We start from the raw sequence: 256535 nt of genomic DNA on the forward strand, positions 1-256535 counted from the left end.
AGCCTTGGCTGCCTCATCTGTAAAATGGACATAATAGTGATACTTATACCCTCATGAGACTATTGTGAGGATTAAATCAGGTATGGTGTAAAGTGTTTAATATTGCCCCTGGCTCATAACAAATACTCTAAAAATGTGAACGATGATGATGATTGATGATGATGATGATGATGATGATGAATGGCAGTCATACTCTTCAATTCCGAAGAATCTGGATAAAAAATGGGCCCACTGGGGCACCTGGGTGGCTCAGTCAGTTAAGTGTCCAACTCTTAATTTCAGCTCAGGTCATGATCTCAGGGTTGTGAGATGGAGCCCCACATCGGGTTCCGTGCTCAGCACAGAGTCTGCTTGAGATTCTCTCACTCCCTCTCCACTTACCTCTCCCCTCACTTGGCTGCACACTCTCACTTTCACTCTCAAAATAAATAAATGAAATATTTAAAAAATAAAAGGGGAGACCCAGCTTCTCAGCCCCCTTCTGGTCTCTAATGACCCTAGACTTAGGCACCAAACAAGTGAACAGGTAATTCACTCTGGGCCCAAGGAGAAGAGGCCCCTAAAGACAAAAGGGAATGGATCCTGGGCGGTTGCTGGAGACGAGAGTCTGAAGGAAAAACGCAGCAGCAGAATGAGGGTTCTCTCCTTATGGTGAGTGAGGGGAGCCATGGGGTCCCCGGAGTTGGAATGGATTGAAGGATGAGCCAGATGCTTTCCATTACATCTCTCACTGAACCATCTCAAAATACAGCCAGTGGTCCCTTGCTTTCTCTCTGACTAGACTATCTCCCCTATCATCCTGGGAAGCTCCTGGTATCCTTTAAGGTCCATTTCCATGTCCCCTCCTCCAAGAAGCCCTCCCTGATGCTACTCCCCTCCCCCATGCAGTATAGCTCTTGCTCTCCTCTCTTCACAACTTCTTACTACAGGATTATGGGACCATCAATTTGAGAGGTAGAGTTTCCAGGCAATTATGAGCAACTTGAGGTCAGGAAGTTCACCATGAACTCTGACTTCACTTGTCCACTCAACACATATTCAGGGTCCCTCTGGCCAGACCATGGGCTCTGGATAAGAGAATGACTCAGTGTGTCCTTGCAGGGGGTCTGACCTGAGGAAGAGACAAATCATTCACTGATATATTAAAACAACAATTGGGGATTCCTGGATGACTCAGGGGTTTAGTGCCTGCCTTTGGCCCAGGGCACAGCCCTGGAGTCTCGGGATTGAGTCCCGCTCCCTGTGTGGAGCCTGCTTCTCCCTCCGCCTGTGTCTCTGCCTCTCTGTGTGTCTCTCATGAATAAACAAAATCTTAAAAAAAAATAAAAAAAGAAAACAACAATCAAAAAACAAATTATTTTGTTAATCCCCAACTGGGTCCAGGCCCTCAGGTCAAGGTTAAGGATACAGAAAAGTGCAAAACCTGTGCCTGCCCTTAAGGAGCTCCCCGTCTGACCTATAGCCATTGGAAGCAACGTGTTAAGTGCAGGGTGTGTCTCCATGGCTGTGGAACACCGGTACAGGTGTGAGGTGTGGGATCCTTTTGCTTTTTTTTTTTTTTTCCTATGATACTGAATGAATGAATTTTTTCTGTGGGCTCTCTTTTCCGTTTTATGGAACTTGTAGTGTTCTAATCACGAATGAACTCTGTAAATCAAATACCCAATAAATAACTGGTCGAGTAATTGACTGAAATGTCACACCAGAAATTGCTGTGGCAATAGTGCTAGATTCTGGGTCTCTACCACACCTGGACTTTCTCAGTGGGAGCAAATCTGCTCTGACCATGGCTGGATCAGGCTGCAAAACCTCCTGCAAACTCACACTAAAATGCAGCAGTTCTCGGCCTACCTCCCAAGGGGGTCGTAAGCATTAATTAGTTACCATTGGTAAAGTGCTCTGAAGGTGTGGGGGTGTATAAACACTGCAAGTCATTAGGCCTCTCCACGCCACTATGCTCTACAGCCTGGGAACTGCTAATTGAGAAATAATTAACACCTCAGGGTGCAGAGGACGGATGCCTGGCGTTTCCAGGATTGGAAGGGATGTAATAACATGCATGGAAGCAGGAAGAAATATAAGGTTACAGGGGATCCTGCTACTGAAGATTATTCACCTCCTGCCTCCAGAGAGGAGACATGGGGTGCATTGCCTCAGTAAAACCTTTAGGACTGCACTCCTTGGGGAAAGCCTGGACTGCTGAGCTGCAGACGCCCAGTGACATTCTTAGACCAAAGGAGTTCAGGTCCAGCCCAGCTCTGCCTGGCCTCCTCGCTGGAGGGCAGATACCAGTCTTGGGGTTCACCCAAAGCTGTATTTTCTCCCACTGTAGGACCAAGGTGATGACAGGCATAGACACCGCCCCCTGCAATCCAATGCCCCAAACCAGGGTGTCCAATTCCTTTCCTCTAGAGCAGCAGGGCTAGCCCTGACTGCACATTAGGATCATCTGGGGAACTAGTGATGCTCAGGCCCACCCCAGATTGATACCCAGCATCTTGGGCCTGGGGGATTGGGACACAGGGTGAGTCCAGTACAGTTAAGGTTGAGAAAAACTGCTTTGGCCTGTGTGTCAAGCGCTGTTGGTAGCAGTGGGAAATAAAGATGTAAACGCTATGACACCCCCATGGCTCCCTCATACCAACTCATCATTTCCTGATTCCCTGCCCAAGTATCCTGGTCCCTCAGCCTGGCCATTCCACTCCACTCCCACCACCATTCTTGTCCTGGTAAACCCGACTCATTCTTCAGGCTCAGCTCATAGATCGCCTCCTCAGTGAAGTCCTCCTTCCCTACATTCCCACAGGGCTTTCAATGGCCCCCACTACACCACTGATCATACAATGTTGTTCCTGGCAGATTTTGGGGTCTGAGAGCTTCCTGGGGTCAGTGTCTTGCATTGGGTTTGGTACCTTTTAGGCACTGGATAGACTAGCTCCCTCCTCAGGACATATGTACTTGGTTCTCTGTGTCTAGAACATTCTTCCCCTATATATCTGCAAGGCTGTGTCACCTTGAGGTCTTTGCCAAAATGTCACATTCTAGATGAAGCTTTCCCTGATCATCCTATTTTAAAGTGCAACCACTCTGGCAGCCCCTGTGGCGTAGCGGTTTAGCGCCGCCTGCAGCCCAGGGTGTGATCCTGGAGACCTGGGATCGAGTACCACGTCGGGCTCCCTGCATGGAGCCTACTCCTCCCTCTGCCTGTGTCTCTGCCTCTCTCTCTAGCTGTGTCTCTATGAATAAATAAACTTTTTAAAAAATTGCAACCACTCTACGTCCAGTCCATTCCCTTTTCATAGTTAATTTTTTTTCTATGCATGGATACTGATGGATTCTGTCTTTATTTAAAACTTTTGTATTTTGTTCACCACGGATTTTTACATTAATTTTGGGTTTTTTTTAGATTAACTGCATAAAAATACTACTTTGGTTACTGAGTTCCTGGTCCCCTCCTAAATTTCACTGTATTAATTATATGGACTCTTTTCACTAGAATGTAAGAAAGCAGGGAACTTTGTTCTATTCCCAGTTTCTCCAAGTGGTTGGTATGTGGTAGCTAATCAAAAAAGTATTTTGAGGGATCCCTGGGTGGCTCAGCGGTTAAGCCACTACCTTTGGCTCAGGGCCTGATCCTGGAGTCCCGGGATTGAGTCTGATGTCGGGCTCCCCTGCATGGAGCCTGCTTCTCCTTCCTCTTCCTGTCTCTGCCTCTCTCTGTGTCTCCTATGAATAAATAAAATCTTTAAAAATTAAAAAAATATATATATTTTGGGAATGAACATTTGATTTAGTGTCTTAAAAACTGTCTTGGGCTTTGTAATGAAGGTATTTTTTTTTTCTACTTAAAAATTTTAAATGGGGGGGGGGTTTCCTGGGTGGCTCAGTGGTTGAGCGTCTGCCTTTGGCTCAGGTCATGCTCCCGGAGGCCCAGGATCAAGTCCCACGTCAGGCTCCCTGCAGGAAGCCTGCTTCTCCCTCTGCCTGTGTCCCTGCCTCTCTCATGAATAATTACATAAAATCTTTTAAAAAACATTTTTTTTTCTAATGGGGGTGCCCAATGGCTCAGTCGGTCAAGCGTCTGCCTTCAGCTCTGGTCACGACCGCAGAGTCCTGGGATGGAGCCCAGAATTGCATGGGGCTCCTCGCTGAGCAGGGAGTCAGCTTCTCCCTCTTGCTCTGTCGCTCCCGATTTGCGCTTTCTCTTGCTCACACAGTCTCAAATAAATAAATAAAATCCTTAACAATTTTAAATGCATTTAAGTGGAAAGCCTGGGGCAGCCCCGGTGGCGCAGCGGTTTGGCGCCGCCTGCAGCCCGGGGCGTGATCCTGGAGTCCCGGGATCGAGTCCCACGTCGGGCTCCCTGCATGGAGCCTGCTCCTCCCTCTGCCTGTGTCTCTGCCTCTCCCTCTCTCTATGTGTGTCTATGAATAAATGAATAAAATCTTAAAAAAAAAGTGGAAAGCCTGTGAAGTCCCAGGGTAGATTCCGACCGGAAAGGCTCACTGCCGGCGGCCGTCCCACTCCAAGAGCGGGGCGCCACGCCACGCCACCCACGCCGCGCCAGGCTCTTACCATAGAGTTACACCTCCCCAAGTCCTAGAGGGGACTTCCGGAACGGTAATTTACTCCTCGCTGTCCCGGTCTATCTATGGTCGTGGAGGAGAGCGGGGCTCTAGCTCCCTCGCTCAACTTCCGGAAGGCCTGACCCGCGCGCCTGGCTCCCCGTGGGAGCGGCTCTCTGATTGGCACGGCGGCCAGGAGGCGGGGCTTGGCACCCCGCTGGCGCAGGCGCGTTGGGCCGGCGCGGCGGGCGCGCGGGCGGGCGGCGTTGACTGCGGCTCGGGCTGGTGAGCTTGGGTGGCCGCGAGGATCGGGCGGGCCCGGTGGGGCCGGCGGGGTGGAGAGCGCGCTCGGGCTCGGGCTCGGCTGTGAGCGCGGAGACCGAGGACCGCGGGGGCGGCGCGTCCACGTGCATCCCGTCGCGGCTGTGCGGCGCGGTCGCAGTCGCCTGAACTCTCGGATGACAGCGCTTCCTGCGTGGAGGACCTCGGGCCTTGGGGGCCACGGCGTTCCTGGGAGCGCCAGCCCTGCAGGGACCCGCTGGGAGCGCGTGGGGGCCCGGCCGACGCCCCCTCCCCCCATCTTACGTGTGGGGAGACCGAGACCCCGAGACCGAAGTTGGTTGAGCAGGGCCAGCCGGCCAGTGAAGGCCGGGCCGCGTCGGGAGAACGAGGTCTGGGGCTCCTTTGCTGTCCCAGACGGACACCGTGGAAACCGGGAGGCGGGGAGCTCCTTCCCGTGCTCCTCTGCTCCTCTGCAGTGACCTGGCCTCCCCGAGCTTGCCTCTTGGGTGAGCTGCGCAGGAGGGCAATAGCTAGCACGGTGGCGCTCGCTCTGTACCAGGAGCCTCACGTACAGCTTTGCTGGTTGGATTGCAGGCCCGCGTCAAGTTCACCCTGCAAGAGGCCTGTGCCTCGAGCACCCGAGCAGCTGCTCCGTGAAAGTTTGTTGAATGAATGACTGAGTGACTCAGAGGCTCTTTGCCAGAGTCTGAGGTGCAGGACACATTAATTCCTTTTTTTTTTACTGGGGGCACCTGGGTGGTTCAGTGGTTGAGCATCTGCCTTCGGCTCAGATGGTCATCCCCGGGTCCTGGGATCGAGTCCCACATCGGGCTCCCTACGAGGAGCCTGCTTCTTCCTTTGCCTATGTCTCTGCCTGTGTGTCTCTTATGAATAAATAAATAAAACGTTTTTTTAAAAAAAGATTTTATCTCCTACAAGAGAATGCACATAAGCAGAGGGAGCAGGAGAGGGAGAAGCAGGCTCCCCACTGAGCAGGGAGCTGGGTGATGCGGGACTCCATCCTACGACCCTGGGATCATGACCTGAGCCAAAAGCAAATGCTTAACGGATTGAGCCACCCAGATTGCCAGGTCCCCTGACACATTCATTCCTATACTGCTTTCAAGGTACTGTCTGTAGATAACCTTGAACATTTGAGACGAGTAATTTATTCCCCCATCTTTGTAAGCTGAGGGGTCTGAGGACAGGGACACATTGGGGGTGAGGACAGAAGGCTTAAGGCTTTTATTTAAACTACCTGGATAATTGCCGCATTGCACTCCTTCACTTTGCTTTTCATTCACTTTTGATCAGCAAGCGTTATTAGTAGTAGCCCAAATATTAGGCGTTGTGCTAGACCCTGAAATCTGACAATATAGAAAATATCATGAACTCCTCATTTGATGGAGGAATAGGACGGGAAGCATTGCTCACTCCCAGTGCCTGGGAACAGCAGTTTCTCAGAAAAGTTTTTGAAAATTATTCCGGTGCAGTAGACTATGAAGAGGTGGGGGCACAGAGAAGGAAGTGATCATCTCTGTTTGGAGGGGTTGGAGAAGCTTCTTGCAAAAAGGAGCCTTGAATGATGCAGCTGACTGGGGTGAAGCTGGCCTCTTCGGGAATGATGAGCAGTTTGGAGCATGTTAGGAGAGTGGTAGGATAAGAAGCTGGAAGCTGGAAGAAGCTGGAAGTGTGTTAGAATCAAAATATGAAGAGGCTTCCTCTGGAAGTACCATTTCAAAAAAATTATGATGGGGAGCCATTAATGGGTTATAAGCAAGGGAGTGATTGGATTAACTGTCTTTTTAGCTGTAATATGGAGACAGGACAGACGGGTTCAAGAGTCATTCAGTTCAGTCATTGATGGGCATGTATTGAGGATCAACTATGTGCAGGCATCATGTGGGATGTTACTTGGAATAAGACAGATATGGTTACTGCCCACGTGGAGTTTATAGTGCTTTTCCCAGAGTGGTCCCTGGACCAACAGTAGCAGCATCACCTGGAAACGTGTTGGAATTACAGTTTCTCTGCCCACACCCCAGGCCCACTGAATCAGAAACTCTGGGGCTGAGGCCCCACAATCAATGTTTTAACAAGTCATCCAGGTGATTCTGTTGCTCACTTAAGTTTCACAACCACTAGGCTACTGTAATGGACCAAGCAGTTGTGAGGAGCTAACCCAGGGTAGAGGCAGTAAGAGCCAGAAAAGAGGGGGGTGGACTTGAGAGGAAGATCAAAGATGGGCTCGTCTGCTTTAGGAGGAGTCAATGGTGAAGGAGTTTTTGGTGTGGGCCCCTGGCCTGAGGTGGGACCTGAAATGAGGAAGCCGGATGTGAACCATGTGTTCTTAACCTTCGGGACCTGCACTTTTCCACTCAGGCACATTAGAGCTCTGTGGTAGTGCCTCCCAACCTGCCTCCGGCCACAGGCCACGTAGATGATAATATTTGTACCGTGCATGGGGGAAATGGGTGAGGCTGCCCGAGGTGGCAGGGGACCAGCCGGAGGCCTTGAAGCCACTGGGAAGCTATGGGGGGCCGCCCAGGGGTTCCCCAGAGCTGAGAGGAGTCAGCAACCCATTGCCAGCATACTGCAGGGCAGCCCTACTTCATGGGAGATGCTAAAAGGTAGCGGCGCTCGCTGAACTTGGCAATATAAATCAAGAACCTTAAAAGAGTTCATATGTGTTGACTCAGTGATTCCATTCCTGAGAATCTCTGCCAGATGTACAACAAACAAACAAAAGCCTTCTGTTCATTGTAGATTATATATAACAGAGAAAATGACAACTCTCTGTAGTAGGAGAATCATGTCTGATATGCTCAGTAGAATGTTGTACTGTCATCAAGAATGTGAGCATTTTGTAGAATCATAGAGAAACACATATGCTCGTTCAGAAGACAGTGTCTAGGAAAGCCCTGCCCCATGCTGAGTGGCAAGCAAGTTAGATGTGGTCCTTGGCCGCAGAGCTGAGTGTCCGGGGGCAGCAACCCGAGCGGTCACTCTGAAAGTGATCAGCTCTGAGAGTATGGGTTGCTGTGGGAGAAGCTGGCCTTCTGGGCATGGGAGTGGGACCAGGAAGGCATCCTGGAGGACAGGATGGTGATCCCAAGACTGGGGGGATAAGTCGATGTTGGTATGCAAGGGGCACATGTGTTAAAGAGTGAGCATGGTACAGCTGGAGCGTAGAAAGGGCTATTGATGAGGCCAAGCCTCAGGGGGCCATCAGCCAGCTCGTGTGTGGAGAGGTTCAGAAGCTTAGACCGGATTCTAAGGGCCGCAGGAAGTCCCTCGTGGCTGCAGCATGGAGAATGGATTGGAGGAAGGCAGCGATGGAAGCTGGGGCCCAGGGTGGAGGCTGCTACAGTAGCCCAGGGGAGGGATGGTGGTGTGGAGGTGGGGAGGAGGGACAGACTGAACAGCAAGTGAAGGGGCAGGATGGCAGGGCTGAGAGGGTTGGTGCGTGTGGGCCATGAGGGGGCAGAGTGGATGAATCCAGGTTTCTGGTTTGGGCTTTTGGTGCCATTGAGAGTGATAGGCTGCACGGAGGGGACGGGGGTGGGGAAAGGAAGGAAGGTGCTAAGTGCCTTCCGGGTGCATCGTGTTCTCCAGGAGACAGTCGGATAGGTAGGTCTGGAGCTGGAGTGCAGATGTTGACTCAGGGTCGTGAGCGTGAGGCCTGACAAGGAGCGCTCTGAGGAGGAAAGAGGCATAGACACTTAAGGCAGGAGCGGGGTGGAAACATGGGCAAAGGACAGAGCTTGCAAAAGAGACAAGGGATCGTCAGCAGCAGTTGTGTCCAGGCTGAGGGATTCGAGTTGGTTTCCTTTTCTTTTTTACTTGTTTCTGTTTTTTTCCCAGTTTTCTGTAGTAACCATAGCAAACATTGATGGCACTCATAGAATGTGCCAGATACTATTCTAATAACTTTTTATAACTCTTCTAAATCCCCACAACGAGCCTACAAGATAAGTCCTGTTGAATTACCATTTTGCAGATGAAGAAACTGAGCACAGAGGGGTTAAGTCACACATCCTGGGCACAAGGGTGTAGAGTCGGCAAGAAGCCCACCTGGAGTCAAGGCTGCCTGACACCAGAGCCAGGGCCATCCCCAAGCTGTGGTGTCTCTCCCCAGTATGCTGTTATATTTTTATAAATGGGAAAGTACTGATTTTCTTTTAAACAAAGGTAGTACTTGAATCTGCTAGAAAATTAGAAATGAAAGGGTTCACATCTGCAAAATTGATGGCTGGCTTAGAAGTTTGTTGGGGTCCCGACTGAGCTGGCTCTGTGTCGGTGTCAGAACACAGTTAACGCGGATCTCTGCTCGGCTCATTTCTCTCCAGGCGCAACTGCCACTCTGTGCTAGATGTCATGGAAGGGCTGCTGTCAAGATGCAGAGCACTGCCCACCCTGGCCACCTGCAGCCACCAGCTCTCTGGGTATGTTCCTCACAGGTGTTACCACTGTGACCCCGAGAGAGGGAAGCGCTTGGTGTTATCCCGCATGTTCCAGCCCCAGAACCTTCGGGAAGACCAGGTGCTCTCTCTCGAGGGCAGATCTGACGACCTGACCTGTAAGAGCCAGCGGCTGATGCAGCAGGTAGGCCTCATCTACCCGGCAAGCCCCGGCTGTTATCACCTCCTGCCTTACACCGTGCGTGCCATGGAGAAGCTCCAGCGGGTGATAGACCAGGAGATGCAGGCCATCGGGGGGCAGAAGGTCAACATGCCCAGCCTCAGCCCAGCGGAGCTCTGGCGAGCCACCAACCGGTGGGACTTGATGGGCAAGGAGCTGCTAAGACTTAGAGACCGACATGGCAAGGAATACTGCTTAGGACCCACTCACGAGGAAGCTGTCACAGCCCTGGTCGCCTCCCAGAAGACACTGTCTTACAGGCAGCTCCCATTCCTGCTGTACCAGGTGACGAGGAAGTTTCGGGATGAGCCCCGGCCCCGCTTCGGTCTTCTTCGTGGCCGGGAGTTCTACATGAAGGACATGTACACCTTCGACTCCTCCCCAGAGGCTGCCCGGCAGACCTACGGCCTGGTGTGTGGGGCCTACAGTAGCCTGTTCCGCAGGCTGGGGCTGCGGTGCATCAGGGTCCAGGCGGACGTGGGCAGCATTGGGGGCACTGCGTCCCATGAGTTCCAGCTGCCGGCCGACATCGGGGAGGACCGATTTGCAGTCTGTCCCAGCTGCGGCTTCTCGGCCAACATGGAGACACTGCGCTTGTCGCAGACCGACTGCCCGGCCTGCCAGAGCCCACTGACCGAAGCCAGAGGCATTGAGGTGGGGCACACCTTTTACCTGGGCACCAAGTACTCCTCCATTTTCAATGCTCAGTTCACTGACGCCCAAGGAAGACCGTGCCCGGCTGAGATGGGCTGCTATGGCCTGGGCGTGACTCGGATACTGGCTGCCGCCATTGAAGTGCTGTCCACGGAGGACTGCATTCGCTGGCCCGGCCTCCTGGCACCTTACCAGGTGTGCCTCATCCCCCCAAAGAAGGGCAGTAAGGAGGAGGTGGCCACTGAGCTCACAGGACACCTGTACGACCTTATTACAGAGGCAGTGCCGCAGCTCCGTGGGGAGGTGCTGCTCGACGACAGGACCCATCGAACCATTGGAAACAGACTGAAAGATGCCAACAAGTTTGGGTACCCCTTTGTGATCATTGCCGGCAAGAGGGCCCTGGAGGACCCTGCACATTTTGAAGTTTGGAGCCAGAACACAGGGGAGGTAGTCTTCCTCACCAGAGAAGGAGTCACGGAATTTCTGAGCCAAGTGCAGGTGGTCTGAAAGCCCCCGAGCCAGCCCCCCCCCATTCTGCAGCCTTGGCGTTCATATTAGTGCTGCCTTTTCCTGCACTCCCTTCCAGGGCCAGTCTCTCCAGAAACAAAGCAGCTCGCCGAAGATGGGAGCGTGTTAGGGAAACCGACTTTTATCCAGTCCTTTGTTCACATTATTTATATGTGAAGTCGGTGGTTCCATTCTCTGGACCGGCCATACTGCCACATACCATTCCTCTAGTCCATTGTGAGGCTTCTGTTAGGAGGCAGAGGGGCAAGAAAGAGCTGCTCATCCTGGCCCTCAAGTGAGTCACTTCCCTTCTCTCTGCCGAGGTTCCCACTGGGGGATGGCAGTGGCCAGTGGCCAAGACCCTTCCAGATCCAGCAGTCTGACCCCTGGCCTCTTGCTGCATATGGTGTGGACAGTAGGCGCACCATCCCTCCTCCCCCTGGACACGTCCCTTCCCCTGCTGGGGCCTTGGACTCCCCATCTGTGGCATGAGAAGGTGGAACTAGATCCATAAGGTCCTTACAGCTATCACTGGCAGGTTCCACAAGAGGTTCAGGACAGGCAGATCTGGTTCCTCTCCTCCTCCAGAGTCTAAGCTACACGAAAGTTGATAGAATTAGCTAATGGCTCCAAAACCACCTCCAGAGAGCTGGCTCTATCGGGGCGGCTTAGCGCAGAGATGGTGTTATATTGATTGAATAAAGTCAGACTCCTGGGATGAGCCTTGCATGCTAAGGTGGAACGGTGGTAATGCCTGCCATTTTAGCCGGCAGCGGCTTCCTACCTGAGACTCTGCTTGCCTTTCTTTCTCTGTTATTTCTGCAGTCCACTCAAAAAAAAATACACCCCACCTATGCGGTGCTCCTGGACCTCTGCCTGCCCCTGCACTCTCCCGTTCCACTTTGATAGCATTGATTCTTGTCTGGCGCACACACAGCTCCTTGTTCAGTAGGCTCACCTCTTGTGGTTGACGGTCAGTTCCCTGAGGCCACCGTCCTAGGCCGATACCCAGCATACCGCACTTCTGGTCGCTGCCAGTTGTCCCACCTGCCGAACAGCTTCCTAGCGGCGTGTTATTGCTACGGCTGTTACTGCCCGAGTAGTGCATGCCTGAGCACACAGCAGCAGGTGTCCTGGTTAACAGGACGGGCCTCAGGCCTACCATTGGCTCTCTGGGCCCAGCATTCAGGCCAGGACATGTGCATTCTAAGAGCAAGCCTAGAGAGGTAGGATTGTAAGTCAGGGGACCTTCCCCTCAGCTACACATTGGTCCCACACAGTTCTGCTTAGGGCCTGGAGTGTGGCCTGCGCATCGTGCAGTTTAAAGCTCCGTAGATTATTCTAACGCGCACAGTCGACTCATGGTTCCCAGCATACTTCTGGGCGGCAGCTGACCCTGAGCTGCTTTGTAGCCGGGCGTTTCTTTGAGTAATGCCCTCTGTACATCATCAGACTGATGGGATCTTTCTGCTTTTCATGGTCTGCTCATTCATTTGTTGAGGGCCTGCTGCACACCACTGTGCTGTGAGGCATGTTCGTGTATCATGTTCAGACCTAATGCTCTGCAAGGTGGGTGCTCTTCTCCTTTTACAGATGAGGAACCTGAAGGTCCATTCAACAACTTCCTCGAGGATGCAGAGCTACTGAGCATCAGAGCTAGAATCCGAGTATTGACCAGCACAGCACCATGCCATTCCTGTTAGGACTGCATGGCCTCTGCTCAGACAAAAGTGATTCCAGTAAATAAAACTGAATTATTTATATCTTATCTAGTCACGTCAGTCTCAGATAGATGAGAAATTAGAATTTGTGCGGATTGGTGCTTTAATATTTTTAAAAATTTAATTCTTATTGACGTATAGTTGGCACATAGGGTGACATCAGTCTCAGGTATACACTGTAGTGACTCAAAAACTGTTATGCTGTGCTCACCACAAGGGTGGCTCCTATCTGTCACCACATGCTGTCACCGTACCATTGACTAAATTCCCTGTGCTGTGCGTGTTATCCCGGTGTCCTCTTCGTTCCATTAACTGGAAGACTGTACCTCCCACTCCCCCTTTTTTTAATGTTAAATTTGTGCTCCATAAGCTGATTTACGAAAGCTGGAAGGCTAGCCAAATGTAAGCACTTTTTAAAACCAGATTCCAGGAATAGAGAACCGATTAACTTTAAACTGTTCGTGAGTGTCCGAGGTACAAGATGATTTGAGGATGATACAGAATCCTGGAAGTTTAGGACAGGAGGACTCCGAGCCCGCCTGTCCACCCCTCATCTCACAGATGGGAAGCAGGCCTGGAGTGGGAATTAACCTGCCACATGGCATCTGGCTGGCGGAACACCGGATCGCAGGCCAAGCGCTGCATCCCCTACATCAGGCTACCTCCCGTCAGTCTTGTTGCATCAAGAGAGGACTGGCTGGATCAGCCTCTAAACTACAAAAGCCTTGTTGGTACTGTCCTTTATTTTCCAAGGGAGACAAATACAGGGAGTATAGCGATTGCCCAGCGGCATGCTGAGTTGAAACCCAAGTGTCCTGATTCCTAAGCCAGCATGTCTTCTAAGAAGCCAGGGGCAGAAGGATACGGTGGAAAGATCAGAGTCTGGAAGAAACATAATCCTAGACCCACCATTTACCAGGGATAGGATCTTACACAAATTCCTTGGCCTTTACGGGTCTCAGCTTCTTCATCTGTAAGACATGCTCATGGCAGGGCATCTCCCAGGGTAGTCTGGGGTTGCCTGAGCTTGCTTACATTAAGTAATTAACCCTGTGCTCCCAGGAAACACCTTCATGCCAGCCGAGGTAGGCAATGGCACCACGGGGAGCTCAGGTTCCGCTAGTAACATATTAAGATATGATGCTTTACAACCTTCCTGGGGAGTGCCTGGGGCCATAAGTGACGCCCGTGGAATGGCTCCATCTCCTTAGAGGAAAGACAGATATTCAAACTGTGTACCTTACTCTCTCCTGTCCGAATTTGCCGTTACCTCTTGCCATAAGTAGATGAAATGGGGACGCTGGCAAAATCACAGGTACAAGATGTATTATCATTTCTCATTCCTTGGGGAGATCTAGAAGCAACTGGCTGGGAAATATTTAACAGAATTAATACTTGGGGACAAAAGCTGTGCATATCAAAAACCATTGTATAAATCAAGCTTAGAATGTAAATCAAGGGCGCCCTTAATATTCTGTGTTTTAATGGAAGGAACACCTGCTGGGCTATCAATAAAGGCATTTTGCAGAAATCCATTGAAATTGTCATTTGCTTAACTCCTTGAGTACCAGGGAGCTTTACAGAGTTCCCAGCATCCATTTCTATGCCAAGATGCCAGAATGCTTTTTGGAATGGATGGCTATGCATCCAAGGGCATGTAAGGTTTTGTTCTAGAGTTAGGAAAAGTTTTATAATGTGGAAAATGGGAAACTTTTTATGATGTTATTGCACACTTAGGATATGCTTAAAAAAAATCAAGATGCTGCACTTAATTGAAAACAAGGACCTAGGGGGGCAGCCCTGGTGGCGCAGCGGTTTAGCGCCGCCTGCAACCTGGGGTGTGATCCTGGAGACCCGGGATCGAGTCCCACATTGGGCTTCCTGCATGGAGCCTGCTTCTCCCTCTGCCTGTGTCTCTGCCTATCTCTCGCTCTCTCTGACTGAATAAATAAATCTTATTAAAAAAAAAAAAACAAGGACTTAGGGATCCCTGGGTGGCGCAGCAGTTTGGCGCCTGCCTTTGGCCCAGGGCGCGATCCTGGAGACCCGGGATCGAATCCCACATCGGGCTCCCGGTGCATGGAGCCTGCTTCTCCCTCTGCCTGTGTCTCTGCCTCTCTCTCTCTCTCTCTCTCATAAATCAATAAATTAAAAAAAAAAAATGAAAACAATGACTTCATAGTGATCCACGTGAGACATTGGAGTCCCACTGCCTAGGCCGCTTGATAGCTGTGCAACCTGGTGCGAGATGCTTCCTTGTGCTTTCTCTGCTTCCTCAGTAAGAGACAACAGTGCCTGGCTCATAGCAGGGCAAGTGGCAGCTGCCCTCATACTAGGCCAGGTAGCCCTTCGCATGTAAGGGGGTGGGTAGAGGAGGGTGCGTGTGGGCCAGCAGAATTTAGTGCAGTGTTTCTCAAACAGGGGCCCCTGTTCAGATACCACTGTGGTACAGGGATGCTGTCCACTGCTACTAAGCCAGCTGCTCCGAAGGCTGCTAATGAGCTTCCATAGTTAAAGCCTAATTGCCCCTGGCTAAATAAAACTGTAGGGCTAGAAGAGCGAGGAGGAAGCACCTGCTGGTTAATGGTAACTGAAGTCCGGCCATTTGCAAGGGAAGAACTTGTTACCCAGGCTTACCCAGAAAGCTCGTGGGCTGACGGGGTGTCAAGTGCTATGGGGAGTCCGCTGCGGGCAGTCTGGCTCCACAGACTAGACTCTTCTAGCCAGGCAGTTTGCGGATGTTGCACGACACTGAATGCCAAGACTACCACAACATTGCCGTGAACAGGCAAGGGCCGCCAGGTCTCATGCCAGCTCCTCCAAGGTAGAGGCCCAGTCTTGCTACAGATAACTCCTGAAGGGCTTAGGGGAGTCGTGGATTCAAATTCTAGCTCTGCCTTTCACTAGCTAGCTAACTGGGTAAGTTACTTACCCTCTCTGTGCCACTTTCCTCCAGTAAAATGGTATGTAAACTACTTGCCTGCTGCCAGTGTCAGGCAGGGTAAGGACTTAGCCAGTCCACATAAAGCACCCTGGAACAGTCTAGCATATCCTGTGTTCATTGGATGGCAGCTGTTATTGCAGCCAGGCCATTTATGCGTTCCCTGGAATATGCCTTGCCTTTGTGTGCAAGGGGGGCGGGGGGCGGAAGGGAGGGGTCCTTCCAAAACCCACTCGCCACCCCTCCCGTCCCTCTCCAACTTCATGGCCCATATCCATCAAGTGTGAGGTCTTCCACCCTTAATCTGCTTAGAATTCATCACCCCTTCCTCTGTGCCATCAGTCAGTAATTAGTTGTACACCTGCTATGTGCTGAGCAGGTGCTTTGCTAGGTGCTAGCAGTACAAAAGTACACAGCTCAGGGACCTGACTCAGTTTGCAAAGTGGGAGGAATATCCAGTAAGCAGACAACTAAAATGCAGTGTGGCAGGTGTACAGGTGCGGGTGCCTCAGGATGTTTGAGTAGGGGGCCAGGAGGACTTCCTGGAGGAGGCAGCCAGGCCTGATTAAAGACTAGAGAGATGTTAAACAGGAGAGGGAGAAATAGTTGGGGGTAGAGGCAAGGGTGCACGTGAGAGTAAGAATGCTCCAGGCAGAGGGAGCAGAATGTGCAAAGGTCTGAAGCTAAGGGCATGGCATGATTGGAGAATGCAAAGTGGTGTAGATTGAGCACTTAGTTTGAGGCAAGCTGTTTGTGGGTATCATATAGATTAATTCATACAATACAGCACCTGCATGAGGTAGGTGCTATCATGCTGTTTGTGTTATACATGAGGAAACTGAGGCACAGTGCCTGAGTGCCTGGGGCCATCCGTTAGTGAGTTGCAGGGATGGAACTGAAGGCAAGGCAGCCTAGCTCCAGAGGTGAAACTCAAGGCACTGCACCTTCCTGCTCATAGCAGAACTGTGTCCAAGATGGCTGGGCTAAGGAGGTTGGAGAGAGGAAGCCACAGGGGTGGTTAGGGACCTGGAGGGACTTGAGTGCCATACCAGCAGTGCTGATGAGGGAAGGGGGAGCAGTTTCCAGTCCAGGTGAGATTTATGACATCTACTCAATAGTGTGACCTTGAGGGCAGAGGCTACCTGATGCACTTGGGCGGGTGCCAATTAGGTTAAATGTGTATAAAGCAAATGCAATAAAAGGAACACAGAAAAGGAGGGAGGTGGGTTCTGGAGTGAGCTGCGTGGGTTTAAATCCTGGCTCTGACATTCACTAGTGTTAAGACCTCGTGTCCCCATCTCCTATATAAAATTGGGCTCATAGGCCTGAGCACATGGCTGTCGTGATGAAGGGAAAGAATCCCGGTATGTGGTTTGCACAGCGCCAGAACTCCATGTTTCTCATCTGTAAAATGAGGCGGCAGATGGCTGAGTCTTTGAGGGAGCTCTGACTTGGTTCTGCTGGTGTCCCAAGTAGGGACAGGTCGCATGCCTCATGGGACCCACCTGCCTGCAGGGGAGAGCTGGGGTTTACACCCAGGCCAGTGGGACCCCTGCTCCTAACACCAGCTAAGCTCTAGCCCTGGCCTCCATGGCCAGCTCCTAAGTTTGCGCTCCACCCACTCCCCTGGAGGGAGACCACAGAGGATAACAGAGGTCAGAGGAGGCAGGGCCCATGGGCCAGGGAGGCCCGAAGCCTTCTTGGAGAAGGTGCAAGACAGGCAGCTGGGCTTGAGCCTGAAACGCCAATGCTAATGCTTATGTGTGTACAGTGAGTCCTCCAAACAGAACTGGTTTTTTTCATTAGTTCTTTCCTTCATTTGTCTATCCATTCATTAGCACACACACACTGAGCTCCCTGTGTGTCACACTCATTGTGTGTCAGGCCCGGGCACTAAGATAAATCTCCATCTGGCCTCTGCCCTTTGGAAGTTTTAGTGCAGTGTTTCTCAAACTAAGTATTATCGACACTTTGCCAGATAATTCTTTGTTGTGGGGGGCTGTCCTGTGCCCTCTAGGATATTTAGCAGAATCCCTGGCCTCTACCCACTAGATACCAGGAGATCCCACCAAGTTGTAAGAACCCAAAGTCTGTAGACATTAACAGGTGTCCCTTGAGGTGCAAGTCTTCCCTGTTGAGAATCACTGGTCTGATGTTACCATCCAGAAGTGCGATGGATAAGCCTGTGGTGTGTGGACTCAGTTTACAAATGGAGGCTCCACACACTCCTTCCTCACAGGCACAGCAAGTCAGCAGCTGCCAGGGTCCCAGCTGTGGTCTACGGACTGCCATGCTAAGTCACTCTCCTCCCTTTTCTGCTTCTGCCCACCCTAGCTGGACAGAGGGGCAGGGCCTGAAGCTGGCTGATAACCGGGTTTGCCAGAAACCCAAAGGAAGGACTGGGGGTAGGGATGAAGGTCCCAGAACTTGGTTTCTCAGGGGTGTCCAGGCAAGAGCGGGGTAAGCAGTCTGTTTCACAGATAAGTCAGGTGGCAAACTGGGACCTGCCCTGCCCCAGGACAGGGAGACTGCTGCCACACGGAGCCCTGCACTGCCTGCTAGAGTTGCTGCTGTTGGGCCTCTCACACAGAGTGCTGAGTCAGCAGCTGGGGAGAGAATGGCCTCAGTGTGGCCTAAGCCAGGGCAAGGGTGGAAGCTGGACTTCAGCTTCCCGGCCACATGCCACATGCAGGGACGCTGCATGGTTCTTTGTAAATATTCCACAGCAAATTGCCTTTCAAAGGCCGTTGATCTTAAGGATAGCAGCTGGTTTCAGTTTAATGATGTATTAGTTAGCATTGCTATAGTAACAACCCCCAAATCTCAGTATTTATGACTACAACAAACATTTATTTCTCATTCATGTTACAATCAATGGCTGCAGGCCAGCTCCCTCAGCCCTGCCCCAAGTGTCTTACCATTCTGGCACCCAGGCTGATGAAACAGCCACCAGCTGGGAAATATGTTCTCATGGCAGAAGGAAAAGAACATGAACTTACCACCCAATGCCCTCCAAACCTCTGTCTGGACATGTCCACCCACATCCCTCTGCCTGCCCTGGGGAATGGAGTGGGTGCTGCAAACAGTCCTGTGGCTACAGATAAGGATGTATACTAGCCTCTAGGAGCTGCAGCTGCAGACAAATATATAACCTAAGACAACTCAACTGCCAGATTTTTAAAAGGCACAAAAATCCTAAAATGTGAAAACTGGAGAGGAACTCAAGAGTCCACCATCCAAGTCTGTCAGTATACCCTACTGCACAGATCAAGAAAACTGGTAAACTTTTTAGGGGTTCTGCAGGAACCTGGTTTGTAGATCTTCATGGATGCAGAATGCAGGAGTCAGATTTCTTGACCTCTTCTCACTCCAAGGGTCTACAAGCTCCCCATAAAGTAAGCCTCTCTGCTTGTGAGATACCTGGAGGCTGGAGTCCCTCAGCCTGAATGTCTTAAAATTACATGTGTGGTTTGAGGGGTAGCTTTCCTGAGGCCTCTACCGCCACAAAGGTCCAGAACCAGGGCATTTGTCAGCATCCATAGGCCAGTACACTTCCTCAGGTCAGCTGCTGTGTACTCTAACATGGTCCCTTCAGGGATGGAGGCTGGTGGTAACACAGCTCACAGTGAGTCCAAGGATGTCATGACCAAGGTGCAGAGTTTTTTTTATCAACAAAGGAGAGTGAAGACCGGCTGGAGCACTGGCAACAATGACCAGAGAGACTGTAATGTAGTTCAGGGAAGTCAGCAGCTCTGACCCCCACCACGATGCATAGAAGGACTGTCCCCAGGGTGGGAGAAATAAAGTGTAAGTCTCAGCTGACTCAAGTACGCTGGATTCCAGGCAGAATAGAGTGAGGGAAGGAGCCAGGAGGCCTGGCTCCCATAGCCTGGCTTGGTCACTTTACCTGGTGCACCTTTCTCCCTTGGAGATAATTCCTACAAAAAGTAGAGGATCCTACACAGACCAAAAATGCTGGTGTCAGGGCTTTTACCAAGTACCTGTAGTGAAGACAACAGAAAAGAGTGGGTTAATTGAATTGCAGTCTTAATCATCCATGTACCTTCGCAACAACATTCAAGGTCCAGGTGAACCTCTGGACGCGAGTCAACATTAAAATGCAAGGTTAGCACATTTATTTGTTTATTTACATATCTGGGAAATTAGCATGACCCTCTCCCTCTTACGACCTAGCCAGAACATTTGGGCCAGTCCTCTAGCATCATGTATGCCTGTGGCTAAACACAGAATCAAACTATAAGAACACGTTTGCTTGCTTGCTTGCTTGCTTGCTTGCATTCATTCATTCATTCAACAGTGCATGCCCAGGGTAACTTGGGACCTGTGCTGAAAACAAAAACCATCATCCCTACTTTCAAGTCCTGAGGGGAAGGGGATAAATAACGACAGCAAAACAATCGCAGAAGCATTAGTGAGGTACAGCATTAGCCCAAAGGGCATGCTTCCCTCTATGGGAAAGGGGAATCAGGAAAAGCTTCCTGGAAAATGTCATGTCCATCTTGACTTTATTTAGAATACAGGTAGTGATGGGGCACGGGAGAACTAAAGTGAACTAAAGTGAGGAGGGGCAGATTGCATTTGCTGTTGTTGGGGCATAGAGCAAGCAGAGTAGGGTCTGGTGGGGAGTGGGGCAAGGCCTTGGCCTCCCAGATTGAGGGTTAGCATTACCCAATGTGTTTGGATCTGGAGACAGAGGGGCCTACATCTTTGCTCTACCCAGTTCAAGGTCTGAAGTTGCCAGAAACCTGTCCTGGGTAGCCTCTTGCCTATGCCAGTCATTTAAAACGTAAACATTTGGTTCCGTAGCTCAGGGGTTAGAGCACTGGTCTTGTAAAAAGTAAACATTTCCAACAGCATTTACATTTTCTGAGAAGCATGAAATTGGTTTTCCTTCACAGATCTGCTTTCTGTTTAGATTTCTCCCCCATTTTTTGGAGATGCAGAGAGTGGACCTTAGGTCTTTAAAGAACTGGTAATAATTTGCTAGTGGAAAAAATGAGTAGCTAAAAATGTGCCTATAAACTAGAAGGGAGTTTAGTGCCAGAAAATACTAAGAGAAGTCATCAATCATATCTGAAGAAATCTTCACCTCCTGCCTACCAAGCCAAAGCAGAAGCATCAAGACCAGCTGGACCCCCTACCAAATCAGTCACCACATCACCAATTCCCATCTGCAATCTTTCACCATCAACTAGTATATTTAAGACCTGTATACTACTCTAAATTTTACCTACACATCCTCTGTGGCTCTATATACCACTATCAGGATAAAGTATGCTCCTGAGCAGAGCATTCAAGGCCTTCATGCCAGCTCTCCAGCCTCTTTCCTACCCTGCCCAACCACCCTACGCCCAACACATCGGGCTCCTTTAGCCTAAATGGAAGAACATTTGCTTTGCTCAAAGCTTACGGAAAGATAGTCCAGGAGTCAACTTACAAATCTACCGAGGGTATTCCCTTACAGCCCAGGACTACCTCAAAGCTGAACAAAGAGACAAAAGCCAAATCCAACTGACTGCCATGGCTATTAGCAAAGATGCACTCTTACAACAAGACTGCCCTTTACAGTTAACAAAAGTATTTTGACTCTCTTGCTGGCTCTCAAATACCTGAGAAAAACGTAGGCAAGAATTAGTATTCCCATCCTCAAGATGAGGATACCTCCCCGGGGGTGGGGGGCAGTATGTGCTTATAGTCACACAGCCAGTAAATGATGGCATCTGACTTCACAAACCAGTATTCTTTCCATAAAATAGTTTCAGGGGACCCAGGCACAATGAGGAAGAGGAGTACCAACCCTGCTGTTCTCAGGTATAAAAGCCAGGCAGGGATCCCTGGGTGGCGCAGCGGTTTAGCGCCTGCCTTTGGCCCAGGGCGCGATCCTGGAGACCCGGGATCAAATCCCACATCGGGCTCCTGGTGCATGGAGCCTGCTTCTCCCTCTGCCTATGTCTCTGCCTCTCTCTCTCTGTATGACTGTCATAAGTAAATAAAAAATTAAAAAAAAAAAAGAAAAAAATTAAAAGCCAGGCAGCTTGTCCCTGCTCAGACCAGCTCCATTCACTTCTCCCAGTCTGAGGGTACGCTGGCTACAGTGCACTGATCTCAGTCATACTGCAGTCTGTGTGGCCAATGACCTGGGCCAGGCCCCATGGTTGCCATCTCACAGTTGTGTGTCCAGGGCAGAAGGGAGAGGAGTATAAGGCCATCCATCAGCAGTGGGGTGAGAAGCTGGCTATTTCCCAGGGATGGTGCCTGAGCAGCTTCCCTGGTCTACTCAGCCTCATGAAAGTGGCTCACCTGGGGTGCTGGAGCACCTGTAGCAGGGTGCTCTTGGGAGGTACCCGGTAGAGTTCTGTCCCGTCTTCATCCTCAAAATAGACCTGCAAGAGTAATACAGGAGTGGGAATGAGACACAAATACAGGGCCCCAGAGCAATAGGCATGGTGAGGCCAAGTCTAGGGAAAAGCTAAAGAGATGGCAACTATTATTAGCTGAGTGACTCCTTTATAGAGTTGGGGGCTATAAAGCACTCAGTCCTCGCTCATAACAGTAAGAAAGGCATTATCAGCTCCATTTTCCAAAGATAGAACCAAAGCTCAGAGAAGGGAAATAACTCACCAGTGACACCCAGGTAGCAAACAGAGGAGCTAAAATTCAAGGCCTGTGAGCCTTTCCCTAGCAATTCAGACCCCTAGATGTAGGAAAGAAAACCATGGTGGCCATGGTGGCCCAAAGGAGAGGAAGAGGCCGAGGAGGATGAGAAGGATGTCCACAGAGGATGGCCCTACATGGGTGTCAAAGCCCCTGCAGTGTAAGGAAGATGTCTGTACAGGAGGGCTGGCAGGGAGTGTGGGGTGTCAGAACCCAACCAGTGGAGAGCAGCCTTGCTGGGAGCCCGACAGCCTAAGCCAAGTGATAAGGGCTACCTTGTAGGATAGATGAGGTGTCAGAGCCCATGTGGTAAGAAGGGTGTCCTTGTGTGGGGACAGTTGATACAGGGGCGTCTGAGAATTAGATGGTACTAGTGTATCAAAGCTAATTTCCTAATTTTGATAGCTGGTTGCGATTATAAAGGAAAATATCCTTGTTTGTAGGAAACCGACACTGTAGTTAGTATTCAGGGGCAATGGGACATCAATTGGACTCTTACTCTCAAATGGAAATTAGAAGACAAAGTCTTTGTTCTATGAGCTGTGATTTAGAAAAGGAAAACAAAGATCCTAACAATGGAATATTAGCCTTAAAAAGGAAAGAAATTTCTGACACAAGTTACAATATGGATGAACATCAGGCTCAATGAAATAAGCCAGACACAAAAGGACAAATGGTATGCAGCTCCACTTATAGAAGATTCCTAGAGTAGTCACATTCATAGAAGAGGTAGAATGGTGGTTGCCAAGGCCTGGAGGGAGAGGAGGATACAGGGTTACTGTTTCAGGGGTGTAGAGTTTCAGTCTGGGATGATGAAGTGGAGATAGATTGTGCAACCATCCCCACCACCATGTGGATGTACTTAATGCTAGGGAAGCAGGCACTTAAAAATGATTCAAACAGTAAATTTTATGTTCTATACAGTTTGACACAATTTTTTTTTAAAGGCAATAAAAACTTACCCCCCAACCAACTTCCCAGCAGAAAATAATAATAATGAAATTTTAAAAAAATTTTTTAATTTAAAAAAATTTTTTAAATCCCAACTAGGAACAAGGTAAAACATCTCTTACCTCTAAATTGTCAGGGCAGTATTTTCGTTCTAAGTCCCAAGAGGGCGTTTCACCAAACATCACCATTAGATGATCAATAAACCTAAGGACATAACATGTACTTTCTGGGTATCAATAACTCAAGATCTATTTTCCTACATCACAGTACCTGGACACCCATCCAGAAAGAGATTAAAAAAAATGTATAAAACATGAAATGTAGGCCTAAGCCATTGTGAGCCAAAACCCTCTGGCTTAAGCCAAAATGTGTATGTGTATTACTTGTCCTGTTATGACACAGTAATTTTCTTTAAACTGACTCAGACTCAACATTCCTTACATTCAGTCACATTTAAAGCATTAGCCCTATGAGATCACAAATTAAAATTGCTAGTTAGGGCAGCCCCGGTGGCTTAGCGGTTTAGTGCCGCCTACAGCTCAGGGCGTGATCCTGGAGACCCTGGATCAAGTCCCACGTCAGGCTCCCTGCATGGAGCCTGCTTCTCCCTCTGCCTCTCTTTCTCTCCTCTCTGTGTATTCTCATGAATAAATAAATAAAATCTTAAAAAAAATCATGGAAAAAAAATAAAATTGCTAGTTATATCTTTTCTAATAAATACACAATTACTCTGCATATACTACCTAGAATGACTTCATATCTTACCACAGACAAGTATCAGTGCACAAACAATATTGTGGTGCTCTACTTACTAACCTAGTCAGGATGATGATGGGACTTGTATCTGTCACTGCAAAGCTAGTTATATAGTTAGTGAAGGGAGAAATCAGCTCCAGGATAGAGATTATGCCAAACCAGACCATTAACCCTCTATTTCCCTCCCTCCTCAATTAAACATCCACTTGTTCCTCCTGCCAAGATAGCAAGGAAAGAGCATGCCAGCAAGAACAGGGGGCTCTTGGGCAAATAAGTACCTGGAGTCCTCGTGAAAAGCAGAGATGAAATCCGATTGGGCATGTTCCGGGTATAGAAAGAGCACGGGCCAGCTTAACCTGCCCTGCTCATCTACATTCAGCCTGGCTCCATAGGGGTTGTCTGAGCTGAGCCCATCCAGGAAAATCTCACCTAGACCTTCTGAGTCTGAATCTTCATCCTGACCGACAGCTTCAGAGACTAGCCTGATGTTCCTAGCCTGGATTAAAAACAGAAATACACACACACAAACCTTCAACAGCAAGGAAACCACCAACCTGTGAGTCCCCCAAGGGCCAGCTCTATACAATTCCTCTTCATTACCCCTGAGGCCTAGCACAGCAGGGATAACTCATCTTCAGCAGGCATCTATCACATGCTGGACCCTGTGTCAACAGAGACAAGCTAGACATGGTTCCTGCCCTCAAGACTTGGCTCATGGTCTAGTGGGCAAAGAGCTATGGGGATAAGTACAACACGAGGTAAGAAGTGGAGCTACAGAAGTACAAACCACTGATAATTAATTCAATTAATTGGGGGCTGAAGATGACTTCAGAATGCTGGGCCCTAAGCAATGATTATGAAAGGCAGAGAAGTTGGCGGGGGCGGTGGAAGGGCAGTCCATCCCCAAGGAACAATATATGCAAAGGCACAGAAAAGAATATATATTTTGTGTGCTGGTTTAGCTAGGTCATGGAATACTAAAAATAATGCACATTGACCTATCTTGACTATCTCATGGAAATAAAGATAAATCAAAGGTCTGAATAGAAGAGCTGCCCCTTTATATATGTGTGTGAAGGCTAGCAATCAAAATTATCGCAAAATAGATTTTGCAATCAAAAGTACTTTTTTTTTTTTTTAAGACTTTATTTGAGAGAGATCACAAGCAGGAGAGAAGGGCAGAGGGAGAAACAGACGTCATGCTGAGCAGAAAGCCTGATCCGAGACTCGATCCCCAGGACCCTGAGATCATGATCTGAGCCGGAAGGCAGACTGAGCCACCCAGGCACCCCAAAATTACTTTTGATATCCCCTAAATAGGGTTGGCAAACTTTTCCTTAAAGGGTCATACAGAAATATTTTAGGCTTTGTGAGCCAAATGGTCTCTGTTGAAATTAACTACTCAACTGCCACTACAGCGTGAAAATAACCACAAGTAACACATAAACAAAGAGGCAGGGCTGTAATCCACTGGTTGCAGTCTCCTGACCCCTGCTTTAAACTGTTGGTAAAATACAGTTCTGTGTATACGACTGTTGGAGTAATTTGTACATTCACTGAAGCCTGAGATGCAGGGTCAGACTAAAGAGGGAGCCAAAATCAAGTCTGTATGTAAATGTCTGGGCATTCCAATATTCTACATTTTAGAAAATGACCAAATCCCTCACTGTGAATGAGGATTAGCTAGAGAATCTGGAGTATTCCAACCTGTTTAATCTGTTAACAGGTGTTAACAGATTGCTTGCTATGGGAGGAACTAGTGGAATGCATGTTAGTAAAGTTCTCAAAGTCAACAAGTAATTTAAATGGTGTATAATTTAACTCAACAAAGAATGACACCTAGAGCCTAGTCCACAATCTCAAGGCAAGTGTCCTCTCCTATGTGAAGACCAAGCAAGCCAAAGCTCCACAGATGACTTGCTGGGTATCCAGGTAAAAACAAGATTTGGGTCAGAATACATCCATTTAAAATGCACAGAAGAAAGGACAGGGTTGAATTTGTTGTTAGGGTTAAAGAAGCAACATCCTAAAATTCAGACTTTCTCAGGATACAGTGGCTAACAGCAAGGACCTGGCTCTGATACACATTAGCTGTGTGAGGTTTCTTCACCTCCCCAAGACCATTATCACCATCTAGTAAATCAGGACACTAGAAGATCTACCTCAGAAGGCCACTGCAAATATTAAATAATGCTTAACCCACAGCAGCTGTTCAGTGTAGCTTACCTGAGATCAACATATGTACACAAGCAGGAAAATGGACTGAACCCAGGGGCTCTGACTCCAGAGCCCCTTCAGCATACTGCTTCACCGAAGCAGAGAGAAAATGAACAAATTCATTCAGGTAAAGGATCCCAACAAGCTTGAGGATTAGTGGATTTAACAAGACCATATGGGCCTGAGGTTTGAGAACTCACCTTGATGGCCTGGAGTAGAGCCTCGTTCTCATTCTGCTCCTTCTTTTCTTTCAGCTTTGCTTTCCTGATATCCCTCTGCTCAGTTCTCTAAAAATTAAATCCAGATCCATCAGCTCTAGGGAGCTTGCTTCCTCTTCTGTCACTCCAGCCTGCATCTTACTATCTCCAGTATCTGTCTAACCCAGTCTCCTGTGTCAAGCAGTATCAGTGGCCTGATTCAATTCAATTAATATTTTAAAAGCACATGTCTGGTGCCAGGACAGGTGGCAGCAGAAATTTTAAAATCTACAGTTCCCATACCCACGGAGCTCACAGTCTACTGAGGGGGGACAACAAGTGAAATGTCGGTTCGGCATTACCCAGGCAATGTGAGTCCAGTGCTGTGAAACACAGAGTGATGTCTTCTTTCCCACCAAGGAGGTTTAGAAGGACACAAAACATCCTCCCAGATGATGGAGAAAGAGCATTCTCGGTAGAGGGACTGACATCAGGGTCTATGGGGTATTTCAACTTATCTGGGATGGCTGGAATATAGGAAGCATTGGAAAAACCCAGGACAAGAACTCATCAGAGGCTTTGCCCTTTGCCTGATTATAATCCATGAGAGAAAATCATGAGTCTACTTAATCTGACAGAAGTATAATTTAGATTTCCTTTCCTGCAAATCTGCCCCAAACCAGCTGATTCTGCTTTTTTCCTCAGGATCGTAGATTAACAGAAGTCAGCAAATTTTTCTGTAAAGGGCCAGATATTAGTATTTTAGGCTTTGCAGACCACGTATGCTCTCTGTCACATATTATCTACTTTTGTTAGTTGTTTGTAACTCTTCAAAAATGTGAAAAACATCTCTAGTTCACAGAATGCAGAAAAACAGGCCACAGGTTGGATTCTGCCTGGGGTCAGTTTGCTGACCTGATCTAAAATAGAGTACCAACCATCCCTCATCCTCTCCACAAAAGCCCCACAACAAGTTAACACAGATCTTTTTTTTTTTTCTTGTGAACATAGTCTACCCTTTCAGGGAGAAAAGGGCTGATAACTCTTGTCCATTCCTTCTCCAATATAGTCTGCCAACAGAGCTGCAAAGCTCCTTTCTACTGTTAGGAAGTCTGAGTGCACCATCCAGAGTCCTCCACCCCACAGATACCACTAAAAACTATGTCCAATTCTGCTTTCACAGTTGAGCTACCTCCAACCACTGTCTGGTCCATATTAGAGAATGATCAAGGATGATGCAGACTCTGTCCCATGTTTTTACTCTGATTTACAGGATACATGTGAGTGATGTGGCTTATGAAGTCTCGTATGGAGTCTTGCCAGCTACATAAAGTAAAATGACCACCAGGTCAGAGGAGCCCTGAACTGTGGAGTTTGCTGCACTTTAATTAAAAAAAAAAAAAAAAAAGTCAACTTTGTTGAGGTAATAATTTACTATTTTAAGTGTATAGTTCAATGAGTTTAGACAAAGATATACCTTGAGTACCCAACACCTCAATAAGACAGACATTTCTATCCCCTAGAAAGTTTCCTCATGCCCCTTTGCTGTCAGTCTTCCTCCCATCCCATTACCAAGTAATATTCCATTGTATGAGTATCACATTTTGCTTCTCTCCTTCCTGTTGCTGGACACAAGAGTGGTTTCTGGATTACTATGAATGAAACAGGCTGTGACCATTCTTAGACAAGTCTTTTTATGAGCGTGTTTTCATTTCTCTTAGGTAAACACCTCAGAGTGCAACTGCTGGGTCACAGGATAGGTGTATGAAACTGCAAAACTGATTTCCAAAGTAGTTGTACCATTTTATATCCCACTGGCAGTGGATCAGAGCTTCAGGTGCTCCACCTCTTCACCAACACTTGGTATTGTCTGTCTCGTGAACTGGAATCCCACTGAGGTTTAATTTGCTTTTCCCCAATAACTGATACTGTGCATATTTTCACATGCTTATCGTAAATCTTCTTTTCAGAAGTGCCTGTCATTTTTAACATTTATTTCTTTCAGAGAGAGAGAGAGAGAGAGTAAACAAGCAGGGGGAAGAGAAGAGGGAGTGAGAGAATCCTCCAGCAGACTCCATCCACACTGAGCACAGAGCCCATTGCAGGCCTCGATCCCGGACACTGATATCATGACCTGAGCCAGAAACAAGAGTCGGATTTTTTTTTTTTTTTTTAAGATTTTATTTATTCATTCATGAGAGACACAGAGAGAGAGAGGCTGAGACACAGGCAGAGGGAAAAGCAGGCCCCATGCAGGAAGCCCGACGCGGGACTTGATCCTGGGACTCCAGGACCACGCCCTGGGCTGAAGGCAGGCACTAAACCGCTGAGCCATCCAGGGATCCCCAACAAGAGTCAGATGTTTAAACTGACTGAGCCACGAGCCACTCAGGCACCCTGCCTGTTTGTTTCTTTTGCCATATTTAACATTTTTTCAGAGTGAATACATTTCTTTATGTATTCTGGATATAGATGCATTACAAATATTTTCTCCAATTCCATGGCTTGCCTTTTACTTCTAACAAGTTTTTTAGTTTTGACTAAGTCCTATAACAATAGTTATGAAACAAAATTTATCTTTACCAATAATCCTGTTTTTTATGGCTTATACATATTTTTAATTTTTTGAGGTAAAATTCACATGACATATTAACCATTTTAAAATACACAATTCATTGGCATTTCATATATTCACTGTACTGTGCCTCTATCTAAAAAAAAAAAAAAAATCACCTGTCTAAAACCATCACCTCCTCCATTTAGGTCTGTGATTCATTTTGTATATAGTATGAGGTTGGGGTCCATATTCATGCTTGTCATGTGGATATGCAAAACACTATTCCTTCCCCCCATGAATGGTCTGGGCACCCTTGTTGGGAATCAATTGTCTATAGATGTGAGGATTTATTTTCTAGCTCTCAATTCTATTACACTGATCTATAAATCTATCCCGTTCTGCCAGTACCATAATGTCTTGATTACTATAGCTCTGTAGTAAGATTTGAAATTAGGAAGTAAAAAAAAAAAAAAAAAAAAAAATATTAGGAAGTATAAGTCCTCTAACTTTAAATTTTTTTTAAGGGACCCTTGGGTAGCTCAGCGGTTGAGATCTATCTGCCTTCAGCCCAAGGCATGATCCCAGACCTGGGATCGAGTCTCAAGCCTGCTTCTCCCTCTGCCTATCTCTGTATCTCTCATGAATGAATAAAACCTTAAAAAAATTTTTTTCTTATGGTTTTGGCTATTCTGGGTCCCTTGAATTTACATATGAATATTAGAATCAGTTGGTCAATATTTTGCAAAGCAGCCAATTGGAAATTTGCTGCAGGCGGAGTGGAATCTGTACACCAATTTGGGGAGCACTGTCACCTTTACAATATTAACATCTGATCAGTGGATGTCTTCCCATTTTTTTTTTTTAGATTGAATCTCTTTAAACAATGTATTTTCAAATAAGATTTCTGCTACTTCTGTTAAATTTATGTCTAAGTATTTTATTCTTTTTAATGCTATTGTAAATAGAATTGTTTTCATATTTGGAACATTCTCCAAGTCTATAGAATTGGGTTTTGTATATTACTGTATCCTACCAGCTTACTGATCTGTATTAGTTCTAATAGCTTTTTTAGTGGATTCCTTAGGATTTTCTATATACAAGATCATATGATTTGCAACTAAAGAGTTGTACTTTTCCTCTACAATTTTTTTTAAAGATTTTATTTATTTATTCATGATAGTCACACACAGAGAGGGGAGAGAGAGAGAGAGAGAGAGAGAGAGAGGCAGAGACATAGGCAGAGGGAGAAGCAGGCTCCATGCAGGGAGCCCGATGTGGGATTCGATCCCGGGTCTCCAGGATCGCGCCCTGGGCCAAAGGCAGGCGCTAAACCGCTGCGCCACCCAGGGATCCCTTCCTCTACAATTCTGAAGGATAGGTTTGCCGGGTATAGAATTCTTAGTTGATAGTCTTTCTTTCAGCACTCTGAATGTCAACCCATGGCCCTTTGGCTTCTATGGCTTCTGATGAAAAATCAGCTGTTACCTTTTTGTGTGTGTGGGGGGGGGGGAGGGGTAGGGCAGAGGGAGAGGGCAAGAGAATTTCTTAAGCAGGCTCCACACCCAGCACGGAACCTTTGACAAGGGGCTCAATCTCACAACCCTGAGATCATGAGCTGAGCCAAAATCAAAGGTTGGATGCTCAACCAATTGACCCACCTACGCACCCTCTCAGGAGTCACTTTTATTGAGGATCTCATATGTGAAAGGTCTCTTCTCTCTTGATGCTTTTAATATTTTCATGTTGACTTTAACAGTTTGTTTATGATGTGTCTGGGTGTAGATTTCTTCAAGTATATCCTACTTGGAGTTTGTTAAACTTCGTGGAAGAGTAAATTACTTTTTTTTTTTAAATCAAATCTGGGAAGTTTTCAGTTATTATCTCTTATATTCTTTTGTCTCTTTTTCCTTCTCTTCTCCTGGGGACTCCCATGTCTATGACAATATATTGATGGCACTCTATAGGTCCCTCAGTCTATCTTTATGGTTTTTTTTTAAAGACTTATTTATTTAACTTTAAAGGGGGTGATGGGCAGAGAGAGGGACAGGAAGAGAATCTCAAGCAGAATCTCCAATGAGTATAGACAGGGCTCAATCCCACAATCCTGAGATCATTACCTGAGCTGAAATCAAGAGACACCGAACTGAACTGAGCCACCCAGACACCCCTCTCTTAATGTTTATTCTTCTTTCTGGTCCTCACACTGGGTAATCACATTTGACCTATCTTCACAGTTCTACTCTTGGGCCCATATGTGAACTTTTCACTTCAATTATTATACTTTTCAACTACAGAATTTCTATTTGATTCTTTTTCATAATTTATTGATAGTCTCTATTTGGTAAGACATTTTGTTCATATATATATATATATATATATATATACATATAAATTTTTTTCCTTTTTTTTTTTTTTACTTCTTCAGACATTGCTTTCTTTCTTCCTAGAACATATTTCAAAGTCTGGTTTAAAGACTTTGTCTTGTAAATCTCACATTTGGGCTTCTTCGGGGACATTTTCTATTCATTTTTTTCCTGCCTATGGGCGGCCATACTTTCTTATTTCTTTGCACGTCTTGTAATTTTGTATTGAAAACCCGACATTTAAAATAATACTATGTGGCAACTCTGGAAACTGGATTCTCTCTCTCTTTCCTCTGCAGTATTTGATATTGCTGTCATTGTTTACTTTTCTGAACTAATTCTGTAAAGCCTGTATTTGAGGGACACCTGGGTGGCTCAGTAGTTGAGCATCTGCCTTTGACTCAGTTATCCTGGGGTCCTGGGATTGAGTTCCGCGTCAGGCTCCCCATGTGGAGCCTGCTTCTCCCTCTGCCTATGTCTCTGCCTCTCTCTCATGAATAAATAAATAAAATCTAAAAAAAAAAAAGCCTGTATTTGGTTTTACGTGACCACTAAAGTCCTTAGTTACTTAGTTTAGTGATCAGCTAATGATTGGACAGATTTCCCTTAATGCCTAAAGCCAAAAAGTCTCCCACTCTTTTGCTGAAGGGCACATGCAGATTGTGGCACACTTTCAACACTCACCCACAATTTACAGTTCAGCCTCAGCCTTAACTTACTGCTTTCACAGAACCTCCAAGTCAGACAGAGGTAAGAGCTTAGGGCCTTCTTTGATCCTTCCTAAGCACATGCATAGCTCTGGACACACATGTGACATTGTAGATCTCCAGGAGTATGTTGGAGCTTTTTAAAGCCCCTGCAGAATCTCAATCCCCAGCTTTTCCTTTTAAATATTCTGGTAAACTGGGTGGCTCAGCGGTTGAGTGTCTGCCTTTGGCTCAGGGAGTGATCCTGAGGTCCAGGGATCAAGTCCCACATCGGGCTCCCTGTAAGGAGCCTGCTTCTCCCTCTGCCTACATCTCTGCCTCTCTCTGTGTCTCTCATGAATAAACAAAATCTTTTTAAAAATAAATAAATAAATATTCTGGTAAGCCTACTATTTATCCTAGTATCCACTATCTTAGGCAGCTACAATCTTAAATAATTGCTTCTAATTGTTTTTTGACACATCCCTCCTTCCCAGCACCCCTAAAAAGCTCTCCATACTGGGATAGCTCCAAGATTCATCTGCTTCCAAACAAAATCTGCTTCATGGGATCCCTGGGTGGCGCAGCGGTTTGGCGCCTGCCTTTGGCCCAGGGCGCAATCCTGGAGACCCAGGATCGAATCCCACATCGGGCTCCCGGTGCATGGAGCCTGCTTCTCCCTCTGCCTGTGTCTCTGCGCCCCTCTCTCTCTCTGTGTGTGACTATCATAAATAAATAAAAATTAAAAAAAAAAAATCTGCTTCATGAGTATGGTCTTCAAGATCACTAAGACGGTCAAATAATGACAGTTCTCTGGGAATGGGGCTTTGAGCAAGCTCTGACCCTATCTGCTTCTTCTGGTGGCTGCTGGGCTGCTCATTTTAACCATGAGTCTTTCAAGGCTACTGTGGAACCAGGGAGGGAGGAGATGGGAATAGGGAAGTTAAAATGTCATGAAGTTCGCTGTACTTAAGAGGTTCAGCAATTTTTCTTGAATAAACACTCCCCAGATTGCTACAAGCCTTTGTTTTTTAAAGATTTTTATTTACTCATTCATTCATTCATTCGAGACACAGAGAGAGAGGCAGAGACACCAGCAGAAGGAGTAGCAGGCTCCATACAAGGAGCCTGACACAGGACTTGATCCCAGGACTCCAGGATCACACCCTGGGCCGAAGGCACGTGCTAAACTGCTGAGCCACCCAGGGACCCCACCCTGCTACAAGCCTTTGGCTCATTTCAGAGCTCTAAAAAAAAAAGTTGACTCTGATCATTTTCACCAGTTTTCCATAGACTTTCTATAGAAGCAAAGAATTTTAGCAGATCTTTATTTGGCTATTTTTGCTGATGCCACTTCTCTTTGTTGATTTATCTACTTGTTCTATCAATTACTGAGAGAGGGAGGTTGACATCTATCCCTATTTGTAGATTTGTCTCCCTCCATTTTTTTGCTTCTTACATTTGGAGTTCTGTTATTGGATACATGCATATTTATAATTACTAAATCTTCTCGATAAGCTGACCCTTTTATCATTTAACAAAACCATGATTTATTTCTGGTAATATTCATTGCCTTGATGGCTGTTTTGAGATCCATCACTTACAAAAGCCAAGCATGTAGGAATCCAGAGTCAACTTATACACAGATATAGAATAATCCCAATGCTCAGCAAGCAATGTCACCCACACCCAATGTCAGGCTTTTGGGCCCTGAAATCTCCCTTTAACTGTGCTTTGCCACAGGACCTGCAAGCTTTCATTTAGGTCCACTAAGGGTTTTTCTGAGGATTAGCTTGGCTATGTCCTTCCACAGTAGCACTCTACACATTCTCTCTTATGCACATCCTGTTTAGAAATTCTGGCCCAAACCCCGTTACCTAGCCTCAGAATTCTGTTACTGAGCCATGTCAGCCAACAGATACCTTTTCTTTTCTTTTTTTTTTTTTTTTAACCACTTGATATGACCAGAATGACTTCTGACTAAAACCTACCCCTTTGCAGGGAGAGCTGAAGGCTCTCTTGGCACTGAAAATTTCCCCTTCCATAGTATAAGCAATGAAGACAGAACTAGATGAAGAATCAGGAGACCTGAAGTCTCGAAGTCTAGTTCTAGACATGTGAGGCGGTACTGCATAGGGACTAAGCGTATAGATTCTAGAGCCAGACTGCTTGATTACTGATGCCCAGCTTCATCACAGCTGTGTGACTCAGGCAGCTTCCTGATCTCTCTGTGCTTTAGCTACCTCACTACTGAATGGTGAATTAGAACAGTTCCTACCTTATAGGGCTGTTGTACGGTTTAAATGAATTCATGTAAGTAAAAAACTTTAAATAGCACCTGGAAGATATACACAGTAAGTGCTATCTAAATACCGGACATTATTTTTTGGTAATGATGGTATATTATCATCATTGTCACTATTGTGTACATTTCATCATCAAGTTACAGGCGTCTTGAAGCTGGGAGTTACACAATACTATAAAGAAGCTTAAGAGTTTAAATGTTTTTTTTCTTTTCAAAGATTATTTAAGAGAGAGAGAGCATGCACACAAGTAGGGGGAAGGGCAGGGGTTGAGGGAGAGAAGCAGACTCCCTGCTGAGCAGGGAGCCTGACACGGGACTAGACCCCAGAACTCTGAGATCATGACCGGAGCCGAAATCAAGAGTCAGATGCTTGACTGAGCCACCAAGGCACACCTGTTTAAATGTTTAACTGTTCATTGCCCTCCTCTTTTTCAAGAGCTTTACATAGTGTACAAACTATATTATGGCAGTTTTATGCCATTTCTTATTCAAATCCTAACAGCCACAAATTAACTCCTTATAAGTCAAGAAATGTGCTAACAATACACACCAGACATTCTCATTTAATCCTCATAAAAACCTGAGTTTTTATAACATAACATATATTATGTTAACTATTTTATATTTATTTTATGCTATTTAATAGTAATATAACAACTTATATGATAACTATTTTCAAAGAGGGGACTGAGTTTCAGAATTATCAAGAACTTGCCCATGGTTATGCTTTCTCCTATCTGGAATGTTCTCCACTCCCCACCCCCAACCCTCCAGTCAAGTAAACTCTTGCTCAGTCTTCAAGAGATTATACCAAGCATCACCACTTTCAGCAAACCTTATCTACTATTCCCAATCGCTGCCCTTCCCTTATCCAGGCCCAAGTTAGATACTACTACTTATATATACTATATATTCCTGCTTGCCTCTGTCACATTATAATACTTATTTACTTCTTTGTGTCCTCCAGAGTTCCAAAAGTAGGGAATAGTTTTGGGTTTTGTTTTTAAAGAAGAAAAAGTTTACAATGACCCAAAAGACACAATCTTAGAAATATTAACTAATGCTAAGTAGGGACACCTGGGTGGCTCAGTAGTTGGGCAGCTGCCTTTGGCTCAGGTCGTGATCCTGGGATCGACTCCCTAGTTGGGCTCCCCGCTCAACAGGGAGTCTGCTTCTCTCCCTTTCCCCCTGCCCTTCCCCCTACTTATGTGCATGCTTTGTCTATGTCTCTCCCTCTCTCTCTCTTTCTGTCTCTCATGAATAAATAAATAAATCTTTAAAAAAATAATAATAATTAATGCTAAGTAACAAATACCAACTGGCTACTGATTCTGCAACCAACCTTCAACTTGTCTGCTTTAGCCCTCATTTCCAGCAGCTTCTTCTCTCTGGCATCTATCTGTAGCCCTTCATCACACCAGTTCACAGCCTCAGCAAAGTTTTTCAGTTCCAGATGGCATAAGGCACCTGTAAAACCCAGAACCCTTAGAAAAGGTGGACAATATGCATGGAAAGAGCTGTCCTTGAACAGCAACCAACACCCCACGCACCCAACCACCACCACCACCAAACTCCACCAGCTACCTACCAGCCAGCATTCTGAAGGGAAAATAGTTGATTAAAGCCCTTTGTACTGCATTCCCCAGACAAGGAATATTGTTTTTATCTTCGATCAGAAAGATCTCTAGGGCCCATTCAACATAAAACTCCTGTTAAGTCTCCCTGGTATTAAGGGCTTTTAAAGTAGGGAAGGGTGCAATGTAATGGCAAAGAGCACAGTCTCTGGAATCAGACAGATCTGGGCTGGAAATCTGGCTCTGTTGTTTAGCAACTAGACATTAGACAAAATACTGAGCATCTCTAAGCTTCAGGTTCCTCATCTGCAAATCAGAATAAAGTCCATCTCAGATGGTATTTTAAATAGAGATAGAGAGCAGAATTGACCTTAGCCATTCATCAAAAGTGTCAAGACCAAAGACATTAGGTCTCTTCTAAAATTGTTCTTTTTTTTTTTTTATAAATTGTTCCTAATAGCTTCTAGGTTAAGCCACCTCTCCTCTCACGTTTGTTCTTCTCCAGTTGGCCTCTTTAGACTTTCCACAGAATTTCCAAATATCAGAACTGTAAAGGCTTAGATGTCAACAGAATCCAACTTCATCTTCCAGAGATGAGCAAACTGACACTCACAGTGGGTGTCTTGCCAAGGTCACATGCTGAGGTATAACTGACAATTCAAGATTTACAGGGATCCCTGGGTGGCGCAGCGGTTTGGCGCCCGCCTTTGGCCCAGGGCGCGATCCTGGAGACCTGGGATCGAATCCCACATCGGGCTCCCGGTGCATGGAGCCTGCGTCTCTGCCTCTCTCTCTCTCTCTGTGACTATCATAAATAAATAAAAAATAAAAAATAAATTAAAAAAAAAAGATTTATAGACTCCTGGGATCCCTGGGTGGCGCAGCGGTTTGGCGCCTGCCTTTGGCCCAGGGCGCGATCCTGGAGACCCGGGATCGAATCCTGCATCGGGCTCCCGGTGCATGGAGCCTGCTTCTCCCTCTGCCTGTGTCTCTGTCTCTCTCTCTCTCTCTCTGTGACTATCATAAAAAAAAAAAAAAAAGATTTACAGACTCCAGTTTTTGCCAATTTCACAGGACTACACTAAATTTACTTGCCAATATTTGAATAGTACCTTCTTTCCCTACAGCTGAGGGAGATGGATCTATGTATACCAACCGCTAACTATGCATATCTAAAGATGCATAACTTTGATAAAGCATTTGGCTTATGATAAAGCAGTCAATCCATGGGAATATAAGGAAGATTAATATGTGATGAATAAATTAAAGTTTACAAAGCACCTCTGAGCTTCTCAAAGAAACGGTAAAATATAAAAGTAATACAAGCAGTATTATTACATAGAAAGGTCAGACCACAAAAGAAAATATAATCTGGGAACATCTCAGCATCAGAGTTATCAGCAAAGGTCCCATAACTTATCTCTTAATTAACATGACATTTGAAGATCTCGCCTTTCAAACAGCTAATTTGAAAAAAAAATTAGAATATGGCTTTGGAACTGCTTTATTTTAATTAATTTTATTACTCATTTAAAATGAGGAGTTTCAATTTCTCTACAAATTCTTTTCTTCTTTTTTTTTCTCTACAAATTCTTAAACCATAAAGGATATTATTCTCTGGAAAATTCTTTTGAAAATGGCATGTTGCTATTGGTAAGGACTGGGAACTTAATATTAAGATTGCAAAAATAAGGTGACTTCATTAGTATCTTAGCACCTTAATATCAAAGCTTAAAATGCGTCAACTTTTGGTGCAGTGAGTGCCAACTTTTCCATAAGGACAATCCTACTGTAGTTCTACAATACTTACCTCTTACTATTGCTTTGAGGTGGCAGGGTTTTAGCTTTCTGGCAGCTTTCACATCATTGAGAGCAGAACGAAAATTGCCTAATAGGCACCATATAGAAGAGAAAACAAAATTGAGATCAGAATATTTGCAAAATTTCATGTGTAAAAATATAGACATTCTTGTACAGTGAGTCATAGAATATCTATAACACTGGAAACCCACAGAACAACTATAAATGGGTAGTAGCAAGCTCATGAAAAGATGCTTAACATCACTAGTGACCGAAGAGATTAAAATTAACATGGAGGGCAGCCCCTGTGGTGCAGCGGTTTGCATGGAGCCTACTTCTCCCTCTGCCTGTGTCTCTGCCTCTCTCTCTCTGTGTCTCTATGAACAAATAAATAAGATATTAAAGAAAAGAAAGTTCTTTCTTAAAAAAAAAAATTAACATGGAACTGGTAAAAATTAAAAACAGGTAATATCCACCTGGGTGAAAACAGGGAAAAAGGGCACTCCTAAGGGTAAATTAGAGAGCAAATTAGCATGCACTTGTGTGTATACTGACCCAACAATATTCTTCTAAGAACTTATCCTTAAAAAAAACTGGACAGGGATGCCTGGGTGGCTCAGCGGTTGAGCATCTAACTTTGGCTCAGGGCGTGATCCTGGAGTCCCGCAATCGAATCCCACATTGGGCTCCCTGCATGGAGCCTGCTTCTCCCTCTGCCTATGTCTCTGCCTCTCTCTGTGTCTCTCATGAATAAATAAATAAAATCTTAAAAATATACTTAGACAACTGTGCAAGGATAAATGTAAGAGTATGTTAACTGCAGCATTAAATTGTGAATTGTGAAACACTTGATGATACCCTAAATATCCCCAATGTAGTAATGATTAAATAAACTACGTAAATCCACATTACTAAATATTATGCAGCCATTAAAAAGAATAAGATAGATCTGCACATAAAAGGCACGATAGGGTGCTTGTGCTACATTGTTTTAACTGGTTGTTCTGTATTTATAATGTCAGTGTGTAAAATACCAATATATTTGTATAAAACAAACCAATCTAAATATACAGACATATGTACACACACATATGTAAGTGCACTTTTAAAAAAGTATGCAATCATACACACTGTTATCCAAACTGAGAGGGTATGTGGTAGAACTTCCCTATCTAGTTTATACTATAAATATTACTTAACAGTTTAGTATTTACCTATTATTTTCACTTCTAAAAATCTAGCACAAGGGTCAGCAAAACTTTTCTGTAAAAGGCCACACAGTAAATATTTTAGGCTTTACAGTCCACATATGGTCTGTTATACATTCTTGTTTTATAATCCTTTAAAAATATAAAAAACATTTTTAGCTCACAGGAGGCCAGGGATCCAGATGTGGCCTGTGAGCCATAGTTTGCCAAATCTGGCTTCAACCTTAACAATAATCAGAATTAGTGGGGAAACTTTATCACTAACTGTGTTCATTACTGCATTATTTTTAAAAACCTAAAAGCAGCTGTATACTCAATAATAGCAAAACAGTAAAGCCAACTGTGTAAACACTGGTTATGTCCAAATGATGCAACTTTATGTAGCTATTAAAATAGTACTCAAATATTTTTAATGACAGGTGAAATTGACTACATTATAAAATTAAGTGAAAAGAACTGAATACAAAATTGGAAAAACAGAATGATGGTAATGATGGGAAAAAAATGTATATAAAAGAGATCTAAAGACTTCTGGTTAAGGGTGCTAGACTGAACATAGGATTTAACTCAACCTCCACTACTCTCCCCCTTCCTCCCAAAAATGTTATAAACCCAGAGAGAAGAAAAGTAAGAACACAGAGCACATTTTAAAGCTAGAAAACAAAGGAACAATGGCTAAATGACTTAACAGCCCTAAGAAAACGGAATTCTAACCCAGCAGAGGGAAAGCCCCAATGCTGCCAAGTTGTACTGCAGAACCTAAAGTACCCAGGACTAAGGAACTGACAGTACCAGGGGACTGTGGGTAAAGGTGTCTTCCATTCAGTGCACTTTGAATCAACCTGATTCTGCATACTAATCCTAGTACTGTGTACCCTTACAGAGTTCAGTTTACTTAATTTACTATACTTTACTATGGTATCTTACTCTGCTGACTAGGAATAAAGCTGTTAACCTTGCCTACCTTACATAGCTGCTATGAGGTCAAGAGGGATAATAAATGTGAAAGTGCTCTGAAAACTATACCAGTGAGATCTCATTTAAGGAATGGCTGTGATTTTTTTTTTAAGATTTTATTTATTTATTCATGAGAGAGGGAAAGAGAGGCAGAGATACAGGCAGAGGGAGAAGAAGAGGGAACCCGATGTGGGACTCGATCCCAGACCCCCAGGGATCACGCCCTGGGCTGAAGGCAGGGGCTAAACTACTGAGCCACCCAAGGATCCCCATGAATGCCTGTGATTATTATGCCCCTGCTCCTCTAGCATCACACACAGTTTTCTTCTTACAAGGTACTTCTTTTGGTCTTATTAGCCCTGCACATAACAATCTTTAAGTTCCCCCAAAGAAAGGAACTATGTAGCTATTGTTCACAGTGCAAGGCCTAGCACACAGTAGACGCTTTATATATATTTACTGATTGAATGAGGAAATGAATCCAACTCCTTCAGGGAAAGGCCAGATCTTACTCATCTCTGCCATGCCAGGGCCTAACACAGAACAAGAACTCAAAGTTTGTCTGCTGAATGAAAAAATGTATTCCTCTAGAAGTCAGAAAAATGGGTTTCTCGTCCAGCTTCTTGCACTAATCAGAGGATCCTTCTCTGGGCCTAAGCAAAATGAGGGGGTTGACCACTCTTACTATTTAGAATATTATAATGGAACATGCTAAAGGAGACAACAGTTGGGGCAAACTACAGTAACAGAGAGACTCTGCTTAAATGTTGATGAATCCCAGCAAAGCTTATTCTCTACCAGCCCCTCAGAGGCCCCAGGTCTCTTTAAACTCTGTGATAATAAACATGGGTCTAACATGACCAAGACTGGTCATGAGCAATAATGCCTCCCAGTAATCAGTGTTTCCCAAAGTCACATCTGCAGAATAGTCCTACATGTTAATAAGTGTTACTTAAAAAGGGAGCTTACAAAACTTAAGAATCATAGGGTAAGGTTCTTTGCTGTAGGTCATCTCAACATCTTTAACATACTAATGTGCACTGATTGCCAACAAAGCAGCAGCACTTTCCAATTTTACTTGTCCAAAGAATATCTTTCACTTCAAGGGTTCTACAGAGTACTCTTTGAAAAAAATTCTCCCTTTAAGATAGTTACTCCTACATAAATATATCTATTGCTTAAATCCTTCTAGCAACCTGAAGAAGAGGATAAAAGGCCAGAAACAAAAACACATTGAGAGAGAAACATTTAGGCTAAAACAAAAAAGTCCCAGATCATACCAACTCACATATTAAGGTATGTCACTCATTTGGTTCAGATAAGAAGAATTATACAATATATCTGCTTTCCCTTTTCACCAAGTCTACCTGCAAGATCAGAGTTCAATTAGAGTAATTGGAGAACTAACTTTCTGGTTAAGTTAGGCTCTTCATCTGACACTCAAACTCTGCACTAGCCATTATAATGGCTTTTACCATACATTAGTTCTTTAGAAAGCACTAAATAATGGAATAAATTACCTAGATAGTACTGTGCTGCTGCCCGGTTGGTATAAAGGACAGCATTCATATCAGGGTCTGAGCATTTCTTCTTTAATCCTTCGGTGTATGAAATCACTGCCTTTTTATACTCTTTTTCTTTAAAGTAGTCATTGCCCTCATCCTTATAGGTTTTGGCCTGTTCTGCAAAGAAAAGAATAAATAATCACTGTTTCCTATTTCTGTAAAGGCAAAAATTAAAAATAAAATTAAAATATTAAAAATATTAATATTAAAAATATTCTAAATCACATATTAGATATGATAAACCAAATAGAAGAAACCAGTAAAGCAAGCTCAAAAATAAATCCTATAAAACTGGGTATCAACATGAAGAAACAAAGTCATGTGTAGTTAATGCTACAATCCATCCCAAGTATCTTACAGGGTAGATAATTAGATGCTTGCCCAAAAAAAAAAAAAAAAAAAAAAAAAAGAATAAAGGAAAAGCGTGTACTTATCCTACCTCTGGAAGAACTTTTTTTTTTTATTTACTGAAGAAATGGGGGGAAGTTATCTTCTGTTTTTGCTTTATGTTTTATCCCTGGAATACCGATTCCCCTATCCTCACCCTATTGGAGTCTATAAAATTGTTAAGAATCAGGGATCCCTGGGTGGCGCAGCGGTTTGGCGCCTGCCTTTGGCCCAGGGCGCGATCCTGGAGACCCGGGATCGAATCCCACGTCGGGCTCCCGGTGCATGGAGCCTGCTTCTCCCTCTGCCTGTGTCTCTGCCTCTGTCTCTCTCTGTGACTATCATAAATAAATTAAAAAAAAAAAATTGTTAAGAATCAGTCCAAGATTCCAATCCACTGTGAGCCCACTCCCTATGTCCCCCTCCTCAGTGCTCCCACAGCACCTAGTACACGGCTATGCGTTGGCACTTCTCACACACACAGGACAATCTGGCTATCCACTGGAGCGTGAGACCTTTGAGGACAATCTTATTCATCTCCTTACCCCCAAAGCCTAGCATCTAGTAGGTATTGGGGGGAGAAGGTACATGTGGAATAGTGACAAGCTAGCCCAGGGTAACTGTTTCTTGTTATCAGAAACTTTCCGACTCACTCTTTCCCTCAATTCAATGGAGACACAAAGCAAATACTAGACTCATGTAAGATACCTTCTGGAGACCGCTCTTCGTCGAAAATCATTGACTGGAGGCAAGCCAAGTCAGGGTTCGCACTGGGATCAATTTCAGATGGCGCTTTCTTCATAAACAGGGGGACCTTTTCAAATTCCTGGAGGTGAAGAATGAACTTTAAGAATACGATTTTCCACAGAGACCCACTTCCCCATGTCTGTATCAAAATGCTCTTACTCATCAGGATTTGCGGACCATGATTATCTACCTCGCTTCCCCACCCAGGCCTCAGTTTCCCCAGTGTAAGATGGGAGCGCAGGGTAAGGATCGCTAACGAAATCCTTTCGGTTCTCACATTCTTACAAGGGCGGTGGGGACCACCATTAATTAGGCGCTCCCGTGTTCCCGGCACCTTACACCCACCCCCACCCCTGATCCCTTCATCTTCGCCGCAATCCTCCAAGGCTGTAGCTATAGTTACAGGGAAATCGTACACATGAGGGGACCGGCTCAGAAAAGTTAAGTAACTACGTGGAGGAGTCCCTCGTCTGCCTGACTAAAACCCGGACCCCCAGATGTACTGGCTGCTGAAGACCGCCCTCCAGACCCCGAGGCAGATTTTCTAAGGCTCCCACCCAGTGGAGACCACCCAACCGCTGGCGGGGCCGGAGGGGCGGGAGGGGAGGGGGCGAGGGTGCGGGGGGCCTGGGGTGCGGGGGGCCGGACGGTCCAGGAGGCCTAGGGGTGCGGGGGGGTCCGTGGTGCAGGGGCTCGGGGGTACGGGGGGCCCTAGGGGTGCAGGGGCTCGGGGGTGCGGGGGACCTGGGGTGCAGGGGCTCGGGGATGTGGGGTCCTGGGGTGCGCAGAGCCGGAGGTGCGGGGGGCCTGGGCTGCAGGGGCTCGGGGGTGCGCGGAGCCGGGGGTGCGGGGGTTCGGGGGTGCGGGTGGCCGGCGGTCCGGGAGGCGCCTGCTCGCCAGCCCCGGGGTCCGGACGACGCCCCGACACTCGCGTGCGTCCCCGGGCCGCCCACCTCCTCCCACTGGTCCTCGTGGAAGCCGCCACGGTACGGCTGGCTCTGGAACTTTTCCAGGAACGAGTCCATGGCATCTTCGCCGGCGGCGCCCGGCTCCGGCCGCTCCATGGCGGCCGCTCGGCGCTCCCGCCGCGTTCCGGGCCACTTCCGGCGGGCAGCGCGGGCGCCCTTCCGTCAGTCCTCCGGGCCGCGCCAGCCCGCGCGCCTCGGGTTCCGCCCCTCCCCTGCGCCGGCCGCAGCCCCGCCCCCGAGTGCGTTGGGGCGGGTGGAGGAGGAGCTCAGCGCCCCCGCGGCGTTCCCGTCTGACGGCGCTCCCTCGTGTGCTCACTCAGCGCGTTTCCTAAGCTCCTGGTGCGTTCACTGTGGTGGTCGCTGGGTAGACTGCTCTGGGCCAAGCAGATCAAACCCCTGCTCCCCGGGAGCTGCTGAGACACTGGGGAGACGCAGGAAACAAGATGTCAGAGGTTGGCAGGTGCTAGCAGGAGCTATCGGGGAAAAGTTATTTTTTTAAAGACTTTAAGAGAGAGAGAGCCGGTATGCAGGGGGAGTGGCAAAGGCAGAGGGAGAGACAGACTCCACCCTAAGCAGGGAGCCAGATGGGGCTCATCTCAGGACCCTGAGGTCATGACCTGAACTGAAATCTAGGGTTGGAGGCCCAGGGCAGCCCCGGTGGCTCAGCGGTTGAGCGTCTGCCTTGAGCCCTGAGTGTGATCCTGGGGTCCTGGGATCGAGTCCCACGTTGGGCTCCTTGCATGGACCCTGCTTCTCTCTCTGCCTCTCTGTATCTCTCATGAATAAAATCATTTTAAAATATTTTTAAAAAGCAGCTGGAGGCCCAACTAACTGAGCCACCCAGGTGTCTCTATGGGTGTGGGGTGTTAAGCTGGGTGTACATGCATTCAAACAGAGGAGGGGTCCCACGGTGGCCAGAGCCTGTCTGGGAAGAGTATTCTCTATGGAGGGGGCTGGCAGTGCTCAGCCCCAGGGAGGGGATCTGGGGATGGTGGGGGTGCTGGAGCAGAATGAGAAAGAAGGTGATGAGTAGGTGAGGTGGGAGGGATGATGGGTAGTGATTCTGAGGACTTGGGTCTTCCTCAGGGTGCAGTGGTACCTTCTAAAGAATTTCAAGGAAAGGGGCTATCTGATCAGACATGCCTATTTCTGAGGTTAACCACTCCCTACCGGCCCCAGCTGAGATGGAAACAAGATCTCCAGGCCAGGTGCACCTTCCTGCAGCCATAGGTTCCCCAGGAGATGGCTGCTGAGGCCCTGCGATGAGTGCTATAGCCTCAGGGAGCCACCGCCTGTTTTAGAAGGAAAGGTGGACAGGCAGCAGACCAATCTAAACCATCTTTCACGAGTCTGCACAGTAAAGGTACAGAAGGGGCTCAGCTGAGACTTCACAGACCCATGTTCTCTGCAGCAATGAGGAAGGTCTCCCCAGATGGGTGGGGACGGGAGGGGAGTTGAGCGTTTTAGGCAGTGGGAATCTCCGTGCAGAGGGGCATGGAGGTGTGCAAGAGCCTGGCATGCTGGGTACCACAAGAGTCAACAGGAAAGACCAGCAAGATGAATGGGGGCCAGAGGGCAGTCAGGCCTTTATCTTGTAGCCCTTTATCTAGCAGAGGATAGTGATCAGGTGATAGACCTAAGGGCAAATTTGTCTTAGGAAGGCCTGGGTTGCCAAGTGAAGGATTGATGGGGGCAGGCTGGATTGAGAGATTGACAAGGCTGCAGAGAAGAGATGGCAGGCCCAGCAGGGGAGAAGGCAGGCTTGGTCATTATCTGATCCCAGGGCGAGAGGGACAGCAGGGCTAAGGATGATGTACGTGAGCCTTCCAGGGCCATGCCTGTGTCTTTCCCCTTGGGGTCATTGCCAGTTACTGAGACTGTCAGCCTCTATTGTGCTTTGAAGCCACCTAGACCCAGAATGGGGTAGCTGTCCTTTGTCAAGGCCAGCCCAGACCTGGGTTCTGGCCAATGAAAGCAGCAGTGTCTTTGGTTAGAAAGTGCTCAGATGTGGGAGTTGGGAGAGCTTTGGAACCCACACTTCTACTAATTCTCTCATGTGACCTTGGACAAGGCCCACTCACCTTCGAGCCCTGTCTTCATCTGTAGAATGTGGGCAGTGAAGCCGGCCTGCCTTCTCCATAACTCCACGTGGCTATTGTGAGACTCCAAGGAGGCCCATGTTTGTGAACCTTCTTGGCAATGGAAAAGGTTATGTGCCAAGACCACCCCCTTTCCTGCTGTTAGGCCCAGAATCCAGCTCCAAGATGTGTGCTCAGATCACGGCATACATAAACCTAGTATGACTGAATAGTGACAGATTTGTGTCCAGAAGGGCTGCACCCAACCGCCCTCCCACCAGCTGTGCCTCTAGGGTTTCTGTATCATCTAGAGGAAGGAGCTTTCTAAAGCCAATGTTTCCCCACATCTCTCCCCTGCTTAACACCACAGTATGCCTTCACGCTGCTCCCTGAAGCCTCCCTCCTTCACACAGCCTCCAAGGCCGCAGTGACTGGCCCTGGCCCTGATACTCCCAACACACACACTCTAAGATCCCCTGAACCTACATATCAGCAGCTGGTCCTCAGTCCCATGTGCCCTGCTGTCCTGTGTACAAGGCCACCATGTGATCATCTTTCGAACCCCTCTAGTCAGGGGGTCTTGTCTCTGGCAATCCTTCCCTGACACCCCAACTCCCAGCTGGCTTATGTACATCCTTTGGACTTCACAGCTCCCGTGAGTCCCTTCATCAGAGCACTGGGCTGTTGGTGTCTTTACATGTCTCTGACACTTCTATCAGACCAAAGCATCTCAACCTCAGCACTTTTGACCATTTGGGATGGATAATTCTTCTCTGCAGGGCTGTCTGTGCACTGTAGGATGTTTGCAGCATCTCTGGGCTCTACCCAACAACCACAAATGTCTCCAGATACTGCCAAGTGTTCCCTGCAGATCAAAATCACCCCTTTTGAAAACCACTCCATCAGACTACGAATTACTAGGGCCTGGGACTGGTCCTGTTCTCCTGCACCCAGAGCAGGCCTGGCCCAAGTTAGGTGCTCATTGAATGTTACCTGAATAAGAGACAGACAATATCTGAGCAGAGACCCAAGAGGTCAGGGTTCCGGGATATGTGTATGTCATGGGGCCAGAGAGTCTCCTTTTCCTTCCCCTACACCCCAATCGTCATCCCCTCTTGTTCTTCTGCCCTCCCTGTGGGGGAGGGGACACTGAGGCATGCAGGAGACTTGCTCTGTGGCCTTAAGGAAGCCACTTCATGTCTCCGAGCCTTGGCTTTCCAACCTATAAAATGTGGATGAAGCAGCCTGTGTGAGACTGTAACCATTGGCCGAGTCCACAGTGAAGGTCATGCTCATCTCAGATGTGTGTGACACAGAGCAGTGGCGCCTCCCAGGAGGAAACACTCAGGGGGAGAGGTAAGCCACGTGGCATTTATAGGGGGCATGGCTGTGGCCGTGGCCGCCCCTGAGGAGGGCTGGGGGCTCAGGGACATCACTGCTTCAAGGACATCTTCCAGGAACCCAGCAGCTGCATGATCCAGGAGCGCCGCTGGTGGGAAGTGGGCAGGTTCTCACAGCTAGGGCTCCAGCGGTGCGTGGGGACCGGGTCACACACCCACGAGTCCCCGTGCGGCAGCGGCCAGGAGTTCCGCCAGCAGCTGGCCAGGATGTGGTCCTGGGCCTGGGCTGCATAGATGCACACCAATGCTTCTGGGTCGTGTCTCAGGTCTTCCAGAGCTGGGTCATGGGGAGGGGAAAGGCCACTTTTTAAGACCAGGCCCCCACATGAATCTCACAGCTCATCCCTCCTTCTCATTTCCGTGCCTTGGCTTAGGCACTCTGCTTAGTATCCCCTCATCTCACCTTCCTTCCTCCCAGCTCTTCAAACTGTGCCTGCCTTTTGAAGCCTGAATCAAAACCTGCCTCCTCCAGGAAGCCTTCTTGGACTGCCCCAGCCTCATGCTCCCATTAGTTTTCCCAGTTACAAAATTAATCTGCCTCTAGTAAGAGTCTGAACTGGCCCTGCACTAAATGGTTTGGGGCTTGTTTTCTAGCCTGGTTCCCTAGACTGTAACCTCCCCTGGGCTGGGGCGGTGTATGCTGTCTTGGTGACCCCTTAACCCTACTCGCTGTGGATAAAGACTAGCGCAGCTGGACTGAGCTGAAGCCACTTGCCTTCTGTCCCCTGTCACCCGCTCTGAGCCCACTCATCCTCTCACTGGCCCCTGAGATCTCAAAGATGTAGGATATGACTTACCTGCTTTCACTTCGTTCAGACGGTCTTCTGTCATTATGCTCTCCATGCAAGGGACCAGGGACCCTTGAGAGTAATCCAAGAGGTGAGTGCCTCCACCTCCTGACCCCGACCCCCGCCCACAGACCAGACCTCCTAAGAGAAGCTCTCCCATCCAACTTGAGTCTCAAGAATGAGAACATTGAAGGAGAACTTCCTTTTGACCCTGGGACAGGTTCCCCAAGAGGGGTCCCAGGAGACATTGGCAGGCCCAGAGGGCAGGGATGGTGCCAGGACAGGGACAGAATCTCGGCTACAGCTGACTGTGACAGTGTGGCCATTGGTGGTCCGAGGCTGGCCCTTAATGTCCTCATCTGAGACTTGGGGAGGTGTTGCCCTAACTGCCCCCTCCTCCAGAAAGTTGGAGCAGCATTAATATGAAGGACATGGAGTGCTTCATGTACCTTTCAGGCAGGTGGTTGATGGGCCCCTGGAGGGCCTGATACTCTGCTCCTCGACCACACTCAGCCCTCCCCTGCTCCACGCCTGCATGCCTGGCTCCCAAAGCACCTGCAGGTCCTTGAACCCACCAGGCCAGACATCTCTCCTATTGTGAGGCCCTTCCCACATTTCTCTCCCTCACTCATTCTATTTATCCTTGACTATTCAGCTTAACATATTACTTCTCCAGGAAATCCTTCCTGACCCTACGCCCACACTAGGTTAGGTGCCTCTCTGGGTTCCCAGAGTGTCTGAGTTTCTCCTTCTGTATATACTGTGATGTACTTTGTGACTTATGAATATCTCCCAGACCCAGGGTCTCAAGCTTAGCTCCACTTGGGGTGGGAAAGTGGGGAGGGCAGTCTCTGAGGATCTTAAATCACAAGCACAATTGTCTGCATGGATGCATTTTTCTAGGGAAAGTGTTCATAACTTTCTTCAGGATTTCATAAACCCACAAGAGTTTAGAAGTCACTGCACCAGGCCTGGGGTTGTGCTGGGGGTGGATGTGTCCTCTCCTCTGCCTGGTTTCCCCAGCACAGGCCCCTGGCACAGAGAACAGACTCAAGTGTTAAACACGAACACTTTTAGATATGATTAATTTGGAGCAAGATTTATAAATGTCCACATCTAGGAGATAATGTCACTCTGTGTGAGAAGCTACCTCTGAGCAGGCCCCCTGCCCCCCACAGTCTGAGGGATGCCCCCAGCCCTGGGCATTGCTTCTCTGTCCCTGCCTGGAGCATGTTAACAGCACATACACCCCCACCCCAGCCCTACGCCAGATATCCACATCACCTCCAGAAGACTTCTCTGTTTCTCTACACTAGACATGGTACCTGACACAGAGTGGAGCATCAAGCAGCATTTGCTAACTGAACCAGTGAATGGGTGTGTGGGTGACTGGACTGATGCAAACCACAAATGAATCGGGGAAAGGAACTAAAAGAAGCATCACTTTTCAAAGTGGGGGATGGAGGGATCCCTGGGTGGCTCAGCGGTTTAACGCCTGCCTTTGACACAGGGCATGGTCCTGGGGTCCTGCAATTGAGTCCCACATCGGGCTCCCAGCATGGAGCCTGCTTCTCTCCTTGCCTGTGTCTCTGCCTCTGTGTGTGTGTGTGTGTGTGTGTGTCTTTCATGAATAAATGGATAAAATCTTAAAAAAAAAAAAAAAGTAGGGGATGGGAATGTCATCCTCTCCAAGCTTCTTTTCAGTGGGGTCTCCTAGTCCTGGTTAAGAGTGTGTGGTTGTTAGGGGAGGAGAGGGGAGTAGCCGAGAGGAGACATTCCCACATGCCATCAGAAGGGTCTGGGATGGAGTAAGGGATTCTGACTGACTGAGGATTCTAGTTGTTTTTCCCCCAGAAAGGCAGAGGTTGAAATTACGGGAAATATGGAGTGAGCACCATGAGCACCTTGAGGGAGCACCTCGACTGGCCAGGCTTCGCATTTTTAAAAAATATTCTCCTCTGACCTGTGAAACAGGAGCTAATCCCCATTTTACAGGAGTAAATAACTCCGTGGAGCTGAGATTCTACTTCACTCTACTGCACAGCTTGGCCCCTCCTCGCACAGTCAATGGTAGGCTCCCACTGGGCCTGGACCCATGCTGCACTGGGGCTTGGGGGCGGGAAGCAGCGATTCCGCTGTGTACAGTTGCCAAGGCTGTGACCTGCACAAGGACTTCAGGCTGGATCCACCTTGGGGCCCACTTCCCAAGCAGGTTTCTTAAAGGAGGGAAGACCTTTCCAATTTGAACTGCTACTATCTGCTGGCCAAACCTCATACCCAAGGGGAGGTGTTTCCCAGGCGCCCGAAGGACTGGCAGCTTCCTTCCAAGGGGAGGAAGCAAAATGGACAGGAGGCAGAGTCCCAGCAGCAAAACTAGTTTTGATAGGTTACCTATGAACATGACTGAGTACTTCCGGAGGGAGGCCCGGGAATTCTTGGCATACTCCAGGCTCTGGCTGAGGAATGTGAAGGCGCTGTCCTGGTGGGTAGTCACCTGAGACAAAGAGAAAGCCCAAGAGTGCTGGGCCCTCCTCAGAGGTACTAACTGCCCATCCACCCTTCCCAGAACTAGGAACAGTGACCCCGTAAGGCAGCCAAGCCCTGGCCCCTTGCCTCCTAAACTTCTCTGCCACCCATCCTGGCCTCTCTGCCTGAGGCCCCCAGAGCCCTGGCTTCTTCTTCTCTTTGCAGATTGTAACAATCCTTTCCATGGTCTTCCTGCCTTGGGTGCATCCCCTGCCAGGCCACCCCCTGCTGCTGCTCAAAGGAAAGTTCTAAAATAAAAAGTCTGGCCAAGTCAGAATGGACATGGTATGCAAGGGACATGATAGATAAGGAGTCAGCTCTGATCAGGGTGAAGAATTCAAGTTACAGAGCAGTGAAGAATAAACTGGAGAGTTAGAGAGGTCTTAAAATTCCTTAAGAGCCAGACAGGAATAAGGCTTACTTATGCATTGGAAAATAGGAAGCCAGGAGTCTTTCTTGATAGAGCAATGACAAAGCAATGTTTGGGGCAACATAGTCTGACAGTGGTGTTCAGGATGGGTTTGATCAAGGAAAAACTAGGACACAGGCATTGTTGAGGCAAATAAAGAAGAATCTGATATGATTACTCTCCAGTTGACAATCTGCACGTCAGTGAGTAAACTCTAGTCCTGGCATCAAAGCCCTCATGATCATGCTCCTCAGCCTCAGTTTCTACCAATGGCTCTACCTCTATGCACACTGAGCTCCAGTGCCAGGATGTGGCCTGGCTCTCTCCAGATCTGTGCCTGGTACAAGCAATTGCTCCTGATGGGCCTGCCCATCCCTCTCTTCTTCATCTGATGCATCTCTCATCCCTTGAGGCTCAGCTCACCACCTCCTCTCTGAAGCCTTTCTCAACTCTTGGATAGAGCTGCTCTCACCATGCTGCATGTTCCTACAGCTCTTGTCATGTCACCTATGACATTGCACTCTGATTATTTATACCTATCTCCCCCACAGGATCCAGAGCTCCCCCAAGAGAAGGGGCCAGCTCACTCAGCTCAGAGTCCTCAGTATCCTGGACAAAGCTTGGTGTGGCAGAGATGCCCAGAAAGCATTGGATGGATGGATGGATGGATGGATGGATGGATGGATGGATGGATGGATGGGTTACCGCCCCCTCCTTAAAGCTAAAGCTAGAAGTTGACCTTCACATGAGCAAACCTGTTGATGCTGGAAAGAGCAGAAACAGAATCTAGAGGGGTCTAACGCAGACATCACAAGCCAGCAGCCCACAAACCACAAGTCATTGGCGGAGCAATGACCAGCACAGTGTTTTCAACAAGCTAAATTGATTGCTAATTAATGTCTTATGAAAATCTGGGTTTGTGGCTTTTCTTGTGAAAGCAGAGGACCCTCTCATGCTTTTAACAGGGCCTGGGCCCTTTTAGGTTGACACAGGTCCCACCACTTCCACATCACCCGTGATTATCCTCCGCCCAGTCCCTGGTCACTGTAGGTATTTCAATTAGTGCCCTGGCCAAATGCCTCCTCTGGGCCTCTTCTACTGTCTGTGAAATGATGGTAATAATACTAGACCCCGGAGTGCAGAGGTCTTAAGTATTACTGATAAATGGTAGTGGCCAGCCCCTCTTCTGAATTGTAGGAACAATTTGTTACCTTGCATATTTTCATGAGATTGGTGTTGTGAGTGCTGGCATGCCCCACCCAGATCTCCCTCCAGTGGGAAGGATTAGTCCTCTAACGCTGGGGACTGCCTCCGAGGAACAGAACTGCTGGCCCAAAGTCAAGTCCCTTCCCAGGGTGGCTGGCATCCAATAACAAGTGGACATGGGGTTGTCGACCCCAATGCTGCACCCTAATAAACCCCCTACATGCTAATCCCTGTCTTTGGGTTTGCATCCTGAGGAGGCTGTGACAGCAGGGGAGGTAAAGGGGACTAGGTGGCAAACCTTCTAGCATGCGTGCCATGGCATGTTGGTGGCCTGCTCCTACCCCAGGATGCCCTCAGGTGTTACCTGGAAAGAGGAGTTTGGTGGTTAAATAAGTTTGGGAAACCATGGATTCAACAGCCACGGAACATCTCAGCATAGAACATTTCAGAGCCTTTAATGAGCTGGTGGCCTTGAAAATCCCCAGGAGGAAGATGGTGAGGCAGTGTTTCCCAAACTTATTCATCTTAGAACCCCTTTTCTCCTCTGTGGGGCATTTCCTGTGCGATGGGTGTCTCAGAGAACTCAGCCTGGGAATTGCTAATGCAGAAAAGGGAACTAATAAAGCTCTTAAAGCAGGGCTGTGACACAGACAGACTCATGTTTGTGGCTCTGGTGGCCCAAGTGGGGATGGGATGGGATGGGGAGAGATGAAATTCAAGGCAGAGAGAGCCAGGGAGTGGATGGATCCACGGCCCGCCTGGGAGACATTAGTGCCCTAAACTAAGGGCAGGGACATTGAGGACAGGGGGGGAAACAAGCAGACGCAGAAATGGTTAGGATATTTAAGATTGATTGAACGTGGAAGGTGAGGGAGATAGAGACTCAGATAATTCTAGGTTTCTGCTTTGGGCATCTAGAGGGACAGAGCAGAATTGAAATGGGAAGGCCATAAGCTGAAGTGCGTGTGGTTCAGCAGGAAGGTGTCCAGTAAGCCACTGGAGAGGGACACTAGAAGTGAGAAGCTAGAAATGCAGATGAACGTTCAGGACCCATCAATGTGTTGGTAGCAGTGGAATTGCCAGTCAGGATGCTTGTGCAAGAAGGAAGAGAAAGGGGGAAAGCATCGCCCACCTCCAACACACTCCCGGGAACCACTGCAGTTTCAAAAGCACTCACAAGGTACTTGCATATCTTGGCCACCGTCTGCTGCTGGTTGTCCCAGGACTTCCGGCTATAAGCTCTTTTCGGCAATTCCCATGCCATGAAGCAAGAACAGTGGAACAGGGTCTTCATACATTTCTGGAGGCCAACAGGAAGAGAGTACAAGAGCTGGGGAATTCCAGGACAGCCGGAACATATTCCAGGGGAGAAAAAGTTCCATGAAACTGAATTTGGGAAAAATCAGTTCCTATTTGAAATGCACAAGTGACGTTGTTCCCTCTGAGCAGGGATTCGGACACGACTGCCTTTGGCAAACAGGCTTGTCCATAACAGATTGCCAGTGACGCTGGCTTGGTTTCCATAAAGTGAGGCTCAGCCACAGGGCCCGGCGCCTGCACACACTCACCTGGCTCACCTTGGCGTTGCCCTCTTGCATGGTCAGCAGCAAGGGCACCAAGGTGCTGATCAGCTGCTCCTCCATGGCTGGGGTGCGGGGCGACCGCAGCTTCTGGACCACCTTGCCGTACAGGTTGATGCAGGAGGAGCGCACGTCCTCTCGTGACTGGGGCAGATCCAGAGGCTGAGGCATGCTCTCTCCTCCAGGAGGCTGCCTCTGGGCCCCCCATGGAGGCACACAGCCTTCCTTCCACTCACTGGGGGGGTGGGGGGCCTCCAGGCACAAGAGGCACAGAGATGGAGCAGAGAAGAGGCCACGTGGTGGGGTGACCTCGGGCCAGTGTCCCCCCTCACTGGAGCCTAGGTCCAGAGCTCTGCCCATTTTTCCCAGCCAGGTAAACCCTGCTCACCTAAAAGGTGCCTTAATGCCAAGTGGAAAAATGCCCCCCCCCGCCCCCCGCCGGACCCAGCTAAAAATGTGTGCCCCCTCTAGGTGGTCGGTTGCAATGAGGTAAGTGTCCGGGGAACCTTGAATACAAAAGGATCCTTCTCTGTGCAAACCACTTACAAAAAGACACACGCCAGTTGGAACAAAGCGTCCTTTCCCCTGGGCTGACTGAGCTCAGCCCTGCCTCGGTGGGCCACGGGAGCTATGACAGCCCCCAGAGTAGTGAAGAGCCACCCTCCATAGGCTGCCCCCCACCCCCACTCCCACCCCCATGAGATCCCTTACATCGCTGAAGTGTGGCAGCAGGATCTGCAGCATCTCCACATAGACCGAGCTGTCCGTCAGCTTCCGGTCCTGCCCCTTCAAGATGGTCTTGAGGTTGTGGGCGGCCTCCACCACCAGCAGCCCATCCATGCTCTTCAGCCCCTTCACCATGGAGGGCAGGAGGGCCTGCACCTTGGCAGTCTATTGGGCAGGACCATTTGGGATGTGGGCTTCTACCTGATGGCAGGGCCCGACAGGTGGGAGCCCCAGCTTCTGATTCACTGAGATGAACTTGGGGCAGGTACCACCTCCAGGCCCTTGGTTATGCCGTCCCACCTGCCTGGAATGTCTTCACTCAAGCTCTTGCTGTCCCCAAAGTCCTCTTTGGCCTCACTAACACCTTCCTGGTCTGGATACCTGAGAACCTGAGGCCCTTGGCTGCCACCCCCCTGTTGGCACCAGGTAGATGACCTGCATTGTTAGTTAGCTTTCTGAGTCTACATCCTGCCCTTGTCCCTCTATGCCAGGAGCTGCAACGGTGTCTGGTAGGGGAACACAAAGCACTTTTAAAATGTTAATATGGGGATGGCTGGGTGGCTCAGCAGTTGAGCATCTGCCTTTGGCTCAGGGTGTGATTCTGGGGTTCTGGGCTTGAGTCCCGCATCAGGTTTCCTGCATGGAGCCTGCTTTTCCCTCTGCCTATGTCTCTGCCTCTCTCTCTGTCTCTCATGAATAAATAAATAAAATCTTTAAAAAACTGTTAAGATGCACCAACAATCTGGGCCTCAGTTTCCTAATCTGTAAAATAGGAATAATTACTGCCATCCCCAACCCCTCGTATACATACTGCCTTCTGGGTTATTGTGCAAAAATTGGATTAGAAACTATTTCAAAAAGAATAAAGTCTGGGGCACCTAAATGGCTCAGTCGGTTAAGTGTCTGCCTTCTGCTCGGGTCTTTTTTTTTTATATTTTATTTATTTATTCATGAGACACACACAGAGAGGCAGAGACACAGGCAGAGGGAGAAGCAGGCTCCCTACGGGGAGCCTGATGCAGGACTCAATCCCACGACCCAGGGATCACGACCTGAGCAAAAGGCAGACACTTAACCACTGAGTCACCCAAGTGCCCCATTCTGCTTGGGTCTTGATCACAGGGTCCTGGAATTGAGCCCTTTGTCGGCCTCCAACACTCAGTGGGGAGCCTGCTTCTCCTTTTCCTTCTCTCTCTGCACCTCCCCCTGCTTGTGCTCTCTCTCTCTCTCTCTCTCTTTCTCTGAAATAAATAAAATCTTGAAAAAAAAAAAAAAGAAGAAAGTATATAGGGATTTATAAAAGGCTATCCTCTTTGCAGATGGGGCAGCCGAGGCAGAGACAGAAACGGATTCCAACATCCTAGAGTCTGTGATGGCCAAGCTCCCTCCTTCCTCCAGCTCCAGGCCTGGCTGGGCCAGGCTCTCCTCTGCCCTCTGCTCACCTTCTCAGTCCTGCGGGCCAAGATGACCAGGCCTCGGATGCACAGCACCTTCATGATGGGTTCCTGGTGGTTCAGGCCTTCTGCCATCCGCCCCAGAGAGTACTCCTCTGGGATCCGCCGCACCTGCTCCATCTGAAGGAGCTGAGGGAATAGCGGTAATTACTCCCTGAGCCGAGGGACAGGGCAACCCCCCACACACACACCCCCTCCCCAGTCTCCCCAGGCACTAGGAGTACGTGCTGGATGGCCAGGGGCTGAGTGTGGGACCTGAATGATGGCTATCTGGTTAGTGCCGTCCAAGGCAAGCCACAGGCCTAAGTTTAAGTTTCCTAGGAGCCACATTAAAAAAGAAAAAAAAAAAAAAGGTGAAATTAATGTCAGTAATTGTCAGTAATGCATCTTATTCGACCCCATATATCCAAAGTATTATCATTTTGCTATGTAATCAAATTAAAAATTATTGATATATTTTATTTACACTCTATAAAAATTTTTTTTGAACCAAGTCTGAAACGTGGTGTGAATTTTAAACTTACAACACATTTCAGTTCAGACAGACACATCTCAGAGGCTGAATAGGCCCCACGTGGCTAGTGGCTCTCATGTCCCATGGCACTGCTCTAGTTGGTGACAGCCCCTGGCTCCTGCCTCCCCAGCCATCAGCGTGGGTGGTGCTGAAGGCTGTCCTCTCCACCTGGCTTCCCTCTGCCCACTGTTCTCGATGAGCTCTGCCCAGGACTTTAACTGCTGTCCCCAGGCATGTGACACCCAAGTCACCATCTCTCGTCTGTGCCGCTGTCCAGAGCTTCTCAATCAGAAAACCAACAGTGGGCCAGACATGTCCACCTGATGTCCGTCAGCACCTCACAGCAAGGCTGAATGTGTCACTGTCCAGCTCAGAGCCTCCATGCCACCCTCACCCCACTTTTCACCATTGGGCCCTGCTTGCCTCTGGGGCCTCATTCACTCCATGCCCACCCTACACCCCAGCCAGCTTCTCCCCAAGTGGCCCATTGTTTGTGGAATGCCCCAGGCTGTTTTGTCCTTTCTGTGCTGGCAGGGTTCTCACCTCCACTCCAGCCCCTACTCACTGCCTGGCTCCCTCTAAAACTCGGCCCCCCTTGAAGCCGTGTTTGACAACGCCCCTAGGCCTCACCCAGGTGGACTGCCCCCTTCTCTGGGCCCCTGGGAGCCCTGACCACGAAAACCTGAGTGCCCCTATCTGCTCATGTGTCTGCCTCCTCCATCCCACTGGGGCTTCCTTGAAGACACACGCTGAGCATTTCTCCCAGGGCCCCTGTGACCCGACACAAGCTCTGGGGTAGAGATATGCTTATGGAACACTTTTGGTGCATGAGTTCAGGCCCAATGTGAAATTTGGTTCCTTTCCTCCTTAGACTTGCCCTTCGTCCTATGCTCCCATGGCTGGGTTTAGCACCACCAGCTCCCCCCACACCCCATTGTCCTAGCCAAACCAGGCATCACCCCATCCCCTTCCCCTTCCCACCACCTTCCACCCACGACAACCAACTGGTTTTTAGTTCTTGCCTGGTCATCCTCATAAACACTTCTCCTATCTGTGTGGTCTTACCTCTAGTGTGACTGTTGAGACCCCGTGTGGGTATGATGAGGAGAAAGAGCTGGGGAGAAGGGCAGGGGGTGGCCCAGAGGGGGAGGAGGCAGTAGAGGAGGGGCTCCACCCTCGGCCCATCCTCCACCCATCATACAACTGATACTCGGGCCTGCTCTGCACCAGGCTACACACTAGAGATGCAGAAAAGAGTACTGATGATAAATAATAATAGTGGGATCCCTGGGTGGCTCAGTGGTTTAGAGCCTGCGTTTGGCCCAGGGTGTGATCCTGGGGTCCCGGGATTGAGTCCTGTGTCGGGCTCCCTGCCTGGAGCCTGTTTCTCCCTCTGCCTGTGTCTCTGCCTCTCTCTCTCTCTCTCTCTCTCTCTGTGTGTGTGTGTGTGTGTCTCATGAATAAATAAATAAAACCTTTTAAAAAAGAAAAAAAGAAATAATAATAGCAACATAGCTGACTCACAGACAGTATTTCCTAGGTGCAGACACTATCCTAAGAGCTTTACATGAACTCATTTAATCCTCATCAAAACCCTAGGGGAGCCTGGATGGCTCAGTCAGCTAAGTGTCTGACTTCTGATTTCAGCTCAGATCATGATCTCAGGATCGTGGGATTGAGCCCTGTGTCAGGCTCCATATTTAGCAGGAAGTCTCCTGGAGATTCTCTCTCTCCCTCTCCCTCTGCCCCCCGCGCCCCACACATACACACAGGCACTCTCTCTCTCTCACTCTCTCTTTAAAATAAATAAATCTTTAAGAAAATCCTATGAGGTGGGCAATTCATTATCCCCACATTACAAGTGAGGAAACTGAGACACGGCGGGTTCCGGGACTTGCCAAGATCACACAGCTCCCTTGAGTTCACCTGGCTTTGGGAGAAGCAGCACACACATAGACAATCACAGCACAGGCAGCTGGGGAAGCCTGGGTGGGCAGGATATGCGAGCTATGTCAACGTACCACAGTGAATGTTGGGGAGTGGCTCTGGCCAAGAGTAGTCCCCCTCTTCTGAGGAGTGGGAGAGGGACTGAAGCTGGCTGAGGACACTGCTGCAGGGAGGAGGGCCACTGCTCAGAGTTCCAGGGGAACGTTGAGCAGTGGCCCTAAGGTTAAGCCTAGCGCCCCTGACCTTGTAGTGGACATGGGAACCTCCTCTGGGGTCTGCAAGGTGCAACCTCCACTGTCTCCCCCAAGAACCACTTAGAGAGAAGTGGGCGAGCAGAAATGAGGATCCAGGGACACTTGGGTGGCTCAGTCGGTTAAGCGTCTGTCTTTGGCTCAGCTCATGATTCCAGGGTCCTGGGATCGAGCTCTGCATCGAGCTCCCTGCTCAGCGAGAGTCTGCTTCTCTCTCTGCCTCTGCCCCCTGCCCCTGCTTGTGCTCTCTCTCTCTCTCACTCTCTCAAATAAATAAATAAAATCTTAAAAAAAGGAGAGAAAAGAAAAGAAGATCCAGTCAAGCACACCTAGCCAGAGTCTCTCTGGATCCCTTGAGCTGTGTGGTGGGATCTTGAAGCAGCCTTGTTTTCAGCACCACTGTGCAAATCCAGGGGTGACATGTGAAAGAGGTCAGCACAGTGTTTGGGATATCTCAGGTCCTCTAGAAACTGAACATTACCTTTCCCTCACCAGGTCCATCAAGGAAATTAGAACCTGGCAGAGCTGGGGCCAGAACCTAGGACGCCTGACCCCAAGACCCAAGCTTGTCCTCCTGGAGGTGACACCTTCTACTGGTCCTAGCAGGGCCGGGCCAAGTGTTCCTCTGGGCAACTCACTCATCCATCCAATCCTTACTTCTTAGGGAGCTTTCAGGGCTGGGGATGTAATGCAAACACGACTGTGAGTCCCTCACAGTCCCTCCTCTGCAGACTCACAGTCCATCTAGCGAGGCAGGAGAGACGCAGGAAATGCCCAGAGGGCCTTGCTGCCTCCTGTCCATCTCCCGGACTTTACTCACCTGTCAAGGCCTAGCTCAGATGGCACCTCCTCCAGGAAGCCTTCCTTAACCTTCCACTTTCTGAGCAGAAAGTGAGCCTCCTACCTCTGAACCCCACACTGCAGCCCCTGATGATAGCGCAGACCCGGGCATGACAACCAGCAGGTCAGGAGAGACGGGAAGGGTGGTTGTTGGGAGAGTGGGTTTTACAAGCATCCAGCGACAGATGAATGGATAAACCAAGTGTGGTGTTTACATACAAGGGAATATTATTCAGCCTTAAAAAAAACATGTAATTCTGAGCCCTGTTAACTTCACGCATGAGCCTCGAAGACATAATGTTGAGAGAAATAAGCCAGACACAAAAGGACAAATATTGTATGATTCCACTTAAGTGGATTCCACTTACGTGAAGCCTACAATGGCCAAGTTCATAGCGACAGAGTAAAAAGTTGGTTGCCAGGGGCTGGGGAGGCAGAACAGGAGGTTGTGTTTATTTTTATTTTATTTTATTTTTTTGGGAGGTTGTGTTTAATGAATACAGTTTCAGTTTGAGACAGAAGCTGCACTCGGGAAGGAAGATGAGCAGTTCTGTGGATGGTGCTGCTGGCTGCACGTAGTGTGCGGGTACGTCATACCCCTGGGATGTCCACGTAAACATGGCGAAAAGGGTAACTTATTTTTAATGATTTTATTTATTTGAGAGACAGAGAGAGAGAGAGAGAGAGAGAGAGAGGGAGAGAGAGAAGGGAGGAGGGAGGAGGACAAGCAGACTGCACACTAGGCGCAGAGCCTGACACGGGGCTCAACCCCAGGACCCCGAGATCATGACCTGAGCCAAAACCAAGAGCTGGACATTCAACTGACTGAGCCCCCCAGGTGCCCCTAAAATGGTTAACTTTTATGTTATATATATTTTACCAGATTTTTTTCTAAACTAAAGAGAGGGAGGGAGGGAGGGAGAAATTGGGTTTGAGAACCCAGGAGTCTGGGTTTGTATTCTGAGTCTGCCCCTTACAAGTTGCATGGTGTTGGAAAATTGACTCAAATCTGTGCCTCAGTTTCCTCCTCTAAAATGGGGGATGAAATAGCATCTGCATCATGGGATTTTTATGAGGATTCAATGAATCAAAATGTGTAAAACTCTAAGAATTTGCCTGGAAGATGGTAAGTGCTCAGTAAATGTTAGCTATTATCGCTGGTGGGTCTCCTCTTCTGGCTCTGACCCTAACCAACCTCCTGAGTCATTCTTCCCAGCACCTTGCCTAGTACTCTCCATGCACTCAACTCAGCTTACATGTCGCTTCCTCCAGGAAGCCCTCCATGATGCTACCACCACCACCACCACCACCACCACCACCACCTCAAGTTTCCTGTTCTACCGCAGCCTAGACTGCTCCCATCAGAACACAGGTCACTCCCTGGCACCCCATGTTATAACTAGGGTGTCCTCTGGCTTCCCTGACACACTGAGAATTCCCTGAGGACTGGGCATAGTCGATTTCATATTTGTATCACCAACCTTACATCTCTAATCTGGTGCTCGGCACAAGGCAGTGCCCAGCCAAGGCTGGGGGTTGCCCGGGCATGGAGGGGAGTCTGGAAGGAGTGGAGACAGGAGGAGCAAAGGGAGACCCTATGAGGTCTGTATGTTCTAGAGCACCCAGGCCCATGAAACTCTCCATTCTTAAGTACTGTTTGCACAGGAGAAATGACCAGGAATATAAACTGAGGCCCATGCTCCAGGGCCTGGGGAGGAGGAGCCTCACCCCGTGCCTGCTGCCCCTCGGTACCTCCACAAAGAAGGCGGTGGCAGTGATCTTGTGCTTTTCGTCGCCTCTCTCCAGGAGTGGGATGAGCAGGTACAGGATGCGGCATAGCTCCTGGCAGGAGTAGTGCACCATGGCCCTGGGAGTGAGGAAGGGTGAGCAGTCCCCTCAGGCTCTCCTGCCCCAGGGGACCTGCTGGGGAAGGGGGGGTCTGATCTGACACTCTAACCTCTGAGCAAGGCAGGGGCACCTGGGGTCCTGGGTTCCCAGGATTTCCCACCTGGAGAGGATCTCAGAGGCCATCTAGTTTAACTGCTTTATTTTACAGACGGGGAACCTGAGGCTCAGAGTGGGAAAGCTTGCCCAGGAGCACAGAGCGTATAGCTCTTTGTATGGTGCCTAGAGCATAGTAGGTGCTCAGTAAATACAATTGTATCCTGAGATCCCTGCAGGAGCCACATTGTCGAAATCGAGGTCCCCCTTCCCGACCCTACAGGAGGCTGTGTATAGTGGCAAAGGGAAGAGCCCCGGTCTGGGTCAGCAGGTCATCTCCCAGCACTGCCTCTTCCTGGCTGTGTGACCTTTCGTACATAGCTGTCCCTCTCTGGACCTTGGTTGGCATCCTGCTGTGCTGGTAACCCTTGCTCCACCAGTCAGCAAAATGCAGTGGAAGCTAACCTGTGCTGAGCCCTTCCCATATACCAGGAGCTGTTCAAAGTATTTCAACCCTTATCCTAAACCCTGGAGATGGCTCCTATTATTATTTCCACATGAGCAGGACAGGGCGGAGGGTGGGGGGAAACTGAGACCCAGAGAGGGACAGGAACTGGCCCTGAGTCACACAGCTGAGAGGTGGTGAGCTGGGATTCAGACCCAGGCAGCCCAGCTCCAGGGCCACACTGTAAACTACTCACTACACCACCACGTCCGTATTAGTATAGGAACTAAGTCCTAATGCAGCGAGAAAAGGTGCTTCATATGTAAGCTGAGTGCTCTGCGGTTGCCAGGCACTGTTATGGCCTGTGAGCGTCCACAGAGCGTGTCCACCCACCGAGCTGAACGCTACCCCCCCCCCCCACTTAGAGGAGGTGATGGGCCGAGGCAAAGGTCTTGCCCAGAGACAGGTGCAAACCCGAGTCTCTCCCTTGCTGACGACTCTCCCTCCCCCTACCTCTGCCCCCGCAGCCCCAGCCTCACCTTGCCAGCAGGGACACTCCTCGGTGGTGGTTCTCCGCCTGCCCCATGAGCTCCCAGCCGCCCTGGTCCTCCAGAAAGGTGGCCTCATACGAACAGCCCATCCTCAGCAGCAGGGTTTTCACCACTTTGACCACCCAGCTGCCAAGACAAGGGGGCTGAGACCTCATGGCCCTGGCTTCCGTGGGCCGGGCCTCCCTCCAGCCGGCCTCTCCCATCATCAGCTCCAATCTGGCCACACAAGTTTCTCTGGGCCTTGCTGATCATTAGGTAGTAGTCACCAGTGTACCCCCAAAAAGCGGCTTTTTAATAAGTTTTTAAAACTTATTAGCTTTGAGAGAGTAAACAGAAGCAAAATTCCCCCAAATGGTGCTTTACCCTCCCTTTTCTTCTGAGCCTCTTTCCTGGAGGGAGGGGTCAGAGCCAGGTGTCCCCAGCAGCCCCCCAGCCCCTGGGCTTGCCTCTCTCTCCCCTCCTCTTCCCTTCATACTCCTGACAGGGCAGCTCCCTGCAGGGCAGCCCCCCCACCCCCACTCACTTGTACAAAATCTCCTGTTGGCCTGAGTCCTTTACCCTCTCAGGGCACTTAAGGAGGGATCCCCCAACCTGGATACACAACAGCAACCCCGGGGGGCAGTGCGGGTGGGAGGTAGGGGGAGCTTTCACAACCCATGGATTCATGAGGCTGGGAACCAGGAGCTTCGGGTCAGCTTGAGCAGCCTTGCTGTGAAGGAGCAAAAAGGGGGGACAGCTACCAGCTGATGCCCTGCTGTGTCCTCGGCACAGTGCCGGGTGTCCACAGGTGTGTGTGTGTGTGTGTGTGTGTGTGTGTGTCTTTCATGAATAAATAAATAAAAATATTTTTAAAAATAAAATAAAATGAAATGAAAATGGACAGAGGTGCCTGGGTGGCTCAGTGGTTGAGCGGCTGCCTTTGGCTCAGGTCATGATCCCGGGGTCCTGGGATCAAGTTCCGCATCAGGCTGCCTGCAGGAAGCCTGCTTCTCCTTCTGCCTATGTCTCTGCCTCTCTGTGTTTTTCATGAATAAATAAATAAAATATTTTAAAAACTGGGCAATGTGTGAAATGAAGCTTACATTTAAACAAAGTTTTCTAGAAATGTAAGCCCTCGTTTAAAGAGTTTATAACGTATGGACGTGCCTCAGGAGATACTGAGAGTTGGTGGTTCTCGTGATTCAAGACAAAGCATCAAAGCATTTTAGAGATCAGGTGATGTTCAGGAATTTGCTTTTAATTTTCATGTCTTGGGTTTTGTAATGACTACTGATTCAGTGTGAAAATTCAAGTTTCTACTGAGGCCAGGGCTTTCAGAACCATGCAAGCTTTGCGCTGATTCTTTGAGACGTGTGCTGTCAGTTACAGTCCTGAACCAGCAAAGTCACACACACACACACACACACACACACACACACACACACACACAAACACAGGAAGGGAGAGAGGGAGGCAGGCTCCAGGTGTTACCCAACCTAAGAGCCTGGGGCTCGCCCTCCCCAGCCGTCCCTTCCCCCACCTTCTTCCCTCACCCCCAAAACTCCAAGCACTGGCTGAACAGCAAAGCAGAGATTTATGCATTTTCATTTGGAGGAGGAAGATTCGACCTTCCAGTCAAACACCAGCACCTTTAACCAAGACCAAATGAGCCTCCTACATATGTTCTCCTCCGTGACTTGACCACCCTCCCCTCCGAGTGTGTCCCCATCTCTAGGAGCAGCTGGTCACCTGCTCTCTGCCTGCCATGGGGACAGCTCTGAGCTCAGGAATTCCACAGGGAAGGAAGTGACTTCAGGGTTTCAGACAGTCGCAGCTTTTACCCAGACCCCGGTTTGTACCAGGCGGGGAACTCAGAATCAGGCCAACGCTTTTGGACACAGCACCACATCATAGTTACATCACTGCTCTCTTCCCCCGTTTCCTTGATCAGGCTCCAAATTTTTACAAAAATGACTCTACCCATCTTCCTTCCTCCCCACCCACTCCCAAAGACCCCAAATGAGGTCTGTGCTGCTTTGTAAGAAGGCAGAGGTGACACTGCCGGTAAGAAGGCTGTGGGTGGTGGTGCAGGTCTTTTGGGTCCCTCAAACACCCACTCTGCGAGCTCCACCTTTCTAGAAGTTCCCCAGCTTTTCCCAGCAAAGTGGAGCAAGTGTTGCCAGTCCTCCTCTCGCGGGATGGGGGGCCAATGACCCAACACAGAGCTGCACCAAAGCCCAAGGCTGCCGCAGAGCACAGAAGCTGCACTGCACAGGTGGACACTGGGCTCTCTCCAGCTCCCTCACCCAGGCCTAACTCAGGGGGTCTTGGGAGCGGAAAGATCACGCCCTTTATCCCTCAACCGTTGAGGACTTTGCCACCTCGTGTTCCTCTTGCTCCTCCTCTAGCACCTTCTCTGCTCTCCCCGAACCCACCAGCTCTCTGAGCCAAGGGTGCCACCCTCCTGAGTGCCAGGTGCTCAGACTCTTGGCACGTGGTGTCCCGCTGTGATGTGGGGTCCTATTCGGTCCTTACAACACACCTGTGTGGGGGACGCCTGGGTGGCTCAGTGGTTGAGCATCTGCCTTAGGCTCAAGGCATGATCCTGGTGTCCTGGGATCGAGTCCCACAGGGAGCCTGCATCTCACTTGGCCTGTGTCTCTGCCTCTCTCTGTCTCTAATGAATAAACAAATAAAATCTTAAAAAACAAAACAAAAAAGAACCCTGGGGCAGGAATCACTTGCCCCATTTCATGGGCAAGAACACCAAGCTGCCAAGAGGTTAAAGTGGTTTAGCCAACATACAAAGCCTAAATAAATGATGGGACCAGCACTCAAACCCAAGATGTTCTGACCTTAAGCCCAGCTATGCAACTGCTTGCCCTCAGTGCCTCAAAGTGTACCCCTCTGAGCACACAACAGAAGCCAAAGAAGGGAGCAGCCCAGGTGGCTCAGCGGTTTAGCGCCGCCTTCAGCCCAGGGCATGATCCTGGAGACCCGGGATCAAGTCCCACATTGGGCTCCCTGCTTGGAGCCTGCTTCTCCCTCTGCCTGTGTCTCTGACTCTCTGTGTGTGTCTCTCATGAACAAATAAATAAAATCTCTGAAAAAAAAAAAAAGCCAAAGAAGGAAAGACTGCTAAACTCAACTACACGCAAATTTAAACCTTCTGAACAGCCAAAGATCAGAAAATAGTTACCAGTTAAGTGACAAACTGGAATACAAGTAACAAAGAGTTAATGTCCTTAATATATAAAATGCTCTTACTAATTAACAAGAAGGGACGCCTAAGTGGCTCAGTGGTTGAGTACCTGCCTTTGGCTTAGGATGTGATCCCAGGGTCCTGGGATCGAGCCCTGCATTGAGTTCCATGCAGGGAGCCTGCTTCTCCCTCTGCCTCGCTCTCTGTGTCTCTCGTGAATAAGTAAATAAAATCTTAAAAATTAACAAGAAAAATTCCCAATAGTCCTATATAAAATTGGGCAAACAATGCTCATAGAAAAGGAAACACAGTGGCACTGGGTGGCTCAGCTGGTTAAGGGACCAACTCTTGGTTTGGCTCAGGTCATGATCTCAGGGCCCTGAGGTGGAGCCCCGCACTGGGCTCTGTGCTCAGTGGGGAGTCTGCTTGGGATTCTCTCCATCTCCCTCTGCCCCTCCTTGCTACCACTCATGTGCATGCATGCTCTCTCTCTCTCTCCCTCTCTCTCAAATAAATAAAATCTTAAAAAAAAAAAAAGGAAACACAAATGACATTTCAACCTCAACTTCACTCATAATAAAAGAAATACAAACTAAAATGACAGCATTTCTTTTTTCAACTTTCAGATCAGCAAAGATATAAACACCTTCTGTTCCATCATGCTGGCAAAGGTGTAGGAGACAGCCATTCTCACATCTTACTGGACGCAGTGACCTCTGGGGGGCAGAGGGGCGTGTGGCAAACTGGGTGCTTTAGGGGGTACTCCATTTTCCCCTTCATCACTCACTGGTCAAGAGCACTTTCTGCCACATATCCCTGTCTCCCCTTGAGATTGAAATGCAGAAACTCATCGATGTGCCCATTCTACATTCAGGAACTTGTCCTACATGTACAAGCATGTGTGTGCGTAAAGACATATCAATTAACTCATTGCAGTATTGTCCATAATGGCAAAGGGGGCTGCAAAGTACCTAAACCAAGAGGATCCTGGTTAAAAATGATGGTATATTGGAATATCATGTGGATGTTAAAAATAACGAGGCAGCTCTATGTGTATGTTCTCCTATGATATAGTTAGTATAAGCTGAAAGCAAGAGTGCATAACTGCAAATTACACTACTATTGGTGTAAAAATAAAAATATAAATGTGTGCTTATCTCTACATAAACCACTTGTAGAAGGGTATGAAAGAACCTGGCTCTTCTGGAGGAGGCTCAGTGGGTAAGGAGAGGAAAGGAGACTCACTTTTAATGTCTTTTGAGATTTTTACCCATGTACATCTATTACCTGTACTGGTTAATAATTAAAAATAAAATGGCAAGGGGTGCCTGGGTGGCTCAGTCACTTAAGTGTCCAACTCTTAATCTCAGCTCAGGTCATGATCTCAGGGTTGTGAGTTCAAGCCCTGTGTGGAGTCCACTTAAAAAATAAAATAAAATAAAAATAATAAAATAAAATGATGGGCCTTGGATACAAAGCTAATACAAATAATATCTCTAGGGAGGGAGGAGGAAATATGAAATTGTGAGCTCCTTGGGGGAAGGCTGACTCTTTGCTCCCATCCAGCACCAGGCAGGTCTGACACACGCAACACTGCAGGTGCTCCCCAACAGCTGTTGAGCAAATTATCAGCTCTCTTGAAAGTGTGCTTCTGTTTCCTCTTTTAGTCCCAAAGCTAATTTCTACCGATGGATTGCCCAAAAGACTTTAGGAAGGGCCTTGCTAGGTGGCCCTTCCCCAGCCAGGGACAACAGGACATACCGCACGGGGACGAAGACAGAAGGCTGAGTGTCCTTCTTGGTATCCTTGCGGAAAGCCATGCGGCCTGGCAGGTTGAGGCCGATGTGATAATGGACCTGAATGAGCAGGGCCAGGAGAAGCTGGGGGTAGATGCGCCTCACGCGGCCCACGCAGCTGTTGACCGACAGGAGCTCACACAGGCCGCTGGCTGCCTGGGGACAGAGGGGAGGCTGGCAGGAGGCTCCTGGGGGGGCCTGGACTGCTTCTCTAGCAGGTCGGACCTAGGTCTTTGCTCTTCTCTGGCTCAAATTAGTAGAGCCCAGATCTCTACACCCCCCACCACACCCCAACTCCTGGCTTTCTGGGTGAGCCCCACACCAAAACAACAGCCTGTCTCTTGGGTGTTGACAGAGCCCTGAAAGAATGGGGTGGAGGGCTCCTCTCATATCTCATGAGGTAGACTCTTGATCCCATTGTGCAGCTGAGGGGACATGCTCAGAGGGGTGAAGGCACTTACTCATGGTCACCTAGCCCTTGGGAGTAGAGCTAGGACTGGAACCCAGGCTTTCAGACACCAACTGCCTCATATCCTGCCTCTTCCTCATTCATAACACAGGCTCAGAGACCATGGTGGGGCACCAGCTAGCTGTCCCTTCACTTTGGGCCATTAAACCAGGCCTCCCTCACTCCCTCCCCCTGTGCCCAGCAACTGAGAAACAAATGCCAGCCTTGAGTGGGAGCCAGGGAGGCCCAGTCCTGGACTCTGTCACTCCATACCTACTGATCACACCCTACCCTTTCTATCCATGATTCCCCACACCAGACCTCCAAAATCCTGGGAACCTGGCTTTGTTGGCATTTGACCCATGACGCTCCCTGGGACCCGACTGGCACTCACAGTAGAACTGCTCCACCTGCCATCCAGCTCTGGTGCTGGCCTGGGCCTGCCTCTCGCTCAGCCCACCAAGGCCTCCCTAACTGGCAGGAGGACAATGCTGGGGCGGGAGTGGGGGAGGTGACGGGTGGGGGTCACAAAATCAAAGGGCTCATTCTGGCCCCACTACTCTCTGGCCCTCTTTGGCCTCAGATTCTTTCATCCTCTGTCAGGCGGGGTCAGTGGTCTTCTTCCCACCAGCCTCACAGGTGTGGTGGAGAGTGAATGAGGGGAGAGATGAGAAGTGACCAAGATCGGTGCCCCCCACTGCTGGCGTAAAGGAAAGGTATTTGATTGTGAAGTGACAAGAGCATGTGGCATGTTCCCAGGGAGATAAGTGACAATGCCGTCTGGATGCGAGCAATGAATGGTAGCTATTTGTACTTTACAGCTTAGGAAGCCCTTTCACACACACTATTTCACTCTACTGAAAAGGGAAAATAAACAAGGCAGGACTTATTACCACCCATTTTGCAGATCAAAATTCGAAGGCTAGAGAAGAAGTGATTGACCAAGGTGATATAGTGAGGCAGGGGCAGAGCTAAGATAAACCTCTTGGACTCAAAGCCTTCACAACAGATCAAAGATAATGACTGGGATCCCTGGGTGGCGCAGCGGTTTAGCGCCTGCCTTTGGCCCAGGGCGCGATCCTGGAGATCCGGGATCGAATCCCACGTCGGGCTCCCGGTGCATGGAGCCTGCTTCTCCCTCTGCCTGTGTCTCTGCCTCTCTCTCTCTCTCTGTGTGACTATCATAAATTAAAAAAAAAAAAAACAAAGATAATGACTGTATCCAGAGAACGCGGTTTGTGCGATAGTCTCTAGTGGTGGGCCATAGGGCTCCGCTCTTGGCTCAGTCTTGCTCAAGTGGTTTATCAACACCATGAGATAAAAATTAGTCTGGGCTCTATCCATGCTCAAACTATGCTTGAACAAAAAAAGCACAAATGAGTGACCCAAGAATACACAAACACATACTGATTGAGAGGAGAGGATGAATGACCAAATCAGGGAAGGAATGGATGCTCATGCTTTATTTATAGAACTTGGCACTAGGAGAGAGAGGCAGAGAGACCCAGTGGCGAAGCACAGGATTCAGAGGTAGGTGATCTGGGCTTGAGCCATGGTGCCACCATTCACTAGCTCTGTGACCTTGGCTAAGACCTACGATGTGACTAAGCAACAGTGTCCCCCTCTGTAAAGGGGAAATACCACCCATACCTCCTTCGCTTTCCTCCCCCCAAATGTCTTACTTTTTGCTAATCTCCAGAATTCATGAGTGTGCCTGGTACATAGTCAGTGCTCAACTAATGTTGTTGAATAAATAAATCAGTCCAACAACAACAAAAAATTGAGCATCTCTATCTGCCAGGTACACATTAGGTATAGGGGATAGCATGGTGAGTAAAACAGGTCCAGGCACTGAATTCATGGATCTCACAGATTACTCAAAAAACCCCACACATTACTGTCAAATCAAATCACAACTGGGGCCAACTCCTCCAAGATAATGTATGTGAAGCAAAGTGTAATATGCACAGATATGATCATGTCAGGGAGATAAGGGAGGGCTTTCTTGAGGAGGTGATGCTTCAGTTGAGAGCTAAGGCATGACTAGAAGTTAGGTTAGCGGAGAGCTGTTCAGGAGAGGGAACAGCATGCGCAAAGGCCCTGTAACAGAAATAGCATACTATGTATGAATTTCTGACAAAGAACAAGGCTGGAGGGACGCCTGGGTGGCTCAGTGGTTGAGCGTCTGCCTTTGGCTTAGGTTGTGATCCTGGGGTCCTGGGATTGAGTCCTGCATCAGGCTCCCTGCAGGGAGACTGTTTCTCCCTCTGCCTGTGTCTCTGCCTCTCTCTGCCTCTCATGAATGAATGAATGAATGAATGAATAAATAAATAAATATTTTTTTGAAAAATAGAACAAGGCTGGAGCCATGCACGTAAGAGGGACCATGGAGTGTGGTTAAGGCCGGAGAGGGGCACAAGGCCTTGCAACACAAGTAGGAATACTGTGTTATTTTCAAGGGCAATGGGAAGCCATTGAGGGGATTGAGAAGAGCAGATGCGCATTTTCAAAGACTTTTTGGCTGCAGTACAGATTGAAGGGCCTGGAGTGGAAGCAGGGAGACGAGCAGGGGTATTATCCAGCTGGCTAGAACCAGAGCGACAATGACAGAGGCAGAAAGAAATCTGTCCCTCCACCCAGCTACCTTCCTGCAGTCAGAGACCCCTTTCCCTCTGTGTTCCCAGGACTGAGCTTGGAGCCTGGTGATGAGCATGTAAAAATTTTAGGTCACTAAATGAATGAATGAGTTACCTCATTTTATCTTCACAACCAGCACATGAGGCAAATTTCCTCATTATCATTTCCATTTACTGATGCAGGGATTGAGCTTCAGCGAGGCGAAGTGACTTGCTCAGGTCCCCAACTAGTAACATAGCCATGCCAGTTCTCAGACCCAGGTCTGGGAGCCCACCTCCCAGGCCACTGCCATCCCCGTAGGCAGCAGCACGGTGCCGTCCAGGGGGTCACGAACAGAGCCTGAACACAGAGGTGCCCAAGCTACACAACTAGCTCCTGGCAGAGCCGGGGACCAGAAGCTGGGTGCACTGAGCTGGCAGGAGGGGAGGAGCGGGGAGCACAGGGTAGGCCAGGCAGGTCCTCACCGCTAGGGGCACGATGGAGGCCCGGCCCTTCTTGGTGAAGGGTTTCTCCTTCAGACTGGTGAGGAGTAGGTCCAGGAGATCTCGGACATCACAGCTGGGCTTGCGCAGTATCAGCTGCCTCCACATCTCTGCACCATTGCTGGGAGGTCAGGGGTGGAGATGGTGATTGGGGACCAGGGCGCTGGGCCCACCCTGCCTCCCAGTGGTTTGGGGAAGGAGAAGGGAAGATGCCATCAATATGGCATCCATGGGTGTGACAGTGAGGAATGGCCCAGAAAACACACTCTTTAAGAGGCAGGGGGCAAGCAATGATTGAAAACCCTGTTTCCCAGGTATCAGGCCAGGTGCTTTATACACAATCTATTCAATAAATATGGAGCATCTGCTGTACACCAGCCACTAGACAAGGCTCTAGGCATATAGATACGAACAAGACAGGCAAGATACTCCAGTTCACCGGATTCTCAAAAGACCCTCAAGGTGGGTTGTCATTCCAATTTTACAGATGCAGAGTTGAGGCTCAGAGAGGTGAGATCATTAGTCTATGACATCGCAGCTAATGAGCTACAGAGTCAGGAAGTGACCGGGTCTGGTGCCTTCAGAGCCTGAGGTCGTTCCTTTGTGCCAGGAGGTCCCTTGGGGCCTGGACCTTCCGTTTGTCGCATAGTATCAAGGAGTCCCTGCTCCAGTCCCCTCACAAGGCAGGGGAAAGCCTCCGGGCCAGCCGGCACCAGCCTGTGGGCGCTCCTATCTATTGTGGAGAGCTGAAAGCACTGACAGGCCTGGGGTGCACTAAAGGGTTAACAGAGCCCTGTTCCCCTCTGCATGAGCATTTGAACCTCCCATTAACTTCCTAGCTCTGTTCCCCTGGAAACCCGATAAAGATAGTATGTCAACTATGTTGCTAGGCAACATTGCTTATGGTAAAAATGACCCAAGTAGTAAATTGCATCTGGGCTGGGAGGAACTATAAATTAACTATGAGAACCCATGAGGACGCTGTAGCATTGAGCTTCCCAGGGTGCACTGACTCTTGGGACTCCTCTCATCCCCGTGGAGACCCCAGAGGCAAAGTCTGGAGATCTTTTGTAAGAGGTAGCAGTTCTTATGAACCATTTCAGCCAGGGCAGCCCCTACCTTTTTACTGGGGAGGCCCAAGAGTCCAGTTTATAAGCCCAGAGGAAAGACTAGGGTGAGGCATGTGAGGCATCCAGGGTACAAGATGGAAGGAGCCAGTCTCTCTGGGGCTCATGCAAGCACCGGCAAGGCACCTGAGCACCAGGCGTCCTTACATTCTGTCCCGGCTCTGTCTGGCCTGCTGCACAGGCTGCTGCGAGGACTCCTGGGAGGAGGAGCCCCTGAGTGTCCTATATCTGTCCTATATCCTGAGTGTCAGGTGTGGTCCTGCCAGTCTTGTGAGTCTGAAGGATTGCTGATCCCCAGAAGAAACCCTTGGGGAGGTGTGGGTAGGGGGGCGGGTAGTGTGGCCAGAAGAGGTGAAAATCTTCCAGGTGGGAGGTCGGGGACATGTCACCCAGGCCCTCACTTTCCCACCCGATCTCCCTGGCCTCTAGGAATGACACCAATCATCCCTACTAGAAGCACACCTCACCCCACAGATCGGCACAATTCTGCGTGAACTATCATACAACGATCTTAAAGTGTGGGTCACAGGCTTCCTGCCTCGTTCTGTTCATTCAAAGGTGTGCGAGTGTTTTCTGGACTGGGAGGTTGGAGCAGTCAGTCTGATCTCTCTGGTCCAGTCCCCTCTGCCCATCAGACCATGAGCTCCCTGAAGGCAGAGAGAGGGAGCATCCTACTGGACAGTCCAGGCTGGGCAGGCACCCGGCTCAGCTGGTGACCTTACCTGTCACAACCAGCCATCAGGGGTGGGAGTCATGCAGGGAGCATGTCCCGCTTTTGCCTATGGGGGAACACTGAAGCCCAGGGAGAGCAAGTAAACTACCCAAGACCACACAGCAGCTAGAGGCAGAGTCAGCACCAACACTCAGGCCTCCTTTCTATGGCATCCTTAGAGCGCTGGGCTTGGAGTTGGTCAAATCTCAGTTTGGGTCCTCATCCTGTTGCTTGCTCACTGGGGCCTGAGGACAAGGAACTGCCCCTCAGTTTCCCCATCTGTAAAGTGGGATCATTGTACTAAGAAGAGATGTTACTGCTCTCCACAGTGCCTCAAAAGTGCTCCACAATTGTCATAAGCACCACAGACCACATAGAAAAGGGTTCAGCTGGGAAGGCAAGGCCTTCCCTGAATGGAAGGACAGGTACCCAGCCCAGGATGGGGGTTGCTCCAACCCTCTAAGATGTGGTGGCAGGAGCCCCCCAGTTGGTACCTGTCCAGCGGTAGAGGGCATGTGAGCAGGGCCACAACCACCTCGGTCATGAAGGAGCTGGCCAGGAGGGAGACGGGCAGCAGGGCCACCTCACGGGCCCGTGGCTCCTGGATGTGGCTCAGCTGCACATAGATGCCCTGCATGATTTCTGGGATCTGGGGCAGAGCCAGAGCAGTCGTGAGCAGCAGGCAGATGTCCGGTTGGAAGGTCAAGGCAGGCATGGGGAGAGTAGGGAGACAGGAGGAGAAAGGGGGTGGGGGTGACAGGATAGAGAGGCCAGGGAGGGGAGAGAAAAAAAGAGAAAGAGAGAGAGGAGGGCACCAGGAGAGAGAAGGGGAGGGGGGGAGCAGCGCACCTGCTCCTTCCCTGGGAGAGCCAGTTGTCCTCACTGCCCTCCCCACCCCCACCAGATCAGTAAGTGAGTTCTTTCTCACCCGCAAGGGGGGCACCTAGAACTCACACACCACCCCTGCCTTGCCCCCCGTGCCTAGGGGTTCCAGTTCCCCCCACCCTGCCACTGCCAGGCGGCAGGTCCCAAGGGATGAGCAGGCCCCATGAGGTCTCCGGCTCAGACCCTGCCCCCAGGGAGCCTTACCACCTCCAGCACCCTGTGGCGGTACCATTCCAGCACGGAGCTGAGCGTGACCTCCGAGGCCAGCTGCATCATCTCCCCAGAGTCCTTCCCCCGGGTCTCTGAGCTGCCTTTCAAGCCTTCCAGGGCTGCGAGCAACAGGTCCTTTACCTGCTGGGGTCCCAGGAAGTCTCCGAATTCCTGAAACAAAAGCACAGAGATACTGACACCTGGACGGACCCTAAGGGAGCCACACACACACACACACACACACACACACACACACAGCCACCACCAGATCCACACAGAAGTCGGCAGGGCCAGGCATGTGTACTCTGTGGGTGTCCAACACGGTGGGGAGGAGCTACAGAAGAAGGGGAGACATGCATCCTGCCCCCAGAGTGGGATAATGTGCTTCTGGGCACAGAGCAGAGGAGGAAGGGGCACTCGGGGTGGGCCCATGTGGTTGGGGAAAGCTTCCTTAAAGGGGACATGAGCCTGGAAAGATGGAAGTGGGGAGAAGAGATTGGGGTGGGCCCTCCCCATTCCCAGGAAGGCCCAGAGCTGGTGGGCAGCCGGCAGTCACCGCGATCACACGCAGAATGTTCTGGCATGGGCTGACAGGGTTGTAGGGCCCCAGGAATCGCTTGTTGCTCTCATACAGCTCCTCCTTATTGGTCTCTTCCTTATCTCTGGTTCCTGCAAGAAAGAAGCCTCAGTGAGGCCCAACCACTCTATTTTTTTTTTTTTTTTTTTACTTTTTGTTAAACATGGAGGTAGGACACAAATCCTAGAAAACCAGCTTGACAAATTTTTACATAGAGAACACATCCAGGTAGCCAGGACCCAGGTCAGGAAGCAGAACATAATGGGTACCCTAGAAGCTCCTCTTGGTTCTCTTTAGTCCCCTGCCCCCTCCCTCACCTGGGGCAACTACCGTTCTGACCCCTAAACCCATAGGTTAGATTTCTTGCTATTGGACTTAACGTAGTATGTTCTCCTGTGTGCCTGCCTCTCCCTCAACATCCTGCGGGTAAGATTTATCCATGCTGTCGCAAGTCACGTTAGCTCATTGGTACGTGGTGCTGCGTCATTTTCTGTGGTGTGAATACACTACCATTTATTTCTCTCTTATTTCTTTTCTTTTTTTTTTAAGACTTTATTGATTTACTCATGAGAGACACAGAGAGAGAGAGAGGCAGAGACACAGGCAGAGGGAGAAGCAGGCTCCACGCAGGGAGCCCCATGTGGGACTCGATCCCGGGTCTCCAGGATCACGCCCTGGGCTGAAGGCAGCACTAAACCGCTGACCCACCCGGGCTGCCCTCTCTATTTCTGATGGACATTTGGGTCATTTTTAAAAAGCTATCGGTGCTGCTAAGAACATTCTGGTATGTCTTGCCAATGCCTTTCAGGAAATGTATGCACACATTTGTTAGGTACACGGTCAGGAGTGTACTTGCAGGGTCCTAAGGTAGGCATAGGTCCGGCCTCAGGAGATGCTGCCAAACGGTTTTGCAGGCTGCAGGTGGGCCCAATGATATGCCCACCAGCAATGCAGGAGAGTTCCAGAGGCTTCACGTCCCATCAGTGAGCTGTCAGTTTGATTCTCACTGTTCTGGTGGGTGTGTGGTGATACCTCTTTTAAACTGCAATGTCCCTACCCTGGTAGTCCCAAGCCTCTTTTTCTGATTTGTGTTCTTTAGTGCTCATCATTATCTGACTTCACTATATGTATTGCTTGTTTATTTTGTTCACTGTCTCTTGACAACAAGAAGGTAAACCCAACAGGGAGGGTTATTTAACTTCATTGCAGTGTTTTCAGTAATTAGCATAGATCTGGAACATGGTGGCTTCATATTTTCTGTTGAAGGAAACCTATTTCAGGCTCATTTCCTAAGGCCTTACTGCAGCCTGGCCTGGGTCCTCCCTGGATTCCCCCCAGAGTACGCAGGGCATCTACACAAGGAAGGGCTGTCGAAGCAGAGGGACCATATGGACCAAGTGTGTGGATCATTTGTAAAGGAAAGAAGCTTGAGACCTGGAATCAGATAGACCCAAGTTCAAAGCCTAGCTTTGCTGCTCCCTATACTCAGGGGACCCCCACAAACCACCTCATCCTTGAGAATTTAACAGTGTGGGGCTGGGGTCACCAGATAAAATATAGGATACCCAGTTAAATGTGATTTCAGATTGCCAGGTCACTCTGCCCCCAGAGCCAGGGAAGCTTAAACAACATGCCAAAGGCCCGTGGGCAGGGTTGGGACCATGGGGAAAGGAAGGAGGCAGGAAGCTGCTGAGACTGCACACCTCTAGGTACGATGCCAGTGCCTGGGTCAGCCCATTTCATACCACCAGCTCCCTAAAGCAGGATCTGAGGTGCTTCTCCCACCTACAGGCTGTAGCCACTCCAGATTCTAACATGGGACCTGTCCTTTGTTCATTCATTGAATAAATATTCACCCACCATGTGCCCAGCCCAGGGCTAGCCCTTGGGAATGCATGGTGACTATGACATGGACTTGCCCTGCTCTCAGCACACTGGGCCATCACGCCTAGGTGTGCATGGTGCCGTCATAGGAATGTGACACTTAGAGTCAGATAACACTTGGAAGGAAGAAGAGGGGATCAGATACAAGGACTGCTTAAATCAAAATAGGGCTGTTTGTAGCCTCCCTCTGGTCCTGTGGGGACTGAGGCTTCACACCGGCTTCCGCAGACCCCATCAGACCCTGTGCTGGTCTCCATCTACCTGTGCCTTGCTGCCAAGGTTCTGGTCAATTCCCAGGCTGAGCACCTGCTCGGAAGCCCTGCCTGAGAGGCACCCCAAAGGGCTTACGTTTTTGGAGCTCCAGGATGGTGTAGAGGATGATGATGCCGTCCAGAGCCTCCCGGCCAATCTCCTCATCAGGATCCCCGATGCGAAGGATGAGCCTCCCCAGCAGAAGCCCCAGCGCCGGGAACCCCGAGGACATCTGTTTGTGTCATAACTTCAGGGACTGGGTCTTAGAAATTCAATAATCTTATACAGCAATTAGTGAACAGAGCTGGATGGTCGGGCCCTGAGAGCAGAGCCCTCTGAGGATGACAAGGGCCACCTGGGAATCTCTGGGCAGATGCACCAGCTCCCTTACAGCCAACAAGACTCTCCCTCCTCAGAGTGTCCTCCCCTCCCAGGGACCACTCACAAAGAAAGGCAGGGTCAGAAGTGTGTGATTCAACACAGAGACATTGCTGTTCACGGCCCGTGCTCGCTCATGGGCCTTCCCGGAGTTCATCCAGGGCCCCAGGGGCTGCAAGGACAAGGGGGAGACTCAGAGCTCCAGGCTGGAGGCCACCCTCTGCCGCCTGAGTGGGCCGGTCAGCCTTTACCGGTCAGCAGGAAGCTGCCAGGGCACAAAGGCAACCGTCCACAGCCCTCTCCTCCTTCTCCTCCGCCTCCTCCTCCTCCTGGGGCAGAGGGAGCCCTGGGGTCCAGGAGCTGAGGCTAAGACCAGAAGACCAGAGGGAGAACGAAGGTCAGCGAGGAGAGAGATGATAGATGGCGAGTCACGAGGATAGAGGAGAGAGAGAGACAGGGATGAGAACGGAGAAGGCAAAGCTATGGGGACAGCTAGAGCCAGAACACCGCAGGGGGCGGGGGGGCGGACAGGGAGAGAGCCAAGGGGCAGGAGTTTGGAACAGGACCTGTAGTAGGGACCCTGGGGGGGGGGGGGAGCACTGGCCCAAGATGACATCCTGAAGTCAAACTGCTCCTTCTGGACCCAGCCCCCCACTGCTCCTCTTTTCCCCTCTGTCCCTTTGCTCCTCCCACCCCCACACCTCCAAGATGCTCTTCAGCCCAGCAGGAGTGGGGTCCTCAACAAAGAGGGCGTTGAGCAGGGTCTGCAGGGCATCCAGGGTCTGCTGGTAAAGCTTCTGTGGGCAGGAGGAGGACCAGCTGCTAGGGGGCTGCTGGAGCGGACCTGGCCCCAGCAACCCCGTACCCGCACCCTGCTCTGGGTCAGGGGAGGAGGGACACTCAGACTGCTTTCTGGCCCCACCTGAGAGACTAACTTAAGGTATGATATTGGACACTTTGCTCTCTCACCATGGGTTATAGTTTCCTTATCAACAAATTGGTGGGGGCACCTGGGTGTGCAGTCGGTTAAGCATCGGACTCTGGTTTCGGCTCAGGTCGTGATCCCAGGGTCCTGGGATCGAGCCCTGCATGGGGCTCCACGCTTAGCATAGTCTGCTTGAGGATTCTCTCTCCCTCTGACCCTCACTTCTCTCTCCAATGAGAAAAACATTTTTCCAAAGTCACACAACGTGTTGAGGAACAAATGAGAGGATGGGTGGGAAATGCGGCTAGAACTGTAGGAGCCAGGTAAACGGGAGGGCCAGCCTCACTTTTATTATTGTCTCTGGGAAGTTCTGTGATGGCTACTCCTAGACCCAAATAGATTTTCCAGTGGCCCCTCCAGGGAGCCACGTCTCCCCCGCCTGGGTTCCCTTTCTCTTGGCCACACCATAGTCCCAGAATTGTCTTAGGAAGCTGTAGGCTGAAGAGGGGGTTTGAGCCCCTCTGTCCCCTGCCTCAATTCCATCTGCCAGCTCCTCACGTCTGTCTGTCCCCCAGGTTGTCTTTGTCCGGGCTTCCTGGTCTGTGCACACCCAGGTTACACCACCACTACTAAGCCACCCACCTGCCAACTACCTCCCTCCTCCTTCTGGCCCATCGCTGTGCAGCACTGCCCTCTGCTGTCCGGGCCTGGAACTGCAGGAGGGCTGCCTGCACTTCCCATGACCAGAGTGTCGTCCTCGTCGTCGTCCCCCCCCCCCCCCCCCACACACACACCCGGGCCGCCTTTGGGTCTTGTCCCTCAGGACACAGAGCCCTCAAGCTGCCCTCAAGGGTGGCCTGGTCACCACTGCATTCTAGCTTTGCTTCCCAGCACTCTTGCCTCCGGCCATGCTGCCCCCTTGTCATCCTTGGAGTCACCATGTTCTCCCCGTCCTCAGGCCACTGTACAGGTGGTTCCCTTGCCGGGCATGCCCTTCCTTCTGCTACTCCCCCTCCGAGCTAACTAGCTCTTCTTTAACCTGTCAGCTACAGCCCCATGACCCCTGACCCCCACCTAGGCCAGGACATCCATTCTAGGCTCTTAGTAGCACCAAGTACTCCTTGCTTGCAACCCTTACCATTGCTGCAATTTTGCATTTATTCGTATGATTCTTTGACAATGTCTAGCTCCCCGCTGCCTTCCCTCTACTGTATCCCCCACCCCCTGGTACTTCTGGAGTGGGCATTGTGTTTGCTGAATGAAAGGATGAAGGAATGCACCTCCCTCTTGGCTGAAACTCCTCTCCTTGAGTCTCCCTCACTGACCCAACTTCCTACACTAAGGTCACCTCTACCCACTTCTCCTGGGACAGCCCTGCACAGGTTGGAAGATGCTTACATGAGCCCCTTGAGGTTCTACGCTCACCCCAGCTCACGTGGTCTTCAGCCCTCCTCCTCCCAATCCCGGCCACCTCCGAGGGCCAGGCCAACACATGCTCACATCCCTCGCTCAGGGCAGGACCCAGGAGTGGACAGAGCACCCCAAATGAGCAATCCCTTATTCCAAAGATTCACTCATTCACCAAATATTTATCAAGTGCCTGCTCAGGCCAGGAGCTTGCATAGGAGGGTGAAGATTCGCATCCAACTCCTAGAAGGCTCTTTCTCTCCCCTCTGAGAGCTCAGAAATGCACCCTAGTCTAAGGATGTGGGGAGCCCCAAGGACTCACCTGTATGGCCTCAGCCTTGGCCTCGTCCTTCTCCTGCATGGCCTGCACCGATGGAAGGGAGAACACGCTCTTCACACACGTGTCCACCAGCTCTGACCGTTCTTGCCATCCCAGGATGGGCTGGGTGTGACTGGCAGAGAGAGAAAGACAGGCCAGCGGTGAGGGAGGGGGGTAGGGAGGGGCTCTATGGCCCCGGAGGAGGGAAGTGGGTGTGGAGCACAGGGCCTGGGGAAAGGCAAAGGCACAGGAGAGGGTTGGGTACAGAGGCCAGGCCCCAGGAGAGACAGGTGGAGCCCAGGGAAGGGGGCAAGGGGCAGGGGGTTGGGGAAGGGCTGTGGACACCTCAGCTGGGTCAGGGTCTCCATGGCCTGCCAGCGGACGGTGCTCGAGAGGGAATCCAGTGGCTCTTCCTGGATCTGCCTCTGGATGGGGGGACCACGGGGGGCTGATGAGGGGGGTGAGGCCATGCAAACCCCCAGGATGGGGGCCACTGTTCAGCATAGGGAACAAGCTGTGACAGCCCCCATCCTGGACAGAACCGTGCAGGGCCTCTGTGGGGAGAGTCAGCTCTCTGCTCAATTCCCATCCTGAGCCCAGTTCAAGGCCACCACAAACATCCCGCACCCCAACCAGCTGCACCCTACACACAAGGCCCAGCAAGAACTGCTTTGGCAGCCTCGTGGTCAGGAGGCACACTTAAGCCAGATACTGGCCTGAAGCAGAAAACACCATGAATGGCTCTTGAAGGGGGTCCACTTGAATTCCTTTAAAAACATCCAAGGAGCAGCTGGCTGGCTCAGTCAGTTAAGTGTCTGACTGGCTCAGGTCATGATCTCAGGGTCCTGGGATGGAGCCCCACATGGGGCTCCATGCTCAGTAGGGAGTCTGCTTGTCTCTCTCCCTCTCCCTTCCCCCAGCTTGTGCACTAGCTGGTTTTTTCTCTCTCTCTCTTTCTCTCTGTCTTTCCCTCAAATAGATAAATAAAATCTTTAAAAAATAAAATAAAAATGACCTAATTACTTCTCACTTTTGATCTAGCCTCTACATACAATAGGTGCTCAATTAATGTCAATGAAATGAAGTTATCCAAGGCAAGGCTTTTATCTTTAAGGGACCCAAAGCTAAATATAATTTTGAGGATTTCAGTGGTGCAAACCATTCCAGTGGATGACTGAGAAGTGAAGTCATTGCAAAACAATGAGGGAAACTCTTGAATGTTTCCCACCAGGAGGAATTTCTGGGAAAAGAATGTATTAAATAATAATGACTGCTCCCAGGGGCCTAGGGCCCTACAGCAGTCTAACCACTGGGTGGTGTCCTCCCAACAAGCCAGCTGGTGCACAGGCATTACCTCAGGTGCTGATGAGATGACAAGAGCCAGGCTCAGAGAAGGAAAGTAGCTTGCTGAGCTCCCTCAGGGAGGTGGAGGGCAGTCAGAGGTGGGCTGAGCCTCAAATCCAAGCATCCTGCCTTCTCCTCAGTCCTCCACCTCAAGCCTTGTCTCACCAGTTTGTGGACTGGGACTCCCACCTCCACCCACCCAACGCCACAGACCCGTGCGGGGTTCCCACACCATCATCTTTTTCATCATGGTCTTCTTCTCTCCTTCTGCTTCTAGCACATCCTGGCACTTCTGGAGGGTGATGACATTCTCCACCTTGGAGACAGCAGGGTGAGAACCACACTGACCGCCACCCTCAGGGGCTGCCCGCACACCCCCACCAGCTACCGTGCACCTGTCCCCGGCTGCCAGCCCCCGGCACTGGTTCCAGAGAAATGCGAACCCACGGGGACCCTTGGGGTGGGGTGCAGATTTGGGAAGGCTGTGGATAATCCCCGAAGGGCAGCATTTGGGGGAGGACTAGATTTCAGGCTCTGCAAAGTACTCTCCCTCTCTTGGGGGAGAAGGGGTAGGAGCTGATGGGATGGAAGAGGTGCTGAGGCCTCCAGTTGGAATTGCACCATTATAATACCCCTTAAAGGTTTCTAGTACCTACTCTCTTTTTATAAGATTTTATTTATTGGGCAGCCCGGGTGGCTCAGTGGTTTAGCACAGCTTTCAGCCCAGGGCAAGATCCTGGAGACCCAGGATCGAGTCCCACATCAGGCTCCCTGCATGGAGCCTGCTTCTCCCTCTGCCTGTGTCTCTGCCTCTCTCTCTCTCTCTCTCTCTCTCTCATGAATAAATAAATAAAATCTTTATAAAAAAAGATTTTATTTATTTATTTGAGGGAGAGACAGAGAGAGAGAGAGTAGGGGGAGGGGCAAAGGGAGGAGGACAAGCAGGCTCCCCTCTGAGCAGGGAGCCCAATGTGGGGACTCGATCCCAGGACCCTGAGACCATAACCTGAGCCAAAGGCAAACGTGTAATCAGCTGCGCCACGCAGGTGCCACTCTCATATCCACTCTTAAGGGCACATCCTAGTCAGAGCAAGGCATTCCGCCACCTGAGAGAGGAAATACCTTTACCAATGTCCAATTAATCTATGAGTTCTCATTATCTCAAGGTAAAAGAAGAAAAAATGATGAAATAGATGAACTAATTCCATATAGTGAAAAAAACAAAACAAGTGAACCTGACGGGCAGTGTGGTGGGTGAGACATGCCACATGTTCTTGGCCACTGCCACCAAGAGGACAGAGAGCCCTTGAACCAGGGCTCACCTTCCCAGTTGCTTGGACCAATAGAATCCCATGAAGTGATGACGTGCCAATTCCTGGCCTAGCCCTTAAGGCAACTGGCAGCCTTTTCCTTCTGGAACCCAGACACCACACTACAAGGAAACCCAGCTAGACATGGAATGATGGCACCATGTGGAAGATGAGGGTCATCTTCGATGTTCCAGCCCCTGCTCCTGTCTACAGCAAGAGACCACAAGAGCCACCTTGCTGAGCCCAGACAATTTCAGAGTTCTCATACAATCCAGTAATTCCACTTCTGGGTATTTAGCTGGAGAAAAGAAAAACACTCACTCTAAAAGATGTGTGCACCAGTACGTTGATTGCGCGTTATTTACAATAGCCAAGATATGGAAGCAATCTGAGTGTCTATCAATAGATGAATGGATAAAGAAGGTATGTGAGATTTTATATACAGACACACACAGTGGAATGTTAGCCATAAAAAAGAATGAGATCTGGCCCTTTTGCACCAACATGGATACACCTAGAGGCTATAGTGCTCAGTGAAATAAGTCAGACAAAGACAAATACCATATGATTTCACTTATATGTGAAATCTAAAAAACAAAACAAAACACAAACAGATTCATAGATACAGAAAACATTCTGGTGGTTGCCAGAGGGGAGGGGGCTGGGAGCTGGGTGAAATAGAAGAAGGGGGTTAAAAGGTACAAACTTCCCATTATAAGATAATTAGGACACAAGGATGCAACGTACAGCATAGGTGCATAGTGACAGATGGTAGCTAGACAGATGGTAGCTACATTTATCCTGATGATCACTTGGTAATAATGTACCTAAATGTTGAACTGCTACATTGTACACCTGAAACTAATATAATACTTATTCACTTATAACATGGTATAAATTAAATTAAACAGAAATTAAAATTTCAAAAATTAAACAAAAATTAAATTTTCAAAAATTTCAGTATCATGAGAAATTGGGCCCCTTGGTCCTTATTTCCCCATCAGAGTGAGCTTTTAGACCACTAAGTTTTGGGGTGGTTTGCTACGTAACAACTGGTATCTTAAACTGCCAAAGTGATGATAGAGGGTAGCTAGTAGACTGAATGGTCATGGAAGACCTCTCAGAAGAGTCGATATTTGGGCTGAGTCTTCAATGACAAGAAAGAGGTAACCATAAAAAATAAAAATAAAAAAAAAAAACCTATTCTTTCTGCCCACAGGTCTTGTCCCTATGCTATTAAAAAAACAAAAAACAAAAAAACATGTTTTTGCACTGAAGAAAAAGTAAAAGAGGTAACCATGTGAAGAACTAGGGGAAGGTCCGCCTATCTCTCCAAACTAGAATGCTACTTCATTGTTGTATTTCTACTGCCTGAAATGATCCCTTGCATGTAGTAGGGACTCAACAAAATTTGTTGAATGACTGCAGTAATAAACCCTATTTGTTGTAGGCACCTTGCTCAGTGCTGTGCATACGTTAACACAGACCTTTTTCAAACTTTATTATGCCCATTTTGTAGCTAAGAAGAAATTTCCTGGCAGAAAAGACAAGTGCAAAGGCCCTGGGGCAGGAAGGAGCATGGCACGTGTAAGAAGCAGAGAAAGGCCACTTGGCAAGAGCAAGGTGGACAGCCAGAGGGATGTCATGGGCTGGTATGCTCCCAAAATGCAAGACCTCTTATTAGTCCTGTCACTCTCTCCCCATGCCCCACCCTGGGACACCCCAGGGACTGGAGCAGCCTGAGAGCAGGACCTCCCTCCTGCATGGCCTGGCTTGGGTGAATCCCACCTCCAGGCTCTGTCCACCAGCCAGTCTCCCCCACAGCAAGTGTATTCGCACTCATGTCCACTAGCCTGTCCAGTAGGCCCCTACTGGCCCTCACCAAGTCCTACAGGTGCCAGCTTTCTCTGGTCTCCCAAGGCAACACCTGGTTTGGGACTATGTCCTGAAAAGGGCCATTTACTGCCTTTCTTCATCTTTAAGAGATCCTCTCACAATTGATTCAGTTACTTAAAAATCTTTATTGAGCACCTATGATGTACTTCAGTCTAGATGCTGGGAACAGAGCTGTGAATAAAACAGACTAAAATCCCTGATTTAGGGGCATCTGGGTGGCTCAGTCAGTTAAGCATCTGCCTTTGGTTCAGGTCATGATCTCAGGTCAGCATCCTGGGATCAAGCCCCGTCTGGCTCCCTGCTCAGAAGAGAGTCTGCTTCTCCCTCTCCCTCTGTCCCTCCCCCCACTGGTATGCTCTCTCTCTCCCTCTAATAAATCTTAAAAAAAAAAAAAATCCCTGGTTTATGGAGGATGCATTCCAGTGTGAGAGGCTAACAACAACAACAAAAAAAAACAAGATGAACTAGTAAAGTATAGTGTACACCAGCTGGTGATGAGTCCCAAGGAGAAGAGAAGAGCTGGGCAGAGATACAGGGAGCAATGGGACTGGAGGGGGGGGGGGGCATCCCAGGAAAGTCAGCTGGGGGTGGGGCAGGAAGCATACCAGAGCCATCTTGCTGTCTTTGTCTCTCTTCCCTGGCACCTTCACCAAACAGGAGGCCACTTCATCGAAGGCTCCTGAATGTCATAGTTTCAAGGAGGAAACAAGAAGGAAGGTAAAGATGTGGGTATAGAGCTGGTGCCTCAGTCCTGTTTCCCCTCCCCCACAGGGCCCCTCCAGTCCTTATTCCCCTAGCAGCCACACTGAGCTCTCTTCCCTGAAAACCTTCAGTGGCGCCCTATCCACTGAGCATAAAGCCACCATTCTCATCAATGCCCTTAAGTCCCTACCGGATCAGTGTCCCCTGGCCCTCTCCCCCGGGGGCTACCTCCTGCTACACTCCTCTCACCATGCTCTGGCCACATTGTCTGCCTTTGACGCAGGGCAACCTGCCCCCTCATCAGGGCCTTTGCACAGGTGATCTCCTCCACCTGGGCCACTCTGCTACCACACCCCACTGCCCAGCTAGGGCTCCCCTTCTTCATATCTTCACTTGCCTGCCACTCCTCAGAAAGGCCTCCTAGATCTTCAGGGTAAAGGAGGCTTTCAGTACAACCCTCTTGAGCATCATCCTACTCTTTTCTTTCAGCTGTTATCACAATGTGTAATTAAACTCTGATTTGTTATAGTAGATACCTGTTTTGTCAGCCCTAGATTTCCTCATCGTTCTTCTAAAGAAAGAGGCCCTTCTCCCCTGTGGGCTACCCTTTCCACGTAGCTAGGTGAAGCCCATCCATCACCCCTTCTTCAGATAGGGGTGGGCCTGGAACCCAAGCATGGCCAATAAAAGCATCCCATGCCTCCAGCCCCGGTGATTGGCCCAGAGATGGGCACTTGGCTGAACAGGACCAACAGAACTCTTTATTCAAGAGCACTGAGGGGAACCCAAAAGAGAATGGGTCTCTCTCCTTCTGAAGGCCTGTGAGTGCCCGGAACTTGGTTCAGGGCCACCTCAGCCACCAGAGGCTTCTGGAGGATGGAGCCAATAGATAGAAGCAGAGACACCAATAGTAGTTAACATGGCTTGCTCCAGTTATCTTGTCTTCTGGGTGGGTACCATTTTCCACTAGAAGGAACAAATCTCCTTGGAGAAGTGGCTGAGTCTGGGATTTGGGCAGAAAAGTATAGAATAAGCCTGAGATATCTTGTACTGGAAAGCTAGGAAGAGAGCTCAAAGAATGATGGGGACATGTCAAAGGAACACAAAGCTTACTTGAAGGGATCCCACTGGGGATGATTTGAGTATCACAATAAATAACGGTAGCAACAGATTATAATTCATTGAATAACCTAAGAAATCATGAGTCTATACTAACATAAACAAGTACATGAATAAATTGAAAGTTTGATGAGGAATGAAATATTTACATAGTTTTGAAGTACCTCTCCACAAAACATTTTTTTTTTTAAGATTTTATTTCTTTATTCATGAGAGACACACAGAGAGAGGCAGAGACATAGGCAGAGGGAGAAAGAGGTTCCCTGTGGGGAACCTGACACAGGACTCAATCCCAGGACCCCAGGATCACGCCCCGAGCCAAAGGCAGCCACTCAACCACTGAGGCACCCAGGTGACCCTCCACATAACATTTATTACAAATGGCGGTGGTGCTACTGGGATCTACTGGGTTGAGTCCAGGGATACATCTTACAATGCTAGCAGCTGGCTCCCCTGTCCAAACCCACATCCACACAACAAAGAGTTATCTAACACAAAATGTCAGTACTGCCAAGGTTGGGAGATCTTGCCTCAGGAGAAGAGTATTGAATGGAAAAGGTCACAAGGGAGGGTTCTCGGCTGCTGGCAAAGATCTGTGTCTTGATCTGTGTGGTAGTTACCAGCATGTATACATATGTAAATACTAATCAAGCTGTACTTGAGATTAGTTGTACACTTTACATATTTCATTGATACGTGTTATGTATCTTGACAAAGTTTTTAAGAGGCTAATACAATTTGAAAACATGTTGTCTTTAAAAATGCAAATGGACAAGGCCCGCCTGGGTGGCTCAGTTGGTTGGCCGTTGACTCTTCAGTAGTAATCCTAGGATCCTGGGATGCCCCACCTCAGCCTCCATGCTCTGGGGCAGTCTGCTTGTACTGCTTCCTCTGCTCCTCCCTCAGCCTGCACCCACGTGTGCATGCTCTCTCTGTCTCAAATAAGTGAATAAATAAATATCTTTAAAAATGGAAATAGACAAAATGTTCCTTTTAAAAAGTAAAGATTGGGGGCACCTGGCTGACTTGGAGGAACATGCAATTCTTGATCTCAGGATCATGAATTCAAGCCCCACATGGAGTATAGAGATTACTTAAATAAAGAAAACGTTAAAAAATAATAATAAAAAGCAAAGATTGACATTAAATAGCCAAAATAATCTTGAAAAAAAAAAAGTTAGTGGACTCACACTTCCGGATTTCAAAACTTACTGCAAAGCTATAATAATCAAGACAGTGTGGTTTTAGCATAAGGACAGACATATAGACCAATGGAATAAAATAGAAAGCACAGAAATAAACCCTTATATATGTGGTCAGTTGATTTTTGACAAGGGTGCCAAGACCATTCAATGGGGAAAAAGAATGCAAAAGAATGAAGTTGGGCCCCTACCTAACACTATATATGAAAATGACTCGAAGACTAAGCTTAAAAGCTAAAACTATAAAACTCTTCAAAGAAAGTATAGGAGGAAACCTTCATGAGATTGGATATGGCAATAATTTCATGAATATGACACCAAAAGAGGGCAGCCCGGGTGGCTCAGTGGTTTAGCGCCGCCTTCAGCCCAGGGCCTGATCCTGGAGACCCCGGATCAAGTCCCACATGGAGCCTGCTTCTCTCTCTGCCTGTCTCTGCCTCTCTCTCTCTCTCTCTCTCTCTCTGTGTCTTTCATGAATAAATAAAATCTTTAAAAAAAAAAAGATCTTCTATAAAAAAATGACACTAAAGAAAAGACAATAAAAGAAAAAATAAAATCGGACTTTATCAAAATTTAAAATTTGGGGGTACCCTTGAGTGGCTCAGTGGTTGAGCATCTGCCTTTGGCTCAGGGTATGATCCCAGGGTCCCGGGATTGAGTCCCTCATCGGGCTCCCTGCATAGAGCCAGCTTCTCCCTCTGCCTATGTCTCTGCCTCTCTCTCTGTGTCTCTCATTAATAAATAAAATATTTTTTACAATTTAAAATTTTTGTGCATCAAAAACAGTATTGGAGAGCCTAAGTGGCTCAGTTAAGTGTCGGACTCTTGATTTCTGCTTGAGTCATGATTGCAGAGTCGTGGGTGGCTCAGAGCTCAGCTGAGTCTGCTTTTCCCTCTCCCTCCTCTTCCCCCTCTCATACTCATGCAAGCATGCACTTGCTCTCTCTTAAATAAATAAATCTTAAAAAAAAAAAAACACTATCAAGAGAACGAAAAGACAGCTCACAGAATAGGAAAGAATATTTGCAAATCATATATCTGATAAGGAATTAGTAGCCAGAATATATAAAGAACTTCTAAAACTCAACAACAACAAAAAACAAACCACCAAATTTGAAAATGGGCAAAGGACTTGATTATACATCACATCTCTCCAAAGAAGATTTTTGTGCCCAAGATTGCGAATCCGAGAAACCACCAAGGAGCCAACACCGATGCAAGTGCACGAGGGTTTATTAGCAAGCTCGAGCTTGGGTCCAAGTATACCCAACACGGCGGAGCAGGGACTTGGACCTCAAAGTGGGTTACAGCTGGGTTTTTTATAGGCTGGTCTAGGGGATTTTCAGAAGGGGTGGAAGAATTTCTCCAAGTTCTGTTTACATTTTGATGTGGGGCTTTCAAGGGCATTGAGCTCTGTTCTCATTCTAATATGAGACTTTCTACCATGGGCGTGGGCTCTGTTGTCTTTCTGAAATGGGATTACCTGCCGAGGACGTTGAGGACATTCTGCAGTTTTTCCCATAAAGTTCAGCTCTTATTCACAGGGGCCTAAGATGGCTGTACTTGTCCTAATGCTAAACTTTAGGTGGGATAGCCTTAATTTTTCTCGGCCTCCACAAAGATACAACAGCCAATAAGCACATGAAGGGATGTTCAATATCGGTCATCATTAGGGAAATGTAAATCAAAGCTATGAAGAGATACCACTTTATAGCCTTTAGGATGTCTATTGTAAAAACATTTTCAGGACACCTGGGTGGCTCAGCAGTTAAGCATCTGCCTTTGGCTCAGGGCGTGATCCTGGAGTCCCGGGATCCAGTCCCATATCGGGCTCCCTGCATGGAGCCTGCTTCTCCCTCTGCCTATGTCTCTGCCTCTATCTCTCTGTGTCTCTCATGCATAAATAAATAAAATCTTAAAATATATGTGTATATATATTCAAAAAGAGAAAAATAACAAGTGTTGGCAAGGAGAGATTAATAGTGCAGAAATTAGAACTCTTGTATATTGGTAGTAGAAATGCAAAATAGTACAGCTGCTCTGGGAAATCGTTTAGCAGTTCCTCCAAAAGCTAAATATAGAAATACTAGATGATCCAGCAATTCCACTCCTAGGTATATATCTAAAGGAATTGAAAATAAGAATTCAAACGGGCACTTGCAATTTATAATAGCAGCATCATTCACAATAGCCAAAAAGTGGAAACAACCCAAGTGTCCATCCATGGGTAGATGGGCAAATAAAATGTGGTACACATACTGGAATTTTATTCAACCATAAAAAGAAATGAAGTACTGATACATGCAACAGCAGAAATGAACATTATGGTAAACAAAATGAACCAGACACAAAAGATCAAATATAACATAATTCCACTTCCGTGCTATATCTAGAGTAGGTAAATTCAAGGAGAAAAAAAGGCAGATTAGAATTTAGCAGAGCCTGGAGAGAGAGGGGTTAGGGGGGCTATTGCTTTATGGTATGAGCTTCTATTTGGAGTGATGAAAAAGTCTGGGAACTAAATAGTGGTGATGGTTGTACAATACTGTGAGTGTGACTATGCCATTGAATCACACACTTAAACACAGAGTTGCCATATGACCTAGCAATCCTACTCCTAGGTATGTACCAAAGAGATATGAAGACATATCCATATAAAAATTTATACATGGATGTTCATAGTAGTAGTATTCAAAATAGCCAGAAGGTAGAAACAACCCAAATATCTATCAACTGTTGAATAGATAAACAAAATGCGGAATGTTATTCAGTCATAAAAAGAAAAGAAGTCCTGATCCGCAATACAACATAAACTTCGAGAACCTTATGCTAAGTAGAAGCAACCAGTCACAAAGGACCACATATAAAAAAAAAACAAAAGACCACATATTGTATGATTCCATTTATATGAAATGTCCAAAGTAGAAAAATCTATAGACACAGAAAGTAGATTAGTGATTGACTGGGGTAGGGGGTCATGGGTTGAGGAAGATATCTAAGGGGTATAGGGCTTCTTTTTGGGGTGATGAAAATGTTCTAAAATAGACTGTAGTGATGGCTGCATAACACTGTGTATATTTTTAAAGCATTAAATTTTATACTTTAAGTGGATAAATTTTATGGTTCTGTACATTTCAATACAGCTGCTTAAAGAAAAAACCAACTTGCATAAAATTCTTCTATATCATCAGCATCACCAGCACAAAATTAGAATTGTATTAGAAGATAAGATATGCTTCGTGATGGTAATAAAAACTACAAGGTATCTAGGAATTAACCTACCAAAAAAAAAGCACTGGACCTTTATGGAGAATTTTTTAAATTCTAGCAAAGAATATATCCTATAAAAGGAAAACTTGAATAGATGGATAAATTAAGAATATTCCAATAAAGTCTTTTTTTAAGATTTTATTTATTTATTCATGAGAGAGAGAGAGAGAGAGAGGCAGAGACACAGGCAGAGGGAGAAGCAGGCTTCATGCAGGGAGCCCGACGTGGGACTCGATCCCGGGTTGACAGGATCACGCCCCGGGCCAAAGGCAGGCGCTAAACTTCTGAGCCACCCAGGAATCCCCCAATAAAGACTTTTTGAGGACTTAAGACAAATATGTTCTAAAATGCATATTTGGAAAAAATAAAATAAAATAAAATGCACATGGAAGGGGCTCCTGGCTGGCTCAGTGGATGGAGCATGTGACTCTTAGTTTCAGGGTTGTAAGTTTGAGCTCCACATTGGGTGTAGAGATTACCTAAAAATAAAATCTTTTGGGATCCCTGGGTGGCTCAGCGGTTTAGTGCCTGCCTTTGGCCCAGGACGCGATCCTGGAGTCCCAGGATCGAGTCCCACGTCCGGCTCCCGGCATGGAGCCTGCTTCTCCCTCCTCCTGTGTTCTCTGCCTCTCTCTCTCTCTCTCTCTCATAAATAAATAAATAAATAAATAAATAAATAAATAAATAAATAAATAAATAAATAAATCTTAAAAATAAATAAAATAAAATCTTTAAAAGTTTTTTTTTCTTTTGAAATAAAATGTATATGGAAGAAAGAGGGTCTACTAATACACTTCAGGACACAGTGTGGATGCTATTGTCCTCAGAATAATTCTAAAAACATCAAAGAGGAATTCTCACCCTACCAGATACATACTGCACCTCTGAAAACACAGGTTTACAAAGCCATGGTCTATTTTTAAAAATCACAATATGGAATTGGTGTATGAACAAACAAAAAATATCTGGAGATATAAATGACTGGAAAAAGATGTTTACAACATCAAAAATTGATAAGGGATTAATTCACAGAACTCCTGCATATCCCAGGTAAGTGAGGAGCAGGCTCCAGACAGGACTTCAAGGCTTCACCCAAGTGAGGATGTCAAACACTCAACAGAGGCTGGCTGAGCCTAGAACCTGCCTGCTCCACTGGTCAGATTTGAACCTGAGAAGCCAGGCCTGAAATCTAACTGGAGAGAAAGAGACGTACATTTTGAAAGAAATGTATAGTTATGTGACTCATAATTTAGACATAATAAAATCGTTATGATATGGAGATATTTCAGTTAGGGAAATTGAAGCTCAGAGAGATTAGGTAGATTGTCCCAAGTCACAGAGCAAGCAGAGGCTGAGCACTAGATTGCTTGTGTATACTAATATTTTGCATCCTGTCCATTGTATGCTGTTCCTTCCTCTCCCCTCTTCCTTTCTCTAGCCTCCCTGTCCTACGAGTCTGAATACAAAATTCTTCCAGGGTAGCGCCCTCTCTAGGGTTGTCACCCTTGCTGTACTCACCCTCTGGGATGCTTTGGAAGGCTGTGGTGTCCTTGTCTGTGATGTTACAGGTGGGGAACCCCAGCGGAAACTGGCCCATCTCAGGGCTGACCATCTCGCCCCAACTCTCCAGATTCTCATCCAAGGGTATGGCATGGATGCTGTTGTCCTCAGAATAATCCTGCTGGCTGCTCAATGTCAGGGTGGAGGTGTCACTGAAGATAAGGCTGGAGCCAAGACTGAGAGTCTCATTGGAGGCCAAGATCAGGGTCATGCATGAGGGTGGAGAAAGGGTGGAATTGGGTCCATGGGTACTAGAGTGCAGGCTGATACCGTCACTGGAGCCAGGAATTAGGGTCAAGCATGAGGCCTGAGTGATGGTCATGTTCAAGTCAGACCTGGGATTACAATTTGAAGCCACATTGATGGTTCCCTTGGAACTCGTGTTCCAGGCTGCACCAAAGGCTCCTTTTGAGACAGACCTGGAGATCTTATGTGAAACCACAGTGATGGTCTCATTGGTATCTGGGATCAGGGTCCCAACAGAACCTGAAGCTGCATGTAGGTCCAGCTTGGAGGTGTTTCTTGAGCCCACACCAAGTATTTGGCTGGAATCCCGGTCCAGAGAGGAGTTTGAGGCAGGAATAAGGAGTGCTTTCGAGCCTGGCCTGGAGACACACTGGCCCACAACCAGGGCTTCTCTTGAATAGGGCCTTATAAATGGATTTGCCTCAGACCTGGAAGGGTTGGAGTTACTCTGACCCAAATCAGCAATCTTGCCTGAGAGTGAGTTGAAAGCCTCCTCAGCATCAGGCCCAGAATGACTCCCTGAACCCAGAGCATGGGCCTCAGTAGCGCTGGGGCTCAGAACGAGGTTTGAGGCTGGACCTAGGGCCCTCTGCAAGTTAGGCTTCAAGATGTGATTTGAACTCAGGCCCAAGGCTTCACCAGAGTGAGGAGTGATGATCTGGAGGGAGGCAGGGCCCACAGTCTGGCTGTCATCAGGGCTGGGGGTGTTACCAGATGCCAGGCCAGGGGCCTCCTCTGGGACAGGACTCAGAGTTGGATTGAGGTCTGGAACAAGAACTGAGCCAGGATTCAGGGCTGGGTTTATAAGGGGAACAAAGTTCATGTCCAGGTGGGGCCCAGAGATGGTGCTGGAGCTGAAATCTGGGGCCTCGGTGAAGCTGAGATCAGGTGTCGTCTTTGAGCTTTCACAGAGGACCAGACTAGCCTCTGGGCTCAGGGCCATGCCTGGCCTGGTGGTCTCTCAGTGCCACAGCTCCCTTCTCTCCAATAGCCAACTGTTGAGCTCCCCACAAGGCTCCTGAGCGGGAAAAAGGCAAACTCAGTCATGCTTCACCTTTTAAGTCATGCTTAAAACTTTTCCATGGTTCCCCACTATCCCCGGGATGAAAGCCCTTGCATGACTTCCAGGTCTTTCGTGACTGCGCCCAGCTCACCTGTCCAGCCCCATCTACACAGCTGTTCCCTCGAGCTCTCGGGCCAGCCATATCCCCTGGGTTTCTCTGACCACGCCATGCTTCCTCTCAACTCTTCAACAATGCGATTCCCTTGGCTTGGAACCTCCTCCCACTGTCCTTTGCCAAGCCCACTCCTCCCAGCAAAATATTCATCCTACTTTACTCCCCATTTAATGGTCTAGCCGCTGGGAGAGGTGGCAAGAACTATGCGTAGCTTAGTCCCTGGGACATCCCCAACCTCCAGCACCCAGTGGGAAGCCTGTAAATACTAGACAAAGGTAGAAAAGGGGAAGGAGGACGCTCCTTAGGGGTTGCCCTACTTCCAGTCTAAATTTCTAGAACTACCCACTGCCCTGGACAGTTTGCCTCTTCTGGATGAGGAGGCTACATAAAGGAGACCCTGGAGCAGTACTCAAAACCAGAGCCTGCCTCACCACAGCAATCTGATTGCAGAGTGAGCCCCCCAGCCGCCCCCCCACCACAACCCTACCCATCTTTCACACTTGGGCTCCTCTCCCTGTGGGAATCACTGGGACGGCTTACCTGCATTCATGGTGTTCTTAAGCAGGAGTGGGCCTCTGGAGGAGACACAGAAGACCAAGTCAGGTAACATGTGTTTTTGTAATGCTTCCTGAGCAAAGTCCACAGACCAGACACGCACATCTGCTAACCATATTGCCTCACACACACACACACACACACAGAGTCCTGAAGTTAGATATTATTGCTGCATTATATACTTAAGGAATTGAAGGTCAAAGAAAGGAATGTCATCCACCCTACTGACCCTCAGGGAAGCCAAGACCATCTCTTTATGCTACTCATCCACCTGAACTCCTCCTCCAAGGCTTTCCACTGTCTTCAGGACAGTATCCCCAATCCTTAGCAACCTAAGAGGACTTTCTGTGTCTGGACTTAACACTCCTCTCACCTGTCTAGCCTGTCCAAACTCCCTTCCCCACTCCATTCCACCACCTCTCAACTCTTTAGTGTTTCTCCAAAGAACCAGGCTCTGGGTTAAGTCTGGGTCTTCCAGAAGTTGGGCATACCCTTCTCCAGATTCCTTCCCTGCTAGTTATTTCTTCTTCACTCACTCATTTATTTCATTTCATCACTTATTTATTATTCATTAATACACTAACTCATTCACTAAATCATTTACCCATTCCACAAACTTTGCTGTACATCTTTATAGCTCAGCTTTGGAAAGACCATAGATTTGGAGTCATATGGTTCTGGATTCCATCCCAGTTCAACTTCTTACTAGTCTGAGTGAGCTTGGGCAAGAGACCTTTTCCCCTCTGGCCCTCCTCCAGCTCATCTCTAACATGGGAAGCATAAAACCTGCCACCCACAGTGGTTGTGGCTTCAGTGCCTAGCACTAAAAATATGGCCTACTGAAGGCCCTCTCTAAATGATAGCCACTCTTCTGTTACTCCTTGCCAGGCGCTGCAGGCAGAAAGGAATAAGGTGCTCAGAGCCCAGTGGGAGCTGCCCTCATTCCAAGCAAACAGATCATGTACAGCTTTGCATCCTGCCTCAGAAGCAGGGAATGTCCACTTACCATCAGCACCAGAGGTGACTTGACCTGGAAGCTAATGAAATTTAAAACTCCGGGACTCCTTGCCTACACAATCCCTTTCTAAGGATACCATAATTTTGTATTCATAATTCTGTCTTCTTTTATTTAAAGAAGAGCCTAAAAAAGTCTTCAGACTCGAAAAAACCCCTAGATCTTTCCTTCATGACCCTCCCACTTGTGTGTGTGTGTGTGTGTGTGTGCGCGCGCGCGTGCAGGCATATACACACACCCCATAGTTATCAAAGAGAGGCATTTTCAACCTGGAAAAATATGCCTTGGATGCAGCCTCTGAGGCTTCATGTAGGATTTTGGAAGGTCTACGTGGTTCGGGCTGTGGAAGAGAACAATCTCTACCCCTCTGACATAGCAGATGCACAATATCAGGTCACTGGGCAGAAAGCTACAGGTCTCAACCCTGGCTGACCCTCCCTCTTCCCTGAGAAAAAACAGATTTCTCCCACTTTTCTCCTGTTCCCTCATGCTCTTCTTTCATCCTGCAACAGACAGGCAAGGCTTCCGAGCTGCCTGCCAGTGACTGGGACAGCCCATATCTTATCCTCCACCAAAGGGACATTCTGCATTGGGAAGAGTGGTGGTTGTCGAGGGGCTTGGATGGGACACAGGGGAGCCAACAGGGCTCATTACTGACTCAATAGTTACCAGCTACCTATTGGCCTTTGCTTCCCAGGCCCTGGAGTCCCAAAGAGGGAGGGCGAAGAACAGCCATAAAACAGCAAGTTAATCCTAAGACTGAGAGAACCACTGACTGATTTCCATCTCCTCTCCTCAGTGAGCCCTTCCAGGCCTTGAGCAGGGGTTGTGGGAGCTCTTGGGAGGTGTAATTATCATTGGATCTTCCAGTGCCTCGTTGACAACACATTTATTGGCCCAGAATATGTTAAGTACTTGTAAGCATGTGATCACACTACCCTGACAAACACACATCCGACATTGGAACACTTTATACCTAGAGAATCCAAAACAGAACTTGCTATCTTTCCCCTAAGTCAGACCTTCCTATTCTCTTCCATTTCTACTAACTGGCACTACTATGTAAGCTAGAAATGATATCATCCTCTACTCTCTTTCCTACTTGCTCCATCCAATTTGGGCTGAGTTTTGCCACCGATGGCTCCAGAAAAGCTCCCAAATATCTCCCCATATCTCAATCATCACTGCCAGACCCTAGCACAGATCTCATTGCCTAAGACACCTGTGTTTAGGGACTGCTCCCAACAAACCAATTTCCAAATTGAGCTGCAAATATCCTCCTTTAAAATTGCATTCAACAGTGTGGCACTGACATAAGGATAGACATACAGGCAAATAGAATAGAACTGCGAGTCCAGAAATAAACCTATGTGTACCCATGGTCAATTAATTTCTTACCAGGATGCCAATTCCATTCAATGGAGGTAAAATAGTCTCTTCAACAAATGGTTTCAACATGCAAAAAAAATGACATTGGATTCCATACCTCACACTATATACAAAAATTAACTCAAAAAAGATTAAAGACCTAAATCTAAAAGCCGAAATTATAAAATTCTTACACAAAAACAGGGGTGAATTTTCACAACCTTAGATTTGACCACGGTTTCTTAGATATGACATCAAAAGCACAAGCAACAAAAAGAAAAAATAAGTTAGGCATCATCAAAATTTAAAACTTGTGTACCAAAAGACACTGTCAAGAGGTGAAAAGAGGGATGCCTGGGTGGCTCAGTGGTTGAGCATCTGCCTTCAGCTCAGGGCGTGATCCTGGAGTCCCAGGATCAAGTCCCACATTGGGCTCCCTGCATGGAGCTTGCTTCTCCCTCTGCCTGTGTCTCTGCCTCTCTCTCTCTCTCTCTCTCTCTCTCTCTCTCTCTCTCTCTCTCTCTCTCTCTTTGTGTGTGTGTGTGTCTGTCTCTAATGAATAAATAAATAAAATCTTAAAAAAAAAAAAAGAGGTGAAAAGACAGCCTACAGAATGGGAGAAAATATTCGTAAGTCATATATCTGATAAGTCCCATACCCAGAACATATATATAAAGAACTTTTGGGGACACCTGGGTGGTTCAGTGGTTGAGCATCTGCCTTTGGCTCAGGTGGTGATCCCAGAGTCCAGGGATCGAGTCCCGCACTAGGCTCCTCAACGGGAGCCTGCTTCTCCCTCTGCCTATGTCTCTGCCTCTCTCTGTGTGTGTCTCTCATGAATAAATAAATAAAATCTTAAAAAAAAAAAGTAGACCGGGATCCCTGGGTGGCGCAGTGGTTTGGCGCCTGCCTTTGGCCCAGGGCATGATCCTGGAGACCCGGGATCGAATCCCACATCGGGCTCCCGGTGCATGGAGCCTGCTTCTCCCTCTGCCTGTGTCTCTGCCTCTCTCTCTCTCTGTGACTATCATAAATAAATAAAAATTAAAAAAAAAAATAAAATAAAATAAAGTAGAAAGGAAAGAAAGAAAGAAAGAAAGAAAGAAGAAAGAGAGAAGAAAGAAAGAAAGAAAGAAAGAAAGAAAGAAAGAAAGAAAGAAAGAAAGAAAGAGTTGACAGGGAGATCTTTTTTTTAAAGATTTTATTTTAGGGAAGCCCTGGTGGCTCAGCAGTTTAGCGCAGCCTACAGCCCAGGGTGTGATCCTGGAGACCCAGGATCGAGTCCCATGTCGGGCTCCCTGCATGGAGCCTGCTTCTCTCTCTGCCTCTCTCTCTCTCTCTCTCTCTGTGTATCTCTCATGAATAAATAAATAAAATCTTTAAAAAAATAAAGATTTTATTTTAAAGATTTTATATATTATATTATATTATATTATATTATATTATATTATATATATATATATATATTTTTTTTTTTAAGTAAGCTCCATGCCCAGTGTGGAGCCCAATGTCAAGTTTGAACCCACAACCTAAGATCGAGATCTAAACTGAGATTAACAGTTGGTTGCTAACTGAGCCACCCAGACGCCCTTAAAAAACTCTCAAAACTCTACAACAAAAAGGAAGAAATCAAATTTTAAAATGGGCAAACAAGACTTGAATACGATATTTTTCCAAAGAAGATACACAAAAATTTAACAAGCACACAAAAATATGCTCAACATCATTAACCCTTAGGAAGATACAAATCAAATCCACAATGAGACATTATTTTATACTCATTATTATTTTTTAAATGGAAAATAACAAGGAGCACCTGCTGGCTCAGTCGGCAGAGCATGTGACTCTTGATCTCAGGGTCATGAGTTTGAGGCCCACATTGGGCATAGAGATCACTTTTAAAACAAAAAGTTGAAAAGTTTTTCAAAAAAAGAAAAGAACAAGTGTTGGCAAAGAAAGATATAGAAAATTGACACCCTCAAACAGTGTTAATAAGGATATAAAATGGTGTAGTGTCTGTAAAAACAACGTGGTAGTATAAGAAGTCAAACAGAATCACCAAATGATCCAGCAATTCCACTCCTAGCTACATACTCAAAAGAGTTGAAAATGGATGTTCCAATAAAAACTTGCAAAAAAAAAAAAAAAAAGGTTTACAGTAGCACATTCACAAAAGTCAAAGGTGAAAACAACTTAAATGTTCGTGAACTGGTGGATGGATATCCATGAAATGAAATGTTATTCAGCCACAAAAAAGAATCACTTGCTGATATTTGTTAAGGACAAACTGAAAATATCATGCAAAGTGAAAGAAGTTGGACACAAAGGCCACATATTGGATGATTCCATTTATATGAAATATCTAAAATAATCAAATCTCAAGAGACTCAAAGCAGATTAAGGCAGATAGAGGTTGCCAGGGACCGGGGAAAGAAGAGAATGGGAAGTGACTGCTTGCTGCGTACAGGCTTACTTTTGGGAGTGACAAAAATGGGAACAAGATAATGACTGTGATTACGCAACACTGTGAAGGTACTATTTGCCACTAACAGTGAGTTTTATGCTATGATTATTGTGCCACAATTTTTTAATGCATGTACCAGGCAAGAAGGTGTAGACTCACTTTTCCCTGATCTTTCCTTCCAGGGACAACTAAATATCCTGGAAATGATTCAACTGACAGCCATAAAAGGACTCTGAAAGCTAGGAAGAAGGCAGTGGATTAGCTAGGAACGTCAGGACTTGAGGGATCACACTGAGTGCGTTCCCCAGCGTTTTCTTTTTATCTTCCATATATCCCAGACTGGGCACCAGATAGGCCTGCCACACATCTGTCAAGAGCATGTGTGTAAATACACACATACAAAGGGAAAAAAGCCTGCTCCCTCTGGCTAAAGGACCAGAAAAAGGGAAGCCCAATGAGGTGGACCCCCAATGGGGAGCTCTAATCCTCTTTCCGTAACAGAGGGACCAGCAGGCCAATCCACCTGCAGGCACAGTGCCAGCAGAGCCCTGCATCTCTGGGCTCTCCATCCAGTGGCAGAGAATTTACCAGGTCCCACAGCTCCTGGCCTCTCAGTGACAATAGGTGGCCAAGGGAAGCACTGTCTTGCCCTTGCAGGCAGTACCACCAAGAATGAACAAAAGCTCCAGCAGTGCCAGAAGAGCCAAGCCATCCCAAGGCTCTGACTCCCAAGGCTCCGCTATCATTGGAAATACAGTCCATAAAATAGTCCAGAACCTACACTGTACATCTTGACAGGCTGATTGCCAGCTAAAATAGATTTAAGTAGGATCAAAAGTCTCTTAACGTAATGTCCAAGATGTCAAGGATATATCAAAAAATTATCCATCATACCAAAAGCTAGGAAAATCTCATTTGGGAAAAGATAACTAATGCCAATACTGAGTGAATCAGAGATCAGAGTTTGCAATAACGATTTTAAAGCAGTCGTTGTGAAAATGCTTCAACAGGCAATTACTGACCTTCCTGAAACAAATGAAAAACTAGAAAATCTCAGCAAAGGAATAGAAGTTATAAAAAATTTAATTATTGAAATCAAAATAGAAATTATTTAAAGACACAACTGAAAAAAATTTTAAGTTGCTAGACCAGCCCAATAATAGAGTGGAGGTGACAGAGAACAGAATCAGTCAGCTAGGGACGCCTAGGTGGCTCAGCAGTTGAGCGCCTGCCTTCAGCCCAGGACATGATCTTGAAATTCCGAGATCGAGTCCCACATCGGGCTTCCTGCCTGGAGCCTGCTTCTCTCTCTGCCTATGTCTCTGCCTCTCTCTCTCTCTCTCTCTCTGTCTCTCATGAATAAATAAATAAAATCTTTAAAAAAATCAGTGAGCTAAGGACAGATCAATAAAATTTACTTAATTTGAACAGAGAGAATGGACTAAAAAAAAGTGAACAGAGCCTCAGGGGCTGTGATACAATATAAAATATCTAACACCCTTAGAGTTCCAGAGGAAGAGAGAGTACTGAAAACATTCAAAGAAGTAATAGCTGGAAACGACCCAAATTTAGTGAAAGACATAAAGATGTCAACTGTGTCTAAATCTGGCAACACTATGCCTAAAGAATGAAGGGGAAATAAAGATATTCTCAGACAAAGAAAAAATGCATACCGATCCAACTATTCCATTCCCCTGTAGCACCCCTCTGTGACTCCTCATGGGTTTTCAAATGATGGGGTGTAGCTAAAGTTTTTTTTTTTCTTATTTTTTTTTATAAGACAGATTTCTGGGCTTCCACTGTGCACCTCTGAGGGGGCTGAGAAATTAGACATTTATCAAGTTCTCCCCCTTTCACTCCACCCCAAAGTAATTATCACATAACTGATGGGTAGGCCACTGGTCTACAGGCATCCTGGTCTACAGCATGGTGGCTGTGTTGCTTTTACTAAGAGCCTCAGGCCACAGCGGGCCTTGATCTCTCTAGCACCAACCATTCCCTTCCCCACTCCCACACGTGAACCACTCTCAACTTCTCAGATGTGTTGGCCTCCTTTTTGACTTGGGGCCTTTGTAAATATTCCTTCCTCTTCCTGTAAACTTCTCCATTTAAATCTCCATCACTTTCCCTGGCTATCATGTAACATTTTAGATGCCAGTTCAGGTGTCCCTTCCTCCAGGAAGTCTTCCTGGGACCCTCAAATGTGGGTGGAAGTGCTCTCTGCACGTGCTAACTCTGTCCTAGAGGATCACTCTGTTCATTTTATGTCTTCTCTCTAAGAAATGGGCTTAGTCAGTCTCTGCCTATCTTGTTACCCCTGTTTTCCTAGCACATGGCACAGGGCCTAGCACACAGGGGAGGTTCAGAAACATTCATGGAGTGGGGGATGGACGGATCGATGACAACTCTTCAAGATAGGTATCATTATCCTCACTTACTGGCATGTTAATTCAGACTATTTGGGAATCCAAAATAATGTTTGTAAAGCCCCAGGAAACGGTAGTCAGAATCCATACCAGATCCTCTCAATTTTGCTTTTCCTGCAATTTGATATTTCTGAGCCATGAATCACTCAATGAAGCCGTATCTTCCTGTTTCTCATTCCCTAATCCCATTTCCACTTAGGCCCCTACCCTAGGAGTTGGTAAAGTCCAACGAAAACAACCTAAATGTCCTGATGCCCAGTTATAATGCACAAATCCAGGACTTTGTGGGCAGCTAGACCCGAATTTGGAACCACTCGGTCTCTCAACAGTGGTGTGAACATGGGCAGTAACCTCGCCATGCTGAGCGTCAGTCTTCATATTCAATCCATAAGATTAGTGTAGGAGAAAAAATGGATAATGCACATAGGATCATAACACCTGAGCCCCAGTAGTCCCCCAGTAAATGCTCGTCCTCATCACCCCTTTCTCCCTCTGGGTGAGGGTAGGGTAGGGGGACTTGAAATAAAGACCCAGCCTGGCTTCCAGTTTCTCTGCCTTCTTCCGTCCCATGCCCACCAGTCTATGGCATTCTCTCCTGGGTCTTCTCACCTCCCCCAGCTCCCACCCACGGTGTTCTCAGATCAAGCCTAAACTCTTTCTCCATGAGCCAAGTTCAATGTGTTACCTCCACCTGGGGCATCCACGTGGTAACAGAAAATTCAGCCTTAAGTCAAAAGTATGAAGTCCTAACTGTGGAATTACAGCCAGAGGGGGGAAGACTTCTCCCCAGTGGGGGCTGGAGTCAAGGTGGTAACTGCCTTGTAGAGGCTGGGGAGGCTGCCCCCACCCCTGGGACTTTCCCAGAGCCACCCCTCAGCTTACCTAGTCTCCCCCCAGCCCAGGCTGGTGTTGCGGTCTTTGTGAGGTCACCGTGACTTAGGAGTCCCCGGCCAATGAGGCCCCACCTCTTGCCGACAGGGTAGCTAGAGGCAGGGAGGTAATCCTTTCAAGGAAGGACCCTCCACCACAGCCGAGAAATGACCTTACTCAGTTGAAGTCCAAGTTCCTTGCCCAGCTTTCAAGCCTCCCCATCAAAGCCCCTCACCGTACAACCTAAGTTCTTGTTTATCTCGGGGTAACAGCCTGGTTCTGAAGAAAGTTACAGGCAGGGGGTGCAGCGACAGAGCGGGCCCTGCGGGTCGCGGGCTGTGTATGGAAGGCCTTGGCAGCAGGCAGCCCGTGTGGAGGAAACGGAGAGCCACGGAGGGAAGAGCCTGGCCCAAGGTCATGGGTGTCCCTTATCTTTTCCCTGCTCCACCCTCTGCCTCCTCACCCGGGGCGCAGATAAAGTGCAGAGCAGGGCAGGAATGAGGAGGGCCCGGCCGCCCGGAATCCAGACCCTGAAACCTAGATTCCCAGATAAGGAATTGAAGACTCTACTATCTACTCAGAAGACACTCGTAACAAGTGAGAAGTAAACCGATTAAGATTACCAGTGACTCCACTGAAAAACCCGCTGGGCATGGTTTACAGGGCTGTAGCGAACCTCTCCACTAAGCTGTGTTCTGGGTTACCCCGCTCATTAAATCCCACCTGGATGAGCAGCCCGGGTGGCTCAGTGGTTTAGTGCTGCCTTCAGCCCAGGGCAGGATCCTGGAGACCTGGGATCGAGTCCCACGTTGGGCTCCCTGCATGGAGCCTGCTTCTCCCTCTGCCTGTGTCTTTGCCTCTCTCTTTCCCTGTGTCTCTCATGAATAAATAAATAAATTATTTTTTAAAAAAATTAAAAAAAAATAAATCCCACTTGGAAATCTGCCTCAGACCCCAAGGTCCCCACCCCAGGCGCCTCCGGGCACTCAACAGTGAAATCTCTCCTGTCCAGTCCACCTCAGTCCCCCTTCTCTGCCCCCACCCCTCTGCCTCCCGCTTTGCCAGCTCCAGGCTCTGTACCGCACCCCCACCCCTCCGCACCCTCACCTGGGGCAGGGGGAGGAGGCCATCTAGAGCTCCGTCCCACTTGCCTCTTCCACCAACCAAGCAACATGGCCAAGTTTTCTTTCTCAACAAAATCCTCCTTGGGCAGGAGCTCCTGTCTTGTCCCAGTAGCCCCTCACTCGCTCTCCAGCTGCCGTGACAAGCCTCTCCCAAGAACCCACTCTTGAGTTAGGGACACATGGGGCTCGGCGGGGCTAGGTAGGGGGCCGTGGAAGAAGGCCCACAAAACTCCCAAAGATGCCGAGGGTAAAGAAACCAGAGATATGGAAACAAACCAGACCACCCTGCCCTAGGTGTGGGCGGGAAGCGGGTCTTTTTTAACAACAGTCATCTGTCACCAACAGAGCATAACTAGTCCTTATTCAATGGTGATATCAATAGATAGGGTTAAAAGGGTTTAGGTTCCCTGGTTGGCTTTCAAAAACAGACCGACCCTACAAGCCCCCGAGGGCAACCCTGTCGGGACCCCTCTCACTTCCCAGAACTTTCTCTGTATCTTTGCTTAATAAACTTCTGTGGCTTCACTCATGCTCCTGCGTCCTCGGAGATTCCTTCTTCGACTCCGTGAGACAAGACCCAAGCTCTTCCGCATCACCCTGACGCCCCTAGCCTCATGCCCCCCCAATTAACCAAACGTCCTTCCAATGTTGTCCCCAAATCTGTCCCGTCCCTCCAACCCCACACCCTCCACTCTGGCTGGGGTCCTTATCACCAGGAGCCCAGAGGGAGCCCAGATTTGGGCCAATCATTGAAATACTGGCCCGCAGGGAAGCGCCCCCTCCTGCGCTAGCCACCACTGTGTGGCTGCAAGGGAGCCCCCCTGACCTCATTCCCACGCCTTCAGCGTCTCCCTCTGCCCACAGGTCACGTCCAGGCCATCTGGCGCCGAGGCCCCTCCACAGCCTGCTCCTGCCTCTGCCTGTTTCTGCTGCCTTTTGATTTTGTTCATTCCTACTGGAACCCCATACGCACACGGGCAACCGCACGGATCTGCCAATTCTGATGAATTCTCTTCAAGTGAGTGCAGCATGCAGCCAGCGCCCAGACCTAGAAATAGACATTGCCAGGACCCCAGAGACCTTTCAGTCACCATCCCCCATCAAGGACAACCACTAACCCCACTTCTAGCACCATCGTTTAGATTTGCCTGTTACTGGACTTCGTTAAGTGGAATTATACAGCGCACACTCTTGTTTCCAGCTTTCTTGGTTGAGCATGGTTTGTGAGACGTCACAGATTTTTGCATGTGGTAGCTTCTCCTTCCAAATACTGGCTCCCTTCTGGTCTCTTCCTGCTTTTTATCTCTTTCCAGAATGTTCAGGTAGTTGTTTTTGGTTTTTCTTTTTAAGTTTTTTTCTATTTTTTTTTTTTTAATTAAGTAAGCTGTATGGCCAACGTGGAATTTGAACTCACACTCTGAAATCAAGAGTCTCATGCTCCACTGAGTGAGCCAGCCGGGTTCCCCCAGGAAATTGTTTTTCTATTTTGTCCAGAGAAGGATTCCTGGGAGGCCCAGGGGTTGACAGGCTGCCTTTAGCTCAGGGCGTGATCCTGGAGTCCTGGGTTCGAGTACCACATTGGGCTTCCTGCGTGGAGCCTGCTTCCCCCTCTGCCTGTGTCTCTGCCTTTCTCTCTCTCTCTCTCTCTCTCTCTCTCCCTCTCTCTCTCTTTCTCTGTGTGTGTCTCTCATGAATAAATAAATAAAATATTTTTTAAAAATCAAAATATATATACTTTGTCCAGAGTTTGCAGCTGTTATCTCTAGGAGGGTTGATCTGAAGGAGCCACATTGCCATTACTAGAACTGGAATCTCTCCTTTTAAATTTTTTTCTTATTTTTCTTTTTTTTCTTACTTGCTTTAGGATTTCTGAATTGCTTGCCTTCTCTTACTCTGCTGTTCTCTTCTACTTGCATGGAAGTTACATAGTCCATGTCTTAAGGTCTTTAGGGTTACACTGGCCATTTTTTTAAGATTTTATTTATTTATTCACGACAGACATAGAGAGAGAGAGAGAGAGGCAGAGATACAGGCAGAGGGAGAAGCAGGCTCCATGCCAGGAGCCTGAGGTGGGACTCGATCCCCGGACTCGATCCCGGGACTCCAGGATCGCGCCCTGGGCCAAAGGCAGGTACCAAACCGCTGAGCCACCCAGGGATCCCCTGGCCATTTGAACATGCATATTTGCTGGCAAAGTCTAAAATTAAGTAATAGTGTTATCTGCCTTTGGAAAACCAACAAATGAAAACCGAAAGGACCTTATAAGAGTTTCAGTTCAGTCAGCCACCTGCCAACTTCTACACTATTGTTATTCTTTATTTTAGCTTGTTTTTGTTTTTTACACCCTACCAATTAGACATTATCGTTTTATGTGATCCATGTTTGTTTAGGTTTGACCAATATCTTGGATGACTATTTTTGAAGTTGAATCTCAGACCCATTATCTGGGATCAATTTCCTTCTGCTTGAAGAATAGTCTTTCTCAGGGAGTCTGAGTGGCTCAGTTACTTAAGTGTCTGATTAGCCTTTATCTTTCCTTAGTAAGAGTTTGTCAGTGATGAGCTCTTCTAGTTTTTGCTTGGAAAAAAAAAAAAAAGAACACTTCATTTTATCCTTTCTTGAAACTCTTTTCACCGGATGTAGAATTCTAGGGTATCTGTTATTTTATTTGAGCACAGCAATGGTAATATTAATATTTCACTGCTTCCTGGCTCTCATTGATGCTTTGAGAAGTCAGTTTGCCAGCTTTTTGGGGCTGATCAACCTATTATTTCTGGCAGCTTCTGAGATCTTTGACCTTGATGTTCTGCCAATTTTTCTATGACATATGTAGTTATGGGTTGCTTTTTATTTTATTTTTTCCAAGTTGAGATTCCTTGTGATTCGTAAATCTGGAGGTTGTTGGTCAATCACTTAGAAGTGTTTCCACAAATATAAGAAAATAACTGCCTTTCTCTCATTCTTTCTCGGTTCTTCTACAAGTCTGATTACACGTATGCTTGCCCTTCTCTCTGTCTTAACGTTTCAAACTTCCCCATCTCTGATTTTTGGATAGATCTTGTCTCATTCTCAAATCAGCTGTGTCTAAACTATGTTAAGTCTTCCCATTAAATTTTTTATTTTAATTGTATTTTTCATTTCTGGAAGTTCTGTTTTGCTCCCTCTCAAATCTACTTGGTCATTCTGTATAGTCTACTGTTGTTTGTTTATATTTTCAAGCTAGCTTTTATTTCTTTAAACATATCATTTTATTCTCTTTGTGGTGGTTTTGACTTCTAAAGACTTCATTGGTCTGATTCTGCTATTTGCCTTTCTGTCAGTTTTCACTCATGGGACCTTGTTTTCTTAAGTGTTTTGGGGTCGTGGACTATGAGCTGTTCATTTTCCTTGACTCTTTGCCTGGGAATTCCTAAAGTCCTGCTTGAAGCCATGTTCCTCTTGAAAAGACTTGTTTTTGCTTCTGCTAGTCACCTTGGGGCACCTCTGGCTAACTTAAACTAAATTATACCATTTAGAAATTTTGGACCACTTAGGCAGTATGAATTTGGACCAAGGACCAGTATGAGGGATAGCCTGTGTTTAATAATTTTCAGAGGAATTTTTTAAGTAGGATCCATGCCCAACATGGGACTTGAACGCATGATCCCAAGATCAAGAGTTGCCTGCTCTACCTACTGAGCCAGCCAGGTGCCCCCACAGAAATTTTTTTAACCCACAAGTACCAATATCAAAGCTGGCAAGTGGGTTTATTTCTCTGTAACCCTCACTAAGGGTGCAGCATTTAGATTCCATTTTCATGAAGGTGTATCTAGAATCCCCACTTTGGAGGGGGCCCTGGGCTTTATGCCTTGTCACCTCAATCTGTACAGCCACCAGAATGGAGGCTCAGCGTCACCAGAGTTTGGCAAAATTCCTCAGGACAGAAGTCAGCCTGACAGTCACTTATCCCTCAGAGCTCCTGCTTGCATGTTATTTTTCAGTCTTTTCTTACATTAGCTGAGAGATGCACTTTAAGAGATTATTATATTTTATTCAGCATTTAAATTGTTTTCCCTGGGGGTTTGTCCAGTGTGTCTAGTCCATTGTACCACTGGAAATATTCCCCAGTATCCTCTCCTCCCATTTCTTCCTGCACAATTGCTGCTGTAGCAACACAGTGGTTTCTCCAAACTTGCAGTAATGATTCTTGCCTCTGTGCCTTTTCTCATGGTGTTCCCTCCATCTAGAATCTTCTTTCCATCCCACTCTGTTGCTCAGAACTGGGTTTGCCTCTTGGTGTTGAGCCAAAAGACACAGCCAAGCCCAAGAATAGGAAAAGGAAGGGTTTTACCTACAAGAAAAGGAACATCCTGGGGGTCTTCCCCAAAGCAGTGTCCTCTCAAGTAACAAAATTGGGGGAGTTTTAAGCTAAGATGCACAGTATTCATGAAGGGACTTGTGTAATGGGGAGTACAGCATGGAACTGGGGCAAAAGTTACGTGATGGTGACTAAGCCCGGGTCAAATCTCGAGGCCTTCCTTGCAAGGGTCAACATTATTGATTCTCTGGCTCCAATGTGGGTCTGGTGTCTCAGGGTTCAGAGGGGCTGAGATCCTGCAGAGATAACTCAGAATGTGTAGCAAGTCAATCTTCACTTCTGAATATGATAGGGCAATGTTCTGGGCTGTTTTTTCTTACATTCTTTCACAAGATGGCTGAGGGCCTAAGATGACTTTTCTTATGTCAGGAAAGCTATGCTTATCTTTCTTTTTCTGGGAACTCCTACCTCTTTCTGCTTTCAATTCCTCCTCACTTCACCTGTAAACTCCTACCCATCTGTCAAAACCCTATAGGTATCATCTTCAGGAGGTCCTCCACGATGCCCTCCCCATAGCAGGGTTAGGATTTTCTCCTTTGCTCTTGCAGCATAGCTCAGAACAGTTATGACAGCATGCTGTTAATTTTCCTGCTCACTTCCTTATTTCCTTCATTATACTGAGAATGTTTTAAGGACAGAGATGATGTGTTTTCATCTTTGCTTGCCTGGTACCCAAAGCCTGACCCAGAGCTGGTACCCAGCATCTTCAATACTTATTTGCCGAAGAAATGAGTCTTCTAATCTAATTCTTGCTCTAATCCACCCCACCCCCACCCCCGTGCCTCCCTCCCCAAGCCATGCTGTTACAGCAGCAATAGAAAACTAGCACATCCATTAAAAAGGCAAAACAAAGCAAAAATACTAATAATAAATGTACACTGAAATGACTGGAAAGACTTTCTATAAAATGAAAAGCAAATTATAATAGGTTAGTGGATCTCATTGTTCATTTTAAGATAATAACTTCCTTTTTCCATGTTTTTGAATTTCCAATACCTTTCTTTTTTTTTTTAAGATTTTATTTATTTATTCATGAGAGACACACACAGAGAGGCAGAGACACAGGCAGAGAGAGAAGCAGGTTCCATGCAAGGAGCCCAATGTGGGACTCGATCCTGGGTCTCCAGGATCAGGCCCTGGGCCAAAGACTGGCTCTAAACCGTTGAGCCACTCAGGAGTCCCTCCAATACCTTTCTTATACCACTTTTATAAGGGGAAAAATAATAAGCTTTTATTTTCTCCCTAAGAGATATACCCCACCCTTCAAGATCCAGATCACACACTGCCTCCCCCAGGAAGCTTCCCAGATAGCTTTGATTTGGCCGGAGGGCCTTCTCTCTGCTCCCATGGCCTTAACGCTGCAACTGGATTCGAAATGTCTGAGGAGCAGGGTCCATGTTAGATTCTCCCCTAGACTCAGCAGGCCCCAGCTAGTGCGAGTTGAATGTTCATGAGCCGGATTTTTCCTAGGTCGGGTATCTCAAGGCTGCATTTCCCCACACTCTGATGAACTTCTCTGGGGGGTTGTGGGGGATGCAGCCTCACAGAAGCTGGGGGGAGCCTCTCAGGGCCCAGTGGGCAGAGCCTCCTGCGGTACCAGCTCTAAAGATAGCTGCTCCTCATCTGAAATGCCCGTGCTTTCTAACACCCTCTCATTTCTTCTCTATATCAAAGTGACCCAGGTAACAAAACCTGGGGTTCACACTTTGGCAAGCCTTTCTGAGTGGTGTGGTGGGGGAAGTCATGTGGCTGGGGGGTTGAAGGGATGGTGGTGAAACAGATGGCCCAGGTGCCAGGGAGAGTCGGAGCGTCTCCAGCCATTTCTCAATCAATACCAGCTTCCAGGATCACCTTCCAAAATGCAAAGCTAAGCAAGTCTTTCTCCTGCTTGTCCCATAGGTGAAGGTTTCCCATCCCATCCAGGTTGGGGCCAAGCTCTTTATCAAGGTGACCCAGGCCTCTCGCCTCCCTAGACCCATCTCTCCAAGCACCCCTACTCCCACCTGGTGATCCAGTCACACTGCACTGCCCACGTCCCCAAGCAAGCCTTCTCCTACATGCCTTTGCTCCCTCTCACGCACATCGCTTGCTTTATCTGGAACATCCTTCCCTACTCCCCTTCCCCATGGTTCTCCAAGTCAACTCAAGCCATGCCTCTTCTGAAGGCCACCTGGCCCCGTAGAAGGTTGGGGCTCCCCCTCTGTGCTCTTAATCCCCTAGTGTCTCCCTGATCCATCATGCTCCCCCTGAGGGCCCTGCCATTGGCACTTGCCAGGTCTGACATCCTTATGGGCTTGAACTCCCCTCCTTGAGCACCAGCACTAGAATGGCTACTCTATATCTGAGATGCTGAAGCCTCCTGGCATCCCTCAGCTTCTTGTCTCCTACAATATGTCATGGGTGGTGGCTCCCTAGAGCCTGGCATAGTGCTACATGCAAAAGGGAGCTCAGCAACAGTTGGTTATCCATCTCATGAGAAGCGTCACAGGCAGTGGAGTCTTGGCAGTCTAGTGCCCATTTCAGAGCTGTTCCACTTGCCAAAAGCCAGAGCTGGATAAGGTCCTTCCTCCAAGATGTAGCCTGCAGAAGCCACAGAGCCAAGAGAGGCAGGCAAGCTCAGAGCTCACTGGCATCTTTCCCAAGGATAGTGAGCAGCACACAGTGTGCTGCTTGGAACAACCCTTCTCTCTTTGCCTTTGGGCAGGAAATGATGCTCTCACCCTCATTTTAGTCCCAAGCCCCAGACTTCTATATCCAGTGTCCTCCTAGCTCTTCAGGGATGACCCACAAGCCCCATGACTCCACAAGGCCTGAACCTTACTCCCTCCTGACCTGCTCCCCAGCCCCTAGCTTCCTTCCATCTGCTGATCTAGGCATCATTCATCATTCTAGATATTCTTACATATGTGCACACATACATACGTCCACATATACATACACACGCACGCACACTCTTGAATCAGTCACCCGTAACCCTGATAGACATCTCTGAGAACCTCTATAAACCAAAGTCCTGTGTATATTACAGGTGATTCTTGGACTCATTTAAACTCCAGGGTCCCTGAAATAGGGATAGTTTCTAACTTACTTCCCACACCGGAGCCCCCAGGACACTCTCAGCATGAGGTGGTGACTCTGCCCTTTTGTTGTGGACTCTCTGCCCCAGGAGTGGCTTCTGCGTGATCGGGGCTGGTACACCAAGCCTGTTAGCTTCAAACTCAGGTAGATAATCTATCAACCACAAGCTGGGATGGAAGGAAAATTCATAGGCCTCTGGCAGATATAATCTGTCCTTGTCATCAACATTTGCCTGACCTTGGTGACTTCCTGGGGCAAGGCAAAACAAGGAAAAGATCAATCCAGCCTCCACCTTTTGCACAGGGGAAGAACAGGGCCCGCGAGGGGAAGACCCCTGCTCCAGGTCTCAGGAAAGCAAGGGCCAGCTGGGTCTAGATCTCCGGTCTCCCAACTCCCAGGCAGGAGCAGGCAAGCAGGGGATAGGGGCTTGGCCCAACATTCTCTGGCCTCTTAATGTGCTCAAAGTTCATTTGGGAGGTGGTAGGCCTTTCTGCTTGATTTGTTAAGATCCTGGGAGGGTGTGGATAGAAGAGGAGGGTGGGGAAGGGGGAGGAGCCTCAGAAGCTATCTCTGCTGTTGACGCTCCTAGCCTGCAGGAGCCAGAGTGCCTTGGTGGAGAACTGGATGCTACCAGGGGCTCCTGAATTCCAGCCGATCCCAGCAACAGAGAGCCTTGGGGGACTCTGAGCCGTGGGGACTTGGAAGGCATTCTCCAGAGAAGATCGTCATGGGCTGCAATAAGGGGTGCTCGATGAGTGGGACCAAATGGGCCCTTGTGGGCAGTGTCAGTGTGGTTCTGGTGATTGCCCTCGGATTGGTCCTGAGCTTCACGCTGCAGCAGCAGCAGCACAACCAGCCAGGTAGGGGCCTTCCCGTCATGCCGTCTGGTTGGCTTCCCATCCACTGCTCTGATGGCCTCCTCTCCCACCCCGCATCCCCACTAAGACCCTAGCCCCAGCAGAAGGCCCCATCAACCTTCCCCTCCTCTGCCACGGGGCTTGTTGCCTTCAGCCCAGGCCTCACTCCTGTACCCCTGAGCAGACCTTCCTTTCTGGGGGTCACGTGGCTCTCAGACTCAGCAGACGGAGCTCAATCCATCTTCCCCCCCACATCTGCTCCTCCCTGTGTCCATTTGGGTAAAGGGCCCCTCCTTTCCCACAGAAACCTGGGGGTGGCCTCCACCCCCCCCCTTCTGCCTCATGTCTGTACCCTCAGGCCTGGCGTCTTGAGGCCTCTGTCTTCCCCACCTCCTGACCTCCCTGCCCACCGAGCTCTCAGGCCTCCAGTGTCCTTGATCCCTGCTGGGGCTTCCCTGCATACAGCCTCTGGGTACGACCTACGGCCTACTCTCCCAGCCAGCCCTCGCTCTGCAGCCCCTGAGAGGGGCTCAACACAAGCTGCCTTGGCTGCCCTCAGCACATGGCCAACCCCTTGCTGGCGTTCACAGTCATTGACAGCCTGATCACAGCACCCCCTTCCAGCCCTGCCCTCTCCGTGTCTCCACTGCTATCTGTACCAGGCCAGTGGCATTCCTCTAGGTGACCACACTCTTTCCATCAGCCCAGGCTCTGCTTATGCTGTCTTCTCTGTCAGGAATAACCCAGACCTCCTTTTCTGTCACATTTACACCCATCCTCAAGCCCCCTTAAATGTTCCCTCCTCTGTGACCTTCCTGACTCCCCCAGCTGGTTGGGCATCAGGAGCCCACACATTTCTCTCACAATGCTGATGACTCTGGGGTCCCTGTCTCTCTGCTAGACATGCCCTGGGAGCCCGGGGATGATCAGTGGGATGAAACGGGCAGGAGTCTCAGGCAGAGGTGAGAATTGAGGTGAACAGCCCCCTTGGCTTTCATTCCAGGCTGTGAGCAGGATGCGGTCTGCCGCCCCGACGCAGACATGCTAGACTACCTTCAGAGCCTGGGCCAGATCAGCCGACAGGATGGTCTACTGGTCAGCTGGTACCACGCGGCCAACAGCCGGGAGCAGATGGAAGCTGCCCTACGCAGTAAGTCTGGCTGCCAGGACTGGGACAGGCCAGGGAGGGGATGGTGGAGATGACAGGAGAGCAGAGGTGGGCTGAGACAGCATTACCTATGTGGTGGCATGATGGTTTGAACCAGATGTCTGATTCTAAAGTCATCAAGTCCTGCCCTCTGCCCCAACCACCTGCCAGCTGCCAGATGTCCCGGCTAGGAGATCCTTGCCCTCAAAACCTATGGAAGCCAGAAGATGTGAATTTGAGGCTCAGTGCTATCAAAACTGAGCTGTGAAAAGCTGAGCAAATTGTGTAATGCCTCGGAGCCTCCAATTCAGAGTGATTATGGCGGCTCTAGGGTAGCAGACACAAGTCGCATCCTGGCCCCACTACATCAGGACCTTGGCCAAAGAGAAGGCCAGCGGCCCCAACCAGGCAGTGCCCACCAGCAGGGAGCATGGAAAGGTACCCCTTAGCCTAGCTCAGGGATCCAGAGGCCCAGTTTCCTCCTGAGGGTTCTGCTACATCACTGGAGTAGGCCCCTGGGAAGAAGGGTGGTGCACAGCTGGGGTGAGGACCCTGAGTGAGACCCAGGGGCAGGGTTAGGCTGGTGAAATCAGAACTGGGTTCAAATCTGACCTTGGCTCTTTACTGCCAAGTGATTTGGGACAGGTGACTTCATCTGCCCACAGTTCAGTTTTTCCCTCTGCAAAACGTGGATAGGTAGACTTTCTGTACCATTTATCATCCAAACCAAATTATGCTGAGCCCACAGAAATATACCAGACTAACCTAGGCAAAGAGGGGGATATGGCCATGTAAATAATGATTAACACTTAGTGAATGCCTAACCAGGGATATCCTATTACTTAATTTTTGTGAGTGAGAAAAAGGTACAGAGAAGACCTGCCAGAGTAGTATAGATTGCTACCTGTGTGTCCCAGCGCTCACGCCTGCAGTCTGGGTTCAGGTCTGTCCTGACATGTGGGGGTGAGGTGAGGGGACAGCTCCATAACTTCCTGTCCACTCCCTGGGGAGCCAGCCCTCCTTCCCTCCTGGGGCCACAGGAAATGGGTCCTTCCCTCTTCGCTTGTTCCTTCCTCATACCCCTCCCAAACACCAGATTCAGCATCTAAAGGCAAGTAACAACTTTTCATGACGAGACGATTTTGCCAGGAAGAAGTTGTTGGGGGTAGGTGGCAATCACAAGGAGGCATGTTAGGTCCAAAATGTACTTTCCACTGGTCTTCAGTCCAATTCACTGAGCATTCACTGAATCCCTGGGTCAATACCAGGAGGAAGGCTCAGAAATGAGTGAGATGTGACCTAGTCACATCTGGCCCCCTTGCCGAGGGGCTCCCAGTGTCTCCAAGGAAGGCAGTTAGTGCAAGTCAAGCCAAGCAGCAGCATCAGAGGGTCACAATGACTCAGATGGCTCTCAATGCACCCCTGCGTCCCTGAGACTGGAATGCTCCCCCACCATTGGATGGGGAAGGAGACCCCAATGCATCCATTCTCATTGAGCTCTTACCTGCAGCCCAACCCAGTTCCAGCCTGATTTATCCAGGCCTCACTGGGGCCCCAAGCCTTTCAGACCCCTCTCTCTGCATTCCCAATGAACCATGAGATAAGATAAAAGAATTTTGAAAAAAAAAAAAGAATTGTGTGCTCAAGTCAGAAAATGAAGGCAGCCTTCATAAAGCCCTTCATGGTTTAACAATGTGTTTTTATGTTCACATCCTGTTTCCATGGCCTGGGGAGGTCATCCCCATCTCGCCAATGAGGAAACCAGGGAGTCCCGCACTCTAGAAGCAGGGTCCATAATTTTGGGATGAAATGGGATGATGTGAAATGCCTGGCTCACTGCCAGGGACATCCCAGCACTCACCTTCCTTCCCCTCCTGGAAATCTAGGCACCCAGGTTTTAGAGAAATCTGCAAAAATTATCTGCAGCTTTGGCCAAGCTTATCTTTCTGGACCTGGGCTTACTGATCCTTTTTTTTTTTTTTTTAAGGTTTTATTTATTAGAAACAGAGAGAGAGAGGCAGAGACACAGGCAGAGGGAGAAGCAGGTTCCATGCAGGGAGCCCGATGTGGGACTCAATCCCAGGTCTCCAGGATCATGCCCTGGGCTGAAGGCGGTGCTAAACCGCTAAGCCATCGGGACGCCCTGGGCTGAAGGCGGCGCTAAACCGCTAAGCCATCGGGGCCGCCCTGGGCTTACTGATCTTGACTTTTCTATCATTAATCCATTCAGTTGTTCATCATTCAACAACCATTTTTTTAGGCCTGATACCATCTAGGGACCCAAAATTCAAGTGATGGTCAGTTCAGACCCAAACCCTGCACCTTTGGTGACCACACTCAGGAAGGCTGAGGTTAATTAAGTGAGCAACTAACTACACAGGGCCAAGCACTCAGAAGAGTAGCACAGAGGCAGATGACTAAGGCAGACTGGGCATAGGGTTCCGGCATGGCCTCCCCAAGGAAGTGATATTTTAAGCCAACGCTAGCAGATGAGCAGAAGGTAGCCTAGTAAAGCTGCAGAGGGAAGAGTGTTGCCAAGGCAACAGCCAGGAGGAAGAGCCCAGAGATGGGAGGACAAAACAAATTCAAGCCTCACTACTCAAAGTGTGGTCCCTGGCCAGCTCTCCCTAGAAGCTTTAGATATGCAGTCTCAGCCCCGCCCCTGACCCGCTGATCAGAGCTTGGATTTTAACAGTTCTTGGGTGACATGAATAGAATACTCACTCTCAGTTGCTGTGTAGAGCAAGTCTAGAGGTGAGAAGTCAGGAGGTTGTGAGTGTAAACCAGGAGAAAAGGCCTCTTGTGAGGCTGTAGAGCTGAACTCGACCCCCGTCCCCCGCCCCTCCACTACACACCCCAAACGCCCAGTGACTCTGGCAGGGACTTCTGGGTCCACTTCCATTGGGAAGGCCTTAGCTCCCTCCTAGACCGACTTCTGGAGGACAGGATTTTAAAAATTGAAATTTAAAAATCAAAATAACAATGCTCTGTGCTTTTAGGGCACAGGGAGATAGGCAAGCTCTTGTACTTCAGGCGGGAACATGAATCAGAACAATTTTTCTGGACAGTAATTTGATAATATGGGTTTTAAAAATGGCCCTGCATGACCCTGCCTCAAATTCCACAAGTAGGGATTAGAAATAATTTAAAAAACCGGGATGAAATATGCATCATTATTAGCAAAGAATTGGAAACTACCAAAATGTCTCAGGAAGAAGAGGTGGCTACCGAAATCATGGTGAGCACCCTCAAACAGAGCATTTGTAGCCTTTAAAAAAGAAATGATTGTGAAAATGTCATAATATTGAAAAAGATTAAAATTCTAAATGCAGCATGGTCTCGATGTAAAAAACATACATAGACAAAGATGGAAGAAAATACATCAAAATGTGAACTATGATGGAAATGTGGATGAGTATTGTTCTTCCTGCTTTTCTGTATTTTCCAAATGTTCTTTGATAAATGTGTCACACTTTGATGATGGGGAAAAAAAATTGCGAACTGACTGAGTTCTGCGTCTCTCCCAGGCAACGCTATGGTCCTGGAGGCAGACGTCAACATAGAAGGACTCAACACAGCCAACGAGACAGGGGTCCCCATCATGGCGCACCCGCCAGCCATCTACAGCGACAACACCCTGCAGCAGTGGCTGGAGGCTGTGCTGGCCTCTTCCCAGAAGGGTAAGGACTCTCTCAGCCCCTCCCTGGCCCTGTGGTCCCCTTCCCCCCGCCCCCCAAGCCAGGACAGTCCCAGTCTCCCTGCTCATTGCCTGGACTTTCCCACCCAGGCATTCCAGACGCCCAGGCCCAGGGCATTCTAAGTGAGGTGGGGGTTGGGAAAGGGCAAGGTACACCATAAAGCACCTGACGTGCTCAGATTGCTCCCTCTGAATCCTCCAAAACTGGGTACAACCTATTCAAAGCCCAGGTCTGCCCTTCCATCCCAGGTCCTCCTGCCAATTTTGGTCAGAATCCGGGTATCAGCCTCCCGCTTCTCCCCGGCTCTGCCATCCACCCACATTCTGCCCCAAACCCAGGCCCTCTCATCTTCCCTCCATCACTATGGGCACATCTGAGTGAGCTTTCCAAAAAGCCAACTTTGTCAGTCCCCCTCTTCAGCCCTGCATGGCTCCCCATTGTCCTTGGACAGTGTCGTCTCCTTGACCTGGCTTTCAACCACCCTCTCCAGCTTCCCAGCCTCATCTCCTGTGGTTCCCCTCATCGGCAGTCTTCTCCAACCCCTCGCTGCCAGAATAGCACAGGCCTTTGTTCACGGGTGGGGGGGCTCCTTCCACCTCCACGGCCCCCCTCTATTCAAACGCCACCCCTTCCTGCAGGCTACGTGACCTCCACACAGGCTAAGTTGGCTTAGGACCCTCTAAGCCTGACCTGTCCAAGAACCACAGTCTTTTTTTATCCTGCGCTTGCCGGCCCCTGCACCAGCCTAAGTCTAGACCCTTAGGTGGCCTCTGACTTGTCCCCGCCAGGGGCAGGGGCAGCTCCTTCCCCTGGGGGTCAGCTAGGCCTGCTGGAAAGCCCTCTTCACACCCAGCCGGAATCTGCTCCCTGCTTTCCCACCTCCTCCCCCACCCTATCCCACCCCAAACCTGCTCTCTCTGCTCCAGGAAGTCGTGTCTGCTGGCTCCTTCTGCCCTGAGCATGAGGGGCCATTTCCCCAAGCCCTCGGCCCTCTCCCCACAGGCATTAAACTGGACTTCAAGAGCATCAAGGCTGTGGGCCCCTCGCTGGCCCTCCTGCGGCGGCTGACAGAGGACGGGAAAGTCCGGAGGCCTGTGTGGATCAATGCCGACATCCTGAGGGGCCCCAATGTGCCCATCTCAATTGAGGTCAATGCCACGCAGTGAGTATTCACTTCTCTGCCCCAGCTGTGTCCAGCCACACCATAGAATCTGACCTTAGCCTTTGTACATGCTGTTCCCTCTGCCCCAAATGCCTTTCCCCATTCCCTGTGAACCTTTGCCCAGTCGTTGCCTCCTCCAAAAATTACCCCGACGTCCCAGGCTGCGGAGAGCCTTCATTCACACTTCCTCCTAACACAGCCCTGATTTCACTGGGCTGTCTCAGCCAGATGGCAGGTTTGTAGTCCCTACTCCATGGTGGACTCTGGGAGGGGAGACAGGGCCCAGCCCTTTCTGTATCCTCAGTGACCACGGCAGGGCTGGCCTGCCAGAGAAAAGTCTAATAGTGCTAACTCCTTCCCCAGCCTCTGTGCAGTCCCAGCACTGCCACCAACAGTCCTCACATATTCCAGCTGCCTGGCGCTCTATAGTTTATAATGAAAGGCCACATAAAAGGAGAAAGTGTGTCAAATTTGACCCCTACTTAGCAACACTAGGTTAAGAGAATCTCCCCCATTTTGCAGAAGAGAAAGCTGACAGCAGGGATCCCTGGGTGGCTCAGAGGTTTAGCACCTGCCTTTGGCCCAGGGCGTGGTCCTGGAGACCCAGGATCAAGTCCCACGTCGGGCTCCCTGCATGGAGCCTGCTTCTCCCTCTGCCTCTCTCTCTCTCTCTGTGTGTGTGTGTGTGCGCGCGCGTCTCTCATAAATAAATAAAATCTTTAAAAAAAAAAAAAAAAAGAAAGCTGACAGTAATCGAGACTCAATTTGTTGAATATTTATTATGTGCCCAGACACTGTTTCTAAAAGTACTTTCATTATCAAGAAAATGAGGTAGGTACTATTATTTTCACTTCATTAGTATAGGAACTAACTCATCGTAGTTGTATGACTGGCCTAAATCTAAATATTGCAGAACAAAGATTCAAAGCCAGGTGTCTTCCTGATTCTAATCATCCATCTCTCCATCTGTCCAGCCAGCCAGCCAACAATCCACCCATCCAATATTTATTGTGATTCTCAAACTGAGGTGCCTTTGGAAAGCAGCAGTTGGAAAAATGTAGTCAGCGGCCCAAGATAAATATGGCTCATCTTCTTGGAGCATTGATTTTACTCAATAGTTTGGGGAGAAGGAAAGGGCAAGAATAAAATTGAAATCAGGGCAAAATTTAAACGGAATTTAAAAATAATATCTGAAGTTTTACTCATGACTAAAGAGTCTAGATCCCCACATCTGGGGCCCTGGCTTGTCTCTCCTGTCCCAATGGGGATGCTGAAGAGGCCCTGCCCTACCAGAAGGGATGCCATCTTTGAGAATCAACGAGGTTGAATGAGCTGCCCAAGGTTAGAGGTAGGACCTCAACCCAGAACCCCCTGGTTCCAAAGTCCATGCCTCATTTGTAGGACCTCAGTAAGTCACTTTTTCTTTTTAGGACTCTGCTTCTGTCTTCATAGTCTACATTCCATAGGACTAGCCACTTCCTAGCACAGTGGGAACCCGGGAGGTGAGGAAGGGGCCAGCAAGGTTCACAAAGGCCAGTATCTCTGTTCCTTGGCAGGTTTCTGGCCTTGGTCCAGGAGAAGTATCCTGAAGCCACCCTGTCTCCGGGCTGGACCACCCTCTATGTGCCCCTGTTCCCAAATTCAACATACACCCGAGCCATGGTGGAGAAGATGCAGGGGCTGCTGGGAGCACTGCCACAGAAGGTCACCTTCCCCGTGCGCGCTGTCATGGTACGGGCTGCCTGGCCCCACTTCAGCTGGCTTCTGGGCCAGTCGAAGAGGTGAGAATTCCCATGCCCCTGCCACAGCCCCTGAGCCACCAAACCCACCCCCAGGCACCAATGCCCCCAGTGGAGATTCCAGATGCTTAAACATATCTGTCCAATATCGACTGGTGGTCCCATCCTCTACAATATCCCTGCTCTCTGCTCCTATACCTCTGGTGATGGGCTGACTACCCCCGGAGGCAGCCAGTCCATTGGTGGATAACTCCACCTAGTGGCAAGTCTTCCTCCCGTGGGAGCCAGCTGTGCTCAGGATTGTCTGTCCTGTAGGGACTGGAGGACTCCCATCTGCACTCCTACAGTCTGCTTCCAGCTGCCCAGTCCCACCATTCTCAGCCACTTCCCACAGGAGCTCCAAGGGCTGTCTCGTTCTCCCTCCACACCTAACTTCTTCCCCACTGCCCTGTACCCATCCCTTTCTGTCCCTGTCCCTTTCCTAAGACAGGAGCAGAAATAGACACTCCCAGTGAGGATGTAGGGCAGGCTGGTCCCTCCTGCTCAGCGTCTCACTCATTCTCCCTTCTGAAGCTCCTGTGGCTTCTCCTGCTCCTGGGAAGGGGGTAGTTCTCAGGGGAGAAGGGGCTGGTGGGAAGCTGAAGGCCAGATGCCCTATCCCTGCCCAGTAAGGCTCCAGTTCTGAGCACAGGAGTGGGGCCGTGGACCTTGCTGGGTCCAGGCAGGCGCTGAGCTGGCTCTCTGGGCCGCAGGTACAGCCTGACGCTGTGGCAGGGTGTCATGGACCCCGTGTCAGTGGACGATCTCCTCTATATCCGAGACAACAGCGCTCCCCACCAAGTCTACTATGACCTCTTCGAGCCTGTCCTGTCGAAGTTCAAGCAGCTGGCCGGTACGGAGGGGTGTGCGGTGGACAGGGAGGGTGGTGGGCCTGGATTCTGCACAGGGCACCATTTGGTAGACAGTGGAGCAGAGCTGGAGGGGTGATGTAGCATCATCAGAAGGGAAAATTCAGAGTGGAATCAGGTCAAAGGATCCTTTTAAGCACCTATGGTGTGCCAGACCTCGGTATGGTAGGCCAGAAGCAAGGATTCCATTTTATAGTTGGGGAAACAAGTAACCTACACAAAGTCATTCGCTTGTACATAGCACAGCTCAGATGCAAAGCCATGTTTGGTTCCCTTACAGTATAGTTCCTCAGAGACCACCCCCCCCTCCAGTGCACCTACTAATTAGTGGCCCAAATGTTACCCATTCGCTTGTCCCAACCTCTCATCCCCTTGACCCTGGACCTAGGAGACCCTGCAGTTAAGTCATCTCAGAGGAAACCCATTGACTCAAACCCAATAGTAGACTCAACATTAGTACCATGGAAGTCACACAGGTGAGGGGAGGTGGAATTCTGGTTTGGGGCCAGGCCAACTCGGCTCCATCAGGTTCCAACCCCAGTAACTCTGCTTGTTGGCTGTGGGACCTTGGGCAAGTCCCGTCTTGTCATCCCCAAGGGGAGAACCTCTGCCTCAAGGCTGAGAAGAGTGTGTGTGGGCACAGGGCGCAGAGAAGGTGCTCGGTGAATGGTGGTCACTTCATCTTGACAATTTGGGGCCCACAGCAAATGCCACGCGGAAGCGAATTTACTACACGGGAGGCAGCCTGATACCTCTTCTCCAGGCCCCTGAGGGGGATGGTCTGAGCGTGGAGTGGCTGGTTCCTGACATCCAGGGCAACGGGAGAACCGCCACAGTTAGCCTACCAGGTAAGATGGGCCTTCAGCCCCTGCGCTCCTAGCCCACCCGCGGGCCCTTCCTTTGCTCGGGGCAGGAAGCTAGGGCCTCGGTTACCATGGTAATGTGCTGGATGCCGGTGGCGCCTGCAGAGTACGGTGGCATCAAGAGAACAGGACTCCTAAGGCTCATATCCCTGAGGGAGAGGCAGGCACAGGCCCCAGGGCTGGGCCAGCAGCTCATCACGTCATTCCCATGACCCCCGGGAACCTTTGTAAAGCACCCTTTCTACCTGGAGCCCAGACCATCCACACAGATCTTGGCAGACGGGGCACCAGCTTCTCCTTGGCTGCCTCCATCACCACCCCTTTAATAAGGGCGTCTGACACCTCACTGTGACCTGAACTCCTGACTCTATTCTCCACTTCCTCTTTCAGACGGAGAAGGCATGATCCTGCTGAATGTTGGCCTCCAGAGGCCTGCAGCCAAGCACCCCGTGCCCATCATACATGTCCCAGGAGGTCCCACCATGACGCTGGAGGCCTGCCTGCTGCGGCTCGCTGGGCGGCCCGGACGCTGGGGTGTCCATCTGCACATAGCAGAGCCCACGGCCCTCCGGCCATCCCTGACCACACTGGCCCACCTCTCCACCCTCGGCCACCTGACCCGGCCTGTGTGGATCGGGGCCACCATCTCCCACGGCAGTTTCACAGTCCCCGGCCACGTGACTGGCAGGGAGTTGCTTGCAGCCGTGGCTGATGTCTTCCCCCATGTGACAGTGGCACCAGCCTGGCCTGAGGAGGCACTGGGCAGTGGCTACAGGGAACAGCTGCTCACGGATATGCTGGAACTATGCCAGGGTCTCTGGCAACCTGTGTCCTTCCAGCTGCGGGCTGGGCCGCTGGGCCAGAACATGGTCGGAGTTGTGGCCAGGCTGCTGGCGGCCTCCCCCCGGGCCACCGTCACAGTGGAACACGGCCCAGAGGGGGGCGACTATGCATCCGTGCAGGCAGTGCTGCTGGCAGCCAGGGCTGTTGACAGGACCCGGGTCTACTACAGGCTGCCCCGGAGTTACCGCGAAGACTTGCTGGCGGATGTTGGCAGGAACTGAGCGCCCACTGGAGCTGGGCAGGCGGAGCCCTGGGTCAAGGCTTCCCACAGGGGTAGGCAGGAAGCAATAAATGCCTCTGCCTTCCTCAATGCACTGCATGGTGTGTCCCTGGGGGCAGGACAGCAGGAGTGGGCACGCGGAGGCTACTGTGGGCATCTAGAGGGTCTGGAGGCTGGGGGCCAGATCGCTTCGATTGTCCAAGAGGAACTGCTCACAAGCCTTGAAGGTGGTGTAGAACTCCGAGGAGAGGCCAGCCACGTTGGTGGTCACGTAGTTGAGAAAGCCTGGGGTAGCCTGGTTGTAGTAGGACACCTGTGGGACAGGACACCATGTTCAGGGAGGCTGGGCAGGGGAAGGGGGCACGAAGCCCATGGGAAAGGCAGCAAACACGAGCCAGCACCCTGGGGGTGGTGTGACCCCCCTTCTGGGGGCTGAGAATCCTGCTTTCCTCAGTCATGGGCCTCCCTTGTCAGATGGGGAAGGTTCTGGAAGACGGGCTGGGCCTTCAGACCCCACCACAAATAAATGGTGGTGCTCTAGGGTCATAACAGCAAGTGAACACCAGCCTAATTCCTGCCTGGGTGAGTCTTGGGGTCCTAAAGTGGCCGGGCTCCGAGGAGGGGGGAGCTGCTTGTAGTACCCCACCCTCGCTTGCCCTCAGCCTCCTCCCCCACATTTTCAATTAGCACTGACTGCCCTGCTGAGCTTTATGGGCCCTGAGAGCCACATAAAGCATTTCCAGACAAGAGAGGTATATAAATAAATAAATAATGAGATGAATTTTAGATCAGAACCCAGGCCTCTGCCCTCAGCATCCAGAGCTTTTTCTAAGACCCTGCAGTCTTACCTCTGCACAGATTGGTTTTTAATGAAGGCTTGTTTCTAGCCCCAGACACTCGTCGGCTCCCCCAAGCTAGCAGAGAGAGCCCGCTGGCAGGCAGCAGGTGGGGCCCAGGTATGGCATCTACTGAGCCCACGGCACCAAGCTCTTGACATGCATGTGTGGCTTTGGGGGGGGTCTGGGGAGGGAGGAGGAAGGGAACAGTAGGCCTCACCTTGGTCAGCTGGTCCCCCTCTCGCCAGAAGCAGAAACCCGAGCAGAGGGTCTCCCCGCGCCTGTATGCTGGCGTCTCAGGGTGGGTGGGCAGTGTAACTGACCTCATCGCAATGACATAGGGGTCCCTGGAGCAAGAGAAAGGGCAGAGAAGGTCCCAAAAGGAGTCTGTGAGGGTCTGCTCTGCCCAGCTCAGGCTCCGGAGCCCCCTCAACACAGACACCCTCATCGGAGTCTAAGGCACATAAACTCTGACAAGCCCCAACACTGCAGACGCCCAGAGACACCTATTTTGGAATCTCATGCTTCACTTTTCTGTACCCGCTTGTCTCTAGAAGTGATGCCGTGGCCCAGCTGGCAGCCTTGCCATTCTTGGATCAACATGGGGCCTTCAGAGGGCAGAGGCTGAGGTGGTGGCCACACGAGCAAGGGTCTGCCCATGCCTGGGGTGAGGAAGCCTCGCCACCCCAGGGACAGAGACCACCCTGCCTTAGAGCACAAGTGACCAGAGGGGAGATCTATCCCCGTCTTCTCCATTTTAGCCACAGCAAGGCTACAGCAGCCCAGAAAAGCCAAGTGGTGTCAAGTGGAGTCCCAGAGCAAACAAAGAGCTGAGTCTAAGCAGATGTCCCCTCCTAAGGAGGAAGATGATCCCTGCCCACCCACCACCCACCCCCCAATCAGGCAGGCACCCACCCGTTGTCACAAGGCTTCCGCCGAGAGGCCAGGATCACAAAGTCCTGGGGCTTGGCATCACCGCCGAGGACAGGGCTGATGACGTGATAGATGGCATCATCCTCATCCACCTGCTGCACCAGCGCCACGCTCCTATAGGGAGGCCCAGAGGTCAGGACTCAAGGGAGTCACACCGGCTCCTGGGACAGCCTGTCTTGCCCAGGCCCTCCCATGTTTCAGCCTTCTCGAGCGGATGTCTGGGGGACACCTTACCCCCTGCTCAGCAGGGCCATAGGAGGGCAGGAAGGCCAGGCCAAGGCATGCATGAACACACAGGAACATGCACAGACATGTATACAGGCAAATGCATGCAGACACAGGAACAGGCAGGCACAGAAAAACACACCTGTGGGCTGCATGTACACACACAGATATGCACCCACAGGTGGCTACGTATGTCTGCAGGGCTACATGCTCCCCATGGATGTGCAAGGGTTTACCGGTTATGAGCACCTGCTGTGAGCGAGGCGCTGTTCTCAGGGCTTTCCACATACTATTTCATTTAATCCCACAGCAGCCAATGCCATAGATGCACCCAGCATCCCCATTTTATAGGGAGAAGGGAGCCTGCTTCTCCCTTTACTGCTCCCCCTTCTTGTTCTAACTGACAAAATCTTTTTTAAAAAAAGCCTTCCTACTATAGGCCCAGTGCCCCCAACATACACTGCCAATTACCTCCCAGCTTTGTAGAATGTCACTGCCAATAGGCTTGGGGTCACCTAGACTAAGGCTTTTTAATTTTTTAAAAGATTTTACTCATTTGAGAGCACAGCAAGGGGGGGCTGCAGAGGGAGAGGGAAGAAGCAGACTCCCCGCTGAGCAGGGAGCCCACTGAGCCATTGTGAGCAGGGAGCCCGACAACAGGATCATGACCTGAGCCAGAGGCAGACACTAGTTTCCCCAGGCGCCCCAACCAAGACTTTTCAAAGCAACAGCCTTTGTGCACCAAACCCTTAAACGGAAAGCTGTGTAGAAAGAGCCACAAGTAGGTCCACTCTGGTAAGATAGGTGGGGGTAGGAAGGGGAAGGCAATTTGCCAAAAATCAACTCCTGCAGACCCGCATGCATGGATATCCTTCAAGAATATCGGCTCCTCGTGAGCAGCCATGGGAGAAATAACCAAAGAACCCCCCAAACTAGGATGTTGGCACAACAGAAAATGACTTTAAAGGGATTTGAAAAAAATATCAGTTTCAACTTTAACATTCTCATATTACATACTGAAATTTTGGCTATTTTCCTAAGAACAGATTTATCTTCCTTGGCTAAACTCGGGACGAAAATATTCCCATGAAGACTCAGTAAATTCAGGGAACAAATGTATTCATAGGAATAACATTTATATTCAGTATCTCACTACATTCAAAAATAACATCTGCATGCACATATCCATAAGAAGAGCTGGCAAACGGGGTGAATTCGTCAAGCCGGCCTTTCCCTCCATTACCCTGAAGCTGGGAGGGACCCACCCGCCTGCTCAGCATTCTAGCCTCCACAAGGGGTCCCTGAGCCTCCTGTGGGGACACAGAACTCCACAGAACACGGTTTTGAAAATCACTGATCTATGCCTGAGTGCAAATGCATGACCTACACCTCAAGTGCCCATTTTAAGAGGAGAAAAACAGGCCTAGAAAGGAAGTGACCCGTTCAGTTCTCTTCCCTGACAGCTTAGAATGCCCTTGATTCTGACACCCACCTGACTCATAACTACAATCCCCCCGACACCCCACCCCCACCCCCGTGCTTGGCTAAAGGCCAGCAGGTGCTGAGCATAACGGGGGATGGCTCAGCCAGGGACACCCGGGGACCCAGCTTCCCCACCAGGCACCCCGCCCCCCAGTACCTCAGCCCTCACCGGTAGTGCTTGTCCCACTCGGGCCTCCGAAGCAGGTCTGAGAGCAGCAGGAAGGCCTGGTTTGTGTCCACATGAACCAACATCTCCATGTGGAAGGAGAGGAACTTGTCTTCCTCCAGAGTGTATAGGCGGACCTGTGTGGGACACAGGACAGCCTGGTTCTCATGTCCCCTCCCTGGGCCATGCTGGGCAGTGGGGTGGGCTGACTCCAATGCCAGAGGCCATTGCTACCAACTCAGGGCTGCCACTGACTTGCTGTGTGACTGTGACAAAGCCACTCAATGTCTCTGAGCCTTGGTCCCAACCCTGTGAAAATGGGCTGTTGAGAGAAGTCAGGAGAGTGGACAGGAGGGTACGTTAGGAAGCAGGGACTAAGGCCACAGTGGAATGGGTCCTCCAAGCCCCAGATGTCACCGGTGGGGAAGTGACTGTCCCCAGGGCATGGGCAGGGCTCATGTCTTACCTCAGCCCAAGCTTGTGCATTGGCCCCATCCCAACAGGGAGGAAGCAGCAGAGAGAGGGAAGAAGCAGCAGGGCAGAGAACAACAGAGACAAGAGGTTGAGGGCAAAATGGTGGGTGGGCAGGAGAGAAAGATTTGGGGGTTCACTCCAGGGCCTGTGGGAGCAGTTGTATTTTTGTAACTGCACTGGTTTCATGGTCTCATCCAACTCCTTTTAAGAAATCCCTGGGGCACCTTGGTGGCTCAGTGATTGAGTGTCTGCCTTTGGCTCAGGTCATGATCCCGGGGTCCTGGGATCGAGTTGAGTCCCCCATCGTGCTTCCCATGTGAGCCTGCTTCTCCCTCTGCCTATGTCTCTGCCTTTCTCTGTGCCTCTCATGAATAAATAAATAAGAACATCTTTTAAAAAAAGAAAGAAAGAAAGAAATCCCCTTTCGACACAAGCAGTTTGAGAGAACTGTTGCTTGCCATCGGCCACCTCTACTGGGGTAGGGTCAGCTACCTGGTTGATTTCCGAAGACAGCACCCAGTTGTCCTTGGCCACGAGCATCTTTAGGGAGGAGACATTGTTGTAGCTCAGGTACACCTGGACAGAGCACACAGAGAAGCCTCACCTTCTCCTCTTCCTTGGGGGCTCTGGGCCACAGCCACACAGGACTGGGGCTAAGGACATTGGACCCTGAAGGGGGTGGGGTGGGGAGTGGGCACTGGGCTTCAGGACAAACTCACTGTGTCACCCTCTTCTCAGGGCCTCAGCCCCCCTCCTACCAAACAGGGACAGAGGAAAGCCCTCTGCTGACTGTGCCAACCCTGAGGCATGACATAGTACCCGGTCCCCTTCAGGCCTACTTCCAAACCCACTATGACAAGAAGGGAGAATCAGGGTCCTACTCCCCGCTGCCCCCAGCGTGGGCCTGTGGACTGTCCACTCAGAGCAGAGGCCTTACCTGGTTGCTGGGATCCCAGGGGACAGAGAGGGGCATTTCTGCCTGTTTACAGGACACGATGTACTTCCTGGAAGAGAGAAGGCGACAACCATGGTCCCTGGGGAGCCCATGTCTTTCAGAAGACTTCTCTCCCTGTGCTCAGCCCAGCAGGGACGAGGGACTCCTGTCTGGCCAGGGAGGCAGGCTGGGCACACAGAAAACAGGAGCTGAGAGCCTACAACCTCGTTCAGAAGCAGAGCAAGGCCAGGAGCAGGGTGCCGGGGGGAGGCTTGGGCCCTGCACCCTCGCTGAACAGTTGACTCTCTGGCTAAGCAGCTTCGCCTCCATGCTCAGCAGCCTCCTCCAAACAGTGGGATCGGGAGGGGTCGTCATGAAGACGAGGGTTGGCCTATGGTAAGTGCCCGGTAGAGGCACACTTTTCCTATTAGCACAAACTCCAGAGTATTTCCAGCACTTTAGGGGCCGTCATGTGCTTCGAAGCCATGGTGCACACCTGGCTATGCGTCTTGAGCAGCTGCATCTCCTCTCAGGACCTTTCTTCATCTGCCCAACATGCATCAGAGTCAATGGAAGGAACCCAGGATTTAGAAATGGCTGGACCTGGCCAGGTTCAAATTCTCACTCTGCCCATCATTCCTATCTGTGTGCCTGTGGCCACATAACCCCTCGTCCTCAGTGTCCTCCCCTGGACGATGGGCCAGGAAGACCTCCGGCTAGTGAGGCTGTGTGGATGTAAAAGGCCCGGCCAGTGCCCACCACAAGGGCAGCACTGAAGAAATGCCAGGCCCTGGGGCCTGGGAAACAGGCAGACAGCCCAGAACCTGTGACCCCTCCCGCCACCCAGCCCACACTTGCCTGTCCAGTCGGATCTTCTTCCTGGCACTAGCCTCTCGGTAGCGCCGCTCACCATCCTGGGGAGGGACACAGGGACAAGATGTGATGCAGGTCCACCTGTGCCCTCCTCCCCATTCCTGTGTTATTGTCTGCTCCAGAAGGGCCCAAGGAGGCCCTGCAGCCCTAATGTGGAGTTCAGGTTCATCGGGGCAGAGAGTCCAAGCAAACTGGACAGGAAAGTGCCGAGTCTCTGAGCTCCAGCCTCAGCTTCCCCTAGACTCTCTGAGTGACTTTGGGAACAACTCCAGCCCTCACTGGACTCCGCTATCCTCCTCTGCACAGGGGCATCGCAAAGGGTACTTGCAGCGCCAGTAAGAACCCACATTTCCTGGGCACTTGCTGTTACCGGCAGTCCTCTCAAGCATGTCCGTGCAAAATGTCAAATAAGCCTCACAACAACCCTCTAGAGTCAGTACTCATTGTATCCCCATTTTACAGAGGAGGAAACTGAGGCACAGAGGTTAGTGGCTTACCCAAGCTCTCAGGGGTAAGGAGTGGGGCCAGGAACAGAACCCTGATGGCCTGACCCGGAGCCCACCCTCTTCACCACCGCTTCTAGTGTCCCCCCACTCATGAGCATTCACTTGCACAGGCCTGAGAGGCATTCATCAACTGTATGCTGCACCTCTCCTGCCGGGCTCCCCTGCTCCCGTTGCCCCACCCCTGCCCCCACTGTCAACGTCCAGCTGTGGATGGGGGGTTTTCACAGCCAATTCTCAGCCCTGTGAGGCAGGCAGGCAGGGCAGGCCTCCCCAGGCAGAGGGAGTGCCTCTCCATGGTCATCCTTTGGCCTCCCCAGAAGGAAGCCCAGAATTGGCCCACAGGAGGCACAAGATTGCATTTTTTAAGAGACAGGCTTTGAACTCCAGCGCCTGACTCCTGCTCATATGCTTCTAACTCTCCCGTCACCTCCCCCTCATAATGGTCACCATTTACTGAGTGTCTACAGGGCTTAGACAGGCACAGGGCCAGGGTCCCGCAGACACCCCCCAACACCCTTGTGAGGCAGGAATGCAGATACAGCCACTTTAAGGGGGAGACTAGAAACTTGCAGAGGGCGCCCACTACAATGTGCCAGAGTGGAGTTCCAACCCACATCTGACCCAAAAGCCAGTGCTCTTCCAACTCTGCAGGTGCATGAATGCCTATTAACACCTGAGGGGCACCTGGGTGGCTCAGTAGTTGAGCGTCAGCCTTTGACTCAGGTCATGATCCCGGGGTCCTAGGATCGAGTCCCACATTGGGCTCCCCGTGGGGAGCCTGTTTCTCCCTCTGCCTATGTCTCTGCCTCTCTCTGTGTGTCTCTCATGAATGAATGAATAAAATATTTAAAAAACAAAAAAACCACCTGACCAAGGTCCATACACAAGATCCTAGTTCTTTCAGGCAGACCAAGGTGCTTGCCTTGCACAAAGGGCATCTCTGGGGGGATCACAGGGCAGCCAGAGCTGGCCATGCTCTTGCAGAGGGGCAGAGTTGAGCCCATCACCCCCCAGATGTGTCAGGGGCTAGCAGACCCCACCACCCCCCTGGGCAGAGAGGGTGGGGAGCTGGTGGGGACACAGGGTGCCACTCACCCCAGGCTGGGGCCGAATCCAGGGCAGTGTCCGAGGCTGGTCATCCGCGTCCAGGACCACGAAGGTCATGAAGGCACTGTTGATGTGACGCCGATGGGTCTCAGCCTCCTGGCGATAAGCCTCCACGCACACACCCACCTCCATGCTGAAGGAGAAGGACGGCTGCTTCCATGCTGGACAGACCTTGCTGAACCCATGCCCCTACCCAACATGCACACACACGCACGCACGCACGCACACATGTGTACACACGCACACTCCTGCAGCTCTCCCAGCAGCTCAGATCAAGATCCCTCTGCTAGGAAACCCAGGTGGTCCCTTTCATCCATGTTTATGGGCAGCTCCTACATGCCTGGCCCTATGCTAGTCACTGGGGACACGGAAATGAATAAACTGATTAGGTCTATGCCCTCATGGGCTAACAGCTGGGAGATGGGACAATAAATAAATACATATATACACATATACATGCATATGTACATATAAGGTGTAATGTAATATTTATGCACATGTGCATATACATATATATGTAGACACACACATATATAATACGTCGTGTGAACTGCAAAGGATTATGGCAGGATGTGAGCAAGAAGGTGGGGATGCAGAGCCTAATTGGGAAAAAATGTCCATCACGCACATCCTCACAAGGGCTCTAACAGCCATGCTCCTGATAAAGCTCAATTGCTGCCGTTTCTGCATATCCATCTTCATTAATCATAAAAACACAGTCCCCTAGTTTAGGAAGCTCTAAGCATGTGGACGGGATGCAGAGGAGGAACCAAGACCCAGAATGGGACAGTGACTGGGCCAAGGTCAGGAAGGGAAGCTGGACTGAAAGGTGGGCCTTGCAGTCCTTAGTTCAGGGTTCTCTGCAGCCCCACCCTCCACATAGCAGCAGAATATGTGAGGGACATACTGAGTAATGACAAGCACAGTAATAATCATCTTTACTGAATGTTTTCTCTGGCATTCTGCGCAAGACAACTGTGATGTAGTAGCAAGGGCAAAAGAACCGAAGCTCAGTGGGGGCCACCTGGTGGCTCAGTCGGTTAGGTGTCTGACTCTTGATTTCAGCTCAGGTCATGATCTCAGGGTCGTGAGACAGAGCCCCGCGTGGGGCTGCATGCTCGAGCACAGAGCCTGCTTTTGATTCTTTCTCCCTCTCTGCCTCTGGTCTCTCCCCCAACCCCACCCCAGTCCCCTCTCCCCACCCCCAGACTCTCTCTCTCCCTAAAATAAATAGATAATAGATAGATGATAGATAGATAGATAGATAGATAGATAGATAGATAGATAGATAGATAGTACACTTATTTTTAAAAAGAACTGAAGTTCAGAGATGTTGAGTAACTTGCCTCAAGCCACATGGCCAGTAAAGGAGAGCGGATCTCGAACACAGGGAGCCAGGCTCCCTCATTTTTAACAACTACATTATGATTTTTGAAATCCCCAACAAAGATACATATTTAAAGTAAGCTTCCTCGGATGTATCAGGATTCATTCCAAATTAAGGCCTCTGGGAACAAATGGTTATTTTAGGGAAAAGGTGGGAAAGGATTTGATAAATGACAGAACACTGGCAAGAGGTGGCCCCATGATCTGAGCATGTGTAGTGTGGCGGGCTCAGAGGCAGGAGCCAGGAAGAGAGGCAGACACACTGAGCATGGGGCTGATCTGAGGCTGCAGGGGCCGTGGGACAGGGGAACCCAGAGGAGGGAACAGCAGAGCTGCACCTTGGTCACAGTGAAGAGGCCGGGCAGCTGGGCAGGGTTTAGACCTCACAGGGCTCATCTGCAGGGGAAAGGGTCAGGAAAAGCTCTCAACTCCAGGGGGCCCTGGTCCCGCCCCTTACCTATGCTTGAAGGCGTTGTTGACGATGGCCTTGAGCACCAGGCGGTCCCCCACCTGCGAAGGGCCCCGGAAGTGGAACATCTCAATGGCCTTCAGCGTAGGGTGGGCACGGCACAGCCGGCTGGAGGAAGCCGGGGTTGGGGAGACAGGGCAAATGCCCCAGTGCTTCAGTCACAGGCTTGGGCCAGCTTCTGCCCCTACTTCATCCACAGACCCATCCCAGAACCACATGCACTGCCCTCTGGCCCACCCCCTCCCACCCGACCCAGCCCACTTCTGCCCAGAGGAACAGAACAGCAGTCCCATTTCACATCTTAGAACACTCAGGTCTATGCATGGCTAGCAGGCAGCTGAGCTTGAGGCCACAGATTTACCCCAGGGCTTGAGGTAAATCCCTTCCCTATTTTCCCTCAACCTTGACACCCCAGTATCTGCTGCTTCTACTACCTAGAAGCCCTCTACTCACTCAAAGCTACTTGTCATTCAAGGCTCAGCTAAAGACCTCTTCTCCAGGAAGCCTTCCCTGACTATCTGGGCTGTGATCCCCCTCTGAGATCTTATGGCACACAGAGACTGAGCTGCCCGAAATGTCATTGCTTATGCACTGTGTCCCCCAGGGTGAACTCAGGGGAGGGGCCACTTGAGCCAGGCTCTTTAGAGCTGAGGACTAATAGAAAGACGTGGGTTAAGGAAGGCACTCCTGGCAGAGGGAACAGCAAACACAAAGTCATGGAGGTATTAGGGTCAGTCAGTGAACATCTGTTAACATAGCTATGAAAAAAAAAACACCCTAATATTTAGAGAAAAACAATCTACAGACAAGTGCCACAATTACAGGAGAGGGTAGGAATTATTTTCACCTCTAGGGAGAAGGGAAGTTAGAGAGGCTTCATAGACTTTAGCAGACCAAAAAGAGAAGTGGCACAGTGAGAGGTTAGAGCAGGAGAAAAGGCAGGGGTTGGGAATGGGGAAGAGCAAATGGCTTGACTCGCTGGGAGCATAAGATACAGGAAGACAGCGGGCAGGGTGAGGTCAAGGGGAGGCCCTAGCACAGGGCCAGGGGCTTGGCATTTCCCATGCAGGTGATGAAGACTGTGGAGGCTTTCTAAGTCAAGGAAGGAATGGCCAGCTTACAGAAAAATTACTCCTCTCTGGCTCTCTGGGTCTGAAAGCTCCAGGTTACCCTAACAGAACAGCCAAACTCCTGAAGCCTTGAATGCCAACACCAAGCTGGGGTTTCTCCCCTAGAGGGAGCCAGCCAAAGGAAGGAGGGAAAGAAAGGTGGGGAGCAGAGGCAGCGCACTCTCCCCTCACCTGGCTGCAATGGTGGCCACGTTCTCCATCCAGGCCATGATCTGGCCCCCAAAGGTATTGCCTTGGTGATTGGCATGGGGGGGCAGGACCAGCTCCACACTCTCCACGCGGGTCTTCTCAGCTGGCACCAAGCAGCAGCAGTCTCTGTTCTCCAGATCTGACCCGGCAAGGGCAGAGGGAGGAAAATGGGATGCGGAGAAGCTCCCAAAGACAGATCCTCCCAAGGGGCAAACCCAGGGGCCCCCACCACTAGCATGATCAGTCACCCGGATGCTTGTATAGACTCAGCACCGAGAGTGCCTTCCCTGGATGAGGAGCAGGACTCGGGAGGATGGAGGTGAGGTTGTCGCAGGGCGGTGGGTGGGACACTTTCTTGTGGTGGGTCTGAACGCAGGTTGATCGACTCGGGACAGTCAGGGACCTCTCTGACCCTCTGTTTCCTCATTGGTATAGGGTGGACGTCAGACCCAACCCAGGAGGATGGTGAAGATGAAGTGTGATCATGATTCTAGAGCACTTGGCACCAAACTCAGGAGACAGAGACTCTCAGGATAGTTCTCCCCTCTCTCTGACGAGACGGGCCCTGTCACACAGGGGAAATCAGAGCCCTCAGTAGGAGAGGCCCAAGAATGGGCAGGGTTTTAGGGGTCAGAGGAACAACTGCTGACCCTGACCCAAGGAGGTGCCATGCATCTCCCCTCCACCAGCGACAGAGACCTCGTCAGGGAGGATCCATCAAAAAGGTGGCCTCCCACTGGCTTGCAGGCTGCTCAGAGGTGCCACAGACAGCTGGAGGTGGGGGGCGCTGAGCTAAGATCTGGAGACAGGCAGGTAGGACTGTCACAGGTAGCAATCAGGCCTTGGCTTAGTTGGAGCTGAGGGCAAGTCAAAGGACAGCACTGGGTGAAGCTAAGTGAGCAGCCAGGGGCCCAGATGCCACACTAAGGCATTTGGACTTGGGTAGGAGGGCTATATATAAGGACAAGAGGGATTCAGGAGGGCCGCAGTGGACGGATGGCTCCAGGGCATCTCAAGGACAGTAGGAAGAGCCAGGTGTCCCCAGCCACACCCCCAGAGCCCGCATACATAAGGCACACGGACCTGGGAGACCCTCTCACTGCTTTACTGGGGCCAGCGGCTTCTGCTCACTCTTTCCCACTCTGGGCAGCTGAAGCACATTTGAATTGTCCTATAATTGCCTCCTCTGGGGCTCAAGGAAGACACATCTTACTGCTCTGGAGATTGGCGAGTGAATCCAAGGTTACCCCTTTGGGCCTTTGCCCAGCCTGTGTTCTCTGTCAGGAAAGCCTTTCCTTATCTCTGCATCTCTCAAAATCCTGCCAGTGCACAAGAGATCTTTGTGTGCTGCTATAGAACAATCTCCAAGATGAACAACCTCCCTTCTTTAAGGGGAAAGAAGATACAGAGCAGTATATGTTGCTCTTGGGTAAAAAGAGAGAGCTAAATAATACACAGTATGCTTAAATATGCAAGGAATCTTCTGGAAAGGTACCCCAAAATGAGTAACTGGAGGGGGCCCGGATTCTGGATAGGAGAGTCTTGCTTTTATTCTATATGTATATCTACATCTATATTATTTATGTGTGTGTGTATCTATGTGTGTGTGTATATATATATATATACATATATGTGCTTATCTATGTATGTGCCTTTTAAAAAATCCTACAGTCCTCAGGACACCTGGGTGGGTTGAGCCTTTACCTTCGACTCAGGCCTGATACCAGAGTTCCAGGATGGAGTCACACATTGGGCTCCCCATAAGGAGCCTGCTTCTCCCTCTGTCTATGTCTCTGCCTCTGTCTGTGTGTCTCTCATGAGTAAACAAATAACCTTTAAAAAAAAAAGTCCTCAAAGCCATGCTCAATAGTACCTTCCCAAATACCCTGAATCCTAGAGACCCAGGTAGGTTTTGTGGACAACAAAGGGCTTTCCTCATGTCCTAATTCCATTTTCACAGCTCCTGGGAGCTGAGCAAGGGGCCCAACATGCCTTTCCCCAAAAGAGACCTTGAGGCAAGAGGGCCATCAGGTCAGTAAGTACATGTACCAAGGAGACTCGCTTCCTCCCTCTGCCCAGTGGGGCCTAGGACAAAGGGGGGCATGCAGGGTGCCAGCTGCCCTCCCCACTCATGGCCACTCACCACCCTGAATGGCACAGTTGGCCAGGAGGTCCTTGATGGTGTCCGCATAGACCAGCCGCATACGCCGGCGCTCAGCCGCCACGCTATGCTCGGTCTTCTCCTCCTCCGTCCGTGGTGTGATCTGCTTCAGCTTCACCTGTGGGCAGGGGGGTGGGGATGCTGAGGACGGGTCTCCTGAAAGCAGGAAGGCCTGTGCCCCCAGCCTCATGGCATACCTGGGGCTGCTGCTGGATGGTTACAAGTCTCGTCCCCATCTTCCCATCTCCATGTAGACTGATATATAACCCTCCAAATGTCCCCAGGCCCCTTTCTTGGGCAAAGGCACAAGGTTAGGGAGGGGGTGGTCTACGGGACATGTAAGGGAATGATGAGACCTGAAGACTCCTCATGTGAGATGCACAGGGAGAGGTGGGAGAGAAACAGAGGGAGGGTGCCTAGGGTCTGACCACAGTTGAGGGGAGCTTCTTTGAGGGCTGTAAACTCCCTGAACCCCATTTCACCCCTCCACCAACCCCCAGCTCACCGCCCTGGTCCCAGCCTGCCATGACAGGCACCCGGGTGGCCCAGCAACAGGGAGCAGCCAGGTGTCACTCCTACCTTGGAGAGCTCCCGGTGGGCCACAAAGGTGGCCAAGGCCTTGCAGACATTCCACTGCTTCTCAGAGCACAGGTCTTCAGAGGTCACCTGGATGCCCACCTAGAGAGGAAGAAAAGGTGGGAGGAGTGAGGAGGAAAATGGACCTCCAGCCTATGAGACAGGAAGGCCCACCCCAGGCCAGGCCTTGTATTTCTGTATCACCCAGAGTCTCGGAGGCCAGAAACCTGGGATAGATCCCTGGACAGCCTTGGGCAAGTCACTTCCCTTCTCTGGTTCTTGGCTTCCTCATCTATAAAATGGGAGTGAGCACAGGTGTCTGGCTATTTCAGTTGGTAGAGCATGCAACTCTTAATCTCGGGGTCGTGAGTTCAAACCCCATGCTAAATGAATGAATGAATGAATGAATGAATGAATGAATGAATGAAGAGTGAGCATACCTACCATCAGAGTTACAGAGGGAATGAAAATGAGACTGTGTCTAGGAAACGACTTAAAGAAAGTAAAATGTTAGCTAGATTGAAAAGACAGGCACCTGAGGGGTGGCCTGAGGGTCCCCAGAGGCAGTCAGGATTCTGCCTTCCCAGCCTCAGTGGCCCGGCTAGGGGAAGCTGCCTGGGCCTGGTGTCCACAGGTGGGAAACAGTCCCTCCACCCACCCACCCCCAGAGCTCACAGAGCTCACCTAAGAACCCTGCAGCAGAGGAATCATGCTCCCATTTCACAGATGGAGAGACAGAGGCTGTGGGAGGTGAGCTAATAATGGGCTGAAGTCCAGGGGTCTCCCTGCGCCAGCCCTGCTGCCGCCAGGGTCAGGCCCGGCGGCTGTCTTCCCCACTTTCCGCCACCGCCTGGCTGCCAAAGAGGGTCTGAGGTTAGGTGTGAAGACCCAGGAGGCTGAAAGTCAAATCTCAGGTTGGAATCTATGTGACCTGGCCACCTGAGGCAAGTCTCTTCCCATCCCTGGCCATGAGTGTTCCCTTCTATGTTATGGGGTATTGAACAGGAACATCCTGAGGATCCTCTCAGCCCTGCCAGCCGTTCCAGAATTCTGCTGCCTCCCGGGGCCCTGAGAGTGTGAGTGTGCCCAGGCTGGGGGCTGAGAAGGGAAGGGAGGGGAGGAAAACCCAGCCACCCACCTACCCACCCCAGGCAGCAACCACCCCACACACCTCCATGCTGGAGTTGAAGGCCCGGTTCACCTTGGCCTTGATATTCACCACCTGTCCGATGCTGGGGAGAGAAAAGCAGGAAGTGGGCCTTCCAGGGGGAAAGGAAGAGGGGCCCCAGATACTTGCAGGGCCTCTGCTGAGGGTATCTGGCAGGGCAATGTCATGGCTTGCAGACCTTATTCACGTTGGCAATGTCACTGAGTCCCCAAAGCAAGCTGGCAAGACAGCCTTAGCACCCCCTTTTACGGGGGGGAAGTGGAGACTGAGAGAAGAGGCATAATTTCATTCATCTCCCCCTGTCTGGTGAGTGCTCAAGCTTCTGTTTGTGGCTCATGGTCCCCTCTCCTTGGGGAACCTTCCCTGCCCCTCTGTCCCTCAATAAGATTCACCCTCCCAACAGACGGGCCTAGGGCCTCTGTCTCCCCCACAATTCCTAAGCTCCACTGGGGTCAGCATCACATCTGTTTTGCTCTCCATTGACCCTACAAGGCCTAGCACCCGGCATGGGGTAGGTCCTCCATAAATAGTGGCCTACTGAATTAATGCATCCCACATCTGCTGAAGGCCTACTAAGTGCAAGGGACTATACACAGAGGGTGGGAAGGAGAACAGACACATTTAAAGAATGCCTACTCTGTGCCTAGCACCATGCATTACCTCATTGGAGCCTCCTATAAGCTTGACAGGTAGGTTTAGGGGGATTGAACATCAGAAAGGGTGAGCCATTTGCCCAAGGTCACCCAGCTAAAAAATAATAGAGCCAGGGTTCTAGATTGTTCTGTTGACTACACTGGCCCCACTCTGTCCAGCTGCAGCCTGTCCCTCTGGAATAATTCCTGTGTCCACGTAAACAATCAGAGTCCCTAGAGGAGCCACCTCACCTGCTCTGCATGTAACTGGAAGCAGCAGAGGGCGACCAGATGATAGACTATGAAGAGGCCCCAGACAGGGGCTGCGGCGACCCTGAGCAAGTCCTTTCATCTCTCTGTGCCTTGGATCACAAACCTAGAAAGCACAGTGCTCATTTCTTCTTCCCCAGAGCTAGGAGGGTCCCTTCCAAGGGCCCTGCCTGCCTGTCAAAGGGTGACAGCAGACATGGTGAGAAGAGCCACATAGGCCTGGGTTCCAATCATGCTCTAGCATGACTGTCACACTACTGAGTTGCGGGACATTGGACAAGTCACTTTGCCTCTCTGAGCCTATTTCCTTGTCTGTCAGGTACAGAGAAGCACAACTACTGAGTGTCAAGCGAGAGGAGATGTGCCAGAGTCAGTGCCAGGCCCGGCCCCACTGCAGGAGCTCCATAAACAACAGGAGCTCACGTTTGCCAAGGACCTGTCCGCTTCTGTTTATTCTGTTCACAGTCCTAATAGGCACGGCCGGGACTGCCACTTCTAGGAGATGCATGCTGACATGTGGAGGGATGAAGTACCATGGTGCCTGCAACTTACTTTCAAATGGTTGAGAAAAGAGAGAGAGAGAGAGAAGTATGTGTATTTATTTATCCATATATAGATAAAGCATATTTAGCAAGAAACATTAACTCTTGAATCTCACTGATAGTGACCATTGCACTATTCAATGTCTCCATAATTCTGAAAGTTTTCATGATAAGAAATTAGGAGAGTATTTCCATGATCCCTAAAATAAAAATAACAAACTATTTTCTTTTTTTTTTAAGATTTTTTTTATTTATTTACTCATTGAGACAGACAGAGAGAGGCAGAGACACAGGCAGAGGGAGAAGCAGGCTCCATGCAGGGAGCCCGACGTGGGACTCCATCCAGGGTCTCCAGGATCACGCCCTGGGCTGCAGGCGGCGCTAAACCGCTGCGCCACGGGGGCTACCCCAACAAACTATTTTCTATGGTACTAAAAAAAAAGAGATTTGTGTCTCTTCTTCCTCCCCTCTTCCTCTTCCTCTTCTCCCTCTTCCTCCTCCTGCTCTCCCACCTTCCTCCTGCTCCCCATCTCCTCCTCATTGGCTTCCCCCAAAGTCAAGCAGACACTCATTTGGACTCCTGAGCTTCTCCCCTCCTCCTGATTCTCTTCCATCCACTCACCTCAGGCCAAAACCAACTCCTTCCCCAGAGTCATGGCCCAGCCTCCTCAGTGGCCCCCTCAAACCTCTGGCTCCCCTACACCCCCTCCAGGTCTTCCTCGCATCAAAGAGAGGCAGCTCCCACAAACAAACCCTTCCCCACAACCAGTTTACTGTCAGGGGACAGAAGAGCATGTTAAATGGCACCACAGTGATACTAACAGAAAAACCCAGATGATGGAGAACTCAATAAGGCAAATGACCAGGTTTCCTCCACAAATAAATTTTGAGGAAGAAAGGGAGAGAGATGGTGAGGAAACAGGGTGCTGGGGGGAGGTGTAGCACCCATATATAAAAAAGACTTAAGAGACATAGCAACCAACTGCAACCTTATTTGCCTCTTGAACAACAAAAATAACTGTAAAGCAAAACAAAATAAAAACAAAATCAGGAGACAGAGTGAGCCCCTGAAAGCAGACTGGATATTTGATGTTAGTGAGAAATTATTGTTAATTTTGTGTAGGTGTAGTAATGATGTTGAGGTTATGTTTAAAGGGAGTTTTGTGGGATGCCTGGGTGGCTCAGTGATTGAGTGTCTGCCTTCAGCTCAGGGCGTGATCCTGGAGTTCCGGGATCGAGTGCCACATCAGCTCCCTGCATGGAGCCTGCTTCTCTCTCTGCCTATGTCTCTGCCTCTCTCTCTCTCTCTTTCTCTGTATATCTCTCATGAATAAAAAAATAAAAATCTTTACAAAAAAAAATAATAAAAAGGAGTTTTGCTGGGGCACCTGCAGTGGTTGAGCATCTGTCCAGGACTCCAGGCAGCTCACGGGCCCACCAGGTGGGGAGATGGGGGAGGGGCCCTGGTTTTGTGGTGGGCAGCTCAGGGGGACCAAGACACAGGAGGAGCCACTTACCTAATGGTGTGCTCAAAATAGATGTCATCCATGGAGGCAGTGACGCAGGGGCAGCCAGCGTGCCTCTCAGCTGGTGTCGGAAGAAAGCCGTGTGTTAGCAGCGTCCCCATGTCACCAGACCTCTGAGCCAACATCAGGGGGCCTGAGCTAAGGCCACTGCTCCTGGCCAACACCCCTACCCTCCCTTATCTTCCTCGATGACTACCCCCGACCCCGTTTCTTTATGAGTTTTGTCTGTGGCGTCTCTCCTTCCTGGGGGACTGCAAGTCACTTGAGGGTGAAGGGTTTGCCTGTCGGACGGCAGTGTTGCCATCCGGGGAATGGTGCCTGGTGCACAGTACACCCCCAATGAGCGGCTGTTAGATGACTAAATGATCACATGGGCTAGTGTACTTCCCAGCTCTCCCAGGCGTCATGCCTCTGCTGTCGGCTTCCCCCACCTCTGTTTCCTTGCCTGAGTCACTCTGACCCTTGGGGCTATGCTCCCCGCCTTCGTCCTTCTGGAATCCCTCCCCACCCAGGGCTGGGTCAGAGCCCCTGCTCTGTTCTCCCACAGACCTGACTGATTCTGCCTCTGGCCCAGCCCCCGTTGAGCCGTGCTGGGCAGCAGCAGGGAACAGACGGGTCACCTCACTGGACTGTGAGGTCCCTGTGGGTCGGGGAATACCCAGGCTCCCCAAGGATGGAAAGGAGCTCCATTCAGCTCCACTCAATAAGATCATAAGATCGGCAGGCAGCCCCGGCCCCGGCTCACGCTCACGGCACTCCCAGGCCAGCCTGGAGCCGCCGCACCCGAGGTGGCAGGGTGTTGGTGCAGGGGCTGAAGGGTGCAGGCCACCCCCCGAGCTGTGGAGTGCAGGGGAGAGAGGGTGGCCCGAGCTGAGTGGGAAGACGTGGGAAGGGACATTTCAGGCCAGTGGAACAGCATGAGTGGAGAGCGGGATGAGTGCGGTGCTGGGGGCCGTGGGGGAACCACGGTGGCCACCTCTGATAACCAAGGCCTCTCCTCCGAGCGGTGGGCCTCCGCGGCAGGACTGCTGTGCCAGGCGTGGGCTCACCGGACAGGCAGGCCGTGGTGTCGATCCACTTGAGCAGCTGCCCGACGCTCAGCTCGCCACGCTGGTTGGTGTGGCAGGGCAGCACCAGCTGGCTCATCTGCACCTCCGTGGGGTTCCGGTAGCCCTCGCCGTCTGCCATGGCACCGCTGTCTTTCTCTGCACGGGAGGCTGACTTCCGGGACGTGCGGCTTGAGAACACAGAGGCGATGCCCTGGCGAAAGGTGGGGACAGACCTGAGTGCCTCAGGGAGAGCAGAGAGCACCCCAGGGCCACCTCCCACCAGACCCCAACTCCAAGAGTGGCCGTCACCTCCAGCCTGGGCTCTCAGACCCCAGGGGGGCTCCCCGGATGCCACTTCCACCCAGTTTCCTTTTGGCCACCGACTCCACGTTAGCAGAACCGTGGACCTGAGGGAGGGGGAGGGAAATTCAGCCCTCCCTCCAGCTCGTGGGCCAGCTCGTTACAGTTTTGCCTCAGACTGACCTTCATTCTGGAAAGATTCCCCTTCTCTATGCAGGGAGGCCTGGTGACCCCTCTAGCAGTCAAGTCTGGGGATTTGTTCCCAATAAAGTGTTCCAAGAAGCAGCTCCTATTTCTGCTGCCCCCCCCAACCCCCCGCCACGGGCCTTTGCTCGGGCTCCATCATTCTTCAGATGACCTCGGAGGCAGCACCTCCGTTGGGTGTTCATCTGTCCTTAGCACTTGGCTTTACTGACTGGAAGGGCTCTGGGCCTTGACGGACCAGCTGTCTGATCCAGGCCAGGCCCACAGCAGCTGCCAGCTGGAGGAGCAGCAGAGAAAATCCTCAAGCTTATGAATCAGAGGTGGAGTTTCTGCTCAGGGCCTAGCTTGTCTGTCCCCAGGCAGAGGGGTGGGGAGAACCTGGCAGTACCTTGGACAGGTTGGGATGGGGAAGGGGGCCTCCTGCCTCTCTAGCCCGCTCTCCCTAACAGGCTGTGAATGAGAGCTGAGTACACTTGCCTGTGTGAGAAAAATGACACGAGTTCCAATTCTAGTGGCCGGTGCACTTGCAGTGATAACAGTCACTGCCGACATTTATATAACGCTTATTAAGCATCAAACAGTCTTCTAAGAACTTTGCACACATGAATTCCACGAACCCCTGGGATGGGTTCCTTGTTACCCTCCCTCTACAGGTGAGGCTCCAGGAAGTGGCAAAACACAGCTGTGACCCAAGGTCTGGCTACAAAGTCTGAGGTCCTACCCACCACACTACACTGTCTACACCCGGGGCTGGGCCTGGACTCAGCAGCAAGGAACCAGTGCCACAACCCAACACCGACCCTGCTACAGTTGCAGACAGGGACAAGGATGGCTCTGGTGCTGGGATCTGTACTCCTTGGATCATTTCCCCCATGAGGCTCCCATAGTGTGAGCTACAGAGCTCGGCATCAAGGAGAGAAAGGAGGGCAGCCCCGGGAGTGCTCAGCCTGGGAGAAGGCCACAGGGTGCCAGGTTTGCAGGCTCCTGCAGGTATCTGGCAGGCCGCTGTGGTCCAAGCAGCAGGACACGTCACCATGGTAACCACTGCCAAGGCATTTCTGGCCTGTTGTGCATTGGGGGCCTGTGTAGATGTGGAAGTGGAGCTGCCTTTCTGGGTGTGGGAGATGGTAGGGGGAGGAGGCAGGCAGACTTCAGTCACCCATACCCTTCCCAAACCCGTCCCACAGCCTGAGGTCCTGGGCAGAACATTCCAGAAGGCCGTAGAGCAAGCTAGGGAAATGGAGGAGGCCAGATGCAAAGGGTAAGTGGTCAAAAGAAAGACAGCAGACCATATGGGATTTCCAGGCAGTTCCAGGCATGTACACAGGGAAGCCCTACACACAACATCCCTGCTTTACAAACCGATTTCCACATCTACCTCTTCACAAGGAAGGCAGAGGGTGAGGACTGTCAACCCCATTTCACAGATGAGAAAAGTGAGGATGGAAAAAGCCGTAGACCAGGAGCTGGGACATCTGAGTCTCAGTGCTCCCTCTGCTTCTGACCTGTCAGTTCCACTCTCACCAGCCTCCTATTTTCTGTTCTATGAAAAGGAGTCCCTACCGTCCCATTGGACTCTGTAGGCCTAGAAAAGACAAGATCTTTGCCTTGTTCATTCATTCATGCATGCATTCATTCATTCGTTCGTTCACTGAGCACTTCCTCTGTGCCCTGGACCAAATATTGAAAGAAGAAAGATAAATTGGTTCATTCCTTCTAAGAAGCTCCTACTCTAGTACTCTTACTTAGAAGGGCCTGGCACACAGTAGCACCACATCAAAGGTTTGTGGAGGGACAAACAGAGACAGACCTGAGTTCAAATCCTAGCCTTGTCCCTCTGGTGCTATGCGATTCTGAGCAAATCCCCGCCCCTCCTGAAGCTCAGGTGTCACTCACTGGGCAAGCAGGTGCAGAGGGAGATTGCAGATCACTAAGGCACCCCTGGTCCTGGTTTCAGGATTCTGGACTCTGCCCCTGCAGGGTGCTTGCATGCCTAGCTGACATGTCTGCTGAGAAAGCTGAGGAGTCCTGTCACCTTGTCAGACAGGAAATATTGTGCTTCTCTGAGCAGGGCTGAGCACCCAGGAGAACTGAGGAATGAGACCCCCTGTGGCCATCCCCCACTCTCATCAAAGAGAGGGGCACAGAACCCCTGGGCTAGAGCACAAGCACAGGGGACAGGGCAGCACCAGGAGCCCCAGGCACAGCCTCTCAGACTCCAACTCTTTCCTTGGCTCCATGGCAATCTGCTCACGTCATGGAAGGCCAGGCTGGCCCTCCTCCCATCCCAAGGTGGGCAGGCAGCCAGCCTGGGAGACAGGGGCGTGAGCAGCCCAGACAAAGTTTGGCCAATGGGGCCCCAGAGCCAGACCACTCCTCCCAGGGCCAGTCACGGGGAGAGCAGAGGCCCTGGATGAAGTCAGGGCCTAGAGCGGCTGGGCCAGGCTGAGCCAAGACAGCTGACAGGGAGGGCAGAGCCTACTATGAAGCTAGGGAGGGCATCTGGGGGTCAGAGACGTGTCGTCTCAGATGGTAGATGTGCCTGCACTGGCCCCAGACCACAGCAGACCTGGCCAGATTTGGTCATCCAGACTAGGACTCAGCTGGCTATTCCACGGGCTCTGTGTCCCTCCTCCTGGGCCACGGCCATGTCACAGACCTGCCGGGTCACAGGAGAGGCCACTTCATCCAATCCTTCATAGTTAGGGAGGTTGACGCACAGTCCTGGGTCATAGCTGAGGTGCCAGGATGAACTGTCCTGAGCCAGGGCTCCTTCTACATGATGTGACAACAGCCCCACATGAACAGACTTAACCTCGGATTTCCTCTCGTCCTAGTGACCCACCCTCCCTAAAAAGTTGTCCCTTTTACCCTGACAACTCAGCACCCCCTTAGGCACTGCTAGCTCACTAAACTGTTTCCACAGCCTGTCCACAGGCCCCCAGTCTCTCCACCTTCTTCTAGCCTCCACAATTTCCAGAGGCATATTTCCCAAGAGCAAAACCACCAACACAACAACCATCACTTTCAGTAGCCTGTCTTGCAGGGACACGAGGTCTAGTCTTTATAACTCCCCCCACTGTGGGGCTTCATTCTGACCTGATGACCACATAGACCTTTCTGAAGAGCAAGCTTGACCAGACACCTCCCCTGCTCAAGACTCCTCAATGGCTCCCTACTGTCAGGATTGATCGAGTCCCCACTCTATGGCTCCCACAGCTGCTCTCCCAAGCTCTAGACCATATGCCATTCCTCAGAGCACTACTCTCAACCAGCTCCATCCCCTGCAATGTGGGTGCTGCTTCTGCCTAAGATTCCTTTATCTGCCCCATGTGCCAGGTGAGCCCTTCCTCTTCCTTCTTCCCCAGAGAGAGTTAGGGCCTCCCTGGCCCCACAGCCTCATCTGTCTCTATCACAGCCCTGACCATGCTATGTGGTCACTGTTTTGTGAGCCACCTCCCCCATCACATAGCCATTCTCATGGGACAGGGACAGACTCAGGGCTGCCACAGAGCAGGTGCCAAATAAACACCTATGAAAGAAGAAAAGGAAGGAAAGCATGAGAGATGGGGTGGCCCTAGAGCTTAGGCTTGATGACAAGGATGGTTTAAGGGACAGGAAGGACATGAAGAACAGGAGGAAAGGCTAGGGAATGACAATGTCTTGGGTGATGCGACCCTCGGGGCCAAAGGAAGCAGGTGGGAAAGTACTAGGTGGAGTCAGAGGGAGAGGACCCAGAAGTCTCCAGGAACCATATAAGCCTGTGGCCTATAGTGAGGAGCCAGGAAACTGAGACCAGCCAGCAAAGAGACCTCAGTGCCTTCAGGAACCATCTGGAACAATGGGCCTGGAACAGAGGAGACCCACCTGTCCTGGAAGAGAGGAGCAGGCTTGCGGTGACCTCTCAACTGACCCATCATGACATGACTGAAGCTGTCTCTACACAGGCCTTAGGGCTTGGCCTGGCCTGGGTTCAAGTCCGGTTTTACAACTAATTTGTGTGACCTTGGGCAAGCGGCTCAAACTCTGGGGGCCTGTTTCCTCATCTGTAAGAATGGGATTATAAAACCTACCTCTAAGTATCATCATAGGATGAAATTAAACGAGATTGAGTATTTGAGGCTCCTAGTACACATCCACCATATGGCCAACATTCGTGGAGCACTTACTGTTAGCATTATAAAGCTGAGTTTGGTCTTTCTACAGAAAAATAGCCAGGAGAGACTCAGACATCGTTCACACTGAGCTTCTGAGTAGTACTTTCTCAACTGAGTTCACCAGAACCTCACAGCAACCCTGTGAGATGGCGTGTTAGCCCCTCCGAGAGCTGCTGTGAGAATTCAAGAAGCCAGTGAGAGTGGGACAGAAATTCCAGCCTGGGTAGGAGACTGCAAAGCCCACATTCCTCATTCCCCACTTCCTGAGGGGTGGGGACCAGAAGGCAGGTCCTAAGGGGGCAGGGAGAAGCAGCTCTGGCCTACCCTAAGTGCCACTGGCCAGGCCCCATGAGAGGCCTGATTGTCTGAGCCAGGTCACTCTAAGCAGTGAAAGAAGCTATCCAAACGAGACAGCTTGTCCTCACAAAGGGAGATCCAGCCTCTCAGAGAAACCAGGGTGTCCTCCTGGCAGTTTCCCCAGCAGCAAAGCAGGAGCATTTGTCAACATCCTAAATTCCCCTTCAGGCCTATTCCCTACCTCCCTCCCAAAAAAGGCTCTGCAGCAGCCTGCACAGGCACAGCACACAGACCCCACATGCACCCAGAGCCAAAATGCAAACAAAGCTAAGGAACTGAATAAGGGAAGGGAGGATTATGTTAGGAATCTAGTTGCACAAAAATGCTGCCACAGAGACTCGCATTTTGCCTTGGGGTTCCCAGCAGACAAAAAGAGGCGAAAGGGGGTAGCAGTGGGTCCCAAATGCATAGATAAAAAGAGAGAGCTCTCATCCATGAAGCTAGCCTAAGGGCTGGGAGAAGGACACCAATGGGCTGTTCCATAAGTTTGTTTATTTTTTAATTTTTAAAAAGATTTCATTTATTTCTTTATTTGACAGAAAGAGAGCAAGCACAAGATAGGGGGGAGAGGCAGAACAAGAAGCAGAAGGAGAAGCAGGCTCCCCACTGAGTGGGGCTCCATCCCAGGACCCTGAGTTCATGTCCCGAGCCAAAGGCAGACATTAACCAACTGAGCCACCCAGGTGCCCTGTTCCATAGGTTTCTGATCATCATATAACATCAGATCATATTTTCATTCTATAGGATAAATAATGGTCCCCAATGACCTCTACAAACATCTTCATTTTACTTCTGGCTACAGGCTGTGATGGCACTTGACATTTTTCAAGATTATGGGGTGGGACAGGTAGAAAATTAAACCAGTGTTTTGTAGTAAGCACTTTTTATATGCCATTCACTTGGTTAACATTTATTGAACACCTGCTACGTATCAAGTTCTACGCTAGGAAATTTCATATGTATCATCTCGTAATTTTTACATCTACCCTGTGAGGCATTGTTATTCTACCCATTTTACTGATGAGCAAACTCAGATACTTTGCTTGTGAGCAGCAAGGTAGACTTTAAGACAATCCCAGACCCACCAGCCAAAGTGCACATGTACATCTCTACAGTACTTTCCTGGGCCTTGGTGATGGGGAAAATGGAAGGAATTCTTCCAGTCTAAGACTCAGAGAGAGAAAGTAAATGACTTCCAAATTGCACAGCCCATCAGTGACCAAGGAGAACAGAGGCCACAACCCTGAATCTCAGTTCAGAGGTCCAGAGCCCACAGTCTGGGGTGGGCTGATCACGCACTGGGCTTCCTCCTTCTTCTAACAGCCAGCTCTGATGCTTTCTCAGTATGGAAGAGGGGGATGGAAGGGCCTTCAGCCTTCTAATTCTGCCCTTTGCCCCCAATCTTATGAGGCAGGGAGGAGGGGTATGAGCATAATGGAAACCCTGAGGTAAGGACAAGCTTTCCTTAGAGTAGCCCCATCCCTCCTTTGGACGAACATGAGCCATTTTCAGTGTGGTGTCTTCCTGTAAAACTGAAGATAAATGGAACTTTAATCAGCTCATCCTCCCCAGAATACTTTGGTCAAGTTATTTTACCTCTCCATGACTCAGTTTCCTCATCTGTCTAATGGAGATAATAAAAGAACCTGAGCTTACAGTGAGGATTATAAAAGACTGTGAACCCACTAGAATGGCTACAAGCAAAATCACACACGATAACAATTGTTGTTATCATGCTGGGGGGAAGAGAAAATGTTGGAGCCACAATAGAAAACAGCTTGGCAGTCCTCAAAAAGCCGAGCATAGAAACACCATATGACTTTGCAACTCCATTCCTAGGTATAGACCCAAAGGAACTGAAAACAAGGACTCAAACAAATGTACACACACCCACGTTCATAGCCACACTATTCACAATAGCCAGAAGGTGGAAACAGTCCACGTCCAATGATGAATAAACGGATAGACAAACTGTGGTATATACATATACAATGGAACGTTAATCAGACATAAGAAATGAAGCCGCCATACGTAAAACACGGAGGCATTTCAAAAACATCATGCTGAGGGAAATAAACCAGACACAAAAGGTCACATATTGTGGTTCCATTTATGTAAGATCTCCAGTGCAGATAAACCTGTAGAGACAGAAAGCCAACTGGTGGTTGCCAGGGGCTGGGAAGGGGAGGAAAGGAGAGGACCTTTGTAATGGGTTAAGGGGCTTTACTTTAAAGTGATGAAAATAGGGATCCCTGGGTGGCACAGTGGTTTGGCACCTGCCTTTGGCCCAGGGCACGATCCTGGAGACCCGGGATCGAATCCCACATCGGGCTCCCGGTGCATGGAGCCTGCTTCTCCCTCTGCCTATGTCTCTGCCTCTCTCTCTTTCTCTCTCTGTGACTATCATAAATAAATAAAAATTTAAAAATAAAATAAATAAATAAATAAATAAATAAATAAATAAATAAATAAATAAAGTGATGAAAATGTTTCAGAGCCAAACAGAGATGGTGGTTGCCTAACGTGAACATAGTTCAGAAGTTCCATTATACTATACACTTGAAAATGGTGACTTAGGGGCACCTGGGTAGCTCAGTCAGTTAAGCGTCTGTATTCGGCTCGGGTCATGATCCTGGGGTCCTGGGATCGGGCCCCCCATCAGGCTCAATGCTCATGGAGAGTTTGCTTCTCCCTCTCCTTCCTGCTCATGCTCTCTCTCTCTCAAATAAATAAAATCGAAAGAAAGAAAGAAAGAAAAAAAGAAAGAAAATCGTGAATTATATATTTCACCTTAATTGTTTTTAATTCCTTTTTAAAATATTTTATTTATTTATTCATGAGAGACACAAGAGGCAGAGACACAGGCAGAGGGAGAAGCGGGCTCCTATAGGGAGTCTGATGCCACTGAGCCACCCAGGTGCTCCATATTTTTTTTAATTCTTAAGAGAAACCATTTTAAACAAATATCAGGTAAGTCTGCTAATTTAATGTAAATAAAATATAAAATACCAAATACCAATTTTTAATTTTTTTAATAAAAAAAAAACATACTGGAAGCAAGCCTGTTTGGCTTGGTAAAAAAAATGATAGGTTTCATTATTAGCTGTCTAGGCCTCAGTTTTCTCATCTCTCAAGTGGGACATTTAGTCTCTAAGACTCTTTCCAACTATGAAGGGTTTGGCTCACAGAAAGAAGTCCTTACCAAGGCCCATAAGGCCCCACAGACTGCCCTGCCACACCTCCTGCTGCAGGGCCTTTGCACATGCCCCTGTGCCTGGAGCACTCTTTGCCTCTGCAAAGTCTACTCACCCCTCAGATCCATTACCTATCCTGCACTCTCATGCTCCTGGCGCCATATACCTCCCCTCTCTAATGCTGTCCACTCCAACAACGTTCACTGAATTGTGGGAGTAGTTGGGTAGCTTGGACCAGAAGACCCACCAGGCAGGAGCCCTGTCTCTCTACTCCTGGTGTCCACATGCCTGGCTCACTGTGGACCAAATGAATGGATTTGTTCAGTGGTCCCTGATCTCCACTAGTGTCACCCCATGTAAGCCAGGGAGACTGCCAGCCATCAGGTCAGGTGAGTTTCCCCACTAGAGGCCCCACTCCCACCCCTGCCCCCTCACCCCATTATAGAAAAGAGCCTAAACATCACCTGCCTCCCTCCACCCCAAGGGTAAAAATAACTTTGCCTGAAATCTGACACCTACCCTCAGCTAGGTCATCTGGAAAACTCCCCCTGTCACACTGAGAAGCCTGCAGGGACCCAGCCAGGGCAAGGAGGGCATTTTCTGAATACTTTCCCATTTGTACCTCCTCTGTCCCCTGGACAAATATTTGAGGCGTTGTCCCTGGCAAGGTACACAACAGACCCAAGCCCAGAGTACTCCCAAGTCCTGTCCAAGGTCCCCCAGCTCTGAACCACAGAGCACTGGCCTCCTGCCTCCATCTACACTACAGGTCCTTCTTCTACCACAGGAGTGAGAAGGGCTTGGGAGGTGGATTACAACTGCTTGTTTGGTTAGGGAAACTGAGGCATGGGTGGATCTCTGTCCAAAGGTCTTGAGACCTCGAGTAAGTCACTGAGTTGTTTCTTCTTCTTTTTTTTTTTTTAAGATTTTTATTTATTTATTTATGATAGAGAGAGAGAGAGGCAGAGACACAGGCAGAGGGAGAAGCAGGCTCCATACCAGGAGCCCAACACGGGACTGGATCCCAGGACTCCAGGATCACGCCCTGGGCCGAAGGCAAGGCACTAAACCACTGAGCCACCCAGGGATTTTGAAGTTGTTTCTTCTTTGGGGGAAAAAAAAAAAAAGACAAAAACCCCCACCCCACCGCCATCCAAGAGCAGTGTGAGGTTTAAGGGAGGTCCCAAAACCAAAAGCACCCAGCTAACTGTGAAGTGCTGTGCATTTAAGACGGGGCAGTTGGCTGGACGGGCACCTGTCTTTCCTAAAATACCACAGACAACAGCAGCCTTTGTTTCTCTCTTTGGGGAAACGGAAATGTGGGGAGCAGAGGTGGTATGGGACAGTGGGTTCTGGAGGTGGGGGGCACTGCAGATGAATCCCAGACCTGCCCTCAGAAGCATGGAGGCCACAGGCCCCTTCCTTCCTCTCCACCCAGTTACTCACATGTCCACCAACAAGCACCCCCACGCACCCCCAGACTCATCCATACCATGAGATTAATGAGTACTTCACAGAGCTGTCCTGAGGTGCAAAGGAGGCAGCAAATGGCAAGTGCTTTGTAAATTGGAGAGGGGGGGTGTTTCTGCCTTTTTATTCCAGCATTTCTTGCAAGGCTGAGTAGGGCCTGCAGGGGGGGAGGGGACAAACCTGAGTGGGTCCCCCCATCCCCGAGCCAAGGGCTAGATGGGGTGCCCTAGGAGAGGTGGCAGGGGCCTGCGGGAGCCTGCGTGGAAGCTGTGGGACCAGGGGCTGGCTGTGTGTCACCCCTCAGCCTGCACCCTTGTTCCCGCCTCCCCGCACTGACTGGGCGCCTTCCGTGCGGCGTGCCCCAGACTAAGGACCTGTGAGATGGGAGCACCCGTTTTCATCTCTCTGGTCCCCGTTTCCTCATGTATAAAGTTGCAGGGGTGGGCGTGCAGAGGAGCTTGAGAACAATCCCCACCACCACCACCACCACCACCCCACCTCCCGGAAGTATTTACTACTCGCCAGGTACTCCACAAAGGAACGCATTCTCTCTTTTCATCTTTACACAGCTCTGATCAACAGCCTTGCAATTATCTACAATGTACAGATGGGAAAATAGAGACTTGGAAAGGGTCAGTAACTTGTACACACGCGCGCACACACACACACACACACACACACATGCGCAGGTGCAAAATCGCACCGTGAAGGCAGAGTCGGGACCGGAACTCAAATCTGTTTAACTCCAAGTCTGAGGCTGCTTGGCTGCTTGGCTGCAACTGCCTCTCCCTTCTGCCAGGCAGGGTAGTTACTGCTGCATCCCTGCCAGACCTTGGGCCCTTCCAGAACCTATAGGCCCAAGCTCCCCTCCCCTCATGTCCCCACAGGAAACAGCTAGGGTATGGAGGTATCCGTACCCCTCCTCCCCACGGCCCACGCTCAAGGCGCTGGTCCTACTGGACGTCAGAGGCCCGGCAGCCCAGGAAGGAGGGAGGTGGCCGCTCCTGGTGAGGAAACTGCAAGCTCTCTGAGCTGAACGCCATCCTTTTTAAATCCTGTCTCTCCGGAGGGCAAGGAAGTCCCACGGCAGCAAGACTACCCAGGCCCAGGCAGGCTCTCGGCTACCACACCCCCTCAGTAGTCGTCCAGCATGAGCTTGCTTAGTCCCAGAGACAGGGGGCTCACTCCTTTTCGACATGACCCTTCCCCTGAGGAGCCTGTCAGTTCTTCCACACACTGCCCCCAACACCACTGGCAGCTGCCTCCGTGGAGCTCCCGCCTTGGGGCTGTCCGCCACCTCCCTCCCTCTGCCTCCAGCAAACCCAGGGCAGAGGCAGGATGGATCCGAACACAGGCCATCCAACCCCCAGGGCGACTGGCCCCCACCACGTGGCTCTTCAGGGGAGACGCTCTAATAGCACCCAGCCAGAAACCCCAGCCAGAAACTGGTGGGCAATACCCGTGCTGGAGCCCCTGGCAGTGAAGCAGGCCCTTCAGGGATTGGGGAGGGCAGGCACAGCCTACAGGCTCAGCACGGCCCTCCCCAGCCTCCCACGGCCTGCCACCTGCCTGGGGTCACCATGGCAACGGGCACCGAGCTCCTGACATGAGCCTGCTCACCTTGGAGCTGGGCCCACTGGCTGCAGGCACCCCGAGCACCCCCAGGACGGCAAGGGCCGAGGGACAAAGAACCAGAGGAGGGAAGTGGGGAGAAGAGAGAGGTCCCAGAGAGAGAAGGAGGAGAGGAGGGGGAGGGGATGAGAGGGAGGGGAGGAAACTATGAGGTCACAGCACAGAGGCCGGTAGGGAACACAGCAAGCAGGAGAGAGGAGACAGAAGGGCACTGGGCAGAGGGAGAAGTAAAGGGGCAGGAAGGGGCCCCTCCTACCTCGGCTGCACACATTCCTCAGGCCTGAGCTGCTTGCGTAGCAGCCCTGCGGGAGGGATTCTGGCCACTGCTGGGACTTCCTGCCCCAGGAAGCTGGCAGCCCGAGGCCCCTCTGAGGCCCCTGCTGCTTCTCTAGTCCCTGCAGGCCCTGGCTGAGGGATGGGGTCTGATCCTTCCCCAGCAGGTGGGGCCCGCCCTCCCACCCTTGGGCGGGAGGCCCCCCTGGATGCCCCCACTTCTGCCCGCCCTGGGGTCTGCAGTCCCCTTGTCTCTTCTCTCCAGCCTCGCCCAGCTTTCCCCCACACAGCACACTAACTTTTTCTCCCCCAAAGTATTCAAGAAACTATTCCGAAGCAGAGGAGTGGCCAGAGTGAGAGCTGGGACTTTATCCGCAAACGCATTCCTTATACTGGCAATGAGTGAACCAGGCCCCAGAACAGGCCTGGCCAAGGAACACCAATTTCAAGAGGCTGCTTCGAAGGCCCGGAGTGGCCGGGTCAAAGGGTTAGAGCCCCAGAACTGGGCCTGGGCTCTGGCAGAGGCTGCTGCGCTGAGCAGGTGCACTGACGGTCCTCTCTGGGCGCATGCCACACTCCACAGCCTTCCCTCAACCTCAAGTTCTCCAGCTGCAGGATGGCCTTCTCATCCCTTTATCCATGTGCCCCACACGGTCTCAGAGGAATCTGAGAAAGATTTGTTGAGGAAAGGATGAGCAGGTGAACCTCAGCAAACCTCACTTTCCACATCTGTAAAATGGAAGTAACGTTATCACAAACAGGACTCAGTGAGATTATATGTGCAAGGTGCTTGGAACAGAATCTGACCCAGAGAATGTAATTAAAAAGGCTCAGTTCAGGGCACCTGGATGGCTCAGTGGTTGAGTGTCTGCCTTCGGCTCAGGGCGTGATCCTGGGATGGAGTCCCGCATCAGGTTCTTGCAGGGAACCTGCTTCTCCCTCTGCCTGTGTCCCTGTCTCTCTCTCTGTGTCGCTCATGAATGAATAAAATCTTTTTTAAAAAAGGGGTCAACTCTTCATGTTATTAAAAATCCACGCATTGATGAGCAACACAGGAAATCATGCTAGCCAGCAGAAGTCTGCACAGTCCCTGGGGGTGAGAGAGACCTGCCATGACTGGCTGGGTGGACTTGCAAGAGCCCACACCAAGCTTGAGGATGAGGACCCAGGCTTTGGGAAGACAGGAAAGTGGCAGGGGAGCTCCAGCAGAGGTGGCATCAGACAGGTCTTTCAGCCCTGCTCTGTGACAATCACTGCCAGTTGAACACGCCATCTGTCTACCAACCACCAGGCTTCACTTCAGCCATGAACCAAGATGTTGAACAGGCAAAGTCCATGACACTCCACAGAGGCCTCCCACAAATATCCACACACAGTCTAAGCATACGCGATAGTTGCTGGGAGACCTCCTTTTCCGGGCCCCTGAAAGGCTCAAGACCCCCCTCACAAAGGTATAGAAGGCAACAATCACTGGAAACCAGCTCCGGCTCACTAGGAACAAGGCATCCCAGGCGCAAGGGAAGAGATCCTGAGGCGAGAATGGACATATTCTGTGCATTTTGTGTTTGCGCAGACCCAGAACATTGTAAACGCTCAGTAAAAAATGTGAAAATATGTTAAACTGAACCAGGAGGTGTCTCTAATGGAGTATCATTTGTTTATTCCATTCAACATTTGATCAAATGCCTGGAATGAAGACACAAACCTGGTTCCAGATGGCCACCTGAAAGGCTGTAACCTATAAACATAAGATCAAGCAGATGAAAGGAACAAGATTCATGGTATCTGCCTGCATTTGGGGTTTTCTGTCACCCTCACTTTGTTTTAAGTTATATGGCTGCTGGGGTGGCTCTAGCTTATTGGCTGGATCTACACAAGCAGCCTCACAATTTCATGTGCCCATAACAGGGACTGATTCTTGCAGAAAGCTTCTGGTGTGGTGAGGGTGGGGACATGTTTAGGGCAGGAACGATTCAGTGACTGGAAGGAGGCAGCCTCGGGCTAGGGTGTAACTAGCAGCACAAGGCCCAGCCCTGTGAGGGGGGAGGTGAGGGGGGTTTGCTTGGAAGGACAACCAGGCAGGAGGGGGACCATGAGGGGGTAAGGCTATATGTGGCCTGGTGATGGGGTCTCAGGCGACACAGCTCAGGGCTGGCTGGGTCAGAGGACAGGAGGGTTCGGTAAGAGAGAAAACCAAGACAAGGGGCACCTGGATGCCTCAAGGTCAAGCCCATGACCCTTAATCTCAGGGTTATGAGTTTAAGCCCCACATTGGGTGTAGAGATTACTTAAAAAATAAAATCTTAAACAAAAAAACCACAAGACCAAACTGGGGTGCATGAGATTAGAAAGAGGGCAATTCTAGCTGGGAATCAACATCAATCTTTTTTTAAAACTTCCACTCATTCCTTCAAGATGCTAGGAATATAACATTAAATGTGTTCCCTGATGGACAGATAATAAAATAAGCAAAGAAACATGGTCATTTTAAAAACGAAAAGAGCTGTGGGAAAGAGCGGATGTGATGAAGAGAGAAGGTGGTGGAGGCGGGAGACGCAAATCCAGCCTCTGCAACGAAGGAGGCTTCAAGGCCCAGACCTGAATGAATGATAAGCAGGAGCAGTCATGCAAGGCTCCGCTGGCACAGGGTTCCAGGCAGGGGAACAGAGGGTGCAAAGAGCCCGAGGAGAAACGGGGACAAGCCTGGCTGCCAGAGGAACAGCAGGGTGGCAGGTCGCAGCTACCCCCAACGCCCTACCCATGTAGAGCAGAACGGTCACCCAGCCAAGTCCTGTCCAAATTCCTGACCCACAAACTCTCAAGATACAATGAAATGGTTCTTGTTTTAAGCCACTGTGTGGGGGTAGTTTTTCATACAGCCACAGTAGACAGAACAGACATCATCCAAGGAGAGAGCAACGATGGAGCTATTTAGAGGTTGGTGGGAGGGGAGGGAGCAGGCTACAGAGGAAACCACAGGGAACTGGGTGAGGTGGAAGGACACTAAAGAGGGTGGATCTCCAGCAGGGTGCCTGCTGGTCAGGTGGCTGAGCAGTCCCAGCAGACAGGCAGAGAAACTCTAAGGGGGTGGAGGGAGGTTAGGGAGAGGAGTCATGGATTAGGGACAGGGTGAGAGGCAGAGAGGTGGAAGGAGGGACCACAGAAAAGTCTTGCAGAGATTTTACTGGGAAAAGGAAGCAAAGAAACCAGGAAGTAGTTGGAAGGGAACATGGGTACAGGAAAGTGGTTTTGATTGCCTAGAGTCTGGGAGATACCTGAGGGCTCCTCTGGAGGCTGATGGGACACAGCCAGTAGAAGAGGGATCTCCCCAAGCCAGCGAGCTGCCTACAGGTAGGGGCTGCCCAAGAATTCCCCCGGCAGAACCTTGAAGATCCTGTTTTCGAAATCTACGGCTACCATCTATTGTGTACCTACTATGTGCCAGGTCTAGTTCTTGGGGGCCCTTGAATTCTCAAGTCCACTCTGAAGCAGGAGTCCCCATTTATAGTTAACGAAAAGGAATCTCAGACAGGGAACATGGAAGGATCCACAGGAAAAACATAGCCGGTAAAAAGCAGAGGGAAGGGGTGCCCTGTTGGCTATAGGATAGAACACACAACTCTTGATCTCGGAGTTGTGAGTTCGAGCCCCATGTAGGGCATGAATTTATTTAAAAAAAAAAAAAGAAGAAGAAGAAGAAGAGGGGACAGTAGACTTGGGTTTTCCTGACTCCAGAGCCTGGCAGGGGTGCTCCAGGGGGGACACCAGCCCTGGAGGCAGACTAGATCATATAGCCCATGGGACTTCTGAGACAGAGCCTGGCACTTTGGAGACCCTCCATGAATTGCCTTCCAGGTGATATGGAGAAAGAGCTGGAAGTGGGATGGTCTCTGAGCAGTCCATCCCACCTGAGCTGTAGGGATCTCAGCATCCCAACCACCATCATCACTCCCACATGGCCTATCCAGAGGGCCTCATGGGCTCAGAAGCCCATCCTAATCTTTTGTCTGCCTTGCTGAGAACCAGTTTGCATGGTGAGACATACCTCTTAGTCTTAAATGAGAGGGGTAGGGAATCAGTAAACTCTGAATCCCAGGAGGCCCTGGGGTAGGGGTGGGGTTGCTGGGAGCAATACTGGGCCAGCCCCTTCCCTTGACCCAAAGTCATTTGGTCCTTGGACCCCTTCCTGTCTCTAGCCCTCCTTCCCCAGGCACCCCACTGCCCTCAAAGCCTATAGGCACATCACTCAATCCTAAAACTTGTTGTCTGTGTGTAAAGGCCAGCATGGCCCTAACCTGCATGACACAAGCAGCCTCACGGGACAGGGCTCATTACTACCCCCACAGCCCCATGTTACACACAAGGAAACTAAGGCTCAGAAAGAGTAGCTAGGGCAGCCTGGGTGGCTCAGCGGTTTAGTGCCTGCCTTCAGCCCAGGACGTGATCCTGGAGTCAGGGATCGAGTCCCACATCAGGCTCCCTGCATGGAGCCTGCTTCTCCCTCTGCCTGTGTCTCTGCCTCTCTCTCTCTCTCTCTCTCTCTGTGTCTCTCATGAATAAATGAATAAAATCTTAAAAAAAGAAAGAAAGAAAGAAAGAAAGAAAGAAAGAAAGAAAGAAAGAAAGAAAGAAAGAAAGAAAGAAAGAAAGAAAGAAAGAAGTAGCTAGCCACTTGGCCAGAACCAGCTAGTCTTCTGACTCTAGACCACCCATTTGTCCCTCCCACAGCAACAGAGGGTAGTATCCTTGGAGAAGGACAGAAGCTGGTCTCCCTACACCCTCCCCAAGGAATCAAATGGAAATCGAGACCCACCTGGTTCAGCTCAGCCCTGGAAACGCTGTAAACCTGAGGCTGCTTTAGGAAGGCTTAAGGGCCACTCCCCTTCCCAACCTCTGACCACTTTCCAGGCTTAGGAATGGGCCACACCTGGCAGGGCCACACCCCCAGGGCAGATCACAGCCGGTTCCAGAGGTCACAAATAGGACAGCAGGGAGGAGTGGAAAGGTCAGGGGCGGGGAGCATCCCACCCTGAGGAATGGGGCTCTCGGGACCACAGCAGAGGGCCAGGGGGTGCCAGCCTGCCAACTCTCTGCGCTTCTGAAAAACCAGACAAGATAAAGCTTTCATGGTGCTTCCCAGACTGCAAAGTGGGTGCACACATGAGGAGATGGGAGACTCCTCAAGCACAGGGCCACAGCTCCCTGGAGTCCCAATGTTTGCCGAATAAAAGTTGTTATGTATTTAGATCACACAGCGTGAGGTTTTGATAGACAATATATATTGTGAAATGATGACCACAATCAAGGGATTAACACATCAATCAACTTAGAGTTCCCCTGTTTGGGGCGGGTGGGGGGGGCAGAGATAAGAACACTTGAAATTTACTCTCTTAGCAAATTTCAAGTGTGTAACTCATTGTTGTTAACTGTCGTCCCCATGCCATACACCAGGTCTCCAGAACTTACTCATCTTATAACTGAAAGTTGGTGCCCTTTGACCAACATCTCCCCTTTCCCCCATCCTGGGCAGAATTTCTTCAGTACCTACTATGTTCCAGGCCTTTGTATACATTATATAATGGCTTTGTGTCCATAACATTACGTAATCCTTGCCCAAACCTTGTGAGGCACAGTTAGGCCCCTTGCACAAAACAGACCTGGGCTATCTGAGGGACTTGCCTGAGGGCACCACGTCCCGTGCTGGGATTTTGCTTTGCTCACTTCCAAAGCTGCGTCTCTGAAACAGATGCTTAATGCTTATGTCTGCTGACGATAATGACTTAATGTCTGATTTGCTGAGGGCAAACTATTACTATGGAAGAAGCTCCAGGCAGGACATACATATTACCTGGACAAGGGGGCAGGAGAGGGACTCCTCAAGGTGTCACTCCCAAATTCTCTCACCGTTGCTGGTATAACGAGCTCCTCCCCACATCTCACACACAGATGCCTCTGCCTGGGCCAGGCTTCCTGACCCAAAGAAGGCCAGGCCAACCCACCACTCCCCCAGGGAGCCTGCCTTGCCCCTAGGCTGGTGAAGGGCCACCCTGGGCTTCGCTCTCTCACAGCCTGGCCACACTCTGCTGTCATCAGTGGTTTGTACCTCTCTCTGTCTCCCCATCAGCCTGGGGGCACCTGAGGGCAGGTCCAATCTGACTCATCCCAGTGTCCCCAGAGTGCCAGACTCACTGCCCCGATGCCAACTGCTACCCACAAAGAGGCTGCTCCTGAAGAGTGGCAGGAGCTCACAGGCCCGCAGCCAGGGAAACAGCAGAGCCTCGGGCCGACAGCACCATCTGTCCCTGAAGGCACAGGACAGGGCAGGCACAAGGCAGGGGTGTGAGTTCCTCTGCTTAGCCAGGTCGGCCCAGGACAAGGAGAAGTGCCATGGCATGGGGCCCCTGCCCAGCTGTAGCTTAGGCCCCGACAAGATTTGAATTCTCCAACTAGCTCAAAGTGGCTCAGTGCTAGAGCCTTGGTTCTCTTTCATCTGTAAAGCCAGATGAATACCACAAGCCTAGCAGGGCTGGTAGCAGGGCTGCCACCTAGTAGGTACACAGCAAGTTCGTCTTTACCACCTCCTCCAACCAACTGACCCTGTGTTTGAAACATTGAGGAATCAGAAGTCCAGATGAAACGAAAAGAGAAGGACCAATCAACATCTACCACGGTTGATTGTGTGCCAAGCTCCGCACTCCTCCAGAGTCATTAATCTTGCCAATGCTCTGGCAAGATCTACAGGAACAGACCTGGTTCACGGCTGAGGAAACTAAGGACTCAAGGGTAAAGTGAGTTAGTATGTCTAAGGCAGATCTCTAGACTCATGAGCAGCTGTCCAGAGGTGCTGGGGATGCCAGCATGGCCCGGCCTGGACCAAACACAGAAGGGCAGTGGTGCAGCCTCCTCTAGACCGCTGGTGTGTGTGAGGGGGAAGGTGATCAGCCCCGGATGTGCATTATCAGTGTGCGAAGGTACACAGGGGAGGCTGTGATGGAGTGCGTATGAGTGTGACAGCGAGGCCATGTTTTAGATGCAAAGCAGTTCCAGATGTCTCCCTGGCCAGGTCAGGGGCTGGGAAAAAGGTCTCTGCTTGCCAGGTAGGGATTCTAAGTCTCTCACTAGCTTCATAAGCCCAGGCATATCATCTTACTTCTCCATGCCCTGCCTATGGGGGCTGAGCCTATCACCCACCTTCCTGTTGTGAGGGGTCAGGGAATGGATGGGAAGGTGGCCAGGACCTTCGTGGGGGGCTGCCAGTCCAGAGCGGAACCATGACAATGTGTTTCCCTAGGTCTCTGAGCTTCTCTGAGCACAGTGTGCAGGACCACGTACCTTGGCACTAAGCCTGAGGACCAGAGCATCCCCAAGCACCACACGGTCTGGAGGGCAGGACAATACAACTCCTAGCGCTCCAAACCCCAAACCCTGCCTACCAGGCCCAGACACCTAGCCCGAGGCATACTACTGCCTGCCTATCTCAGCCCCTCCCACCTGCTCTGCCTATCCAGGCCACACTGCCCCCCACTCAATAGCTCAGAGGCACCAAGCCCCATCCCAAGCCTTGGAGCCTACAAGTGAATGCCATTCCCTCTGCCTGGAATACCCTTCCAGCCCTTCCTCTGGCTGTCTCCTTCTCAGCTGCTAGGTTTCTATTCAGTTGTCACCAGCTCAGAGAGCCCTCCCCTGACCTCTCTCATTATTCTCTCACAGTTCCCAGAGAGTTTAATGTCAGCAGCACCACTTAATAGCTGTGTGACCTTGGGCAAGTTACTTAACCTCTCTGTCTCCATTTCGTCTTCAACACGGGCATAGTAACGTTATCTACTCCACAGAGTTGTTATAAAGGATAAACAAGTTAATGCATGCTTGGCATGCAGGGAGCGCTTATATGGCATTTACGCTCATCATTATTACTGTTCATGGCACTTGGCACAGATTTGGATTGTGTATTTACTTGACTACTTTCTCACTGTGTCTCCTTCATTAGCTGTGAGCACCACACAGCAGCCTGGGTTCATCCCAGAGTACTTAGTACCTGCCATGTGCAAATCCCTGTGGAGGGAACAAGCAAAATTAGTATCACATCCTGAGGAGACGCCATTAATTCTGGGAGCAGGCAGGCAGGATGCGGATGGGTAGGGGAAACGATGGCTGAGCTGGGTTTTGCAGGATGAAGAAGAGTCCTCCAGACTACAAACCCTAAAGGCATCTGTCCATGGCTGAGACCAGGGTTCACATGCAACTCCTGAACAGGCTGAAGCTAAGTGGCTAAGTGTCTGAGTCCTGCCTCTTCCTCCAGGAAACCTTCTGGGACCACTTCAGCACCCTTCTCCCATAGTCACTCATTCATTCACAAGTTTTTGCACTCACACTGTATCATAGGCATGCCGTTTCATTCCTGTGGGTGTCCCTCCTCTACCACAAAGCAGGGCTCTCAAGGCAGACAGGCCCCTGCCTTTTGCTGTCAGGACCAACCTCAAGATGGTGCACAAACCCTTCCCAAAAGTCCAAACTGTCAAGGCTGGTGGAGGCCTCAGAGAACACTCAGAGAGGGGGAGCACATGGACCTAGGTTACATATGAGCAATGGGGTAAAGATAAGATTCTAATCGAGGGGTGGCCAAATGCCATGCTTGAAACTTCCTCACACTCTGTACTAGACCCTCAATGAGGCTGAGCAGCTGGGCTGGGGAGAACCTCCAGCTGTCCTCAGGTTCAAGGTGAAGCAGGGGGATCCCCGTCAGGAGTCGGTGATAACATGTAAGTTCATGTATACACGAATATGGGCACCAATTCCTCTTGCTCTTTCCAATCTTCCACCACCTGTTGGCAACACTACCAGGGTTCAGGGCCTTCCAAGGAGAATGGGGATCAACAGCTCTATCACCTCTCCCAGAGTAAATAAAGTTCTCAGGAGGTAACCTTGACCTGGCTAAAACGGAAGCTGAGCAGAGGTTGCCAGTCTCCCACTAGGGTACCAGCAGATCACTACCAGCCCAGGAGCGTGGGACTCAGGGCCCAGTACAGACAGGCACCCTGGATGGGGAAGGGGAGGGTCTCCACTGAGAGAGGCAAGGGCTGAGACAGGACAGTAGGACCTTTCCAGCACTAGCAGCCAGGCAATCAGAGCTCCCCGCCACACCTTGTGCCCTCAGCTTGGCAGGCTTACCACCTCACTCACTCATTCACATGTTCCAAGAGCTTGCTGGGTGCCCAGGGGCAGGTAAGAGTCAGAACCATCTAACTCCAAAAGATTCACTGTCCACAGTGCCTGGGATGCTGACAAGGGCCCCCAAACCCTGTGAAGCAGGGCTGTGGGCTATCTGTGTGCCCCTTTCCATTCCCAGTTAACCTGGCTTTCTGTGTCCCCAGTGAAGAGAGTTTGGTGGGGTTTTTTATTTGCTTGCTTTTCATTAAAAACTATATATATGTGTATATATATATATATATCTTTTTATAGTTTTATGCTTTAAATATTTTATTTATTTATTTGACAGAGAGAGAGAGAAGCACACAAGCAGGGGAAGAGGCAGAAAGAGAAGCAGGAGCAGGATCCCAGCTGACCCAGGGCTCGATCCCAGGACCCTGAGATCATGACACAAGCCAAAGGCAGATGCTTAACCGAGTGAGCCACTCAGGTGCCCCTATATATAAATAGTTATCTCTGTAAAATGATAATGATAATGATACATCCTTTCCCCACAACCTTTTCCTCAATTATTGATGGGGATCAATGGGGAGAAATCATGAAGGGCACAAGAGAAGACACAGCCCCATCTGGAATATGTTGTCTGTGCCACGCTCAGGAGATGGGGAGCAAGAGGCCCTGTGGCCCAGATCCCACCCTTGGCCTCACTGAGAAGCTCTGGTGCCCATCCATTCATTCATTAGGCATTGCTGGGGTTCTGACCATGCCCAGGCCATCTGCTGGGCACAGCGAGAGCAGCCTCCTGGAACTCCCTGGTGGAAGAGGTGGACATACACGTCAGGGGGAGATGGAGCTAACACAGAGGCTCCCTGTGCCCTGGGAAGTCTGGGAAGGCTTTCTAGAGGAGTCAGCATCTGAGCTGAGATCTAAGGGCTCAGAGGTAACTCTCCAGGGGGTGGGGGAGGAGATGGGAGACTAGGGGCCACCCGAGCAGAAAGCACAGTAGGGACCACAGTGAAGAGGAAAGAACCAAGGTGGTATACCAAGGCAGTGGCAAGCAGTTCGGTTCAGCTGCCACACTGAATGCATAGGGGTGGGGAGGGTGGAACGAGGAGGGAGAAGCAGGCAGAAGCAGGTTTTCAAGATCTTTCTGTGTCAGGTAAGGAACACGGATGTTACACTGAAGGCAGCTGGCTGAGCAGGTGTGGAATAAGCACATTTATCTATTAGAAGCATCCCTCAGTGGAGGGAGATTGGACAGGTGGGATGTGGAATCGGAGAAGCTGGGAGAAGATGCTCTGGCCAGTGGAGAGGGTGCTGAGGTCTAAGCTGGGTGGCACTCAGGCAGATGGAGGGGGGGATAGGTAAGAAATGTATTTGCCCCTGCCCCCTTTATTTTATTATTTTTTTAAGATTTTATTTATTTATTCACGAGAGACACACAGAGAGACAGAGACATAGGCAGAGGGAGAAACAGGTTCCCTGCAAGAAGCCCAATGTGGGATTTGATCCCAGGACCCCAGGATCACGCCCTGAGCTGAAGGCGATGCTCAACTGAGCCACCCAGGCATCCCATCCCTGCCCCATTAAAAAGGCGTTTCCTGACAACGTCCTCAGAGGACAACCCCCTCTGTGCCCAGCACAACCTTTGCCAGCCTGTCCTGAACCCTTGTCCTGTTCACCAGATCAAAGGCTCCTGCCAGGTGGGTGATGAGCACTTGCCTCCATCCCATGCCTCAGCATCTAATCTCAACTCCAAAGTCCCTGGTGAGACATCCCAGGGAAATGTGGGCACCCTGCAGACACCTTTCCAACGCCCATGCCTGGTCCTGAGCACCGGAGAGAGGTAACCTCCCAGAGGCTCCCAGAGCTCGTCCTGCCACACTTGCACTCTCCCTCTTACACACACCCCGACCCTGTAGCTCCTTTCAGCACCACGGCCTCTGAGCCCCAAACCCTATCCAGCCCTGAACCCCACAGAGGCATGGGCTCGGATGTCCAGCAGAAGCCACACACGCAGCCCCGAAATAGCATTCCAGACAAGGAACTTCCCCGCAGGCCCCCCTCCCCCCAGCCCTTGGGGCAGTTCGTGGCCCCGGGCTGGTTTGCGGATTGCTGCTCCCGGTAAACCAGCCCAGGACAGAGAAGATACAGAACTTCTGACTTAGAATGGAAACTCCAATTCTCTTTCGGGATCTCCACTCCCCAGCACCCCCACGCCCTCACCCCCACCCCGTGGGCCACCCCGCAACCCCCAGCCCGCCCGCATACCCTGCGCAGGTGATTTCCCACATTCTGGATCATCGTGGCTGAGACCCCGCCACCCCGTGGCGCCGCTGGCAGCACCCTGTGAGAGCCACGGGCCACCTGAGCAGCAGCCCGCTCCGCCTCCAGATGAAGCCTGCGGCCTCTCCTCCCTCCCGCTCCTCCTCCTCCCCCCACTCCTCCTCCCCCTCCCGCTCCTCCTCCTCCCGAGCCCCCGCCCCTCCCAGCCCAGCAGTTATCACTCAGGCCTGCCTCTCCCCAGACTGCCCTCTGCCTGCCTTTTCCCAGAGCACCCCACTCCCAGGCTCCTGTGCCTGCCTGCTGGAGACGAAGGAGAATGGCCACCAACTGGGCCCCAGCCACATCAGGAGGCCGGGTACCCGCTTTATCCCTAGCCAAACTTGGTCACCCCCACTTCCAGCCCCTGACAGCCTTCTCACAGGGTCTCCTGGCTCTGGGGTCTTTCCCAGGGGCCAGGAGTTTCCACCTCACGGCCCCCAGCCAGTTAGACTGGCAAAGGTCACCGGCTTCTATCTGTCCACCAGGGCTCGGGCTGGAGGGGGCAGGAAGCCAGGGAGCTGCCAGCAGCCTGCCAGGGACATATCAGGCCCACCTGCTAGGACTCTTCACCCTTGGGAGGGCAGCCCCCAAATGCAGCCCAGTGGGGCTGTGGCCAGGGCCAGGGCACACCCCCTCCCTCCTTCAAATAAGCAATGTGACTTCTTAAAGTGACATCTGTCAAATCCCACCTCATTAGTTCCACAGGCTTGGGCCCTGTGGACACCCACCCTAGGCACTCTGTAGCCACTCCCGATGGAGAGACTGCCTTGATTCTCTCTTGTCCCTCTCACTTCTGCAAGAGGCTTAATGAGGGAGCCTTGACACTCACATTGGACTTTTCATGATGGAGCATGGTTGCTCCACCTTGGTGGTTCAGAGAAGAAGGCAGGGGAGAGCCAGGCAGGGGAGCTGGAGTGGACAAATGGTCAGGAGTGATAAAGAGCACCACACAATAACCAAGCTCCTACTGTGTCCAAGGCCTCTCCTGGTCCTCGCTCCAACCCCCCGGAAGGTAACCTTGGGGAGGGTAGGTGACACAGCCCAGGGTGCACAGCCATTGAGTGCAAAGCCGTGTTGGAACACAGGTCACCCCATCTGAGGCCTCTGCCCTTCACTGCCTCTAGCTCACGCCCCACACCTAAGGTCCCCCCTGGGCCTAAGACACCTGGCTTCTAGGCCTGAGTCTCTCACTAATGTGCCCTGTAACTCTGAGCAAGTTCCCTCTTGTCTCTGAGCCTCCCTGCTCTGGGAGTCAAGGGCTCTAATGACCATCCCTATGAGCTCCAGCCTTTCCCTTAAAGAGCTCATGGGTCAAAAAAAAAAAAAAAGAGCTCATGGGTCTGTCAGCAGGCATTTCAGTGTCAACAAATGAGAAATTAAAGTCACACCTTAAAGACTGCAAGACAGTCCAAGGATGGCACTGAGGGGGGCTGGGGCAATCTAGGAGGCTTCCTGAAAGAGGTAGTGCTTTCTGGCCTGAAGACTGAATGGGCTGAGAAAAGGGGCGAGGTGGAAGGGCTAACAGGAACAGAACTGGATATAATAATAGGCAGTAAGGATCCTCATCTTGCAGAGAAAAGCTGGGAATCTGTCGAGCACGGCCTTGAATGCCAGGCAACTGGGCCGAGGAAGCCTCTAAGAATGAAGAACAGGCCCCACATGCTAAAAAGCCATGTGAAATGAACAGGACAGGAATCATGAGACCTCGACTGGGAAGGGACAGCTCATCTCACTGTACCCGGGCAGGCAGCCAGAGCAATTTAAGGCTTCACTGCACAGATGAGGGAATGAGACCTAGAAGCTTCTGGTCCCCAACCTACTCTCTTACCAGGGCTCCACGATTCGCAGATTCACTGGACTCTGTCTAATCCCCCTGTTTTACAGAGGGATACACTGAAGCCCAGGGATGAAAAGTGAGCCACCTGAAGTCTGTGAGGAAGCTGTCTGGACTCCTCATTCCTAACCTCAAGCCTATGGCCTTGTCCACCTCACCCCACAACAAGGCACAAAATAAGAGAGGCTTCAGTGAGACTTACTAGAGGACTCCCAGCAAGGTTGAATCAGTACAGTGTCAGGAACAAGCAACAGAGAGCCCCATCCCTCTGCAGAGGGCTCTCTCCTCTCTCCTCTTCACTATAGAACTGACTCGCGTCTCTTCGGCAGTTCTGTTCAGCCTCTGATTCCAGTGAGTATTTCATGGGTATCTGCCTCCCCTCCCCAACTCGCCTGGGAGCCCCCCCAAGGGTCGACACCACATCTTACTCATCTCCATGCCCTCTCCCCGTCAGCCCCCAGACCGGAGCCCTAAGCGTAGGAAACATGTAGCACACCTGGATGGATCACAGCACACTGGATGGATCACGGTCCTGGAAAGGTGGATAGAGAGAAGGTCTTTTTTTTTTTTTTTTTTTTTTTTTTTGATAGAGAGAAGGTCTTAAGCAAGAGTGAGGTCCCCAAACGTCAGCCTGCATCAGAATCATGCAAAGGGCTTTAAAAAAAAAAAAGATTTTATTTATTCATGAGAGACACACACAGAGAGAGAAAGAGGCAGAGACATAGGCAGAGGGAGAAGCAGGCTCCATGCAGGGAGCCTGACATGGGACTGGATCCTGGGCCTCCAGGATCACGCCCCGGGCTAAAGCAGCACTAAACTGCTGAGCCACTGGGGCTGCCCTGCAAAGGGCTTTTTAAAAATTCAGATTGCTGGGGCAGCCCGGGTGGCTCAGCGGTTTAGCACCGCCTTCAGCCCAGGGCGTGATCCTGCGGTCCTGGGATCCAGTCCCGCGTCAGGTTCCCTGCATGGAGCCTGCTCTGCCTCTCTCTCTCTCTCTCTGTCTCTCATAAAAAAATAAAATCTTTAAAAAAAATAAAATTCAGACTACTGAAAGCAAAAGCTCCAGGAGAGCCCAAGAAGTTGTATTGCTAGTAAGATCCTATGAACTGCTGGTGCTGCTGGTGCTGCTGGTCCAGAGACCACCCTGTAGGAGCCAGCGAGCTGGGTCAGCCCTCCCACTTCACAGGTGGAGAGAACGAGACCCAGAGGTTGTTGAGGCGGACTTTGACTGACCATCTCTCTCACCACCACCGTCACTGTCATTATAGTTTTTTCCACACGCCCAGCCCTGTGCAAGCACCTCAGATATGGTACCACCTTTGGGCCTCATCCTTGGAGGAAGGTACTATGATTATCATTTCTCCTACAGAGGAAAACTGGAAGCAAAGAGTCATTTGTCTTAAGTCATGTAATTGATAAGAGTTAGCATAAGGACTTGAACCCTGATCTAAGTCCAGAGCCCACGGGTGTAAGCAGCACTCTCTGCAGCCTTCTTACAGCTTATGCAGACCAAGGACTTCTCTAGAGGTGCCTGAACCCTGTAGGCTCACTGCTAGTGTGGGATGAGCTTGTGGTGTCTGTAGTGCAAAGGCCTGGTCCTCAAGTGTGCCTCTGGGGAGTCCCATATCTCAAGAAAGCCTGCCTCTTAAGCCCCGGGACCCCAGGTATTTTCTCCGGCAAGCACTTCGTTTCCCATGTGACATCCTTCCTCTGGCCCCACAGATGGGGCCCTCCTGGCTGGAAGACACATGCCTAAATTCATTCTTCAGGCCCGTGTCCCAACTCTGCAACCCCACTCGGTGACAAAACACAGAGAAGTAACCTCCATCTATATGCCACAGGGATAGTAGGTTGCCACTGTCTGCCATGGGGGGTCTGTCTCCCCCATCAGAGTGGGAACTCACACAGACAAGGAGTTCATCTGAGTCATCTGAGTCCATAGCATGGGGTGTGCCCAGGACAAGGGTTTAGTGACTGAGTGATAGGAAGGAAGGAAGGAAAGACGGAAGGAAGGAAGGAAGGAAGGAAGGAAGGAAGGAAGGAAGGAAGGAAGGAAGGAAGGAAGGAAGGAAGAAGGAACTGTTGCTGTTGTTGGAAGGAAGGGAGGGAGGGAGGGAGGAAGGCAGGGAGTGAGGGAGGGAGGAAGAAAGGAAGGAGGGAAGGGGTATAGGGTCAAATGAGGGTATGAATAAGTGAGTACATAACCAAACTCCCAGGAATTCCCTCTGCTGGGCTTTTTAGCCTTTCCAGATAGGACCACAACCTGGACCAGAACTTGTAACTCTCCCTCACTCTACACACACACACCTACTACCGCAGCCTCCACTTACATACCTCCAGGATAGAAGGACTCACTCCATCTAAGGCTGACTGAACAGTTGAGGTCTAATTGCCACCCAGGTCTTGCCATTACCCCATGACCATGACTCTGGGTCACCCAGGACAAGGCTGCTCCCCTGGTCTATGACAGAAGGCCCAGAGATGGGAGCGCATGTCCTGTCCTCTGCCCCATCTAGACTTATTTCTTCCAATCATCTCTAGCCATGGACAGAGCTTCCTCCTGTGTCCTCACACTGGGGTTTCCTTTGTTCCTGCTGTTCCCTACACCCCGGTGCCCTCTGATAGCTCTACCTCCCAACCCTGTCCCCCATCAAAGCCTGGGTCAAATGGCACCACCTCCAGGAAGTCTTCTGTGCCCCTCCTGAGTGGGGCTTCCATTGTCCTACTCAGTCCCCTCTGTCCCCGTCCCCCCCACAAACACACACACACACACACACACACACACACACACTTCACAGCCCTTCATTGCTGTCTCATGCTACTTTTTCTCTTCAATTGAGCTGATTTGTGCTAATTTATCTTTCTTGACCTTGAACGGTTGGCAGCAGGGATGGAGCTGATTCATCAGAGTATCCTGTCCCCCGCCTCCCCCTGCAAACACTCAGGGCTTTGAACATAGTAGATGCTCATTAAGTGTCCTGAGAGTAAAGGAAGGGGGTATTGAATGGGAAAGAGCAAGGGAACGGGTGAGTGAGTGAGTGAATGGAAATAAATGCGTGTGTACATCAATAATCAAATGAATGAATGAATGAATGAATGCTATCATCTCCTGTTTTCCAAGCTGAAGACTCCAGTTCCTTTTGGGGGGGGGGATCCCTTGGGCTGGGTATGGCAGAACAAAGGAAGTTGTGGGATAAATGGGAAGGGGGATAGGATGCAGGAATGAGGTAGTGATACCAGCAAGACAGGAAGTGGAGGTGACATCAACATTGCTCCAGGGCTGGGCCCCCCCGCCCCCACCTCAGAACTATAGCCCTTTACAGAGAAGCTGGGCAAGAAAAGCAGTGGGAGGCGGGTTCAACAGTACAGAGGAGAGAAGACATGGGTGGCGGAGACAGGCAGGAAGGGTGCCAACAAGCCACAGAGGCCAGATGTGGGATGCATGAGCCGAGTACTGGACCTGTCCAGTCAATCCTAACCTCCGCCCTGCGTGGCGGGCTCCAAGCCCTCTTCATGTCCCTCTCTCACCACCTGCATCTGCTGGGGCTGGAACCAGCTCCTGGGCCCAGATGCTGGGGGTCTGGGCCCAGCTGCGGGGGCTCTGGACTCAGCCTCACTTCCTGGACTGGACCCTTGCAGGGCAGTTGCCCTCACAGCAAGAGCTACTGCTCCCTCACCAACCCCAGGTCCAGGTGAGTCACATTGGCGGGGGCCCTGTGGACTCTGACTCCTGCGTGCATAGGCCCCTCCCAGGGCCAGCCCCCCCCCCCCCCCAGCCCACTGAGAGGCCCGCCCATCTCAGCTCAAGTCTAGGACGCTTCAGGCCTCAGCCTGCCCAAGCAAGCGGGCACCCGGCACCAGGTTGCATGTCTGGCGCCCAGTCCCGGGGAGAGGCAGATGTGTCTGAGCGAGGGCTGGGACCCCGGAGGAGCCAGGAACAGGAGAATCCCGGAGGGTGCGGTCCTTCGGTCCTTCACTGGCAGGGAGGCAGGGAGGCAGGGGGGCAGGGGAGGGACAGCCTGACCTGGGGGTCTTACCCTAGAGGTGGAACCCTGTAGACGCCGCAGCCCGCGGGGCGGAGGCCAGGGGAGCGTTGGAGGAGCCGCTTAGGTCCCAGAGCAGAGCCTGAGGGGGGAGGCGGGCGCGGCGGGGCGCGGCCAGGGCGAGCTCCCGCGGGCTCTGGTCCCCCCTTCCCGGCACGGCGGCGGGGCTCGCAAAGGCCAGCGCCCCGGGCCGGCGCCAGACACCCCGCCCGCCAGGCGTCAGTCCCGGGGCGCGCGAGCGGAGCCAGGGCCGGAAACGCGGGCGCCGGCGGGCAGGGTCGGTGGGGCGGGCGGGCGCCAGGGCGCGGAGGGCTACTGCTAACCCGGCTCGGCAGCCCGAGACCTCATCCCCGCGCTCCCTTCGCAGCTTTACCGAGCACCTGCTGTGTGCGGGGCCCCTGCGAGCCGGTGCTGGGGCCAGCTGCTGGGCCGCGCGCCTGTCTTGCCCGGCTGGGTATTGATGGAAAACCGATGAAAATGGACAGTTCAGAAAAGAACAAAGAAAATGAATACCATCCACGGTCTCTTCCCCCAGAGAGAGTCACTGTTAATAACTTAAATAGTTTAAGGTATGTGGGATCCCTGGGTGGCTCGGCGGTTTGGCGCCTGCCTGTGGCCCAGGGCGCGACCCTGGAGTCCCGGGATCGAGTCCCGCCTGGGCTTCCTGCATGGAGCCTGCTTCTCCCTCCTCCTGTGTCTCTGCCTCTCTCTCTCTATGTCTATCATAAATAAATAAATAAATAAATAAATAAATAAATAAATAAATAAATAAATCTTTAAAAAAATAATTTAAGGTATGTGCTTCCAACTGGACTAGAGCTGAAAGGTGAAGCCTGCCAACTGGGGACGTGGAGGCACCCCTCCCCCACACAGGGTGTCTACATGTTATATGATGTCATATGATACAATGTGAAATATACCATATGCTCATAAGGCATAAGGAGCTGCCTAGGGGATCCCTGGGTGGCTCAGCGGTTTAGCGCCTGCCTTTGGCCCAGGGCGTGATCCAGGAGTCCCGGGATCGGGTCCTGCAAGGGGCTCCCGGCATGGATCCTGCTTCTCCTTCTGCCTGTGTCTCTGTCCCTCTCTCTCTCTCTCTGTGTGTGTCTATCATAAATAAATAAATCTTTTTTTTTTTTAAAGGAGCTGCCTAGAAAAATCTCCATCAGTATTCATGTTTGGGGGACACCCTCATCTGCACCTGACAGAGGTTGATGGTGGTCCCTGAAAGACACTGGATCTTGGGAGGAGGAGCCTGGCAGTAGGAGTGCATTCCACCCCCGGTTGGGAGAGGTGGAGGATCAGACGTTGCAGACACCTCACAGAGGCTGGTACTTGAACCCCTGCCTCAGCCCCTCCCTGGAGGAAAGGACAGTCTGCAGACATAGAGCTGCCATGCTGCCACATCCAGGGGCCCAAGCCATGCCCAAATCACAGGATGGGGCACTTTCCCTGTCGCTTTGCTCCTCTGTGCTCTCAAAGCACCCTACAGGTACAAGAGTGTCAGGGCTGGAATGATGGGGTACCCCATGCACGGTGCTCCGCAGTAGCATGGACAAGTAGTGTGGGCCTGTCTCTGGCACAGCTAGCAACACTAACGCAGGGGCCTCGGCTCAGCAGAAGCCCCCCTGTCAGCAACAGCACATGACATCTGAGATTGCTTTCTGAGTGCAGCAAGACACTTTGGGGACACCCAGAAACACACAGGACGATGGACTTGTCAGGGAAGGAGAATTCCCACACTGGCAGGATGGCTCTGGGCTGGCATAAACCATGATTTGATTTGAATGTGGCACTACTTATAATCAAATGGTGAATGCTAGAGATATTCAAGTTATCTAAAAACAAATGACCAGGGACACCCAGCTGGTTCAGTCACTAGAGCATGCAACTCTTGGTCTCAGGGTTGTAAGTTCAAGCCCTGCACTGGGTATAGAGATTACTTTAAAAAAAATTTTTTTTTAAATAAATAAAAAAATTTTTTAAAAGTGACCATATTGGATATACTGTTTTGTAATCTACTTTTTTTTCTTTCTCAACAATTATCATAAATGTCTTTCTGGGGATCCCTGGGTGGCGCAGCGGTTTAGCACCTGCCTTTGGACCAGGGCGTGATCCTGGAGACCCGGGATCGAATCCCACGTCAGGCTCCCGGCATGGAGCCTGCTTCTCCCTCTGCCTGTGTCTCTGCCTCTCTCTCTCTCTCTCTCTCTCTGTGTGTGACTATCATAAATAAAATAAATAAATAAATAAATAAATAAATAAATAAATGTCTTTCCATAATTTTTGTTTCTATATAGTATTTCTCTTTATGGGTCTTTTTTTTTTTAAGGATTTTATTTATTTATTCATGAGAAAGACAGAGAGAGAGAGAGAGAGAGGCAGAGGGAGAAGCAGGCTCCATGCAGGGAGCCCGATGTGGGACTCGATACCAGGACTCCAGGATCATGCCCTGGGCCAAAGGCAGGCGCTAAACCACTGAGCCACCCAGGGATCCTCTTTATGGGTCTTTTTGAAAGTATTTCTTTTTGCCTTAGAGCTTTATTGAAATATTGTTACATACAATGAACTGTACATATTTGAAGTATATAATCTGGCAAGTTTTGACATACATATTATATATACATATATATACACATATATATCCATGAAAGCATCACAGTCAAGATAATGAATGTATCGTCACCCCTAAAACTTCCTATGGCCCTTTGTCACCTCTCCCTCTGCCTCACACTGCCCCCTCCCCCACATCTCCCAGCAAACAATAGTCTGCCTCTGTGTCACTCTGGATTAGTTTGTGGCTCTAGAATGCTACCTAAATGGAATCACACAGTGTGCATTCTTTTTTTGTCTGGCTCCATTCACTCAGCATAATTATTTTGCAATTCATACATATGTCACACACACCAATAATTTGTCCCTTTCTATTGCCGAGTAGAATGTCATTTTGCGGTTGTAGCATGATTGGGTTCTTCACTCACTTTTTGACAGGCTTTGGATTGTTTCTCGTTGCTGGCTAGTATACACATAAAACTAATATGAACATTCATGTTCAAATCCATGTGTGGACATATATACTCATTTCTCTCAGGTAAATACCTAGGAGTGGAATGGCTAATATGATGTATGTTTAACATTTTTTAAACTGCCAAAATATTTCCACAATGGTGGTATCAGTTCCCTCTCCCACCAACAGCATACGAGAGTTCTAGTTCCTCTCCATCCTCAAAGCACTTGGTCCATCACTTTAATCTGAATCATTTCAGTGGATTCAGAGTGCTTCTTATTGTGGGTTTCATTTATATTTTCCTGTCCATTGATGTTGTTAAGCATCTTTTCTATATACTGACTTACCATGATCTGTGTATCTTCTCTGGTAAAATATGTATTCAAATCTTCCCCCATTTAAAAAAAATTGGATTGATGGTCTTATTATTAAATTATAAGAGTTCTTTATATATCTAAAAGAATTGAAAACAGGGGGCACCTGGGTGGCTCAGTGGTTGAGGGTCTGCCTTTGGCTCAGGTCGTGATCCTGGGGTCCTAGGATCCAGTTCCACATTAGGCTTCCTGCAGGGAGCCTGTTTCTCCCTCCTCCTGTGTCTCTGCCCCTCTCTCTGTCTCTCATCAATAAATAAGATCTTAAAAAAAAAAAAAAAGGAATTGAAAACAAGCTCTCCAAGAGATATTTGTACAACCTGCTACTATATGTATAGCAGCACTATTCACAGTAGGCAAAAGGTGGAAACAACCCAAATTGTTCATCGATTGATGAATGAATAAGCAAAATGTGGTACATGCATACAATGGAGTACATTCAGCCTTAAAAAGGAAGGAAATTCTGACATATGCTAGAACACAGATGAACCTTGAGGACATTATGCTAAGTGCAATAGGTCAGTCACAAAAAAAACAAATACTGTATGTGCCACTATATGAGGTAACTAGAGTCATCAAATTCAAAGAAACAGAAAGTAGAATGGGGGTTGCCAGGGGCTAGGGCAGAAGGAAATGAGCAGTTGTTTAATGGATATAGTTTTAGTTTTGCAAGAAAAAAAAAGCCCTGGGGATTGGTTGAACAGCAATATGAATAGACTTACCACTATTTAACTGTACACTTAAAGTTAGTTAAGATGATAAATTTTGTTATGTATATTTTACCACAATTTAAAATTTCTTAGGGGCACCGGGATGGCTCAGTAGGTTAAATGCCAACTCTTGGTTTCCACTCAGGTCATGATCTCAGGGTCATGAGATTGAGAGTGCTGGGTCAGCAACATACTCAGTACAGAGTCTACTTGACATTCTCTCTCTCTCCCTCCTCCTCTGCCCCTCCCCCGCATGTGTGTGCGCACACACACACTCCCTCTAAAATAAACTTTAAAAATTTTTTAATATGTTTATACATCTCTAGATACAAGTCTTCTGTCGCAAAAATATTTTGCAGATATTTTCTCCAAATCTGGGGCTCATCTTTTCATTTTCATAATAGTATCTTGAAGAGCAAAATTTTCTAATTTGTGATGAAGTCTAACATCAATTTTTACTTTATACCATAGACTTTTTGTGTCCTGCTTAAGAAATCTTTGCCAACTCCAAAGTCGCTAAGATTTTCTTTTATGGGAATGCCTGGGTGGCTCAGCGGTTGAGTGTCTGCCTTCAGCTCAGGGTGTGATCCTGGAGTCTTGGGAACAGGTCCCACATCGGGCTCCCTGCAGGGAGCCTGTTTCTCCCTCTCTCTGTGTCTCTGCCTCTCTGTGTGTGTCTCTCATGAATAAATAAATGAAATCTTAAAAAAAAAAAAAAAAAAAGAGGAGCATCTGGGTGGCTCAGCAGTTGAGCCTCTGCCTTTGCCTCAGGCCATGATCCCAGGGTCCCAGGATCGAGTCCCACTTCGGGCTCCCTGCATGGAGCCTGCTTCTCCCTCTGTCTGTGTCTCTGCCTCTCTCTCTGTATGTGTCTCTCATGAATAAATAAATAAAATCTTAAAAAAAAAAAAAAGATTTTTTTAATTTCGACCCTCCCCCCAAAAAAAGACTTTTATGTTTGCTTCTAGAAGTTTTATAGTCTTAGCTTTTATATTTAGACAATCATCTATTCCAAGTTAATTTTCAGATTCAGCATGAGGTAAAAATAGAGGTGTTTTTTTGTTTTGTTTTGTTTTGTTTTGTTTTGTTTTGTTTTGTTTTTACATGTGGCTATCCAGTTGTTCCAACAATCTTTGTTAAAAAGATTATCATCATCCCCATTGAATTAACCTTGGCACCTTTGTCAAAAGTCAATTTACTCTACATGTGGGGGTCTATTTTTGGACTCTCTACTTTGTTCTGTTGACCTACAGGTCTACCTTTAGGTCAATACTATCTTTTCCTGACTACTCTCACATATAATAAGTCTTGGAACCAAACTGCATAAATCCTACTAGTTTGTTCGTTTTCAAAATGGTTTGGCTATTCGGAGTCCTTCACATCTCCATTTAAATCTTAGAATGGAGCAGCCTGGATGGCTCAGCGGTTTAGCACCTGCCTTCAGCCCAGGACCTGATCTTGGAGACCCGGGATCGAGTTCCACGTTGGGCTCCCGGCATGGAGCCTGCTTCTCCCTCTGCCTGTGTCTCTGCCTCTCTCTGTGTGTCTCTCATGAATAAATAAAATCTTTTAAAAAAAAAATCTTAAAATTTCTTTTCATAGATGATCATGATGTCTGCAAGTAAAGACAGTTTTACATTTTTATTTCCAATCTCTATGCCTTTTATTTATTTGTCCTGACTAATTGCTCAGACTAGAAACTCCCAGCACAATGTTAAATACAAATGGTAAGATCCTGACATCCTTTCCTTCCTCTTGATCTTAGGGGGAGGCACCCAATCTTTAATCATTTTGTAAGATGTTAGGATGTTAGATTTTTCATAAGTGCCCTTTATCAGATTGAGGAAGTGCTCTTCCTTCTATTTCTAGTTTGCTGCAAGTTTTTATCAGGAATCGATGTTAGATTTTATCAAATGTTGGGCAGCCCCCGTGGCTTAGTGGTTTAGCACTGCCTTCAGCCCAGGGTGTGATCCTGGAGACCCGGGATCAAGTCCTACATCGGGCTCCCTGCATGGAGCCTGCTTCTGCCTCTGCTGTGTCTCCACCTTTCTCTCTCTCTCTCTCTCTCTCTCTCTCTGTCTCTCATGAATGAATAAATACAATCTTTAAAAAAAAATTTTATCACATGCTTTTTCTGTATCTATTGAGATGATCATATGGTTTATCCTTTTAAATGTGTTGATATGGTGAATTATATTTATTACTTTTTAAATGTTAAAGAAACTTTACATCTCCAGGATAATATGCATTGCAAAATGATATATTTTAGTTTTGATATATTTTGGGTTTTGATTTGTTAAAACTTTATTAAGAATTTTTGCATTTCAGGGCCCCTAGGTGGTTCAGTTGGTTAAGCGTCTGCCTTAGGCTCAGGTCATGATCTCAGGGTCCTGGGTTCGAGCTCAGCATTGGGCTCCCTGCTCAGTGGGGAGTCTGCTTCTCCCTCTCCCTCTGCTCCTTCCCCTATTTGTGCTCTCTTTCTCTCTCTCCCTTGCTCTCTATCCCAAACAAATAAATAAAATCTTTTTTTAAGTGTTTAATACAATAAATTTCCCTCAATTACTTTAGCTGCATCCCCTAAACTTCAATATTGTGTTTTCATTTCATTCAGGTCAAAATTGTTTCTAATCTCTCTTGTGATTTCTTTTTGACCTATGAGTTATTTAGAAGTGCATTTCTATATCCTAAAATATGTGGAAACTTTCCAAATATCTTCCTGTTATCAATTTCTAATTTAATTCTATATGGTTAGAACACTTTTAAATATATTAAAAGGCAACTCAGTCACTTAAGCCTCTGATTTTTGATGTCAGTTCAGATCATGTTCTCAGGGTCATGAGACTGAGCCCTGTGTTGGGCTCCTTGCTCAGCACAGTCTGCTTGTCCCTCTCCTTCTGCTCCCCACCCTGCCCTTCATACCCACTCCCCTATTTCAAATAAATAAATAAAGAGATAAATAAAATCTTTTATAAAAATTAAAATAAATAAATCTTTAAATATATGAAACTTGTTTCATTGCACAGAATATAGTCTTCTATAGTATTTCATGTGCATTCGGAAAGAATGCATATTCTGCTGTTGTTGGGTAGAGTATTCTGTAAACATCAGGTTAAGCTGGTTGAGCATTGTTCAAATCTTCTATATTCTTAATGACTTTTTATCTAGGTGTTTTATCAAATATGTTGAATGTGTTGAGATATTTTACCCTATTATATATTTGTCCATTTCTTTTTGCAGTTCTATTAGGTTTTGTTTCACATATTTTGATACTCTGTTACTAAGTGCATAACCACTTAGAATTAATTAAGCAATTAATGAATTGGCCTTTTATCATTATGTGATGACCCTCTTTATTCCGGTAATATTCTTTGCTCTTAGACCTACTTTCTTTTGATTACTGCTAGCATAAAATATCTTTTTATGTCCTTTTACTTTTAACATATTTGTGTTTTTATATTTAAAGTATATTTTTTATAGTCTTATAAATAGTATATATTTGGGTTTTGCTTTTTTGAATCAAGTCTTAAATTTTTTCCCCTTTGATTGTAGTATTTAGGCTGCTTACACATAATGTGATTATTGGTGTAGTGAGGTTAAGTCTATCATCTTGCTAGGCTTTTTGTTTTTGGTTTTTTTTTTTTGTCTCATCAGCCCTTTGTTCTCCTTTTCCCCTTTTATGCCTTTGAATTACTCAAGCATTTATTATCATTTCATTCCTACATGGCTAGCAATAACCTAATTGTACATAGAAATGACTGAGAACCAGGACGCCTGGATGGCTCAGTGATTGAGGGTCCATCTTCAGCTCAGGGCATGATCCCAGGGTGCTGGGATCAAGTTCAGCATCAGGTTCCCCCTGGGGAGCCTGCTTCTCCCTCTGCCTATGTCTCTGCCTCTCTCTGTGTATCTCTCATGAATAAATAAATAATATCTTTTTTTAAAAAGACTGAGGGATCCCTGGATTGCTCAGCGGTTCAGGGCCTGCCTTTGGCCCAGAGCGTGATCCTAGAGTCCCGGGATCGAGTTCCGCATCAGGCTCCCTGCATGGAGCCTGCTTCTCCCTCTGCCTGTGTCTCTGCCTTTCTCTCTCTGTATGTGTCTATCATGAATAAATAAATAAAATCTTTTTTAAAAAAATTAAAAAAGACTGAGAATCATATAAATATATCCCACTACATGGATTTTTGAATCTTGCACACATGATCATGTAACCACATGGCATGTAAGGATTGGTTGAAGCGTCTGCCCTCCTGCAATAGATTGTGCAACCTATGAACAATATAAGATTGGTGTGTTTTGGCCCTTGCACCTGCCATCATACCCAAAATAGGCACTCAATAATGTTTGCCAAATGGCCTGTGTAACCAACTGAGATGAACTGAAAGTCAAAGAACCTGTGTTTGAATCCAACTCTGCCACGAAGCCCCATGACCTTGAGCATGTTACTTAATTTCCTTGATCTTCAGTTTCATTTGTTTGTAAAAGCCCTTTTAAAAACAGAATTGTATTTTAATTTTTTTTCCTAAGAAATATATCTATCCATATGGTTTAAAAATTAAATAGTACTAAAAGATTTATAATGAAAGGCAATGGTACTCTCCCTTTCTCCTCCTAACCATCACCCAAGAAGCAACCACTTTTTAATTCTTTCAGCTATTTCTTCTAGTTGTTATCTACAATTTTATAAATAACGTGCTTATACAGCAATTTCTCACTTTATCAGTTTCAAACATTATCTATAAGTGTCCTTCCATGACAGGTGATGAATTAACATGTACCACTGCCATAATTCTTCTCCTCTCCCACACCAACAGGATTCTATCCATGGTGACCTTTGTAAAGTCAAGTGACACACATACACTCTTCCCCTTACTCCATAATCTACGGACAATTCTGCTTGCTGCCTCACTGTAAACTGAGGATAGTAGGGCCTTTTACTTTCCCATTCAGCTTTCCTCTCCCTCTTCTTCTTTTCGGCTTCCCTGTCTGAATTTTTTAATGGTCAGAATTGTTAACATTAAATTCTGTCCTGTGACCATAATTGAATCCTCAAAGCTTTGACTATAGGCTGATTCTAATATACAGTGTTTACATTATTATCAGCTAGGGGACTATTAGTTTTCCAGAGCCAGTTGGGTACTATTGCATTTGCTTCCTTACAGAGCTGTTTGTTTTTCCTAGGGTTTCTAATTATTTTTGTTTTCTAATTACCTCTTGTACTATTTTCCTTAATTTGTTCTTACTCATTAGATCTGAACAGGTTTACCTCTCTGTGCTTTCCATACACTTGTGGCTATCTCTATCACTTCTCTATCACATCAGATGGTTTATCAAATCCACTCTTTTTTCTTCACAGAGCCGTCCATTCTCCCATTCCAATTTGGTCTTATTCTTTGGGTTACTGGATTAGACTGTACTCCACCTAGATGTGTAGTAGAATTGCATGTGCCTGACCCTTACAAAGGTAGGCCATGTGACTTGCTTGGCCAAGTTACATGTTTTCTTTTAGTTGTAAGCTCTAAAAGTGTATGATTTACCTCTTCCCCATGGGGGAGCCCATGGTGATGTGCGGCATTCAACACAGTCCTGGAATGAGAACATGGAACAGAGTCCCTAGTTGGCCTGTGATGGACACATTGGCCTGAGTGAGAAATAAACCTTTGTTGGGTTAAACCACTGAGACTACAGAAATGTTTGTTACCTCTTCATAACCTAGCCTTTCCCAACTAACATGGAAAATTGGTACCAGTAGGGGTCCCTAGGTGGCTCAGTCTGTTGAACAGCTAACTTAGCTCAGGTCATCATCTCAGGGTCCTGGGATTGAGCCTTGTGTCTCAGCACAGTCTGCTTCTCCCTCTGCTCCTCCCCCTTCTTGTGGTCTCTCTCTCTCTCTCTCTCTCTCTCTCTTTCAAATAAATAAATGAAATCTTAAAAAAAAAAAAGAATAAATAAAAAATAAAAGTTGGTATCAGAAGTGGAATACTGCTGTAACAGAACCCAAAATATGTGGCATTGACTTAGCATTTGAGCATGGAGGAGCAAATAAATTTATATTAGAGGCAATGATAAAATATTTGGTAAAACTATGTCCCACAGTAAGTGGGAGGGCAGATCAGAGGTCTAAAAAACTTGTAGTTCAATGAAAGAGGTTGGAAATAGAACATTAATACTGTGTATTAGTTGCTGTGAACTATGTTTGGCAATGTATACACTTTGAGAAAAGAATTGATAGGGTGCCTGGCTGGCTCAGCCAGTAGAGCATGAGACTCTTGATCTTGGGGTCATGGGTTTGAGCCCCATGTGTGGCATGGAGTTTACTTAAAACTTTTTAAAAATTGAAAAGAATTGACCAGTTTGCAAGTAAGAATGAAATGGAACAGAATGAGTCAAGATACTCAGGCACTTTCAAGAGTGCTTCTCAATCCCAATCTATAAAAGATGAAACTGAGAAGAATTTTGAGTGGAAAGGCTAGGTGAAAACATAAATATTGCCATCACCTGTCTTGTGAGAACCCTTAAATGTGTTATGGGGTCAGTACCACAGTAAAGGCCCAGTAAATCTTTCAATTGGTCAAAATAGCTCAGGAAAAGGGATCTAGAGATGTGGATCTCCCAACGTGTCTGGTCTAGTAAGAAAAACAGAAGCTCCACCAGGAGTCTCAAGGAGATTTAATTCAGGCAGTTGGTGTTACCTCATGTTGAAAGTCTGAAAGAACAAAAAGAGGATGTTGATATCACCCAGCTATTAGTAAATCCAAGCAGGAGCTACCAACCCTAGGGCTGAAGTAATGAGATACTAGTAATTGCCAAAAGCAGCTAGTCTTTAGGACGGCGGAATAGAAGGGAAGAGGTGTGGCTAGCAGAATTAAGGTTTGGGGAACCCCACTTGGCAGCTACTCAGACCTGGCAGGGGGGTACCAATGGCTGGCGTGTGGACATCTGAGGGGGACACCAGGCAGCTGGTGATGGCACCTCTGGGGAACTGGTCCTCACACCCCTAAGAGATGTGGTTGGTTGGTACTGAAACTTTTGAGGGGACACAGATGTATCTGGGGCTGAAAGGGCCAAAAGAAGCTGAAAGCTGAAGCCACAGTGGTCCTTTGCTCATGGAGGAATGCCAGTCAGTGCTGAAATTAGAAAGATAGTCCTGCTTCCCCTTCAGCCACCTTCTCATCTCCTGCCAGTTCTCTCACTAGAAGAATCTCACAGGAAGTCATTGGGCAAGGACTCTGGGGACGTGGCGGTTTGCTGAGTTCCAGTCAACACAAACCAACAAAGAGATGACAGACAATAGGAAAGCAGCCAGCACACAAAGCATGTTGGCCCCAGATACCCACATTTAAACTGAGGATATATGGGGGTGAGAAGACAAAGAAGCATAGCAAATCCTAGAAAAGACCTGGCTATGGTTTCAGCGGCACAGGGAACTGAGCAGAAACAAACAGATAAGACACCAACTAAGTTTTCTTTCCTTTCTTTCTTTCTTTCTTTGTTTCTTTCTTTTTTTTATTTTATTTTATTTTATTTATTTATTCATGAGAGCCACAGAGAGAGAGAGGCAGAGACATAGGCAGAGGGAGAAGCAGGCTCCATACAGGGAGTCTGACATGGGACCCGATCCTGGGACTCCAGGATCACGCCCTGGGCTGAAGGCAGGCAGTAAACCGCTGAGCCACCCAGGGATCCCCCAACTAAGTTTTCAAGAGCGTTCTCGTTGCAAAAGAACTACCAGCGTGGCCTAAGAGACTGTAACGATGAAGTAAGAAAATGGCCCTCGGGTCCCTATCCTTCTGTGGGCAGAAAGCTGACTGAGAAAATCACACCATCCCCAACTTGGGGTATACTCCCCAACATCATTTTCAGGTGTGGCCAAGGAAGATCATGGGAAAGGGGAATTCCTCATACAGAGTGCTGCAAAGGCCACAGAGAACAAGGCCTAAAGGAGCTATCCCCAGGGAGCAGAAGCTGAGCCTACCAGAAGATTATTTTCCATCTCTATGGAACAGGACCCTAAAAATGTCTGCCTAATAGAATTTCAGAATTGTCAGGAGCCATTGTCTACTTCTGGGTGTCTCCTGTTCTTTCCCTTTCTGAAAAGAATGTTTGTTATAATTACTATGTTCCAGTCCCACAATTTATACTGGGGGTAGGGGATTAGCAGGTACCGTGTCTTCATTCCCTGGTTCATTTCTCTGGGTGAAGATAAGCCACATCTGGACCTGACTCAAGAGACCTCTGGGCATCATCCAGGAGCCCTGCGCTTTCACTTGATGCTGCAGTTGTAAGGGACTCCTGGGTTATCGGCCTCAGGGATTAGAGAGGGAGGAGAGGCTTTTGCTCCACACTCTCGCCAACATTTAGTGTTGTCAGTGTTTGGATTTTGGCCATTCTGAATAGATGTGGCATGCTATCTCATTGTTTTAATTTGCCTTTCCCTTATGACATGCTGTAGAGTAGCTCTTCATATGCTTATCTGCCATCTGTATAACTTCTTTGGTAAGGTGTCCGTTAAAATCTTTTTCCCATTTTTTAATCAGGTTGTTTGTTTTCTTATTGTTGAAACTCAAGAGTTCTTTGTATATTTTGGATAACTACCTTTATCAGATGTGTCTTTTGAAAATATTTTCTCCCAGTCTGTAGCCTGTCTTCTAATGCTTATTGATTTATTTTTAATAATCTAATGAAAGGACGCCTGGGTGGCTCAGCGGTTTAGCACCTGCCTTCAGCCCAGGGTGTGATCCTGCAGTCCCAGGATCAAGTCCCACATCAGGCTTCCAGGATCGAGTCCCACATCATGCCTGCTTCTCCTTCTGCCTGTGTCTCTGCCTCTCTGTCTCTCTCTTTGTGTCTCTCATGAATAAATAAATAAAATCTTTTAAAAAAAATCTAATGAATGATCTGTGAACCCACCACTCAAATTTTAGAGCATTACGTTTACCATTTACTTATATTGTCCTCTCCATCCCATGTCCCTCCCCTACCTCAGGGAATCACTATCCTAAATTTTATATTCATCATTTCTTTGCTTGGAGGAGGAGGTTTATTGTTGTTTCATTACTGCAAATTGGTGTTACAAAGATTCTCACACATAACCCCTAGGTATATACCTAGTAGAATTGCTGAAATATAGGCTGGGATAATGACCAATGTTCCAAAATAATAACTTGTTTTCAAAGTGCTTGTATCTGTGTGTGGTCCACCAGCAATGAGTAAGCAGTCCCATTGATCCACACCTGCTATAAATTGTCAGACTCCTAATTTTGGCCAATCAAATGTAAAGTGATATTTCATTGTTATCTTTGCTTTTGTTTCCATGATTACTAGTAGGTTGAGCATCTCTTCAGATGTTTATTGGCCGTGTGTGTTTTCTCCTCTAAGAAATGCTTGGTTGGGTTTTTTTTCCCATTTTTTGATTGGGCTAGTTTTCCTTTCTTACCAATTTTGCATGTTCTTAATCCTTATCTTTTATCAACGACATGCATTTAAAATATGTTCTTGCGTTTGTAATATTTTACTTGCTTTAAGATTTATTTTGGCGGGCACCAGGTGGTTCAGTGGTTGAGCATCTGCTTTTGGCTCAGGTCATGATCCCGGGGTCCTGGGATGGAGTCCAGCATCAGGCTCCTCACAGGGAGCCTGCCCTTCCCCCCCTACTCATGTTCTCTCTCTTTCTGGGTCTCAAATAAATAAAATTTTAAAAAAAAAGAATTACCCCAAGTTTCAATAATGTTCACTTACATTTTCTTCTCAAAGTTTCAAAGTGTTGTTTTTGATATTTAAGTACCTAACTGATTTGAAATTGACTTTTTGGCAAAGAGTTGGGTCCAATTCAATCTCATTTTTCCATACCTGTAACTAAGTCCTCTACTTCATTTATTTTATGTTTCCTCTTTCCCCACTGGGGAAATTGAGGCCAGAGAGATTCAGCAACTTGCCCTGGCTAGTAAATGTCAAAGCCAGGATTCAAAGCCAGGCAATCTGGCTCCAGAATCTGCCATCGTTTTATCCACGCTGCCATAGTGCTTTCTGTTCCCCTCATGTAAATTCCATACAGAGGTCTGTGTCGGGCTGTCGATCCTATTTCACTGGTCAATTTGTCCAACCTGTGTCAACCCCACACTGTTCTATTTTTTTTTTTTAAAGATTTTATTTATTTATTCATAGACACAGAGAGAGAGAGAGGCAGAGACACAGGCAGAGGGAGAAGCAGGCTCCACGCAGGGAGCCCGATGTGGGACTCGATCCTGGGTCTCCAGGATCACACCCCAGGCTGCAGGCAGTGCCAAACCGCTGCGCCACCGGGGCTGCCCCCACACTGTTCTATTAAAGCTTTATAATAAATATGGATATCTGGCAGGGCAAGGCTACCTGCCTTATTCTTTTTCAGAAATGGCTTGGCTAGTTTTGGGATCTTTATTCTTACATGTACATTTCAGAATCAATATGTCAAATTCCATGGAAATCCCTCTTGGAGTATTAGATCGGAGTTGCATTAAGTATGTTTAGATATTAATAGATTAAATTTTTTAAATTTATTTGTGATAGTCACAGAGAGAGAGAGAGAGAGGCAGAGACACAGGCAGAGGGAGAAGCAGGCCCATGCACCGGGAGCCCGACGTGGGATTCGATCCCGGGTCTCCAGGATCGCGCCCTGGGCCAAAGGCAGGCGCCAAACCCCTGCGCCACCCAGGAATCCCAGATATTAATAGATTAATTTTCAGTGGTGCCTGGTGGCTCAGTCAGTTGCGTGTCTGACTCTTGGTTTCAGTTCAGGTCATGATCTCAGGATGGTGGGATCCAGCCCTGCGTCAGGTGGGGCTCTGTGCTCAATGAAGAGACTGAGAGATTCTCTCACTCTTTCTCATTTCCCCTCTGCCCCTCCTCCAGCTCATGCTGTCTCTCTCTCTCTCAAATATATAAATACATACATACATACACACATAACTATTTTTTTAAAGTAGATTAATTTTGGGAGATTGACACTTTCATCAATGTTAAGTGTTTCCATCTATTTAAGTCGTCCTTAATATCACCTTGTTAAGTGTTAATATTTTTTTTCATGCTAGCTTTGAACATTTTTATTCCTTAGGTACTTTATTCCTGAGATACTACTTTTGCTCTTAGGGACTTGTTTTTTATCATATTTTCTTAACCTGGGGTTCATGGCTACCACGGCATCCATGGCTGGGCTGCAGGACCTTCTGAAGGTAAGTGCATTTTGTGGAAGTACAGAATTTCCATTACATTCCCAAATAACTATTGCCAACAGTACTGAACACTTCTCATGTGCCAGGCACTCTGCTGAGCATTTTCAAGCCCCACAACCACCCTGGGAAATAGATGTGGTTATTCCCACCATTTTGGGGATGAGGACACTAATGCTCAGAGGGGTTACATACTTTGCCTGAAGTCACACAGCTAAGAACTTAACAGCCAGCATTCAAATCCAAGCTGTCTGACCCAAAGCTATACAGGAAACCTCTATAATCTGTAACCTCCAAAGAGGTGACTCCTCTTTGAGTCCTCAAAGAGAGACTCCTGCTCTGGGGCACTTGGCCTCTCTGGATTCCTGTTTGTTCATCTGTAAAATGGGTAGAGAAGGATTACGGCTCCACCTGCCCTTCAGGACTGTTAGGAGAGTCAGTCGAGACCAAGGATGGGAAAGAGACTCTAAGCTGCAAAGTGAGGCAGCAGAGATGGCAGAGGAGGCCGGGGCTGGGGCATCTCTCCCACCATCACTGCCAGCTTCCCAGGGCAGCCTCTTCCCAGGAGGTGGAGGACACTTGGGCTGAGTTTGGGAGGGGCTGTCCTGCCTAAGCCCTGTGCGCAGGTGAGGACACAGAATCAAACATGGCCCCATGGGGAAAGGCTCACATCTGGTGGGTCCCTCTATAAGGGGCAATGAATGACAAGAGATGAAAGTGCTGTGACAGAGTTAGGCCTGGGGGTAGAATAATCACAGCGAGGTGCCTGGTCCAGCTTGGGGAGCCAGGGAAAGCTTCCTGGTGGAGGTGATCACAGGCTTTCCTTGCTCACACCACCCTGGCCAGGGCCCTTCTCCCTCACTCCCCTCAAAGCCTCCTCCACTTCCTCTTTGGAGCAGCCACGTCAGCCTCATGAATTTCAGCCTCCATGAGCTCCTCAGGGCCCACCTCACTCTTGCCCACCCCGTCAAGTCCACAAGTCCTCCCCACAGGCCACTGGCCCCTCGCTTCTTGGACCCTCTCTGACACCCCTTACACCCCAACCCTGCTGACTGCTGCAAACTCACCAACTTTTTTTGCCTCCCCCACTCAGGACTTGTTGCACCCTCTCCGCTCCTCCTGGGAGGGCTCCTTCTTATCCTTTGGGTCCCAGCCTAAGGGACACCTCCTCAGAGACACATTTTCTGATTACCCCACATAACAAAACTCTCCTCTAGACTTTCTACTCTCAGTCCCTAGTTGATTTCTTTCATAGTTCTTATTATAATTTCCATTTATTTTATTTGTCTTTTCGTTTTTCTCTCTCCTCACCCTCCTATCTCCTCCCACTATAAATGTGTCATGAGGGCAGGGATCCTCCCAGCCCTCACAGTGCCTGGCCCCCACAGGCACCCAATAAATATTTGTTGGAGGAATGAATTCATGAATGAATAAGTGAATTAACTGGATCTTAAAGGATCTAGAGCTGTGCTAATATAATAGGCACTAACCACATGTGATTACCGAAACTCAAATAAAAGTAGACGAATGTAAAAAAGCCGTTCCTTGGTTGCACTAGTCACACTTTAAGTGTTCAGTATCTACACGTGGCCAAAGGCCACCCTACATGACAGCACAGATATAGGACATGTCCATCATTTCAGAAAGTTCTATTGGACCGTGCTGTGCTGGAAGACCTTAAAGGCAGAGAAGGTAGACAAAGACATTTTGAACAGAGGACAAGGGCAGCCCCAGTGGCCCAGCGGTTTAGCACTGCCTTCAGCCTAGGGTATGATCCCGGAGACCCAGGATCGAGTCCCATGACAAGCTCCCTGCACGGAGCCTGCTTCTCCCTCTGCCTGTGTGTCTGCCCCTCTCTCTGTGTCTCTCATGAATAAATAAATTTTTTAAAAAATGGAACAGAGGACAAGTATGTACCACATCCTACCATTGTAAGAGAGCCTGGTGACGTTGTGTTCTGGAATAAAGAAGGGGAGCACATCACCCCCATCTTTACACAGCCCTATTTGTTGTTAGAAAGTTTAGTTTAAGGTAGGAAGAATGTCAGAGATGAGAGAGTCCTAGGAAATCAGCTGGTCCCATCCATCCCTCTTAGAAGTAGCCCAAAGAGGGGAAGAGACTTACCCAAGGTCACAGGGAAGGTCACATGAATGGACCAGAACCCAGACCTCCTGACTTCCAGTGCCCCAGTGGTTTCACCCTGTCATGTCCACAGACACCTCTTCCCTCCCTCCCAGGAGTTCCCACAGGGGCTCCTCCACAGCCAGGCTGTGGGGCAGGTGGAGTCCCCTGGGCTGTCATCCTCAGCACTCACACTGGCCGCTCTTATTTACTCCCTAAAGCAACCCCCCAGCCTCTGACCCCTAGAAATTTTAGACATCCCAAGGAGAATAGCTGCTTATAACCATTTGCTAATTACACGTATGGATGTCAATTAATTCATTTAGCTAATTAGCCACTCGATGAGCACCACGCACCAAAGAACTGTAAAAGACAGGCATATGGTGAAGGGGGGGAGGGTGGCCGGGTGCTGTGCAGAGTGCAGGGATGGGGGAGGGAGGGTGCAATAGCTGCAGCTCCTCCCCAACCCCCCATGACGGGAGCGAGGCAGCTAATGGCTATAGGGGAATGGAGCTGCCGCTGCCATAAAGCACAATTATGCTTTCCACTAATAGTGTGGGGAAACCACATGTGCGCACACAGGCGCACATCCATATGCGAACATTTCTGTTTCTACACACACAAATCCACAGGCTCACAGACATAACATGTGCATACCCATAAGCACAGTGCACATGCACATTTACACCCAGGGACATGCACACATGTGGACATGTGGGGTCAGATGCAATCAATCCACAGGAATTTCCTCTTATTTTTTTTTAAGATTGATTTATTTATTTGAGAATGCGCACAAGCACAAGTGGGGGAGGGGCAGAGGGTGAAGCTCTTCACCAGACTCCCCCACTGAGCATGGGGGAGCCCGACCCTGAGATGACCACCTGAGCTGAAACTAAGAGTCAGACCATCAGCCGACTGAGCCACCCAGGCGCCCCTCCACAGAAACTTTCTTAATCAAGTCCTGCCTTTGGCAGAGGCTGGAGGAAGGAAATTCTCTTTTATTGCACCTGACTTTGCGCCAGACATTGTGCTCAGTTCTCCTGTGTACATTATTTAACTTAAACTTCAAATAACCCCACAAAGAATGCACTATCTTCACTTCACAAATGAGGAAAATGGGACTCAGAGAAGCCAAGACATTTGCCCAAGGCCACACAGATGGCAAATGGCAGAGGAAGGCTAATCCCCACAAGTCCACGACCAAATGCTTCAGGGGACAGGAGAAGGGAGAAGGGGCTTTTCATCTGCTTGCAGTTGGTGGGCTTTGGGGAAGATAACCTCCTCTCAGAGGGACCAACTGCTTCTACGGAATGAAAATGGACTGTTCACAGGCTTTGTGCCACAGAGATAAGAAGAAAAATTGAACGCTGGAAAGGGGACATACACTTGGGACTCTATCACCAATGTCATTGTCACTGATCTTCATCCCATGAGTCGGCCCTGGTACCACCTCTGTGGTACCAGGACACAAGGCACTCAGGACACAAGGTGAATAAGATCTGCACTTACACGGACAGCCCAGGTGGCTCAGGGGTGTAGCGCTGCCTTTGGCCCAGGGTGTGACCCTGGAGACCAGGGATCGAGTCCACATCGGGCTCCCTGCAGGGAGCCTACTTCTCCCTCTGCCTGTGTCTCTGCCTCTCTTTCTCTCTGTATCTCCCATGAATAAATAAATAAAATATATATATATTTTTTAATCTGTGCTCACAGCCAGGTGAGGCAGGCAGAGTGACACAGGCTGTCTCCGGAAGAACAAGCACTTGAACTGGCTGTCTGGGTGGAGGGCCCTTGCTTTCCCCAAGTTCCATGCTCCCTCTTTCTTCCTGTACTCCAGAGGGACTGAGTTCAGAAGTCAATGGTGGGCAGCCCCGGTGACTTAGCAGTTTAGCGCCGCCTTCAGCCCGGAGCCTGATCCTGGAGACTAGGGATAGAGTCCCATGTCAGGCTCCCTGCATGGAGCCTGCTTCTCCCTCTGCCTGTGTCTCTGCCTCTCACTCCTTCTGTGTCTCAAATTAATTAATTAATTAATTCTTTAAAAAAAAGATGTCAATGGTAAAGCCCTGGAACTCCCTGCAAGAGCCTCTCCCATCTTCTCTCAGGCCTCCTCCCCAGGATCCTGCCCTGGCCCTTCACACCCTTCCTCATCCCCACAATGACTGCAGGATTCAGCCTCCCCCACAAAACAAGCCTGAATGTTTCTCCCATTTTAGGGGAAGGGAAGAAAATTCTCCAACATCCCTCTTCCAGCCTCCCCTCATGCCATTCACCAAACTGACAATAGGGGACGACAGGTGATTGATTTACTCGATCTATTCAACAAATGCTCCAGAGCATTCCTGTGGTCTAGAACCAGGTGGTCTCAAGCCATCCCTTAAACCATCATAACAGCAGCAAAATTTGCCACTTGCTTCTCAATCCCCAGCTCACATGAGCTCACGTCCAGTACTTCTGTTAAAAAATCTCTGTCCCGAGGCACCTGGCTGGTTCAGTCCTTGCGGCATGCAACTCTTGGTCTCAGGGTTGTGAGTTGAGACCCACGTTGAGCATGGAGCTTACTTAAAAAAAAAAAAAAAAAAAAAAAAAAAGCTTTCTGTTGCAAGTGATAGCAAGTCCAACACAATCAAGCTTCAGCAGAGGGAATGTATTGGCTCACATTACTGAGAAGTCAAGGGGTACTGGGCAGCTTTAGGCACAGCTTGATTCAGGGGCTCAAGCAAAGTCATTAGGACCTGCTTTCTCTATCTCTTGTTCTTACTTTCTCCTGTGTGTCGGCTTCTTTCAAAGCTCCACCTGGTGATAAGCTTCTCTTCCTCTCCGATTCAAATCCACTAGGAAAGGAGCACCTGGGTGGCTCAGTGGTTGAGTGTCTGCCTTTGGCTCAGGTCATGATCCCAGGGTCCTGGGACCAACTCCCACATCAGACTCCCCACAGGAAGACTGCCTCTGCCTGTGTCTCTGCCTTTCTCTCTGTGTCTCTCATGAATAAATAAATAAAACCTTTAAGAAAAAAATCCACTAGGAAAGGTGTGCTTTTCCAAGACACCTACAGAAGCACTGGGATTTGCTCTGATTGATGGGCTCAGGGTATCCAATCACCCTGGCTAGGAGAGTGTCATGTTCAGACTAGCTGAATTCAGGAGTGTCCCACACAAGATCCACCCAAACCACACAGACTGAGAGCAAGGGCAGATGGGATCCCTAAATGTCAGAAGGGGAATGTATGGAAGGCTTCAAGGCAAGCTACCAATACCCACTACAGTGTTCCAAGTGTTCAAGGTAGGCAGGATGGGGAAATAGCCATTTTGCAGCTAAAGACACAGAATGAGAAAGGAGATAATAAAGACCACACAGATTGAGTCAGGGTTTGAACCAATTCCTCTTCACTTCCACCTTGAACCCCCAGCCCAACACGCATCTGGCAACACTCTCCAGGCCTCCAATCTGGAGTTAACCATCTTCCTGGGGTCTGCTGTCCACCAAGCAGGAGTCTGGGCTAGCAGGGCCTCCTGACTGAACAGGAAAGACCTCCAAGGCTGGGGACTTTGTGAACGTCTCCCTCTTCTGTCTACATAGGCGCCAGAGTCCCAGCCACATCCCTTCGTGCTCACTCCAGGACAAGCTGAAAGCCTGCAACCAACTCTCCCCAGGCTTCTTCCTGCCCAGGGGTGGTGGGGGCAGGCCAGAAGGGCCCAGAGGCAGCCCCAGCCACTGACCCTGGGGAGCTGAGGATAAAGGCCAGCTTCCTGGCCCCGTGGGTGGCATGACAAGGTGGAGCTCATTCTACCCAGCTGCCCACAGTAGTGACTGGCCTGGTAACATACCCTTTATGGCTGCCTTCCCTGCCCCACCACTATCCACCCCACTTTCCCTGCTTCCTGGGATCACCCTTCAAACAGGCATACATTCAAATCCTTGCCTTGGTATCTGTTTGTGGGAAAATACAACTTAAGGTATCCCCACCCCCACCCCCCACCCCACCTCCGGTTCTTCTGTAACATGAGGGTTCAGGAAACCTGAGGGAATTCAACTAGATGGACTGTCAAATATTTCTCTAGTTAGAATGACTTTTTATCAAATGCTTTTCTTCTCTGTCAGGCTTCCAAACCCCGCCCCCTCCCGAAATCCAGGCATCTGTGCTCCCTCTCCTGTGCCCCATAGAGTCCCCCGTACCCCACAACCCTTTTGAGTCCTGTGAATTCCTCAGTCCCTGGCATCCTCTGAGTCACAAGCATTTTTCTTCCCTGCCAGGTTGTGTACTGAGGGGAGGCAGGAACTTTCGATCCCTTGGTGAGGGAGGCAAGTCATGGAAATGGTGGCAGTGTGCTCCCTCTCCATGCACCTAAAAAAATCAGACACATTCCACACCTCAAAAACAAGTTTCCTGTTGAAAACCTTCGTTGTGTTTATGTATTCTTTGTGATATGTAACTTTGGCCTAATTATGCTTGAAGAACTCTTGCCCTCCCTCACCATGGAAACCCTTACAAAAGCCTCTTGCATTAACCCAACCTTGGAGTCCGCTATATTGAAGGGCTCCAGATTGACCAGGTCCTGGGTTTCTCCCCAGCATCAGGAGCGGATGTGAGAGCTCTGTCTCTCTATCTGCTTTTACTTGCCTCCTACCATTGCCCTCACAAGGACCAACTTCCCTATCTTTCTCTGGAGTATTTGGAGATGAGGGTATTGGTTATCAAATGCTAAGTAACAAATCAAACCAGAACTTAGTGAACCCAATATTTCATTATGCTCACAAATTCTGTGAGTCAAGATTTCAGGAAGCTGGGCAGTTCTCATTTCGGGTCTTCCATGTGATTGCAGTCAGATGTCAGCCAGGGCTGCAATCCCCTGAAGGTTTGACCAGGCCCAAGGATCTGCTTCCAAGGTGACCCACTCATGTGGTTGGTAGGTGATGCTAGGGATTGGCTAAAGGCCTTGGCTCCTCCCCATGTGGGCTTCTCCACAGGGCTGCTCAAGCCCTCTTAAGGCATGGCAGCTAGCTTCCCCTAGAGCAAGACAGCCAAGAATCTAAAGCAGGAGGGGCAATGCCTTTTGTGATCCAGTCTTGAAAGCCACCTTATCTCTCTCATCTCATTCTAGCATCCACACAGGGCCAGCCTTGATTCAGATGCTCCTGCAAGCGATGTGGGTCACTGGGGCCATGTTGAGGGCTGGCTACCACAGTAAGTTTAATGAGAGCCCTCTCCACCCCAGGTACTCAGCCCATACTGCCTGATGTTCAGTCCTGGCCCCACCCCGATACACCTCTCTTCCTTTACCACCACCACCACCACCACCACCTCCCTAACCCCCCTAACATGAGACTGGTGTATAATAGCATGTACCAAGAATTCGGGACAGCACAGGCCTGGGGCCCAGGGCAGGAAATGTCTGCAAAGCCCTTGTCTGCCATTGCTGTTTTGAAGCTCATCACCATTCCCCTTAGTGTCCCTCCCTGAGCCATGCTCCTCTTGCAAACTCACAGGACTCCTAGGTTCCGGGAGGGAAGCCCCATCATCTTCTGCTGCCCTCCAGGGACAGAGGCCCCAGGAGGCTCAAAGGGAAGAATGGGCTTTATTACTGATGGGGTGAGATTGGGGGATGGAGGTGGGGGGACCTTCTCCCTACCCCACAGACTGTAGGATGACAGTCTCCCTGCTCCAACAACCAGCACCAAAAGAAGAGAGAATCCACTCCAGAGGCTGCCTATACTCTACCAGAGGAGACCCCAAACAAGAAATGCCCAGCCTTAAGTTCCCAGAATCTGTGGGCCACAGGGTCTATGAGCAGAATGCAAGATGCTTTTAAGCCACCTGGTTTGGGGATAATTTGATCTGCAGCATTAAATAACCAAAACCCCCTAGTTCCAAATACACCACATTTCTGCCCCAGGCTAACCTGACCCAGGGATGTCAGGCTGTTTGCAATTTTGTCAATCAAATGGGTCACTCCTCCTGCTCTCATGTGGGAACAGGCAAGACGATTGGAGAGAGGGGCGAAGAGCATTCACTGCAATAATCTTCAACTACAGCAGGCAGGCAAGGGGAATGCAGACAGGGCTGCTCCTCAGACCACATCCGCACACTGTGCCTTGTTTTCCCCACCCCTGTGCCCAGCTCCCTGGGTACAACCCTTAATCCTTGTTTCTTCAAGCAGTTTGGCAATTCGTCCTCTCCCTTCCACCCCTTCCCCACCCACCCCAACCCCAAGTCTTCACGCCAGCATACGTAAATGCTTAGGGCCCAGCTGAACACAGTCCAGCCTCTGCCTCCGGCAGCACAGAAACCCAGCAGATGCTGGACATTACAGCTTGCTCCTGAGCTTACTGAATGAAAGTGGCCGCCCACACAAGGAACCAGCCCTGGGAGGGTAGGCTAGGGGTGGGTAGAAACTTCATATTCCTGGAGTTTGACCACACCTGGGAGGAAAAGCATAAACTATATTTAAGCAAAATGGAGGGTTTCTTGGGAGGTCAGTGGGATGGCCCACGAAACAGCAGGGATCTTGGCAGGAAGCGGGGTGGTGGCTCCAGGGGCCTTGAGAACTAGAACATAAACCACACTTTAACAATGATTATGTGTGGGGAATAGGGCCATGGAAGACTGTGTTTCTTCCATACTGTTTGGATTTCTTTCTCAATACTCATGTAAAATCAACAATAAGAACATTTCCATTTAGGGACACCTGGTGGCTCAGTGGTTTAGCATCTGCCTTTGGCTCAGGGTGTGATCCCGGGGTCCTGGGATTGAGTCCCTCATTGGACTTCCCACAGGGAGTCTGCTTCTCCCTCTGCCTGCGTCCCTGCCTCTTTCTCTGTATCTCTCATGAATAAATAAATAAAATCTCTCTCTCTAAAAGAAAAAAAACATTTCCATTTAGAGAGAGCAAAGAAGTTTAGATCAAGGGGTGAAGGGGTGGGAGGATGCCTGGAGCCTCACAACCTATGCCCCAGTCAGCACCCACCCACCCCCACCCCATTCCCTACCAAGGCTCCCGAGCAATCCACTGGACGATTTCTCAAGATCTTCCAGCTCAGACCTGTCATCAAATGCTGCCAAGCTGGAGCTGTTCCACGTCCGAGCCCGGCCTCACCTGCCCTGCCCTGGCCCTGGGATGGCAGCCAGCACCCCACGTGGAGGGACGTGGGCCCCCACTGTTGATGTGCTGACTGCTGGCAAATGATCCTGCCCGCGCCATGAGCTGTGACACCCAGGCCCATCCGTCAGCTGCCCAGCCAGCGCCACTGGAATTTAACGGTGTCGTGAAAGGAGTGATTACAATTGTTAATCACCTCCCAGCCCTCAGCAGCTTCCCAGGTACTCAGCCATGTGGCGGCTGCACGCGCACCCCAAGCCCGCACACACCTCTCCCGGCCTCATGGACCATCCCGCCCCGCCCCGCTCCCCAAGGCCCTGGGATTCGGGCACGCGCATTGCAGTGGGGCGCCCCGAGGCACCGGCACGTCCCCCACGGCCCAGCACTCTGAGGGCCCGAGTACTTTCCCCACTGGTTTAATTTCTGGAACCCGCGCTGTCAGGATCCTGAAGGGAAACACCGGCCACCCCGCTATCTGCTCACAGTCAATGGCTCCCTCCTGCCACAGCATAAATTTAAACACCTCAGCTTGGCATTCTGAATGTTCCACGGAGGACGCCCACGGAGGAGGTTTCCCGCCTTCCCCCAGCCATCGCTCCTATTACTCAACCCTGCACGGGCCGCCCCTCCCCGGGAGCCCTTCGCCCAGAGCCCCGCACCTTCCATCCCTACCTGCTCTTCCAGGCTTGCATCCAGGGCTACCTCCGCGGAGGATGGCGGGGAGGGAGGGCGGCCCGGATCCTCTCTCCCGCCCCCCACACCCCACGCCAAGTCATTCTGGCCTCCTGGGATCGCCCAGAGCACTTCCTCTGGCCCCCGCCTTTCTCACTCATCAAGTCCCCGGTGTAGCTGAGGCCTGTGTCCGGGTCAGGGGTCAGGGCAGGGCGTCGGCACTCAGCCCAGGCCCAGCGCAGTTCGTGCTCAGAATCAATGGGTGAGTCTTCCAGCTGGCCCAGGAAGAAGGCAGGGCGTGCCTGCTGCCTCCTCCCCAGGGGACCCTGTGCCCCCGTCCAGGCCCTCACCACCTTACGCAGCAGGAATGTCCCCCTCACTGGTGCCCGCAGCTCCCCGCTACCCTCTGGCAGCTAACGCAAGCCTTCAAAGCTGCAGGCTGCACCCCGCCACTCTGCACCCCGCCACTCTCGGCTTACAGCCTTTATCACCTGAAGGGTAAGTTCCTTAGTGTAGCATTCAAGGCCCTTCACGACCACGGCGGGCACACTCAGCGCTGGCCTCACGGCTCACTGTCACTCCTCCTTTGAAGACGACAGCCGAGGCCACAGGAGCCATGTTTGCACCTCATGCGCTCCCCACCAGTCACAGGTGACCGGGCCTCAGCTGGGCCTACCTGGTCCAAGCTCAGCCCATTACGTGCTCTCTCTTCCCATGAGACCTGGGCTTCCCAGATGTGAATGGAGGGTATCTAGGTGCTCAGGAGCCATGGGGAGGTTATCATCCACTTAGAGACCAGAGAGGACACGTGAAGGGGCACAGAAAGAAGGGAAAGGAGAGGACCACAGGGAGACAAGACTCCGGACTCAGTTCCAATGGCTTCCGGACAGGCTCTCTTTGTAACATTGTCCTCCTCTCATACTCTGGTTTCTCTTCAATGTGTAAAAGAGCAAAAAGGACATTTTGTTCACCCAAACATGTATAGTTGGGAACAAATATTATGTGTGCAATGAAGAAATTCTCTGCAGAACCAATCTGGGGTGCAGTAGGGACCTGGGGGATGCAAGTTCCAAGGGCTTGTCCGCATTCCACAGGTTGGGGGGCTGCCCTCTGAGAGGCAGGTGAGAACATCAAGCTGCTTCTAGAAGCTTTCTGCAGCGGGGATTCCAGAGAACCACCATGTGGATTTCAGCCCCCGGCTCTACCACTCGCTGACTGGGTAATAAGACAGGACCAGTGGACTCTGGCTTTAGTTTCCTCATTTGTATGACAGGCGTGCTGATGGGAATGGGACCTACCTCAACGGGTTGTTGAGACGACTTGAGGCACTTCACAGTACCTGGTAACAGCCAGCGCCAGCAAGCATTAGCAACAGTGAGGGAAGCGGCTGCTGTCGACATCAAGTCCCTGGAGTCCTGAGATCACTTTAGTGTGCAAGGAGCTGGGGCACAGGTAAATCTGAGAAGAAAAGAACATAAAGCGGACTATTGGCCACTGCGTTCCTGGGGAGGGGGCGGTATTCTGGGCATGAGGCACCCCGACTCCCTGCTCTCACGGAGCTTTAACACCTGAGGGGAACAGGCAACTCACAGGGTCCTTTCAGATGATGACCCCAACACAACAATAGCCGGGAAGACAATGGGGGTGAATGGAAGGAAGGCTTCTCTGGAGCTGGTGGTCAGGGAAGGAGGTAGAGATAAGGACAGAATGCTCAAAGGCACGGGCCCTGAGGAGGGAAGCCACCAAGGAGGGGACAGCGCATGCACGGGCTGGCCTGGTGAGGGAGCGGGAAGAGAGATGCACCAAGGTGGGGAGCAGGTGTGAGGAGGGCAGGATGGGTGGGGGCCCAGGGCAGGCAGCCCAAGTCCAGTCAATCTGCTGTAAGAAGGAAGCTGAGAGACTTCACCTTTATCCTGAGGACTTGCTGAAGACCAGAAGGTTCTCTCAGTGACCTCTAGTGAGGAGAGGAAGGAGCACTGGTTTGGGAGTCCAGCAGACTGGGTTCCAGGCCCTGCTCTACCACCTATGTACTAAGTGCCTGGGCAAGCCACGCAAGCACCCTGCTCTGTAACATGCGGTGATACTTCCTAGGAAGGGCCTTGCACACCATGTCAAAGAGGACTGACCTTGGGGTGCCTGGGTGGCTCGTGGTTGAGCGTCTGCCTTCTCTCAGGGTGTGATCCCGGTCCTGGGCTCGAGTCCCACATCGGGCTCCCTGCATGGAGCTGCTTCTCCCTTTGTCTATGTCTGCCTCTCTCTGTGTGTCTCATGAATAAATAAATAAAATCTTTAAAACAAACAAACAAACAAAGAGGACTGACCTCAAGGGACCCAAGCTAGTCATCCCATTTTCCCCTCCCAGGGGACAGGGCCAGTGGGACAGCATCTCCAAAGTGAAGAGCGGTGCTAACTACTCCTGGATGACTGCCTTCCAGGTGCCAGGCAGGGGCTAAAGAAAAAATACCAAAAGAGACTAAAAACACCAAGAAGGAGCACTGGGTGGCACAGCCTTCCTCCAGAGCTCACCCAATCCAGGATCTAGGCTCCGGGGGGGAGGCAAGTTTGATGAGGAAAAACTGCATTAGGCTTTTTAAAGCCAAATACCAACAACCGTCTGCCCCATGTGAGGAAAGCACAGATTCTGAATGGGCCGGTGATCCCAAGGCTTATCAGCAGACAGGTGCTGGGCAGGCTGGAGGTCCTGCCTGCATGTGCGGCCCCAACTCAGGGGCAAGGTGTTAGCACCGCTGCTGTGCTCATCACAGGCACGGGGACACTGGGGTCAGAGCCCAGCAGGTGTGTCCCAACCTCAGTAGGCCAGGTGACCAAGGCTGGGTTTATCACCCTGTACAAAACTCTACCTGTGTTATCGCTGATCCTTAGAACAACCCCACAAGATACAGCTTCTTATTCCACTTCTAAAATGGGAGACTGAGGCCCAGAGAGGTCAGGGATCCCCCTGCCTCTGCCCCCAGGTCACAGAGTTAGAAGGCGGCTGGGCTGGGATTCGAACCTGGATCTGCCTGGCTGCAAAGGACCTAACTGTCACATCAAGCCACAGAAATGCCTGCTCTGGGCAGCTAACAAGCAGGCAATAGGCAGACTGAGCTCAGAAGGCTCCGAAGTTTGTAGAGGAGGGAGGCAAGGCGGAGCCGGGCCAGAAGCGTGGGGCCAGCGTGCCCTCCCAGGCCCCTGGGGTGGGTGGGAAGCGGAGCCACGATGGCACTGAAGGCAAAGTGGGATCTCTTCCAAGCTGCCTTGGCAGCACCAGCTTCCAGCCTCCCCTCAACAGCCCCCCCCCACCCCTACACCACCACCAGGGGGTGATTTTTCAACCCAGACTTTCCAACCTCACCCGGCCCCTCGCTGGGCGGCCAGACACCCCGACCCCCCTCCCCACACCCCAGACCGCCTGCCAGCCAGGCCTGCTTCCCTCCTGGAGCGGCCGGAAGCCCGCAGTCGCTCTGCAGACACCCCCTGGTGGAAACAGCTCATTACGGGATGGGGAAAATGTGCTAGAACATTAGCTTAATAAATCAAGCGCTCCCGGAGCCTGCAGCCGCCACTGCTCCGTGAGGCCGGGCCCAGGGAGGCAGGGCCTGGTGAGGCAGGGCCAGGAGAGGCAGGGCTGGGAGGCGCTCACCCCCGCTGGGCCTGGAGTGCAGGCAGCCACAGCACCCGCTGGTCCACCCACCCCTCCTGTCCTGTAGAACCGGCTTGCATCCTCACCCCATGGGGCCCAGCCGAACCCCTCACCCGCAGCCACCTCTGCCATGGAGCACAGAAGCCTGTGTGTGGAGAGGGCTTGGGAGTTCAGGCCACCCAGGGTGTGAATTCTCCTGCTGCCACTTGCCACGTGAGCATGTTGGAGCCTCAGTGTCTTCATCTCTACAATGAGGCAATAGAGACACCATGGATTGAGACACCTGGGTGACTCTGTGGTTGAGCAGCTGCCTTTGGCTGAGGTCATGATTCCGGGGTTCTGGGATTGAGTCCTGCATCAGGCTCTTCCGCAAGGAGCCTGCTTCTCCCTCTGCTTGTGTCTCTGCCTCTCTCTGTGTGTATCTCATGAATAAATAAATAAATAAAATCTTTAAAAAGGGGCACCTGGGTGGCTCAGTGGTTTAGCATCTGCATTCGGCTCAGGATATGATCCAGTAATCCTGGGGTCCTGGGATCCAGTCCCCCATCAGGCTCCCCATGGGGAGCCAGCTTTTCCCTCTACCTATGTCTGTGTCTCTCATAAATAAATAAATAAATAAATAAATAAATAAATAAATAAATAAATAAAATCTTAAAAAAAAAAAAAAGATACTGTGGATTGAGGGCCAGCTAAGAGCCAGTACCTTCCATAATTCTCAGGACTCTCTGAGATCCCTGAGGCCATCCCATTTTTCAGAATGGAGAGACATAAAGCATGTAGCTGGGTTATTTTCTATCAGCCCTTTGCCACGGAGCAGTACCAACCCAGTGGCCCCATCCCCCGGCCCCTGAAGGGCACTCTATGTGAAGGCAGTCCTGCAGGGTGGCCAGGTCCTGCAGAGCAACAGGCTGGGCACTCTACTAAGTCTTGGGCCTCCCTGCCCAGGAAATCCCAACCAGTGGTAAAGGGGCTGCTTCCTGCCAGGGACCCAGGAGTCCCAGGCTTCCTGCAGCTGGCTGCCCCTGGTGTGTCTCACACTGAAGCCTTCCCAGTCTTTCTTCCCCACCTTCCTGGGACAGTGGAAGGGCTGCCTCCAAGCAGCTTTTCCCTTCTAGTCCTGGCTCAGGTGCCAGCCCACTTAGGGCCTGCAGAGCATCCCTCCCTCCCTCCCAGGGCCTCAGTTTCCTCCTCCAATGCTTAGCCCTGGAGGATCCTAAGTAGTCTTCTGCTTGCCACCTCCCTCTCTTCCTGCTGATCCAGGCTGGGAAGGGGATGCAACACGAGAGCTCCTTAGCTGGGAAAACCACTGTCTAGAGAGCTAATTCCTTCTGCTCTCTGGGGGGTGGAGAAAGGGCTAGAGGAAAAAAAAAAATTCAATTACCAGACCGACTATTTGTCAACTCCTCCCTCCCCATTGACTTAATTTTCTCTAACCAGACGCAGAGTCAGAGAAGGCAGGAGTAAGCCTGCAGGCCCAGAGAGGGAGGGAGAAAAGAGAGCTGGGGCAGGGATAGGGAAGGAGGACCCCCAAAAGAGACACAGGGATGAGCCTACTGGACACACACCCCAAGCCAGGAAGCCACACTTGGGAGCCAAAAACAAACAAGCAGCACCCAGAGAAGAGGGACAGATATTCTTCTGTGCCTAGCCCTGCCCAGAAACTCAGAGCAGCACCACTTCCTCCAGGAAGACTTCTCAGATCTCCCAGGCTGGGTTAGGAGTCGCCCCTGGGCTCCCACAAATCCCCAACACCACGCTGATATGGACTGTCAACTTTCATTCATTTATACAACAAATATCTGTAAAGGATAGTATGTTCCAGGCTGAGTGCTGAGAATAGAACTGAAAACAAAAACTACTCGGCCAGAGGAGACTGACAATAAAATAAGTATAAACCTGCTTGGATTATCTACTGCTGTGTAACAAATCATGTCAGACCCTCGTGGCTTAAAATAACAATCATGTTCTTTCCTCTCAGGATTTCTGTGGGTGAGAAACGTGGGAAGGGCACAGCTGGGCCATCCTGGCTCAGGGTCCCCCACGGGCTGCAGGCAGACAGCCACTGGAAACGGGCCAGCCGGGGCCCAGCAGCTGGGCTGTCGGTGGACATCCCTGTGTTCTTGTAGTCTCAGGACGCCTCCGCGGGATCTGTCCGTGTAGACGAGTTTGGGCCTCCTCCCAGCATGGCGGTTTTAGGGTGGCCATGGCAGCCAGCTTCCACCACAATGAATCTCCCAAGAACACAAAGCAGCCGTGCATGGCATTTTTATGACCTGGCCTTTGTCATAAAAATCGTGTCCTTCCACCACACTTTGTTGGTCAAGGAGTCATAAAGGTCTACCCAGGTTCAAAGAGAGGACATATTAACCCTTGATTTGAGGGGAGGAATGTCAAAGTCACATTGAAGAGGAGCGTATGGGATGGAAGAAATTATTGAGGCCGTTTTTGGAAAATACAATCTGCTACAAAACCCACTTCGATTAAAAAAAAAACATAAAACAAAAACAAAAAACAAAACAAAACAAAACCCACTTCGATTTAAATAAGATCACCTGAAACCCTCCATTCACCCTTAGGAAGCTAACTCCCCAGGGGCTAACTTACTTTTCCACAATCACCTCTGATTCCAAATTCCTGCTTCTGCTCTATTTGATTATTCTTTGGACGCTCTCACTGGCCTGTGGGGGCTGACTCTGTCACAAGCCAGGAAACTTGGACAGAAACTCCACCTCCACCTGTTTCCACGAAACACTCACCTGAGGCAGATGAGGACAGAGTGGGCTTTGCGCGTGTAAGGAGATGGGGGAGCAGCTCTGGAGACCTGAACTGAGTGTCAGGCACCCTGCCCTAAGGAGATTTATGCCTGGCCTCTCCACAGGGCACCCCTCACCCCGCCTGCCTCCCAGTCTCCTCTCCCCCACCTCCCCTTTGCTCCCTGCCTCGCCCCTTCCTCACAACCCCGACCCCCACCCCCCACCTCACCATTTGGTCAGCTAAGCTAAACACTTCTCCAGGACCCCTTGCCCTAATCTCAGCCCCAGGCACCCATCCTTCAGGAGGCTCCAACGAAAGGCCTTCCAAGTTCCGAGCTGCCTTCCCTGGAAGTTTGGGGTGGGTTTGTTGATTCGGCGATGGCTGTTTTCCTCCATTCCCCAAGCCAGGACCATCAAATGGGACAGATGCTCTAATGGGGAAGTGCTTCATTTCTACTGCCTCACTCAGTAGTCTTTGGAACAACTCTGTCCTGTCCCGTCTGCCTGTCTCCTGGCACTGTGAGTTCTTAGGAGTAAGAACAGCCTGAGTCATTGGGTCCTTGGACCCCACACAGGGCCCAAGCCCAGGAGAGCACTCAGCAATTTCAATAACAGTGACACCAGTGAGTGAGAGCTCAGACCCTTCAAGCCAACCTGATTACCCCATTCCCAGAGGACAGATCTGCTCTGAGGCAGTTGCTGCAGGCTGTCCTCGAGGCTGACCTTGGAGCACCCAACAGGAAGGCAGGTCAGGAAACCCACAGCAGGAGAACGAGGACTTAACAAGTGATTCACAGAAGGAGAAGCCCTGGTGGCTAACAAATGAATGTGCTGGCAGTCTACACCCATCATGTTGGCAAAAATTAGAATGGTGGATAATACCAAGTGCTGGCAGGCAGGACTCTCCTGTACTGCTGGTGGGGCACCAAGTGGTTCAGCCATTCTAGAAACCTAACAACATTTAGTACAAGTAAGTAGATATGTGTCCCATAACACAGCCGTTGGATCCCTGTATATCCCAGGGAAATTCTCGCACAGGTCCACAAGAGGACACATCCAGGTCTGGGGACACTTTTTCTTTTTTTTAAGATATTTATTTATTTATCTATTTATTTAGAGAGAGAGAGAGAACAAGCAAGCAGGGGAAGGAGCAGAGAGAGAGGGGGAGAGAATCTCAAGCGGACTCCCTACTGAGCACAGAGTCTGACACGGGGCACTTCTCACATCCCTGAGATCATGACCTGAGCTGTGATCAAGAGTGGGATATTCTACCGCCTGAGCCCCCCAGGCACCCCTGGGGACACATTTACAAGGGTGTTTTTTTTTTTCAAGAAATTATTTGTGAGCTGAGTGAAGTAACTCAGTCGGAAAAGGACAAACATTATATGTTCTCATTCATGTGGGGAATATAAATAGTAGTGAAAGGGAATACAGGGGAAGGGAGAAGAAATGTGTGGGAAATATCAGAAAGGGAGACGGAACGTAAAGACTGCTAACTCTGGGAAACGAACTAGGGGTGGTGGAAGGGGAGGAGGGCAGGGGGTGGGAGTGAATGGGTGACGGGCACTGGGGGTTATTCTGTATGTTGGTAAATTGAACACCAATAAAAAATAAATTTAAAAAATTATTTGTGAGAAGACAACGTTGGGGACAACACAAATGTCTTCACCAGAAGAAGGGATGCTAACACATGGTAGGTGTATGCTCAGGAAACTATACAGCAACTAGAATCCACATAGAAAGATCTTCAAACACATGGTGTGGAGTAGGGGGGTGAAATGAAAGATTCAGAATGACACCCCTAGCACCCAAAACAACACTACATATTTTACAAAGATACATACGTATTAGGGTCATATATGGAGTGGGAAAGAAGAGCCCGGGAGAGGGGGCTAAGAAGAGGGTGGGGGCAGTTAGGAAGAAGCAGAAAAATGCAACATACATTATATATTTACTGTGAGCCAGGCAGAGTATCAAGAGCTTTGTATGTAGCATCTCATTTAAACTTTAGAATCTCCTATGAAGTAGGTATTACTAATACCCCCATTTTTTTTTTTTTCAGATGAGAGAACTGAGGCCCTTATACTATTCAAGGTCACACAGCTGTGTTTTGACCCCAGGCCTTGGATTGGTGCTCCTCTCCTCCTGCGCTGCCTGAGTTCACCCCCAGCCCAGCTCCGCTGAACTCTGAATTCAGCTCCATGAGCCAAAACTTGCTCCTTTATCGGGTTCTGTGGCCTTGCGTGTCTACCAGGCTGCTGGCACTCAAACCCCAGCTTTCTCTTCAGACTCTGCCTTTCTTTAGGATCCCTCCAAGCCCTGGGATTCCCCCATTGCCCCCAGCTCTGGCCCCTCCAAACCCAGCCCCACTGGCCAGCAACCAGCCCCCTTTGCCACCCCACAAAGGACAAATTGGTCCAAGAGAAGCTCAAAGCTCAGATAAGGGGGCAGCCTGGGTGGCTCAGCGGTTTAGCGCCGCCTTCAGCCCAGGGCCTGATCCTGGAGACCCGGGATCAAGTCTCGTGTCAGGTTCGCTGCATGGAGCCTGTTTCTCCTTCTGTCTGTGTCTCTGCCTCTCTCTCTCTCTCTCTCTCTCTCTCTGTGTGTGTGTGTGTGTGTGTGTGTGTGTGTGTCTGTCTCGTGAATAAATAAATACAATCTTTAAAAAAGAAAAAGTCTATTCCTATTATTCTCAACAACAAAAACTTCACTGAGCATCCATTCTGCGCCCTGGGTATATATGACCTGGAAACCCCAGAGCTGATCAGAGTTGGAGGCTGCCGATCTCCTGTGGATTATTCAACCATGCTAGGATGGGTTCTGGGATAAAGAGGAGACAAGGCGAATTGAGGGGAGGAGGCCATGGGGGACCATGGAGGGCTTCTTAGAAGGAGGGAGCCCTCAGCAGCATCTTGAGAAGGCCAAGAGTGAATGAACAAGTGGCAAGGGGCCTGGGTGCTGGAAAGTAGGATTCCAAGCAGAGCAAACAGTATGGGCCCAGGTCTGATGGCTGGTGGTCCACGGGGGGCAACCGCAAGTAAGAGCTGGCTGCAGGAGAGGAAGTGGGAAGGGTGGAACCGAGGTGAGCCATGAGCGGAGAGGTCATCAGGGCAGACCACCAGGGCCCTAAGTGCCCCGCAAAGGAGCAGGGCTTGCCACCGAGGGCACCAGGGAGCTAATAAAGAGGTTTCAAACAGGGATGAACAGGGCCACTAGATGTATATTCTAGAAAGTTCCCACTGTGCTTTCTTCATTCTGCTTGACCCACTTTATTCTTCATCTATCCCAGTCTACGAGCTCCTCGAAGGCAAGGACCATATCCGATTTTCCTTTAGATCCTTTCAGATCCTCTACAGAAACAGGCAGGAACAAGGAGGGCTGTAAATAAAACAGTCATTTCTGTATTACCGGGACCTGGTCGCAAGAGGAAGGGTGTTCCAAGCATGCAGTCCAGCCCAGGGCTCAGAACCCTCCCTGGCTCCCCATGGCCTGCATGTGCAAATCCCAGCTCCTCAGGCCAACACCAACAAGGACAAGGACCACCTGGATTTGGCTCCCTCCCCAGCCTCATCTCTCCTTACTGCCCTATCCCCTCACACTTTAGCTCCACTGTCTTCTAGATTCCTTAAGGGTCATGCTCTCTCATGACCTGTGCCTGCCCGTGCTGATGCCTATTCATGTCATTTCTCTCCCTGGGTTGTTTTCCCTCTTCACCTCCACATATCTTTTTTTTTTTTCCTTGATTTTATTTATTTATTCACAAGACATACACAGAGAGAGAGAGAGAGGAGAGAGAGAGAGGCAAAGACACAGGCAGAGGGAGGAGAAGCAGGCTCCATTCGGGGAGCCCGATATGGGACTCAATCCCGGGACCCCAGAATGATGCCCTGAGCCAAAGGCAGATGCTCAACCACTAAGCCACTGAGGCGTCCCTTCACCTCCATGTATATGACCAATTCCTAGTCTTCCCCAGCATGAGCAACACTGCCTTCAGGGAGCCTTCCCTGATTTCCCCCCAGCCAGGTGCGGATCCTCTTAAGACTACATTCCACCAACAATTATTATAGGACCATGCTGGTTGTGTCTGCCATGGTCTATGAGCTCTCTGCAGGGAAGAGTGGTCTTCTTATTCATCTCAGTATCCCCAAGGCCTGGAAAGACCTAGGGTCACAACTTGTAGGACCCCAGGGAGCAAGACAGGCTCCTGAAGTCACATGCAAAGTCATCAGGACACAAAAGACACACTAGACCCAAAATGAGGCTGGAGAGGCAGGCTAGGCCCAGGTCACAGAGGACCTACCAACCTGGGGTTGACCCTAGTGGAGTAGAAGGCAGGGCAGGGATTGAAGCAGGAAAGGATGCACTCTGTGGCTCAGAAAGCTAGTGGCAGGGGACAGGTGTGGAGGAAGGCTCAGAGGGGCCAGTTCAGAGACCCCTGGAGACCAGCAGTCTGGCAGATTAGGGTGCTGGCTGAGTGATGGGGAGAAGAGGAGGACCGAAGAGAGATTTAAGGGGAGAAAGGACCAGACTTGGTGCCTGATTGTTCGTGGGCAGTAGGAAGGAGGGAGGAGTAGAAATGACTCCCAGCACAGCTCTCCGCATCTCTAGGGAGAGCCGAAGGAGGCTAGCAGCCAACTTGGACACCAGTTACCTTGGACACAAATAACCCCCGGGGACCCTGCTCCGCCATCGCCTAGCTGCAGCCTCTGACAGCAGTCGCCCCCCCCCCCCCCCCCGACCCTTTTTCCCTTTTTCCCAAGGGGTTGACTTGACGCTCTGCTGGCTCCTTGCCCACCGCTCCCTCCCACAGTCAGCTCTGCGCCTGCCAGTAGACGAGGGGAGGGGCGGGGCAGCCGCAGAAGCCCTGCGGCGGAGGGGGGGGGGGGCGCTGGCGGAAGCAGCCTGTTCAGCCGACCCCAAACCAGAGAGCCAGGGAGAGCAGAGGAGAGGCAGTGACAAACAAAAGAGTCGGAGCAGCATAGTGTTATCCAAACACTAGGGATGCAAAATGCCTTCCAGATCCTCCTGCCCACCTCCCATTTTAGAGATGGGGAAACTGAGGCCCAGACAAGGCAGCAATTCAGGAGCCTAGAACTCAGGTTTCAGCAGACCCACGCCCCCTCAGCTGGAGCAAGCACCTCTGCCCTGGTCTGGCCGCCGTGGGACCCCCAGGTGGAAGGCTGCCAGCTATCTGAGCCAGTGGTTCAAGGTCCCCGAAGTCCTCATAGTATGGAGAGCTGGGCTGGAAGTCAGGGGGTCTGAGTTCTCAGCTGTGAGGCTTAGGGAGGTCAAGACATCTCTGATTTCTCATCTGTAAAATGCCTGATAATGCCTCTCTCGACAGCGCGCTGACATCAGGGATGAAAGAGGACTTTATCAATCCAAAAAAGCCAGAGGACCCCGGGAGGACTGGGCGCAAACCCCACGTCCCTAAGCAAGTCGTTCCCCTCTCCGGGCCTCAGTTCCTCCAACTGCACAGTCAGGGGACTAGATCCATCGATATTAAAGATCCAGTCCATCCCTGGAAGCCCGCAGGATGCACCCAACTCTCTGCCAAAGTTTTAAACTCTAGAGCGGACGAATCCCACCACCTTCGTCCCCCAGGCCCTAGCACGGGCGCTGGGAAGCCGTCCTCCGGGCTGTGCGGGTCACTGGGGTGGCCGCCGCCGCCGCCGCCGCCCAGGGCCAGACCTGGACCCAAACCTCAAGGCCCCGGACCGCCCGGGTTTCGGAGCTCGCGCGGCGGCCCCTAGGGGGCAGTGTTGCCCCGGACTTGGGCAGGCGCCGCCGCGGCCCCCGCCCCGGAGGGTGCCCCCGCCCCTGCGGGCGCCCGGAGAATCCTCGAGTTCTGGGAATGTTGGTCGCCCCCCGCCGCCCCCGCCCCCGCCCCCGCCCGCCCCAGCCCCGGGGGCTCCCGCGCCGCGCGCAGCCTGCCCGCTGCGGACTTGCCGCCGGCTCCCCCACCTCTGCCGGCAGAAAGCACCTAGCAAGGATGGGGCTCTGGGTTTTATGTTTTTATTTATTTTTCTGTTTTTTGCAGGAGTAGGGGGTAGGGGGCAGGTATGGGGCTCGGGCTGCTTCGCGGCGACTGAGGTGTCGGTGCTCAAAGATCCGAAGGAGGAGACATTGGAGGGGCCGGGGGGCCAAGAACCTGTCAGCTGCTTCCCCCGCCGTCCTCTCACCCCCTGAGCACCCCTACCTCCTCCCCCCACACCCATCTCCAGGGATCCCCCCACCCCAACCCCGCCGGATGAGCCCCCGGAGCTGGGGAGCTGCACGAGGCTGGGGGTGGCCACGGGATCCGACGGGCCCGACCCCACCGCCACCAGCCTCGCTTTCCCCGGTTCGAGCCCAGGATGGGGGCGGGGGGGGGGCAGGACACAGTCCTGATTGGAGGGGTCGGGGAGGGGAGGGGAGGGGGTGTGACCCCTGCTGCAAAGAGCTCCCCCCCACCCCTACCCACCGCCCTGCAAAGGCAGGGTCTGGCGTGCAGGCGCTAGAGGGGAAACGGAGGGAAAACCCCATTCAAGTTTGGTCCAACGGTTTCACGGGAGAGAGGGGAGTGGGAAGAATTTAAAAGCCCCGAACCCACAAAGCAGACTTTTTAAAAAATCATAATTGAAAACATCTCGAAGTAAGGGCCGCCAGAAGTGGGCCAGCTCCCCCCCCGCCCCTCCCCCTCCCCCTCCCCTGCTCCCCGGAGTCCGATGAAGTCACGATAAGTAGGCTGCAAAAAAAAAAAAAAAAAAAAGTGGGGGGGCTGGGGGCACCGGGGTCCCAGGCTGGGGCCCCGCGTGGACACAGTTTGGATACTATGGTTACGCGATCCGACCCAAACAGCCGAGGCGGACAACAATAGCGGCCGCCAGAGGAGGAAATTCCTTCCGGGGTGGACGGCGCGGGGGGAGGGGCGCCTGGCTGGAACGCCGAGGCGGCGGCTCGGCCAATCAGCGCGCGGCCGCCGGCGGTTTCAAGGTGCCCCGCGCCGCGCGCCCCCCCCCCCCCCCCCCGCGCTCCGCTCGGGCGCTGGAATTGCTGAGACGTTTCCCTGCACGCGCCCGGGTAACCCTGCGGGGGCTGCTGCCCAGGCCGACCCCCTCCCCAGCCCGTCTCCCCGCCGCCCCCCACCCCCAAGCCCACCGCCCCGGGAAGGCTGAGCCTTCTGCTGCAGGAGTTGCTTGCACTTGAGGGAGGTGGGCGGCTGGGGGGGAAGAATCCCTCCAAACCACCCCTTGCTTTGGGGTTGGTTCCTGCACAAGCCTGTTTTCTATTTTAAAGCCTGTCTCGAGAAAAAATGAGAGAAGGAGGCGAGCGAAGGTCCACCCGGACTCAAGAAGCCTGGGAGGCTCTGACCCCTGCCTGCCTGGCCGCAGGGGCTGTTATATAAGAAGCTGGGTTATTGATATTGGCGGTCCTGCCTGGGCATCTGGCACGCGGAGGTCCAAGGGCAGAGCTGCACGTAGAACCCCCTGGTGTCGGTCCCCCACCCACCCCGTTACTGTTACCTGCCTTGTGCAGGACTAGAGAAACCAGGGGTTCCCCTCCGCCGGCATCTGGTTATGTATGTGATGCCCGCCCGGGGACTGCCCGCTTCTCCCCCACCTACCAGGGACTCTGTGCCCAAGTGCCCTCCTTCAGAAGCCCCAGACTAGTTCCCAAGCCTCCTTCCCTGCCGCCAGGCCCTCCGCCGTGCCTCTTGCTCTCCTGCCAACTACCCAAAGCCAAAGCGGCATGCTGGGCACTGCCAGCACCGAGTTGGTCCTGTTCCTTTTTTAAGCTCCCTGAACCAGGTTTCTGCTTTCCGATGCCTCCTGGGCACGGAGCACCACTTCCGTGGGGAGTAGATGTCTTTTTTATTCATTGCATATTAAGAGATTCACTTCTCTGGAAGGATCTAACGTTCAAAAAGTATTTGCCTCTCTCTCCCACTCTTTCTCTCTCTTCATATATAATGGGGATAGCCCTAATTCTCCAGTTCCTCGTGTGTCGCTTTATAAATAAATAATGAGATTTTATTAATTATGCACGTACAGTATCTGCAAGCAGATTGCTACGTCTCTTGATGCTTAATAAAAATAAAAAAAGGAAAAAGGAAAACCCCTCCACACTGAAGCTGGGTTGTTTTCTTGAAGCAAACAAAAACTTCAAGGGGCCATAGGTCTTCCAAGGAGGGAGAGGAAGACAGAAGTTGGGGAGTGTGTCGGGTAGGAAGGGAAGGATTAAAGGGGGTTCCTTGGGGATCCCCGGGTGGCTCAGCGGTTTAGCGCCTGCCTTTGGCCCAGGGCAGGATCTTGGAGTCCCAGCATGGAGCCTGCTTCTCCCTCCTCCTGTGTCTCTGCCTCTCTCTCTCTCTCTCTCTCTCATAAATAAATAAATAAATCTTAAAAAAGGGGGGGTTCCTTTGCAAATTTTCAAGGCAGCTGAAGGTGTATTTTGAGTTGCCTGCTTCACGTTTGTGACTGAGCTGCCTGTCTGAAAACACACCAAGGTTCGCAGGGGCGTTTATGCACTAGGTGGGATGGGCAGCTGTTAATAGTAAACAGGAAACCAGTGAGAAGAGAGCTGGCCGCAGCCCAGTCCCTCTCTCAACTCCATGCCCCTCCTCATGCCCTGAGCCCCCAGCTCTCAAAACACACTTTCAGGGCACTTGTGCATCACGGATCTCCTGAGCGCCCAGCATGATCCCTGGCACATAGTAAAGGCCCAGCAAACACCTGCAGGTTGAAGATCTGGAGCATGGAGCACCTACAGGGGGTTGTGGGAGTGGTCTTGGGGCACCATGACTCAGAGTTGTGAGAGTTGGGGCTTTTGCCCTCAGACAAGGGGGGAGGGGCTTGCCTCTCAAGTTTTTTTGGTTCAGGAAATGACAGAGCAGACCTGAACGGTGAAAAACGAATCTGGATGTGGAAGACCAAAGAGAGGTACAGTATAGTAGGGTGACATGAGGCAGAGTCCATGTGGCTAGAGAGAAAAGGCTACGGGGGACGTGCCTTGGTACCTGCAGCACACCCAGATGAGGAAAGTTGGGGGGGGGGGGTCAGGGGCGAGCTGTGATTCAAAACCTTCTGGTTCCGGTTCCGAAGAGCAAGTCTGTGTAGAAACAGAGGTTTGAAGTGTGCCGGCATGAGATACAGAGTCTCCTCTAGAACAGGCACCTTAGGCTGAAATTTGAAAAGCAGAAAAAATAGACCCCAGGGGAGGCGCGTACAATTGCTCTTAGGGCTGTTGTCCAGGGAGTTGCTGGGGCAAGAGGCCCCAAAAAGAGCAAGGACACATGGGGTTCCCATGGCCAGACGGTGGCCAGGCTGGAGCACTGTGGCCATGATCTTTGCCTCCTTCTCACCTACTTTGCACTACACCCGCCGGGCAGGAGAGGTTTCCTGGCCCAGCCCAGCCCCCGACAGACCAAGTGGCCTGACCAAAGGGTTAATTCAATTGGGTGGGTATTGCACAAGTTCAAAGATATGTGGTGTTGTGTTGTGTTGTGTTTTGTTTTCAAGGGAGAAGTTCTGGATGCCATTTCTCCTGCCTGTGAGAGGTCTATATATCACCAAGGAGTTAAAACATAAAAATAAAATTGTGCTGGCTGAGGTTACCACAAGCTATCAAGCTGGGTCTTGTTGCTGGAGCCCTGGCATCTGCTGTGTAATTTGGGGAGCACTTAGTCTTCCAACCGTGGGTGGGGGTGGCCGTCTGACTTCTCTCTTTGTATCCTCCTAATTAAAAAGGACCAGGATCCCTTTCCACATGTGTTAAAGAACATCTTTTTGTGCCCAGGAAAGTCAAGGAGATGCAGATGCCATAGGCACTTGGGATTTGGGGAGGTGGTGCCAAGATGCAGCATGAACCCCAGAACCCCCTCTAAGCATGACCTGTTGTGTGACCTTGGGCAAGGGCTTCAGTTTTCCCACAAATCAAATCATGTGGAGGAGGGGAACCTGATTGAAGATCAAAGATCCTTCTCACTCTCTGGTTCTAAGATGTAGGTCCAATTGGACCTCAGGGCTATTTTCCCTTGTTGTCTTTTGGGATGGAGCCCCTGCCCCCATGCAGCCATCATGCCTATATCCTACCCCCAGTTCTAATTGTGGGCCAAGGTCCAAAAACACAAATTACCTTTAGACCATAAAGGTCCCCAAATTACGGACATGCCCAAGCTGCAACAGACAGGGTCTCACATACATGCAGCAAGATCCTAGGGTCAGACACCACCCAGGCTGAAAGATCACCTGGCCCAGCAAGCTCGGGATGCACATAAGCCCTCTGCAACATCCCAGGCTAGTGCCTGTCCAGCTCCTGCTTGAATGCCATGTATGACCGGCAGCTCACGCCACTTCTGAACTCCAGCACACTATACCCTAACCACTTACTGCTCCTGTCCAATGAGACATCCTGCTAACTTCTCAAAGCCAGCAGGCACCAGGATTGGAATCTTGATGCTGTCCTCAACAGACCTGCTCCTCCTCCCCTTCCTCCTGCATCTCCTGGCTCAGAAAACTGGCACCACAAGCTAAAAACCTGGGACTTCTTGATTTACCCCCTCCCCCACCACCCATCAGTCTCTGAGTCCCGACCTTCAATCTCTATCTCTTCGATTGGTCCCTGCCTCATCATTACTCATCTGTGCAATGGCGTCAGCTTCCTGGCTCAGTCTCCCTGCCTTCCAACTGGTCCCGTCCAAATTATACTCCCAGCTACCTAGCAGAGGACTCTTTCTAAACCCTTAGCCTAAAATAAAATAAAATAAAATAAAATAAACCCTTAGCCTGAATACAATACTCCTCTGCTTATAAATAAATGAGGACCTGAGTTGCCCATATGACCAAAATTCAAATTCCTTAGCACATTATTCAATGCCTTGCTTGATCTGGCTGCAGATACACATAGAGTCCCATTGCCCGCTTGTCTCAGCTGCTTTGCTTTACATGCAGCCATACCAAATTCTCTGAACATACTTTGTTCTTTCACGCCTGTGTCCTCCTCCAGGCTGTGCCCTCTACTGAGGACACCACTCTCAGCCTTGAAGAGATGAGAAGTAAAGGTCTCCTGCCCTAGGGGAACCCTGATCCTAGAGCTACCCTATCCACTATGGTAACCACCCACCACATGGCCTCACTGAGTACATGAGACGTGGCTGACCCTGGGATGCCTGGGTGGCTCGGCGGTTAAAGCTTCTGCTTTCAGCTCACAGCACAATCCTGGAGTCCTCACGGCGCGATCCTGGAGTCCTGGGATTGAGTCCCACATTGGGCTCTCTGCATGGAGCCTGCTTCTCCCTCTGCCTGTGTCCCTGCCTCTCTCTCTCCGTCTTTCATGAATAAATAAATAAAATCTTAAAAAAAAAAAAAAGAGAGAGAGAGAGAGAGAGATGTGGCTGATCCAAATTGAGATGTGCTGTAAAGTTCAAAATACACACCAGGCTTCAAAAAAGAAGAGGAAGACTATCTGTTAGCTTGTTAACAATTTGTTTATATCAATTACATGTTTATAGTATTTGGGATACATTGGGTTTAATACAGTATATTATTAAAAGTAATCCCATCTGGTTGTTTTGTTTTCAGTAAGCTCTACACCCAACATGGGGCTTGAACTCAGGATCCAGAGATCAAGAGTCATATGCTCTACCGACTGAGCCATCCAGGTGCCCTTATTTTTTATTTTTTAAAACATTCATGGCCTGCATGATATGTGGATGGGACAGTACCTCAAGGAGCAGAACCATGAAAACAAGGGGTTCTAAGGATACTGTGGCAGGAAGCACAGGGTGCTGGAGGCAGAGGGCCAGTGGGACACTTGGGCAGCACCTGCATCCGGCTGGTCCAGCTGGCCTGCTGTGACAAGTGCTGCTGGAAATCAGTGCAGAAAGGAAGGAGAAGCAAACATTCAGATCTCCACTCCCGGCCACTTTCTCTGGGAAGCCATCCCTGACCACCCTGTCCCCGGCCCCAGCCTGGGTTAGGTCTGCCCTGGGGCTCCCACAGCCCCTTCTGCTTCCCAGTTACACACTACAGATCAGTCTGCATCATCATTGCCTTTAACTGGTGTGACCATCTGCCCACCCTGTCCCCAAACGTGTGCCCAAGGGCAGTGTCTTGCTTCCCTCACAGTGTGTCCCAGGGCTTGGCGAGGGCACAGGAACGGGGGCGGGGGGAGGGGGTGGCACCCGGTGAATGTTTGTTGAAAGTTGAATGAATTCCTTCGTTCAACAAACAGTCACTGACCCTGAGTGACCTTTCCAACGACATCCTTCTCCGATCCCACACACCCTCAAGCATGCCTGCCAGCAAGGCTATGTGCCCATGCTCCAGCAGATAACAGCAACGGGGGCTGAGTCTCACTGGGCACTGCCATGGGCCGCGTGGTACTGAGGCAGGTTCCTCTCATTGCCAGCTCTCCATAATCCCGCGTGAGATGACCTCCGTGTGCACCCATTTGTGCACAGATGCGGAGCTTGAGGCCTGGAGGGGTGAAGCACTTGCCCAAGGCCCAAGGTCACACAGTAGGTCTGGAAGGAGCTGAGTTTCACAAAGCTGCCCTCCAATTCCCAGGCCTTTGGCCTAAGTCAGGACCCGCCCAGGCTGATCCTGGGACTGAGTTGACCACTGTGCATTCTCTCCTCTTCCTTGTCCCTCTCCTTCTGTCTCCAGCCTATGAGAGAGCTAAGTTTAACTCAGACCCCAGCAGCAGGGAGGGCCCCCACTCCACACCCTGCGCAAGGGCAGGGCCTCCCCCCAAATGCTACAGAGGGCTTGAGCACCCCGCCCCCAGCTGGGGAAGGGAGGAGGCCGGGAAAGAGAAACCCACCGGGGCCTCTGGGGCACAGCCCTCGAGGAGCCCCGGTGTTTGGTTTCAATTAGGAGGACAAATTCCAGGAAGCCAGGCCAGTGCTGAGGGGGGTGGGGGTGTGCAGAGCAGGGCTCAGAAAGAGGAGGCTCCTGGAATCTGGCCTCGGGAAGAGGCTCCCGGAGGGCTGAGGGGCCCACAGGGGAAGAAGCCTGGCCTGCAGGGCCCAGCATGAGCCCCAGTTCACAGTTCCCCACTCACAGTGTGTGCTCTCAGGGTGGGGGAGAATGTGGGCCAGGCGCCTGGCCCCCAGTAGGCTCTCCATCTCTCAGTAAACAGGGACCAGAATTGCTTCTGTTGGTGCTCACATTGTTCTATAAATTCCAGCTCTGGGGGTGGGAGCAGTGACTGGCAATTGACAGTGCAACCTACTGCATATGGAGCCGGGCGGGGGGTGGGGGGGCAAGATGACCAAAGCAGAGAGCTCACACACAGTCCAGGAGCAGACAGGTACAAAGGGCTGCTGTGCTTCGATGTGGCCGAGGTGAGAGCAGCCAGAGCCGGGCCCAGGCCCCGGGAGGCTCTGAAGGGTGGGAGATCAGGAGGGAGGAAGACTCCTCTGCCCAGTTCCTGCCGGCCTCCCCAGCCCCCAACCCCATGCCCGACACATAGGAAGCACTCAGTAGTTATTTGTTGAAAGAATGGGTAATGAACTCTTTTGGGAAATTCTTCTGGCAAAGCTTCTTAGAAAAAGGGTGCATCTAAGCAGGGTTTTAGCAAGTGAATCAAAGCTGAGAGACCAAGGAAGGAAGAAAGGGCATTCCAAGCAAAGGGAACAGCTGATGCATCAATGAGGCAGCACAGAGCAAGTGGCAAAGTGTTCACTGATTCACTCATTCAACCAATATCGATGCCGTGTGCCTGTGAAGGTCCAGGCACTGTGCTCAGCAGATGGCTGTGGCTGGGCTGGAAGGGGAGGAGCTGGAGGGGGGAGCAGGGGTCAAGCCGTGGGGGCGATGGTGGGGGTGGGCTTGTGTCGCCTGCAGGGGAGTCAGGACTCTGCCCTGTAAGCTCTGGGAGCTCCTGAGGGGTTTCTGCCTTCTGGGAAGTCCTGGAGGCGATATAAGAGTGGCATGTGGGAGTAGAAGAGTCCTCCGCACAGATGAGGAACCTGAGGCTCAGAGCCCTGTTGGCCCGTGCTCAGGGACATCTAGATAGGCAATAGCGGAGCCGAGCCTCTTGTGTCACAGCCCAGGACTGGCTCTCCTACGCCAGCACTGGGCCTGGCTCCCCTTCAACTAGCCCCACCCTGGGGCAAGATCCTGGGTCCTTGGCCTCTGAGGCTACTTCCTTACTGAATGACCTTGAATATGTCTCCTCCTCTCTCCCCACCAAAGGGCTTCAACTGAGGCCGAGGATCTCGAAGCGTGTGTCGGGTACACTGGGTGGGATGGCGCCCAGACCTGGCCACACACAACATGGAACCTCAAGCTCATCTCAGGAAAGTCGTTTCTTCTGTTGAAGTCAAGGAGAAAAGGCCAGTGTGAAGCTAATATGTCTTTAACACCTAACACCGACTTAATCTCCCTCTCTAGCAAAGAGAGAGGCCTCCTAGCAAGCAAGAGTAGCTAAGCTAGAATTGCTTTGTTTTCATTGAATTTACTTTTAGATTTACTGTCTGTTTTTGGAAAGCCAAAACATTTAGAGTATAGATACAGTTTCCTTCGTTAAAGTTTTGTAAAAGTGAGTTAATTCAAAGAAAACCACTAAGTAGATTGAGGTAGGCAGATAACAGCAGACATCGTGGCAGAGGTACCGATGACTGGACATTAGGGAAATCCTGGGTGGGGCGCCTCTGGCTCTTGGGTCTAATATCAACCATTTTTTTAAGGAAACTGACCTAGGTTCTCAGTGCTGCTGTTCATCTTTTTATTTAAAGGTAAGAATTTGGGATCCCTGGGTGGTGCAGCGGTTTGGCGCCTGCCTTTGGCCCAGGGTGCGATCCTGGAGACCGGGGATCGAATCCCACGTCGGGCTCCTGGTGCATGGAGCCTGCTTCTCCCTCTGCCTGTGTCTCTGCCTCTCTCTCTCTATCTGTGACTATCATAAATAAATAAAAATTAAAAACAAATTTTTTTTTAAATTTAAAGGTAAGAATTTCACCCAGGCATTTCATGTTGGAATCAACTCTACTGAGCAAGGAATTTCCCTCATTGAACTTCAATAACAGCTGTAGCACCTTGGCCAGGTCCCCACCCCCCCATGAAGGTGGGGATAGGGAAGGAACCCTAAGCTGGTGTCGCCCATCTTAAGTCATTGTCACCTTCCTTCTCCTGATTCTGGGGGAGCTCTTGGAGGGAACTCTGGGACTCCCCCAACCCCAAAGTCAAGAGCAGCTGTCAGGAAGGTCCTTAGCAGAACGTCTGACCTTGGAGCCATTGGGGGTATTGGGCCAGTGAAGCCAAAGACCTGCGGGGGTGCTTCTTGTGTGGCACTCAAGACTCTTCAGTGGTATCCCCAATCTATCTTTGCACATGTCTCATCTAGCGGGCTGGTTCCCACCCTGGCTTCAAGCTCCCTTATCACCATTTCTGTGGAGCCCTTTGTCAACCTCTCCAATTCTCTGCCTCTAGTCTGAGCCAGGACCTCCTGTGGGATCCCAAATTCCTAGAATCCCAGCCCCAACCATCCTAAGTCATCATTGCCTGTGTGTGTGCCTGTCATCCCCAAGGATGGGAAGACTGTGTCTATTGTGCCTCTATATCCCAGCACCCAAAACAGGGGCTGTAGCTGGGGGATGCCTGGTGAAGCTTTGCTGCATTGAAGAGGGCACATTTCAGTGTCCATGTGGTGACCTCGGTTCCTTTCACAGAACTGCTCTTCCTCTGTTGAGTATCCTGTAGGAAAAGGTGCCTATGAAGAATAGTGAGAGGCAGGAGGAAAGGCCAACATCTTACACCAGGCAGATATGGATTCAAATCTTGTTTAGCTGTTCAAGTGATGTAGCTGAGCTGCAGCATTCCCACATGTTAAGGGGGATCCTAATCCCCACCACAGAGGCAGATAGGGGGTGATGAATAAATGAGAAAATGTGAGAAAAGCAACGTCCACAGCTCAGGTACACACTCCCCCGTTAAATCACAGAAGTGTTAGAACTGTGGAAAGTGCAGGAAGCCCAGACGCCCAGGAGTAAACAGAACTCATTCTGTCCAATGGAATGACACAGGGAAAGCCCTCTAGTTGAGGGGACAGATTTTGAGTTGGGCTTTGTTTTTTTGGGGGTTTTTTTTGGTTTTTTTTTTTTTTTTGAAAGATTTTATTTATTTATTCACGAGAGACGGGGCGGGGGGGGGGGGGGGCGGCAGAGACACAGGCAGAGGGAGAAGCAGGTTCCATGTCAGGATGTCAGGGAGCCCGACATGGAACTCGATCCTGGTTCTCCAGGATCACGCCCTGGGCTGAAGGCAGCACTAAACTGCTGAGCCACCCGGGCTGCCCTGAGTTGGGCTTTGAAGGATGATTAGGAGCTCCCCACAAATAGTTAGAGGACATTGAGATGAGAAGACTGAGGGTCCCTTAGGCAGAGGACTTCCAGCCTCTACATGGAGCTACAGCAAGAAAAATTTTAAGATTAAGGGAAAAGGACTTCTCTTCCCAAGTTTAGGGCAGAATTGTAATCCAGGATTTGACTAAAGGTGAGAAATGGCCTAAGAAGGGTCAAAGGCCTCTTCATTAGAAGTCAAGGGTCAAGTGGTTCATCCCTCTAGGGCTAAGCTAACTCATGTACTTTTGTCCATAAATCTGCTTCCTTTGTGCTAGAAGGGAGTTCACCTTGAGTGAGTAAGGGGGAAGGAGATCCTCCACCCCACCCTACCCTCCCATTTCCTGGGTTCCTAGCCAATAGGCCAGCGGAGGGCCAAGCAGCCCCCTTCCTTCCCTCTCCAAGAGGCTGACCGGCATCCTGCCCCGCTTCTTTATTTCTATCTGTAGCCTTGACTCAGGCAGAGATGCCAAATTGGGAAATAAGCCCCCTTTTGTGGGCTGGGGAGGGACAGGAGGCAGGGCCCATTTCCTAGGTCAGAACTCCTAGTCCTTGCCCTTCCTCCCCTAGCCCATGTTTTCTAAAACTAGACCTTGGGGAGAGCAGGAGGAGGGGGTGGAGGCAGAGAGTGTGGATGCTTCTGTGTGTGACTGAGTGTGGAGGCCTGTGTGGAGAGAGGGAGAGGGAGGGAGAGAGAACAGAGCCTGGGAGTGTGTGTGTGTGTGTGTGTGTGTGTAGAGAGAGAGGGTGACAGAGAGAGAGAGAGGGAAAGAGAACAGAGCTTGGAGTGTGTGTGTGGGGCTGTGCGACGGAGTGACTGTGTGCTAGGGAGACTGTGGTGTGTGTGTGTGTGTGTGTGTGGCACTCCAGCAGCAAGCTGTACCTTAAAGGCACAGACCCTGTCTCTGCCCTGCTCCTCTGTACTTCCACCCCTAGCCAGAACCACCCTCCACCAGCGTCAGCAGGGAACCAGGGCAGGGTCAGTCCCCAGTGACTCCTGCCAGAGGGAGGAAGCAAGACCTGCCCTCCAGACAACCCCCTCCCTGGCTGGGGCTTGCAGCGCTCACAGAAGGGTCCTGCAGGAGGCAGGAGGAAGGACAGCAGGGCCTCCCAGAGAGAAGACTGGGGTCTGGGGAGGTGTGGAGGCCCAGCTCTGGGGCCATGCTGCCGGCTGGGGGCCCAGCTCATCATTTACAGCATTTACCACGGGTGGGTGGGGTGGGCCGAGGGAGGACACAACCTCCACACCTTGTCTGCAGGGCCAGGACAATGGCCCCAGCTGTGCAGCGGTGGGATGCAGGTCGCGAGGGCGTGAGTGGTGGTGGGAGCCCCACGGGGGTCTCTGCTGCACACGGGGAGCCCCTGTCTCAGGTGTGCGCTCCCGGGCAGCCTTCCTGTCATCTGGCCAGAGCGGGGGCGTTTGTCTTCTCCCGTTGGCAACCTGGGTTTTGGCTCCTGATGGGCGGAGCCCTGGGAAGCTAGGACCCGCTTTTTCATCCTGTAGCCTGCGACTGGCTGTGTGACCCTGAGCAGGTTCCTGGCCCTCTCTGGGCTTCGGCTGGCCGCTCTGGCCGTCCACCAGCTCTTGTAGCTCTGCCATTCCCCGCTTCTGGGTCCTTTGATGAGAACGTGCCTCCGTCTAAGAAGAGGATGAGAAATTACCCAAGCCTGAATCCTCCGGGCCTCTCCCAGAGCCATAAAAAGTACATGCGCTGAAGCGTGCATGAAAATGTCCTGGTCGGGCTCCGCCGCCCCACAGCCGGGGAAACTGAGGCCGGGAAGGAGAACGTGGAGGAGGTGGCCTACGGCCAGATGCGCAGGCAGGGAGTGCGAGCCGACTCGCCAAGGGGGCGGCGGGAGCCGGGAGGCAGGGAGGGGAGACCCCCGGGGCGCGCCCCTCCAGCGCCGGCCGCGGGCCCCTTCCGGCCCCTCCCCCCGCCTGCGCCCCGTCCCGCCACCTGCTCCCCCGCCCACCGGGGCGGGGCTGCCGCCCCCCGTCCCCATGGCAACGCGCGCCCCGGCCGCCCGGCCTCCCCGTGGCGGTGCAGCCCATCTGGCCCCGAGCCCGCCCCAGCTGGGCCGCCCGACGCCCGGGTCGCCGGGGGCCCTCGCGGCCCCGCAGCGCCCTGAGACTAGGGCGGGAGCGCCTGGCGTCGGGCACGTACCCTGCCAGCACCTGGGCTAGCGCCTGGGCGCCCGGATGGGTCAGGAGCCACCCAGGACCGGCCACACACACCCCACCCCCGACGCTGCCGCCCCAATGTCCACCCACAGGACAGCGGGAGGCAGCATCCTAGGATTAGAGGCCAGCTTTGGGGGGGGGGCGGGCAGCCACTCTGGTTGCAAATCCCCAGGTAGTGTGATCTTGGGCCATTTACTTAACCTTTTACCCATCTGAAATTGGAGATGATCATAGGACCTGTCTCCTAGGGTGCTCGTGAAGGTTAAATGGGTCAATAAAGAAAAATACATGGAGTCAGCACTCAATAAATATCAGCTGTTGTTATGAGTGCAGGTGGCAGGTGCTGCAAGAGAGCCAGGGCAGCCAGAGCAGGGGTCCTAACCCGGTCTGGGAGCAGCAGGGGTGGCTTCCTGCAGGCCATGCTGGTGGAATCTGAGCAAGTAGCAGTTAGCCAGGAAATCCAGGGGAAAAGGGAACAGCAGCAGCAAAGACAGAGAGGTGAGGAATAAGCCTGGGGGGTGGGGAGGGGTGTAAGGAGACTTACAAAGCCCTTCAGTGTTCCTGGAGAGTACAGGAAAGCTTGGCTTTTAGTCAAAGGGCACTGAGACAGGAGCCACTGAAGAGTTTCAAACAGAGGCATGACTTGTCCCTTGCTTTCCTAGAGATCACTGTAGGTGCCATATATGCAGTGGCTTGGGAGAGCCAGTCGTCCTTCAGGGAGATGATGAGGCCTGAACAAAGAGAGCTGCAAAGTCAATGGAAGATGGGGACAGGTTCCTGGCTATGAAGGAAGTAGACCCAGCAGGTTGAAGAACAATGGACTGGAAGTAGCTGGAGAAGGCAGAGTTAAGGATGGACACAGACACTGGCTTGAGCACTGATGGTGTGGCAGGGCCAGGAGAGGGGCAGGTCTGGGAATGAGGGGTGCTGCTCAGCTTGAGAACACTTGAATTTGGAGCCAAGAGACCTGGAGGCCTGGGCTGGGGACGTCAACATAGAGACATCATACATGGATGGTCACAGACCCTGCCAGGGTCTGAGAGCACCCCAGAGTGAGCGGAGAGTGAGGGCCCGCACCAGACCAGAGAACAGGATTTATGCTTCATAATTGGATTCTAAGCTTTGTTTTCCTGGAACCAAGTAGAATTTGTCCAAATGACTTCTGACCCAAATTGAGTGCTGTTATCTCTGAGGTTTTGGCGTTTGGGAGGGTTCTTTGGAGTGAGGGAGAGGCAGGAGAGTACAAGGCGGATATCATATTGTGCTGACCCATCCCAGCTCTGTCGATTGCTAGCTGGAAGGTCTTAGGCAAATCTTCTTGCCATGCCTCAGTTTCCTCCCAGCTACCTACCTTACAATAACCCCGTAGGGTTTTTTTTTATTGTAAGAATTAAATGGGGGACACCCAGCTGGCTCAGTCAGTGGAACATGCAACTTTTTTGGGGGGGTGTGGGTTTGGGCTCTATACGTTGGGTGTAGAGGTTACCTAAAAATAGTCTTAAGGATCACCTACCTGGGTGGCTCAGTTGGTTAAGCATCTCCCTTTGGCTTGGTTCATGGTCCTGGCATCCTGGGACCCAGCCCTGTGTTGGGTTCCCTGCTCAGCAGGGAATCTGCTTCTCCCTCTCCCTCTGCCCCTCTCCCCTGTTCGTGCTCTTTCTTACTCTCTTTTTCTTAAATAAAATATTTTTTAAAAGACGAAATCTTTAAAAAAAACAAAAAGAATTAGATGGGGAATGGGATGCTGGGCACAAAGCTCCCTGCATGGTCTCTAGCCATCTTTATTAGATATGCTAATTCTAGAATCTTGGGGCACCCAGGTGACCCAGCGGTTAAACGTCTGCCTTCGGCCCAGGGTGTGATCCTGGAGACCTGAGATCAAGTCCCACGTCGGGCTTCCTGCATGGAGCCTGCTTCTCTGTCTGCCTGTGTCTCTGCCTCTCTCCCTGTGTCTCTCATGAATAAATAAAATCTAAAAAATAAATAAATAAATAAATAAATAAATAATTCTAGAATCTTCTCCAAAGTCCAAGAATATGAATTTCCATGGGTGGATCTGGGAATCCACAGGTAAAATTGGCCCATCATTGGATCAAAGTCTCCAACTACCATCCTGAGACTCCTCGGACACTGACCCTTCCTTGGGGTGGCCCACCAAATATGAGGATATCTGGAGCAAGAGTTCAAATGGCAGTCCCCTTGCCAGGTTCTTCGCTCTCTTCCCACCTGCTTCGTGCCTACTGGAGAAGTCTTTGTGTGCAGACCCCATGTCCAAGGTCTTTCCTTGTACATCCCTCAGGCCTCAGGCTGCAGCACAGCCCACTGGGAGAATAGATCCAGGTCTTGGAAGTGATCTCAGAGCCCTTTGGGCAGGGAATTCCAGATACCAGGCACCTGGATTATGATCTAGAATGATAAACTTGGGCTCTAGGTGGCATGTCCCCTTGGCCCCGGCCCTGTGTGTATCCCGCACCTGGGAGCAAGGAGGGACTGGAGGCAGGGATAGGGGAAGCTGAGATAACAGAGCCAGAGCAGAGGCCCGACTGCACTGGACTGCGGGCTTCCCCTGCCCGTTTCTATCAGCCTTTGCCACCAGGCCCTCTGGCCAGCCTACCGCTTCCCAGCAGCCGTGTCATGGAGCCTGCAGCCACTTGTCCATCTGCCTGCTCCCTGCCCGGCCAAGGTCACCCCAGACTTCGCTTTAGCCTCTGCTGGACCTGAGAAGTATGGGGTTCTGGGGCCTCCCACGCAGCTACCTCGCAGCCCATACATGCCGGTCCCTGGCTTGACATGACAGGTTATGTTATTCTTTAAAAAGAAGAACGCTGAGGCTCAGAGAAGGCAAAGGAAAAATCGGTATTAAGAGCACCTAGTGAATGCCAAGTGCTGAGGTATGGTGCTTTTAAAGACATGACCCCGCAACACTCCTGTCAGAATTAGCCCCCATTTACAGGTGAGGACGTGGTGGCTCAAGAAGGACACCTAACTGGGCCCAGGAGCAGATAGGGGGCAGAGTCAGAGTTCAAACATAGATCAGTCAGACCCCCCAACCCAGACCCTGGGGATGCATGGTAGGCCTTCAGTAAGGCTTACCCAGAGTTGCTGAGGACCGATGGAAACCTGGACCTGCCACCTCACGTGAGGGCCACGGAATGTGAGGAATGTCCACCCCCAGGGTAGGGCTGTGGGCAAGGTGACCTTTGGGAAGATAAAGTTAAATTCCAGTCCTCAGAGACTAGCAGAGGTAAACCTGGGGTGGTACTGCTGGAACCGGAACCCCTGCAGTGGATCACCAGCCCCCCAGACCCTGCCCTGAGCCAATAGTTGGGGGTGCATGTGGGGAGCCGCTGCTATGTGTCAGCCCCCCGCTCTTCTCTCAACTGGAATCTCCTTTCCTGGACTCTGCTAGTAGCACCTTAGCCATGACGTTTCTTCTCCTGTCCCTAGCCATCACCTGAACATTTATTTCCATTAGGAGGGCCCTGGGGAGTCTCAGCCATTACTGTCCATAACTAAACTCAGCATGTTCTTGAACTGTCTCCCACTACCCACCCTGGGGGGGGGGGGCAGTGCCTCCTCCATGCCCTGACTTGATTGCTCAGACAGCAGGGTACAAGCCTTGCCTCTCCCTTCTCCTTCTTACTCCATCTAGACTCCATCTCCTGTGTCTTCACCCCCTCCCCACTACCTCTGGCCTCCAGCCTCAGACTTTCTGACCCTGTCTCTCCATGGCAGCTGGGGTAAGTTGCCAGATGTGGCAAATAAAAATGCAAGAATCTCAGTTAAATTTCTTTTTTTTTTTTTAGATTTTATTTATTTATTCATGAGAGACACAGAAATAGAGGCAGAGACACAGGCAGAGGGATGAGAAGCAGCTGCATGTAAGGAGCCCGATGTGGGACTCGATCCCGGGAATACGGGATAAGGCCCTGAGCCAAAGGCAGACGCTCAATTGCTGAACCACCCAGGCGTCCCCTCAGTTAAATTTCAATTTCAGATAAATAATGAATTAATTTTTTTAGTATAAGTATATCCTAAATGTTGCACGGGACATACTTATGCTAAACAATTTTTGGTTGTTTATCTGAAACTTAAATTTGTATTTAAGCATCTTGTATTTTACCTGGTAACTCTAAGCTAGAGGGTACTTCATCTCTTATTACTCTCCAGTGGTTCCGTGAGGAGCGGAGAATAGGGAAATCTCCAGCGCTTGGAGCACTCCATCCCTGCCTGTCATCAGCAACCATTCAGTTCTCAGAAATCACCTCCTCCAGGAAGCCTTCTGGGCCACCATACTTCCCTTATCAGAACCCCAAGAGCATTGCTGGTCGCCATCAGTAAGAGCTCCATCTAGCATCATGGTTTTTTGTTCACTGTGTTCTCTAGCCCCTAGCTCCTTGCATGGCATGTGCAAAGATCTGCTGTGGAAGCCGGAGCAAGCCCGTTGCCTCCTCTGGGTCACTGTCTCCATCCTTATGAGACGGGCCATATGAAATGGTCTCTGAGTCCTCTTCCCACTCTGCTGTCTGCCCATTATGGCTGACCCTGCACTCGGATCCTGGAGATCCTGGGTAGGGCAGCCCAGGCAAGAACTCTGAGCTCAACTTGGAAGAGATGAGGACATTCCTGAGCTCTGCCTCTACGCAGCCTCAGACACCCCCACCCTCTCTCAGCCCAACCTTCCTCTTCTGCCAGGTTCTGGACAAGTGGGGATGTAACACAGCCTGCTGTAACCACCTTAGCAGGCTGGTAAGATTGTTAGGAGGTTGAGGGCAGAGAGGAAAAGGTGCAAGCATGGCCCCAGCACCTAACCCTCAGGAACACAAGATTCCTGCCTGCTCTTCCCACTCAGCTGGGAGGCTGAAGGGCCCTGGAGGGGCTCAGGCAGTGGGGGCTGTAAGAGCTCCAAGGGGAGGAGGGAGGGAGAAGCTGGGCTGGGAGCATTCAGGCAAGACTTTAAATCTGGTCTTCGATTTATTTATTTATTTCTTTTTAAAGGGCCTGAGCGTCTTCTGTGAGGAATCCATCCAACCCAACAGAGAGACACCCTGAAGCCGAGTCCCCCACTTGGTGCAGGGGGCTCAGTGTTCAGCCTTAAGCGCAAGGTGAGGATCACGTGGGCGTCGGTGGAGCAGACCTGGGAGACCTGGGTCCAAGGAGACACCACCGTGCGGGTTCATCCAGTGCCAGGACAGGCTGCTCTCAAGGCCCCATTCTGGTCTCATCTGAACAATTTGGGGTAAGGAGCAGGGTTCGGTCCCTTCTGGTACCGAAGGGTTGTCCAGGGTTCTAGAGTGCGAGACTGCAGTGGGTAACTCAAGTGTTCTGAGCCCCTAGAAATGAATTCCTGCCTCTGAACAGAAATCTGAAGACCAGGCTCTCTCCCTCCACTTCTGCCTCCTTAGATGCTTCCCTGTCCCCTCTCCTGCCTCCTACCTTCTCCTGCCCTCCCTGCCTGTCTCTCCCAGCTCCTGCCCAACTCGCTTCCCAGGCCCATTAATCAGGCTTGATCTGACCTCAAGGCCGATGAGCCAAGAAGGAGGGAGGCAGGGAGGAGGAAAGAGGGGAAATGGCCTGCACGGAGACCTGGTTAGTGCTGCTCACCTTTGCCTCCCTTGTCTCCTAGAGGTCTCCCCCGGTCACCCTATAAGGCAGAACCTATTTTTAGGGGCGCTAACTCAGCCTCCAAGAGCATAGATGTGTTGACAGACACCACACAACTGGTAAGGAGCCACCTTCCGCGCTCCTCCTCTTCACTCTAGGGTTCCAAGATGAAATTTGGGAGCATAAACTGACCCTGGAGGAAGAAGAGCATCTCCCGTGTCCTGAGGCCCTCTGTCCCAGAGAAGGTGATTCAGGGCTGAAGCCAGTTAGAGCAGGCAGGAGGGCTGGCCTGGCCAGTCCCTGTCCCAAACAGGCCTGGTGGCCAGAGGCAAAGTTACTTCACCTTTCTGAAGATCCCTTTGTCCAGTTAAAAGCTGGCCAGGTGTGACCTTTGGCCTCAAGGGAAAAGTGGTAAGTGCCCTGGCTTAGAGCTAGACTTGATTTCACTTTTTTAAAAAAAGATTTTATTTATTTATTCATGAGAGACACAGAGACATAGGCAGAGGGAGAAGCGGGCTCCCTGCAGGAAGCCTGATGCAGGACTTGATCCCGGGACCGCGGGATCTTGCCCTGAGCCAAAGGCAGGCGTGCTCAACCACTGAGCCACCCAGGCATCGCTGCACTTAATTTCAAATTCTGGTTCTGCTTTTCCCTCATTGAGTAGTTAGTGACAAGTCACTCCCCAACCCTGTGAAATGGGTGTGATCAGGCCATCCCCTTGGGGTTTCACTGAAGACCAGGCACCTTAATGGGCTCCACCGCTGGTGCACGTGCTATGGGGAGAAAAGCACTGAGAAAGCCTAGTGACTGAGAGCCATGGGACCCAGGCCTATAAGGTTCCCACCACCTTGCTATGGGATTAGGCAGGTGGCTCCCCCCAGCACCAAAGCCCTAGAGACTCATGTCTGACCTTTCACCCTCTTGGACCCCCAGAGAGTACACCTTCACCCCATCCTACCATCCTAGCCCGGACATACCCATCCTGCTCCATTCTTCCCCACACTGGCCCCAGGGCTCTATTCCCACACCATCCCCAGAACAAAAGGGACATTTGACATTCTTTGTCCAGTGCAGATTCATTCTCTGAGTGTGGGACCCACCAGGCCTTGCAGCTGGGACCTGCCACCTTCCCCGAAGGCTTGGCCCAGCTCTCTAAGAGCTTCTCACTGAAGGAGAGAAAGAGAGAGAGAGAGAGAGAGAGAGAGAGAGAACACGAACAGGAGGGCGGGAGGAGCCTCACAGGAGAGTCCCAACCCCCACCATCAGAATTGGCAGGAAGGAAACCTGGTGGGGGAGGGGTGGGGAGAGTGCCAGAGAAGCTCAGAGAGGACTGCACTCCTGGCTTCCAGCTATAGGGGTTCTTTTCACTAACTAATTTCATAGTAAATTTTAAAGGAACTGGTCCCAACTCTGCCCTTTTCTTGTGTGACCTCTGGTGAGTTCTTTTCACACTCTGGACCTTGGTCTCTGGTATAAGATGGAGGGAAAGATCCAGAGGATCTCTCACATGATAGATTTCCTGAGCCCGGCACTGGGGTACCACAGACAAGCCATGCTCCCAGAATCTGGTTCTAGGATTCTATCAAAAGGAGCACAAAATGACTCTTGATGTAAAAGTAATATGTTTCCATCAAAGTAGGATCTCCCCAGATGGATCTAGCCTCCCTACACTGGAACTCATAGGGTCCTGGACAACCTCCAAAGCTCTTGACTCCCCTTCATCTATCCATAAGCTTGTAAGACAAATGAGACTAAATAGTGTTCTCCTTTTACAGAGAAGGCTGCAGGCACCCAGAGAGGACAGGCTCCAACCCGCCCCAGGAGTGATGCCTGAGACCAAGGGGAAAGATGGACAGTGGATATTCTGGGCGAGGCAGAGAGCACCACACAGGTACTGTGGTTCCTTATGCTGGGGCTGGTGGTGGGCTGTACCCCAGGGGAGCAGAGAGGAGGCTGGAAGGTGTTGGCTATGTGGCTAAGGAGTTTGTCCTATGGGTGCCACACACAGGGGTTTGTGCCAGGCCTGTTTATCTGCTACTGTCGGTGGAAAGGGAATGAATGGTGGGCCCAGACAGAGATCCAGGGAGCCCGGACAGCTGCACACACAGGTAGCTTCTGACAAAGGGGCCAGGGAGCCTCCACAGGCCATGGGGGAGGGGGAGCAGAGCAATCCCTCTTGGGAAAGAGGGGAAGTGAGCGGAGAGATGAAGCAGGGGAGAGGAAATGAAAGATTAAGTGTATAAAGGCCATAAAGCTCTGAAATGTCCAGGCCGGATGGATTCCCAGTTTATAGATACATTTGTGTTCAAGGATGCTCAGCCAGGCCTGATACCTCAGCAACTGCAGCCACCCAAGGAGGTAGAGGGGATCCTGGAGGCTGGAAGGGACCCCTCATGTCCCTGACCTCCTCTCTGGCCCACAACCCCCCTTTCCCAACCTACCCCCAACTCCTCCGGCTGGCTGACAGCCCAGCTGGAAGCAATTGTGGGAGCCTCCAGCCTGGAGAGCTGCATCCCACAAAGGGCCCTGGTAAATAGCAGCCCACACCCCAGACGGCCTGCACAGCCCCCCCTGCTTTGCAGCCCCCTGCCCGGAAATTTAAAACAACTGCTCAACATAGTCTTAAATCCTCCAGGAAGGAGCTCCGGTAAGAAGGCCAGGCAGGAAGCTTGAGACTGGCCAAGGCCCTGCCTGGAACTCCCTCCCTCCCCAGCTCCCACACTGAACTCCCCTGAAAGATCACCCCCTGAGAGTCTCACCCTGCTCTGCCCAGCCCTAGGGTTCCTGTGCTGGTGTGCACTGCAGCTCCAGCTTCGCAGAATTGCCAAGGAGACCGTGAGCAACCCCACACAGGATGGTCTCATCCCGGCTTACACCCCACAGTGCACATGCAGAGCACATATATGAAGAATGAATACACGAAGCCACCAGGTGACCCTGACTCATCACATCACTCTGTTCTTTGGGCCTCAGTTTCCTCACCTATCAAATGGGCATGATAACTTTTACTCCGTCTACTTCCCAAGGTCGTAAGAGTTAAATAAGAACCTTTGTGCAAGTATTTTAGTAACTGCAAAGCTGGCCTGCCTTCCTGGCCTTGGTTTGCCTTCTGTAAAATGAGGGTCCCTCCCAGCTTTGCTATTCTGAAACTTTAGCTAGAGATGGGGATGCTCCTTAAATACCCGCTGGGCATTCAGGGGAAGGCAGAGGATGCAGTGTCCAGAAATAGAGCCCTGTCCAGGGCTAGGAAGGCCACTGTTGTAGTTCCAGAGTGGCCCCTGATTCACTATATGATCTCTGGGCCTCAGTTTTCTTCTCTGTAAATTGGGAGTGGCTGGACATAGAATGTCTGAAATGACCTCTAGGATTCTGTGATGACAGGACATTATCCAGAGGGCAGCAGGAAACCACTGATGGGCTTTGAGCAGGAGAGTAACATGATCCCAGTTGTGTTTCAGAGCACTTGCTCTGGCAGTGGGGTGGTTTGTGGGCAGAAGGGCAGGGAGGCCAGAGTCTGGAGCCTGGAAAAGGGCTGTGGCCTTTGCTCAGGCAACAGAAGACGGCAGCCTGAGTGTCTTCCTCATGCTGAGCCCGTGCTTGGACTACTCTGCCTTTTCCCCATGTCCCTGCTTTTTCAATATCACCCATCTCAGACACAGTTCAGGGAGTACTTCCTCCCGGAGAAGGTCTTCCCAGCATATCTCTGATGCAGTCACTTCCTCTGCCTTGTGGTTTCCCATCACTGGACCAGTGTGGATTACTGTTATGTATGTATACACAAGAGTCCATGCATGTTCTTTCCTGGGCTGTGAGCTCCTGAGGTCAGGGTGGGTTCACCCCACCCTCATATCATCTCTAGAACCCATCACCCAGCCTGGCCCAGAGGAGGTGCTCAGTACATGCATGCAGAGTGCTGGGGATGCCAGAGCATCTTCCTTCCATCTGCCAGATGGGAGACTGGGCTCCAGCCCCAGCTTAACTGCCAATAGCCATGTGACCCTGGGCCAGTTGTTTCTCCTTTCTGGACCAAGGGCCTTTATTGGGCAAGTAGGAATTACCCTGATTATTCATTCTTGAGTCAGGACTCTGAAGGGAGAGAGTATCCTTAGCATCCCTCCCACGCTATTTTCTTTCCTTCATCCTGGATCACAGTGAGCTGTGACAAATGTGACTCCCCACAGAACCCAGGCTCACTGGGAACCTCAGCCCTGGGTCCTGCAAAGTCCTGTGCAGAGGGTGCTAGAAGGCCTGTATAGAAGGCCTGTATAGAGGCCCCAACAGAGGGATCCCAGTAGGATCTCCATAAAGGGTGATGTGCATCAAACATAGGGCTTTGCAAGAGGCCAAGAGCGTTGGAAGTCCAAGAGCAACTGCAGCCTAGCCTCTACCCCCCATTCTCCTGGGGCTAGCTAAGCTGGCCTCCCCTCAGAAGTGTGGGGAAGGGGTGCTGTCAGCCCCCCAAAGCAGATGGATCTTTAGCCAGCGCCACTCAGCCCCAGGCAAGCCCCGCATGAATCTCAGCCAGATCCCCCTCCCCCTCCCCCGCCCCCACGGCCGGGACAGACCTCAGCCAGCAGGCCTCCCAGCTTTGATCAATACAGGGCAGGCAGCCAAGGCGGCTGCAGGCTCCCTCCTCCCAGGAGGCCCCAGCTCAGCCGGGGTCACGGGGGAGGGGCCCCCACCGCCCAGCTCTGGGGCTCTGGGGGCGGGGCGGGGCTGGGGAGGAGCCCGAGAGGCAGGCGTCCCTCCTGCGGAGCTTCACCCCTTCACCTGCTCACTGGAGCCCACAGATACTTGGTGAGCATCAACTTTGCACCAGGTGTGGCATCAGTTCCCAGCCGAGGAGGACAGGACAGCTGCTCCTGTGAAACTGAGGTTCGCATCCAGGAGAGAGAGAGCCCATGAACGGAAGGAACCAACAAAACAAGAGGTGGTTTCCAAAGGTGCTAGATACAGAAGAGGGTGCAGACACAGAGAGGTGGGGTGACGTCGCACACGGTGAGCAGGGAGGCGGCCAAGGAGGATAACGTCTGAGCTGAGACTCAAATGAGGAAGAGGTGCCCACCAGACTGCCTCAGTGGGACTCCCAGAAGCGGGAGAGTGGGGGCAGGAAGCTCCAGGGGTGGGGGCAGGGGTGGGGTTGGCTCCACACCTCTGGGTGAGGCAAGCAGGGCAGGGGAAAGGAGGGAGTCCCGGACACTCAAGTCACAACAAAGGCCTCAGCTGCCCCCCTCCACGGATCTAGGAGCCAGAAGAGCCTCTCCAAGCTGTCCTGTTCCAGACAATGGGCCCAGTCTTTGTACCCTCACCCTGACCAGCCACTAGGTAGCTGCTCACAGGAAGGGCCAAGACTTTGGGGGAGCCAGCCATCTTCAGGGGGAGGCGTTCCAACGGGGGGTCTCAACTGAGGGCAGGTGGGGAATGAGTACCTCATCCCCAGTGGGAAATCTAGGTGGCACCCCTCAGCATTTAGGAGGTGTGCTTTGATTTGAAGGAAGAACATTCCAGATAGAGGAACAGCAAATGAAAATCCCTGAGGTGGAAATGAGCTAATGTGCCTGTGTAAGGCACAGAAAGAAGGCCAGCGTCATGGAGTGTGCGGGGTGAAGGAGTCCGAGGACAGTGGTTAGACAGCAGGCAAAGGCCAGCCCAGAAGGGCCTGGAACCCAGAGACTTTATTCTCTGTGTAAAGGGCCACACCAGAGAGTCTGAAGAGGACCGTGATCTGATAATTACCTCTTAACCCTACCCTGGCTTCTGGAGGAGAAGGGGAGGGGACCCGGAGCAGTGGGAGGCCGTGGGAGGGGTCCCAGTGAAAGGGTTCCAGATAAATCTTGGCTGTCAAGGGGGATATCATAGAGATGCTTCCAGCATCCTGTGGGAATATTCACCCACGTGAATTTTACTTTTTCCAACCTGAAAATTCTGAAATCTTTTGGCTTGGGGAAGAAACCTCAGACACCCCCAATTCCTCTCCCCAACCTGGGCATGAAGGCCCTTTCCAAAACTGGCAACTAGTGACCAGAGTTCCTGCTGCACCCCAAAGGGACTGAGGAGTTCATGCCTCCCACGGATCCCTCTGCTAGAAAGTTCTGAGAGCTCCCTCCTTGTAGCTGTTCCCAGGGGCCCCTGCTCTGCTCTGGGCCACACTAACCACATCTGTTCCTTCTGCCCCAGGAGTTCCCCAAAGGTGAGGACATGCTCCTGTCTCCACCCCGTCCCATATCTTGTCTAGTGGTGATCTCAGAGGATGTTCCCTCCCTACCTCAAGCCTGGTTCCTTGCCAGCTCACCGACTCATTGCCATGATGTGCATTTGATTCTGCAAATAAATAAAATTAATTACTTACATTTTTTTAAAAAAAGATTTTATTTATTTATTCATGAGAGACACACAGGGAGAGAGAGGCAGAGACACAGGCAGAGGGAGAAGCAGGCTTCCTGCAGGGAGCCCGACCTGGGACTCAATCCTGGGTCTCTAGGATCAGGCCCTGGGCTGAAGGCGGTGCTAAACTGCTGAGCCACCCAGGCTGCCCATATTTATTAACTTATTTTAAAGATTTTATTTATTTATTCATGAGAGACACACACACACAGAGGCAGAGACACAGGCAGAGGGAGAGAAGCAGGCTCCATGCAGGGAGCCTGATGTGGGACTTAATCCTGGGACTCCAGGACCACGCCTGGGCTGAAGGCAGGTGCTCAACCACTGAGGTACCCAGGCATCCCTATTGTTTATTTTTTAAAAAGCTTTATTTATTTATTTATTTATTTATTTATTTATTTATTTATTTTTAATTTTTTTATTTATTTGTGATAGTCACACACAGAGAGAGAGAGAGAGAGAGAGAGAGGCAGAGGGAGAAGCAGGCTCCATGCACCGAGAGCCCGATGTGGGACTCGATCCCAGGTCTCCAAGATCATGCCCCGGGCCAAAGGCAGGTACTAAACCGCTGCGCCACCCAGGGATCCCCAAAAGCTTTATTTATTTATTTGAGAGAGAGAGTAGAGGAAGGAGGGGCAGATGGAGAGAGAGAAAATCTCAAGTAGACTCCCCACTGGCCCAGAGCTCAACACCACAGGGCTCAATTTTAGAACCCTGACATCGGGGTAGCCCCGGTGGCACAGCAGTTTGGCGCCGCCTGCAGCCTGGGGTGTGATCCTGGAGACCTGGGATCGAGTCCCACGTCGGGCTCCCTGCATGGAGCCTGCTTCTCCCTTTGCCTGTGTCTCTGCCTCTCTTGCTCTCTCTCTCTCTCTCTGTCTATGAATAAATAAAATCTTTGGGGAAAAAAAAAAAAAGAACCCTGACATCATGACCTGAGCCAAAATCAAGAGTCAAACACAACTGACTGAGTCACCCAGGTGCCCCATTTTCTTCTTTTACTTTTAGTTTTTTTTTTTTAAATACATTTTCTTTTCTTTTTTAAGATTTTATTTATTTACTTGACAGAGAAACAGAGCACAAGCAGGAGGATTGGCAGGCAGAGGAAGAAGTAGGCTCCCTCATGAGCAAGGAGCCCGATGCAGGACTCTTATCTCAGGACCCCAGAATCATGACCTGAGCCAAAGGCAGACGCTCAACCACTGAGCCACCCAGGTGCCCCTGTAATACATGTGGAGGCATAACCAGGCTAGGAGTTGGGCTCTAGCTTTCTATGTGACTTTGGACTAATCTTTTCCTCTTTCTGGGCTTCATTTGCTCCTCTGCAAATGAGGCTGTTTTTGTTTTTTTTTTGTTTTTTTTTGTTTTTTAAAGATTTATTTATTTATTTATTCATTCATTCACGAGAAACACAGAGAGAGAGGCAGAGACACAGGAGGAGGGAGAAGCTGAGCCACCCGGGCTGCCTGAGGCTGGTTTTTATTATATTTTTAAAGATTTATTTATTTATTTATTTATTTATTTATTTATTTATTTATTTATTTATGACAGAGAGAGAGAGGGGGGCAGAGACACAGGAGGAGGGAGAAGCAGGCTCCATGCCGGGAGCCCGACACGGGACTTGATCCCGGGACTCCAGGATCGCGCCCTGGACCAAAGGCAGGTGCTAAACCGCTGAGCCACCCAGGGATCCCCCTGCGGCTGGTTTTTAAAGGCTGAACCAAAATATTGTGAGTCCTTGTGTAGATCTATCCTTGTTCTTTCTTCAAAACCTGAGCCAAAGGATTTTCTATTTTCTTTTCCTCTGACTCCTAGAGTCAGAGAACTCCAGACACTTGGAGCTAGAAAGGTCTTGAAAAAGTCTAACTGACACCCCCTGCTCCATATGCCACCTGCTTTCTGCACTTTGTTTCAACATCACCATCAGCTGATTTTCTCTACTTCCAGAGCTTGAACACCTCCAAAGATGGGGAGCTCACTACTTTGAGAAAGTTCTTCAGCTAAACACAAAGATTCTATAAGTAACACAGTGACTCTTATTTTACTCTTTGTCACTGCTCACCCATTCATTCATTCAACAATATTTTTTGAGCTTCATCAAATGAAACAGAGCACTCACAGCCTAGTGTTGGGGCAAAATCATAATTATAAAGGTAGTTTATGTTCTTTGAGTACTTATGCAAAGGCCAGCATTGTACAAAGCACCTCATACACACCATCTCATTCAATCATCACAGTTGCCTCACTGTTTACAAACGAACGAATTGAGGGTTAAGGAGTATGTGACACAGAGTCCCAGTAGGAAACAGATGGCAACTGAAGTGTTTCTTGCGGAGTTGAACAAAGGGACTATTTACAACAGAAGGATGGAAAGGGTGAAGTTTCCTTCACCCTTCAAGGCATGCCCCCACCTTCCTTCATCCCTACAAGGGATGATGGGGTGCCCAAGTTTAGCAACAGTGGGGAGCTGTTATCATCTATAGGTCTGTAGGGAAAGAAGTGAGAAGGTTGTCACTAGCACCAAGTGAAGCTGGGGTTGTGAAAGTGGGGGCACCTGTTGGGAGCCATGGATGTAGAAAATGAGGATAGGAGGAGAGGCACGAATACCCTTTCTTCCTGTTCTTCGAGGACTTCCCACTGATTGAATCCATAGGGAATCAGAAGGCAAGGTGTTTCAGGTGATAGATTCCACAGAGGTCAGCCTTCTGGGCACAGCAAGGGAAAAGCGTAGTGTGCAAACTGAATTGCCAACGCAGAGAGTTAGGTGATTTGCCTAAGGTCTCCCAGTCAGGGAGTTGTAGAGCCATAGAAATAAAGACATAGTGGGTACCTGGGTGACTCAGTGGTTGAGCGTCTGCCTTCGGTTTGGTCATGATGCCAGGGTCCTGGGATCCAGTCCTGCATTGGGATCCCAAAAGGGGGCCTGCTTCTCCCTCTGCCTGTGTCTCTGCCTCTCTGTGTCTCTCATGAATAAATAAATGAAATATTTTTTTTAAGGTTTTATTTATTTATTCATGAGAGACACAGAGAGAGGCAGAGACACAGGCAGAGGGAGAAGCAGGCTCCCTGTAGGGAGCCTGACGTGGGACTCGATCCCGGGATCATGGGATCATACCCTGAGCCAAGGGCAGACACTCAACCACTGAGCCACCCAGGCATCCCAATCTTTTTTTTTTTTTTTTTTTTAAAGATTCAAGTTTTAAGAGCATGAAGGAGTGGGGTCGTGGGTGGGTTTAGAAGAGTCTGAAGCAGCAGTTTGCAGGACAAGAAAGGGGAAAGGACATTCCAGAAAGAGTAGAGATGGTACAAGAATACCACCTGTTGGGCAAGATTGAGCCACTCTGCAGGGCTAGAGAGAGCTGGGAAGATGCCAGAAACCTCTGGGGGAGGCTGGAGAGGGAGCTTAGAAGTGTTACTATTGGAACGAGATAAAGCCACTACTCATCCATTAATTTACTTAAAATATGTATTGATTGAGCTTCCTCTGTTTGCCAGGGACTGTGTTAGGAGTTGGGGTTACAGCCGCAAGAAGTGTAGTCCCAGTCCTGTGCAGTCCTGTCCTGACCTTGTGGAGCTTATGGTCTAGGAGGGGGATGGTGGCAGCCACACAATGAGCTGATGACCATGGGGATCAGCTCTCTGAAAAGGAATCTGGATTTTCTCCTGTAAGCAGCAGGAGACACTGATGGACATTGATAGTTTAAAGTTTTGAATGTTTTTAAAACTTGAGGTGTGGTTTACAAATAGTAGATCACCCAAATCTTAAATGAACTACTTGATAAGTTATAACCACCACTCAGATCAAGACTGAGAACATTTCTGGTGACCAGAGGCTCCTTCATGCCCCCACCCAGCCATATCCCCAAAGAGTAACCACTATTTTGATTTTTACCACCATATATTCATTTTGCCTGTTTTTGAACTCTGTATAAATAGAATCATATAGTATGTATGTTTGTGTGGCTTCTTTTGCCCTACATTTTGCCCAAAAGTTTCAACTGTGTTACAGCATGTGGCAATTGTCTGTTCTTACCCATGGCTATATAATCTACTCTGTGCGTGTGTACGTGTGTATGAAAACATATATTTTTTATTCATTCTACTGTTAATGGACATTTGGGTTGTTTCCAACTTTGGGTTATTAAATAATGCTGCTATGAATATTCTTGTATCTTGTTTTTGGAGAGCATATGCACACTCATTTCTGTTGGGTGTGTACACAATATTGGAATTCCTGAAACATATATGTTTAACTGCAGCAAATACTGCCAATTTTCAGAAATAGGTATCAATTTATTTTTTTAAGATTTTATTTATTTATTCATGATAGACATAGAGAGAGAGAGAGAGGCAGAGACACAGGCAGAGGGAGAAGCAGGCTCCACACAGGGAGCCCGACGCGGCACTCGATCCCGGGACTCCAGGATCACGCCCTGGGCCAAAGGCAGGTGCTAAACTGCTGAGCCACCCAGGAATCCCCAAGTATCAATTTATTTTCCTACTAACAACATATGAGAATTCTGGTTGCTCCACATCCTTGCAAACACTTGAAAATGTTGGTCTTTTTCATTGTAGCCACTCTCCTAAATGTGTAATAGTACCTCATTGTAGTTTAAATTTGCATTTCACTGGGGCACCTGGCTGGCTCTGTCAGAGTCTCGGGGTCATGAGTTCCAGCTCCACACTGAGTGTAGAGATGACTAAAGAAAATACATCACAAAAATATTTTATTTATTTATCTGAGTGAGAAAGTGAGCGAGCACAAGCAGAGGAAGGGACAGAGGAAGAGGGAGAAACAGACCCCCCACCTCCCTGAGCAGGGAGCCAGACATGGGGCTCAACCCCAGGACCCTGAGATTATAACCTGGACCAAAAGTAGACGCTTAACCGAGTGAGCCACCCAGATGCCCCAAGAAAATAAATTTTTAAAAATCTTTTTTTCTTAAAGATTTATTTATTTATTTATTCAGAGAGAGCGAGAGAGAGGCAGAGACACAGGCAGAGGGAGAAGCAGGCTCCATGCAGGAAGCCTGATGTGGGACTCGATCCCGGGACTCCAGGATCACACCCTGGGCTTCAGGCGGCGCTAAACCGCTGTGCCACCAGGGCTGCCCTTTAAAAATCTTTAAAAAAAATAAATTTGCATTTCACCATTAACTAATGATGTGGAGCACCTTTTCATGTGCTTACTGGCAATTTTTGAAGTATCTGTTTAAGTCTCTTGTTTATTTTACTCTATTTTTTTTTAATTTTTGTTTATTTATGATAGTCACACAGAGAGAGAGAGAGAAAGGCAGAGACACAGGCAGAGGGAGAAGCAGGCTCCATGCACCGGGAGCCTGACATGGGATTCGATCCCGGGTCTCCAGGATCGCGCCCTGGGCCAAAGGCAGGCGCTAAACCGCTGCGCCACCCGGGGATCCCTATTTTTTTTTTTTTTTTTAAATAGGCTCCACACCCAGCATAGAGCCCAATACAGGGCTTGAGCTCACAATCCTGAGACTGAGACCTGAGCTGAAATCAAAGAGTCAGGTGCTTAACTGACAGAGCCAGCCAGGTGCCCCTCTTGCTTTCTTTTTTTTTTTTTTATTGGGTTGTCTGGTTTGTTTTCTTGATATATGAGTTCTTTAAATATTCTAGGTGTAAGTCCCTTGTTGGATATATGTATTGCAAGTATCTTCTCCCAGTCTGTGGCATACCTTTTCACTTTCATAGTGTTTTTTTTTTTTAAGTTTTTCTTCTTTCTTTCTTTCTTTCTTTCTTTCTTTCTTTCTTTCTTTCTTTCTCTTTCTTTCCTTTCTTTCTTTCTTCTTTCTTTCTTCCTTCTTTTTTTATGATTTTACTTATTTATTCATAAGAGACACAGAGAGAGAGAGAGAGAGAGAGAGAGGCAGAGACACAGGCAGAGGGAGAAGTAGGCTTCATGCAAGGAGCCCAACATGGAACTCGATCCCAGGACTCCAGGATCACGCCCTGAGTTGAAGGTGGTGCTAAACGGCGGGGCTACCCAGGCTGCCCTATTTATTTATTTTCTTAGTAATCCCTCTCCTTAACATGGGGCTTGAACTCATGACCCTGAAATCGTCTCACTCTCTACTGACTGAGCCAGCCAGGTGCACCTCTTGGTGGTATCTTTTTTTTTTTTTTTTAATTTTTTTGGTATCTTTTTTTTTTTTTAAGATTTATTTATTTATTCATGAGAGACACAGAAAGAGAGAGGCAGAGACATAGGCAGAGGGAGAAGCAGGCTCTTTGCAAAAGCCAAATATGGGAGTTCATACCAGAACCCAGGATCAAGACCTGAGCCAGGACAGCCCAGGGTGCTCAGCGGTTTAGCGCTGCCTTCAGCCCAAGGTGTGATCCTGGGGTCCTGGGATCCAGTCTCGCGTTGGGCTCCCTGAATAGAGCCTGCTTCTCCCTCTGCCTGTGTCCCTCTCTCTCTTCCTGTGTCTCTCATGAATAAATAAATAAAATATTAAAAAAAAAAAAAAAGACCTGAGCCAAAGGCAGCTGCCCAACCACTGAGCCACCTAGGTGTCCCTTGGTGGTATCTTTTCATAAACAAAAGTTCTTAAATTTTTTTTAAGTTCTTAATTTTAATGACATTCATTTCCCTTATCTTTTATCTTGTCAACTTTTTCCTTTATGGTTGATTTTTTTTGTTTGTGAGTATGTGATATGATAAAAAAATCCTTATGTACCTCAAGATCATAAGAGATTCTCCTATGTATTCTTCTAGAAGCTTTAGTATTGCTTCATATTGGGCATGGAGCATCTTAAAAAAAAAAAGAGTTGTGTATGGCATGAGGTAGGAATCAAGATTTCTCCTCCTCAAATTTCCAGCTTTCCAGGAAAATACTCTTTTCCTTTCAATGAATTATAGTGGCCTTTTTTCATATATTAGGTAAAAATATATGTGTGAGTCTATTACTAGGTTCTCTATTCTGCATCATTGGTCTACTTGTCTACTCTATGCCAATACTATATTGTCCTAATTGTTAAAATTTTATAGTACGCTTTTATACATAGCACTATAACTCCTCAAGCTTTGTTCTTCTCCAACAATGCACTAGTTTTGTCTAGAAACTAGACAACAATCAGTCTAATTTCTTTGAATTTTCTTTTTTTTTTTAAAGGTTTTATTTATTTATTTGAGAGAGTGACAGAGCAAGCATGAACAAGGTGGTGGGGGGATGGGCAGAGGGAGAGGGAGAAGCAGACTCCCCTCTGAGCAGGGAGCTGATGCGGGGCTTGATCCCAGGATACTGGGATCATGACCTGAGCCAAAGGCAGATGCTTAACCACCTGAGCCACCCAGGCGCCCCATGAATTTTCTTATAAATTTTAAAATCAGGGATCCCTGGGTGGCGCAGCGGTTTAGCGCCTGCCTTTGGCCCAGGGCACGATCCTGGAGACCCGGGATCAAATCCCATGTCGGGCTCCCGGTCCATGGAGCCTGCTTCTCCCTCTGCCTGTGTCTCTGACTCTCCCCCTCTCTCTGTGTGACTATCATAAATAAATAAATAATTAAAAATAAATAAATAAAATTTTTTTAAAAAATTTTTTTATTTATTTATGATAGTCACAGAGAGAGAAAGAGAGAGAGGCAGAGAGAGAAGCAGGCTCCATGCACTGGGAGCCCGACGTGGGATTCGATCCCGGGTCTCCAGGATCGCGCCCTGGGCCAAAGGCAGGCGCCAAACCGCTGCGCCACCCAGGGATCCCCAAATAAATAAATTTTAAAATCAGGGCATTAACTTAAAAAATCTATTGGAATTTTTATTGAAATTGTATTGAATCTATTAGGCCAATTTGAGAAGTATTTGTATCTTTACAACATTGAGTCTTCCAATCCATGAACATGGTACATCCTTTCTCTTTCCATTTATTTAGGTCCTTTTTTACTTCTGCAGCAATATTTAAAGTTTGCAGAGTAAGGATCTTACACATATTACATTTATTTCTGATGCTTTTTATGCCATTGTAAATAGCATCATTTTCAAATTTCATTTTTTTAAAAACTGGCATGGAGCCCAGTGTGAGGCTTGAATTCATGACCCTGAGATGAGGACCTGAGCTAATATCAAGAGTTGGACACTCAACTAACAGAGCCACCTAGGTGTCCCTCAAATTTCATTTTCTAATTGTTTATTGCTAATATATATATATATATAAATTATTAGATATATAATTGTTAATATATATTTATTTATATATAAATTATTTTTGTATATTGTCTTTAGATCTAGAAATTTTTTTTAATTCATTCTAATACTTTATTTAGAAATATTTTTGGGGATCGCTGGGTGGCTCAGCGGTTTAGTGCCTGCCTTCAGCCTAGGGTGTGATCCTGGAGTCCTGGGATCGAGTCCCACGTCGGGCTCCCTGCATGGAGCCTGCTTCTCCCTCTGCCTGTGTCTCTGCCTCTCTCTCTGTCTCTCATGAATAAGTAAATAAAACCTTTAAAAAAAAGATATATTTTTGGTTTTAAAAAATATTTTATTTTTTAAAGATTTATTTATTTATTTTAGAGAGAGAGAGCCAGTGGGGCAAGGGACAGAGGGAGAGAATCTGAAGAAGATTCCCTGCTGAGCATAAAGCCTGATGCAGGGCTAGATCTCAGGACCCTGAGATCATGACCTGAGCTGAAATCATGAGTCAGATGCTCAACTGACTGAACCACCCATGTGCCCCTAAAGATTTTATTTTTAAGTAACCTCTATACCCAATGTAGGGTTCAAACTCACAACCCTAAGATCAAGAGTCTTATGCTCCACCAACTGAGCCAACCAGGTGCCCTATTCTGTTGCTTTTCTTGCCTTATCATCCTTGCTAGGACCACTAGTATAATGGTTGAACAAAAATGTGTGATAGAACATTTTTGCCTTGTTCCTGACATCAGGAAGAAAATGTTTGATACTTCCCATTAAATATACTCTCAGCTCTAGGATTTTGTGGCTATCCTATCTCAGACTAAAGAAGTTCCCTTCTATTGCTAGTTTGCTCAGTTTTATTATAACTGGTATTGAATGTTATTAAATGTCTTTTTTCTCTATTTATTGAAATGATCATATTTATCTGTTTTGTGAATATAATAAATTATATTGATCTATTTTGATCTATTTTAGAATATTAAACTAAACTTGAATTCCTGGAATAAGCTCTACTTGATTATACCCATAGACCAGTACATAGCATGGATCAGAGAAAGCATGACTGGAGGCAGTGAGCTCACTGAGAAGGCTGGTGCAAAGGTCCTGGTGAAGGGGCCTGGACTAGGGCAGAGGCTGTGATAAGTAAAGAAGACACTCTGAGAGGATAGAATAAGCAAGATTCAGTGACAAATGAGAACAAGGGCTTCTGGTCTGGGCATCAAAGTGGGTGATAGTTGTGTCATCATCTAGGAAGGGGACTATAAGTCTGGGTGGACAGTGAATGATAAATTCTCTTTGATGTATTACATATATCCAGGAGAGCTGTCCAGAAGACAGGTGGCAATGTAGGCCTAGAAATTGCGAGGTGATAGAAGCTTTGAGAACAGAAGACATGGCCTGGGGGACAGAGTGCAGATGGAAGAGTGGAGAGCCCCAGGATAAGCCTCTGGGAAGCCCCCGTTAAGAGACAGAAGATGAAAAGCCAGGAAGATGTAGAAAAGAGCAGCGAGAAAGGATGAAGGAAACCCAGGACCCTGGGATATCAAGGAAGCCACAGGAGACCACATTCCAAGGAGAGAGTGGTCAACTGCATCAACCAAGAGGTCAGATGATGAAAGACCCCAGCCAGAGTTAGCTCCAAGTACCCCTGGGGAACTGAGGTAGGAGCAGATCTGGGAGGTCAGAGGTAAGAACTGGCTACTCTCACGGAAGCAGAATCAGAGATCTGGTCTTCACATTTCCTATGCCAGAGACTGAGGCCTAGTACGAGGAAGCATCTTGTTCAAGGTCACACACCATAGCTGAGGCAAAACAAGGACCAGAGACCTGTCACTCTAAGTCCCATCTAAGTCCCAGCATTTTCAGTATTGATTGCAATAACGATAGCTAACATTTGCAGAGCGTTTACCAAATGCCAGACACTGTTTTAAGCACTTAATAACATTAACAATTTAATACTTTTTTTAAAGAAGATTTTATTTTGGGGGTGCCTGGGTAGTTCAATTGGTTAAGTGTCTGACTCTTGATTTCAGCTCAGGTCATGATCTCATGGTAATGGGATCGAGCCCCATGTCAGGCTCCATATCCGGTATGGTATCTGCTTCAGATTCTCTCTCCCTCTCCCTGTGTCCCCCCCACCCCCACCCCCACTCATATGTGTGTGTGCTCTTTCTCTCTTATTTTTTTATTTTTTAAAAAGATCTTATTTATTTATTCATGAGAGACACAGAGAGGCATCTCTCTCTCTCTCAAGTAAATTAATCTAAATTTTATTTTATTTTTTAAAAATTAATCTAAATTTTAAAAAGATTTCATTTTTTTTAAATTTTTATTTATTATTTATGATAGTCACAGAGAGAGAGAGAGAGAGAGGCAGAGACACAGGCAGAGGGAGAAGCAGGCTCCATGCACCGGGAGCCTGACGTGGGATTCGATCCCGGGTCTCCAGGATCGCGCCCTGGGCCAAAGGCAGGCGCCAAATCGCTTCGCCACCCAGGGATCCCAAAGATTTCATTTTTAAGTAATCTCTACATCCAATGTGGGGGCTCAAACTCACAACCCTGAGATCAAGAGTTGCATACGTACTCTACTGGCTGAGCTAGGCAGGCATCCCTAACTAATTTAATCCTCAAAAAGTGAGATATATATTTATTTCCCATTTTATAGATGGAGAATCCGAGGCACAGAGCATGAACAAAGTCCATGTTCTTAAGCATTTCTCTATAATCCCTCTTTCAAACTTTATAAACTACCCCTCCATGGGGGCACCTGGGTGGCTTAGTGGTTGAGCATCTGCCTTTGGCTCAGGGTGTGATCCTGGGGTCCTGGGATCGAGTCCTACATCAGGTTCTCTGCAGGGAGCCTGCTTCTCCCTCTGCCTATATTTCTGCCTTTCTCTGTGTCTCTCATGAATAAACAAATAAAACCTTAAAAAAAAAAAAAAACTACCCCTCCATGGATCTGAAAATAAGGATCCTATCCTACAACCTCATGATTTCTAAGTCTGTATATATGTTCCCCTTGGCGTCCACAAAATATCACCAAGGCATTGCCACTCCTCTGCAATGTCCTTCTATAGCTCCCCATTGCCTACATCCTAACCCCTAAGCTGGCTCTAGTCCTCCGTGATCTGGCCCAGCTACACCTCATCACCCACCACAGCATCTCCCTTTGTGTTTCATTCAGGGCTGAAGAAATGGTGTGTTTTGCAGGTTGTGAGGTAGCTCAGAGAATCATCAGGAGAATTAGAGAAACAGACTCAATAATAAACATCATTTCTGGGAAAAACTGCAGAACTGGTCATTTGAGAACATGCTGTCACTGCCATTATCATAGCCAAACACCAAATGCTAGCACCTCAGTGTAGTGGCAAGTGGTGGTACTGTGCCACAAGCACCAATGCCACGTCTACGTCAGGGACCCAACTCTGCAAACTGTGCTGCCCCCCAAACCAGAAGCGAGTGTATTGCCTGAACCAGCAAGATGTAATATCATGTTGCTCCATCTGGAATCGAAGTTCTGGGCAAGTGCATGGGCAGAGCCTATGTCACATGTCTGCCTTCTACTTGCAAGAGTAGCTCAGATTTGGTGTTCTTCTATCTTGGGAAGGTGGGACTCATTAGGGAGAATCACCCACATAAAAAATATTCATTAAAAGATAGACAGCCATGAATATGATAAATGTCCTTAATACACATTCCATCCTATCAACCAGCAGTGCCCTCTCTGTTCCTAATGAACTATGGAACTCGTTTTTTTTTTTTTTTTTTTAAGATTAATTTATTTATTCATTCAGAGAGAGTGAAGAGAGAGGCAGAGACACAGGCAGAGGGAGAAGCAGGCTCCATGCAGGAAGCCTGATGTGGGACTCAATCCTGGGTCTCCAGGATCACACCCCAGGCTGCCGGCGGCGCTAAACCGCTGAGCCACCGGGGCTGCCCTGGAACTTTTTATTTTTATTTTTATTTTTTTTTAAAGATTTTATTTATTTATTCATGATAGTCACACAGAGAGAGACAGAGAGGCAGAGACACAGGTAGAGGGAGAAGCAGGCACCATGCAGGGAGCCTGACGTGGGATTCCATCCCAGGTCTCCAGGATCGCGCCCTGGGCCAAAGGCAGGCGCCAAACCGCTGCACCACCCAGGGATCCCTGCCCTGGAACTTTTTAAAGGCATCCTTAGGGGGTGCCTGGTGACTCAGTCGGTTGGGTGTCCAGCTCTTGATTTTGGCTCAGGTCCTGATCTCAGGGTGGTGGGATGGAGCCTTGCTGCAAGCCCCACACTGAACAGGGCAGGGGGATGAGAGGGGATCTACTTGGGATTCTCTCCCTCTGTCCTTCCCTCTGCTCATGCTTTCTCTCTCTCTCTCTCTCTCTCTCTGTCTCTCTCTCTCAAATGAATAGATGAATATTTATTTATTTATTTATTTATTTATTTATTTATTTATTTTAAGAAATAAAGGCATCTGGGACGCCTGGGTGGCCCAGTGGTTAAGGTGTCTGCCTTCAGCTCAGGGTGTGATCCCAGGGTCCTGGGATCGAGTTCCACATCGGGCTCCCTGCATGGAGCCTGCTACTCCCTCTGCCTATGTCTCTGCCTCTCTTTCTGTGTCTCTCATGAATAAATAAATAAATTCTAGAAGAAAGAAAGAAAGAAAGAAAGAAAGAAAGAAAGAAAGAAAGAAAGAAAGAAAGAAAGAAAGAAAGGCATCCTCTCAGTATTACATCTTCCAGGAAGCTTTCCCTGTTTCCCTGGCTCCCAGTGCATCTCAGCCTGTCTGGGTTGAGTTGGGTGCCACTCAACCCTATAGTGCCCTATAGATCTCATGGCACCAAGAACAACATACTAACATGCTGTGATTGGCCTCCCCTACCACCACTAGATCACAGATTTCCCTGAGAGCTGGAGAATTTTTGTCTCACTGAGATTTCATCACAGGCAATATAAACCTGGTGAATGTTTGTTGAATGAATAAATAGATAAATGAAGAGATTAATAAAGAGGGTGAGTGGGTGAGTTGTCCTCCACCTGGACCATGGCAACAATAGGAGCTCTTCCCGAAAACTGAGGCACAAGAGAAGGGATATAGGGGCATCTGGGTGGCTCAGTCGGTTAAGCATCTGCCTTGGGCTTGGGTCATGATCCCGGGGTCTTGGGATTGAGTCCCAAGTTGCACTCCCTGTTTAATGGGGAGCCTGCTTCCCCTCTCCTCCTGCCCTCTTGTTCATGCTTTCTCTCCCTATCTCTTTCTCTCTCAAATGAATAATATCTTAAAAAAGGGGGGGGGGGAATGTAGTTGAATAAGGGAGAGAAGAGACTACTGGTATATCAGACCAATATAACAAACAGGGCTGTTAGCATTGCTTAGATGGTGCAGCCTCCTGGTAGTTCTATTGGCTGCAGGGAGAAATATTTTGAAAGACCTGGAACTAGGGATAGAATTTTGGGTTCCATTTGAAACCTGATAGGGTTGCTGTGAGTTTCCGAGCCAGCAAAATGGAGCAGAGCAGATAGACCTGCACTCCAGTCCCTTTTTTGGTTACTGTTTCCCCGAGTGGCTTAGACAAGTATTTTTATGTCCTTGTGCCTCAGTTCCCTCATCTATAAAATGAGGATGCTAATGTCTCATCCCTCCTGGGGGGTATGAAAAATGCATTTGTAAGTTTGTGGAAGTTTCTGGCATGGAGTTGGCCCTCAGAAAATGGGTCCTTTCTTGCCCTAGCCACGAGTTAATGTTTCCTGACTCTCCCTCTGTCTTCCCTCACAATCCTTCTTCCCACCCAGGCTTGTCCTCCTCCCCTTTTATGACACACAGCAAATTTTAGGTGCTTTTTATTTTTTTATTTTTTATTTTTTTTTTAATTTTTATTTATTTATGATAGTCACAGAGAGAGAGAGAGGCAGAGACACAGGCAGAGGGAGAAGCAGGCTCCATGCACTGGGAGCCCGACGTGGGACTCGATCCCGGGTCTCCAGGATCGCGCCCTGGGCCAAAGGCAGGCGCCAAACCACTGCGCCACCCAGGGATCCCTTTAGGTGCTTTTTAAAATGCTTACTTAATTCAGTGAGACCAAAAAAGTAACTTTTTAAAAAAAAAGATTTTTTTTTTTAATTTGACAGAGCACAAGCAGGGGGAATGGCAGGGAGAGGGAAAAGCAGACTTCCAAAGGAACTGGGAGCCGCATGTGGGACTCGATCCCAGGAACCTGGGATCATGACCTGAGCCAAAGGTAGACACTTAACTGACTGAGGCACCCAGGCGCCCCAAAAAATGTAACCTAAGAAACTAACTCACCAGCTCACCAGTGTGAAGCTATTATCAGTGTTAGCAGCTGGGCAGAGGGCTAAGCCACACTCAAGCCTTCCAGGGTTGTTCACACCGTCCATATGCAAAGCCATTGGCAGGAATGCAGGCACCCCTATCTTTATATGGATTTCTGAAAAGGAGAGTGTACCTCACTCAGTAAATGCTTATTCTTCTAGAAGCATCAGGGCGGGGTGGTGGCCACCTACATTATTTTGTCTGTTCAGCATTTGTTCCCCTCCTTTGGTGACTAAAAAGCTTGCTTTTCCTTTCAGGAACTCACTCTATCTGGATGAGGCCGAAACTTCAGGCTACCTGGCTAATCAGAGCATTCCACGGCCTTGAGCTCAGTGATTGGGCCTGAGGCAGTCACATGATCCACATCAGCCAATGAGAGGAAGACCTGGGATTCTTGGCAGAGTTACCAGGAGAGAAATGTTGCTTTTTCATGGGGATTACCAAGCGGTAGAACATAAGCCTGGAACCATCAGTGCCCATCTTCGAGGCTTTCTGCGGGAAGCTCCTGTCTGTGAATGAAGCCAGAACCAAAGAGAGCAAAGCCAAAAGTTAGAAATGCATATGTATGCAAGGGTGGTATTGGAGTCCCTGGACCCAGCCAGGTCTGAAGCCAGCACTACTCCTGGGTTTTTCAGCTACATGAGCCAAAAAAAATGTCTGTTTTGAGTAAGCCACTTTGAATTAGGTTTCTGTCATTTCCAAATTAAGTCACCAGGTGTGAGAATCTTTTTCTATCTAAAAAATCACATTAGGAAAAAAGAGCTTAACAAAGTGGTAATAGTGGCAGTCACCCACAGACAGCCCTGGGGGCTTGTGGTACAGGGCTGGGCAACAGATTCATTTTTTATTATGTATACAGATTCTCTAAAAATTTTTTCACCATTAGAGTGGATTTTCAAATTTTTATATTTTCATATAAAATTCAATCATTTATATTCAAGCCATGTAACTTGTTATTTAAAGAACAATAGAAACAATTTGTTCACTTACCTAAACACATTTACTTATTTCTTAATTATAGTGTGTAATTTTAGAAAATTTGAAAAGTACCAAAATATTGTAAAGAAGATGATTCCAAGCGTCTGTAAACCCATCATGGTTGGCATTTTTTTTTTGCTCTTTAATTACTTTTCATATTTTTGTTGTTGTTCAATCTTATTTAATTCCTACAGCAACCATATGAGGTAAGTACCACCAGTGCCCCATTTTACAGAGGATAAAACTGACTTATAAAGAGGAAAAGTGACTCACTGAAATTCAGAGCTCCTTTTTTTTCTTAAAGATCTTATTTATTTAGCCAGGATGGGGGAGGGGAGGGCAGGGAGAGACAGAGAGAGAGCGAGCACAAGCAGAGGGAGCAGCAGGCAGAGGGAGAGGGAGAAGCAGTTTCCCCACTGAGCATGGAGCCTGATGTGGAGCTCAATCCAAGGAACCTGTGATCATGACCTGAGCCAAAGGCAGATGCTCAACCAACTGAGCCACCCAGGCACCCCAAATTCAGAGATCCTAACTGATGTAGGGATGGCTGGGTGGCTCAATGGCTGAGTATCTGCCTTTGGCTCAGGTCCTGTAGGAAGCTCCCTGCAGGGAGCCTGCTTCTCTCTCTGCCTGTGTCTCTGCTTCTCTCTGTGTCTCTCATGAATGAATGAATGAATGAATAAAGAGGTCCTAACTGATGTATATATCACATATGGACACACCCATCATAAAATATAAATTGAGCGGGAAATGTCTCTGCTGTGTAAGTACCTTATATTCTCATGTTTTTTACTTAAAATTGTATCATAAACATTTTCCATAACATTGACTATTTCTTTAAAACATGATTTTTAATGGCCATAAAATATTCTGTAATTTGACTGAAGCATTATTAATTTATCTAATTATAACCTATGGGTTTTATAACTATTTAGATGTTTCTCATCAATTTTATTGTGATAGGCTTGCTAGTATGTGAATGTTTGCTTCCCTGGTTATTTGTCCAGGTTAACCCCCAGAAGTGGATTTACTGGGTCACAGAACATGAGTCTTCCTGGCATAAGCTGCCGTGCTGTTCTCCAGAAGGGCTGGATCCAGGTAGAGCCTCGGCAGCACCCATGGGCATGCCCAGGCCACCACATCTTCACTAGTACTGGTCACGGTTTTACTCACCTACACACCACACTCCTTTCTGTAACATAGTAAGTGTCCACATTTGCACTTACTCTTCTGTGTAGAGTGTAAATATTCTCAGATATAGACAGGACAGCAAGTTTCAAAATTTATTGTTGCTTTGTCATTATCATTTGCAGTTTGGGCATAGGTCCATTACAAGCCTCACTCATAAGTTGGAAATGGAAGACTCTTGGTAAAGAAAATCCAGTCATGGTTGAATGAATGGAAGAAGTAATTGGGAATGTTGTGGACTATGAAGCTGCTAGCAAAGTGTGTGCTCAAGAAATATACATATCTAAACTAAATTCCAGACAGAATGAAGATTTTAATATAAATGATGAAATCATGAAAGTGCTGGAGGAGGGTGCCTGGCTGGTTAAATCGGTGGTGCATGCTACTCTTGATCTCACAGTTGTGAGTTTGAGCCCCATGTTGGGGGTGGAGATTATATAAAAAAATAAAAATCTTTTTTTAAAAAAGTGCTGGAGGAAAACATTGATGAATTATTTCATAACTTAGAAACACCTTCAGTTATGATATTATCCTAGAAGCTATTCAAGAAATGAAAGAGGGCAGCCTGGGTTTAGCAGTTTAGTGCCACCTTCAGCCCAGGGCCTGATCCTGGAGACCTGGGATGGAGTCCCACGCCAGGCTCCCTGCATGGAGCCTGCTTCTCCCTCTGCCTGTGTCTCTGCCTCTCTCTCTCTCTCTGTGTGTCTCTCATGAATAAATAAAATCTCAAAAAAAAATAAAGAAATGAATGATAAATTTGAGAACATAAAAAACTATAAATTTCTATAGGGCAAAAACCTTGTAAACAAACTCAAAAGATAATTAATATATATTATATATACAGATATACTAATATATTTAGACACATATACATATATGTATATTATGCATACATTAATATATCTGTACATACATAAACTATTGTGATTTATAAACACATGTCAAATTTTATTAAAGTATAATTTTTAAATTTTATTTATTTATTTTGGAAAGAGAGAAGAAGAGTGGGGAGGCAGAGGCAGAGGAAGAAAGAGAATCCTCAAGCAGACGCCCTGCCAAGCATGGAGCCCAATGAGCAGAGGGGAGCTCGATCCCAGGACCCCCAGATCATGACCTGAGCCAAAATCAAGAGTCAGCCATTCAACCAAGCCACCCAGGTGTCCCAAAATATAAACAATTTTTATAAAATGATATGACTAACAGACATAAAAGCAGATAAAGGATTCAAATAAGCTGTTTGCTGAAAAAACAAATACAAATGGTCAATAAGCAGTAAAAAGATGAGCAACCTCACTTATAATTAAATTAATTAATGTAAATTAAAACAAAGAGAAACCAGATTGTCAAAACTGTCAATGAGATATCAGACTGTCAAGATGAAAAAGCCTGCTAGAATGTTGACAGGGAGGAAAGCTAACCGCAACATTCATACGTGCTTAGTGAGTGTGTAAAAGGGCGTCATAATTTTGGAAGGTGATTTGTTTACCTATGGTGTGCAGTACTATGAAGCTGTTAAAAAGAATGAGATGTACCCTTACATAACATGAAAAGAGGTCGAGGATATAGTATCAAGTTAAAAAAAGCAAGGTACACGGCACAGTACCAATATCATAAATTCATTTGTTAGAAGTGGGAAGGATAGGGCAGCCCGGAGGAGGGGTGGGGGAGCTCAGCGGTGTAGCGCCGCCTTCAGCCCAGGGTGTGATCTTGGAGACTTGGGATCGAGTCCCACGGGCTCCCTGCATGGAGCCTGCTTCTCCCTCTGCCTCTCTGTGTCTCTCATGAATAAATAAATAAAATCTTAAAAAAAAAAAAAAGAAGTGAGAAGAATATATGCATGAATGTGTTTAGAAGTGTACAGAAAACATTTGGAAGGGTACACAGAAAACTGCTAACTAAGCTGGCTGCCTGTTGAGGCTACCTGAGTAGGTTTAGGCGGGAGGAGAAGACAGTGGGGGCTTTTACTTTCCACATTTTCTGTACTACTTGAATTTTTAAAATACCACACATGTTTTATTTGAAATACACAAAAGTGTGCATACAATAGTGTTATTTCCCAAACGAAATTCTCAAAGGCTCCTCTTTTCCTATAGGATCAAGTACAAAACCCCAACCTTCTTCCCACCATTACCTTTCACCCAGTCCCCTAACACACCCATGTTGCTTTACACTCCAGAGATCTTACCGTGCTGATTCTTGGTCTGCCATTCCCTATTCCCCATCACCTGCCCGGACACTCCTCCTCATCCTTCAAGACCCACTCAGGGACTTCCTCTTCTAGACAGTCTTTCTGGATTTTCCATGATAAAATACTCCATTGTGTATCCCTCTTACCTTGGCTCTTTCGATTTCTTTTTTTTTTTTTTTTTAATATTTTATTTATTTATTCATGAAAGACCCAAAGAGAGAGGCAGAGACACAGAGGGAGAAGTAGGCTCCCTGCCCGGAAGCCCAATATGGGAGTCGACCCTAGGACCCTGGGATCATGTCCTGAGCCCAAGGCAGATGCTCAACCACTGAGCCACCCAGGTGCCCCTCGATTTCTTATTAAACTTTATATTTGTATCTGTCGGCTTTATAGACCTGGAGCTCCTTTGGGGGTACGAGTACCCAATATCTAAGCCTAGTTAATGCTCCTAGAAGGAAAAAAAAATGAACACACCAATTGATATGTCTCTATTCCACCAGGTTGTCTTTATTTTTCAAGATGTCTTCTTCTTCTTTTTTTTTAAATTTTTATTTATTTATGATAGTCACAGAGAGAGAGAGAGGCAGAGACATAGGCAGAGGGAGAAGCAGGCTCCATGCAGGGAGCCCGACGTGGGACTCGATCCCAGGTCTCCAGGATCACACCCAGAACTGCAGACGGCGCTAAACTGCTGCGCCACTGGGCCGCCCTCAAGATGTCTTCTTTCCCAGCCTTTTCTTCATGGTTTCCTAAAAGTGACACCTGGTAAGTGACCCCAGCACTATCTCTACTGAAGAAGTTGGTATACGTGCACACACACACACACACAGACACACACACACACTCATATGCTTCAACTGCAGTGTAATACCATCCTGTGCCCATAAACTCATGAAGTCCCTTACTCAGGGTCAAAACCTCGATGTAAGCAGCCCCACTGTTGGATGCTATGCCTTGAAGGCCCTCTTTCTGCCTGAGGCACACCTATCTAGGGCTTTTGAGGAGAACCAGGCTCTTTGCTGTTCTCAGACAGGAGCATGGGTGACAGAGGCAAGGGAACCTGGATGCTCTTGCCGTAGGGGTTCAAGTGCTTCCTTAGATTTGGTTGGAGGCCACGCCCTCAGCATACAAGTCTCAGCCCTCTGATTTTACCAAGGAAACTTTGAAGAGATACTATAGGAAAATGTGCTATTTTCTCCACAACAGTTTTTGTTTGCTCTCTATGATCCCAGGTTTGATCTCTATGATCTTGTTTGATCTTGTTTGCTCTTACAGCCATCAGTTTTTTGCACATAAGCAACAGAAATTGGCTGTGGCTCACGTGGGCCCAAAAGGAACTCATAGGAAGGTTATGGTATGGCTTGTAGAACCAAAGGAAAAGCTGGACCACTAGGCGTTGGAGAGAACATAGGAAGAAGACTTCTGGAAACCCAGTTAACAGGACCCAGCAGCCTCTTGAGGCCTGTATCAGGCGTCTCTTGTGCCCTGCCTCACATCCTCTCAGCCTCGCATGTGGCCTGTGGTCTTCTCTGCACAGGTTTTGACCCAGTTTGCATGACACTGTCCATTTCAAAGTGAGATGTGCTGCAGCCTCTCACTTCTGCCCCAACTTCTCCTGATGCTGCCTCCTGAGGTGCCTGTGGGAGCCTACTGGGCATGCATGTATGGGCAACCCAGGGACATGGGGGTGTCTGCCCTTACCCAGTGGGGTCAGGGGCCAATAGACACTGGCTTCTCCCTTCTCGTCTCCCCCATCCCCTTGCAGACTGTTCTGAGACTCATACTTCCTTCCTCAGAAGGCTCCAGTGGGCTGGAGCATCCAACATCATAACCCTTAGATTAGATTTCTCTTCCCAGTTTCTCTCCCCTGCTTCCTCGAATTACTTCCCGAATACATTTCCTGCACAGACACCCTTGCTCAAGCACTAAGTTCAAGGGAGACCAGATTAAGACAAAACCTCGTCCTGGGGATGAATGATTATCTTGTGAGATAAGTCAAGGTTCAGATTCTAAGGAGACCATTCAATTGTTCAGGCTTGAATCATAGTCTACCTTTTAGCCAATTTTTTTTTTAGATTTTATTTATTTATTCATGAGAGACACACAGAGAGAGGCAGAGACACAGGCAGAGGGAGAAGCAGGCTCCATGCAGGGAGCCTGACGTGGGACTCGATCCCAGGTCTCCAGGATCACGCCCTGGGCTGCAGGCAGCTCTAAACCTCTGTGCCACCAGGGCTGCCCCTTTTAGCCAAATTGATGGCAGACACCTCCCCCATCCCCAGTCCCCTGAAAGGTTCTATCCAGTGTTTGGGGGATAGCCAAGCCAGCCAAGGTGGCTATCCGAAGAAAGGCAATAGATGCCTCTCAGGAGGCTTCCCTACATCTTGGGTCTTGGGTACAGACCACATCTAAACCAAGCTCTGTTTCCCACACAACACTTCTTGCATTACCTTTCTCAGTGTGTGGCACCACCATTCCCCCAGATGCCCGAGCCTGAACCCTGGGAGGGAGCCTCATCTGCCTCTTCTCCACCACAGTCAAATTGCTCACCCAGGCTGACAACTTTGTCTCTTTTCCATTTCTTTGACTTTTCCTGCTCTCCAGCTCACTGCCCTTGCCTATTAGTATTCCAGCCGATCTCCTTGCACTCACTTGTGCTCACACCCTTGCTCTTGCTCTCTTTCTGTCTCTGTCTCTCTCTCCTGCAAACTGTTTAGCTACTAGAGTGATTTTCCTACTGTGGATTTGAACAAATCACTTTGTTTAAAACTCTTGGCCAGGGGCACCTGGTATACAACTCTTGATCTCAGGGTTGTGAGTTCAAGCCCTACGTGTGGAGTACTTTACTCAAAATAAAAAAATAAAAAAATAATAAAACTCTTGGCCAGCTTGCCACTGCCCTCAGGACGAAGTCCTGGAAGCTTTGATGGCATAATCTTGTCATGACCTGGCTCTACTGGCCTCTGTCTTGTCAGCCCTTGGCATTCTTCTTCTCCACACAGCTTCTCTTGAAGCCACACTGCACTACTGGCCATTGTCTTTCATCTATTCCTGGTACCTGGAATGCTCTTCTGTGATGGCATGCTTTCAGCTGCAAGTAACAGAACACCCTAATGCAAGCTAGCTTACACAAACAGGAAAGGCCTTATCTTACTTGGCACAGAGGTGGGATGAACCCCAAGCACTGTACAACCCACAGTTCAAAAAGTGTTGAGGAAGCAGCTCTTTTTGTCTCTTTTCTCTGCTACCATGGGGATCTGATTCAGTTGAATCTGATTGAATCCTTTCTCGATTAAAAGAACATGGCAGTGCATTCAGTCTTCACTCCTAGACACGACAGTTGCCTCAAGAAGAAAAAGAAACCATATCTAGCATCTCTTCATTTGATGCTTGAAAGCTTTTCTCAGAAGCCCCCTGGTGGACTTCCCCTCAGCTCACATTGGCTAGGATTAGTCACATGGCCATTACTAATCCAATCACCAGTAATGGAAATGGAATTATGACTGGTGGAAGGAATGCCAGGCGGGGTGGGGGGTGGAGTCAGCCTCCATCTAAAACTGCCAACACCTTTCCTTTTCATTTGTCGGGCTAACTTATTTCAAAACTCAACTCAAGTGTTAGGTCCTCTGGAAAATTGCCAAACAGAAACATCCCTCCTTTTCTTTGCCATAGGCAGCACCCCTGCCCCCAGAAATGTATAAAATCTTTCAAAGCAAGAAGCTGGTTCTTATTCATTCTATATTCCCAGAGCCTAGCCCAGAGCTGGCACAGTAGAAACTCCATTAGCTCGCTGAAAATTCCTGTTAATTAAAAAAACTATTAAAAAAAAGGATTTTATTTATTAAAAAAAAGATTTTATTTATTTATTTATGAGAGACACAGAAAGAGAGGCAGAGACACAGGCAGAAGGAGAAGTAGGCTTCCTGCCAGGAGCCTGATGTGGGCCTTGATCCCAGGAAGCTGGACCACCTGAGCCAAAGGCAGACACTCAACTGCTGAGGCACCCAGGTGCTCCCCCACCAAAAAAACCTATTCTTTAAATCATAATGTATCATCCCATATACATTGTCTACAACCAACATATTCCATTTCACTATATATTATAAAAATCTTTCCATCATATTGTAACATTTCTAAAAATAGCTACATAATATTTCATAGTATTGACACACTATACCACAAATTATTTAACCAATCCCTATGGGTCACTGGTCTTTTAGATTGTTTGCAGTTTTTTAACATTATAAACAATGTTGTGGTAAACTTCCTTTTACATAGATCCTTGACAAGTGTATTTGTCCCCTATGATAAATCCTCACAAGTGATGTGTGGTTTAAAAAAACAAATGGTTGCAAATTCTTTGATACTCCTCTCATCAAGAGGTGTGGTCTACATCCCCTTCCCTGAAATCTGGGTGAACTCTTACAGCTTTGACCACTAGGACACAGTACAAGTGACAATTCTTACCTTTTAAGGCAAGCTGATAAAGTTACATGTACCTTATATGGGATTTGGGAAATGTTCTTTCTCAGTGTTCTCTCTTTTGAAACCTAGATGCCATGCAGTGAAATGCACAAGTTACAATCCTACTGAACCCAACTTTTGAGTCATCCCAGCCTAGGCATCAGATTTGTGAGAGAAGAAACCTCCAGAAGATTTCAGCCTCTAGCTGTTGGAGTCTTGCTAGCCAAGTGCCCAGATACCCCAAAGCAAGGAACAGCCACCACTACTGTGCCATGTCTGAGGTCCCCAGAATCCCTGAGCATTTTGAGCAAATGAACTGTTGCTTATGCCACTAAGTTTGGGGTAGTTGGTTATGCAACCATAGCACCTGGAAAACAGGGAATTTCTCTTGCAAATAGCATACAGATTTTAAACCTTTTGATTCTTAATTAAATACTTAATTAAAATTGTGTAACTCAATGCAAGAACACTTTTGCCTCCTTTGAGAATCTGCCTCCATGACACAGGGGGGAAGGTGTTTATCAGGGCTGTTTCCTTGAGTAAGTTTGTCCACGTGTCTACTTAAGATTGGGTTCCTCGGGGGGCACCTGGGGGGGGTTCTGTCAGTTAAGTGTCTGACTCTTGATCTCAGCTCAGGTCTTGATCTCAGGGTCATGAGTTCAATCCCTGTACTGGGCTCCATGCTGGACATGGAAACTATTTAAAAAAAAAAAAAAAAAGATAGGGTTCCCTAAAAGAAACTCCAACTTTGAGACTTGTGGCCAAAGGTTTATTGTGAAGTGCTCTTGAAAGATGTGCCTGTAAAGAAAGTAGGAAGGCAGGACTGGTTGGAGGCAGAAGCCGACCAGTAATCTTGCTGTCATTGAAGCCTCAGTTGATCCTACAGAGAGCCGTGGAGCTGGGATGGCCCTTCAGAGATGTCCCAAATTGAGGCAACGTAGCAGGCACTGCAGCTCCACATTAGCCACCTTTGGGAGGGGGTGTAACTAACATTGAGTGAGGATCCCTGTAACAATATCTCAAGCAGCTTAGGACAGATGGGTTAGCCTTGAGGAGGAAATCTGGGTGGAGGACCAGAGCATCCACTATAGCCACCCCTTGCTCTGTCCTGATTCATTTGCTGCCATGAAGTCTGACCCATGTGGGAATCACTTCTCCAGAATTCTGGTTGGCTTTGTTTCCTGGGAAGCTTGAAAGAGAAGTGTTAGAGGGATGAACCACAGCACCAGCTGTAGAAGTCTCAAGGCCATAACTGATACTGGTGATTGCCCTTCCACCACCTTTCTAGAGTGCCCTCGCATTTTGCCAGTATCTCTTCTCACCTAGGCAGCTTTTCTGGTGGAGACCCAGACCCTCAGCCAGGAAGGGCTTGAGCCCTGCGTTACTGTGGTCTGCTTGACATGTCCATGTGCCATTAAAACTAGGCAAATGGCGTGAAGGACACCCCGGTGGATCACCTGAGCATGACACATCTTCTCCTCTGCTCCTGTTGCTTAACTACATGGCTGTAAGTCCTCCTTTTGACCAGGGTCAATTACTCTGCTAGTATGGGGATTCTTTTCCTTGCTGATGGTGTCTTAGCTCAAAGAGTTCAAAAGTAATCAGGCAGCAGCCATGGTTTAAAGTTCACTGGAACTGTACTGTGTCTTTTGATGGAAACATGATCTCTTTGGGACCTCCCAACCTTCAGAGCAGGAAAAGAAATCTCTTGAGGGGGGCATGACTTTTAATGTAGGTCCCTGCAGCCAAAGGCAAATCCCAGGGAGGAACACTACTGCAAACTGTTAGCAGCCTAAATTCCCAGGATCTGTGGGATGAGTGTGTTGGTCCAGGAAAGGGTATCTCAGTGAAGTACTAGCACAGAATCCACTGCAACATCTGAGATTCACGTTTCTTCCCAGAAAATGGGGATAACAATGGCTTATTGGTATGGGTACTGGGAAGGAAGGAAATTAAAGACTATATGTTAAAAATCTCAGA

General features: G+C 49.6%; 5 protein-coding genes and 4 long non-coding RNA genes across 26 annotated transcripts; 5 read left to right on the top strand and 4 right to left on the bottom strand.

Annotated features, from left to right (window-relative positions):
- The first annotated feature begins 4788 nt into the window (after nucleotides 1–4788).
- PARS2 (prolyl-tRNA synthetase 2, mitochondrial) lies at nucleotides 4789–13909 on the top strand. Of its 3 annotated transcripts, none has more exons than XM_025427742.3 (2): nucleotides 4789–4851; nucleotides 9198–13909. In XM_025427742.3, the coding sequence occupies exon 2, from the start codon at nucleotides 9226–9228 to the stop codon at nucleotides 10651–10653; it is 1428 nt and encodes a 475-aa protein (XP_025283527.1). In that variant the 5' UTR covers nucleotides 4789–4851; nucleotides 9198–9225; the 3' UTR covers nucleotides 10654–13909. The 3 variants fall into 3 exon arrangements, with proteins under 3 accessions (XP_025283527.1, XP_025283528.1, XP_025283529.1); XM_025427743.3 differs by having other exon boundaries at nucleotides 4806–5559; XM_025427744.3 differs by lacking the exon at nucleotides 4789–4851 and adding an exon at nucleotides 4872–5354.
- A 4235-nt stretch (nucleotides 13910–18144) lies between these two features.
- Nucleotides 18145–43383, bottom strand: TTC4 (tetratricopeptide repeat domain 4). Of its 3 annotated transcripts, XM_025427739.3 has the most exons (10): nucleotides 43214–43382; nucleotides 42222–42339; nucleotides 41082–41243; nucleotides 37407–37484; nucleotides 35365–35489; nucleotides 26115–26201; nucleotides 23976–24193; nucleotides 23064–23145; nucleotides 21637–21719; nucleotides 18145–19316 (listed from the first exon to the last, which is right to left on the bottom strand). In XM_025427739.3, the coding sequence occupies exons 1-10, from the start codon at nucleotides 43322–43324 to the stop codon at nucleotides 19214–19216; spliced, it is 1167 nt and encodes a 388-aa protein (XP_025283524.1). In that variant the 5' UTR covers nucleotides 43325–43382; the 3' UTR covers nucleotides 18145–19213. The 3 variants fall into 3 exon arrangements, with proteins under 3 accessions (XP_025283524.1, XP_048966372.1, XP_048966371.1); XM_049110415.1 differs by lacking the exon at nucleotides 41082–41243 and having other exon boundaries at nucleotides 43214–43383; XM_049110414.1 differs by lacking the exon at nucleotides 26115–26201 and having other exon boundaries at nucleotides 43214–43383.
- A 68-nt stretch (nucleotides 43384–43451) lies between these two features.
- On the top strand, nucleotides 43452–55934 carry LOC118354773 (uncharacterized). Its single transcript, XR_004815853.2, has 3 exons — nucleotides 43452–43567; nucleotides 49349–49564; nucleotides 55261–55934. It is a non-coding gene; the product is annotated as an uncharacterized LOC118354773 (long non-coding RNA).
- On the bottom strand, nucleotides 46658–101748 carry MROH7 (maestro heat like repeat family member 7). 7 transcript variants are annotated; one of them, XM_049110409.1, is made up of 24 exons: nucleotides 101642–101748; nucleotides 93472–93506; nucleotides 91466–92771; nucleotides 84260–84333; nucleotides 80681–80764; nucleotides 79450–79529; nucleotides 79108–79237; nucleotides 77155–77250; nucleotides 76521–76625; nucleotides 76172–76307; nucleotides 73919–74031; nucleotides 73357–73533; nucleotides 72762–72916; nucleotides 70411–70549; nucleotides 66827–67017; nucleotides 61873–62010; nucleotides 60676–60814; nucleotides 55384–55524; nucleotides 53927–54106; nucleotides 53204–53467; nucleotides 52813–52935; nucleotides 49886–49988; nucleotides 47504–47566; nucleotides 46658–46983 (listed from the first exon to the last, which is right to left on the bottom strand). In XM_049110409.1, exons 3-24 carry the CDS (start codon nucleotides 92694–92696, stop codon nucleotides 46739–46741), a joined length of 4107 nt encoding a protein of 1368 aa, XP_048966366.1. In that variant the 5' UTR covers nucleotides 92697–92771; nucleotides 93472–93506; nucleotides 101642–101748; the 3' UTR covers nucleotides 46658–46738. The 7 variants fall into 7 exon arrangements, 6 of the variants coding, with proteins under 6 accessions (XP_048966366.1, XP_048966370.1, XP_048966367.1 ...); XM_049110413.1 differs by lacking the exon at nucleotides 101642–101748 and adding an exon at nucleotides 101445–101635 and having other exon boundaries at nucleotides 53204–53359; nucleotides 60700–60814; XM_049110410.1 differs by lacking the exon at nucleotides 101642–101748 and adding an exon at nucleotides 101445–101635 and having other exon boundaries at nucleotides 60700–60814.
- FAM151A (family with sequence similarity 151 member A) lies at nucleotides 101723–121715 on the top strand. Of its 2 annotated transcripts, none has more exons than XM_025427730.3 (10): nucleotides 101723–102233; nucleotides 103618–103771; nucleotides 110778–111048; nucleotides 112049–112195; nucleotides 115720–115872; nucleotides 116893–117052; nucleotides 118609–118833; nucleotides 119544–119683; nucleotides 120404–120547; nucleotides 120953–121715. In XM_025427730.3, the coding sequence occupies exons 2-10, from the start codon at nucleotides 103757–103759 to the stop codon at nucleotides 121624–121626; spliced, it is 1929 nt and encodes a 642-aa protein (XP_025283515.1). In that variant the 5' UTR covers nucleotides 101723–102233; nucleotides 103618–103756; the 3' UTR covers nucleotides 121627–121715. The 2 variants fall into 2 exon arrangements, with proteins under 2 accessions (XP_025283515.1, XP_025283518.1); XM_025427733.3 differs by having other exon boundaries at nucleotides 101723–102226.
- Nucleotides 117813–169377, bottom strand: ACOT11 (acyl-CoA thioesterase 11). Of its 5 annotated transcripts, none has more exons than XM_025427737.3 (16): nucleotides 169190–169377; nucleotides 140260–140470; nucleotides 139202–139271; nucleotides 136244–136304; nucleotides 135076–135174; nucleotides 134479–134614; nucleotides 132318–132474; nucleotides 131005–131124; nucleotides 129150–129294; nucleotides 127534–127589; nucleotides 126679–126745; nucleotides 126234–126317; nucleotides 125271–125404; nucleotides 123377–123508; nucleotides 122682–122808; nucleotides 117813–121938 (listed from the first exon to the last, which is right to left on the bottom strand). In XM_025427737.3, the coding sequence occupies exons 2-16, from the start codon at nucleotides 140396–140398 to the stop codon at nucleotides 121783–121785; spliced, it is 1683 nt and encodes a 560-aa protein (XP_025283522.1). In that variant the 5' UTR covers nucleotides 140399–140470; nucleotides 169190–169377; the 3' UTR covers nucleotides 117813–121782. The 5 variants fall into 5 exon arrangements, with proteins under 5 accessions (XP_025283522.1, XP_025283519.1, XP_025283523.1 ...); XM_025427734.3 differs by lacking the exon at nucleotides 169190–169377 and adding an exon at nucleotides 163265–163412; XM_025427738.3 differs by lacking the exon at nucleotides 169190–169377 and adding an exon at nucleotides 156660–156721.
- Nucleotides 168956–171405, top strand: LOC112647075 (uncharacterized). The gene is made up of 3 exons (XR_003128057.3): nucleotides 168956–169107; nucleotides 169563–169764; nucleotides 170339–171405. It is a non-coding gene; the product is annotated as an uncharacterized LOC112647075 (long non-coding RNA).
- Nucleotides 171406–216901: 45496 nt separating this feature from the next.
- On the bottom strand, nucleotides 216902–221044 carry LOC112647608 (uncharacterized). Its single transcript, XR_003128377.2, has 3 exons — nucleotides 220787–221044; nucleotides 219818–220004; nucleotides 216902–218730 (listed from the first exon to the last, which is right to left on the bottom strand). It is a non-coding gene; the product is annotated as an uncharacterized LOC112647608 (long non-coding RNA).
- Nucleotides 221045–223454: 2410 nt separating this feature from the next.
- On the top strand, nucleotides 223455–255009 carry LOC112647071 (uncharacterized). Of its 3 annotated transcripts, XR_007410852.1 has the most exons (7): nucleotides 223455–224022; nucleotides 224272–224512; nucleotides 226653–226768; nucleotides 227651–227808; nucleotides 245995–247917; nucleotides 250657–250856; nucleotides 254646–255009. It is a non-coding gene; the product is annotated as an uncharacterized LOC112647071 (long non-coding RNA). The 3 variants fall into 3 exon arrangements; XR_007410853.1 differs by lacking the exon at nucleotides 227651–227808; XR_004815854.2 differs by lacking the exons at nucleotides 250657–250856; nucleotides 254646–255009 and adding an exon at nucleotides 248029–248466.
- Nucleotides 255010–256535: the final 1526 nt, after the last annotated feature.

This window comes from Canis lupus, chromosome 5 (genome assembly GCF_003254725.2).
Source record: "Canis lupus dingo isolate Sandy chromosome 5, ASM325472v2, whole genome shotgun sequence".
NCBI classification, from domain to species: Eukaryota; Metazoa; Chordata; class Mammalia; order Carnivora; family Canidae; genus Canis; species Canis lupus.

Bases quoted from the DNA above. Each gene is read 5' to 3' on its own strand.
- PARS2 (XM_025427742.3), top strand. From the start codon at position 9,226: ATGGAAGGGCTGCTGTCAAGATGCAGAGCACTGCCCACCCTGGCCACC.
- TTC4 (XM_025427739.3), bottom strand. From the start codon at position 43,324: ATGGAGCGGCCGGAGCCGGGCGCCGCCGGCGAAGATGCCATGGACTCG. The intron at 35,490-37,406 runs GTAAGTATTGTA...TGGGTTTTACAG, and splicing joins CCTCAAAGCAATAGTAAGAG to GTGCCTTATGCCATCTGGAA. The intron at 26,202-35,364 runs GTTGGTTGCAGA...TTTAATTTTTAG, and splicing joins CTAAAGCAGACAAGTTGAAG to AGAACTGAGCAGAGGGATAT.
- MROH7 (XM_049110409.1), bottom strand. From the start codon at position 92,696: ATGGCCCTGAGCCCAGAGGCTAGTCTGGTCCTCTGTGAAAGCTCAAAG. The intron at 76,308-76,520 runs GTGAGTGGTCCC...TGACACAAACAG, and splicing joins TTCTGACCCTGCCTTTCTTT to ATGTCCTCGGGGTTCCCGGC. The intron at 52,936-53,203 runs GTGAGTGTGTGC...GTTGGCCTCCAG, and splicing joins GCAACGCCAAGGTGAGCCAG to AAATGTATGAAGACCCTGTT.
- FAM151A (XM_025427730.3), top strand. The intron at 115,873-116,892 runs GTAAGGACTCTC...CTCTCCCCACAG, and splicing joins GCTGGCCTCTTCCCAGAAGG to GCATTAAACTGGACTTCAAG. The intron at 117,053-118,608 runs GTGAGTATTCAC...GTTCCTTGGCAG, and splicing joins ATTGAGGTCAATGCCACGCA to GTTTCTGGCCTTGGTCCAGG.
- ACOT11 (XM_025427734.3), bottom strand. From the start codon at position 163,297: ATGATCCAGAATGTGGGAAATCACCTGCGCAGG. The intron at 134,615-135,075 runs GTAGGAGTGACA...CCCTGCCCACAG, and splicing joins CCCACCGGGAGCTCTCCAAG to GTGAAGCTGAAGCAGATCAC. The intron at 127,590-129,149 runs GTGAGTGGCACC...GTCCCTCCCCAG, and splicing joins GGATTCGGCCCCAGCCTGGG to GATGGTGAGCGGCGCTACCG.